The 273689-nt window shown below is 45.0% G+C and overlaps 5 protein-coding genes, 1 long non-coding RNA gene and 2 pseudogenes across 12 annotated transcripts; 4 read left to right on the forward strand and 4 right to left on the reverse strand.

The window, feature by feature from the left end:
* Positions 1–7792: 7792 nt before the first annotated feature.
* Ccdc69 (coiled-coil domain containing 69) lies at positions 7793–58147 on the forward strand. Its single transcript, XM_027954781.2, has 9 exons — positions 7793–8005; positions 27591–27660; positions 30083–30195; positions 32609–32696; positions 52482–52555; positions 53503–53604; positions 54067–54186; positions 55187–55284; positions 56000–58147. Exons 1-9 carry the CDS (start codon positions 7958–7960, stop codon positions 56175–56177), a joined length of 891 nt encoding a protein of 296 aa, XP_027810582.1. The 5' UTR covers positions 7793–7957; the 3' UTR covers positions 56178–58147.
* Positions 58148–66316: 8169 nt separating this feature from the next.
* On the reverse strand, positions 66317–67050 carry LOC114107386 (protein yippee-like 5; annotated as a pseudogene).
* Positions 67051–86276: 19226 nt separating this feature from the next.
* On the forward strand, positions 86277–137499 carry Anxa6 (annexin A6). Of its 2 annotated transcripts, XM_027954787.3 has the most exons (26): positions 86277–86384; positions 96729–96772; positions 103565–103655; positions 104457–104551; positions 105086–105199; positions 106493–106583; positions 107391–107470; positions 109441–109497; positions 110245–110338; positions 110453–110548; positions 111867–111925; positions 112971–113093; positions 114135–114193; positions 116019–116097; positions 118065–118146; positions 119135–119229; positions 120118–120231; positions 120320–120410; positions 121157–121236; positions 121710–121763; positions 128072–128089; positions 129088–129181; positions 130343–130438; positions 133104–133162; positions 134648–134770; positions 137071–137499. In XM_027954787.3, exons 2-26 carry the CDS (start codon positions 96755–96757, stop codon positions 137128–137130), a joined length of 2022 nt encoding a protein of 673 aa, XP_027810588.1. In that variant the 5' UTR covers positions 86277–86384; positions 96729–96754; the 3' UTR covers positions 137131–137499. The 2 variants fall into 2 exon arrangements, with proteins under 2 accessions (XP_027810588.1, XP_027810589.1); XM_027954788.3 differs by lacking the exon at positions 128072–128089.
* An 11793-nt stretch (positions 137500–149292) lies between these two features.
* Positions 149293–199635, forward strand: Tnip1 (TNFAIP3 interacting protein 1). Of its 6 annotated transcripts, none has more exons than XM_071612041.1 (18): positions 149293–149309; positions 169351–169522; positions 170767–170898; positions 171254–171339; positions 172796–172879; positions 175033–175224; positions 179380–179474; positions 181198–181324; positions 185662–185751; positions 187361–187426; positions 187646–187777; positions 191349–191477; positions 193775–193906; positions 194976–195101; positions 195790–195855; positions 196381–196572; positions 197402–197492; positions 198836–199635. In XM_071612041.1, exons 2-18 carry the CDS (start codon positions 169387–169389, stop codon positions 198868–198870), a joined length of 1911 nt encoding a protein of 636 aa, XP_071468142.1. In that variant the 5' UTR covers positions 149293–149309; positions 169351–169386; the 3' UTR covers positions 198871–199635. The 6 variants fall into 6 exon arrangements, with proteins under 6 accessions (XP_071468142.1, XP_027810600.1, XP_027810601.1 ...); XM_027954799.3 differs by lacking the exon at positions 149293–149309 and adding an exon at positions 155635–155807 and having other exon boundaries at positions 197391–197492; positions 198836–199026; XM_027954800.3 differs by lacking the exon at positions 149293–149309 and adding an exon at positions 155635–155807 and having other exon boundaries at positions 197406–197492; positions 198836–199026.
* LOC114107380 (uncharacterized) lies at positions 154293–155423 on the reverse strand. The gene is made up of 2 exons (XR_003585329.2): positions 155171–155423; positions 154293–154486 (listed from the first exon to the last, which is right to left on the reverse strand). It is a non-coding gene; the product is annotated as an uncharacterized lncRNA (long non-coding RNA).
* A 676-nt stretch (positions 199636–200311) lies between the features above and the next one.
* Positions 200312–208768, reverse strand: Gpx3 (glutathione peroxidase 3). The gene is made up of 5 exons (XM_027954790.3): positions 208312–208768; positions 203605–203758; positions 202149–202266; positions 201686–201785; positions 200312–201256 (listed from the first exon to the last, which is right to left on the reverse strand). The coding sequence occupies exons 1-5, from the start codon at positions 208396–208398 to the stop codon at positions 201038–201040; spliced, it is 678 nt and encodes a 225-aa protein (XP_027810591.1). The 5' UTR covers positions 208399–208768; the 3' UTR covers positions 200312–201037.
* A 50447-nt stretch (positions 208769–259215) lies between these two features.
* On the forward strand, positions 259216–260780 carry LOC114107385 (EKC/KEOPS complex subunit TPRKB-like; annotated as a pseudogene).
* A 2543-nt stretch (positions 260781–263323) lies between these two features.
* Positions 263324–269241, reverse strand: Hint1 (histidine triad nucleotide binding protein 1). The gene is made up of 3 exons (XM_027954791.2): positions 269063–269241; positions 267012–267116; positions 263324–263639 (listed from the first exon to the last, which is right to left on the reverse strand). Exons 1-3 carry the CDS (start codon positions 269174–269176, stop codon positions 263475–263477), a joined length of 384 nt encoding a protein of 127 aa, XP_027810592.1. The 5' UTR covers positions 269177–269241; the 3' UTR covers positions 263324–263474.
* Between the last annotated feature and the right edge of the window lie 4448 nt (positions 269242–273689).

Raw genomic sequence — 273689 nt, forward strand, 5'->3', positions numbered from 1 at the left:
TCACCAACAGTGCACAAGAATGAAATTCTCTTAAATCTCAATCTAACTCCTTTAAGGAAGAACTTCTGCTTTTGAAAGGGACCCTAATGGAGACCCCTCCCAGTCCCTTTCAAAGTGGATCTGAGTTCCATTCTCTCAGATCCCCTCCCCCAACATTCCTGACCAAGGTTACCTCTGCTTGCCTACCTCCTACAACGGAGCACTCTCAACCTACCCAGATGGACCTCTGACTCTTTAACTAGTTGGAAGACTTGCCATCCTCCCAAGCAGCTGGCTCCACGTTCCTGGGCACTTCTACTCCCTGCTTCTAGCCTTCCAAGACAGCTTGGAAGACTATCCATCTTCCCCAGATGCTCCTGACTCAAAGGTGTCTTGAAGAAAGAAGAGAAGGAAACCGAAAGCTGGAGACTTGATCTCCTTCCAACCTTGCCCAGCTTCCAATCTCTGCCTGAACTTGGAGTCCCATAGTAATCCAGGTTCCCAAGTCTCCCTCCCTCAGCAGCTGCTTCTTTAAGAAGCACCAAGGGGGCTGGTCCCTGCTACTGTCCTTGGATCCTGTCCAGGGCCCTGATTTAAAAGGTATTGCAACGTTTTTTAAAAACAAACATGTGTTGTAACCCAAAGCCCTGGTAACCACAACACTGCCGGCTGCTAGCTGCTGGGTCTCCCAGGCGGAAAGTAGAGGAAACGGTTTTCCGCCTACACCAGGCACCCTACACTCTGCCACGTGCCGTAATTACCATATTATATCAGATGACTGGGAGCTCCTGAGGAGGGCTGAGCCTGAACAGGACGTCCCTGCTTCAGTCCTTCTGGAAGCAAGTGTCTTTTAGACCCTCAGTAGCTCTCTCCTGAGCCATTCATTCCAGTAGACTCCTAGCAGCCCCAGGACAGCATGTTCTGTCCACCCTCCACGGGAGCCCAAGACTGACCTTGGATAACACCAATCTGACCGTGCCACTCCCATCTCCTACAAGATAAGGTCAAAACATCTTGGCCTGGCCTTCAAGGCCTCTCTCTGTCTTCTGAACCTTTCCCCGCATCCCCTCATTCACCCAACACCCCGGCCATGCTGAGCCATGGGGCCCCCTGAAAATATCACAGAGCACTGGCCACAACATGTTTCACCGGCATTGTAGTTGAGAAGAACCCCTACTTCAGCTGCAGAGCCTGGCCCAAACGTCACATCCTTGGTGAGGGTGCACTGACCTTCACTCTCCCAGACAGAATTAATCACTTCTTTTGCTTCTCTGGGAATTTTCCATATCCCTTGATCTTTCCATCTGTCTACCTGGACCAGATGCAATATAACCTCCTACAATATTTTGTTTAGCTTGTATGGTGGTGGTGGTGGTGGTGGTGGTGGTGGTTGTGGTAGGGTGTGTGTGTGTGTGTGTGTGTGTATATGAGAGAGAAAGGGAGAAAGAAAAAAAAATTTAATTTAAAAAAACAAAAAACTTCCAGCTTCTATTGAAACCTTGGAAGATCAGGGCAGCCTGTGCCTTCGTTTCCATACAGCACCCATGCATTGGGATAGACCTGCCTGTGCTCCTATTAAAGGCTATGTAGCCAGGAAACGTGGCTGCAGACAGAGGACTGCAAATTAAAGTCCAGCCTCAGCAACTTAGCCAGGCCCTATCTCAAAAAATGAAAAGGGATGGGGATGTGGCTCAGTAAAGCACCCCTGCCTTCAATCCCCAGAGCCATACCAAATAAATAAATAAATAGTGTGTGGCCCCTTGCTTGCGCCCCACCCCTGCATCTCACACTGGCCCTCTTATCTGCAGGCCAGCCCAGACCTGCAGATATTTGGGTTTGAAGCTGCAGACCTAGATCACATACCCCATATATTCTGGGCTACCTCCATCTATGAATATTTCTCCCTCCTTGTCCCCATAAACTCTTTAGATGACCCAGAAATTGCAATATTTGGCAAAGAAGAATGCATGAGTCGAATGAGATCAATAAAAATAAACATAAGTCACACAATTCCTTTGCTAAATCATGTGTTCTGCTTTTGACTTCAAAACACAGTCCTGGCTGGGGATGTAGCTCGGTAGTAGAGCATTTGCCTAGCATGTGTGAGGGAGGCCTTGAGTTGGTTCTCCACACCACACAAAAATAAACCCCACCACAGTTCTTGTTCTGGTCTTCCAACTTTCATTCCCCTTGTTTTCTGTGGATAACACTTTCCCACTGCAGTGGAAAAGAAAGTGCCTCAGGGCTGGAAATTACCAAGTTTTCCAGAAGGGAGAGATGGAAGGGCAGTTGTCTTTGGGAAAGAATTGTTTCGACTGTGATCAACAGCCTGTGACTAGGTTGAATAGATTCATTTTTTTTTTTTAAATCAAAGAATGAGGTGGGATGCTGGAAACTAGGACTGTCACTGAACAAAGATAGAGAGTTAATGTGTTTGAAATGGAATGGAATCGAGGTCAGGATATCGGGTGGGAACATGCAGAAGGTGCAAGCAGTCCTCTGATAAGATATCTGTTGAGCCTCAGTAAAGCACTGAGCCTCAGTGAGGGAGGCAGTGTGGAAAGGGAGGGTGGATGGCTAATAGGTGCAGCCACACAAGTGGCTACCCACCTCTGCTCTGAGCTGGGAAGGACCCACACGAGTGTTAGAATTCAGCCCACAAAGCTGCTCATGGGAAGATTGAATCCAGAATGGAACTTTCAAATCTCCATGGCAGGTGATGACTCTCCTGTAATCTTAGGTGTGGGGTGGCTCAGGACCCAGCTCATAGCCCACAAACAGTCCCCTGTCCTTCACAAGAATAATGGAGGTAGGAGTGATCCAGATATAGGACACCCAAGCCAGCCAAGGATGTCTCAAACAGAAAACAGTGTCCATTCTCATCAAGTCCCGAAGGGTACTCTATTCCTCCTTACCTTTTGTGTCCATTTAAAAAAAAAATCTATTAGACATGGAAAGACAAGAAGGTTGCAGGCAGTGGTTCTCAGATGTAAGCACGCGCTGGAATCACAGGCAGGACTTGTGATGGTGGGCACACACCCAGGGTTTCCAAGGCAGCTGATCTGGGGTTGGGGCTGAGAACTTGCCTTTCTAATCACTTCCTAAGAGGTGTTGATGTTGTTGACCCCCAGGCTGCATTTTGGAAACCACTGATGTGAAGATGTGTCCACTCCTATTCCTTCCCAGTAGCCTCCGGACCCTGGAGCTTGCTTTGGGAGTGATGCAGTTTTCTCTAGAGACTTGCTCCTCCGTACTGTTCTGTGCCCCTGCTACTCTATCTTACCTTCACTCAATCTCCGCAGCTGAGCTTTAGGGAACAGAAAAGGGGTACAGATGACTGACATGATGATTGGCATGGATTGATTTTTTTTTGGGGGGGGGTACTGGGGATTGAACACAGGAATGCTTTGCCACTGAGATACATCCCCACACCTCTTTTTTCACTTTTTATTTTGAGACAAGTTCTCACTAAGTTGCTGAGTGCTTGCTAAATTGATCTCAATCTTGTGATCCTCCTGCCTCAGCCTCCTGAATCACTGAGATGATAGGCATGCACCACTGCACTCAGCTTGGATTGATTCTTGGTAAAGTGAATCTCACCACTTCTCCCAAGGGAGCCCAAAATCCCAAACCACAGTTCTGCTGGGAAAATAGGAATGAATTTTTGCTAATTAGCATTCTCAGAGTTGATTGTCCTTTTCAAGGACTTCCCCCTTAATTCAATTAAACATGAGCCCATGTAATCAATGCAGCAATTCAATTCCCTGGTGGGAGCCACTTTGGGAGCAATGAGACTCAGACTTCAGTATGAAGATTATTAGACTCGGACTCCAGGTCCTTCCTGATGCAGTAGATGGGGAAAAGAGGGAAGACTTACAAGGAAATTGCCTTTTAATCTACAAGTCGCAGATGCTTGCAAAGCACATGAGCCTACCTGTACTTTGAGAAATGCTCCAATAGAAGCCTAAAGGTTTTAGGTTTTCTCTCTTTTCCTTCAAGTATTTTCCAAAAGGAGGCTGTCGAAACCATTCTATGGAGAGTCTACAAAACCCAGGGAATTTTTTCCTAGTAGAGCCTTGCTTGCCCCCTCTAGAACTCAAGCTGGGACTTCACACAGGGTCCCTAAGAATAAACTATTCTTTTCAATATAGCAAACCTTAATACTGGCCTATGTATTGGTTAGAATTGCATTCTCTGCTAGTGACAGAACCTCATGGCGATGGTTTACACAAAGTCATTGTTTATTCTACTGTGTGCATGAAGCAGTTGATCAAGACTGGTATGGGAGCTCCATCCATCCATCAGAGATCAAGGCTCCTTCCATCTTTTTTCTCACGGTAATAAGTGACTGCTGGGATTCAGCCATCATGTCTGTATTCCAGAAAAATGGGAAATGAGAAAATGGAGGGAGGAGAACCCTGTTCCCAGCTCAATCATCTATTAAACATTTTCCTGGATGCCGCACCAACAATTTCCCCTTATGTATCATGGCCATCCCAAGATGCAAGGGATGCTGGGTAAGTAGCTTGCTATCTAGCATACTGATGTCCCAAAGAATGTCAAAATTCTGTAACCAAGGAAGAGCCAAGAGTAAGAGTTGAGTAAGGTGACTGGCAGTCTCTGCCACAGCTTACTAAATGCCAGGTGGAGCGAGACAGGGTGAGGAGGAAGGAGACAGAGCTGTGTAACCCTTTGTCCATAAGGGAGGATACACAGAGCAAGCCCATAAACAGTGTCACTCGGGAAACACCAAGTGTGCTAAGAGAGTCACAGAACAAGTGCTGCAAGGCCTTTGGAGCAGAGGGCAATGGAGCTGCTCTTGGATGGTCAGGAGGAATTACAATCCACATATTATGAAGAGAGCCACTCTGGGCTAAGGACATATGTTTGGGGCACAATTGAGCTCAATCAGAAGAATCTGCACAGAAAAGGTTTTCAAGGTACAAAGACCTTGTTCTTTCCAATCTTTCCCCGCAGAACCTACCCATCAATTTGGCTCCCTTTACAAACTGGCCAGCTACAACCCAAATCCCTCCTTGCCTAATTCCCAACCTCCACACCCTACTACTCTGCACTGACTTGAGCATGCTGTTTCTTCCTCTCGTAATCACCCCTCCCTGATTCTCCTCTTTCCCCTAGATATGAAAAGCTAGGGAGTGATTTCCCCATCACTGGAAGTATTAAACATAGGCTACATAATCACCTAAGCGGAAATTATAAAAGAGCTTCGTATTAGTCAGTGCCTCAGTTGCAAACAACAGAAGCCAAGCATTAGATGCCACCCCAACCCGAGGTTCTAGGATTCCTTTTGACATGAATAGCTTTAGTGTTCCTCCAGGAAGTCCTCCTTGACCATGTCTGTTCACTTTGGTCTCTTTTCTCTCTTTTAATGCTAACACCTTCTGCCTGGCATTTGCTTTTTAACCTGTTTTATAGTTTCTTTTTTTCCCCTTATGTATAGATCTAATGTCAAAAACATAGGTTATCACTAATTCAAGAACCAGAACTAGGTGCTGGGGTTGTGGCTCAGCAGTAGAGCACTCACCTAGCATGTAAGAGGCACTGGGTTCGATCCTCAGCACCACATAAAAATAAGTAAATAAAATAAAAGTATTGTGTCCATCTACAACTAAAAAATATATATTAAAAAAAACCCACAGAACTAAGCCTTCTTCTCTTGTACGTACACTATGCCTTGCCTGTGAGGTGACTAACCACCCCAATGTGCCTGGGCCATGGGACTTTCAGTGCTAAAAGTGGGAAAATCCTAGGAAAACGAGGATGAATTAGTCATGCTACTTGCCTCCAAAATGGGAAAATGCACCTGCTTGTTGATTGCTAAGTATGATAGACGATACTCCACACTCCCAATACCTCCGATTCTCTTCTCCTTCTGGGCACACATTGCACTTCCCCGTTTCCTTGAAGTTGGGCATGCCTGTGTGAGACTTGCTTTGACTTAATGTGTGTCACTTCTGAGTGGAAGTATTTAAGACCCCATGCACTATTCTCCACAGGACTCTGGCAAACTCTGAAGCCATCATGGGATGAGGTTGTACCTCTGAGAAGCAGAACCTTCTTTTTAGCTTTTTCTGAGATAGAAACTTCAAAACATCAGTCAAAATTTCAGTTGGAAAGTGGAAAATCAAACGTGCTCTCCCAGGAGGCTGAGAGCTGGAGGCAAGGCTCAGGAGCACAAAGCATCCAGAACAGAACTTGCCTCCCTAATTCCTACCCACTAGGCCAAGTTGTTGATTTTATTTATTTATTTGTTTTATTTATTTATTTATTTTTTGCAGTATTGGGGACTAAATCCAAAGGCTCTGCAGCACTTTTTATTTATTTATTTATTTTTTAAATTTTGAGACAGGGTCTCATTAAATTGCAGAAGCTAGCCTAAAACGTGAGATCCTCCTGTCTCAGCCTCCTGTATCATTGAGATTACAGGTGTGTGCCACAAGATCCCTAACCAGCATTCTTATTTAACCACACTTCTTTTCTTGGATATTTAAATCCAAGAAATTTAAATTGTGGGGTTGGTTGGTTGGTTGGTTGGTTGGTTTGAAATCCTGAGCACCCTTTCAATAAACATTGTTAATTGAAGTAGACACTCTTTCCTCGTTACCTGTTAAGCACATCCATCAGCAAGGGGTTCTCAAACTTCAGCCTGGGTCAGAATCACCCCCGGGGAGGGGATGGGCAGGTCCAGGGTGGGCCTGAGAATTGGTGATGCCTTGGGAGGTGTGAAACAATATGAACCACCACCCGTGTTGCCTGTTTTTTTCATTTGCTTTCTTGTAATGGTTTGTTTGTGTCGGTTTGTTTTGTTTTGCTTGCTACCAGGGATGAAACCCAGGGAGTCTCAACCACTGAGCCCCACATCCCAAGCCTTTTTTATTTTTTATTTTGAGACAGGGTCTCACTAAGTTGCTCAGGGACTCACTAAGTTGCTGAGGCTGGCTTTGAACTTGCAATCCTCCTGCCTGAGCCTCCTGAGCTGCTTCCAGTTGATTTTATACTCTGTAGAGGGAGAAAGTCTTTTGAGGGTGCATATTCTTCTTCTATTCAGGACTCTAAGTCCCTTTTATCTGTCCATCTTTTCAAAAGTTGGGAGGCCTAATTTTCTAATATTCACAGATATATACACACACAATGATTTTCAAAACTGGTATCTTTTTCCTGCATTGCCTCTCCCAGAAACCTTGACTAGTAATAAAGTGAGAAGAGATAAAATTTGTTTTGCTAGACACTGACGTTTTATGTCCATTATTGCATCACGTCTGACCTATGATGGGCAGAGTAGCATGTAACAACGCTTTGCAAGCTGGAAAAAGCTATCACCCAGCAGCAAGGAGGCATTACAATTAAGCTCAGTATCATCATTTATATGTACGAAAGTGGTTCGAAGATTAGGTTCCGGGTTCTGGAGAAGGTTCTAACTGGGCTCTGCTGCTTAGCTTAATCACCATATGCAACTCACTTTTCATCTCTCACTTTGCATTTCCTCACCTGTACAATTGAGGAAATAATATCTTTGTTGCAAGATATGTTCATGCCAAGGAATAAACATAAGATGTGTAAAAATCTTGGTCACAAACTGCCCTTGATATATGGTTATCGGTTGTGTTTACCAAGTAATTGTTAAAATTGTTTATTCCGTAGTCCTAACTCAGCCGAGGGCCAGAAAAAAAAGTATCCATTTCCCCGTACAGATCCGTTCTGCCCTAACCTGAGGTTCCTGTCATTTAGAGAGATTCTGGTCACCTGCCTCCTGCGCGGAGCAGAAGCCCTGCTCTTCGGGTATTTACGGCGCGCGGTCGCCCCAGCTCAAGCTCAAGTCTGCGCTTCCAGGTTCAGTTTCAGGGTTGAGCCGGCAGCCCTAGCCGGCGGGCGTGGAGCGGGCAGCCGTGCCCGGGACCCCGGGGTCCTCTGGGGGCCCCGGAGTGTGGAGGCGGCGTCCGGGAGCCCCCGGAGGAGGATGGGCTGCGGACGTAGCAAACTGAGCTGCTGCACAACCCGCAAAAAGGTAAAGGGCGCGGGCGGAGAAGTTTGCCTTCCGAGGGGCGGGGGGTGCGGAACCGCTCCGCGGCGGGGGACTTTGCGCCCCGGCTCCCTCGGGTCCGCGGGGCACGCCGGAGAACGGGGAGAGGCCGTGCGGAGACCGGGGAGGCTCTGCCGGGAGGAGCTAGCTCTCCGACCCGGCCAGGGCTGAGCCGCCCCGAGCTGCGGAGTTTACAAACACGGCCCCCGGGCCCGGGAACTGCAGCGGACTCCCGCTGACTCGGGTGTGTGTGTGACGGGGGGGGGGGGGGATGTCTAGTGTCTGTGGCAGGTGTCCTCTCCCTTCGATCTGGGGCTGCTCACTGTGTGGCTATGGACCAGAGGCTGGACCTCTCTGAGCCTTCGGATTTCCCACCCGTTTAGAGAGTCAGATGATCTCTAGGTCCACTGCCCGGAGTGGTCCACGGACTTGCAGCATCGGCATCACCCCGGACCTGTTAGAAATAAATGCAGGATCTCAGGGCTTTGCCCAGAGGTGCTTCAACTAACCAGTCGGTTAACGAGGCGCCCGGGGGGTTACTACACACTTTAGAGGCTGAGAAGCGCTGGTCTAGGGCCTCTCGCAGGCCCTGGAGCCGGTGCATGTGGGCTGCCCTTGGGGTAGGTGGGAGGGGCCAAAGAGGGAGGGGATCTACCGCTTTTTGCAGCCCTGTCCTCCCTTCCTGTCCCTCCCCCAAGGGGCCTGGAGCTGGGTTAGGGCTCAGGGGACTCTACTCAGGTTTCTTGCAGTGGGACCAGCTGCCCCTTGGGGTCTAACAAGCCCGGAAGGTCAGAGCCTGGAGCCAGAAGGACAATGTCCTCAGTGGACGACAGGAGGCACTGAGAAAGAAAGGAGGATTCCCCAAGTTCTGGCCCCTTTCCCTCCTGCTAACTGTCCCAATCCCCCCAGCCCCGTGGGAATAGACGGTCCCTAAGCTTTACCATCAGAGACCCTGAGAAGCCCCAAACTGTGGCAATATTTAATGATTTTGCAACGAACTTTAGTCCTCTCTCTTCTGCTCTGCTTGTGCCTAGCTTTCCTGCCTGTCAGGTGCTCAGGACTGTCCCCAAGCTACACGATTCTCTTCCCTGCTCTGCACCTAGTCCAGGGAGACAAGTTCTGGTGCCAAATATAATGCCTTCTGGTTTTTCTTGCTTCACGTCTATTCTCAGATCAAAAACATCACCAATCTCTGACCCAAAAACCCTTGCGTTCTTCCTGGTTAAAGACTAAGGGAAGGGGCTTGATTGAGGTCACAGAGCAACATAAAGCAAAACCCAGACATCCACCTGGCCCCGTGTTTTTGTTCCTTTTTTTTTTGTACTGGGGTTGAACCCAGGGGCGCTTTACCACTGAATTGCATCTCCAGCCCTTTTTATTTCTTTATTTTGAGGCAGGGTCTCATGAAGTTTCTAAGACTGGCCTCAAACTTGGAATCCTCCTGCCTCAGCCTCCAGAGTCACTGGGATTACAAGGGTGTGCCACTGCATCCAGCTAGTCCAATGTCTGTTCCTTCTTTCTGATAATGGGGATTGAACCCAGAGGCACTTTTCACTAAGCCACATCCCCAGTTCTTTTAAAATTATTTTTAAAAATTTTGATACAGGGTCTTGCTAAGTTGCTGAGGCTGGCCTTGAATTTGGGATCCTCTTGCCTCAGTCTTCAGAGTCGCTGGAATCACAGACCTACACTAATATGCCTGGCTTAGCTCGGTGTTTATTTTCACGCTCCCCTGCACTTCCAGTGACTTTTTGATGGCTACAAAGTTCTTTGTCAAAAAAGACCCTCAGAAGGGCCTGCTGTGGCTTCCCTGCCTCAGCAGCCCCAGGTCCCTGTCCCTGTGCAGTTTGCTGAGTTCTGTGGCCTGTGGTGCCTGATGCCAGGACTTATGGACTGGTTTTATTTAAAGTTCATGGCTGTTTCCATCTGTAGCTTGTGCTCTTGCCTAATTTCTCACCCATGTGTCAACCCCTGGCTGAGCTCCCAAGTCCATCCCCAGCAGGCTATCAGCCCATTGCAGGGAGGGGGATTTCAAGGATGAGATGTTCAAAACTGAACTCAGACTACAGAAGGGTCAGGTCACGATAATAATGATTCACCCTGAGTGGTACCTCTCAGAGAACATTCACATCCTGCCCAGGCTCCCAAAAGCCCTGGCAGCTGGGCCAAGCTGTGGGACGAACCTTTCCCACTTTACTGTTGAGGAAACTGAGACTCGGTGAGGAGCGGTGTATCCAAAGTCAGAAAGCCAGCTGGGAGCGAGACTGAACAGTTGAGCCCAGGCTGGCCTCAAACTTGCCATCCTCCTGCCTCAGCCTCACCAGTCACTGGGATTACAGGCGCACACCAACTTTGAGGGCTTAAACCTTTCTTCTTGGCAAGAAACCATTGCTTACATGGTCACTTCCCTCTGGAGAACTAGGGAGAATGGCAGGCAGGGGGTAGAGGCCAGGGAAGCAAACCTCTGTGGGTTTACTTGGGGGGTGATATGGGGTGGGAGGAATTTCCCTCCCAAGAGGTTACTGGCCTCCTTTGAGCAGCAAGACAAGTGGATGTGGGCTGGGAGGCAGCTAGTGGCCAACCCCCAGTGTGTGCCACTAAGGTATCCAGTCAGGATGGCATTCTCCACTCCCCAGGGCTCTGACTACCTCACCACAGCCCCAAGCAGGGCCTCTGAGGCTCTCCCCACTGCTACCAAAACCAGCCTCAGGCAACAGGTATGCGGTGGGTCAGTCCTGCAGAGAACATTCCTGATCCCTTCCATGTAGCAGGCCAGGTGAGAGGGAAAGAGAAAAGAAATGACCCTGAAGACACTGGCAACTGGCATAGGCATCAGTAATTCTGAAATGGACCTACAGACCCTAAGGGCACAGGCTTAAGATCTGAGTTCACATTATTATTATTATTGTTATTATTATTATTATTATTATTATTATTTAATTTGGCAAACCTTTGTGTGTCAACCACACCAGATTCTGGGTGAGGTGCTAGTTCAGTCCTAGCTTCAGTTGATCTTGATCTTGGCAACGACTTGGCTCCTCCATGCCTCGGTGTCTTCATCTGTAAGATAGGCATGATGTTCGCTCCTGGGTTACAGGAAGAGTCTGTGAAAGAATGCATGGACAGTCCCCTGGTGGCCAGACTTGGCAGGTGGTGTACACTTGAAAGGTAGTGAGGCACAGACTTAAAGTTAGACTTTAACGGAATCACTGCCTGGATTGTATCCAAGGAAAGCAAACAGGGATGTGGGAGACCTTATTCTTGGACAGGCACAGGAGATGCAGCCTAAAGTCAGGCCATCTGTTGTCAAGGTGCATGGGAAGCAGCCTGTTCTCTGTTGTTCTAGAAGGCAGGACTGTGGCTAGTTGGGGATGGGGGTGCTACTTCTTGTGAGGAAGAAATGGCCAAAAAAAGACCTCAAAAGGTAGTGAGTTCCCCATCATTGGAGGGGTTCAAACAGAGGTCACATGACATTTTGGAAAATATAGTAAAAGGGACACAAGCCTAGGACTCGTAAATATTAGGATTCTTTTTCAGAAATATAATTATTCTGATTATTGTGCTTAAAGGCAAAATTTTTAAATTCAAAAAATTATCAAACTTACACATTACCAGGCTTGGTGGTGCCACAGTAGTTTATACCTGTAATCTTGCCTAATCCAGAGGCTGAGGCAGGAGGATTGCAAGTTCAAAGTTAGCCCGAGCAACATAGTGAGACCCTGTCTCAAAAAGAAAATAAAGGGCTGGGGTTGTAGCTCAGTGGTAGAGCACTCACCTAGCACAAGTGAGGCACTGGGTTCGATCCTCAGCACCATGTAAAAATAAAATAAAAAAGATATTGTGTCCACCTATAAATTAAAAATATATGTTAAAAAGAAAAGAAAAAGGGCTGGGGCTGTAGTTCAGTGGTAGAGCGCTTGCCTAGCACATTTTCTTAGCCCTGGGGTTCGATCTTCAGCATTGAAGAAGGAAAAAAAAAAAGACTTTTTTTAATTGCTTCTAACCTTACCACGAGGAGATAGCCACTGTGTACATTTCAGTGTCATTCTTTCTACTGTCTTTCCTAAGTATATTATATGCATGAGTATGAATATTTTATAAAAGTGGGACTGTGTGGTTATCTTCTAGTTACTTAGTATTCTCGGGCAGCATTTCCCATGTTAAACAGTCCATGGAAATGATGTTTTTTTAAATGGCTACCTGCGGTGCTCTGGCTGTTCCCCAGCTTCGTTAGCCCATTTGGTTGTTCATACTCTCCACTCCTACCTCTGAGCATCCTTGTGTTTTCTTCCTAACCTGGGACTAGAGTGACTCTGGGGTCAGGGAAAATCACCGTACTGATGGCATCTTGGCTGGGTTTTGGAGATGAGTGGGGGTGAGGCCGTCATGGTGGGGCAAGGATATGTGGGAGGGTGTCCTAGGCAGAAGGATATAGGAGCAGGCCCTTGACACCCCATCTGAACTTTTAGCTGGGTTTGCCAAGTGGGGGACAGTCAGGGACTATGGGAGGAGGCTGCCTGTTCAGTCATGCAGAGGCAGTGAGCCCTGTGCCCCAACCATCATGAACACATTGGCATGTGCATGACCTCTGAGCTAGTAGTTTTTGCCCAACCCAGAAAAATGCCCACAGTGAGGCTAGGCTGGGGCTCAGTGGCAGAGCGCTTGCCCAGCATGTGTGAGGCACTGGGTTTGATTCTCAGCACCACATATAAATAAATGAATGAAATAAAGGTCTATCAGCATCTAAAAAAATTTTTTTTAAATGCCCCCACATCATGCCAGCTAAAGCCAATAAAGGCTTCCTTACACATGGTACTCTGAAAGACAGGAGGTTTCGGCCACATGTCTTTGTTATAAGGGGACACCTTATAAATGCATTAGGAAAATTCCTAACTCTGATCATCTTTGAGACACAACATTGGTGACATACATTTTGCACACTTATTTTCTCAGTGCTGAAGATTGGACCATGGTAGAAAAATACTTTGCCACTGAACTATACCCTCAGCCCAACAAGTTTGTATTTTTATTTTTGGTACTGGGAGTTGAGCCCAGGGGTACTCTACCCTGAGCTACATCACCAGCCCTTCTTTTAATATTGGATTTTGAGGTGGTTTTTATTAAGTTGCCCAGGCTGGCCTTGAACTTGCAATCTTCCTGCCTCAGCCTCCCGAGCAGCTATGATTACAGGGGTGTGCCATTGCACCTGGCTTCCTCCTGCTACCACCCTGATCTGGGCTCCTGAAGAACAGAGGGTAGTATGAAGGGATCCGCACCCAGGCCCTCCTAAGCAAGGGCCCCTCCTTTCCTGTCCTCCAGAGAAGCCTTCTCCATGACAGGAGCTGACAGCTGAGTGTGTCATGGCCAGCCCCTGCCCTGCCCAGAGCAAGGGAGCTTGACAGGTTGATAGAGGGTGAGATAACAAGATGACCTCACTCTGTCTCTTCTTCCCCATCTGTGGCCTGACAAAACCATAAGGGCTCTTACAGTCCCCATTGCCCAACACCATGCCACACAGAGGAGGAAACAGAAGCCCAGAGAGGGGAGGGTGCTCACCCAAGGTCACAGAGCAAGCAAGTGACAAGCCAGTGTTTCGACTCTGGATGCCTAGTTTGCCATTGGGTTGGGGAGAGAGATGGATATATGGCACTGTATCTGGGCCTTCAGCCTGTCTCTGCCCTGCCCGCCCCCACCCCAGCCACTGATACTATTTTCTCTCCAGTTCCTTCAGGGTGGGTCCCTCTGATGGCAGGGCTGACCCAAATGCAGAAATGGTATTTAGTACTTTTGCCAGCTCCAGGCCCCCTGTGGTGACCAGAACTGGCAGACCTCTGGGAGACTGATTTGGGACAATAAAAGGTGAATTTGAAGAGGAAGAAAATAAATATCATATATTGGAAGGCCTTTCTGTAGGCCTCAGCATCCGGGAAGTGAGGCCCTGATTGGAGGCCTTCCCAGCTCCTATCTCTGTCTGGGGGTGGGACAGAAGCAACAGTTCTTTCCTCCCCTGAGGCCTAGTTCACTACTCTGTCAGATAGGAGCTCCAGAGACCACATCCGTCCTGTGCTTGTGATTTTCTGGGGGCCCTGGGGATCTTCAGCCCAGCGGTGCCAGCTGGCCCTTCTAACTTTAAGTTGGTTGTATAGTCACCTAGGATCACACCCTCGGCAGGCCATGGGTGATGTTGACCACATACTGGAGAAAAAAGTGAAGGGACCCAACTAAACTTTTAGTGACCCTGGGAGTGTGGAAATGAAATCAAACTCAGGCATTACTTTGGCGATATATTTCTGCCCATCTCAGAGATGTAGAAGCTAAGGCTTGTATTTATGGTGTTCTTCCAACTGAGTCTCTCTAATTTGGTTGTGAATGGCTGAAATTTCTCAATAGCTCTCAACAGTTTAAACCCCACCCTTCCTCCCCCAAAGGCCCTGGAGGGGGCCTCTTGGGCCTCCACCCCCACTCCCTTCCTGCTTCTACCCTGGGCCAATGGGCTCTGCCTACAGTTGCTCAGATCTGAAACTAATGATGCTGGGGCCCCACCCAGACAGAGTCCAAATGCCAGGAAGGCTGCTCTGACACTGTGGAGGACTGTGACCTGAGTCCCTGGAGACTGGGAATCACCTCTGCCCTTCAGGCCCAGCTATTTGGATAAATCTGATATATATGTGCCTGGGAGAAATGGAAGTGAGTGGCTCCTGGCTCAGCTGTGAATCTGGGTTCTCCTCAGGACTTTGTTCCCTGCTTTGTGGCCTCTGGCCAGGTATCTGCCCAGCCCCACCTGTAGGCCTTAGATTTTCCATCTGAAAAAAAAAAAAAGAAGTGGTTATTGAGATAAACCACCTCCAAGGTCCCTTCTAGCCCTTTTTTTTCTGGTCTCCTATAACCCTTCTTCAACTAAGATAGGTGGCATAGAATTATGTGATCAAGGAGAGCCAGGACAGTGGTACATGGGACGAAGGAGAAGCCAGATGGAAGTCTTCAGGGCCATTTGGATACTGAATTCTCTAATTAGGATGCAAAGCACTTGATCAGAAACACACAAAAGCCTCAAAGGCCCCCAAAAGGACGGGCCTCTTTGAAGCATGGAGTGGTGAAAGAAGGGCTGGGCCACATGTCTGCAGGAAGGCTGTGGCCTCCCAGACCTCCCAAGGGGGGGAGTAGCTGGCCACCTTCTATCCAAATTGCTTCTGCTTGATTCAGTCTTGCCTTACAAGGATCAAAATTTGGGGGGAAAAATTGAGACTACCCCAAAGGCTTGAGTATAACACTGTGCCCATTCACCCCAAAATACCACCTCCTGAATAGCATTCAGCAGAGTACTCTGAGGTTCTGGTGACACTGGTGGTCTTTATGTACCACCTACTGTAGCTGACCACTTTGTGTTTACCAGAGGGCCTTACTTGCTGAACATCAGGCACACTTTATAGAATTCCAGACAGTTAGGGTGGAATGTCCTCAAAGATCACTCAATCCAACCTGAAAAATAATTCTCTCCTTTCCAATTCTTCTTGCATGTGCCTAGTGACAGAGGGCTCATTATACCACCGTACCCCACCCTCCAATGAGGCAACCTTGTTAGAGGGACAGTTTTGCAATTTTTCTATGGAACTGAAACTTTTCCTTGAAACCTCTGGTACTTGTCCACAGTTCTGAAATCTGAGGCTGTAGAGGGTACACTAGCAGCTTCTGTCCTTGACAGTTCTGCTGAGATGAAGAGAGCAGTCAAGGTTTTTTTTTTTTTTAATTATTTTTTTGTTTTTTTGCCTTTTTGTTTTGTTTTGTTCATTCATTTGTAGTACTGGGGCCTCACACATGCCAGGCAAACTCTCTACTCCTGAGATGCAGCCCCAGTCTTTTTTAAAATTTTTTTCTTACATACATGACAATAATGGAATGCGTTACATTCATAATTATCCATTCACAGCATAATTTTTCATAACTATGTATATAAAGTATGTTCACACCAAATTATGCCATTACATATGACTCTCTTATTGATTTTTTTTGCATTACAATTCTTAATACACTTTTATACCACAATTTATCATATCCTGTTTGTATATAAGGTATGTTGACACCACATTCACATCTTCATACATGTATTTTGTATAATGATGACCGTCTCCTTCCACCATCCTTGCTATTCCCCTTCTCCCTTCCTTTCCCTCCCATCCCCCAGTTGTTTTTGAAGTTTTATTTTGAGATAAATTCTCACTAAATTGCCCAGGCTGGCCTCAACTTTGCAATCCTCCTGCCTCAGCCTCCTAAGTACCTGGGATTACCAGTGTGCACCACAGTGCCCAGTTTCTTACCTGCTCTTGAAGCTGACTGATTACTGTTCTGTTATAAGCCTCTCCTGTGATTTGGTTTTGAGTCTCCTTCCACATCCTATCAGGTTTTTTCCTTGGTGTGGGTGGGGAGGGGAGACCCCTCTCAAATGGTCCATTTTCTCTCCATAATGTGAGCCTATTCTAAGGGGTCTTACCAGGCCCATTCTGAGATTGTTGGTCTTCTTCCCTGCTCTGGGCGCTGCCCAGTCATTCTGCCTGATTCCTTGTCTGCTTTGGACAGTTGCACCCTGCTACAGACCAGAATTCTTCCATGAGAGGGCCCTGGTCTGTTCCACAAGCAGCTGGGCTCAGAGCCATGTGTGTACCTAGGTCCAGGAGCTTTTTATCAGTCATCATAGGAGAAAGGCTGAGGAAACCCTGACCCTCGCAGATAGGGAAACTGAGGTCTGAAGAAGGCAAATAACTTCTTTAAGTCACACAGGCAAACTAGAACCAGATCCCCTGGGCTGCCTCCGTCCAGGGTTCTCCCCCCGCCAGCTGCCTCCTCTGCAGCTCTCTTGCTCCTAGGTTTCCGGTGACTCAGGAAGCTGCCATCCATCTTCAGAGCTCAGCCCGGATGCCCTACCCTAGTCCCCGGCCTCCCCACCCACCCCACTTTGGAAGGTGAAATTCTCCTGTCCCCCTCACAGCTCCGGTCCTCTCCCACCACAGAGTACACTCTGCTCCTCAGAGGAGGAAGTGGCCCGGTCCCCAACCTGAGGGGTTTTTCCACTCAGTAGTTGCTTAGTGAGTTCTATTTAGTTCAGGGCCATTTGTCCCCAGGCTTTTGAGAGCTTCAGAATCACCTGGATAGATTCCCAGCGTGCACATGTCTCCTTGGATTCCACTGGTCTAGATCTGGGGCTGGGGATCACATGAAGCAGTGGTTCTCATCCAGGTCTTCCAAGGACCACATTCCTGGGCTGCGGCTGTAGCTCAGTGGCAGAGCACTTGCCTAGCATCTGTGAGGCACTGGGTTCAATCCTCAGCAGCACCATATACAAATAAATAAAATAAAAAGTATTTTTTTTAAAAAAAGGACTACATTCCTGGAAATTCTATTCCAGGCATCATACCAGATACTGGGCAAAACCAAAGGGGACTTCAAAAGTGGTCCCCATCCTCAAGCAGCCCCTTGGGCAGACAGGAGAAACAGACTGCCAACCAGGTATAGGTCTCTTGTGGGAGCCTGGACTGACCCAGCCCTCAGGAAGGCCAAGAGAGAGCCCAGAAGCCTGAAAAAGAGTTGGTGTGTGTCATGGTGGGATGGATGGTCCTGAGCAGTTTGAAATGTCTTCCACACATGGATGTATGTGTTGGTCCAGGAGTTCCACAGGTAGCCCTGAGTTGTTTGGATTTGGTTTTGACCTAACAAATTCTCCAATGATTGTAAGTAAGTGATAATGTAACATTCCATGCTGGCAAAGTTGTAATGAAATTGGCTGACTGGTGTGTCATTTGTGGGTGAGTGGAGTGGTAGACTCTGAAGGGTAGAGCTGGTAATATTAGATATGTACAAAATTTTATTTACCTTGTGTGTGTGTGTTGGGGATTGAACTAGGTCTTCCTACATGCTAAGCACATGCTTTACCACTGAGCTGCATCCCTGCCCCTAGACAAAATTTTATTAATGAGTATGTTCATGAAAGCATAATTTGCAAATTAAAAATGGAAGTAATCTAAACACTCAACAGTAGATTAAATGACTAAATTTATCCATAAAGATATTCCACTTGAGTCATTAATTTAATGCATTTGCTGCAGTTTGATCAGAAGAGAGATTTAGATGTGGTGTAAGGAGACGGCACGGTTGAAATGCATACCCGTGCTTGCAGGCACTTGCTGCAGATTCAACAAGGGATGGGGAGGGGAACAGTCTTGTTGGTTCTAGGAAGTATGCATAGGAGATCAGAAATCCCTTCACTTTTTTCTTTCATTTTTTCTTCTCTTTTTTAATTTGCTTTTTGTAGCCCCAAGAACCCATGTTCACCTTTTCTTTTTTTCTTTTTCCACTTGTCAGCCGATGCCCAAACCAAAACTCAGGCTCAGGAATGAGACTGTGATACAAACCCACTGCAAGCTCTAGGTTGTGACAGGTTGATAGCAGGTCTTTTGAAACTGGTGGTCTAGAACTATGCCGGCTCACACATACCACCTACAGTCCAGCATAGTTTATTCTGTCCAGGTCTCAAGCACCAGGATAGAATTCTCATAGACTTTTCAGACCCACTTCAGCCATGCTGGAGATAGGGCTGGGGATGTAGCTCAGTTGGTAGAGTGCTTGTCTCGCATGCACAAGGCCCTGGGTTCAGTCCCCAGCAACACACACACACACACACACACAAAAAAAAAAAAAAAAAAAAAAAAAAAAGCCACAGAAACCCTGGAGCTGCCAGGTTAGTGCCAGAGGAGTTTGGGTTGAGGTCAGTGTGAAGAGGCACCAGAACATGAGTTGGGGGCAGCTTTGGCAGCAGAAGGCTAAGCTAGAGAGGTGAAGACCTAAATATAGAGCTCCCCTGTCCAGTGTGGAGACAGCTGGTGTGGTCATTACCTCCAGCCCAGAGACTCTCAAGAGTTCACAGTCAAGGCCTGGGCATTAACACTTCCCAGGATCTTATGTGATCCAAAACTGAAAGACCCAGTAAGAAATCCCTCCATCTCAATCAAATACCTGGGTAAGGAGTAACTTCAGACTCTTCCATGTTAGCTTTTTTTATTTCACTGATTTTACTTTATTTGTGTTGATTTGACATGCCCCCCACACACACACACACACTCTTTGACATTGCATACCTTAATCCAATTTTACACATATTTTTTCTTTACTGTTGTAAATTGTTAATTTGACTTATTCACTGTATTATTGTTCTCTTTTTTTTCTTTCCCTCATTTTTCTTTTTCTGACTCCCTTCCCTCCCCCATCCCTGTTTTGCTTAAACATATAAAATATTAATTGGATTTGTTCACTCTTTTTCTCCTTCCTCTTTTCCATACTCTCTCCTCCTTTTTTCTTTCTTCGATGTCTCTTTTTCTCTTTCTCCTTACTTCTCCCCCAGTTTTTTGAATGCAGAATGTGCTAATTGGATTTATTCATTCTTTTTCTTCTCTTTTTGGTTCTGTCTCCCTTTTTTTCTTCTCTTGCCTCTCTTCCCTCCTTGACTCCCTGTTTTTTTTTGTTTGTTTGTTTTTTGTTGTTGTTTGTTTGTTTGTTTGCTTATTTTTTTCCTTTTCTGCTTCTTGTTTCTTATTTTTATGCTCTGTATAGTTTAATAAAAATTTTATTTTCTGTAAAAATATTTTTTTGACCTTTGTGGAGTATTATTCTCCTTTCCACTTCTGAAATAGTGGAGTTATAGAGAACATTTTAAATATGTTTCATGGCTTATTAGTATATGATATGCTCTCACCATAGTTAGTTACAGGTGATCATCATCTCCTCTCATAGTACTGTGAACACCTTGAGTGGGTACTTTGACATGGACATATGTATACCCCTGGCCCTAGACAGATAGTAAAGAGAAAGCAGCTCACTAAAATGACTCTCAGAGAAAAGGGAAGAGAAGGGTAGAATAACATAAAGGGAAGATCAGTGTAGAAGGAGCTCAAGAGGCAAGAGTGAAGAGATAGGCAAGGGGATGCCATGCAGAATGAATTCTAGAAAATCATGTTTTGTGCATATATAAATATACCACAGGAAACCTCACCTTTATGCCCAGGTAGAAAGAGCCAATCAAATTAATAGATGAGCAAAAGGAAGTCTAGTAGAATAGAGAAAGGAGAATGGGAGAGGGGAGGGAAAAGAGGGTAAATTTGAACTGGAACTAAATTCCATTCATGTATGAGTTTATCAGGATGAGCCGAACTACTATGTATAATCATAAAGATCTAATAAAAAATAAAATTGAAAAAAGACCCTCACAGGGCTGAGGATGTAGCTCAGTAGTAGAGCATTTCCCTTGCAAGTAGGAGGCCCTGGGTTTCAGAACTACCAGCAAAAAAAATGTTAAATTTGCCCATTCTAGCAGATGGGCAAATATCAATATAGAAACCCAAGTAACATGAGAAAAAAGAAATTAAGATATATCTAATAGTCCATGACTCTCTAATGACTGAACTCATGAATATCAAAGAAGATGAAATGCTGGACCAAGAATTTTAAAAGATGTTTGTTAAAGTGATCAATGAATTAAAATAAAATCTAATGAACTAAGGAAGAAAAGAAAAGATATGAAAAAGCATTTCAATTAAGATACAGGTATTTTGGAAAAGAACCAAACAAATCCTGGAAATGAAAAACTCAAATACAAAATTCAGTTTAAAGTCTAATCACTTGATTAGCTCAAGCAGAAGATACAATTCAAGCCGTGGAGGCAAAAATATATGAATTGGAACATTCAGATGGCAATAAAGAAAAATAAGAAATCAAGATCAGTATATATAAGAACTCTGGGACATAATTAAGAGATCTAAGTTAAGGCTTATAGGTATTGAAGAAGAAGCAGATATACAGGCTAATGACATTGATAACCTATTCAGTGAAATAATAATAGAAAGTTCCCAAACCTGGGGAATGAGATGGACACTGTGGGGGCATTTACAATCTCAAATAGCCAGACCAGAAAAGAACCTCTCCAAAATGCCAAAACTGCCAAAATTTCAGAACAAAAAAAAAATTAAGCTATTAGAGACAAATACCAGGTCACTTAAAAAGCAAACCAATCAGAATTAAAGCAGATTTCTCAACAGAACTGCTATCATTCAGGATGGCTCAGAATGATGTATTTTGAACAATGAAAGAAAATAACTGCCAACCTAGATTAGTAATTCAGCAAAGTTATCTTTCAGAATTGAAGTAGAAATAAAAACATTCCAAGACAAACTAAAGGAATTCATGACTACTAAACCAGCATTACAGAAGATGCTTAAGGCAATCCTACATACAGAATAAAAAGTTTAAAATAACCAAGAGATCTCAGAAAGGAATAAATATCATTAGAAGAGTAGATAGGCAAATGAGAATTAGGGTTGAACCAAACATTATAAGTAAAACAAAATGTCAGGAAGTAATTCATAACTCCATAATCACACTGAATTTAAATGTTCTAAGTTATCCAATTAAATGACATACTTCTCAGATTAGATTTAAAAACACCCAAATATATGTTGCCTACAGGAAACACACCTCATTGACAAAGATATGCACAGGCTGAAAGTAAAAGGATGGAAAATGATAGTCTATGCAAATGGAATCTTAAAGCAAGCAGGAGTAGCTACTCTCAAATTCAGCAAAGCAGAATTCAAGCCAAAGTTAGAAAAAAAAAAAAAAGTCACTACATATTGGTAAAGGGAACAATTCAACAAGAAGATATAATGACTGTAAATGTTTATGCCCTACATGTCAGTGTACCTAATTTCATAAAACAAGCACTATGCAATATAAAGGCTTAGATACGATCTAGTACAATATTAGTGAGTAACTTCCATACACTTCTCTCACTGATAGGTCTTCCAGATATATAATTAATATAAGTACTACAGAGTTAAAACATACTATAGAGCAAATGGATGCAACAGACATCTACAGAATATTTCATCTTACGACAGTTGAATATACTTTTTTTTCCAACTCCTCATGGAACTTTTTCCAGAACAGATCATGTCGTAGGCCATAGAGCAGGTCTTGGCAAATACAAAAAAATAATAATAATAATTAAAATAATTCCTTGTATCTTGTCAGATCCTTAAAGGAATAACGTTAGAAATCAACAGCGAGAAAAACTACAGAAACTATACAAACACATGAAGATTGAATCTAATGAACTAAGGGAGAAAAGAAAAGATAATTCATAATTCAAAAGTGTACTATTCAATCTTCAAAAATTCTTAGAATCAAACAAAAATATAAATACGAGATACAAGAACCTATGGAATATAGCAAAGGCAGTTCTAAGAGGAAATCTTATGAGTGCCTATGTTAAAGATTAGCTCTCAAATAAACAACCTAATAGTGCACCAAAGGTTCTTAGAAAACAAGAACAAACCAATCCCAAAACCAGTAGAAGTAAAAAAAAATAATGAAGATCAGAGCTGAAATTAATGAAAAAGACAATTTAAAAATACAAAGTTTTAATAAAATAAAGAGTTGGTTCTTTGAAAAGATAAACAAGATTGATAAATCCTTAGTAAGAATAGCTAAGAGAGAAGAGCCGAATTAATAAAATTAAAGGCAAAAAGGGGGAATATTTCAAGAGATACCATTGAAATCAAAAAGTTTGAGGCCAGCCTGGGCAACTTAGTGATACCCTATCTCAAAATAAAACAAAAGGAAAGGTGTAGTTCAGTGGTAGAGTGATTCCCTAGCACACACAGGACCCTTGGTTCAAGCTCCAATACCACAGAAAAATAAAAATAAATAACCATATTACTAAAAGTGATCCATAGATTCAATGCAATGCAGTCTTACTGATTACTAGTGATATTCTTCACAGAACTAGAAAACAACAGTCCTAAGATTCATAGGAAGAGCAAAAGATATAAAAAGATATAGATAGCCAAAGCAATTCTGAGTAAAAAGAACAATGCTAGAGGTATGACAACACCTTATTTCAAATTAAACTACAGAACTATGGTAATAAAAACATCAAGGTACTAGCATTAAAAAAAAAAGACACATAGAATAGAATAGAAGTCACATCAATGGAATAGAATAGAAGTCACACCAACAACCTAACACAAATACAGTCATCTGATTCCTTACAAATGTGCCAAAACATACATTGGAGAAAAGACAGCCTCTTAAATAAATGGTGCTGAGAAAACGGAATATCCATGTATAGAAGAATGAAACTAGATCCCTCTCTCTCACCCTGCACAAATGTCAACTCAGAATGGAGACCTAAGACAAAGATCATAAACTTTGCAACTGCTAGAAGAAAATAGGGAAATATAGGCACAGGCAACAGCTTCCTCAATAGGAACACCTATAACTTAGGTGTTATATAATGCCAGGAATTAATGGTTTTAGCAGGATGGCATCAAGTGTAAAAGCTTCTACACAGCAAAGGAAATAATTACCAGCATGAAGAGAGAGCCTGCAGAATGGAAGAAAATCTTTGCTAGCAACAACAGAGGATTAATATCCAGAATATATAAAGAACTCAAAAACCTTAATATCAAAAGAACAAATAGCCCCAATTCAATAAATGGGAAAATGAACTAAAGAGACTCTTCTCAAAATAAGTATAAATGGCCACTAAATATATGAAAAAATGTTAGATACCTTTAGTTATAAGGGAAATACATATCAAAGCTACACTGAGATTCCATCTCCAATCAGAATGCCAATCATCAAGAACACAAATAACAAAATGCCAGTGGGAATGAGGGAGGAAAAGAACCCTCATACATTGTTGGTGTGAATGTAAATGAGTATAACCACTATGGAAATCAGTATGGAGGCCCCTCAGAAAACAAAACCACCATATGGTCCAGCTATCACACTCCCTGGATGTATTCAAAAGAATTAAAGACGGGCTGGGAATGTGGCTCAAGCAGTAACACGCTCGCCTGGCATGCGCGGGGTGCTGGGTTCGATCCTCAGCACCACATAAAATAAAATTAAGATGTTATGTCCACCGAAAACTGAAAAATAAATATTTAAAAAAATTATCTCTCTCTCTCTCTCTCTCTCTCTCTCTCTCTCTCTATCTCTCTCTTTAAAAAAAAAAGAATTAAAAACACTTACTTTAGAGATACATGCATTGCCATGTTTTTAGCAGTACAGTTCACAAGGGCCACATTATGAATCCAGCCTAGGTGTTGTCAACAGATGCACGGGTAAAGAAAAGGTGGTATATATACACAATGGAGTTCCATTCAGCCATAAGGAAGGAATGAAATTTATCATTTGCAGGGAAATGGGTGGAACTGGAGAGCACCATGCTAAGTGTAATAAGCCAGATTCAGAAAGACAAGAGTCATGTTTTCTCTCAAAAGTGGAAGCTAGAAAGAAAAAAAAAGGGGGGATCTTGTGAGAGCAGAAGGGAGACTATTAGGGCAGAGGAAAGGGATCCGGAGACTAGAGGAGGGGATGGCAAGGGGAAGTACCAGAGTGAAATTGATCAAATTGCGTCACGTGCATATATGAATATGCCAGAATGAAACTCACTATTCTGTATAATTATTATGTACCAATAAAAAAATCAATAATTTACAGAATAGTTAAATCTGCATAGTGAATGCACATAATATGTTTGAAAAAAGTAAGTTATAGAAAAGTAGATGTTAAATTCCAAAATTGAATATAGATACATAGGTAAAGAATAGATGCCACCCTTCTCTGGGATTATGTCTATGTAGCGAGATTTTTATTTTTATATTTTTCTGTATTTTCCATACTTTCTACGACAAATGATGTGTGGAAATATTTACGTTTTAAGAAAAATTACAGGGGCGGTCAACTGGGGAAGGACTGTGATGAGCCTTGAATGTCATTCTGAGGGTGTTTTTCTGGGGAAGGTTTGCTCAGCCTCTGGGGGATTAGAGCACAGGGCCTCATACTGCCTGTGGCCTAGAAACTGTTTGTGGGGAAGAGTTCTCCGCCATTCTGTGCTGGTTCTTATTTGAGAGAAGTTTCCTGGTTTATGATCTTATTTCAGATAATACAATGTGAGACCTGGTGGCAGCCCAAGAGATGTGCCAAAGCTCTGTGTGATCTTTGTTCTTGCCATGTTTATCAGAACCTTCAGCTATATTTAGAATGTGCTAGATGATACAGGTGCATTATTTAATCGGATCCTACCACAACCTCATAAGGAAACTGAGACCTCGAGAAGCAGTGCAGTCACATGGTGCTGGGTTAGGATTGATTCCAGATCTGCGTGATTCTAGAATTCCAGCATTCTGAACCACTCTGCTCTATGTTCTCTTAGTATTCTCACACCTGGCTTGAGTACTCACTTGGACATGGAAGCACCAGGTGATAGTTTCTTCAGCCCCCACAGTCTCAGTTTCCTTGCTTATGATAAACTTTGCCTCCCAGTGCTGTTGAGAGGAACCCAGATCAGACCCTTAAGAGAAGTTTCCTGAGCTTAGTATCTTATTTCAAACCTGAGTTAAACTACCAGATCTCCTCACCTCACTGAACAAAGTGGGGAAGCAGATGCCCTGGGGCAGGGGATGGGGAGGTGGTACTTGTCCTCATTTGTAGAAGAGCCAGGACTTGGATCCAGGTATTCCTCCCCCTGTAAAAACGCTCTCCAGGTTCAACATAAGCAGTGGTTGCAACAGGGAAGGGACAACCTCTGGACAACTCTTCCTCCAACCTAGGGTGGGGAGGCTGGCTCCTGTCACTTCCCCAGATTCCTGTGCTGACAGCCTCTCTGGCTGGTGCCTGGGCCAGCCTCTGCTTCCCCGGGAAGAGAGGGTGGAGTTTTCAGGGAGCTGCACAGTCAGACCAGCCCAACCAGAGCAGAGGAGGCAGCCAGGGCCTGGGGGAGGCGCCAGGCCTAGCTCAGTGGGCCCTGCCTGGTACTAGGGGAGGAGCACACAGTCCTGGAAGCTTCCCCTGATTACCATCCCTCCTCAGTCAGAAGTATGCTCCTCCCCACACCCCCCCCACCCCCCAGCAGTGTTGCAGTGGGCCTGACGTTCATGAAATTTCTAATAATTTTTATTCTAATCTCTACCTTTTACAAATCTGTTACCATGGTTGAAAAGTAATGTTTTTCTTTTATCGTGATCATTCACAATGGAATATTTCTGTAATGTTTTCATGGACTGCCTTTTTAAAGTGTTTCTTAAAACAGGGTCGAGAATATCTCCCTCCCTTTTCTTTTTAGACTGTCTTGAAAAGCTACAATAGGGCTCACACACATACCCCTCCGACGCCCCCATCTTGGTCCAGTGACCAGAGCCAGACCCTGACCAACTTTTCCCTTGTCTTGGCTGAAAGGAATGATTTAAAAGTGTGTGTGTGTGTGTGTGAGAGAGAGAGAGAGAGAGAGAGAGAGAGAGAGAGATCTTAAGACAGCATCATTTCCCCTTCCCCTACCCTGGAAGAATTATTCTCAATTTTCTCTTATTGTGTTTTGGAAGGTTAAAATGCCCTTCATTTTATAAAATGATAGTGACAATCTACAAATAATTTCTTTCAATCCTTGCTTGCCAACCCCTGTCAACTCTCCCATTTAAAAACTGCTTGGGGGCTGGGGGTGTGGCTCAACCGGTGGCGTTTGCCGAAAACTAAAAATAAATATTAAAATTCTCTCTCTCTCAAAAAAAAAAAAAAAAAACTGCTTGGATTGGGGTGGAGCTCAGTGGTAGAGTGCTTCCCTTTCATGTACAAGGCCCAGGGTTCCATCCTCAGTACTGGAAGAAAGAAAAAAAAAAAAACTCATTCATGCCATCTGGGCCGCACTGGCACTGCAGTGTGATGTAGAGAACCCTTTTGCATCAAGAACTTCTTGATCTCAGATTCAGCCTCCAATTGCCAAGGGTGGCTAAAGTGTCTACTAGGTGAGGCTCAGACACTGGGACCTGCCAGCTGTCTCCTAAGCCACCTTGACCAAGTCATAACCTCACTCAGTCTCGGCCTCTCGTTTTTAAATTGGTGATATTCATACCCTTATGTTCTAAAAATTAAGAGAGGATAGGCAAGACAGCACAGCTTCCTGAGTATCATATCTCACTCCCACACAGCAAGGTAAGTAGGATGCTCCCCATTTCATAGTGGCAGAAGCAGCCCCTTTGGATGGAGAATAAGCACAGGGTGTGGGTGTCTGATGCTCTGCCTACAATACCACATCACTCTGAAGGGAACTTGGATAGCAGCTGAAGTAGCCACAGACCCTGAGAGGATTGGAAGTTTTAGGACACCTTAAGACAATAGCTAGGAAACGGTAACAGCCAAATCCCAGGAGAGGGAGGACATGGGCAAGGCTGTGCCTCAGGACAGCAGCAGGATCCAGGCTGCAAGAATGAGGGAAGGTCAACCAGCATTCTCACGGAGGGCTGCCTGGGCAATGATGAGAAATCACACCCCAGAAACCCCTCCTGGGGCCAAGGGAGCACCACCTGAGGTTTGTGAGGAAGGAAGGAGCCTAAATGGACCAGGCATGGGCAGGGTCTACTGTAATTAGGATCCTGTCCTGTCCCTGAAAGACTCTCACTGCTGTATCCATCCTCACATTGACCTCCCACTCAAGACCCTCAGCACAGTGTCATCTCATTTCTTCCAGAGGCACCAAGAACCAGATCATCCACCCAAACCAGAACCACAAGAATTGGATCTCCTTAATAAGGACACAGGTGAGTCGCCAGCCCCATAAATGCTCCCACTGACACTCATGAGTTATCTACCTTATAATCAACAAAGCCGATCAAGCTACTTAAATAGCCCATGAGATCCTTGGTAGGTGATGTTAACAGGAGTATCCATCTAAAATCAGGGAGTGATAATTCTGATCTGTGTTTTCCTGTCCTTAATTGTTGGAACCACACCTAGCATGCTATGTGCATTTCTGGAAAATAAATTTTCAGAGGGATTCAGGTAAATTGGAGGGAATATAGTGGAGCAAAATTAGGCTGGTAAAGAATCTGGAAAATATGTCTTGTAAGGAACAGTTGAAGAAACCCAGAACATTCCACCCTTAAAGAAAACAATAGTTTTCCCAGTTGTCAGAAGTGCCCTGATAGAGAAGAAAGATAAGCTTTGTTTAGTGTGAGCAGAGGTCAGCACTGAGCCTCGAGACTGTAACATCATGCACAACAAAATCAGCCCAGTGTCAAAGAATTGTTTGTGTGGTTGTTGGTTTAAAACCCTCAGAGCTACCTGGTAATCCGATGAGCTCCCCATCTCTGAGGTGTTTAATTACAGCGTGGAGGTTGTTGGTGATACTGTGGATGAAGTTTGAGTACCAGATACACCATTGGACCAGACTTCAGAGGTTCTACGATCTGACTCTATAAAAATAAGCTGGAGAACATCAAAGAGAAAGATTCTGTGCACTCCCCACAAATGAATCAGAATCTTGGGGCTTGGAGCTGAAGAATCTTTAGTTTTAATAAGAGTATTTTTTTAAACTAAGTTTCTCTCCAGCTGGGGCCTGTCTAAGATTGAGCTCATGAACCAACATATGAGCCAGATGTTTCGAGGGAGTCTGAACTATTTGACCTTGACCATAGATTTCAGCTAACCCCTGTCTGTCTGCTCATGGTCCTTGCGGCTCAGGTCTGAGGGTCACCAGCTCCTCCTTCTGCCCTATTGGATGTGACCACAGCATTCGCTTCCCCCTGGTCCTCACATTTCTAGGCCTGCACTTTGCCAGACCCTGCCTGTGAAGGCACAGTGTCACATGCCTATTATCCCAGCAGCTCCGGAGGCTGAGGAAGATCGTGAGTTCAAAGCCAGCCTCAGCAACTGCGAGGCACTGAGCAATTCAGTGAGACCCCTATCCCTAAATAAAATACAAAAATAGAGCTGGGGATGTGGCTCAGTGGTCGAGTCCCCCTGAGTTCAATCCCTGGTACCCAAAAATAAAAAAAGCAGTGCTAATAATATTAACACTGACAACTTCAAATGCTTGTCATGAGCACTGATGGGCATTTAGGGAAAACATCTAATGAACAATAAATAACATTCATTGATCACCTCCAAAGGGCCTGGCAATTACATTTTTGTGTGTCTCAGCAGGCACAATGTGGTTGTAGTAGAAGCATTTGTGGTGCAATCAGATTTTGCAGGTTTGGACCCCTGCTTCCCTGAATGTGAACTGGCTGGTGTTGGGCAAGCTGCATGACTTCCATATGCCTCAGTGTCCACTGTGTAAAGTGGGGACAATAATTGTATCCACTACATCGGTTGTCATGAGAATTAAGTGAGTCGTACCTGTGAGATGCTTGGGATAGGCTGGGTTTGGTCAGCTCTGGGACTCCTTACCTGCTTTTATTATTTGGGTAGCCATTGTTTTATGACTTAAGGATCTCAATAGCTCCATGAGGTAGTTACCATTGTTATCCTGATTTCGTGTATTGGGTAGCTGAGGCAGGTGGTGGGTTCTGCCTTAGGTCGTGGCCAGCCTGTTGGACTCCAAGTGGCATTAGCAGCACCTGTTTAGGAGTTTCCCTGAGCACAGGATAGGCTTCCTGGTTATACCTCCTTCCTGCTCAAAACTGGTCCACCTAGGGAGATGCCAAAGGTGGAGGGTCACACACTAAGATGCTCACAACCCCCAACAGGTAAACTGAATGACAAGGTAGCCCCTTACGTGCATCCTAAGTAGGGAAAGCTGAAGAACAGGGCAGGCTGCAGAGCCACAAGCTATCCAAAGGAAAGGACAGCCAACCTCGGCTCCAGCCCCCGACAGACATGAAGCCATGCATCGTCAGTTCTTTGGATTGTTCGGGGAAAGCTGGAGACGAGTATTATAAGAAAAAGCTTCCCAATTATTAAATCTTGGCAACTACTGATTTTCTACTTTAGGTATTAGTTGGAGCAAATGGAACACCTCTATGGGCCAAACTGTCCTGTGAGCTGTCATTATTATGGGGCAGATGACCACTGGCTGCTACTTTGAAGGAGGGTCTCCAAAGCCAGGCATCTTGAGGGGCTGCTGTGACTCCACTCTTGAGGTGGAAACTCTGGTTCTCATCATTTTGCCCCAGCTTTCCACACCTGCCCTGCTGGTCCTGACTCTCTCTACTTTGTGTGGACTTTTTTTTTTTTCTTCAGCTACAGCCACTGCTGTCCAGCCATGTGCATCTGAGGAGGCTAAGCAGCATCAGAAAGACATTACCAGAATTCTCCAGCAACACGAAGAGGAAAAGAAGAAATGGGCAGAACAGGTAAGTCCCAGGAACCCCAGCCCCACTCTTTCCTGCTCTAAATCCCAGGCCTACTTTTGGCATTTATCATTATAAGTGTCCTGTACTCTTTGCCAAGAAGGGAGTCCTCGGTCGCCTGAATACATGTTTATTTCAGCCACGACATGGCAGGCACATTGGCTACGGCAGTCAGAGCAGGCAGCTGCATTCACGAAGCTGACCATTAATTTGATGAGTCAAAGTCATTGGTGCTTCTGGATTATTTGCCCCTCTAGGACTGCCTCATGGTTGGACAGGGCCATTGAACTAGCTCTAGTCAATGAGTTGTGAAAGGATGAACCAGGCTGAGCATTTAACTGTGGGTTCAAGACCCTTGAGGTCTTTCTGTTTGACTAGTGGAAGGAACTGGCATTGTTTGAAATTGTGGCTCTCCGTGGACCTGGTTCTTTCATGCTGCTCCCTGGATAGCAGAGCACTGGACCACCCAACATGGACAGAGACATGTGAGAAGTCAACCTTTTCTTTTCATCAGTTACGACTTCGCCCTGGTTTGTTATGGCAGCATAATTTCTTCTTGGACTGAGACCAAAAGTCAGATATGAAACACACTCCCCAGAATCATTTTACTCCAATTATAACTGCTATGAAAAGTTTAGAGGGTTGTGAATGTACATAATAGAAGCACTTAACCAAGTCTGGGCATCAGACTTTAAAAATTATTTGAAGGGCTGAGGTTGTAGCATAGCGGTAGAGCACTTGCATAGCACATGTGAGGCACTGGGTTCAATCCTCAGCACCATATAAAAATAAATAAATAAAGGTATTGTGTCCATCTACAACTAAAAATATTGTTTAAAAAAATGATGCCAGGCCAAGCACAGTGCCACACACCTATAATCAGGAGGCTGAGACAGGAGGACACAAATTCAAGACCAGCCTCCATAACTTAGTGAGAACCTACCTCAAAATAAAAAAAATAAAAAGGGCTGGGGGTGTACCTGGGTTCAATCTCTGGTACCACAAGAAAAAAAAAAATGGAAATGAAACTTGAAGGATTTCCTAAATAATTACAGGCGTATAATAGTCAGATGTTAAGGTCACAAAAAATGAGGAAAGACTGAGGAACAATTCCAGGTTTAAAAAGACTGAAGAGATGTGACAACTCAATGCAACCACAGTCCAGGACTTCCCCTTCCTGGTTCCCATCTGGGCCACTAACCCTTCTCCTCTCTCTGCCTCAGTTTCCTCCTCAGTGGGAAGAAGTAGAGAAAGATCTTAGGATGGAGTATACATAAAGTTTTCTCTAAATCTCTCTACTGGTTATCTTTAATTATACATAGAAAACATGCCATGTACATACAAATCTTCCAAATTCTGAAACTTAAGTCTCTTTTTAAAAGTGGTTCTACATTTATGGACTAATTGCTCCATTAAATTATAAGATGATTTGTTTCTAAGAAATTTCCCTCTGGGCTCCACATTCATCCAGCAGACTCACTGGGGACGACCTCTGTGCAGGAAGGGGACTGCCTCAGGCAGTAGGAGAGGTATAGGGGGATCCAAGTCTGGAGCCTGTCCTGCAGGTGCTCCCTAGTTTGGGTGCAGTGAGCACTTGGTTTATGAAAATGGATTCACTTACATGTCTGTGGGTCTTTGGTTTGTTTTGGTAGAGTAACAACCACAAGATTAGTAAGTGTCCCTAGGAATCATCAAGTTGGGTCTCCTCCTGATACACACAGTGAGCTAGTTAATGCCTGAGGGGAAAAGGATCTGGTCCCAAGGCACAGAGGAACTGCAGCAAGGCTGGGACTGGAAGCCCCTTTCAGCTAGGCCTTGCCTCAGGGTGTGTCCATCAGCTGTGCCCTTACAAAAGATAAACTGGAGAACATCTCAAGGACAGGACAGTGAGAATGGCCCAGAGTGTTCAAAGCCTGGAGAAGGGAAGCCTTGAGAACATGGCTATTGTGCTCAGATCTCTGAGGGGCTGCCTGGGCTCAGGAGCAGTCTGGTCCCGTGTAACCCCAGGTCTGGGACCTGATGGCAGAAGGTAGAGGTGACTTGTAACAGTAAGGCCTACCCATGGTCAGAGTATGTGGCCTGGAGAGTGAAGGAGCCCTCGCTTCATTATACCCAAGCTGAGGAAACAGTGAGCAGCTTCCCACATGGAGTGAGGATCAGGATTAGAAGCCTTCCAAGTCCAGTTTTTCCACCTAGATAATTCTCTGGGAATACTTTCTCAGCCCTAAAGAGGGCAAAATCTGCCCTGTCTCCAGCCCCGGAAGTCTTCTGCCTTCTCTGGCCGTCTTTTCCCACCTTTCCAAGGAGGGAGTGGGGCTCTGATCACCAGCTCCATACAGCTGCAGGATGTGAGCGGGTCAGAGATGCAGTGTGAACCCGCTGGGTCTCACTCCTGCCCGGGACCCTCTGTCCCCAGGTGGAGAAGGAGCGGACACTAGAGCTTCAGGAGAGGCTGGAAGAGCAGCGAAGAGTCCTGGAAGGAAAACACGAGGAGGCCTTGCAAGGTGAGGATGGAGACGGTCCAGTGGGAAGAAGGTGGCGGGGAGGCAACGCGTGGTCGTGGCCACGCCCACTGCCTTCACCTGGGGCCACGCACTGGCCCCCCTCTGCTCCTACCTAACAAGCAGTTAGGTTGTGGCAAAGCTGGAGTTTATGGGGTTCTTGGCCCTAAAGAGATAATGGAGTTTTCCTTTGGGGCGTGACTTTTAAAGCCTGGCATTATGCTTTATGCTTTACTTTGCCTTATTTGAGAGTTGTTTTTTTTTTTTTTTTTTTTCCTTTCCATTTTAAAAGTGATGCATATTCATTAAAGGAAATTTTAAAAACCTAGGCAAATAGGAGGTTTTTAAAACATCCATGTTACATTTCCACACTGATGACATTTCTTACAATTTATGGTTAGCTTGAGTATTTTTTATAAATAACTCTTCTTATATAACTAAATGTGATCATCACAGAAAATTTAGAATCTATGAATTAAATGTAAAGGTCTTAGAACATAGAGATTAAGCTCTTATTCTCCAGAACCAGGGTGCTGGGTTTGAATCCCAGCCAGCTCTACCACTTACCACCTGTGTAACCTTGAAAAAAAGTACTTCACCTTCCGCACAAGGTCTTTGTGAGAATTAAATGGTTTAATGATAGACACAGAATTTAAATTAGTGCAAGATACTTGGTAAGTACTTATGAGCACTTATTATTTTATTACTAAAAAATTAAAAATTTGATTTTTTTTCCAGAGCTAGCTGTTGTTATCTCTTTGAGACAGATCTCTTTCATTTATTTTGCTGTACAATTTTGCATAGAATATACATATATACACACACAGACTTGTATATCTGTTTTTTTCTTTCAATTGCATTAGCATCCTGTCGTTAAACTCTTCCATAAGTTTTAATAATTACATAGCATTCCAATTAATTCCCTTATTCACTTAATTGATTCCCTTTATAATATTCAGGTAATTTCCAAATTTTTGCCATTGTTTGTAATAGTAATGATACTTACACAGTGAACCTCATTTTGTAAAATCTTTGTAACCCCCTAGTAGAATTGGAGAGGAAAAGTGTGTGTGTGTGTGTGTGTGTGTGTGTGATGTTGGTAAAATAAACATAAGATTTACCATTACTGAATGCCATGCAAGCATCATGCTATCTAGTTCCAGAACATTCTTGTCACCCCAGAAGGGAACCCCACACCCACAAGCCCATTACGTCTTATCCTCCTGCCAGCCTCTGGCAAGCAATTGTCTCCTGTCTCCATGGCCTGGTCCATTCTGGGCACTCTTAAAATGGAATTGTGCAACTTGTAGCCTCTTACATCTGGCTTCTTTCGCTCAGCATGGGGTTTCCAAGGCTCATCCATGTTGCAGCAAGCATCTGATCCCCATTCCTTTTCAGAGCTGAATGTTACTCCATTGAAAGGACACACCATACTTTGTTCATCCATTCATCAGTTGAAGGACATCTGGGCTGCCTCCACCCTCCAACCACTATAAATAGTGCCCTAGTGCAAGCACCTGCTTGAACGGCTATTCTCAGATCCCCTGGGTGTACACCCAGAAACAGAATTGCTGGGTCATATGGTATTTCTACACTGAACTTTTTGAGAAACCACCAAACTGTTTTCCACAGTGGCTATACTACTTTTTGTTCCCACCAGCAAGGAGTGGGTTTCAATTGCTCTGTGTCCTTCCCAACATTTGTTATTTTCCATTGCTGACACCCTGATGAATGTGAAGTGGTATCTCATTGTGGCTTTGATTGGCATTTCCATAATGACTAATTTTGTTGGGCATCTTTTCATGTGCTTGTTGGCCATTCATGTATCTTCTTGGAATTTTCCATTATTATTGCCATCCTAGCATGTCTGAAGTGGTATCTCATTGTGGTTTTGATTTGCATTTCCCAGAGGGCAATTTCATTGATCATCTTTTCATGTGCTTGTTGGCAATTTGTGTGTCTTCTTTGGAAACAGCTATCGATATTTTGACAATTTTAAAATTGACCTTGAAAATGCCATACTGATTTTTTATTTTCATCATCAGTATTTGCATAACATTTCCCCAGAATTAGCTATCCTTTTCTTCTTTTGAGAAAGAGGGGTCCCAATTTTTTGACAAATTTGTTGACTGAGGTCTCCACATTTGATGGTATTAAGGTCAAAAAAATTTTTTATTGGTGCATATTAATTACCTAGAATAGTGGGTTTCATTGTGGCATATTTTATATATAACATAATTTGTTCAATCTTCTTCCTCAGTCCCTCCCCTTTCCTTCCCTTCTCCCTCCCGAATCCCCTTTTTCTCCTTAATGGTCTCCCTTCTATTTTCATGAGATAACTTCTTTTTTCTTTCTTTCCCTCCAGCTTTCACATGTGAGAGAAAATATATAACACTTGTCTTTCTGATTCTGACTTATTTTACTTAACATGATATTCTCTAGTCCCATCCATTTTCCTACAAATGACATGATTTCAAGTCCTTCTTTATGACTGACTAAAACTCTATTTTGTATATATACATTTGGGAATTGAATCCAATACCACTCCCCTACCGCAGAGCTATTTCTCCAGCCCTTTTTATTTTTTAATTTTGAGTCAGGGTCTCACTAAGTCACTGAGGCTGGCCTTGAACTTGCATTCCCCCTGCTTCCAGAGTCCCTAGGAATACAGGCATGTGCCACTACACCTGGCTATAAATACATTTTATTTATCCATTGATCTGTTGACTGATACCCAGGCCAATTCCATAAAAGTACAATGCTTTGAGTTCTTTTGAATAAATACTGAGGAGTATTTTATCTGAATTATATGGCAGTTGCATTTTTAGTTTTCTGAGGAGCCTACATACTGATTTCCATGTTGGCTGTACTAATTTACATGTACACCAACGGCATATCAGAGCTCCTTTTTCCTGCATTCTCACCAGCATATACTGTTATTTGTATTCTTGATGATTGTCGTTCTGACTAGAATGAGATGGGATCTCAGTATGGTTTTGATGTGCATTTCCCTGGTGGCTAAAGATGTTGAACTTTTTTTCACATATATTTGTTGGCCATTTGTATTTCCTTTTTTTTTTTTTTTTTTTTTTTTTTGAGAAATGTCTCTTTAGTTCATTTGCTCATTTATTGAATGGGTTATTTGTTCTTTGATTTTAGGGTATTTGAGTTCTTTATATATTCTGGATGTTAATCCTCTGTTGGGACAGTACCTAGCAAAGATTATTCTCCCATTCTGTAGGCTCTGTCTTCACAGTGTTAAGCTTTTTCATCTGATGCCATCCTATGTATTACTTTCTAAGCTTGTAAGAGTCCTTTTGAGAAAGTTGTTGCCTGCATCCATGTGTTAGAATGTTTCTCCTGTGTTTTCTTCTAGCAGTTGAAAAATGTCTGGAAACACACACACACACACACACACACAAACACACTTTTTTTCCTGAGACCTAGGCTGGCCTCAAACATATGATCCTCCTTCCTGAGCCTCCTGAGTAACTGGCATTACAGGCCTGCAAACCACCATGCCTGACTAGAATCATTTATATGTAAATTTTACATCATGCTCTTTTCATTTAACATTGTATCAAATGTGTTTCCAAGCATGCTACTACTGAAATGTTTATAAAGCTTCTTCTCAGCAAAGGAAACAATTAATAACTGAGGAGAGAGCCTAAAGATTGGGAGAAAATCTTTACCACATGCACCTCTGATAAAGCATTGGTCTCTAGAATATATAAAGAACTCAAAAAAGTTAACACCAAAAAAACAAATAACCCAGTCAATAAATGGGCTAAGGAACTGAATAGACACTTCATAGAAGAAGAAATACAATTGATCAATAAATATATGAAAAAGTGTTCAACGTCTCTAGCAATTAGAGAAATACAAATCAAAACTACTCAAAGATTTCATCTCACTCCTGTCAGAACGGCAATCATCAAGAACACAGACAACAATAAATGTTGGCGAGGATGTGGGGAAAAATATACACTCATACATTGCTAGTTGGACTGCAAATTAGTGCAACAACTATGGAAAGCAGTATGGAGATTCCTCAGAAAACTTGGAATGGAACCACCATTTGACCCAGCTATCCCACTCCTTAGTTTATACCCAAAGGATCAGTATACTGTACTGACGTAGCCACATCAATGTTTATAGCAGCTCAATTCACAATAGCTAGACTATCAGACCAACCTAGATGTCCTTCAATAGATGAATGGATAAAAAAAAATGTGGTATATATACTCAATGGAATATTACTCAGCTTTAAAGAAGAGTGAAATTATGGCATTTGCCAGTAAATGGTTAGAATTGGAGAATATTATGCTAAGCGAAATAAGCCAATCTCACAAAACCCAAAGGATGAATGTTTTCTCTAATATACAGATCCTAGTTCACAATAAGGCGGTGGGCACTAGGAAAAAGTAGAGCTACCTTAGATTAGGTAGAGAGAAGTGATGGGAGGGGAGGAGAGGGGATGTGGGAATAGGAAAGATAGTAGGATGAAACAGACATTATTACTGTATGTTTATATGTGACTACATGACCAATATGATTCTATAACATGTACACTCAGAAAAATGAAATTATAACCATATATTTATGATATATCAAAATACATAAATGCATTCTATTGTCATGTATAACTACTTAAAACAAATTTAAAAATTAAAAAAAAAAAGACTAGACCATAGCACTCATGGTTTTGCTTATTTCCTGTGAGTCTGGACATCTAAATTTTAGCTATTATAAATAATACTGCTCTAAATATCTTTTACATAAAGACATGCCTTCATTTCACATTAAATCCTTAGATTTCCCCAAAATCAAGTAACTAGAACAGAAGTCGGAATAATTTTAAGAATTTTGAAATATATTGCAACATTAGCGCAAAACATCTCAAAATGGGATTGAAGCCCTTTCTTGGGAATTCAAAGCATTTTGTTTCATTACTAACCCGGCGTGAAATAAACTGGGATTGTCACTCAGCTTCCTTGAATCTCAGTTCCATTATTCCCTAAAATTTACTTTCTCTGCCTTATAAGGTTTTATGGGAGAAACTTGTTCTCCAAACATTGCTTTGATATTAGTTTTATGACTATAAATCTGTGGAATAAAAATTTGCCTAGCTGAGCATATGGCACACACCTATAATCCCAGCAACTCAGGAGGCTGAGGCTAGAGGATCATGAGTTCAAAACCAGCCTCAGCAACTTAGCAAGGCCCTAATCAACTCTGTGAGATCCTGTCTGTAGATAAAATATACAAAAGGGCTGGGGATGGGGCTCAGTGATTAAGCACCCCAAGTTCAATCTCTGGTACCCACACCCCCCCAAAAAAATAGCCCACTCCAAAACTCAGAGGGAAAGGGATTTCCTGTCTTACATTCTTCCCATTAGTCAGAATTCATTAATAGTTATTTTTTTAATATTTATTTTTTATGTGTAGATGGACACAACACAATGCCTTTATTTTTATGTGGTGCAGAGGATCGTACCCAGGTCCCACCCATGCTAGGAGAGTGTTCTACCGCTAAGCCACAATCCCAGCCCCTAATCATTATTTTTAAATGGTTTGGCACATATTAAGTCCTACATAAGTGTATATTAAATGAATAAATAAAAGCATGGCTTGGGGAAGATATGTGGGAATTCATTTATTTGGGGGGAGGCAGAGACTAGTGATTTTCTACATTCAGTGATTCTTTTTTTTCTATTTTTGTTTTTATTTTTGTAATTATCATACAAGAAATTTGACTTTTTTTGGTGTACAGTTCCATAAATTCTAATGCATATATTGATTCATGAAACCATCATCACAATTAGGATATAAAACAGTTCTATTACCCTGCCCCCAAGCTCTCTGGAACTACCCTTTCATACTCACATCCTCCCTGTCAGCACTGATCTGTTCTCCATCATTAGAGCTTTGTCTTTGGGGAGCTATTGTATAAATGAAATAATACTATATGACTGTTTTCATTGGTTTCTTTTGCCCATCACGATGCCCCTGAGGCTCACTCCAGTTGCTGTGCATTGTAATAATTCTTTCTTTTTCTTTGCTGAGTTGTGATCCACTCTTCACACCTTCCCATTGCAGGACACTTGGGTTGTGGCCAGCCTGAGGTGATTAGGAATAGAGCTCTTCTAAACTTTCATGTCCAGGTCGTTGTGTGGATGTCAGTATCCATTTCTCTGGGGTAAATACATAGGAGTGGGATTGGTAGTTCATATAGTAAATGTCTGCAGCTTTACAAGAAATGGCTGAGCTGGTTTTCAGAGTGGCCACCAGCTGACACTGCCCACCAGTGAAGGATCAGGTGCACTGTTCCTTCTTGCCAGCCTGTGTTGTTGTCACCGGCTTTTATTTAAGCTGTTGTAATGTTAGTGCAGTGACATCTCATCATGGCCTTAATTTGCATTTTAATAATAATTTTGCTGTCTGCATGTCCTCTTCGGTCAAATGTCTGCCCATGTCTTTTTCCCATGTTGTTAAATTTATTGGTTCTTACTGTTGAATTTTGAGAGACCTCCTTATATTTTGAATGCAAGTTCTTTGTATTTGCAAATATTTTCCCTTACTCTGTAGGGAGCATTATTCTTCTCTCAATAACGTCTTTCAAAAAGCACAGCTTTCAAGTTTGTTAAAGTTCATTTTTTTATTATTTTTTCTTTATTATACTTTTGATGTCATGTCTGTGAACTCTGCTAAAATCCAGGTTAAAAGATTTTTTTTTTCTATGTTCCTTCCAAAGTTTTATGGTCTTACATAGATCTATGACCTATAATAAGATCCTGTGCTTTTTCTCATTTAGACCATATTAGCATATAGTGATTGAATTGATTTTCAGATATTTAATTAGTCTTGCATAAATCCCATTTTCATATTGCTGAATTCAATTTGCTAATGTTTTATTGATGATGTCTGCTATATTCATGAGACAGATTTGTGTGTAGTTTCTTATTTTGTCTGTCTGGTTTTGGTATCATGATAAAGCTTGCCTCATGGAATGAGTTGGGAAATACTCCCTTGTTTTCTGTTTCTAGAAGAGATTAGATAGAATGTGTTTCTAAAAAGATGCAATTTGTGTTATGTTATTTTTAAATGTTTAGTAGAATTTGCCAGTGCTTGGACATTTCTTTTCCAGAATGCACTTAACTACAAATTCAGTTCTTTTAATGATTTCAGGAATGTCCACGTTATATATTTCACCTTGGGTGAGTTTTTAGTAGTTTGTAGCTTTAGAGGAATTGGTATATTTCATCCACGTTGTCAAATTTATGTGCATTAAATTGCCCACAGTATTCCCTTAACATCATTCCAAACGTCTGTTGTATCTGTAGTGATGTCCCCTCTTCTATTCCCAATGTTCATAATTTGTGTTCTTTTTCCTTTGCAGTCTTTCAAAGAAACTCTTTTGGCTTCATTGATATTTTTCCCCTCTTTGTCCATTTTCAATCTCATTGATTTCTGTTTTTATTTCTTTCTGCTAATGTTTAGTTAGCTCTTCTTTTTCTGATATCTTAAGCTAGAAGCTTAGATGATTTATTTGAAACCTCCTTCATGTTTACATTTAATACTATAAATTTCCTTTACATACCATTTATCCACATCCCACAATTAATATTTTGTATTTTTATCTTTCAAAGTTCAAAACATTTTCTAATTTTTCTTGAGACTTCCTCTTTGGCTCATTGAATATTTAGAAGTACATTTCCAAGTCTGGAGATTTTTCAGGTTCTTGATGTGTTATTGATTTCCATTTTTTTCCAGTACAGTCAGAGAATAAGAACATTGTTCTTATTTTTTCTACTTTTGTGCCACAGTCTGGCTGGGCACAAATGCCGCAGTCTGGCTGGGCACACAATCACGAGCTACCACACAGCTTGTAGATTCAAACAGCAACTCTTTATTCCCGAACTCACACCAGCCGTCTACAATCACGTTCTGGGGAAATCCACGTTCTCTGCCCAAATCCACCTTCTCTGCCCAAATCCACATCCACTGGGCTTCTGTCTCCCAAAATATACTGTCTGAATCCCGTGAGAACTCAAGGGGAACTCAGGCAGCAGGATACGCCCTATTCCCAGCAGGAATAATCTTAAACCTTAAACCTGGAACCTAAACTGGGAACACCCTAAACACGATTATCTTAAAACCGGGAACACCCTAATCTGCCTTGGTCCTTGAGCAAGGTCACCTACATTCAATGTCGCTGCAACATGTCAGCAACATGGGGTACGATGGCAAGGAAATTGTCATACATACTTGGCTAATGGCTCCCAGCATCTCCCCCCTTCTGATTAATTAAACAACAAGCAATGTGGCTTAAGGACCGTGCCTGGTAGGTTGTCCAATTCAACATATGGTTCTTACCCGTCATCGGAAAACTGACCTTTAGGCGTCAGCCTCCTGTCTTAGGTTGATACCACTGCAATTGAATCATACCCGTCACTGACTACCGGTCCAGCATACAGCCATACTTGTGGATAGGTCTATGCACCAGTGGGGGGGTGAGGTTCTTTGCCTCACCTCTGTTGGCCCCCAAATTTGGCCTTGGTGCCAGTGGGGGAGTGAGGTTAATGTGGCTTATGGACCGTGCCTGGTAGGTTGTCCAATTCAACATATGGTTCTTACCCGTCATCGGAAAACTGACCTTTAGGCGTCAGCCTCCTGTCTTAGGTTGATACCACTGCAATTGGATCATACCCGTCACTGACTACCGGTCCAGCATAAGCCATTGGCCCCCAAATTTTAGACCATCACTAGCAGAAGGGAGGAGGATACAGAAATGCCAGGACACCAAGCCAATTGACGGCTCCTTGGGAAAAAATTGCATCACTGGTGACACCATCAGCAAAGATATGTCAGCACTACCAAAATTAACATGGGGTGCGCTGGCAAGGAAATAAAAATTGCATCACTAGTGACACCATCAGCAAAGATATGCCAGCATTACCACAATTCGCTGCACCAAACGATAGTTACATAGTCCAGGCAAGTTCTGCAAGCAGTTCAAAGCAGAGGAATCTATCAATATGTCCATTTCCTCCCAAAATCCGTTTCCTCCCAAAGTAAGTTGACTCTTTGATTGAGCATTACTTGTTGAGTTCTTCACCGGCACTGGGATGGAGATAGGAATTCTGGCAATGATGCTAAAGAGACATTATCCTGAAAAGAATTATTAAATATAATGAAAAGGAAAGGTGAAAGTAAACAAACAGATCTGTTAACCTACTTTAAAAACAATCCTTAACAGCCTTTTACCTAATTTAAACTAGTAAACAAACAGATCTGTTAACCACCTTTAAAAACAATCCTTAACAGCTGTTTACCTAATTTAAATTAAACCATTTAAATCACGTGAATAAAAATAATAATAATTCGGGTCCATTTTTTCATGAGCGCTCCTCAAATAAGAAATATGGACATACGCACATACAGACATACAACACAAAACACAAGAGTGTACACAAACGTACAACACATAAGAAAATAGTAAAGGCCTTGTAGCTTTACCTAGGTGAAATCTCCATTGCAATGTTTAAAAACTCCACAGTCAAAAAATAAAACTGATCAGAAAAACATTAACCTAGGTTTGTATGAGCTCAAAAAATAAAAATAGAACCTTATGATGTGGAAAAATGCAATAATAAAATAGCTATTGAAAAAAGCATCCTGGTTAATCACTGTCGCAGATGTAAGAATGGCCAAGCTGGAGTTCTGGATATCAGCTGTTATGGATTTGAGTCAAATCATCTTCTTTTCGATCTGTAGAGACTGTTTTAGTTAATCTCTCTGGAATCCAAATGGGCTGCTGTTCTCCCTGTGGAAAAACACAAACAGACCCCCGACTCCAGACAATCACTGGGTCAGGACCTTTCCATTGTCCTGTTAGAATATCTTTCCAAAGTACTTTAGGCTTATGTACATTTTTTGGATACATATGCCTTTCCGCAGCACTAAGTCCTGATGAATCCAAATTTAAAAAGTTTAGAGTAAAAAGCGTTATTTTAAGTTTATCTTTGGGGGATATATACCCCTTTCCAATTCCCTCTTTTTGCTTTAATAAGTATGTTTTAATAGTTTGATGAGCTCTTTCAACTATGCCTTGTCCCTGTGGATTGTATGGGATTCCTGTTATATGAGTAATACCAAATGATGAGCAAAATTGTTTAAAAGAGGTAGAGGTATAGCCAGGACCATTATCAGTTTTTAACTGTTTAGGAACGCCCACAGTGGCAAAATTTTGTAAGCAATGAGCTATAACATCTTTAGTTTTTTCTCCAGCATGAAGGGAGCCCATCAAAAATCCAGAAGAAGTATCGACTGTAACATGTAAATATTTTAATTTTCCAAATTCTGGCAAGTGTGTGACGTCCATCTGCCAAATATGGTTAGGTATCAGTCCTCTAGGATTGACTCCAAGATTAACTTGTGGTAAAAATGTCACACAATTTTGACATTGTTTTATTATATGTCTGGCTTGTTCCTTAGTTATTTTAAAACGCTTTTGTAAAGTATTAGCATTAACATGAAACCTTTTATGAAAATTTGTAGCTTCTTCAAATGTAGAGAAAATATGTATGTCATGTGTAGTTTTATCTGCTAAATCATTGCCTAAACTAAGGGTTCCAGGCAATCCTGTATGTGCCCTAATATGTCCTATGAAGAATGGATCTTTTCTGTCCCAGATTAGACTTTGTATAGTGGAAAACAAAGAGAAAACAGTAGAAGAAGGGGAAATCCTACCAGCATCTTCAAGAGATACTATAGCATTAACTACATACTGACTATCAGAAAATAAATTAAATACAGAATCTTTAAACATCAAAAAAGCTTGTAAAACTGCATTAAGCTCTACCTTTTGAGCTGATTGTTTGGGTACTAAAAATGTAAAAGTTTGATCAGGGGTAACTACTGCTGCTGTACCATTATTTGACCCATCAGTGAATATATTTGGAGCATTCATGATAGGTGTTTTTCTTGTCATTTTAGGAAAAACTACAGGATGCTTAGACCAAAAAGACAACAAAGGATTAGATGGTAAATGATTATCAAATGAAACATTAGATTTACACATGATTATTGCCCAAGTATTTAACTCATTAGCTAACTCATCAATTTGATCCATAGTATATGGAGTAATAATTTTATTGGGAGAAATTCCAAACACTCCCTTTGCTGCTTTTATTCCTTTGAGTATTAATTGTCCTACAGCCTCAGGATACCTAGTAAGAATAGTGTTAGGAGAATAAGATAAATGTATCCACAATAATGGACCTTCTTGCCAAAATACTCCTGTAGGAATATTTTTTGTTGGTAGTACAATAAATAATAAAGGCAAACTTATATCAATTCTATCCAAATGCATATTTTCCATATATGTTTCAATAATTTTTAATGCCTTTCTTGCTTTAGGAGTTAACATGTGGGGTGAATTTGGATCTGATGGACCTTTTAGAATATCAAATAAAGGTCCCAATTCTCCTGTTGGTATACCTAGATAAGGCCTTATCCAATTTATGTCTCCCAATAACTTTTGAAAGTCGTTAAGTGATTTGAGTTGATCTACTCGTATTTGAATTTTTGGTGGACGGACCATGGTTGAGGATAATAGAACTCCTAAATAATTAATTGGAAAATTTAATTGTACTTTATCTATTGCTATCTCTAGATTATAATTTTTTAATAAGTTTGTAAGTGTGGCATAACATTCCAGCAATATGTTTTTATCTTTATGTGCCAATAATACATCATCCATATAGTGAAATATTTGTAGTTCAGGATTTTGATTTCTAAGTGGCTGGATTGCTTTGTTAACATATATTTGACACATAGTTGGACTGTTAGCCATCCCTTGAGGGAGTACTTTCCATTCATATCTCTGATCAGGACCTTCATGATTTAGTGCAGGGATAGTAAATGCAAAATGTGGACTATCCTCGGGATGAATTGGAATTGAAAAAAAACAATCTTTAATATCTATAGCTAAAACATGCCAGGTTTTTGGCAAAGCAGACAATTGAGGAATCCCTGATTGAGCAGGTCCCATAATAACCATCTCATTATTAATGGCTCTTAAATCTTGCAATAATCTCCATTTACCAGATTTCTTTTTGATGACAAAAATGGGAGTATTATGGGGAGATATGGAAGGTTGTATATGTCCTTCCGCTAATTGTTGTTTGACCAGATCATGGGCTACTTGTGTCTTTTCTTTAGTCAGGGGCCACTGAGGAACCCACACTGGTCTTTCTGATTTCCAAGTAATTTTGATTGTCTCAGTGGCCCTTTCTGAAAATCCAACCCATGTCTGTCTGTTCCTTGATCTATTTGTACTGGTGCTGCTATACCTTGCCCTTGTTTTCCTAATCTTTTTTCTTTCCTAAAGCCTTGTCTAGCCCTAGTAGTGGGCGCATTAGGATTGATGTTATTTGTTAACGTCAAACCTAATTGATCTAGGACATCTCGTGCCCATAAATTTATAGGAAGATGATCCAATACATATGGCTGTATAGTTCCTTCACATCCTTCAGGATCCTTCCAATCTAATATCATAGAACTTCTATGGGGATTAATCGCCACTCCTAGGCCTCGAAGCATTTGAGTGGCTTGTTGTAATGGCCAATGTTTTGGCCATTCTTGACGAGATATGATGCTAAGGTCAGCTCCTGTGTCCAGTAGCCCATTAAACTCATGACCTTGAATATTTAGTTTTAGCATTGGGCGAGAATCTAAATTTAAAGACAACATAGCCCAATCTACACCTGTGGAGCCTAATCCCCTGGAACCTCTTTCTACACTATGACTAGGAAATTTATTATGTAGGCTGGGTATTATTAACAACTGTGCTATTCTATCTCCAGGTGAAATTACTGATATACCTCTTGGAGAACTAGCTATAATTTTTATTTCACCTACATAATCGGGATCAATTACCCCAGGACTTATCATAAGTCCTTTTAATGTAGATGAACTACGTCCCAATAATAAGCCTACTGTTCCTTGGGGAAGAGGTCCTTTTACTCCTGTGGGAATGATTTGAACTCCCATCTCTGGAGTTAATACTGCTCTGGCAGAGGCGCAGATGTCCAACCCTGCGCTCCCTCGGGTTTGTCTGATGAGGGATTTAATGGACAATGTGTCCTGGGCACTACCCTGATGGTGTTTGCTGGGATCCTCCACTGCCCCGTATATTTGTGGTTGTGGGCCCCGGAGCATTGGGCCCCCCTGTCCGTTTTTTGGCAATGGAGCCTGATGCCTTTCTCCACGATATCTTGGATAAATACCTGGTCTTTGTCCGTTTTTTGATAAGGGAGTACCCTCTATGGTGGTTTGAGAACAGCATTCATTAGCCCAATGTCTCCCTCTACGGCATCGTGGGCAAATACCCGGTATTCTATTCCTTTGATACCTACTTTTGTTAAACCCTCCTCCTATGGGGCAATTCCTTTTAAAATGTCCTGTTTGTTCACAATCATAGCATGTTTTTGGCCTGGCATCTAAAGCCTGTTGTACTGCAGCTGCCAAGACTTGCCCTTGTTCATTAATATCTCTACATAATTTAATATATGTGTTTAAATCTTCATGTCTCCATGGTCTAATAACCTCTCTACAGCAACGATTTGCTTGGTCATAAGCCAGTTGTTTTATTAATGGCATTGCTTGTTCTGTATCCCCAAAAATTTTGGCAGCCATTTGAATTAGCCTATCTACAAAGTCAGCGTAAGGTTCATTAGCTCTCTGTATTACCTTAGATAGCTGACCTTGTAAATCTCCATGTCCTTGTAAAGTCTTCCATGCCCTAACTGCGTCTGCAGCAATTTGTGCATATATAGCAGGATCATATTCAATTTGTTGCCATTGACCCTCATAAGGTCCTTTTCCTAACAACATATCTAGATTTCTTTGAGGGTAACCGGCTGCTGCATTTCGCCTAGCTATCTCCGTGCAAAATTCCTCATTGGCAACCTTCCATAACAAATATTGTCCTCCATTTAGTACAGATTTACACATGCTAGCCCAATCTGCTGGCGTCATGTCCAAGTTAGTAATGGACTCAACCATGCTTACCGTGAAGGGAGCTTGGGGACCATAGGTTGTTACAGCCTCCTTTAACTGCTTCACTGTTTTAAAATCTAATGCATGGTGAATTCGCTGCCCTCCTGCCTGTTCAAGTACAGGGCATGCTAATCTTTGAGGTCCTGTCTCAGGATCCCATTTATCAACTACGGGGTTTGAGGGCCACTCAGCTGTCTCCATCGGTGGGGCTGTTGGTTGAATTACGCCCTCTTGTGATAAAACGGAGTTAGTAACAGCCTCCTGTTGTGGCCTTTTTCCTAGCAACCCCTTTTCCTTTAAATTTTCTTCCTCTGTCTGACTAGCTCGAGAGACCTTCTCTTTTGTTTGATCTAAAATGTCTTTCTCCATGGTCTGAACCTCTAACAATTTACTTAACATCTTTTCGGTTTGTTTTTTACTAATTTCTAATCTACTATAAAGATAACGCAACCCAATAAGATAGCACAAAACAAAGCCGAAACTGAATGAAACAAAAACGGAATAAAAAATCATTGTATCAATTTTCTCTTCCTCAGGGCCGACAAACTTCAAACCTTTAGTCAACCATTTTTTCCAGTTTGCCTGAGAAATTTCTAGGGACAGGCAACTTGAAATAAAAACAAAATAAATCAAAACAATAACACATTGTTTTTTGAATTGGTGACCCATTCTTTCTCTCTTCCTCAAGGGTGAGAAATTTCACTTACCTCTAAGCTTCAGAAGTTCCCCGTACGGGCCACCAAATGCCACAGTCTGGCTGGGCACAAATGCCGCAGTCTGGCTGGGCACACAATCACGAGCCACCACACAGCTTGTAGATTCAAACAGCAACTCTTTATTCCCGAACTCACACCAGCCGTCTACAATCACGTTCTGGGGAAATCCACGTTCTCTGCCCAAATCCACGTTCTCTGCCCAAATCCACATCCACTGGGCTTCTGTCTCCCAAAATATACTGTCTGAATCCCGTGAGAACTCAAGGGGAACTCAGGCAGCAGGATACGCCCTATTCCCAGCAGGAATAATCTTAAACCTTAAACCTGGAACCTAAACTGGGAACGCCCTAAACACGATTATCTTAAAACCGGGAACACCCTAATCTGCCTTGGTCCTTGAGCAAGGTCACCTACATTCAATGTCGCTGCAACATGTCAGCAACATGGGGTACGCTGGCAAGGAAATTGTCATACATACTTGGCTAATGGCTCCCAGCACTTTTGTAATTTGTTAAGGTTTATTTTATGATTCAGGATATAGTTTATCTTATGAAGCTGTCATGTGTACTTAAAAAGAAATTATATTCTTCTATGTTTAGGGTGAATATTTTATAAATCAATCAAATAGATTAAGTTCAGTTGATGGTAGCATCCAGTTATATATTCTTGCTGATTTTCTGTCTGTTTTCTACTGGATACTGAGAAATGCTGAAGTCTCTAACTATAATGGTGTATTTGTCTATTACACCTTTCAGTTCTTTGTTTAAAATTAATACAGTTGCTACATCTTTATTAGTAAATGCTTCTTTTTCCACTCTTTTAACCTGCCTATGACACGTATTTCACATATTTCCAGTGGGTTTATTTTAATTCTGCTTGGTTTGGCTCTTCAGTGTCCTCCTAAGGCCCATGTGATGAAGGGTTGGTTCCCAGCCCACCGAGCTACTGGGAGGTGGTAGAAACTTTAGGCCTACCAGAAGGAAGTGAGGTCATTGGGGTGTGCCCTGGAAGGGGATATTGGGATCCTGGCCCTTTTTCATGTATTTGCAAATACAAATTTACATCTTGGTACCATGCTTTCCAACCAAATTCTCCTCTACCACATGCTCCTACCATGACATGCTGTGCCACCACAGGCACAAGGCATTGGGGCAAAGCTACCATGAACTGAAACCTCTGGAACCATGAGTCAAAGTAAACCTTTCTTTCTTTTAGGTTTAATATCTCAGGTATTTTGTCACAGTGATGGAAAGCTTACTAAGATAAGCATATCACTTTTTTTTGTTTTTAATCCATTCTGATATACTCTTTTATTTGGTGTATTTAAACATTTAATGCTTATAATTAGATCTTTCATTTTAATACTTGTTTTCTGTTTGTTTTCTTTGCTTTTAACCTGTTTCCTCTCCTGCTTCATTTTGGAGTATTTCAGCAACTTTTAGTACAGTATTCCATTTTAATTTATCTATTGCTTTTCTTACTCTGTCTCTTTGTGTGTTTTTTAAGTGATTGTTCTAATGATTACAATACATTTACTTGTCTACTTCAAATTCATATTTTACAACTTTAAATAGTATGTAGAAAACTTACCATCATGAAGTTTCCTCTGTCCTCTCCCTTTTTGTTGTAATACCCCCTTATCCATGGGAGAGCTATTTCATGACCTCCAGTGATGCCTGAAACTATAGGAAGCATCAACCCTGTATGTACTGGTTTTTTCCTTATGTATATATTTGTGATAACATTTAATTTATAAGTTAGGCACAGTGAGATTAGCAACAATACCTATAAATAAAATAAAACAATTATAAAAATGTACTGTAATAAGAGTTACTTAAAATGTCTGAGTTGTTTGTTTCTGGAATTTTCCATTTAGTATTTTTGAACTGTGGCTGACTACAAGTAACTGAAACCATGAGACGTGAGACCCTTATAAGGTGGGCCCACTGTTCCTGTCTTTCGCTTTACATCTACAACACCTGGAATACTCCATCACAAAAGCTTATCGTTTTTTGCTTTTAAATCATCAATCATATTTTTAAAGGCTCAAAAGAAGAGAGTCTATTGTATTGACCCAGGTATTTACCAGTTCTGTTTTTCTGCCTATATTCCTGAAGTTCCAAGTTTCCCTCTGATATCATTTGAAGAATTTCCTTTAGTCATTCTTTTAAAGCAGGTCTATTGGTGATGAATAGCTTTTGTTTTGGTTTTTCCATCTGAGGATGTCTTTATTTCACTTCCTTTCCTGGAGTATATTTTCACTGAATATAGAATTCAGTGAAATTTTTTCATGTTCTTTTATTTCAGCAGTTCTAAAATCTTTCTTTTTCCTTATAGATTCCAAGGTCTTTGTTGTTGTTGTTTGTTTTTTGCTTTTGTTTTTAGTTTCTTTGTTTTTGTTTGGGGGGGGGGTTGTTTTGTTTCAGTGCTCCACCCAGGGCCATGCTAGGCTCTAGGCAAGGGCTCTACCACTGAGCTACAACCCAGCCCCTACTTTCCAAGGTTTCTGATAAGAAATCCACATTCATTCAAACTGATGTTCCCTATAAGTAATGGACCATTTTTTGTGGTTCCGTTCCAGATTTACTCTTTGTCACTGGTTTTCAGAAGTGTGTATGGATTTCTGTATCTGTGTGTGGGTTTCGCTTGGTTTACTCTGGGGTTCAGTGAGCTGCTTTCATCTGGAAAGGTCTATATTTTGCCAGATTGCTTCTTTCTTCAATAATCTTTCCATATCACACTCTTCTTCTTTGACTCAGGTGATATAAAATGTTAGACATTTTAGGATTATCTTACAGGTTCCTGAGTCTCTGTTCATTTTTTCCAATATTTTTTTTTCCTCTGTGTTGATCAGAAGGGATCATTTCTATTGATCTTTCTTGAAGTACACTGGCTCTTTTTTATATCATCTTCATTCAGTTATTGATTCTCCTCTTTGAGAATGAGTTCTTTCATTTATCACATTTTTTACTCCTAGAATTTTCTTTTGTTTTATTCTTCATCTTCTATTTTTTTCCTAAGAATTTCTTGTTTTCCATTCTTTTCAAGAGTGTATTCACGCTTGCTTCTTGGAGCATTATTATAAGGGCTGTCTTTTTTTTTTTTTTTTTAAAGAGAGAGGAGAGAGGGAGAGAGAGAGAGAGAGAAAGAATTTTTAATATTTATTATTTTTTTTTAGTTATCGGCGGACATAACATCTTTGTATGTGATGCTGAGGAATGAACCCGGGCCGCACGCATGCCAGGCGAGCGTGCTACCGCTTGAGCCACATCCCCAGCCCATAAGGGCTGTCTTAAAGACTCCGTTAATAATTCTAACATTTATATCATCTCAATATAAGCATCTGTGGAATGTCTTGTAGACAAGTTGGTATTTTTCTGTTTTTTAGTATGCTAAACAATTTTGGATTGTATTCTGGACATTTTCAGTATTTGAATACAAGAGATTCTGGATTTTGTTTAAATATGCCAGTTCATTGGTACTTCAAATTCTGATCTTTGGCCTAGTCGGCTATAGCCATTTGCTTTTTTTTTTCCTTTTTGCAGTACTAGAGATTGGACCCAGGGGTGCTATACCACTGGGCTACATCCCCAGCCATTTTATTTTTTATTTTTTTTATTTTTAGACAGGGTTCTACTAAGTTGCCAAGGCTGGCCTGAAATTTGCAATCCTCCTGCCCCAGCCTCCCAAGCTGCTGGGACAGTGACTCAGTTGTGTGCCCACCATACCCAGCAACCATTTATTTTTCAGAGTCTGCAAATAAGTGCTCCATTCATTCTGTCCAGATTTTATGGCTACATAGTTGGACAGACTGGATGGAATGTGTTTCTTTTATCTTACTTTATCCTGTCTTAATAGGCAACTTAACAAATTAGGTCCATCAATTTAAAAAATTAAGGAATTAGTTCTTATACAACTGGTCTTACCAATTTTTGACAGCTCTATCACATTCATATTACTGATCGAACATTCTTTTTGATGTCGCTACCATCTTCTTTGGCCCCTTGGTTTATATTTGTGAACCCTATTCAAGTGTGCATGCCAACTACACTGAGGCCAAGATCCAAAGTTCTTGCAGCAAGCTTGTCTCCTGGTACCATATCAGGCCATGAAAAATGCATAGGACCAATGTTTTGTAAGCTAGGTTAGCCAGATCACAAAGTCATTAAATTATTGCTTGTCAATCAAAGAACAAAGTATTAAACTTCCCATTCCTGTCTTCTCTGTTCTGTTTTTTTTTCCTGGCCGTTTACCATTTCTCTGTTGTCTTCTTTCAGCTGAGACAGGTTGGAATTTTTCAAAATGAACTTTATAGGGAAGATGGATGATAAATATAACTGTACTGATTTTGAAAGTGATAACAAATCTAGATCTGTACAACCTTGCCCCACCTGGAAAGCTCTTACCTGTCCTTTTCTATGTGATCCTTGAGTCCACCCCTAGAGACAACCAAGGCAGGCTTGTTGACCCATTTCACAGTTGAGGCAAAGGACTCTTAGATGTTTGATGTGATTTTCTCAAGGTCTCAGTTTTGAAGAAGCAGAGTAAGGACCAGGTAGACTTCCAGGCCACAAATCCAGTGTATGGGCCATAGCTTTTACTTTGATTGAAAGGCAATCATTTAATGACTTTGTGATTTGGCTAACTCAGTTTACAAAGCATTGGCGCTCTGAATTTAACATGACATAGTACAAGGTAGACAAACTTGCTATGAGATCTTTGGATCATAGCCTCAGTGAGGTATGGTTGGTATGCACAGTCTGGTAGAGTTCAAGTCATGAACTAGGATATAATTTGTTTCCATTTCCATGAACTTTTATTAAATACCTATTATATTTCTGGCACAGCTCTCAAGTAAACCTAGAAAGTAGAAGGATGGATCAGGTCATTCCCCATTTCTGGCCCAAATGTGACCCAGGAGATCATTTGCATCTTCCTGACCCTAGGGACTTGCCAGAAGGCTTTGAGGAGAAGTATCTGAGCTTATAGAGATCTTCTTTCCCCACAGTCATCCAGGCCTCATTTGAAAAGGAAAAAGAAGCCCTTACCCACTCCTTCCAGGAGGCCAAAGCTGCCCTTCAGGTGAGAAGGGCTGGGCCATGTTAGTGTATAGTGGGGTTAGGGAAGGACCCAAACCAAAGGCTTCCAGGTATGAGGGAGCCAAAGTGACTATCTTCCATGTGTCCAGGCCCCTTAATGTGGTGACTAGATTCTTAGCTAAAGATGTGATTAGGGTTGTCCTGTTTTTCCAAGGACTGTTGGGAGGATCTTGGCAACTGAATGGACTATGGTTTGAGTAGAGCCCTGGTAAATGCCCAGGGACCTGTGAAATCTTCGAAGAAGACTCTCACTGACTGCTTAGGGAAGATTTCTTAGAGAAAATGAGATCTTTGCTGGAACTTGAAAGATAGGTTAGAATTCTTCAGTAAAGAAAGATAAGAAGTGAGTGTGCCTTACGTAGAATAAAGCAATTTTTTCAAAAAGCACAGAGGAAAAGGGAGAGAGTGTGGAACACCTGAGGAATTGTAGGAAGTGCAGGATGCCTGGGGTGTAGAGTTTGGGAGAAAGGCTGAGGCTGAAGAGGAAGGAGAAGGCCAGGAGGTAGGAGCCTGTAAGCCATATTAGGAGGCTATTCTATGCTGAAGGCAATGGTCAAAGTCTGGGGGGAAGAAATTCTTGGCAAGGGAAAAACTGGAAACAAGAATGTCCCTTGCGGTTGAAGGAATGATATGATGTGTGGCCACAGGAAAAGCAGAGATCGATAAGGCTGGAAAAACTAATTGAGCCTGGTTTGGATGGGCTTTGAATGCCAGGCTCACTGATCTTTGTCCCAAGGGTTTGTGGAGCCACAAAAGGCTATATAGCAAGAGTTGGGGGTGGGATGTTTCAGGCAGTGGTTGAAGAAGGTTACACCTGCATCATTGTATAGGTTAGGCCAAAGAACCCCAAACTTTTCTTTCTCTGGGGTCTGGTGACATCCACGTTCAGGAGCCCAACTTTGATCACCTCCTTCCTGCTCCTTTCTCCAGGAGACCGTAGCAGGACTGACCTCACAACTGGAGGTCTTTCAGGCCAAGATGAAGAGGGTAGAAGAGTCCATTCTGAGGCGAAACTATAAGAAACACATTCAGGTAGGTGTAATACACCTGGGGGCCTTTCCTTCTTGATTCTCCAGGGAGATTAGGATTGGACAACAGGACAGGTGAGCCCATCTTCAAGGGCAAGGCTCAGACCTGACATTCTCACTTTCACAAGGGCCTGGAAGCAAGAGGGTCCCCCCTTTCACTGAGAAGCTCAGAGAAAGGCATATGGCTCAGTAAAGGACACAGCTTATGGATCCAGACAGAACCAGGTAGACGTAGGAAACCCACCACTTAGCACAGGCAACTCAACCTACTTGAACTACACAAGCCTCAAAGGGTGCTCTTAGAGTCAAATGAGATGAAACATATTGACCCATAACCACAGGCCAAGAGAGGGATGGGACTTACGAAAGTCAATCAGTGAGCCGGTGGCAGGATGGGAAGGAGGGAGGTAGTCCATGCCCTTCTCTACCTGATGGTCTGATGAGGTCATTCTATGTCCCTATCTAGGATTATGGGAGTCCCAGCCAGTTCTGGGAGCAGGAGCTGGAGAGCTTGCACTTTGTCATCGAGATGAAGAATGATCGGATTCATGAGCTAGACAAGAGGCTGATCCTCATGGAAACAGTGGTCTGTGGCTAGGAGATGCAGCCTCAGGCTGCTGTTTGCTGGGCACTTCCTTTGTAAAACAAGCAGGGGAAGCCCAGCCTGGTTCACACCGGCCTTGACCTGCCACCCACAGCTCACATCTTCAGCTGGTCTATGGCCAGTCCAGGCAGGGGCTCTTTGCCATCTGGGTCCTCTATGCCATCTGCATTTTTCTTGGTTACTTAGGTTGCTGTAACTTGGGCGATGCTTTGGGACAGGCAGCCTGCTAATCAGGAGGAGCTAGCACATGTCATCGGCAGGGAGGGATTGAGGGAAGAGGAGAGGCTGAAAGGTCAGGCAGATGTGGGAGGCCAGGATCCACAAGGACAAGGCTGGAGAGCGGAGGGCATTGAGGACACAGGTGGTTCTGTTTCTGGAAGAACAGAGGCCTCAGAAACCTGGGGCTGAGGGGTTAGGAATGCAGCTCAGTGGTAGAGCATTTGCCCAGCATGCACTGGGTTCAATCCCCTGCACAGGAAGAAAGAAAGGGAGGCAGTAGAGGGGAAGGAAGGAAAAGGAAAAGAAACTTGGGGCTGAATCCAAACAGACAGTGCTGTTCCAGAGGAAGTCTCCCTGGCCTCCCCATGTCTATACATCCTCAGACCATCTCACATGTTCCCTATAAATTCTGTTGAACCATTCTTACGATAGAACATACAGACTTAATTTTGTTTATATAGATCACGTCCTTCTGACTTTACGAGAACAAAAAAAAATACCCTTTCTTCTATGAACTGATGGAGAAGTGAGATGGGAGTGACTGTACTTTGTTTTTAACATTTTCCTGTAGAAAAATTATAAGTTGTTAGCCATTTGTTAACTCTTTAGCTTTATTTTTGGTGAATTTATTGCTCCATGAAATGTAGCATCTTGTCTAGAATGAATGAGTGTTTTCAGGGACCACCGATAAGAAGGAGGTCATAGTATACACTGGACCATGTGATTTTTGGTAGCTTTCTGAGCCTGTTCTGGTTTGTTACAGAAAGAAAAAAATCTGAAGCTGGAGGAAAAAATCACAACCCTGCAACAGGAATATGAGGACCTCCAAGTTCGAGCCCGGAATCAGGTGGTGGTGTCAAGGTAACTATCCCCCTGCCTCTTCTCCTCCACCCACCCCTTTTGCCAAAATCTCCAGTTGGAAGGGTCTCAGAAGAGCCTAGGGAATGTATTGACAGGTGGGTGCGGGACCTGTCTAGGGAATGCGGCTCCCCTTTTCCATGTGAGTCAGGAAACCCAATGGACCAGCTCTGCTTAGAAACCTAAGTCCCAGTGCCCTGGTCACTATCTGCATGTCCCTGTCTTGGATGAGTAGACTCTATGGGAGAACCCAATATGGGAAACGGGAAATCCAGAGTTGAACAGGCCCACGTGGAATGAATCAATTCTAAGGACTTTGTAAACGAAAGCTCATATCATGTGTCAGACATACCTTGTTGAATACCTTCTATCTTCTGTCATGGGATCCTCATAATGATTCGAAGACCTGAGTCCTATTATTATTATTATTATTCCCATGTATTGAATGAGGAAACTGAAATTCAGTGAGAGTGAAGAACTCATCCAAGATCACACGGCTAGGTTCTGAAGCAGAGATTCAGAGCAACCAGAACTCTCTGCCCGTGAGGACTATGCACTTGGTCAACAGATTGAATTGCCTCTTGCAAATGACAGGGACTGGGGGGTGTGGCCCTGGAGTGGGCTGGTGGCCTAGCTCAGGAAGGCCTCCCAGAGGGATAGGTTGGTCCCTGCAGCAGCTGCTCCTGGTAGCAACCCTGGGTTCTGTCTGCACCCACAGGCAGCTCTCAGAAGACCTGCTTCTGACCCGTGAAGCTCTGGAGAAGGAGTCGCAGGTTCGGCGACAGCTGCAGCAGGAGAAGGAGGAGCTGCTGTACCGGGTCTTTGGGGCTGACGCCTCTTCTACCTTCGCCCTGGCCTCTGTTACCCCCACAGAGGTCTCTTTCCTTGCCACATAAGGGGCAGGGTCTGGGCCCACCATGATGCCTATGGTCATAGCTCCTGCCAAAGACTTTCTGGAAAAGACAACAAGAGCCTACCAGTTCTTTATCCAGGAAGGAAGAAGGGTAGGAGTGAGTTGGAGAGCCTGGGTCTATGCCCAGTGTGCCCTGGAGGGGCTTGGGTCACAAAGACCACCCATGGGGCATTGGAGGCCCCGAGTAGTGCCTCTCCTTGAGTTGGCCCAGGGAACGAGCAAGAAGAAGCCTTTCCTCCCTCTGCCTTCTGTCTGTCTATGTCAGGAAAGTTCTGAGGCTTTTCCCAGGGGCAGCCTGTGCCACTTTGGCCATCTGACAGAGGAGACAACCTCTGGCCCCAGCTCATCAGCTTTGCTGCCAACTCACTGACTTGCCAACTTCACCAGGTGTTCTACTTCTGCCCAGGCCTTCTCTTAGCCTCAGTTTACCCTGCCCCAAGATGATTGCAGTCACTGTCAAATGACTGAAGTCACTTAATGTCCAATTCTAGGATTGTCTGAAGGTCTGACTAAGGGCTGGGAGTTAGACACATCCTGTGGATCAGTGAAAAAGCCAATGACTGGAAGGGAGTCTCGGAAGGCCCTGAGGGCTAGCAGGACCAGGTTGCCACCCTGGCCAGCCTCACTCCTGGTATCAGACTCTGGTCGGCCCAGGACCAATGGCCAGAACTCCTCCGTCTTTGGCAGACATGGCTCATCCCCAACCCTCCTGGTCCTTCAGTCTCAGTGCCATTTTACTGGGTCTGAGGACCCTCAACAGGCATAGATTCAACCTCATCCCTCTACAGATGAGGAAACCAGAAGGGGAGCAGACCCCACAGTCAGGACTGGGACCTCGCCTGTCTGTCTGGGAAGTTCAGATCCATGACAGCCTTTCTCCTCCTTCCTCTACCTTCGCCTGCCCTTCCAGGCTTTCCTGCACTCCTCCTTCTGCCACCCCTGATCCAAGGCCCCAGGCTTCCATGTGGTCCTCCGCTCCTCCATCAGTAAAGGGGTGGCTGGAGTGACTGACCTCAGCAGGATGACAGCATGTAGATTCTAGTCTTTTCTCAGGAAGCTTCAGGTCAGCTAGAGACTAATAATAATCCCTGCACCGAGCATGTTCATCAGAGTGCTTCCTCACACCCCTCCCTTGCGTGGTGTTCTCCCTCCTTAGCAGGCAGAGCAAACAGAACACAAGAGCCAAAGGATCTTGCCTGAGGCCCCCAGCTCCAGCCACAGACCCTGAACCAGATGGTGGGAAAAGTCAGTCCACATCTTCCATCAGATATTCTGTGGTGGCATCTTCCCCGACCACCTCTTTCATTCCCTTGGATACAATCTCCATCCAATTCCACTCTAGAAATTCAGATGTGTCTGTGTTTCTCCCTTTCCCTTGCTAAGCAGGGAAGAGAGTGGGCTCGGGGAGTGTGGAGCTGTTTTCCCAGCCTTGGCAAATCAGGTTCTCTAGGGGCCCTGAGGCCAGCTCTGGAATGACATGCTCATGGAATTTTTCATGCAACTTTTTTTCATAGTGTGTCCATGTTACACTAGTCTGTTGGACATTGATAGGCATGACTGAAAAAGAATCCGCTGCACAGAATCTTGGGAAGCTCTAGGTTCAATCAAGTTAAACAAATCTGCACCCTGCAGGACTCTCAATAACTTAAACATGCTAGTGCATTGCAATTCTCCAAGAAGGGGACCAAGTCCCCAGCATCTTCCAAACTTCTTTGATGAAGCTTCTACTCTCCACCGTCACCCCGACCCCCTGAAAGCACTTGAGGCTGCAGAATGCACTTTAGAAAGCATCTTCTGAATCAAGAGGGGCAGGGCTGAGGAAGGGGTACATTGTGGTGAGCGGGGGCTTCCTTTGTGTACCCTGTAGTAGGTGTGAATGGAAATCAACTCTGGTCATACCTTTACTCTGGGGCCAACAAGCTATGGAAACTAAAACATGCAATAAGTTATTTATTTGGTCTCTGTGTTTTTCTGGAAGAGGAAGGAGGTAAATTCTCACTGAGGGCTTCTGCCAGTGGCAGGGATCTTTGAAGACTAAATCCCTGGGCCTGGGTAGCCTACAGATGATTCTGGGATCCTCCTTCAACTACTTACTTGAGCCCCCCCCCCACCCCCGCTGGTCCTAGCTTTGCCACTCCAGGTGTTTGCTGCTGGCCCTCCCGGCGTACCACATTGGACCACTCACTGACATAGGGGTACAGCTCAGCTGCAGGGGACAAAATGGAAATGTTCACTAGCTACCCCTGGTGCCATTTCTGACTCAGGCACCAGCAAGCCGGTAAGAGGCACCGTGTATCTCTTCAGACAAAGGGAAAGTGATTGCTCAAAGCCACACTTGATGACACATGGTAGGTATCAGACCACCTAAAAGGCAGGTTCTCTAAGAAAACCTTTAAGTTTCTCAAGTTCCTAGAGAGGAGCTGAGTTCCCCTTTCCTGCTCAAGAAGCGTTCCAGCCAGGCATAGTGAGGTACATCTATAATCCCAGCAACTCGGGAGGCCGAGGCAAGAAGATGACAAGTTCGAGGCCAGTCTCAGCCACTTAGTGAGGCCTTAAACAACATAGCAAGACCTTGACTCAAACTAAAAAATAATAAGGGCTGAAGATATATATATAGTTAAGTGGTAAATCACCTCTGAGTTCAATCCCTGGTACCAAAAAGAAAGGGGGAAAAAAGGAAGAAACAAAAATGTTCCAAAGTTAACATGGGTCACAGCATTTCCTGGTGGGCGTTCCTGGGTCCTCTGGTTCTATAGGGACGTTGTTGGGTGCTACCTCCATAAGGAGGGTAAAGTGCAGACTCCATCATCAGAAATGTTTGGGAAACACTGAGTCAAACAAAGGAAAATTAGAAACAGACCACTGAATCCGCCCTGTGCATGTATCTTGAATCTCCAGTGCCAGTGATACTTCGTAGAGGCGGTGTTTTCTTGAACACATTTTTGGGCAGTGGGGCAGGGTGGGACAGAACTTTGTGGCATGTTATCACCCTGAGGAACATGCTTAGGGAAATGCTCACTTATCAAGCCATGTAGCTCAAAACCACCTCTTCATTTTCCCTTCGTGGGTCTGTTTCTTCCTCTGACAAATTCCTCACCCTTTCTACCTCCTAAGGTCACTGTATGACATCTTAACTGGGACCAATCCTTGGCCTCTCACTGCAGGGAACACAGAGATCAACTCAGAGAGTTCATGATGTACTGGTTCAGACCACTGAAGATTGGAGTAAGGTGCTGCTGGAGCACTTTACGTTAAGGGGGAACTGAACACGCTGACTGGGTTCCACAGGCCTTCCTTTCAGGACTGCTAAAGATGGTGATCTTATGGAAAAGTCACAGCTTACAGAACACCTGATTTCTCCATCCTGTACTTTGTGTACACTTACACTGGGTTCCAAATCCAGGGCCTTGTGCATGCCAGGCATGTGCTCTACCACTAAACTATACCCCGGTTCTATTCTTAAGTCACCTCTGGCGGGGGGACAGTTCCTCACAGGTTTTTCGGTTCCACTCTTCCCATTTTGATCTATACAAGGTCAGCTCACTGCTCAGGCCTTGTCGATGTCCTCAGAATCTGGAGAATGATTCTTGGGTCCCTTAGAATGGGCCACGCTGCTCCCCTGCATATTCAGACCACCTTGATGAGAGAGGTGGGTCTCTGGTCTTGTATGAGGGACATGCGCACCTTTGCTTTTACTGCCATGGGCCAGGAAGGCCTTCCACCTACCTAAACCCATACTTCCAAACTCCTGTTAAATTCCAGCTCTTCCAGAAAGGCTTTTTAAGAATTCTTCAAGTCCTTGGTGTTGGTAGCATACTACTATTTGGCACAGATGTCCTCCAATCACACACACAGCCACAGGACTGAACACATGCTCCAGCCTCATCTTTGTGTGGTTGGGACCAGCCTGGTCATGCCCTTGAAGATGACTCCCTGACCACTCTATCCTAAGTAGACCCAATCACATCACTCTGCTTTATTGTCACTGTAGCTCTTGGCACTACCTACATGACTAGGTGTGTCTGTCTCCCTCTTCTCCCTGCTTTGAGTATAAGCTTCCAGGTAGCAGAAGCCATAACTCTTTGACTCATCATTATAGTGTCAGCCCCTGGCACAATGTTTAGCATGTGGTGAGTGCTTAGTAATTATTGCATAAATTAACAAAGAAATTATACATTCTTTGGCAGTGAACCAAAAGGTAGCTCTATTTGACAAATGAGGAAACCAAAGCCCAGATAAAGGAAGCGACTTGCCCCATGTCACTCAGGAAGCAGTGTCACAGTTGGGGCTAGGTTCATCAATTCCCAACAATGGTTCCATTTTGCAATGATCACTCTTGGCCTTCATTCCAATCCCTCACTCCCACCCCTCTGCCCCAACACACTTCCATGGCATATACACATGCACACAACCTCCTTCTGCCCTCTGCTTACCCCCTGTCCTGGATATTCCCAGTTAAAATCCACAGTAATCTCTGGTTCACCCAGAATAATACAGGTCTCAGTGAAGTCCTCTCCTAGCTGGATTGATGTTGTTGAAGCCTGGATGGTGGGTTGAGGGGAGAAAGATGTATCTTCCACAGATAAGAAGGGAGAAAAGGTGGGGGGAAAAACTATGTTGACAGGTTGTTATGACTGAATTGTTGGCAGGTAAATGGATAGAGAAATGGATGAATGAAATGAATGAGTAGTACAGTTAAATTGAATTAAATGAATGGATGGAGAGGTTAGATTTATGAGTGATTGAGGTGGTTGAATTGGCAAAGGATGTATGAGTGGATATAAAGAATTAATGGAGGGGCTGGGTTTGTGTGGCTCAGAGGCAAGCACTGAGTTTGGTCCTTAGCACAACATAACAAATAAAATAAAGGTATTCTGTCCATTTACAACTACAAAAAAAATGTTTTTTAAACAAAGAATTAATAGAGTGTAGATGGATGAAGGAATAGTTGGCCTGATGGGGAATGGATGGATGGAATGGTTGATTTGAGAGAGGATGGAGGAATTGAATCCTTTGACTTGATTGACAATAGATGATGGACAGGCTGAACTGATGCAGCCTAGATTGATGGCTGGTTGGCTGTCTGTTATATGGGGCAATAAGGTGCTCTGGACAACATGGTTAATCACATGGAGCATTGTTAAAAGCCATTGGGTTGTTTAGAGCACCATAATTCACACCCTCTGGACCTGAGGTTTCTCAAGGTACAACAAGGGTTCTCTTTCCATATCCCTCCGTTCCCTGACCACTCGGGGACTTAAGTTCATGCACAGTTGATGTAGATTAGCATGTACTTGATAGAGATTTGTTTCATGCCACCTAGGCTGGCCAAGCAGAAGAGAAAGCCAGCCAAGGAAGCTCAGAGCCAGTGGATGGTGAATCACTTCTTCACATCAAAGGAGATGTCTGTCCCATCCACTGGGACTTCTTCAGGAGGGAACTCCCAGTACCGAGTCACCTGGGCCAGGAGGTTGGTCACCTGGCAGGGAAGCAGCGCTGGCTGATGGGTGTGCAGCTGCACCACCTGGTAGTAGTCTTCTGTGGGTACCAAGAGCTCCGCTGGGTCTCAGAATGAGGGAGAGAAAAATAAGCCTAGGATAGATTTGCACTTCCACCACCCAGGAGCATGAGGTCCCTGTGGGGCCTGAAAACCTCACTTTCTCTGCCTTTCCCCATTCTCCACGTTTCCTCTCTCATAAGGGGTCCTGGATTAAGAATGGAAAGACAAGCCTGCTAGTCCCAATGTTGTCTATGTATGTCTTAAACAAATCCTTTTCTTCTCCTGCATTTATTTTGGTTTTGTTTGTTTTATAGGGTCTCCTCTTTTTAAATTATTATTAATTTTTTGTGTGTGGTACTGGGAACCCAGGGATGCTCTCCCACTGAGCTACACCCCCAGGCCTTTTTTTTTATTTTGAAAAAGGGTCATGCTAACTTGCCCAATATGGCCTCAAATTTGCAATCCTCCTGCCTCATCCTCCAGAGTTGCTGGGATTACAGGCATGTGCCACTGCACTAGGCCTGGTCTTCATTTTGTACAACAAGGATTCAGACATCCTGCTCTCTAAGGAGCCTTCTATGTGAAAATATTATAGGAAACACTGAACTTGAAGTGAAGAATTCTGCTGCGTATAGATCTTAAGCTACTCACTTTCTTTCTGTGAGACTTGTTTCTTCTTATATGTCAGTTGAGAGCAAGAATCCCATTCTGGCCTATTTTGTGGAGCTGATAAGAAGCAAATGAGATATTGAATAACCATGGGAAGCAAAAATTCATCAGACTCTTTCAAAATACTTTTAACAACAGAATCTTAGATCAGACTCTTGGAATCATAATGGTGCAACGTGCAGGAGTTATCTGGAAACATTCTGTATTTGTAATTCCCAATATGATCAACTTGCCACATGTGGCTACTGGGCCCTTGAAATATAGCTAGTGCAACTGAAGAACTTGATTTTTAATTTTATTTCATTTTCATTCATTTAAAACAGTCTTATCTGTTTAGTGGCTTCTGTTTTGGGCTCCAAAATTAGACAAATACAATGATTCTTAATTTTGGCTGCACATAAGAATCACTTAGATGGTTTTTAAATGACCCATTCCTGGGCCTCACCCCCAGACCAAGAGAATCAAGAGCCTGCCTCCGAGTGGGGGTGGGGGGAAGCTCTGCAAATGAGGCTAACATGCAGCCAGAGTTGGGAAGCGCTGGCTACTATTTCTGACATCTGCTTGAAGATTTCAGATGCCCAACAGAGCTTGTCCACACACCATTCAGTCAGTCCTAATGGAAGTGGGGCCCAGGAATCTGTTTTTAACATGCTGGTGGTCAGTGAGGGACAGGAACCTCTAGGTTGGATAATTACCCTAAGACTGGATTTAAGTAAGAGTCACTGCCGACTCTACATGAGTCTTGCATTTCTTCAGCTGGACAAAGTTGGACTCTTCCTCCCTCCATGAAACTAGTCACAGAATCTCAGAACGTCACAAGGATCTTAGAAAATGACTAGCACTCCCCTCATTTTACAGGCAGTCTAGAAGGAAAGCCTTGAGAGAGAGAGAGAGAGATGTTTGGAGGACTTCCCCTGACACACATTCTTGGAAACCCTGACTCTAGGGCACCTATGAAGAAGACTCAGGTCTTTCCCTGGTGGTCCTCTCCTTCTGCGCACGTCTGGTCCAGCAGCTATACTCCCCGGTGTCCTGAGCTCACCAGCAGCCCCCGACGGTGCGGGCTAAAGAGCTTGATTCTGAAAGACAGTCGGTGGGGGCGGGTGCAGCATTTAGTTAGCTCAGGGTCCTCCACACCCTCCGGACTTTCACCACCTCGCCCGCCCAATCTTTTCTATTCTTTCCAACAACTGTTAGGATTTATATTGGCCCCACCCACGGTTTCTGATTGGCTTGCCGAATGCCCTGGCTTCAAGCACAACTTCTGATTGGGCCGTCTGCTCCCCACTGACCTTGGCCACATCAGGCAAATGTAATCCCTAATGCCCTTGAGCTCCTTGGCACCTTCTCTATGTACTCTTTTTTGGACCATCAGATGCCTTCTTCATACAAAGAAGGTGGCGCAATAGTTCCCAGATGCATCCCTTTCTCTCCAACATCATTACTAACAACACTAAGCACCTCTGGACCCTCACGGTTGCCCCAACTTGTCACCACATCTCTTAATTTGCCTGACACACAACATCAGAAACATCTTCTTAAACCTTCATGCTAATACCATCATGAAAGCCTTGGGCTACCCCATGATTGGTGAGGATGACATCATTGTTCTCCCTGATTGGAGCAAGGGCACTGTTTGGGCAACAATAAGAGAAATTATAGCAACTGTCCTTCTCATGGCCCAAACCGTCGCCAGGAATGTCTGCAGATCAGCTAAATTAAATCAGTCCAAGCCACTGCTTTCAAACCCAAGTCCTCTGATCTTCACAATTCAAAAGGTCTCCCCAAAGAGCCTGCTGGAGACCTCTATCCTGAAATCCATACCTGGCTTTAGAGGGAAAAAAAAAAGATGTCACAATCATTTTAGGAAATTTTTAATAGTTTGGATAAAAATTTATTCTGAATCTCTCACATGGAGAGAGCACTTCACAATTCACAGAGCCTCTTCCCACCCACATTCTGGTTTAGTCCTTCTCATAGCCCCAAAATGGCACCCAGTGCACACCATTACCAGCTTCTTGCAGGTTGAAAAATTAAGCCTCCCACAGAACAACTGGACTCACCATATTAATGAGGTGACCAAGAACACTAGTGTCTGACCTCTAAAAATAGAAATTCTCTAAGGAGGTAGCCAGAGAAGGGCAGGTGAGCCCAGTGAATGGATGGATCATGGGTTTTAAGCTGTGGCTGCCAGACTTTGAATTTCTGCTCCATCACAAACTAGCTACATAACCTCAGCCAAATCACAAATTTTCCTGATCCCCGTTTTCTTCAGTCACAAATGAGAGTGAGAGCACTTGCCTAGTAGGACCATTATGAGTATTAAAAGAGATAATAAAGTACATGAAGCCTTTAGAACACAGTGCCCTGCATATAATAGAAACTCAATAAATAGTTGTCATCATGAACAGTGTTATTAGTTTCTTGTTGCTACTGTAGCAAATTACCACAAACTTGGTGGCTAAAACAACATTAATTTACTATCTTACAGTTGTGGAAGTGAGATGTCTGAAATGGGACTCCTGGGCTAAAAATCAAGATAAGCAGAGCTTTATTCCCTCTAGAGGCTTAAGGAAAATGTTTTCTTGCCTTTTCCAGCTTCTAGAAAGCCCCCATTTTCCTTGACTCATGGCCCTATTTCTCCATCTTCAAAGCCAGCAACACTGAACAAATGCTGTCATCTCTGGTTTTCCCTTCTGGGTCCCTGTTCTACTTGTCATTATACTGGGCCCATCTGAATGAATAACCCAGTACATGCTCCCAAATTTAAGGTCAGTAGACCAGCAAGTTAATTCTGTCTTTAGCCTTAACTGTTACAAGCCACATAAGGCTCTGAGGATTCAGATGTGCACACCTTGGGGAAGCCATTATACTGCCTGCCACAAATAGTATATTTTTTTAAAAATAGAAATATAAAACCTTAGGGGCAGTGGCACATGCCTGTAATCTCAGCAGCTTGGGAGCCTGAGGCAGGAGGATCACAAGTTCAAGACCAGCTTCAGCAACTAAGAGAGGCCCTAAGCAACTCATCAAGACTGTGTCTCAAAATAAGAAATAAAAAGGGCTGGGGATGTGGCACAGTGCTTAAGTGCCCCTGTGTTCAATCCCTGGTACCAAAAACAAAACAAAATATAAAACCAAATCTTTAATAGCCAAACCTTCATGGATAGGGGCCTTTCATGAAATAAAAGCAAGTCAATCAGAGGGAAGGAAAAGGGAGGGGTTTGGAGCACTGGCTGGCTTTCTGATTGCCCAAATGGGAAGGCTGAATTCAAGAAGCTGGCCGGGAAGGAAGTCTCTGGATTCTGGACATCTTCCTGTTTGGGTTTGAGTTGAAATCTGACCAGGGTTTGTGTTGAGTGGGGCCCAGAGCTGAGTCTGTGCTGCCTTGGTTCTGACAGGTCCCACAACAAGCCCCAATTATAGGGTGACTGCAAATGCATCTTCATTAGCAGAGACCCCACCTCCTGGGGCTGAGCGGGCTGCCGGGCCTCAGGAAAGGGCCTTTCAGGGTACATCACAGGATTTCTTTTTTTTTTTTTCTTCTTTCCAACTATTACTTTATTTATATTACTATGCTTAAGTTACATGGAAAAAGACAACCAAGCAATTCTGTCCCATTTCAGAAAAAGGTTCCAATCATAAACCACCAGTTATGTGGTGACAAGTAACTAGGAATAGTGACATCTTTGGGTCAAGATTGACAAGGAAGAATGGGCTCTGCTACAGTTCGTCTCCAACAAGAATATGGCACACCACACGGGCTAGCACAAGCCATGCTAACACTGAGCCTTTAGCGCTGGGCACAGATTCGGATCTCTTCTCTGAAGCTAGCAAATCAAGTGAAATAACTGGGTTTTTTGTTTGTTTGTTTGTTTGTTTTTGTTTTAAGAAAAGGCTTTAAAATGAAGCCCACATAAGTTTAAAAACCATGCTCTTCACATATTTGCCATTCAAAATTTACATAAAACACACTTTTTTCACTCTAATAGCCCAGATTTTTTTCCTCCCATAGCCCACCATTTAGCTGCAGAGACTCTTCTGCCTCAAAATGTAAACATAGGGGAAAAAAGTTAACAGCAACTGCATAATATTCTCTCTACACACTGCTGTTGGATGGAAAATACAAAATTTAAAAAAAAAAGAAAAGAAAGGTTCCATCTTAGATTCTCACAACCTCTTGTTCCGCAGTTCATGAATCCAACTCTGATGCTAAGGTGACAGTGTATGTAAGTAGATTTTTGTTTTCAGTGAAGGAGACCTGGGAAAAGATGGATTTATCTCTTTTTCTTCAAGAGTTATCAGGTGGTACGTGCTCCTCAAAGACCTCACTCTCTCGAACTAGAGCATGTTCCAGGATCACACGGCCTTCCTTATAACGCTGGCTGTCTTCAGTAGCAAACTCATAGATCCATCCCAGTTTGCTATTGCAGTTTTTGCAGCTCACTTCTTGAACCATGTGGTGGCCAGTGAGCATGACCGGATCTTGAACTTCATTGTATTATAGGTTAACTACCTTGTTAAAAAGAAATGCTCTACCGGTGGCACCTGTGAACTGAGTGGAGATGAGTTCTGAGCTGTTAGTCAGGATCATGTCACAGTTTGCACAAGAAAACAGACGGGTACCACCAATATGATCAAGGAAAATTCTGCCCATTTTGATAGCTGAAGTTCTAAAAAACTCTGACCGGCGTGCCAGCGGCTCTTCGCTCTTCAGCTGGGACGAAGCCCCTCAGGTACCTGCCTCTTCCCTTCCACGTGAAGCCCCTTAAGGAGCATCTGAGAGCTCGAGATAGAAATATTGCCAATGACCACACAGTATCTACAGGAGGAAATTAGGTTAACAACATCTCTCTAAATCCTATTCCAAACACAACCCCACCTCTTCCTTTGATGGCTGGAAGCTGAGAGATGGAGGAGATATCTCTCTGAGGCCTTGACCTCTCCTAGGAATCTAATCTACTATCAAGTTCTAGGCTACAAATACTCAGGCCCTGCCCCTGATGGAACCTTAAAACTGTTGTTCTTTATAAGCAAAATTGTAGATGCTTAAAGAACCTAAGAGGGGACACACAGACTCTAGGGATTACATAATTTAGTGTGATGGGTTTTTAAAATTAAAATACTATTGCTACCACTTATTTAGAGCATATGCACTAGCTCTAGACTAAACATATATGAATATATCATTTAATCAAAGCGACCCTATAATTTTGAAATTATAATCTCCCCATTTTATTTTTAAGTACATGGAGTCTTAGAGACTTGTCTTGTTAAATCTTCCAGTGAGCAAAAGATCAAGTATTTGTTCTGTCAGTTTCCAGAATCCCACACTCTGAACCACCAAATGAGGGACAGATTTTTGCAAGAATTAAAATGAGAACCTCTGAGTTTCAGATCAAAGAGGCCTGTTAGGTTTAGAAAGGCTTCAAAAAGCAGCCAGCCCATCCTTGTCAAGTACAGAAACTGACCTCAGAGAGGTAATGGGACCTGGCCAGCACCTCACAGTGAGTGAAGGTGCTGAGCTTGGAACTCAGAAGTGGGTTCCAGGGCTCCTTACCCTTCCCTTGATGTCAATAGTGCACTCCTGGGAAAATCAGAAACAAGGGATCTCAGGATGTCCAGGAAGCAAAAAGATTTGCCAAGATGGAAAGAGATGTTCATACCTGACACAGATGAGTAGGCAACAGGCCAGGAACATGGCTCTGGGGTCCGTGCTGGTGCAGCCTGGTGCTGAGATGCTGGTGTAGTAGCAGAGATTGCCAGAGACAAAGACTGTTGGGTCCAGCAGGGTGTGAGCAAGGCAGTGACCAGAGACCCCTGGAATGGGAGGAGAGGGGGCAAATCAAAGTCCTGAGTCCTGGCTTCTCTAGGACTCCAAATGAAATTCCTTTTTCTGAGTTCCCCCTGCCAAGGTGAATGGAGCTATTCAAATCCCTGCTTAGAAAAACAACAGTTCTGCAGCAGGAAAGGAGGGTCCCCAAGGACAGATGGGGTATGTGAGAGAGAGCTGGAGGGGCCATTGAGGGTCACAGGAAGGTCATTTGGGAGCCTGGGGACAAAATATGTGTGTGTGGCTAGGTGGGAGGTGGGGCTTGAACCAGCTTTGAGGCTGGGGTAGGCTGATGCCCATGGACCAAATACAGCCAGCTAGCAAGCTGCTTTGACATAACCTATATGATTGGGGGGGAAAAAATTGGTGCAAGTTAAAATTATATGCAGGTACAGTGTCACATACCTGCCAACACCTCAGGAGGCTGAGACAGGAGGATTGATAGTTCAAGCCTCAGCAACTTAGTGAGCTCCTGCCTCAAAATAAGAAATAAAAAGGGCGGGGGATGTGATTTAGTGGTAGAGCACTCCTGGGTGCACTCTCTAGTACCGAAAACAAATAATAATAATGTTTCAATTTTAAAATTTCAGTGTCCATAAATAAAGTTTTATGGGAGCAGAGCCACAGTCATTCTTGACATGTTGACTGTGTCTGCTTTGTGCACTCCAGCAACAGAATAGTTGCAACAGAACTTGTGGCCTCCTGAGCCTAAAATACTTACTGTCTGGCTCCTTACAGAAAGTTTGTTGAACCTTGAACTAAAAGATGGTATTTCTAAAACATAAATTCACTTAAACAAATAAAATTTATTCTCAAAAAAAAGAAAAGCTGATAAAGCTTAACTTCCACTGGACCAACCCACCTCCTACCCACATGAGGCCCTCCTCTTTTCTCATTGCCTTGGGATGTCTTCCAGAACTTTTTCTGCACTATCCCCATCCCCACATACTGGACATCGAACCCAAGGGTGCTTTACCACTGAGTCACAACCCCAGCCGTTTTCATTTTCATTTTTAATATATATTTTTTTTAATTTTGAGACAAGCTCTCACTTAGTTGCCCTGGCTAAACTTAAACTTGAAATCCTCCTGCTTTGGGCTCCCAAGTAGCAGGGGTTACAGGTGTGCAACACTGCACCCAGCTCTTTTTCTGCATTTATATATATGTATGTGTATATGTGTACAGTATTATAAGTTCTTTTTCTTTTCTGTAAATGGTTTGACGCCATACATATTTTTCTTAAACTTGCTTTTTTCTTCACACTCAACAGGGAGTTTTGGCTTCTGCATGAAGCTATACCTCTTTTCTTTTGTAAGTGCTCCATAGTATTCTGTGATTTAGCTGTGCCACAGTCTGTCCACTCCTTATCACAGGGAACTGAGGTTGCTTTAATATTTTGGAGTTGAAAACAATGTGGCAATGAGAATGAACTGGCATCTCAAGGTTCAAATGGCTACAGTTTTCTTGAAAAAAAAAAGTTAAAAGAAAGAATGCTATTCAAGGAGACATGCCTCTAGACCAACTTTCCCTCCTGTGTGTTTATGACCTAAGTAAACACCACAGCTCAACTCCCTTAAATGTAGCCTTGAGCCTCTTGCTCTCCTGCAGTTTTGCTGCATCCTAACTATGGCCTGTAGCAAGAAGAAAACCTCCAGTGTCCCGGTGGAAGTGGGATCCCTCCCTATGAAATCAGCGGGCATTTTTGGAATAAGGTAGAAAGCAGGAGATAATTGGGAGTTGGGCTTGGGCTCCGGTTCTTGCTTTGCCACTCACTGGGTGAACATGTGCAGCCTTCTCTCTTGGCCCCACGTTCCCCAGGAGTTCAAGACAGGTGTTGAACACCCTGGCTTTCCAGGGCTTTCACATTCTTCAGTGTCTGAGTCCCACAAGGAGGGGAAGGACCCTGAGAGGTTGAGCTTCTGGCCACACCGGCTCTACAGGCTCAAGAGAAGTGCTGGGAGCTTGGCTTTGAACCCAAGTTCTAGCTGATGGTTTCCCAGGGGAGAGATTTCACAAGAAAAGTGTCCATGAATCCCTGATAAGAGTGATGCAGGGCATGCTGAAGGCCCTGGAGAACACACCATTATGCCCCCGAACCCAAGTTCTGGGTCTAGAGCATGGGCTGTTGTCCTAGACCCTTGGTCCTGCTGTGTTTGTTAAAGTTTGAAATTGTACAACAACTTAGGTGATCACATCCTGAATGCCTGTCTGCAGCCCTTCTAGGAAGTAACGATGAGAGCTCTCTGAAAGCTGGGATCAAGTCTACTTTGCTTAAGGCTTTGTCCCAAATGTCCCCAGTGCCTTAGCACAGTGCCTGGCACCTTGGGGACACTGGGCAAATATTTGCTGAGAAGATTAATGAGCGGCTGGACATAGCTCAGACTTTTCTTCTAATCCAAGGGCTCCCAAAGGGGCCAAATAACAGGCAAGTGGGGAACACAGCAGCTGGACATAAATGGTCCAGGCAACTTCATGAAACTGAAAGGTCATATCCTTCAAGGTATCAACGCTGGGGTAAGTCAGTGGGTGAGGAGTGTCTGGAATAGAAGGCCTCGGGAATAAACTGTCATTTTATCATTTGGTTTTCTTTCTTTTCTTTTTTTCAGTACTAAGAATTGAACCCAGAAATGCTCTACCACTGAGCTACACTCTTAGCCCTTTTATATTTTTTATGTTGAGGCAGGGTCTCACTAAATTGCCCGGGCTGGAATTGAACTTGCAATCCGCCTGCATCAGTCTTTCAAGTTGCTGGGATTATAGGCATGTGCCACCATGCGTGGCCATCATTTAGCTTTTATCCATTAAATATTTATTATTGTCTATATCTTACCAAGGACTGGAGATATGAAGAAGACTAAAGTCATTAACTAAAGTCATAAATAAAAATATAATTACCAATTGGGATCTATGTTATGATGTAAAAGAAAAAAGATGTGGCATATCTATTTTCCCTGTACCTCAGGAGACTGAGGCAGAAGGATTAGGACTATCACAAGTTCAAGGCCAGCCTCAGCAACATAGTGAGATCCTGTCTCAAAATAAAAAATAAAAAGGACAGGGGATGTAGCACAGTGGTAGAGCACACCTGAGTTCAAATCCAGCATCACACATACACAAAAAGATAATAATTTAAAAAAAAAAGAATTAAAAGAGAAAAACAATGAGAAGGAGTGTGTAAAATGTGTTGGAGGATGGAATTAGAAAGGAATTCCTTTCTAATCCTTGCTATTTAAGAAGAAACCCACTTCAAGAGCTAGTGAGGCAGGCTGCTCCCACCCAGGCTTGGAAGAACTTTGATTCCATGCAGAGTGAATGTCTTATGCAAACAGAATATTTCAACAGGATTTTGGGTGAGTCTTGGCATCTTGGAATCCAAGAAAGAGGATCTCAGAGTCAGAATCTGAATCTCATAGAGACTTGAAATAAACAGAACTTCAAGAAGTCAATGGAATCTTGGAATGTTGAACACCTGCGTCTTTACATATGACAATGCAAGGAATCAGAAGGTGATTCGTTCCCATTCCCCTCTCTCCTATTTATAGTACAGATAAAAACAACGCTAAAGTGGAAGGTCACCCAGCCAGAACTAACTCCCACCTCTTATTATTAATAGACCAGGCCTCTAGCCATTTAGTGAACAGAAATAGCAATGCTTATACTTATTTTCATGACTATGTGGTAGTTGCTGCTAAATGAGTTGGAATTCATTGTATCAGTAAATTCCAACAATCTTGGGACATAAATACTTTTTGTATGGCCCATGTATTATAACTGAGACAACAAAAACTCAGACAAAAAATAAATAAATGGTTCGTGGTCACTCGGCTAGAATGTAGTAGAACTAGATCCCAGGGCTTTTTTGTTTATTTGCTTTTTAATTTAAAGACTGTGCTTTAAAGCACTGTGCTGCCCTATTCTAATTACAGCTACTTTCAGGCCTACCCTTCTCACAGTGAGCTTTACCTTTCTAGACATTTCCTCTTGGAGGTCACAGTAAACTCTGGAACTGGAATTCAGCCTGACCCTCCCCAGTTCAAAGAAGGCTTCTGAAGACCCAAGTTCTGTTAAATCAAAAGAAGTGAGTTTGTTTATGGTACCCAAGAAACAGTATGGGATCAAAGAAAGAGTCTTGCACATTAGAGAATTCAGGCATTCGACAGTTGTGTTGGGGCCAGGGTTGTGGCTCAGTGGTAGAGCGCTTGCCTAGCAAGAGTGAGTGAGGCACTGGGTTCGATCCCTGGCTGTTGAGAGCCACAGCGGAGTCGGGATGGCGCCTGAAGGAGTAGTTGAGAGGTGACGCCAGTGAGCCATTAAGATGATGCTAATTAAGTTAAGCTGTGTATAATTGCTGTGACTGGATGATGCTGGATTGAAACAGGCTGTGTATTCAGTTGTATATGGACCCCTGCTGTCCCGCAATAGGGCGGCTCCTGCTGCCTCGGGCCCCCGCTACTTTGAGTTCCGGTTGAGTTTTCCCGTGGTTCCGGTGGAGTTCCGTTGGAGCCTGGTGGAGAGCTGTGAGAGTTCCCCGGGAGTGCGCGTGGAGTGCCAGTGGAGTTCGGGCAATAAAGTAGTTCCTGTTTGAACCTACAAGTGCCTTGTGGCGGCTCGGTTATTTTGTGCCCAGCCAGACTGCGGCACCTGGCACCACATAAAAATAAATTTTAAAAAAGGCATTGCATCCATCTACAACTAAAAAAAATAAATAAATAAAATTTTTTAAAAATTTAAAAAATAGTTGTGTTATCCAGGGTAAGTTCTAGAGTTTCCTGGGGATCTGATTCATATCTTTTAGATAGGACTATTGAGCCGGTCCTATCCACCTCAATTGTGAAGAGATAATAGACACAAACATGTTTCCTAACTTAAGAATACAGTCATTCTCTGCATAGCAAAGGTTTAGTTAACAGCAGAGGGTGTATGCAATTGTGGTCGCATAATTTTTTTTTTTTTTAGAGAGAGAGAGAGAATTTTTTTTTAATATTTATTTTTTAGCTTTCAGCGGACACAACATCTTTGTTTGTATGTGGTGCTAAGGATCAATCCTGGGCCGCACACATGCCAGGCGAGCGTGCTACCATTGAGCCACATCCCCAGCCCCTCACATAAAATTTTAATAGGGCTGACAAATTCTTATCACCTAGTGATGTCCTAGTTATTATAACCTCATGGTGCAAAGCATTCCCCACACATCTGTTGGTGGTGCGGGTGTACACAAATCTACTGTTTCACCAGTCATCTAAAAGCATAGCATATACAATTGAATACAGTTTGTAATGCTCTTTAATGACAATAAAAGATTATTTTATTGGTTTATATATTTGCTATACTTTCTTATCATTGTTTTACAGTGTATTCTTTCTACTTATTAAAAAAAAAAAAAAAAAGCCAGGCATGGTGGCCCATGCCTGTAATCCCAGCAGTTATGGAGGCTGAGGCAGGAGGATTGGTATAATTCAAAGCCAGCCTCAGCAGAAGCAAGACGCTAAGCAAGTCAGTGAGACCCTGTCTCTAAATAAAATACAAAATAGGGCTACGGATGTGCCTCAGTGGTTGAGTGCTCCTGAGTTCAATCCAAAGGAAGGAAGGAAGGAAGGAGGAGGGGAGAGAGAGAGAGAGAGAGAGAGAGAGAGAGAGAGAGAGAGAGAGAGAGAGAAAGAAAAGGAGAAGAGAGAGAGAAAGAGAAAGAAAAAGAGAGAGAAGAAAGAAAGAAAGAAAGAAAAGAAAAATTTACTGAAAAACCATATGCTATGTTATACCAGAGCAGGCTCATCTTGGATTTGCCAATATCTCTATATTGTATCATTTTTCTATTTTGCTTGATTTAAATATATATATATATATATATATATATATATATATATATATATATATATATATATTTTTTGGTGTAGATGGACACAACCCAATGCCTTTATTTTTATGTGGTGCAGAGGATCAAACCTGGGTCTCGCCCTGCTGGGCAAGCACTCTACAGCTGAGCCACAATCCCAGCCCTATTTTACTTGATTTAAACTTGTATTGTTTTGTTCATTATGACCCCTATGTGTACAAAATTCATAGTGTTGCTAGTAAGCGGCCAGATGGAAACAAATTTAAAAGTGATTAAGCCCAAAGAACTTAAAATCAGCATACTACAACATACATACAATGTTTATAGCAGCTCAGTTCACAACAGTTAAGCTATAGAACCAACCTAGGTATCCTTCCACAGATGAATGGATAAAGAAAACGAAAACGTGGTATATATACACAATGTAATAATACTCAGCCATAAAGAAGAATGAAATTATGACATTTGCCAGTAAATGCCTAGAAGTGGAGACTATCCTGCTAAGTGAAATAAGCCAATCCAAAAAAAACAAAGGCTGAATGTCCTCTCTGATATGCGGATGCTGACTCACAATAAGCAGGGTGGGGAGAGAAGAATAGAAGTTCACTGGATTAGACAAAGGGGAATAAAGGGAAGGGAGGAAGGATGGGAATAGGAAACACAGTAGAATGAATCAGACATAACTTGCCTGTGTTCATATATGAATAAACAGCCAGTGTCATTGCTGTTCAGCCAAGCATGTCCTGTTCCAACACAGCTACAAACCCGAAGAACAAGAACAAAGTGGCAGAAGCTATGAAGGGATCTGCTTCATTGGAGGCGACAAGATGAACAAAAATTTGAGAAGTGCCAAAAATTCGAAAAGACACAAAGAGACTTCCAGTGACCCATATGAAAGACAGAGAAACACCTCTCAGCACCAGGAGAGTTGGGGGTCAACGCAAAAACCCTGTTGAAAAAAGGCTGGTCGCAACTGCAGATGTTGAATTGACTTCTAGCTCTGGGCAGTTTCAACAATTCAAGAATCGTTGCTCATTACACAATGTGAAGGTGAGAGTGTAAAGGCGCCTGAAGAACTTTGGAAACCCCTAGATAAGCTGAGAGTAGAAGCAAGTTGCCTTCCAGAACAGACCTAATGAATGGAACCTCCCTCTTCTGGATATAGACTTTGATCCACAAGAAGACCAGGTTCATGCCAGATTCCAAGGCTTTTGGTAACAGGATAAGTCTTGCCTGGGGGCAATGTTGCAGGCTCCATACTGAAACCCTTAGTGATCAAGGGTAGTGAGAACCCCAGGGACACAAAGCATATCAATAAGCACTTGCTATCAGGTGGCATGCAGAAGGCATGCAGGAACCAGGGTGCTTTACTACTGAGCTACATCCCCAACCCTTTTTTCTTTTTTATTTAAGACAAGGTCTCCCTAAGTTGCCAAGACTGGCCTTGAACTTGCAGTCCTCCTGCCACGGGGCATGCACCACAAAACCCAACTCAAACACCATCTCTTTGATCCAAACAATGGATCAAGTAGTTATAGCCACTTTTAAGACCTAATACCTGAGGAGGACCTTTGCCCAGGCTATTGCTGCAACTGAGGAAGATACTGAGAACTCACTCATGCAATTCTGGAAGGATTGCAACATCTATGACTGCATCAAGAATCTCGCTTGGGCTTGGGGTGATGTCACTGAGGAGCATACGAATGGCATCTGGAAGAGGACTCCCCAGAGGTTTGTTGATGATATCAGAGAGTTTGTCAAGGATGAATATGTTGCAAAGATCCACAAGGCTGTGGTGGAGATGGCAAACAACTTTAACCTGGGTGTGGATGCCGAGACGACATGGGGAACTCCTAGAGGTGTTTCCCGAGGAACTAGCCAGTGCGGAGTTGTTAAAACTACAACACAACAATGCATAGCTAAAGAAGAGGCAAGAGAAAAGGAAACTGCAAAAGAAAGAGAACCTTCAAGAAAATCCACAGTGAAGGGTTTGGCAGAAGCTTTTTACAGACCTCAACAAGCTCCTCAATAAGTTGGGAAACAAGGACCCCAACACTGAAAGGTTGGAGAGGAATGCTCATGGTACATTAAGTGCTGATAGGCAAATCTATGATGAGAAAATGAACAAACCAAGCAAATCACCACGAACATACTTCTGCAAAGAGTAAACCTATTGAAGATGACCCTAGGGCAGGTCCTTCAGGAATGTTCCAGAAGGATGCCTTGTTAGCACAGTTCCATGCATGATACTGAAGCCAGACTTAAAATTAGGTAGTCAGTGTAGTTAGGTAAATCGGGACTAATATCGAGTGAAATCTAAAATGGAGGCCATGTTGAGAATGAATTTCTGGAAAAGCTGAGCAACTCTCGGAATGTTAATGAAGCCCAGGAAACAGCCCCAACAGATTTGAAGACAGCCCATCCCAAAGAAATGTTAATGAACAGCAAACTTGACTCGGAAATGCCCAGATTACTTCTTTGGCCCACCTGTGTCCCAACCCTTCCCACCTACATTCCACCACCAAAAACTATAAAAAGGGGAACACATTCGCCCTTCAACGGATTCCACCTCTTGGGTTCCCTTCTTCCTCCTTTTTTCTGCTGTCCTTTAATAAACTTCTAATTTTCCACTCTGACCTTGCCTCGGCGTGCTTCTCTGGTGTTATTCTTCAACATTGGGGAAGCAAGGACTCGTCACCGGTCAACAGCGGTAACAATACTGCCCCAGAAGACCTTCCAGTGGGACAAAATGAGGGGATAAAAGAGTTCTTGACCCTATGTAGGCCTCGGCTAATGTGTATGTGTGTGTGTGTGTCTGTGTCCTAGTTTTTAACAAAAACAGTTTTTTAAATATTTATTTTTTAGTTATAGGTGGACACAATATCTTTATTTTATATTTATGTGGTGCTGAGGATCGAACCTAGTACCTCAGGCATGCTAGGCAAGCACTCTACCTCTGAGCCATGACCCCAGCCCAACAAAAACATTTAAAAAAAATTTTTTTTTTTTTAATTTGGATTGGGGATTGAACCCAGGGGCATTTAACCACTGAGTCACACATCCTCCACCCTTTTTATTTTTTTTGTTTTGATACAGAGTCTCACTAAGTTGCTTAGAGCCTTGCTAAATTGCTGAGGCTAGCTCTGAACTTGAGATACCCCTGCCTTAGCCTCCAGAGCCACTGTTTTAAAAAAAAATTTTTAATTAATAATAGAAAAAAACCGCGAAAAACATTTTTATACCATTGTACATGTTTGTGTCTTAAGCTGTGTTATTAAAAAAGAATCAAAGAGTTTTAAAAAGCAATAAATGTTACAATTTCCTAAAAGTATACATCTTACTGTAACTTTTCTAATTTTTTAGATTGACTTGACCTTATATTTAAGATGATTTTATTATTAAAGAAAGAAAATAATTTTATAAATTTAAGGTAGCCTATATAGAGAGTGTTTATAAAATCCCCAGCCTGGACAGTAATGTCCTAAGTCTTCACATTCTCTCTCTAATCCCTCACTGACTCGCCCACAGCACTTCTGATTCTGCAAGCTCCATTCATGGTAAATATCATATATACGCATACCATTTATTTTTATTACCATATGTTTACTGTACCTTTTCTTTTTTTTTTTTTTTAAGAGAGAGTGAGAGAGGGAGAGAGAGAGGAGAGAGAGAGAATTTTTTGATATTTATTTTTTAGTTTTCGGTGGACACAACATCTTTGTTTGTATGTGGTGCTGAGGATCGAACCCGGGCGGCACGCTACCACTAGAGCCACATCCCCAGCCCTACTGTACCTTTTCTATGTTTAGATGCCTAAATACTAGTGTGATTCAACTGCCTTTGTATTTGGCACAATAACATACCCTACAACTTTGTAGCCTGGGAGCAATAGGCTATATTCCACACAGCCTAGGTATGTAGCAGGCTATCCCATCTAGGTTTATGGAAATACACTCTATGCTGTTCACACATGTCGAGATCACCAAAGGCACATTTCTCAGAATATGTCCCCTTTTTAAAGTATTGCATGACCTACATAGGTAGATTCTAAGATTCAACAGTTTTGAAACAGAGCCCCTTTAACATTAAAAGCAATTTCCTGATCATTGGTTTTCTGCACCCTGCGTTTCCTCCTGCTGAGAATGGAAATTGAGAAGCTAAGCCCTGGCCCAAGTGGACTTGAAGGAAACTGAAACTGAGACATTTCTGACTGGTACAGCCAAGCTAAATCTACCTTTGTAATTTCCTGGGTTTTGTTTCTATAAAATAACTGCTTATAAAGCACTGGTGGACATAATTCAGCTGTTCTCCCCTGTTCTGGCCAAAAGTGCAAATAAATACCTTTTTTTTAGAGAGAGAGAGAATTTTTTTAAATATTTATTTTTAAGTTTTCGGTGGACACAACATCTTTTATTTTATTTTTATGTGGTGCTGAGGATGGAACCCAGCGCTCAGCGCATGCCAGGCGAGCCCGCAATGGCTTGAGCCACATCCCCAGCCCCAACTTTTTCCATCATTTGTTTGTTTTCTTTTGTAGGCAACTAAATTCAGCCAACTGGAATCCAAACAGGTCCCTTGACTTGGCAGCCAGTAAGAGTTTCTCATCTACATAACAATTAAAAGCATGAACTGATCTCTCAACGGAAAGCAAGTTTATAATATTTATCAAAAATTTTAAAAATCTGCATCACTATTTAATCTGGAGTTTAAGTTTTAGAAAACAATCTCAATGCTCTGCTGTAAAGATTAAAAACAACCTAAATGTCGAACAATAGGTAATTAGATAAGCAAATTATACTATTGTCATGTAATGAATTTGATGATGAAGTTATTTTAAAATGACTTAAGAATATTTAATTGCATAGAAAGATATTCATAATAAATTAAGTTTTGATAAAATAATAGTTGCAATAAGTTTCCATTTATTGCAAATAAAGTATATGTTGGGTTGAGGGTATGGCTCAGTGACAGGGTGTCATGTGTTTAGCATGTGCAAAACCATGGTTTCCACCCCAGCACCAAAAAAAAAGCAAAGAAACACAAGTATAAGTGTTCCATATAAGTTCTCTATAAATATTATTGTTGCTGGTGTTATATAATGAAAGAATGATGTATTAGAATAATGTTAATGTAGGCTATCTTTGGATGGTAAGATTATGGCTTTTTTAATCTCTCGATTATCTTTAATGAACAACTATTATTTTTGCTGTAAGAAAAACAAAAATAATGAGAAAGTAATCTGTGGGTTTTGAGTGGGCAGGAGATGCTAGGGATTGAAACCAGGATTTGGGTTTGGTTTTTTTTTGTTTGTTTGTTTGTTTGTTTTTTAACCTTTTGATTTTTAAACACACACACTTTTTTTTCCTAGTAGATGGACACAATGCCTTTATTTTGTTTATTTATTTTTATGTGGTGCTAAGGATTGAACCCAGTGCCTCACACATGCTAGGCAAGTGCTCTACCACTGAGTCACAACCCCAGCCCATGAAACCAGGATGTTGTACATGCTAAGCACGTCCTTTACCACTGAACTCCACCCCGACCCCTACTCTGTTTTTAAGCCTGCCTTCGATATGCTCACTGCTTCTCTCTCTAAAGTGACCTTTCTGCCCAAATCAGATGTCCTCATATTGCTGAAACTCCCTAGCAGAAAATAACCTGTTTCATGCCAAGTGGTTAGAAACTCCTTATTTCCTCTCCTATGGAGAGAAGCCATCCTTAATTCTAGTGGAGGAATGCCAGGCACTGAGAGAGGCCTTAGGAGCATTGCTATGGAGGAAGAGTGGTTGTCATTACAGCAGTATTCCTGGCAGTAAGCTTAAAGTGCGACTACTCTCTGGGAAGGCAACACTGCATACCTCTCCTTGACCCAGGCCAGGCAGAGCTGGAACATGCCAGCAGGTGGCAGTATCTGACCATTCCAGCTCCCCTGGGGGGCAGCCTGGAGATCTTGAATTTTCTCTTCCTATAACCAGAGTTTAAATCAAGACCCAGAGAAGGGAGGTAAGGAGGTCTGGAATCTTAATCCACTGTTCAGGTCTGAATCACAGTATCATGCTGTCTCCCACACAGACACCTTTGGATGGGCCAATGTGAGGAGGAAAGGGCCTGGAAGAGTGCCCAAAAGATGAAGTCACCTTTATGTTTGCTTCCTTCCAGGGTTTGTTTCCATTAGCAGGTGAGGCTGTGTGCTATTCCTCAATATAGGGTTTTTTATTTGTTTTTTGCACATAAAACACAGTGTTGGGCTTCAAGCTGCCTCTGTATTTCAAATTATTTTCTTGGGACTGATTCCTAGAAGTGAGATAATCAGCTCAAAGAGAATGAGCAGTAACTACATTTCTACTTGCTGTTGAAGCTCAGAAATTTACAGTCAAGAAAACCTGAATTTTTTTTGGGGGGGGGGGGGGGTGCTACTGGGGATTGAACACAGAGTGCTTAACCACTAACTCATATCCCCAACCCTTTTTGTGTTTTATTTAGAGACAGGGTCTCATCAAATTGCTTAGGGACTTGCTAAGTTCCTGAGGCTGGCTTTGAACTTGCAAACTGCCTGCCTCAGCCTCCTGAATCACTGAGATTACAGGCATGCACCACCATGCTCAGTGGGAACCTGATTTTTAACTCTGACTCAGTCACTTGGACTGAATTTGCACAAAGGTGATAATTCCTTTGAACTTCACTTATTTTTACAGCAAATTAAAAATACTGATACAGCTGGGCATGGTGGCTTTAATCCCAGTAACTTGGGAGGCCCAGGCAGGAGGATCCCAAGTTCAAGACCAGCCTGAGCAACTTAACAAGACTCTCAGCAACTTAGTGAGACCCTGTCTCAAGATGAAAAATAAAAGTGTACTGGGGATATAGCTCAATGGTAGAGTGCCCCAGGATTCAATTCCCAGTACCACAAACAAATAAAAAGGAACAATGATGTGGGCTGAGGGTGTAGCTCAGTGGTAGAGGGCTTGCCTAGCATGCATAAAGCCCTCAGTTTGATCCCCAGCACTGCTAATAATAATAATAATCCCTTCAGTTACAATAGATTCCATTCTCTCTCTAAATATTGTTCCAGTAATTCTCCCTTTTCAATTTTCTACCCTCTATCTGAACATTCCAATTAACATACAAATGTGCTGTCTTCAATCGTAAAAAAAGAAAGAAAAGCCTTCTCTTGACACCAATTCACATTGTTCCTTTTTCTTGCTAGCCTTTGCAGCAAAGCTCCTGAAATAAGTAGTTTATGCTTGTTATATTAAATCAGTTCCTATTCAGCCTTTGCCCCCAGCATTTCACCACTCACTCTTCACAGCTAGAGAAATATCGACCTTCTCACTGCTAAATCCAATGATGGACTCTTGGGTCTTGTCCTGCTTGACCTTAAGGCAGCACTGATATAACTACCATACCCTCATCCTTCAAGAACATTTTTTCATTTGCCTTCAATGCTCTCCTGAAGTGGTTTCCTCCCATCTCACTCTTTCCCACTCACCTTTGATGAACCCTTCCCTCCGCCCCAGCTCTTAATGAAAGAGTGTCTCAGATTTGGTTCTTAGTTCTCTTCTCCCAAGAGGATCTCATTTCCTAAACTCCAGACTTATCTATCCAACTGCCTACTTGACATCTCCTCGTGTCTAACAGAAATCTTAAACTGGTCAAAAACTGAACTCCTGATCTTTCCCACTTCTACCTTCAAAACTGCTCATCCTATAACCTTGTCATCTCAGATGATGGTAACTCCATCCTTCCAGTGGCTCAGGATCCAGCAAATCTTTCTGGACTCCTTTCCTTCTTATCTCACATCCCGACCTCTGGGAAATCATGTTCAGTTGACCTTCCCATATATCATCTCCAAGCACTTCCCACTACTTACATCTATACCACTCTAGCTATGTTAGTCAGCTTTGCATCATTGTGACCAAAATACCTGACAAGAACAGCTTGGGGGGGAAGGTTTATTTTGGCTCACGGTTCTAGAGGTTTAGTCCATGGTTGGCCAATCCTTTGCACTGGTCCCAAGGTGAGGCAGAACATTACAGCAGAGGGCACGGTGGAGGAGGGCATGGTGGAGGAGCGCAGCGCCATTCATGGCAGCCAGGAAGGTGGGAAGCACAAGGAGGAACCCTTCCAGGGCACACCCCAGTGACCTACCTTCTCCAGTCATGCCCCACCTGCCTGCAGTTACCACCCAGGTAATCCATTCAAACCAGGATGGATTAATTAGCTTACAGCTCTCACCATCCAATCATTTTACCTTCAAACTTTCTAGCATTAACACAGGAGCTTTGGGGAAACATCTCACACCAAGACCAGATCAAGATCCAGGAAATCATTCTTGACTCCTCTTTTGCTTATCTCCACACCCAGTCCTCCAGGTAATCATGTTCAATGGACCTTCAAATATATCATCTCTAAGCATTCCCACCACCTCCATCTATACTGCAGTGATAAGTGACCATCATCTCTTGCCTAGACAACCTGTAAACCTTCTAAAAAATCTCCTTCCTACCTTGCCCCTCAGTGGTATTTAGTATTCTCAACAGAAAAGTCTTTGGTGGCCCTTTTAAAAGTATGTCATATCATATATATATATATATATATATATATATATATACACACACACACACAACTCAACAACAAAAACACAAACAACTCTTTCAAAAAATTGACAAAGGACTTAAATAGACATTTCTCCAAACTGACACACAAATAGCCAACAAGCACATGAAAAGGTGCTCCATGTCATTAGTAGGTAAATGCAAATTAAAACCACAATTAGGACTGGGGCTGTAGCTCAGTGGCAGAGCGCTTGCTTAGTGTGCGTGAGGCACTGGGTTTGATCCTCAGCATCACATAAAATTAAATAAATAAAATTAAAAGTATTGTTTCCAACTACAACTAAATATATATATTTTTATATATATTTAAAATAAATAAAAGCATTCTGTCACCTACAACTACAAAAAAAATTAAAACCACAATTAATACTATTTTTTAATGATTAGGACAACAACTTTAAAAATGAAGTAAAATACAGGTGTTGGATTAGGGATATAACCTAGTGGTAGAGCACTTGCCTAGCATATCAGAGGCCCTGGGTTCAATTCTCAGTGCTGCAAAAATAAAAATCAAATAATACAAATGTTAGCAAGGAGGTGGAGAAACTGGAACCCTTGTACATGCTGGAGGGAATATCAGATGGTACAGTTACTGTACAATACAGTTTGGTGGTTTCTCAAAAAGTTAATCATAAAGGGCTGGAGATGTAACTCAGTAGTAGAGCATTTGCCTAGCACATGCAAGGCCCTGGGTTCCATCCCCAGCACCAAAAAATAAGTAAATAAATAGATACTCTCCTGCTGCTCTGCCTCTCGCTGTCTCCACTCCAGCCACATTGGCCCCTTGCTGCTGCTCGATGCATTACCCAGCTGTTTCCTTTGCCTGAAATATTCTTTTCCATGGCTATCTGCTCAGTTCCTCATTTTCTCCATGTCTTTGTTCAGATCTCACTTTTTCCCCCCACAATTTTTATTGGTGCATTACAATTATACATAATGGCAGGACTTGTCACATATTCATACATTTTTTTTTGCCCAGTATTGTTCCCCAGTATTTTCCCTTTCCCTTCTCTCCTCCCTCTCCCCAGTTCCTTTCCACTATTCTACTGAACTTCCTTTGATTTTTCATGAGATCCCTCCTCCACCTTTTCCTTTTTCCTTTCTAGCTTCCACATATGAGAGAAAACATAAGACCCTTGTCTGAGTCTGGCTTATTTCACTTAACATAATGGTTTCTAGTTCCATCCATTTTCTTATAAATTACATAATTTCATTTTTTCTTTATGGCTGAATAAAACTTCACTGTGTATAGACACCACATTTCCCTTATTTATTCACCTGTTGATGGACAGCTAGACTGGTTCCATAGTTTGGCTGTTGTGAATTGTGCTGCTATAGACATGGGTATGCATGGATCACCATAGTATGATGTCTTTAATTCTTCAGGATAAATATGCAGGAGTTAAGGTATAGCTGGGTCATGTGGTGGTTCCATGCCCAGTCTTTTGAGGAACCTCCATACTGATTTCCGTAGTGGTTACACTAATTTACAATCCCACCAGCAGTGTAAAAGTATCTTTTCTCCACATCTTCTCCAGCTTTTATTATTTGTATTCTTGATCACTGCCCTTCTGATGGTGTAAGTTTTGATTTGCATTTCCTTAGTTGCTAATGATGTTGAACATTTTTTCATATATTAAATCTCATTTTCTTATCAAAGCTTCTGCCTAATATCCTACATAATACTGCAACTTCACCTGTCACCTTTGGACTCTTTACCTGCCTTTCCTTCTTTTTGTCCACAGCCCATATCATCTATTACTGTATTGTTGTATTTACTTATTGTGTGTCTACTTCCCCCCTGCTGGGCTCCCCAAGGGCAGAGATCTTTGTTCATTATTAAAGTTCCTAAAATAGCTGGGCACGGTGCAAACCTGTAATCCCAGCAGCTCCAGAGGCTGAGGCAGGAGGATCAAAAGTTCAAAGTCAGCATCAGCAATTTAGCAAGGCCCTAAGCAACTCAGTGAGACCCTGTCTCTAAATAAAATACAAAAACAGGGCTGGGGATGTGGGCTCAGTGGTTAAGTGCCCCTGGGTTCAATCCCCAGGTTCTAAAATAGTGCATAGGGCATAGTAGGTGCTAAATACACACTTATTAAGAGACTGTGATGATTAAATGTGACACTGTAAAATGCCCACAGTAATGCCTGGCCCATAGAAAATGCTCAATAAACGACTGTACTATTATGATGTTTAAGTAGATCTTACCTCCATCCTCATGGGGTCCAGTCCCCTCCCATTTATTTATTTATTTCAATTGCGGCTGGGTCTCACTAAATTGCTGAGCCTGGCCTCAAGCTTAGGATCCTCCTTCCTTAGTCTCCCAGGTTGCTAGGATTACAGGTGTGTGCCACCATGCCCAGCCAGCTGCTTCAGATCTCATGAGATTGTTTTAATTTCTGTTTCTCACTAATTTTCATTCTTCTTTCTCGTTGCACCTTAACGTCACCCTCTCATTCAGAGGCCTAGGTTAGGCTGGATCCACCTTCCGTGGGCCATCCTAGCCTTTCATAGTTACACTCTTACAACACCCTGAACTCCATTGTAACAGTGCAATCCTCTGACTTTTCTGATAGTAGAAGCTCCACCAGGTCAGGTCAGCGACCCCTCGGACATGCTTGACCCCTCAGACATGCTCACTTGGGTCTCCTAGCTCAGTGCGGGGCATGCAGCAAGTGCTCAATAAAATGGGGGAATGGAAAAATGAAAGGACATATTTTCCAACCAGATCTCCTTATTGAAAGGCTTAGAGTCTTTGGACTAGGGTCATATTTCCAAGGATAGTGCTTTAAAGAAGCTAAACTGAAGTTGTGTCTTGCCTAAGGAGTCTCCGCAGCTGAGCCAGCATCCCAGGGCTAAAGCTGGGAATCTTTCCTCTAAGGGAAAATTTCCGAGGGGGCGGGGAATTGTACTGCAGGCGTCTTTCCTCCTCCAGGAGATTTTACAAATCCTCTGGGGCGGAGGTAATAATTCTCTGTTCCCTCTGGATTCCCAAATAATTTGTTCTTAGTTTTTCAATGGATTACAATTTTTGGTCTCCTTTTCTACCTACCCGCCCCCCTTGCACTTCCCAGAGACAAGCACAAATAAGCGTCTCTCTGGAATCACTAACTCCACGTTTGAACCCTGACTCCACAGCTGTGTGACCTTGGTTAAGAAGCTGTCCTCCTCTGGGGTCTCCTTCCTTGGAAAGTGATAACGCCATTGACCGGATGGGGCCATTGAGACAGGAGATCTGATCAGGCTGCTCAGGTGCTGGGCCGCAATTCTGGCAAATCTCAATTTTCTGTTTCTCAACAAAGCTTTGGCGAGTTGCCGAAATTTGGGGGAAAGTGTCCAGAACTGCGAATCGGGAGCTCTGACTTCTAGCCCGGGTGACCTTGACCAAATCCCCCTCCCCTCTCTAGATCTCAGGTCAGGGGTCTGGGAACTGACTGAGGTTCGAGGTTCTCCCGGCGGGCACCACCCCCAACCCCAAGCAGGAGACATTCTAAGATTCCAAAAGCCACTGAACTCGGGGGTGGGGGTGGGGGTGGGGGTGGGGGCGGGGGGCGGAGGAGAGGAGGCCGGGGAGCCCGATTGGCCTCCGCTCGCCACGTGTCGCGCGAGGAGCCGCCCGCGGTCCGCCCTGCCCATCCCCGCGCTGCGGCTGCTGCTGCTCAGCTAACGGGCTCCGACCCAGCGAGCTCCGCGTCCGCGCGTCTGTCCGTCCGCCGGCGACCCGGAGCCTCCACCGCGCGGTGAGTGGGCTGAGGTCGGAGAGGGGAGTCCTGCCCAAGGCTGCAGGGACAAGCGACAAAAGCCCAGTCCTGGACTGATCGGAGCCCCCCACTGGTTCTGGGTAGCGGCGCGGGCAGCTGGGGAACCGCTGGGCTCCGGGGGAAGGAGGGCGCGGTAACCCGAGAGTGGCTCGGGCTGGGTGTATCTGCGGGAGCCCAGGAGCAAATCCAAGGCTGGAGGCGGAGAAGCGCCGGCGGACTGCCCCCCTGCTGGGGGAGGGGGAGGGGAGGGGCGCCCCGGCTCTGCAGAGGGTGTGGTCCAGGGCCGGGGTCGCCGGGGCTGGGAGGGCTGCTGGTCCTGCTGACCTTTTGCGGGCTTGAGGGAACTTTGAAGGCACAGGGCTGGGGACAGCTGGAGACAGATCTAAGGACTTTCAGGGAAGGATGTGGCTGAGGCCAAAGACTGAGAGTATGAAGAGTGGACCCCTCGAGCTGCTTATAAAATGGCCTGTGTGTGGCATTGGGGGGGCGGGGCTGGTGCATACTTCAGGGCTCTGGTGGATCCCCACTCCCACCCACTCTGGGCCCCTGCTTACCTATGAAGGCCTCTCCAAGGGCTCTTGTGCGGTGGTGGTTTCCTCATCCTTCTTTCTGCTTCCCCTAAGTACAGTTCTATGCCTTCCCAAAGTTCGGAGGCTTCCGGTGCCTCCTAGAATGCTGGCAGGGGAGTAAATTACCCCAAATCCAAATCCCAGGGCCACCACAGCTTGCAGAGTGACCTTGAGCCAGTGGGTATCCCTCTCTGAGCCTCCATTTCTTTCTCCCAAGTTCAGGGCTGATAAACCTAGCCCCTTTCAAAGGAAACAATGGCTATAAAAATGGATTTATTTGTCAGCTGCCAAGACCCATTCACAGGTTTGGAAATCTTGATTACAGGCTTGAGATGCCTGGGCCAACTCTTACAGGCCCTGGAAGGGGAAAAGGAAGCAGAACGGAGTTCTTTGGGAGGATTTGTCTGCTTTCTCCCTCCCCTTCTTTTGTCTAAACTCTGGTGGGTCTTCCCTGACAATTCCAAATTTGGGCATATGGCTCCCGGGTTTGTGGAAGAATTCCAGTTTCCCCTCTAGAATCTGTCCTTTCCCTCCACTACTCCTTGCCCTCTTGACCAAAAAAAAAAAAAAAAAAAAAAAACCCTTAAAATCACTAGTCCTCTGGGCAGGATGGCGCATGCCTGAAATTCCAGAGGCTGGGGAGACTGAGGCAGGAGGATCTCAAGTTGGAGGGTAGCCTCAGCAATTTAGCATGGCCTTCAGCAACTCACTGAAACACTGTCTCAAATTTTCTTTTACTTAAAAAAAAAAAAAATGCTAGGGGGAGCTGGGAATATGGCTCAGTGGTTAAGCACCCCTGGGCTAAATTCCTGGTACTAAAAAAAAAAAAAAAAAAATCACTAGTTCCAGTAGGTTACAGTGGCAATAGTACAAGTCTGTAATCCCAGTGACTCAGGTGGCTGAAGCAGGAGGTTCAAAAGTTCAAATCCAGCCTCAACAACTTAGCAAAACCCTTAGAGACTTGGAAAGACCCTATCTCAAAATGAAAAAATAAAAAAGACTGGAGATGTAGCTCAGTGGTAAAGTGTCTCTGAGTTGAATTCCAAGCACACACACCAAAAAAAAAAAAAAAAAAAAAATAATCAAATCACTGACCCCAGATAGGATTTCCTGGCCTGCTTAGCCTTTCTAGGTGTATCTGCCATTTTAGCCCCTATAGACCTTGACCTTCTATCTGGCAGGCCCAGAGCTCTGCAGAGGACACTGGCCTGCTGCTAGTAGAAAGCTGGCTTACAGTTCCAGATGTGTTAGAATCCTTGGAGAAGCCCCTTGACTCTGGGCTTTTGTTGCCCACTAGACTGCTGTGAGATCCAGGGCTGGTGTTCTAGCATTCAACCATTCTAAGATGTAAGATTCTGGGAACTGGGTGGGGCTGGGCAGAGAGGGAGGCAAAAGCTTCCATCCCCTCTGCAGCTGTGATAGTCACTCATCCATCTTCCTCTGCTTTCTTTCCTTTGTTCCCAAGGCACCATCCGCTGGGATACAGCAATTATTTGTGGTTTCTGGTAAGGGCTGCAGCTGTTACTGGGGCAGAAAGTGGATTGAGTGTGCGGAGGAGAGGGCTGCCCTGAGGAGTCCAGAGCCTGGTCTTTTGAGGTGGATCCTGGGATGGGTGGGGGTGGGGAGACCCTGCAGTGCTGGATGGCTGCCAGCATCTGGAACATCTGCACTGCAGCACCCAGAGGGAACCCTGGAATACCAGGCTCTAGCCTCACACCCAGCCTCTGTCCTGCGGCTAACCAGCTAGCTGTCCTGGGCACACCCACTGCCCTCTCTGCTTTAGCTCCTTCCTCTGTAGAGGGAAAAGACCTGTGCCGGGGGCACCCAGCTGGTAAATTGAGTTGGGTTTGTGTGGTTCTTCTTGCTGTACCATTCTAGTATATCTTGAGGAGGCCCCGTGGTGTCTCTGGCCTCACCCCCAGCCTCTCCAAGATACTTACTGGGTGGGGAAAAAGCACAGGATGTGGTCTCTACACTGATTCTTGAGCACACTCCCCCCCACACACACACCTCAACTGCCAATGGAGAGGAAGTGTGTGGGGGTGGGGGTATCTTTATGCTTATATAGTTCCTGGCTTGGCTTAGAATCCAGCCACATTCCCATCTGCATTCCCAGTATCCTTTCCGCAGGGACTGGCTCTAGAGGAATCACTGTCCATGACTGTTCATGGATTTTTTTTTTTTTTTCTGAGCTTCAGGTCCCTCATGTACAAGAAGGGTGAGGCTGATACCTTCACGAGTGGCAGATATGAAAGTACCTTGTACTTTCATAGAGTGCTCTAAACAGAAGCAAGTGTTGCTGTTATAATCTGAGAAGGGTGTGGTGCTTGAGAAGACAGGTGACCTGGGCCTCAGGTTCCTCATTTTGTAAAATGCCATCTTTATTCTCCTTAAGTAATAACCATAAAAAGGTATAAACCATTATTAATTGAACCCTTACCATTCTCCAGGCCCTGGCTGATATGTCAGGTGCTGTTACTATTTATGCCCATTTTGCAGATGTGGACGCTCCAGCCCTCAAAAGGGGGAAAATAAGGAATAACAATCACAAACTCTTTATTCTAGTGCTTTCCATGTGCCAAGTGCACTGCTAAGTGCTGTACTCCTTAATTCTTTCACCCCCACCATAACTCTTGAGGTAGGGGCTGTTTCTACCCCCATTTTCCACATGAGACAGGTGCACAGAGGTTATGCCTATCCTGGGCTGCGTGGTTACACATAGTGTCAGGGCTTCAGTCTCAGGTAGTCTGGCTTCAGGCTAACCTGAAAGACACTACATTTGCTGCCCTTTACAAAAGTGACCTGAGCTGGGATTCAAACCCAGGTCACACCATTTCCAATGCTGGGGAAGCCATATGATCTCCCCGGGCATTGTCAAGCTGAGAATCAATGGTTCTGGGTCAGGAGGGCAAAGACACTGCTCTCTAAGAAACCTGAGTGCCTGGAGCTGGGGGGGTGTGCCCAGGCCCAGGGCCAGGGATGGCATTTACCCTCGATGCATCCGTGGAGGCTCCTGGAGGGCAGTAGGCTGCTCCTGGTGTCTTCCTGCAGATTGGGGGTGGGGGGGAAACCATCAGAAAAGGAGGAAGGGAAGGGTCTAGATTTTGTGTGTGTGCTGCTTGGGATGGAACCCAGCGCCTCACCCATGCTAGGCAAGCGCTCTATCACTGAGCTACAATCCCAACCTGGGAAGAAGGTAGATTTTATAAAAACCAGGGCCTTCCAACACACTCTGGATGCACTGAAGATAATATTCTGGAATACGGGAAGAGACTGTCAGACTCTTAATGTGCTTTTTTTAAAATTGATTTTATTATTTTTTTTAAATATACCACAACAGTGGAATGCATTACAATCCTTATTACACATATAGCGCACAATTACATGTACTTTTAATACCATATTTTTAAAGTATATTTTTGTTCATCATGCTAAACGCTATTTTTTCTTTTGTCACTGGTGGTGTATAGAATCCAAAAAATTTTGCAAACTGCTATATTAGACTGCCAGTTCCGTGGAGACAGCATTCTCATCTGTCTCGTTTTCTCTTCTGCCCCCAACTCCTACCAGTGAGCCTAGTTTGTTGATAAGTATTTTTTTGAAAAAATGAGTCCTGGGTTAATCAGTAATGTTCCTTATGGAGTTGGCCAAGTTGCCTAATCTCTCAAGTTCTTTTCCCTTTGGCTGTAGAATTGAGGAGTAAAGCATGGTTTGAAAACCACTAATCTAGACTATTTCATTTTTATTTATTTTTTCCTGTGACTTTTCAAAGACATCACTAACGGAAGCTTTTAGAGCTACTTCGGGCATTTCACTTGACAATTGTAAAGAGCCACCTCCGCTTGCCAAGGGCAAGATTTAACCTCTCTGGGGAGCTTAACAGAAAAGCATATAAAGTAAATATAATAATTTTCAAAAAAGGGTAAAATCATGACTCACCCAGATAGAAAAATGATCTTGAGCTAAAAATTTTATTGTCCTTATTAATCAGTGATAAAAGCAGGCAGGTAACCTGCTCAAAAGAGAATTGTAAATGCCTTTATATTGAACAGAATATGCAACTAGAGGTAAAACTGGTTTTTCCACTTGAGGGGGAGGGAAGTCCATCTCTAAATAGTCCAAAGACAATGAAAGCCCAGAATCAGATAGCCTGGAGGATTTTCCTTTGAATTATGGATTTTTTCCTGGAATACTTGGGAGGCAGGCAGCCTCCATACAATGGAGGAGTGATAAATTCACAAGGGTCGACCAAAGCCAGTCAGGTACAGGTAGTTGCTGAACACTGCAGAGTTTCCAAGGAGGGAGAGATTGCCCCTGGCTTTCTAGAAATTGTGGCATTTAAATCTAGCAGGCAGCAGTGGCTCTTGACCTCCTTGGCCGCACATCAGAATCACCTAGAAAAGTTTTTAGAAATTACCAAAGCCCAAGCCTTGTCCCAGAGCAGTTGAGTCAATCTCTGGGAGATTTTGAAAAAGTCCACAGGTTGTATTAATGAAGCCAGATAGGGAAGCTCTGGTCTAGGTTCTAGAAGTCTGGATAGAAAATACTGGTGCAGAGTGCTTCTGCTTTAGGGAGAGGGGAGGGTGTGGTGGGTGAAGAGGTGGGAGGTGAAGGCAGATACATCAGGAAGAATCCCACAAGGGCTTGAAGGCTGAGCTAAGAAGACTGGCAACCCAGGGCACCATGAGAGACTGGTGAGCAAAGGAGTGACCAGCTCAAATTATAGCCCCCTGGGCATCCAGGAGGCACAGAGGTGTAGGGGTGTTTTAAATGCACTTTTTCCCTCCAAAGTTTTGATTTTTTTTTTTTTTTTTTTTTTTTGGTACCAGTGATTGAACCCAGGGGCATTTAACCACTGAGCACATCGCCAGCCCCCGCCCTTTGTAAACTATATATATTTTATTTAAAGACAGGGTCTCAGAAATTGTTTTAGGAACTCACCAAGTGGCTGAAGTTGGTTTTGAACTTGTGGTCCTCCTGCGACAACCTCCAGAGTGGCTGGGTGTGCTCCACCATGTCCAGCTAGTTTTGAAAATTTTAGTCTATGAAATGAATTGACATTACATAGACTTACAAGGGGAAAATGCACATTTATAGATATGTATCAGCATGGAAGCCAGGCACAGAGCATGAGAGTGAATAAGGGACAAGATCGATGAACCTTGTACAGAGTTAAGCAAAGGGTTGGGGGCTGGAGCTTCTAGAAGGAAGGAGGAGGAGTAGGCAGTGGAAGGTTGTGAGGGGAAAATGTCACTATGAGCAATAATGATCTTGTTAAGCAGATGCAGTCTTCCAGGTTAGGCTACCTGTGCTCCTCTGTCTGGGCCAGGTGTCAAACCCCCAATCTCATCTTCCTGTGAAAAGATCTTTTCAACACAGAAAGGGGGATATTAGATACTGCCTATGCTGCATCTGCTGTTAACTAACACAGATGTCAACTTCTCTTTACAAAGGGACACCTTTGCAGAGCTTGTCTTATGTCTGCTTTCTTTGAATAACTAACTCAAAATACTCCAAAAAAATATGTTTGGAGCCCAGTGTGGTGGCGTACACCTATAATCCCAGTGACTCAGGAGAGGGAGGCAGGAAGATCACAAGTTCAAGACCAGCTTCAGCAAGTTATCGAGACCCTGTTTCAAAATAAAAAGGGTTGGAATGCAGCTCAGGGGTAGAGCATCCTGGGTTCAATCCCCAGTGCCAGAGAAAAAGAGACAGACAGACATTTGGGGGTAGAGTGTTTTACTCTCCCACAGAAAGCTGAGTGATCTTTATGCGTCATCTTTCAGTACCCCATAAAAACCAAATAGGATTGTCTTCTCAGAGATGAAGAAACTGAAGCAGAGAGAAGTTACGTAACTTGCCCAAGGTCCTTATCTAGGAGTTTGCAGTGTCAGGATTTGAACTTGGAGACCTTGACTGCAAAAATCTGCATTTATTACCATGCTAGGATGCTGCAGTCTTTGAAAATGTTTGTGCTTGTCTTAATAGAAGTTATCATTTATTGATCCTTGACTTTGTGCCAGTCACTGTGCTAAGTGCTTTTCATATCACAAGTTGGTGTTTCTATATGCATTTTGCAAATGTGGAAATTGAGGTTCGGTTGAAGTAACTTATCTGAATCCCAAACTGGAGAACAACTGGGCCTCAAAGCCCATGTTTTTGCATGACTTGGAGAGACCCTACCCTTGTCCAGCTCTCTAGGATTGGGCAGTGGTGACGGCAGTGGGTGGCCACACAACACAAAGCCTCCCAGGTGACTCCACCCCTGACTGGATTTCTGGAGCGATCAGCTGTGATGAGTTTTTATGGGTGTACAGATCAGAAAAGATTCAGAGTTTCTGGGAGGAGAGAGAGACTGTGTTTGCCAGGCTTGAACAACTATTTCAACAAAGTGATGAATCTTGCATAATTGGAGAGGGGCTGAGGTGGAATCCTGTGATCTGGGGGACAACCCTTCCAGGATCCGTACTCTGCTGTGAAAATCCCTGGTTGAAATCTATAAACGCCCCTCATATCAACTGTGGATCTTCCGAAAGAGGGAGGAAGTGTTATATATTGTTCCCATCTTTTTTATGTAGTGATGAGGATCGAATCCAGTGCCTCACACATGCTAGGCTCTACCAGATGAGCTATAACCCCAGCCCATATTGTTTCCATCTTATTGATGGAGAAACTGAGGCCCAGAGTTGGCCCTACTTGTCCAGGTCACATAGGGACAGACTAGTAACCAGAGTGTGGGTCTTTTCCTTTGGCATCTTCATTTGTTCCGCTGAAGCCAGCGTCAACAGCTGTGTGGGGGCTTGCTGTGGCCTGCTGCTGTCTAGTTTCTGAAAGGTCACTTTTCATCCTGAGATGCTGTATCTCTCAGAAATCAGAGGCTTAGAGCAGCAGATCGTTCAGCACCCTGCTGGGATCCAGGAAAACTGGGTATAAAAATTTGCCTAGTTTGAGAAGTAGGGTCCGGAGGGATCAGAGCTTCTCTTAAATCCGGTGTAAGTGTTAATGGCACATCTGTTTCGGACCTTCTCTGAACCCCTGGAGGGATCCACAGGGAGACTGGCCATTTGAACTGGAGTCTAAATGTCTAATTCTGGAAGAAGCTCCCTTTCCATGTAGCAGGAGACGTGCACTCACACAGGCCACCACAGAAACTGTTCTCAGAGCTGAGACCATTTTCCCAAAGGCTTAGAGGCCCCTCCTTGGAGCCATCTCTCCTTGGAAAGGGGCTTTCTTCCAGATGATCCTGGGCGGCAGCCAGCTACCAAAGTTTCCAGCAAACAAGGCCAAAGGAAACTGCTTCGATGTGCAGATGATGGACTTCAGCCCTCCCTCCCCTGTCAGTCGACTTCCGGGGCCTCATTTAGTCAGATTCTCTGCTATACTTGGGGTTCCCTCACCCTTTGACCCCCACCCCATCATGCCCCAGACCTGGGGAAATCCAGAGCTGGCTGCCAGCCCAGTCTGGGGTGGATGTCAGTCCCCAAAACACACGCACACACACACACACTGTGAGGGGATATAGTTTCCATTTCCTGGTAAAAGCTGCATATTTGTACCAAGAGGCCCCTGGTTGCCAGGGCGACAGTAGGGTTTCCTTGTGAGCAGAGCTGAGCTGAGCTCAGCTGAGCTGGCTTTGCAGGCAAGTCCCCTTCACTCCCAACCCCATCTGATAAATGTCCTTTGCTGCAGTTTGGGGAGCTCATCAGGCAGTGGGAACACATGAACAAAGCTCCTGTCCTCAACCCCACACCAGTACAGTGAATTCCACCGTCTACTGAGAATATGGCTGTCCCTGCTGCCCTGGAGATGACTTTGGTCTCATCCTCCAACAACCCTGAAAGGCAGAAAAGGGAAAGCCCCAGTTTTGTGCTTAAGATAAACCCAGAAATAGAGCAGTGAGACCTTGGTTACATAGCTTCAGATGACAAAACAAACATTCCAATCCAGGTCGCTCTGACTCTAAAACCTACATTCTTTCCACTCTGTCCCACCATGTCCAGTGTCCCCCAAAGAGTAAGGTCAGGGGCTGGGGTCTACAAGATTTCCTCTGAGGTTTGAGGGATATGTAGAGGAATAAAAAGCATTGATCTGGACTGTCTCCTTGGTTTCCACCACCCCTTTCAATTCTGTTCCTTGTGGGTCTTATTGAGTAAATTTGTTATTTTTACTTTTAAAAAACAATACACAGGGGCTGGGGTTGTGGCTCAGTGGTAGACGCTCGCCTAGCATGCTCGAGGCCCTGGAATCCTCAGCACCACATAAAAATAAAATAAAGATACTGTGTCCACATAAATCTAAAAAATAAATATTAAAGAAAAAAAGCAATACATAGACATGGTTGAAAGAGATGAGATCACACAGGCCTGTTTACTACGGAAAGCAAAGTTCCTTCATTTCTCCTCTTTTTATCCCGAAAAGATTGCTTAGCTTTCATCTCTTGCCTTTCTGCTGAGAGTTCTCATTAGCCCAGCACCTGCCCACTTCCCTTCCCCTTTCCAAACCAGTTACATCCTCTTTTTCATTTATTTGTAGGTAATGTACCTGTGTCTCTTGTTTCTTCACTGTAGACCCTGGCTCCTGACATCACCACCCCTTACTCCTTATCCATTCTCCATGAGATCATGTGTCTTATTCAGATCCCCTGCAATGGCCTTGACTCATCAGAGGAAATTGATCAGAGGAAAAAAAAATCAGACTTTTTTTTTTGTACTGGGAAGTGAAACTGGGGTATTTCCCTACTGAGTCACATCCCCAATCCCCAGGTCAGCACAATCCCCCCCCCCCCAACACACACACCTTTTTTGAGACAGAGTCTTGCAAAGTTGCCCGGGTTGGCTTTGAACTTGCCATCCTCCTGCCTCTCCCTCCCAAGTCTTTGAGATGACAGGCATTTGCCACTCCCCCAGCAAAACTTCAGCCTTCACAGTGGCCTGAGGCACTGGCCTCCTGCCCCAGTCCTGTCAACCTCCTTCCTACGGCCACCTGAGCCACACCAAGCTCTGTGGTGGCTTCATGACACCCTCTGAGCAGCCACTTGAGATCGCGCCTTTGTCACTCTCCTGGCCAAGCTTTGTCTTTTTGGTGTTCCTTACCACCACTTGAGGTATGCATTCGTCACTCTTCCCCGTTAGGACTCAACCTCCAGGAAAGCAGGGCTTTCAGCTCTCCTATACCTGCTGTCCTAGAGCAGGGTCTAACTCGGGACAGGTGGTAATGAATGGTGGACCTAGGAGAGGTGCGGATGGGAGCCCCTGCCCCTGTCTGCACACCAGAAGTCCTGGGTTCTGAAGCCATTCTTGGTGACTTGCAGAAAGGCCACACAGGCTGCAGAGAGCATTGGACTCTGGAATCTGGGATCTGACTTGGAAGCTGAAGTGGTCGGATTCAGTTCTAAGCTGGTTGACCTCGGATCACACGTTGCAGTGCCGCAGCCTCCTTTCCTCTTCTCGAGAGGGGTGGGTTGGAAGGATGATGTGAGGAGGGTTAGTGTCTGGGCAAGTGCTCTGCAGGGCCTGGAGGCTGCTGGGTCAGTGGTCCTGCCCGCCCGCCCTCTTGGCTCGCCCTGGTGTGACTGTCTGGACACCATCTAGTGTATGGATTGTCATCTGAAAAAAGGTACTAAGCCAGACCAGGTCTTTGGATGTGGTTTAACCGGAGGGGCTTGAGGCAGCTGGAAAGAAAATTAGGGTGGGGGTGAAGAAAGGAAAGGATCAGAATTCAGGGGAATCTCATGAACTCTTTTTCTTCTCCACAGTGGTTTCTGCTGCAGAACCTGACACCATGGCCAATCCAGCACAGGTAAGGGGACCTTTCTCTCCTGAAGGTTGTGCCCTGTCTTCCCTGGGCCTAGGATCCCCCTAGAGTCATTAGACCTCCTGCAGAGACCCTCTGATAACCTTGAACCTAAAACCATCAGGAAATGTGTTTAAGTCCTGTTAAAAAGTCACAGCTCTTCAGAAGCAAGTCACCAGTGATGATATACAATATCCTAAGCAGAAAAGGATGCTCATTGGCCCAAATGATCAAGAAGCACAGGACTTCAGGTCTGGCTAGATCCAGGGGCCCAGATGATAGTCAGGATTCTTTCTCTGTGAGTGAGCTTCCTCTGGCTGGCTTTATTCTTGAGTAGGTCCTTCTTTGCCTGGCACATTAGTTACCAGCAGCTCCAGGTTTCCATTCCTCTGCTTTAGCAGACCAGGAGAAACCAACGCATGCTTCCAGGGGAAGACTCGGGTTTCGTTCCTGCTGGCTTGGCCTGGGTAACATGCCCTCTCTTGGAACCAGGAGGTTGAGTTGGTTTCACATGAACTGCATGGCCCAAGAGTGGTTCCCCAAGAAAGGAGACAGATACTCAACAAGCCAAGAAGCAATAAAGTCCTCTCTGCCCTGGAGATGGGGATGTTCCCTGTCACACGCAGTCAGGATTCTATTTCCCTGGCTTGGAAGACTCTAAGCTCACTCTCTCATTCTGTCTGCCCATGCTGCTGGGAGGAGAATAGGAGACATGTTGGAACTTGAACTCCTGTGTGGCTAAGACTGGGGTCTATTCATAGTCAGCCCAAGGGGTCACCTTGTGCCAAAGTTGGCCTGAGAGTGGTCCCTGGTGGTCAGCCTTACAGAAAGAGGTGTGGTCAGTGGGATGATGGCATTGGAGGGGGAGAATAAAACTGAGGGACACGGAGCTCTGCCTTCCCCGGGCCTGGGGTCCCTCTAGAGTCATGGCCCCTTTGGAGCTAGGAGTCCTTCACTCTCCTTGGGGCTCATTTCCCCCTTACAAGGTGGCTGAACTCAGTGCAAAGAACTTCACCCTTATGTTCGTGACTTGCCACCCTATGAACTGGGGCCTGAAGGATACCCAGAGCTTGTGTAGAGCAGTGTTATGTGACATAGGACCAGCACCCTCAGGAGAACTCCAGTGTGGCCTCCCTGCCAGTCCCTAAGGAACACACTTTGCATGGTGGCCTCTGACCACAAGGAGAGAGTATTTGTGGTTATGGGCAAAATTCCAGAGCAGAGCTCTTGCCGTTTCCCCATTTCCCATCTGCAGTCAGACCAGATGGGCATTTGCATTGAAGGGTGCCAGATGACCCAAGTGGACCAGAGGAACCAGGACCTGGGGCATGGAGCTTTGGAATTCTGGGCCAATGCTCTAGGGCCAGGCCCAGTCCCTGGATGATCATTGTTTTTATTGTCAGGGACCAGGGGCCAATAGACCCCTGCAATCAAGTCCCAGAGTAGCAGGGCCTTAGGGGGCCCTCCTCCCATGGAGGGTCAGTACCTCGTGCACAGTGCTCTGATGGGGAAATACGGGAGCTCTGGGGCAAGCAGAGAGGATGGGGACAGTGGCCTATAGAGAACTACTCAGAGGAGACACCAGAGGACTGAGGCATGGCCTAGGGAGGAACAGCTGAATCAGGCCAGAGCAGGGAGAGAACAGTGTAGTCCGGGAGGAAGAGTAATTTGGTGTGCTCAGAGTGCAGCAGCTGGGGCAGGGAGAGGTTGCAGAGGACAATATTAGAGGAAGATGACAAAGGTCTTCTGGCCACTGAGCTAGAGTTTGTGTCTCTTGCTCCAGTTCTTAACTCTGTTTCCAGGGCCCAACCCCCATGTGCAAACACACGGAAACGCACTCTTCTCAGGTCTGATCACCTGCCTCCGGTTCCTCCCACCATGGTGACTGTGCTGTCCTCCCATGTCTCCTTCCAGAAGAGGGGAACTTTAAACCCAAAAGCATGAGGAAATACTTCCATGTCACAGAAGTTCCCAGGAGGCATGTCTCTGTGGCCTCGGTTTCGTGGAATGTTCTGGGTCAGAATGCAATGTTGAATGTAGAAAGGCTTTGGGGACATGGCAAGAAGGGCAGGTGCTGGTGCCGGGAATTCTGGGAGTTATGGAGATGAGGCCTGGGTCAAGTCCTATCAGTTGAGGTCCTGTGCAGCCAGCCGTCTCTCTGGGGACGCCTGCTTCAGCTTTGAGAGACCAGGGACACCTGCTCCAGCAACAGCCTGGGAGGGGCCTCAGACCACAGAGCCCCAGGGCCCGGGCTGCTCACCAGCTGGCACCAGGACCTGCTGAATATTTCAGGACGGAAAGTCCCTTCCCTGCTGTCCCCTCCCTCCATTATGAGTACCTGTGGCCAGGATCTTGTCACCGGTGTGATAGGCAGTCAGGGTCAGAGGGATGAGGAGAGGCTTGGGCAGCCATACAGGTGACACTTAGAGATACAGAATTCACACCGCGGGTGTGAGAATGACTGACAGCAGTGGGAAGTCTGCGCCTGGGTGCTTTGAGAAGCTGTCTCTGTGGCTCTACATGTGACCAGTGCGAAGCTCCCCCCACCACGTGGGGTCCCAGGGTAACTAGCCTAACAGGAGATCACTTTTGTTATCCTTGTGTAAAGAACTGCATAGGAGACTGGGCTTGCGCCTCACTAAGCTAAGCTTGTCTCTAAGTGGACATTTTGGCCAAGCTCTGAGAAGGTCATTGGACACCCTTTCCTGGCAGGGCATGGCCTGATCTGTCACCTTCAGCCCCTTCCTTGGTCACCCCCACTCACCTGCACTGTCCAGAGAGGGAGAAGGGTCACAATGGAGGGGCAACAAAGGGTAGTCTGCTGCCATCTCTTCAGTCCTTCATCCTGGGGACAGACTTCCATCTTCTCCTTGTCCCCTCCTGGCAGCTTATGATTCCTTGATCTTTGGGCATCTGACTATGAGCTCAGAGACCTGCTCCAGCAGCAGCCTGCTCAAGCATACCTCGGTACTTGTTCACTTCCCCCAAACCCCCGCCGCAGCAGACAAGTTAAACATTTTCCAGATCTCACGTACCAACCTTGAGAAAGGCATCAGTTTGAACCATATGAAACTTGCTGTTATTTAACTGCTTTTAGTCTACATAAAAGTCGTGTGGGTCAACTGGATTTTTTTTTAAAAGTCCAATACTGGAACAGTGTCATGAGCAGGTGCTCTGTTTAATGGATGAGGACCACAGTACCAGGAGCTTGTAGCCAAGGGGAGTGCCCAGGGCAGCCCAGCCAGGACTGGAGCCACTGGGCAGCATTACAGCCTCAGTGACTTGCTTTTCTCTGCTCTTCTACATCACTCTCCAGCCACATCCCATCCTAGCGACCCTGGACACCAGCCCCTAAGCATTCAAGAATCTGGGCTTGCTTTCCAGAATGTTCCTTGACCCCAACCCCAGCCCTCTGCCATGTGTCTCCTCTTTTGGTGCCTTTTCCATCGCTCTGCTCCCTGGGGCCAGCTGTTACTCATCTTTTAGAACTTGGCTTAGAGGTCACCTCCAGGAAGCCTTCTCTGACCTGCTCAGCACATGAGTTCAGTCATTCATAGATCCATTTATAAAACAAATATTTAGTGAGTGCCTGGCTGCTCCTGGCCTTGTGTTAGGTGCTGGAAATACATCAGTGAGCTAGACACAGCTTCCTAAAGGAAAGAGACCTAAAGGTTCCTTTTCTGGCTCCTTTGCTGCTCTCATTATAATGCCTACCCCACTGAATTACATTTGCAGCTACAGTGCATCTTCTCTTCCGGCCTAGGAGATCTCAGTGGTCCCTGGTCCCAGCACTCAGTAGATGCTCAGTAAATGTTGCTTGATTGCTTAAATGAGGGGATGAATGAATGAACTGTAGGGAGGCCCTGGCCCTTGCTGCCCTGGAAACAGAAGCATCTGAATATGAGAAGCACTTAGGGTACAAAGACTTGGCCAGCACTACTGCCTATTTATAGCCTTGAAAATGGGGTCAGAATGGCACAGGGAGGAAATGGGTCTACCCCCAAAGGAGCCAGTTCCAGCAGAGGATTAATGGAGGAATGATGGTGAGTGAAATAACTCAAATGCTTAGAATTCAAGGACAGGGACAGGGGGACATCACTGGCCAGAGCAGAAGTCCTAGGCTGCGTGATGGTTGGCCCTTCCCATCTCCAGCCCCATCCCAGATGGCAACCAGGGGGAAGGAAGAAAGTTTGGTCTGTTAGAAAGAGCCTTGGATTCCTTTCCCAGCCAGGCCTCTGACTTTTCTGTGTGGTCTTGATATGTCATCTGCCTTCTGTATTTTGGGTCTTTGGAACCACATGTGGTTTTTTTGTTTTTATTTTTTATCTTTTGCTGTACAGGGGATTGAATATAGGGCCACTCTACCACTGAACTCCATCCCCAGCCCTTTTTGGTTTTGAGACAGAGTCTTACTAAGTTGCCTAGGCTGGTCTCCGACTTGTGATCCTCTTGTCTCAGCCTCCCAAGTTGCTGGGATTACAGGTGTGTGAGCCAATACGCCTGGCCCATGTGTGGTTCCTAGGGAGCTTTCCCTTCCTTGTTCCAAGTAAGCCAGGGAAGAGTGGCAGGAAGGCTGGAGCCACTGTGGATTAGGACAGGTGGACCTAGGCAGGTGGAGAAAAAATCAACCAAGGATCAGCAGCCTGCAAAGGGGCCAGACAGACCCTAGAAGACTTGGCCCTAGTGGCATCTTTCAAAGCTTGGTGCTCACAGTGCCTGTATCAGGGTTCCCAGCATTGGAGAGAACTTTGCTAGAAACTCAGGAAAACACTCCACCCACTCCTCAATCTGCCTGCCTTACTCTTTAAGCATCCTTCGTCTCAGAGCCTGAGGAGTGCCTTCATTGATTTGTGCAACTGTCAGGTACTGAGCCCTTTCCATTCTCTGTACCCAGTTATTCTCCTTATGCACAGTTACTTGTCTTATTCATGACACAGTCCCTGTCCTCCATGGAGTCAAGAATCAAGAGGAAAGCAGGACTAACGGATCTTAAGGCCCCTTGCAAAGCAGTCATTCTGATCTCTAAACCCTCGTTTCTCCATCCATCCCAGAAGCTGATCCCAGAGCTCTTCTTTTCTAGTATTGCTGGGCTGGGAGTATCCAGAGAGAAACTCCAAGGGTGGGAGGTAAAATTTCCTGGAGGAGGCCAGTTGTTCTTTCTCCTGTTCATTTATTCATGTGACAAGTACTTGAGTCTCCTTTGTCAGTTTCTTAGCTGTATACGGGGTGGGTCTGGTGCCTGCCCTCTGGGGTTCCTGGATTGGAATGCCTGCCCAGGTGAAGATGCCAATGAGATGCGAAGTAAGGCAGAGGGAGCCTGGCCATAGGAAAAGTCACCATTCTGTTCTCTGAGCTCCTTACAATGTGTCCTGGTCCATGTATTTGACCTGTCTTAAGCTTTCCTTCTCTGCCCAAGGGTATGATCAGGTTGCAGGAGATTCATGGATGGCGGGAAGAAGGCAGTGTCCCTTTCTGGTCACCCGCCCCGTCAGGACTTTAAATAGCAACACTGCGCCCACGCGTGCATACCTCAGGGGAGTCAGCCTCTGCAGACATAAACCAAGGAGCACGCAGGCGCCTGGCTGGGTCCTGCAGTGCAGGCCCTGGGAGACACTAGACAGTAAGGGGCTTGTTCTGCCTGTCTCACTCCTGGAAAGGCACAGTCTTCGGGCCACCCTGACCCCTACAACTCTTTCCATGGAGCCTGACCTGGTCCCCCACCCCACTGTGGCCTTAGCTGGAATTAGCCTCTGCTGTCTCCCACATTACCTTGCTTCTGTCTTAAGGTATTCATTACAAGCTTTATGTTAATTTGCCTGCTTGTCTCTGCTCAGAGCTAGGAAGGAGCTCGTGAAAGACAGAGCTAGGCCCCTCTTCTCTCCCCACGTCTTCAGCTCCCAGCGTTGGGTCTGGCATAGATGAAGTGCCACCGTATGGGGTGGGCTCTGACGTCCTTGGCTCTCCCTGCTCTTCCTGCTCCTGGACCCCAGACTTCTCAGCACGGCATGGCTGACCCATATCTGACTTCTCTGTGAACCAGCCCATTGTGCATTCAGTTTAGATTCCATGTCTGCACCTCCTGGCTCTCTGCCCTCCTCTCCTTGCCTGCAAGGACCATGCCAGCTTGTCCTTAGATGCCAGTTCACAGTTCAGTTTACCGAGCCCAGAGAGGTAGCACCTTGTCTTGGCATTGAACTCAGGGTGGTTCCAGGTCCCCTGGGCCCAAGACCTCACCCTGAGTAACTGACAGCGGCCAGGTTTGTGGAGCTGGAGAGCAGAGGGGAGCAGGGACAAGGTCTGGGATCTGTGTGACTTCCTGCGAGTGGTTCTTTCTTTGTGCTTGGCTGCCTGTCTCTGTGATAGAGATCATCATAAGTGCTCCTATAGTTGCTAAAATAATCACAGTAACGGAGATGAAAGGATTTTGTGAACTATAAAGCGCCATGAAAGTAGGAGGGGCACCTGTTACTCTCACAGGGTTCCTTTCCATCCCCTCCATTCAGCCAGCTTTTTAAACCCTCCCCTGAGGGTGGAAGGTGGTGTGGGGCTGTGGGCCTTGGCTAAGCCACCCTCTTTTGGAGAAATGGCACTGTCCTCTGGGCAGGTTGGAGCAATGGCCCAAGAGAATCATCCTTACCCTTACCAACGGTTTATGTGATCAGTACTTGATTTCGTGGGGGGGATGGGGGGTGCTGAGTGTGGATGTGGACCAGGGTTAGGTGTCTGCCCAGAGGTTGAGGCTGCAAGCCCAGTCCAAGTCCAAGGTCAGCACCTCATCCTCTGCTTTTCTCTCCACAGGGTGCCAAGTACCGGGGCTCTATTCACGACTTCCCAGACTTTGATCCCAGCCAGGATGCTGAGGCTCTGTACACCGCCATGAAGGGCTTCGGTGGGTGCTAGACCAACCTGAGTGGGTCCTGCCGGAAGGAGGATTCACTGGATGTTAAGAGTAGTCCCAAAAGTGGGCATAGCCCAGAGTCTTGGTGTTGCATGGGTATGAGGTGGTGAAATGCATATTCCTTCTTCCTTCATTTTTTTTTTTTTTTTACAGTGGATCAAACCCAGCACTTCTCACGTTTGCTAAGCAAGTGCTCTCTCACTGAGCCACGACCCTCCCTTTTTTTTTTTTTTGTCTCCTTTTATTTTTCACAATTTTATAATGAAACATTTCAGGCCAACAGAAAAGGTATAAAGAATAATAGAAACTTCACCCATAGATCTACCACCCAAGTTAAGGAACTAGTGCTTTGTTGGTGTAGTTGAAATCTCCTTGGTAGAGCCCCCTCCTGATGACAACCCCCTGCCTTTCTTTGGCGTGACCACTGAGGGTGGCACTCATTGTTCTCTTACTTTTGTCCTGTGATTGAAAGAACCCTGTACCAGGTCATAGAAAACCTGGCTTCTAAGTCTGGCTCATTGGGAGACTCTGGGTGAGTCCTTGCCCCTCTCTGGGCCCCGGTTTCCTTCATGGTGCAGAAGCTGGATGAGGGCCCTTTGAGTTGAGATATTGTGTGTGCTATGACCCTCTTCAGTGGGAACTTGAAAGATCCCCATGGATCCTGTGCTCATCACCTCCTCCTCGTGAGCTGATGACTTCAGGGGACTGCAAGGCTGTGCCCAGGGAAGGGAGCACCAGTGGGCTTCCTGAAGGCAGAGTGGGTGGGGTGACCGGTGCCCTCCCCTCTTCCAGGCAGTGACAAGGAGGCCATACTGGAGCTGATCACCTCCCGGAGCAATAAACAGAGGCAGGAGATCTGCCTGAGCTACAAGTCCCTCTATGGCAAGGTAAGCCCGGCAGCTGGAGGGCTGCTGGGGTGGGCGGGGAGGATGCCACTCGCCTGTGTTCTGGTTCTGAGTCTCTTTCTCCAGGTCAGCCTCTGCTGACACTCCTGCATCCAGAGCCTGTTCTTCCTCTTTTTATTCCTTCAGTCTCGAGTATGTCTAGAGCACCTGCTGTATGCTGTGCTCTGTGCCATGTATCAGGGCTGTGCTAGGGAATAAGATCTCAGTGGTGTCCACTCTGTAGAATCCCAGACTGTGGGAGAGACACATGGTGGACAAGGAAGCTGACGATGGGGAGGGGCACAGTGCTGTGGACTTGAACCTGCACGGCCCCTTGGCTGGCTGGGTCACTTTGGGCACATTCCCTGAGGTCTCTAAGGCCGTTTCTAAGGACTGATGATGGCTTTCTAAGGACTGATGATGGCGCATATTTCCAAAAGCCATGATTCAGAAAGATTACTAACCTCAGTGCTTGTCAGAGTAAGTGCTCATTAAATGTAATTCTTATTATTATCACTGCACCTCCCCACCCCCCAGGACCTCATTGCTGACTTGAAGTATGAGCTGACGGGGAAGTTCGAACGGCTGATCGTGGGCCTGATGAGGCCACTTGCCTATAGTGATGCCAAAGAAATTAAAGATGCCATTTCGGTAAGAAACGGGGATGAATATGTGCATGTAAGGGATGGGGGTATGGTGATGGGAAGATCCCGGGCTCTATAGCAAACATCTGGTGAGCCCTGCACCCACCCAGCAGCTGTGTCTTGCTCCAAGAGGCAGCTTGCCAAAACCCTACCCCAGAGCAGGCAGATGTGGACAGATGTCGGAGCAAAGCAAACCCCTCAGCCCAGACCCCCACACTAGGAGCTTGTAGTCCCAAATAAGTATCCAACATGCAACAGGCCAGGGACACCCTAAAAGAGGCCCACAGGGTAAGTTCCTGGGCTTGGAGTGGTTGGAAGAGGCATCCCAGGAGATGAGAGGATCAAGTTAAGCCCCAGACCTGGAGAAGGATAGGAGTATGGAGGTCATTCTAGGCTGGGGGAAATGGCAGGAGAGGTTGTGGAGGTATTTTCAAGATAAGAGAAGTTTAATCTGATTGAGGCAGATAATTACCCTCCTGGAAGAAGGGAGATATTAAAAAGCCCATAATCGGGGCTGGGAGTATAGATTGATTGGTAGAGTGCTTGCCTTGCTTGCACAAGGTCCTGGGTTCTAATCCCCAGCACCAAAAAAACAAAACAACAACAACAACAGAAAAAAACAACCCTTAATCGTGCCTAGCACTTCACCTCCTATAAGGTGATACTGTCTTTGCTGCCAATGAGCTATCAATCATGAATTCGTTCCATAAACTGATACTCTTAGCTACGTGAGAGACTATTGCCTTCTCAATCTCCCTTAGCGTTTGGAAGAGCAACTAGCATCATCTCCATTTTTACAAATGAAAAAACTGAGGCCCAGAAAGATAAAATCTTGCTCTGGCTCTCTCTCAGATGTTTTAAGATTTTTATTTTGTATACAAAGAGCTAGTATGTTTCCTTTCACTGGGTAGATGTCTTGGATAATCCATTCAAGGAAGATCACTTAGTCCAATTTAAAGAGTCCTCTCTCCTACTGACACCCTGGTGGCACATGTTGAGACCATATTTCCCAGTGTGACTATAGCAGTTTGAAAGTTACAGCAAGAATGAGAGCCATGGTCAGCTTTCCACAGGTGACTCCAGTAGGTGAGCTGGTGACCCATCTGGCTTTCAGGGGTACAACTAGGCCAAAAAGCAAAAGCAAGATCAAGTTTCTTAATGAGACATTCAAGAGCAAGCTGCCCAGAGTTGCAGGTCCAGAACCCAACTGGTGCCCAAGACCTGGGGTGGGAGCACCCTGAGTAGGGGCGGCTGGTGTCCTACCACCCCTGCCCCTAACTCCTGTGTGCCTTTTCTCCAGGGCATCGGCACTGATGAGAAGTGCCTCATTGAGATCTTGGCTTCCCGGACAAATGAGCAGATCCACCAACTGGTAGCAGCATACAAAGATGGTGAGATGGGCAGGAGGGGCCACTCGGGATCTTCAGATATGAAATGAAGATGATTTCAAGGGTGGGGACACTGAGACTATCCATCGCCTCTCTGATTCTTCCACCTACCTGTCCATCTTTCCAATGAGTCCCTGCTCTGTGGTGGGTAGACGAATGAGATAACAGAGAGACACAAACAAAAATGGGTAATCAGATAAACATGATAATAAACATTGGGGTTAAATGTTATGAAGGAAACAAATAAGAATCAGACTTTGACAGGGAGGACCCACTTCAGATAAGTCACCAGGGAAAGCCTGTCTTGGGAGGAAACAAGGAAGTAATTGTGAGAAGAATGGAAAGACAGTCCTTTTGGCAGAGGGGACAGCAAGTCCAAAGGCCCTGAGGTAGAAAGCACTGGTAGCCAGATAAGGCTGGAAGAGGTAGAGGGATGGGCAGCGTCACACAAGACCTTCAAGAGGGAAGTGATGTTTTATTCAGAGTCCAGTGACAAACAGGGGCTTTCAGACAGTTAATCTTGTCACTGTGGATTGGAAAGAACCAAAGAAAAGCTGTATCCACTGTCCTTGAGAAATAATATTGTCCGTAGTCAGATGGTCCAAAAGGGACAGAGAGAAGTAGATAGACTTCATGTCATGATGTCATAGTCCCAACCACTGCAGATACACTCTGGGTCTTGCCACAGTGGCCTGTAGACTGGATTTGGGATTTGAAACAAAACAGGTCCCTTTGTGGGGTAGCAAGGGACCTTTGTCCTGGATCCCTGAGGCCTCTGGATGAGGCTAGATCTCATGTTCCTTTCTGCAGCCTACGAGCGAGACCTGGAGTCTGACATCATCGGCGACACCTCTGGCCATTTCCAGAAGATGCTGGTGGTCCTGCTCCAGGTTAGTTAATCCATATGAGCCTCTGAGCCCCTCCCTGGCGCTCTCTCCTAGAGTTGGGCTGAGGATCATGGGCGCCTCCTCCAGGCTCCCAGACAAATGGCCCCGCGAGGGGCTTTTGGGGAAAGGTCCTTCTCTTGTGCTCTGCCTTCCTCATTGCCCACCCTGCAACTGCCCCTAGCCTCTGGATCCCAAGACGGTTTCTCTGGCTCACCTGGGTACGGAATTGGGGACCCCGGGGGTTGGGCCTGGACCCATCCTTCGGGATAGCACAGTGCCTTCAGAAGACCTACACGTCCTTGGCACATGCTTCTGTCTTGTGACCAGTATTCTCCCTGTGAACTCCTTCCTCCCCTCTCTGGGCCTCCCTCTTGCCACTGCTCCTCCAACCATGGCACCTGCCCGGGATACCAGGAGGGACGTGGTGCTGCAGGGCCACCTGCATCACATCACCCACCGCCAGGCTGTGCTGCCTTCCTGCTGCCATGAAGTCCATCACAAGAGGACTCTAAGAAGGCCTCACACTGCTCTCCATGGCTGAACTCAGTCTACCATGTTGGACTTTTTTTTCTTTTGTTTTCCCACATGTTTAAACACCAAAAAACTTTGAGTTAATTGCTGACATTCAAAAATAGATTTTCTCAGTAACCAGATTTCTAGATTCTTTGATTAATAGAAAACTCTGGCAATATCAGGCCTTTAGTGACTGGAAAACGTGTCTCTCTTGCCTGCTTCACTGTGTCATTTATTTTCCTGGCACTATGGGGACAGGCAAGGCAATGTCTCAAGTCCAGCTCCAAGGACCAAACCTTTCTGAAGCCTCATGTATAAATCAAGCCATTGCAGCTGGGTACAGTGACACATTGTAATCCCAGCTACTTGGGAGGCTAAAGAAAAGGGATCACACAGTTCAAGGCCAGCCTGAGCAACTTAATGAGACCCTATCTCAAAAAAAAAAAAAAGGAATGTAAGTAATAAATAAATAATAAACCAAGCCACCACTTTGTCCCTCTCTCCACTTCTCTCTTCCCCTTCCCTCTTTTACATTAATTCTTCCTAATTCATCTCTTCCTGTTTCCATTACAACCTACACCTCATATTGACAGGATGGGGATTTATCAGTTGTGAGGAAGTGTGTGATCTTTGCCCCATTTCAAAGTTTATTTTGGGGGGGAGGAGATTCCCACTCCTGGATCTTGGAGTCAGGGATGTTGCCTCGTCACATCTAACTAGTGGCAGCAGTGTGGCACAGATTGCAGGCATGCCAGCTGTATCGCATGGTCAGTCCCAGAGAAAGCCCAGGGGGTTGAGACCCAGTGTCACGGGGAGAGAGGATGGAGCACAGCCCTGGCCAGGCCTACTGCAGACCTCTGCCCATGTGCTCAAGGAGCTCAGTGTGGTTTGCCCTGGTCCCTTTGATTAGCTTCCTGCTTCTAAGCCTCTTCTATCAGATGGAGCAGAGGGCTCCACAGAGCAATCGAAGCACCAAGGGGATCTGATAATCTTTGCAGCCTGGGAGTTCAGATCATGGGGCCCAAGTTCCAAATCCTCATTGCTAAGTTGGGTTAAGGTATGAGAGCTCCAAATAATAAAATGCAAATGCACAGCCCCTTTGCCCCTGTGGTATCATTGTAGGGATATGTGGTGGGTAATGCCAGGTCCTATGGCGGGGGCTAAACAGAGCTCAGAGGCTGTCTTCAGAATTCTCCCGGAAGGGGCACCTGGAAGGACCGTGGTTATTCTTAGGACTCTCCTGTTTGGTCACAGCCTGGGAGAGGGGTCCCGTGATTCCCTACAGCATAGATGCTACTATCTTGATCCACTGGTAGCTGCTGTTTCTCCAGACCTAGTCACTGCTCCTGGACATTTCTGGACCACCGGGATTCCTCAGCCTTCCTCGTCTCCGCCGTCATCACCAGGTCCTTCTCCTGGCCCTGTAGTATTTGAAACCTATTTCTTGTCTCCCTATCCAGGGAACCAGGGAGGAGGACAATGTAGTGAGCGAGGACTTGGTACAACAGGATGTCCAGGTAAATGAGCCCTGATGGAGGTCCCCAAGGCATAGCAGAGGACCCTTGAGAGAGGCGAGAGGTTGGGAGCCCTGAAAAAGGCTGGAGGTGAAGCCATTTGTATCAAATACCTCAGTATTTGGCACTTTGTTGAAGAAAAGGTTTAAGTTGTCTTTCAAAGATGCATAACAGAGAAAATTGCTGAGATGTATTTTGGAGGTTTCATTGTTTATTCATTTGTTTACTTCATGTTTTTTTTTTAAATTAAACACCTACTCTGTGCTGGGCACTCTGCCAAGCATTGGGTAATCGCTAATGAACAAAATCAAACAGTACTGGGAGAGACGACTCATGTTGATCCCACAGACACTTCTCTATCAATATACCATAATGTCCAGATGTTTTCAGCCCCTGCCTTATGTTGTTGTGACTATAGGGACAGGTAAAGAGAATGCTATGACATCATCCCTTCTTGTTGGGAGGGAAAGCAATGGTTAGGAGACAGATCTATGGGCAGATCATAAGGCACAGAGCCTTGAAAAGGGGAAGAGAACCCTGCTGGAACATTAGGGAGTACTTTGAGAAAGAATGGGACATTTAATCTGGGACATGAGGTTGAATAGAACCTTCTCCAGAAAGGAAGGAAGAAAGAACTCGAGGTTTATGCAGAGGTCCAGAGGCCACTAGTTATTGGTATGGTTCTGAGTGGCCTGGCCAGTGTCTCCTCAGGTTTCTTCTCTGAGTTAAATCCCACCTCTTCCCCTTTAGGACCTGTTTGAGGCAGGGGAACTGAAATGGGGAACAGATGAGGCCCAGTTCATTTACATCTTGGGAAATCGCAGCAAGCAGCATCTTCGGTTGGGTAAGCTCCAGAGAAGACCTATAGCTGCCCCCTACTGCAGCCTGTCCTTTGAGGTCCCTATCTCTTCTCAGTGTTAGGGGGCACTCTCAGACATCCTGTCTCTGTCTCACTCAGTGTTTGATGAGTATCTGAAGACCACGGGGAAGCCAATCGAAGCTAGCATCCGAGCGGAGCTGTCCGGGGACTTTGAGAAGCTAATGCTGGCCGTGGGTAGGTCCTCATGTTGCATTTCCAGGGCCTTTGAGGGATTCTGGGATACCAGCCCAGGAGTGAGGGAAAAGGGGAACTCTTTGTTATCAAGTTGAGAAAACCAGATGGGCCATGGATTCTAAAGGTGGATCCAGGGCAGCGTGGCTGCAGGAAGCCAATTTGAATCTCAGCTACTGACCTCCAATGCTGTAGAGGGAGAAAGCGCTGAGCTTAGAGTTGGGATAATGGTGACCATGATCAGAGGCTTATGTGGAAGATCTGCTGTACCACACACCACACTGAGCAGGCACGGTCATTATCTCCATTTCACAGATGAGGAAACTGAGTCTCACAGAGACTGAGTCACATGCCAGTGGGTAGTTTCATAATGAATTAGGGGTGCTCTGATGGTGGGATGTCAGGAGCTGACCAATCAATGGTGGAATTTAAATTCAAACCCAGGGCTAATAGCCAGGCATGGTGACGCACACCCGTAATCCCAGCAGCTCATGAGGCTGAGGCAAGAGGATTACAAGTTTGAAGCCAGCCTCAGCAACTTAGCAAAGCCCTAAGCAACTTAGTGAGACCCTGTCTCAAAATAAAAAATAAAAAGGGCTGGGGATGTGGCTCAGTGCCCATAGGCTAAATCCCTAGTACCAAAAGAAAAATCAGGGCTTCTTCCAAATTTGCTGTTGACCTAGGTGGGCAGGTAACTTAACCTGACTGGGCCTCACGTCCTCCGTCTGTTAAATGGGAGCCTGACCCCAGTTATTTGTTAAATGCTGCCTGACCCCAGTCATTTGCACGTTTGACATTCCAAGAGTCACAGCAGCTGAGTCAGCAGTAAGCTGTGTGTTTGCATTCTGTGGAGGAGGGCCTCATCTTCCCACCCAGAGCTGCCCTCTCCAGCCCTACGTGACGTGACGTAGACAGGGTCAGGAACACGCTACCGGCAAGATCAGAAGTGATTTGGCTGCCAGTACCTTTCTGGTGTAGCAGAGTCTAAAGATGCACCTTTTCCACCTCCACCCCAGACTCTACCCCCTGACCTGGCCTAGTTCCCTGTGACACCTGAAAGGATGAGAAAGATGAAGTGGGCCTTTGAGATGGGCTACTCAGATTTCAACAGGCTCATTTCCTGATTTCTTTACCCTCTGGGTTTGTGATAGAGGCAAATGGATTCAAGGTGCTCTGGGGCTAAGAGCTATCAGGAGCCAGGGTTCTTCCCGCCTCTGAACTAGGTGACTTCTAAGATACAGAAACCTAGAAGGGTTCAGGCGCCATCCCCTCTGTGTTCCAAGGTGGCCGGAATAACTCTCCCTCTTCCTCCCTTTTCCAGTAAAATGCGTCCGCAGCACCCCGGAGTATTTTGCTGAAAGGCTCTTCAAGGCCATGAAGGTATGTGGGGGGTTGATATGAACCAGGCTGGGTGGGGGGCTCTGCTCACCCCTCACAGGACTGTTGGGACTCTGGCAAGTCTTTGATATCCACTGGCCAAAGAGAGCCCTCAGGGATTGGCCATGGGCCTCACCTGGGTGATGGCACTCTGTCCCAGGTGAGCTCTGGAGCCTGGGACACTGAGTGCTTACACATCCTGCCGCGGGTATACCTGCCCCGACCTCGTGATCAGTCGTACAGTAAGTATGGTGGCAGACGACACCCCGTCCATCCAGCCGTGTGTGGGGGTCAGCAGCCCACACTTTTAAAAACTAGTGATTAACCAGAATGTTTATGTGCAATGTGCATGGGTAAGAACGCTTCAAAACACTTCGGGAAAATTTGTGACGTAACTGCCAACACTCCTTATGACCCAGCAGGTCCCCTTTGGCTGAGTTCTTGAGAAAGGTATTTCACAGGTTTTTACGCATAGGACAGAGAAACTGAGGCTCTTTCCGTGGCACACCAGAGTGGGTGAATGCAGTCATTGGCTGCCAGAGGCCCAAGGCCCAGGAGCTCAGGCTTCTCTGGCTCTTCTTGGCCATCCCAGAAGGGAAAAATCGACTACCCACCCTGCTCTGTCTGCCAGTGTGCCATAGTGAGGTTGGGCAGCTGAGTTCTGGAGAGATGTTTACCTGTACACGTGCTCCTAAGAATGCTCGTGACATTATCATCTGTAGGAAAAAAATGGGCAGCAACCCCATGTCCACCCAGAGGAGCATGGAAACATAAATCTACAGTAGTATTTTTACAAAGTTCCAAAATGTGCACATCTAAGTATTGCTTAGAGTTGCAATATTATAAAAATCATAGGGGAAATCAAGGATGAAAATGATATTTTCAGACAGAAGACAAGGTTTATAAAAAGCAAGAAGGGACACACAGGGACCTTCAGAGGGAACGTCAATGTCTGCCTCTTTTATTCTTTACTGGCAACTAAACTGGGGGCTGTCAGCACCACAGCCTTCTCTCAAGGCCCCGTTACTTGACCCTGCTTGTCTTCCAGGGCCTGGGGACTCGCGACAACACCCTGATCCGCATCATGGTCACCCGCAGTGAGCTGGACATGCTGGACATTCGGGAGATCTTCCGGACCAAGTATGAGAAGTCCCTCTACAGCATGATCAAGGTCAGCAGACCTCATAGGGGTGCAGTGGGGAGCAGAGAGCTTTCTTCCAAGACAGAGGGCTTGGGAACCACTACCAGGAGAAAAGGCACCATCCGAGAAAGCTGGGGGTCTCTTGGAAGTTCCAGGAGCCTGTGTCTTAGGTCTCAAGTGTCAGGAGTGCTTGTGAGAAGTGAGGCTGAAAAGGAAGGCAGAGCTGGATCGTGAAGGGCACATGATTTGATTTAAGGATAAGGACTGTGAGTCACCCACCCCCACCCCCGCCCGGGGCAGGGGTAATGTACATTCTGCTGGAAGACGGTACCCATTGAAGAATAAATGAGAGTTAATTGAGGAACCCCTCTGGTCATGGGCCAGACAGAGATGCTTGTGAGGTGTCCAGCCTCTTTTTCACAAGACAGATATAAAATTAGGGGGGCTTTCCTTTTTTTTTTTTTTTTTTTTTTTGGAGTGAAGTTTTTTGGTGACAGGGCAAGAGATCTCACTTGTGTTCCTAAGGTATGTTTCCAAATTTTGTGCAAAGATAAACCAGTAACTTCTCATAGCCTTTAATATTTTGAAGTTTATTAAGAAACCTCAAGCAGGCTATAGAATATGCCATTTATTATTGATACGTGTTATCTATCAGATATATAGGTGTTTGACTTTTAGCATTTCCCAATGTTTTCTTTCATGGAGCCTGAGTTCCATGGAATATTTCCCTTAGAAGGGCTGGGCTAGGGACTCTGATGGCAGTGGTGTGCTGAGGCTCTCTCACGCTGGCATCTGGCAGCGAGAATTCTCCATTTTGGGAAGTATTTACACCACAGAAATTGGCGAATACCTTTTTTCCTTCCTACTTTTCCTCCTTCCCCCCACCCCCGAGAGCCTGTTGTTAAATATTGACCAGCCCACCCTGTTAGGTGGTCTAGGACACCTCCACACTCATTCGCTGTGAATGTGTGTGCAGCCCTCCACTCTTCTGGGCTATGCAGAACCTTGCCTTCTGTCTGAGAAGAACCCAGGGCTGGGTGAGAGGTCACCTTTATTTCTCTTTCTTCCCAGAATGACACCTCTGGCGAGTACAAGAAGGCTCTGCTAAAACTGTGCGGGGGAGATGATGAGTAAGTGGCTTCTTGGGTCAGGCCGGAGGGAGTGGCCTGGGACTCTCCTGGCTTTCATCCCGATGGATGGATTGGATGTGCTGGGGCTCCCTCTGAGCCAGGAGCACCATGCTGGTGAAAGGTGGCCTCTGTTGACTTCTATTGTGTTTGTGGGTCTGTGGAAGTGTCTGTGTGTCTGAACATGAGTGTGTTCTCTTATACATGGAGATGTCTCTTGTGAATAAGTTCTTGTGAACTTGGAAGGTCAAGGTGGAGTTTGGACCAAGAATATGGGGGTCCAGCCAGATGCAGTGGTACACACCTGTCATCCTAACCACTCAGGAGACTGAGACAGGAAGATTGCAAGTTCCGGGCCAGCTTTGGCAACTTTGCAAGTCCCTGTCTCAAAATAAAAAGGGCTGGGGTGTAGCTTAGTGGTAGAGCACTTTCCTTGACATGCAAGGCCTGGGTTCAATCCCTAGCACCTCAAAATGAAAAAGAAAAAAGAGAGAACATGGGAGTCCAGGCCCTACTACTTTGTAGCTGCTTCTCAGTTACATCGTGTGTTTTATAGGGAGAAATACAAGCTCCTGCTCTGCCTACTCATTGATTAGGATATTTGTATCAAGTGCCTTCTGTACAGCCCTGTGGGGAAGCTCCCATTGAAGCCTACAGTGTAGCAGGGGATGCGGACCAGTATGCCAACATGGTCAGCCCTACAATGAGGGAGAAGTATAGGCGCCATGTACATGAAAGACAGAGGTGCACTGACCCTAAACTGTGAATGCTTCTCAGAGATGATGGGGCAGAGACCCAAGGAGGAAGGGGAAGAGGAACAGCCAAGTAAAAGGAGGGAGAGTGTTTGGGGTAGAAGAACTCACAAGTAGAAAGGCCTGGAGACAAGGATGGACCACCTGGTTTGTCATATAACTGAGGTCACAGTTACATGGTGCATGAAGAAAGAAACAAAGCAGAGACCTGGGCCGGGCCTGGGACCTCTTCCTGTCATGTTAAGTTGGGCCATGGCTTGATGAATTTGTAGAAAGGGAATTGTGAGTGCTCTGATTTCTCTTCTCTGAGGTCTTTAAGAATCAATTAAAGAATCAGGTGTGGTGGTGCACACTTGTAATCCCAGCAGTTTGGGAAGTTGAAGCAGGAGGACGGCAAACTCAAGGCCAGCCTAGACAACATAGTGAGACTTTGTCTCAAAATAAAAAATAAAAAGGGCTGGGGGCATAGCTCAGTGATAGAAAACCCTTGGGTTCAAGCCCCAGTACCCACCACACCCTACCCCAACAGGATCCATTAAGGAAGGGAGGGATACAAGAGCCTCCTGCTAACTTTGGTAAGTGCCATAGAGGCTGCCGATTCAAGGGGATACCTCGGTACTTTGCAGTAGATGTAGGGACAACGTCATCCTGGGCCCAGTAGCCCGGCTTCCCAGGCATACACACCGTATCCCACCCCTTGGCCTTTGAGAGGGTTTGAGACAGAAGTCACTCATGTTATTAAGAAGAAAGGGGAGGCCCAAGGATTGGAGAAGTCCTTCCCCACTTGGATCTGGGGCCAAGAAGGCTTCTGGGAGAAGCCAGTGTTTCAGGGAGCTGGAGGACAGCTCAAGAGAGGATGGAAGATGCTCAGGAACGAGGGAAGGGCTCTGGGTAATGAATGAAGCCAGGCTGAAGAGAAAGGAAAGCCACAGGTGTGTGTGTTGGTGAATGTGTGTGTGTGTGTGTGTGTGCGCGCGCGCGTGTGTGTATGTGTGCGTGTGTTGTGTATGGAGCATTACCCATAATGACATTCCCTCCTTCCCCCCCTCAACCCCCCTCAACCCCCTCCATTCCAGTGCTGCTGGCCAGTTCTTCCCGGAGGCAGCGCAGGTGGCCTATCAGATGTGGGAACTTAGTGCAGTGTCCCGAGTAGAGGTCAGACCCTCCCCACCTCCTGCTTGACCACCAGCTTCCACTCTTCCGCTTGCACCTTCCTGCTGCTCTGGTTGGCACCCAGCTGCCCCCTGGCGGCCAACCTGAGACAGATTCTCACAACTGCAGCTTCCTTTTCTCCCCTCGAGTGATGAATTGGTTGGGGGATCTTCTGGAGGGGGCACCTGATTCCTGCATTAACTTCTAACATGCTGGGGAGTATTCTGGCCCACTCACTGCTAACAGGGCTTGCTCAAGCAGAGACCTGGCTGGTTCCATGGGGTTCCTGTTTCATCCTGGGTCCAGTAGCCGGGCTTCCCAGGCATACACACTGAGATCCCTGGGGGCACTGAAGGAGTCGAGGCTGTGCTCCTGAGCATCCTCAGACCTGGGGTCCACAAAGACAGGGATGAAATGTTTCACAGAAGCACTTGGGACAAACCATTCCAGAGGCCAGTAATACTTGGCCCACACAACAATTTGGAACCTTGGATTCTATAAGTCACTGTCTGGGATACTTTGGGCAAGTACCCACCTGTCTCTGAGCCTCTATTTTTGCATCTTCAAAATGAAGGGTTAGTCATGGCCATCTTGGTGACTTAAGGGCTCTTGAGCTCTGATGTTCTTGTTGTAAGGCAAGAACTATTAATGTAAACGATCTTAAGTTAAACAAGAAATGAACTTAGTCTGGCAGAGTGGAGGACCCTCAGGACGTTAAGTGACACTGAACCCCACACAGTGGGAGAGCAATTCCTCTTCAGTTCCATCGATCTTTCTGATTATGTCAAAGAAATAGTCTAAGCTTGGTGCCAAATGAGTCCCAGCACTCATTGACTATCCTTTTTCACAGAGCAAAGGGCCAAGTGTAGTGTCACATGCCTATAATCCCAGTGATCCAGGAGGCTGAGACAAGAGGACCCCAAGCTCCAGGCCAGTCTCAGCAACTTAGCAAGACCCTGTTTCAAAATATGAAAAATAAAAAGGGCCAGGAATGTAACTCAGGAGTAAAACACCCTTGGGTTCAACCCCCAGTACCAAAAGGAAAAAAGAGCGAAGAGAGCTGGCTCTGAGTTCAGAGCTTTTGGCAAGCGATGACATCTTGTGAAATTCGGTCATAGTTGACATTGTTGTTTTTTTGTTTTTATTACATTTTCATGGGTTATCGGCTTTTATAGCGTATGATACTTCCTAATTCATTATTGTAATATAATTTTTTTCAACCATTAATTCATTTAACAAGTATCTTTTGATGCCTATTATGAGTCAGGCACTATTGTGGGCAAAGAGAGTATATACAAGGACAAAATAGGGAAAAAAATTATCTTTGTCCTTTAAATGTATTCAAATGCACTTCAAACGAATGGGTTGGGTCTTAGTAGCTCAGTGGTAGAACATGTGTATAGCATGTGGAGACCCTGGGCTCCACCCCCAGCACCAAAAATAAAAACAAAAACAGATATGTCTAAGTAAAACAGAAAAGAAGTTGACTCAGGGAAAATATTAAGACTATCACGGGGTATATGCAAATGTAGAAACTAGTGTGAAGGTCACTTGGGGGTGACTGAAATTTGGGAAACTCTGGTATAATATTTCAGAACACTTTGGCTGCCTTTTTAGGGGCAGTGACTCTAACGGGCAACAGGGCTCTAGAGACAGGGTGGCATTCTGAAGGACTGGGGGGCCCAAATGGAGTACGCAGTCCCAGGAAACTGGGACAGGATGAGTCCTATAGCAGAAGCTGACTCCTTTTCCCTGACCAGCTCTTGCCCTGCTCTAGGCCTGAGACTACCTCTCTCCTCTGTCCCTCTCAGCTCTGGCTCAGGGTCTGTCTGCTGTGCCTTTCCCCTGCCTCTTTTCCCCAAGCTGCTTGGTTTGGAGCTCACGGGGAAGGCTCCCCCCTTCGCATGCTCCTCTCTGGCCTGGCTCTGGAGCCTCTAGACAATTGCTCATGCTCTTTCTGCTTCTCACAGCTAAAGGGAACCGTGCGCCCAGCAGGTGACTTCAACCCTGATGCAGATGCCAAAGCCCTGAGGAAAGCCATGAAGGGACTTGGTAAGGAGCACATGAGGGCAGGGTTGGCCTCTGGGGCAGCAGTGTGGCAGGTTTGGCAATGGGCTGGGCAGGACCCAGGGATGGGACATCCAGCTAATGTCTGCATAATGAGGAGGCCAGGTCTTCACCCTCCTGGGAGCCTCCTGGCTCCTTCAGTGGGGAAAGGAAGGGCACGAGAGAGGGCTTGTAAGGAACTTGGCAGGCGTCTTTCCTGGAGACCAAGGTGCCCCCTCAGGGCCTTGGGTACAGTATACTGGTGTGAAAGAAAGTATTAGGTCATAAAGCCTGGATTTGTGCTGTGGCTTTGCTGCTGACTCACGGTGTGACTTAGTCCTAAGTCCTTTAACTGTTCTGGGTAAAATGAGGGCGATGACCCAGTAGCTGAGAAACCCAGACCTGGGACGAGAGCGCCCCCTGCTGGTCAGCTCTTCTAGGCTGGCATTTGCTTGTTGTGGAAAAAGCCCCACAGCACCCAGCTGGACCTGTGCTCAAGAAAACCCAGCTGGGGACAGAGAGTCAGGGCTTTGGCTTCCATCACCTTTTCTCCTCCTCGCTGTTCCACAGCAACTCCCAGTAGGCTTTAGGGAAAGTCCACTCTTCCAGGCCTCATTTCTGTTTGTCTCGTGGGAATAGTATCTATCACGCATATCTAGGTCTGTAAGATGATAGATGTAAAAATGAGTCCTGTGCCAGATCTGAGGTTGATGGTACTGTCTGAGCCAAGATTAGAACCAGAGTCCCTGACTCCCAACCCAGTGCTCTCTCCCTTCGTAGGTATCCCTTTTTCTCAACCAGTGACTTGACAGAAGGAAGCTGGGAGGGATCCAGGGGAAGTCAGTGGCCTGAGCCAAAGACAAAGGGCCGGCAGGGGCTCAGAAGCACATGACTGCCTGGCCAGATTTCTACCTAGATGGGGACCATCACTGGGGGGACATGGAGAAGCTGAGTCATAGGCCTTCCTCTGAGGCATGTGGCTTTGATGATTCAGGAACCGACGAGGACACCATCATTGATATCATCACGCATCGCAGCAATGCCCAGCGCCAGCAGATCCGGCAGACCTTCAAGTCTCACTTTGGCCGGGTAAGGGCCTCCCCTCATCCACGCACCTCCCCTGATGAAGCTCATCCCCTCACAGCCAGCTCTGCACTGTTGGGCACAAATGTCTTCATGGCAATAGGAACCTCGTGTGATTAGATGATCTTGGAATGTCTCCAGTACTGGGTTTGGGCTGCCGCAGACATGCCTCTTGGCTCCCCCAGTTCCTTGCTATCAGTGACACTTGTGCAAGATGGCACAGTAGAGGCAGAAGCTCAGCATGGGTCCCCAATCAGGGATATGAGTGTTTTTAGATGGTGCTTTGGGGGACTTGCAGTTCCTCTGTGCAGAGAGAGAGCTGGCTTCAAAGCCCCAAGGCTGAGTGTCAGTGATTATCGCACCTTGGTGGCACCTGGCTTAGGCTGATGAGTTTCCCCCAAGATGGAAATGGTATCCTGCAGCATTGCCTCCCAGGAGAGCAGATCTTCTTCTTGGTTCTTTTTCACCCACTCTCTTGAACTTCATCTGAATAATAAATGCAAGCCTGGTGCATTGGTTCATGCCTGTGATCCTGGAGGCTGAGGCAGGAGAATCACAAATTTGAGGCCAGCCCCAGCAACTTAGCAAGACCCTTTTTCAAAATAAAAATTAAAACAGTCTGGGCGTGTCGCTCAGTGGTAGAGCACCCCTGGGTTCAATCCCCAGAACCAAAAAAATAAAATAAAACACAAAATAGGGCTGGGAATGAGGCTCAGTGGTTGAATGCCCCTAAATTCAATCCTTGATACTACCCCCCCCAAAAAAAATAGATATAATATATAAAATTTAACATCAGCAAAGACAGACTCCTGTGACTTTCCCACAGGGAGATCCTGTTTCCTCATTTCCTAATGAGTTTTGATGTTGGCATGACCTTGGCCCTGCCCTTTGTAGGACTTAATGGCTGACCTGAAGTCTGAGATCTCTGGAGACCTGGCGAGGCTGATTCTCGGGCTCATGATGCCACCAGCCCATTATGATGCCAAGCAGTTGAAGAAGGCCATGGAGGTATAGTGTGGGCACCAGTCTCTGCTGGTTCCGGTGGGGCACAGAGGTTAGGACAGTGGCCAAGATTGTCTTTGCCTGGATGTTCTAGGGAGCTGGCACGGATGAAAAGGCTCTGATCGAAATCCTGGCCACTCGGAACAATGATGAAATCCGGGCCATCAATGAGGCCTACAAGGAGGGTAAGTCTGGGGAACTGGGCCTAGTGCTGCTGGGAGGCAGGCGGAAGAAAAGCCAGGGCCCTCTGCTCTCAACCTCAGCCTCAACTCCACCCGCAGCTCCAGCCTATCTCCTTTCTCTCAGTTCACGAGGCTTGGATAAGCCCCTTGGGTGTGCCCAGCCCTGTGTCTGGAGAAAGGCAGAGGTGTCCCAGTAGGACAAAGGCCTGGCAGTGGAAGAAGGTTTGGAAGGAGGTGAGAAGAGAGAGCTTCCCAGCCCACTAAAGAGAGCGAGAGAGACTTCATGGTGTATGGCCTGAGCAGCTGTCCAGGGCCCACACTCAGCAGGGTCTTCTGCTTAAATGCACGCTCTGCTGTTGCTATCTTCAAATTCTTAGTGTTTAAACAAGTGGCCTCTTATTTTCATTATGAAAAGCCGCAGACGGTTTTTCTCTTATAAACAGTTTACAGTAGAATTTTTGAGTAGGGGAGTGACATGGTCACAGTTGTTCTCCTGGGTCTAGATAGAGGTTTTAAGGGAGAGAGGTGAGATACTATGAGACCTCAACCAGCCATGTAAGCAGAAGGATGCAGAGGAGGTGAGGGTTCATGGGAATACCAGTTGTCTTACAAAATCAGCAGAAGGATGACTGGATGCCCCTGAGAGTTGACTACACACCCCTTCATTCCCACCTCTCCTTGCTAACAACTGCCCTGGCCCAAGTTTGAGCTTGGCTAGCAGGTGCCCACACCCCCTTTCTCTGTCTCAGACTATCACAAGTCCCTGGAGGATGCCCTGAGCTCAGACACATCCGGCCACTTTAAGAGGATCCTCATTTCTCTGGCCACGGTGAGTGCATTCATGGGGCCTGGGAGGAGGGGAAGCATGGCTGAGTGCGAGAGAGGGGTCTCCCCTCTTGACTTCTCAGTGTCTCACCACCTACCCTTGTTCACTTCTCAAAGCTGGCTTGGTGCCACCTTCTCCAGGCAGCCCTCTTTGATGGCCATCAGCATGGCTTTTGGACTCCCAGCTCATAGAACAAGACGACATGGGTGACCTCCTCCTGTGATGTTACCCAGGAGCTTCCTCCACCATCTCTTGAATGCCTCATAACCCAAGTATCAGGCCCTCATCCACAAATATTGAGAGCTCACTGTGTCAGGCATGGCTCTAAGTGCCACCACCACCTATCCTAGAAGGCAGGATTATTGTCCCTGTGTTACAGATAAGGAAAGGAGTTTGGGAAGGTGGAACTGGGGATGCTGAGGGACAGGGATGGGTGCATGTGTAGGAACTGACTTTTCTTACTGGTCTTGTTGCAGGGAAACCGTGAGGAAGGAGGAGAAGACCGAGACCAGGCCCGGGAAGATGCCCAGGTGAGACCCCAGGCCACCATTAGCTGGGCTCTTCTGAGAAGCCTCTCCAAGTGACGTCAGGCCAGGCCCTGGCAGTCTGGAAGTGGGGTAGGCTCCTGCAGAGGTGTCGCCGGTTTGATTGGTGGACTCTTAGACTCTGGGCCCCTCTATTTCCACCCTTTAGAACTGAGACTTTAAGATTTTCAGAATGAGATTTGGCAATAGATGCTAGTCTTCCCAGCATTTCCTATGTGAGCAGTGGGTTCCTCGGAATGGGAAGGGATGTACAGATGACCCAGGTCAAACCTTTCAAGTTACAGTTGAAAAACAGAGGCCAGAGTGGGTGAATGTCTTCTGGAGAAAGTCACACAGCAAACCAGTGGCCCAGGTAGAACTGACCTAGAGGGAGCAGGCTTGGGATCTTGCTGGGAAAGAGGACTTATTATCTATCAAATGGGGCTGAGGTTGAAGAGAGTGTCCTGGGAGAAGCCCAGGGCTGGCATCTCTGTTTTGCTCCGTGCATTCTGTTGTGTCTGAGCATGTATCCAGAGTGGCACATGCTCAGCAATACTCAATAAGTATTTGTTGAATGATTATGGGGGAGGGTTTCACCAGGATCTCTTAGCCACTCAGCTGCTGCCCAGCTTCTTAGGCCAGGAAGCTTAGGTCTAGAAATGGCTTCTCCAGAGGCTGGACAACCCCCAATTTATTTCCCCTGATGGTTCCTATGAATGCATGGTCCCTACTGAGGCCATCTGAATTGTCCCTATTGACCTGGGACTTGATCCCAGCATCCACTGGCCTGACCCAGAACCTGTTTCCATCTCTTCTGCCTGCCCCTTCCCCACCCCCTCAAAATCTCAATGTCTTGGGATTGAACAGAGACACTACAAACTGCAAAGCCCCTTATTTTCAGCTGATGGGTAGAAAATGGATTGAGAGTCAGGCAGCAACTTTTCTGTTCCTGGCTGCAACCACAGGTGTGTGGTATGTTGCAACAGTTAATGAGCTAGAAAAATCCTTAGCGGCACCCCAACAAGTACAATTGCAATGATTAGAATGCATGCTTTATACTGAGCATAATGCTGAACTCTTCTATGTCAATTATGTTTCCTGTTTTTACTGGAGGAAAATGAAACTCCTAAACTTTTCTAAGGGAAGTTTCTAAGAGTAGTGGCGTTGGTTTGATTTGAACTCGGTCTTGCCTGACTCCAAAGTCTATCCTTAATATCATTTAGAATCTTCCAGGACCCAGTCCAGAAATTTCCCCTGCAGCTTAGCAAAACAGGTAGCAGTTGTCTAGAGGTCCTGCCCTTGCTTTGGAATACAGTTGTCACGAGCTTCAGGGTTCCTAGCTGAATCGTGGGATGTCATTTATATTCTGGGCGCATTTATGGGATAGTCAGGAAACCCAGCCAGACACAATCGCAGCTTGGTGTGAACACAATTTACTCACTCATTCAACAGATGTTTATTAAGTATTACAGTGAGTAGTGTCACTGTGCTGTGAGGGGGCTTTTGGTCTTAGCTCTCTTCCTGAATCCATCCCCTATCCCAAAATTCAACCTTCCAGGGAATGCTTCTGCCTGGTGCCTGGTCTGCCTGTGAGCTTAAGCTTCCAATGGACACTAGCAGGGGGCAGCTGGTTTGCAGGAGAGAAAGGGAGAGAGACAGCCTGAATGGAAGCAATTGAGACCCTTGAGCCAGAGCCCTGCCTAAATCAGCTGCTTCTCCAGATTAGGGTGATAATCCTTCATTTTAGGATGGACCCATTTTCTTATAAACAGATTTTTTTTAAGTTTTTTTAAGATATTGATGGATCTTTATTTTATTCATTTATTTATATGTGGTGCTGAGAATCGAACCCAGTGGCTTGCAATGCTAGGCAAGCATTCTACCACTGAGCCACAATTGCAGCCCTATAAATAGAATTTTATTGTTGTTGTTACATAAGTAATGCATATTCTTTTACAGAAACTAGAAAATAGAGGAAAAGAAAACCTATAGTCTACTTGCACATATTCAAATTGTTTTTCTGTAGATATATAAAAGTAGATCTAGAACATTTAAAAATTAGTATTCTAGGGACTGGAGTTGTGGCTCAGCGGCAGAGTGCTCGCCTAACACAGGTGAGGCCCTGGGTTTGATCCTCAACACCACATAAAAATAAATAAGTAAAATAAAGGTATTGTGTCCAACTACAACTAAAATATTAATTTTTTAAAAAAAATTAGTATTCTATGCATATTGCTGCATATATTCTTAGAGAGCAGCAACAGTTAATGGCCAATACTATTCCATCTGAATCCACTGTACTTTATTTAACCAAGCCCTCTACCTAGTATCCAAGACTGTTAACACACTCATGATCATTTTCATTAGAGTACATTTCTAAAGGTGTAGTCGGAAGGCTAGAGCAAAGTGTCTATAAAAATCAAAGGCAGTTGATAGGCAGGACCAAGTTTCCCCCTCAGAAAGATAATGCCCTTCCGTTCTTGGCAGTTTGGTGTGCTTGTTTTGACTGCCTCCTCCCCCAGCCTCTTCCTCTGCACATCTGGAGCAGCAGCAGGTTCTCAGAGTCTATTATTAACAGAGTGACTGCATGTCCAGTTTCCACCTTTCACCACACAGTAACTGTCAATAGCCTCCTCTTTCCCCTTTAGCGTTCTGGTTTGAGCAATAAGCAATGTAGATAACCTAATTATTACAGGACCACAATGAAAAGAAGCATTATAGTTATTTTTAGATAATCAATCCCCAGAGATTTTTTTTTTTTTTTTGTACCAAGGATTGAACCCAGGTATGCTTAGCCACTGAGCCAAATCCCCAGCCTTTTTATTTTACTTTATGCACCCCCCTACTCTTTTTTTTTTTTTTTTTTTTTCTGAGACAGGGTCTTGCTAAGTTGCTCAGGGCCTTTCTAGGTTGCTGAGGCTGGCTTTGAACTTGTGATCCTTCTGCCTCAGCCTGCCAACCCTCTAGGATTATAGGTGTGTACCACTGAGTCCGGCCAATCCCCAGATTTTTTAATGATATAACAGCTGTATTGAAATATAGTTCAAATACCATGCCATTGACTCATTTATAGTGCACAATTCAGTGGATTTTACTATCTTCACAGATGTATACAACCGACACCACAATCGATTTAAAACATTTCTTCACCCCTAGCAGAAGCTCTGTACACATTGACAGTCACTCATTTTCTCCCATGTCCCTAGCCCTAAGCTACCTCTAGTCTGCTTTCTGTGGCTAGATTTGCCTATCCCGGACATTTTGTGTCAGTAGAGCCACACACCACATGGCCTTGGGTGACTGTCTTCTTCCGCTTAGCATGATGGTTTCAAGGGTCGACCACTCTGCAGCATGCATCTGTGTCTGTTCCTTCCCATTGCAGAATACTCTCTTGAGGAACTGCCTAGATTAATTTTTTTTTTTAAAGAGAGAGAGAATTTTAATATTTATTTTTTAGTTTTTGGCGGACACAACATCTTTGTTTGTATGCGGTGCTGAGGATCGAACCCGGGCCGCACGCACGCCAGACGAGCGCGCCACCACTTGAGCCACATCCCCAGCCCTAGATTAATTTTTGCAAGAAGTAGCTGAGCTAAAAGGAAAAGCTTTTGTGGGGAATATTATTTTAATCTTCCATCACATTTTTCTTAGAGGTTCTGGGACTTGAACCCAGGACCTTGCACATGCTAGACAAGCACTTTACCACTGAGCTACAGCCCCAGACCTTATCTTAATTTTATTTTTGAAACAGGCTCTTGTTAATTTGCCCAGGCTGGACTCCAACTCACAATCTTCCTGCATCAGCTTCACCTCCGTCTCCCCGAGAAGCTGGGAGTAGAGGAGTGCACCACCACACCTGGCTCCTACTACCTTTTTTTTGTATTATAGATGTTATTGTCTTAGAAAAAATACATCTGGGGTTGTCTGACCTGAATAAATAAGAATATTTAGCACTTTATATTATTTTAAATATTTTTTTAGTTGTCATTGGACCTTTATTTAATTAATTAATTTAATCATATGTGGTGCTGAGAATTGAACCCAGTGCCTCACGCAGCCAGGCAAGCGCTCTACCTCTGAGCCACAAGCCCAGCCCATTTGTTTTATTTTTTTAAACGCCGCCCCATCCCCGTTCTTTTTTCTCTCTCTTTTTTTTTTAAGTAATACGAAGTTTGTTTGTTTGTTTGTTTTTTGCTTTTTGCGGGTTTTTTTAGTGCTCAAACTAAAATTTTTTTATAAAATACACGTAACATAAAATTAACTGTACTTATTGTTTTTAAGTGTACAATTCATTGGTACCAAGTACATTCACATTCTGGGACAAGAATTACAACTAGCTATCCATCTCCAGAATGCTTTTTATTTTGCAAAACTGAAACCTAAACCCACTAACCAGTAACTGCCTATTTCCCTCTCCCCTGGTCCCTGGCAACTGCCAATCTACTTCCTGTCTGTGAATTTGCTTCATGTAAGTAGAATCAGACAGTGTTTGTCCCCTTGTGGCTAGCTTCTTTCACTTGGCACAATGTCCTCAAGATTTAACTGGATTGTTTTTAATACAGCTTTCAATACAGTATTTAAAAACCAGAAGCTGTTCATAATCCTAGTAATCCTGACAAGTCCTGTTTGACATTTACACAGATAAGTAAAGTAATATTCCCACAATGGGAAAGGTAATCATGACATTTCAGAATGAATAAAAGAAAATGCTGAAGTTTTTCTTCACATTCCTTCCCAAAGGAATCCATAGTCAACCATATCTTGGTAATTTCTGATGTCCTTCGAAGTAAGCAGGGGAGTGTTTATTTATTTTTTTAATCTAGATAAAAGGAACACAGTTATACACAATATGTGTATTCTATTTTATATTTCTATATCATTTAGATGGAAATGCCTTATTAGCATTGTAGATCAATCTCATTCTTTCATTGTTGTTTTTGTTTTTTCCTCTTCCAGGGCCTTGCTCATGCATCCCAGACTAATTATATTTATTCTTTTTTTAAAATTTTTTAGTACTGGGGATTGAACTCAGGGGCATTCTCCTTCTGAGCTTCATATCCAGCTGCTACCACCACCCCCTGCCTTTTTTTTTTTTTTTTTTTTTTTTTTTTTTTTTTGAGACAAAGGTATCTCACAAAGTTGTTGAGGCTACCCTCAAACTTGAGATCCTCCAGCCTCAGCCTCCCAAGTGGCTGAGATTACAGGCATGCACCACTGCACCTGGCTCAGTCTTATTCTTTTTTAATTTTTTAAAAATATTTTTTAGTATCAATGGACCTTTATTTTACTTATTTATATGTGGTGCTGAGAATCAAACCCAGGGCCTCACACATGCTAGGCAAGCGTTCTACCACTGAGCCACAATCCCAGCCCTCAGTCTCATTCTTTTTAAAAAGTTGTGTGGATTGTTTCTCTTGATTGGCTAAACCATACCGTTTTTTTTCTCAATTGCAAAGAAGGCTGCAGTGAGCATATTTTTAATTATTTTCAGGCCTTGCCCCATTTTGTATTATGGGGTAGAAGACTTGCCAGTCCATCTCTAGGGCACACTCCTAGCAATATTATGGCTCAACCAAAAGCCACGTGCATTCCAAGTTATGACAGACATTTTAACTTATGCAATAAAAGAAGTTTTCCAGAGCATAAGAGTGTTGTTTATAAAGATTAGGATTTCATTCTATCCAAGAGAATAAAGTAGTCAGCAAAGAGTCGAGGAAGAAAGCAAAGGTGACATCGTCTGGGTACACAAAGGCCTAACTGCTTTTGTCCCCAAGCACAGCCACGGATTGCTGTGCTGTGCATTAGGAAGAATCCTGTGAAATGCCTTCCCCACCCTGCAGCTAGGCCGTCACCCCCAGGTAGATCACCCCCCAGAAGCCTTGGCCATCCTGTCCCAATGCGACAGGCGCTAACTCTGAACGTGCCAATAGGTGCAGAGCACTTTGCACCTTGCGTGTTATCTTCTCAGTAGCTCTGTGGGGAGTGATAGGGTTTCTTTCTCCCAGTTTTCTGACAGGCAAACTGAGGCCTGGAGCCAGCTCCAGGTTACCTGGAGGGAAGGACACACTTCTTTGTCTTTCTCTTATCCCCAGGGGCACATATTTTTAGTTATTTTCAGGCCTGGCCCCATTTTGAGCTTTAGCCCAAAGATCAGAGACAGGCATTTTCCCCTCCTGTCCCTCATAGTGGTCCCAGGGTTTCTAGGGGACCTTGGCCACTCCCCCTGCCTCCCAGGAGCCCCAGAGCCAACCTCTGCAGCCTCTCTGACTCTTGCCTTCCCTTTTCTCCCTCCTCTCTCTCCTCCCCGCTCTCAGGTGGCTGCTGAGATCTTGGTGAGTGTCCCGATCTTCATCTGGATGTTAACAGCCTCAGTAAAGTCTGTGCTTTGGGGCTGGGCAGTGACCTAGGGGCCTTGCTCTGCAGCTTCTCTCTCTGCCCTTCAGGGCCCCTTAAGGACCCTGCTGGGAAAACATGGGCCAGGCAAGTGTTTCCCCAAATTTGCTGGTTCATCTCTGGCACAATTTGGGCTACTTAACCACCGGCTATGATTGTTTTCTTTAAGTCCACTCACTTGTTTGTTAACCTAAAATGAGTTATTTCAAAGGGAGTTAAGTGGATGTAAATAGAACTGTAGCCAACTAGAAGATAACTGAGGAAGCATACACGTGAGGTGTGTTAAAATGTCTGCCTTTCGGGGTGCAGTGGCTCACGCCTGTAATCCTAGTGGCTCAGGAGGCTGGGGCAGGAGGATCATGAGTTCAAAGCCAGCCTCAGCAAAAGTGAAGTGCTAAGCAACTCAGTGAGACCCTGTCTCTAAATGAAATACAAAATAGGGCTGGGGATGTGGCTCCATGGTTGAGTGACCCTGAGTTCAATCCCTGGTACCCCACCTCCAAAAAAACCCGAAAATGTCTGCCCTTGACTCTATTTGGGGAAACACTGACTAGGCCAATTTTCCTTGCTTGTGTGCATGTATACATTCCCCAGAGGGGCTCTCTAATTGGAGGACAGAAGGCAGGAGAACCCTGAGTCTCTGTGCCCAATGCCAATTTGGTCCGTCCCCTGGGCCCCAGTCCCCAAGGCCAGGGTGGAAACACCCAGTGCCGAGCCCATCAGTGTGCCCACTGGGCCTCTGGGACCTGAAGAGGGGAATGTGGAGGTTACTGTGCTGGAGGCTGAGGAAAAGGAGGCCAACCTCAGCCTCCTCCCATGACGGCTGGATCAGCCCCGCTTCCGGCTACCTCAGCCTCTGCAGATAGGAAGGTGGATCATAACCGGGACTTTCTTATGTCTCCCCTCCCAAATCCTTGTCCCCACCCGGGCTCTGCAGGAAATCGCAGACACTCCCAGCGGAGATAAAACTTCCCTGGAGACGCGGTTCATGACGATCCTGTGCACCCGTAGCTATCCGCACCTAAGGAGAGGTGAGGCCCAACTCCTTCCAGTTCAGCAGGAAGAGTTCCAAATCCAGCAAGAGCCTCTCAGCTCTCTGTGAAGAGGAACCAGTTGCACACTGTCCGCCTCCCTATTCCTGCAGTGGTAGGGGACACTGTGGTTAATGGGGTCACAGGCACCCTGGCATATCATCAGCCTCGGGCCATCTCCCTTCACCTCCTTAAGAGAAGCAGGTGAGATGCCTGGGATAAGGGCTGGCAAGTGGATTTCACCTTAAAGGCCAATGCTGGTGGATTGGAAAGGAGCTGCTGTGTTGAGAAGGCTTCTGAGGTTCAGTGTCACAATCCATTGGTGATATCTGCTAGGAGCAAGGCAGTGAGGGGTGGTGGTCACACAAGACCACATGTAAGTGTTTGAACCACAGGCTGCCACACACACAGGCACACCTATGTGTAGGGGCCCTTGCATGAGAAGACCATAAAGTGCCCTTTCCACTAAAGCAGCTGAATATGCATTCGTCTGGCACATTTCAGTACAGCTGGTGCTTTAACGTAGTGGCTGAAAGAATGGACTAGGGCACTGAACCACCTTGAAATGAATCCCCCACTTATCAGCCATGTGGCTCTGGGCAAGTTTCTGAATCTTTATACCTAAACCCCTTACCTAGGAATTGGGATTTTACTTCTGCTTCATGTGATTGTTGTGAGGACACAAAACACAATACATGTCAAGCATGTAGCACTGTCCTTGGCCCATGTGCTGCCCAAGGGTTGTACTCAAGACTAGTCTTAGTGTCCCCACCTGACCCATGAGGAAAAAGAAGCCCAGAGTGGGAAAGGGTTCACCTGAGGTCACTCAGTGAGCCAGGGGCAGAGCCATGACCAACATGCCTGTTCCCTTTACCACACCAGCCTGGGTCCTTTGTACTTGTCCAAGTCCCAGGGGCTTCCAGTCAGCCTGGGGGCTCTGGCCTGGCACAGATTTGGCACTGGGCCCACAGCAACATTGAGGTCAGAATTCCTTCTCACCATGGTCTTGCCTGGTGTATTTAGCCTGTCTGTGGCCACTTCTGCTCCCCTTTCCTCTTCCCCAACACAGCCTGTGGGCAGAGCTGAGTGGGGCTGGGGAGTGGTGATCTCCCTCTCTGAACTGAAGCTCACTGTCACCTCTGGGGCTTCTCTTGGGGTCAGTCTTCCAGGAGTTCATCAAAATGACCAACTATGATGTGGAGCACGTCATCAAGAAGGAGATGTCTGGGGACGTCAGGGACGCTTTTGTGGCCATCGGTAACTGACAGGGACCAAGGGAAGGGACTGGGGAAACTGGGAACACGGCCAGCTTCCCTGAAAGAGTGCCACCTTAGCAGCTTCCTGTGCTACTGGCTCTGGAGAGTGAATTCTGTCTCAGGTCACCTCCAGGGTTTCTGCCAGTTGAGATTGTTGGGAGCATCATGAAGACCTGTTCCAGGCTGCAGGTCAGGATGCAAAACCAGCCCTCCCTGGGGAAGGATCAGTGAGGAGGACAGGGAAGAACTTGGTGTCCTGCAGGACTAGAATGTATATACAAACAGTCACACCCACCACACATGCACACACATAAGGACATGCACATGCAGGATATATTCACACATGACACACTGCACACACATGCACACACACGCATTCTTTCCTCCTCCCAATACCTCTCTTTGGTTCCTCTCTTCCTGCATAAATCGAGTTCTTGACTTTAAAGAAGTCTTTCCCTTTGGGATCTGTATTTCTCTATGTGTAAGCATGAGTAAATAGATAGGAGCAAGGGTTGAGCGCCTAGCTATTGACTTTATTCGTGTTTTTTACTGGCATCCTATTTCATGTGCTATTAAAAGGATGCATTGATGCATGTACTTTCCTTATCTCGCCAGGAGGTGTCAGCGGAAGGATTTCCCATAACTGCCATCCATTATAAAATGCATCTGGACTTCAGAGATGCTAATGTGGAAGAAAGGTGGTTTGGATTAGATGGATAGAAATGCTGTTGCTGTTGTTACTTACCACGTAATGGTTCTTTGTCACCGAGCACAGTGTCCGGGAAGCCAGACGGCCTTGTGGTTAAAAACATGGGCTCCAGGGGGAGTCCCTGTTCTTCCACTTGCTAGCTGCATGTTCTTGGGCAAGTCACAAAGCCTGTGTCTCAGTTTCCTTCTCTGTAAAATGGAGATAGCAATAATACCCAGCCTGTAGCGTATTTTTGTAATATTTAAATGAGTAAGTATATATAAAGTACTTAGAGCAGCACCCCCTGCCACAAGGTTGCCACTGGCAACGTGAGCTTTTATTGTGATTTCCAGCCAGGTTCTGTGCAAGGTTCGTTATGGTTTGGTCAGATCCTCACCAGAAACTTCACAGAGGACAATGCTGAGGTTCAGAGAGAATAATGCTAACACTAGAACCAGGGGCTGCCTGAGTCCAAAACCCGTGTTCTTAACACCAGAATAATCAGCCTTTGGAGACTCCTTTGAATCTTGCCCTTCTCATGTTTCTCCCTCTTTCTTCTCTCCTCCCACCTTGAACATGTGTGCATGGAGTCATACCATACCAAACTACACCACTCCACCCATGGCAGTCACCAGGGTCCCTCGAGGCACATAGGCTGTTGCAAGGAAGGCTTGCAGGGTTGATTGTAGAGGAGAAAATTTTCTGCTCAATGTGCTCCTTAACTAAACTCACAAAGCCCTAGACCTGGAATCAGGGGAGGCTTCCTGGAGGTGGTGTCGTGACTGGAGGAGACGTGCACATCAAGTGCAACCTTGCAGGATGGGGTTTAGGGGGACAATAAAATAAATAGGAAGCACATCCATACCAGGCAGACAAGACACAGAGGAATGTGCACTATGTTCAGTGGGAGGGAACAAGGGTGACTAGGGGGCAGGAGCTTTGGCTCTCAGGCCCAAGAGCTCATGGGGAACTGCATCAGGAGCTAAGCAGGGAGGTGTGTGATGTGATCTTTCCAGAGGGGCCTGCGTGGGATTGTGCCTTTGGGGTAAGCAAGGCCAGCCTCTTGCTCCCCAGAGTCTTATAGCTCTCTGCTCTTGGTGTTTAATCCTCCTCCTTAAGCTGAGACAGCCCCATTGGTCCTTGGAACCTTGATATCAGGCAGCTGCGAACCCCAGAGAACCCCAGGCCTTGAAAAAGTGCTGTGTTGGTGACATTGGCTGTTGTGTGGGTGGGGTGCAGGGGCTGCCAGTGCAGCAAGAATGTGCAGGCCCTGGGGCAACAGTCAGCCCCAGGGATTGGCACAGTGCCTTAAAGTATACTGACAGTCATTCTTTGGGGTGCGCTATTCTCTAGATCAGTAGTTTTCAAACATCACTAGAGGAGGGAGAACACCTATACTGGTTTGTACGGACGTTCAGTGCTAAGACAGGGAATGTACCCAGCAAACTGGGATGAATAGGTCACCCACCTCCAGAGTTTCTGATTCAGCACATCTGCGGTGGGGCATGAGAATTTGCATTTTTACCAAGATCTCAAGTTACGTGGATACTGTCAGTCTGGGCATCGTACTTTTAGAACCACTGCTCAAAATGTCTCTAGAATCTAAGTCTCAAGCGGGGAGCCCAAAACCTGAGTTTTAAACAAGGTTCTCATGTGATTCTGATGTGCTTGAAAGTTTGAGGCCCTCTTCCTTGGGCTCAGAAGGGGTTAATTCCCTTGGAATCCTCTTCTGACCTGGGTGAGCTGCAAGCATCTTAACTGGAAGTGAGTTGCAGTCCAGTGAGAGCCAGGCCTAGGAAGGAGCAAAGGAGGTGGCATTGGGAAGGGGAAGTGAAGCTGTCATCCCCTCAGTGACCCTGGGGTTTGCAATGATCTGCAGGCCCAGGTTGGGAGAGTCGGGTAAGAGGGAAATTCCAGCACAGAGCCTGGGTGCACAGCTCTGACTAAGTTCCCTTCATCTCCCTCCTCTCCCCACCAGTTCAGAGTGTCAAGAACAAGCCTCTCTTCTTTGCTGACAAACTTTACAAATCCATGAAGGTAAGAAAGTCCTTTTTATTTCTTTCCCTTCAGGCACTGACTTTCATGTACCCACAAACACAGGCGTGCACATACCCCGGATCAGGACTTCTGGCCACTGTTTCTTACCTCTTGTTATTTAGCAGCATCTGCCCTTGTCTGGCTGTAGGATAGAAATTTTCCAGTAGCATTGATCTTGCTCCCCAGGGGACACTTGACAATATCCAAATGTATTTTGGATTGTCACGATTTGACGAGTGTTGCTCTGGGCATCTGCTGGGAGAGAGCAGGGGTGCTGTTAAACAACCCATAGTGCACAGGGCAGGTCCCCATTGTAAAGAAATCATCTGGCCCCAAGTGCTGAAGTTGAGAAACTTGCTGTGGGGACAGAGGGCTGAGTCCCCTCTCAGAGCTCACATTCTAGCAGGTGACAACGTCTCTTGACAAATGATTATCCAAGATCACAAGTCCTTAGCCCTCTTTTTCCTGAAAATGCCAGGCCATGCTGGCCACATTCCAAGCCCAAACGCTGAAATCTCAACTGCTGACAGAGCCAGGCATGTGGTTTGGTGGGAAGGAGTCTGAGACCCCACTCAGCCTAATCCCCAAGCATGGTAGCCGTTTATTGAACACTTACCATGTGCCAAGTTTTGTGCCAATTGTTTACCTCCCTGAACACAGTTGACCCTCCCAGCAACCCTATGAGGTCATGGTAGTATCCTCATTGTATAAGGAGGAAACTGAGGCCCACATAGGTGAAAACTTCACCCACATTTACCTGACTCCTAAGTGGCGGAGCTGGGGGCAGAGGCAGGCCCTGGCTGCCTGTACCTTCCGTGCCCAGTGCCAGCTTCTTGGGCCCTGTACCATTTCCTAGGGCTGCTATAGCAAATCACAAGAAATTGGGGGACAACAGAGACTTATTCTCTCAGAGTTCTGGAGGCTAACAATCAACCTAGGCCAGGTTGATTCCCTGAAAACATGAGGGAGGAACCCCCCCATGCTACTCTCCCAACTTCTGGTGGTTGCCAGAAAGCCCTGGCACTTGTGTTTTGTGGATGTACCACTTCAATCTCTGCCTTCATCTTCACATGACATCCTCTGTGTGTGCGCTCCTGTCCCCTCTCTTATAAAGACACCAGTTACTAGGGCCATACCTAATGCAGTATGACTTCATCTTAACCGATCACATGTGCAGAGACTCTATTTTTAATGTTTATTTTTTAGTTGTAGTTGGACACAATACCTTTGTTTTATTTATTTATTTTTATGTGGTGCTGAGGATCGAACCCAGGGCATCGCACACGCTAGGCAAGTGCTCTACCGCTGAGCCAGGACCCCAGCCCCACAGGGGACTTTTGGTCAGGACTGTTTGTGGAAAACAGAGGCAGAATATCTCACCCCAGTTTTGGAGAGTGAAAGAGAGGGAGGCAGGTGGACACCACCATGTCTTGCCTCACCGGCTCTGTCTCCTGCCCGTGTCTCTCTCTTTCCTGGCTCCAATAGGGCGCTGGCACAGATGAGAAGACGCTCACCAGAGTCATGGTTTCCCGGAGTGAGATCGACCTGTTCAACATCCGGCAGGAATTCATTGAGAAATACGACAAGTCTCTCCACCAAGCTATCGAGGTAAGGGGACAGGTTTGCCAGGGGGGGTTACCTGGTAGAACAGCATGTGGCTCAGTGAAAGGAGACCACCTTACTGTTGATACCAAGACCAATTCCAGAAGAACCAAAAGTTCATAGCTAAAGATATTCAAATGAAAAAGCCTATTTTTTTAATTTTAAAAATTTTTATTAAAGCACAACTCACATACCATGAAATTCAGAAATATTTAGTAAATTTACTGAGTTGTGTACCCATCACCACAGTCCAGTTTCCAGATATTTCCATCATCCCACTAAGGTGCTTTCTACTTGCCTATTTCCACTCCCAGGTGTAGGCAGCCACCAGGCTACTTTCTTTTTCAAGATTTTGGGGACCTTAGGGGTCAAATCTTTCTATCTAAGAAGTTGCCTTTTCTAAGTATCTCACATAAATGGTTTCATATAGGGACGTTTTGTGTCTGGCTTCTTTACTTTAACTTATGGAGCTCTTTTTTTTTGGGGGGGGGTCTTGAGATTGGCCCAAATCTTAGAGCTTGATGCTGTCTATACTTGCTTGACAGCCCTGTGGGTATCACAGGCAATGTCATGAAGACTTGATGGAAATTTAAATTGGTAGCACACCTTGAAAGGGCAATTTGTCAGTTTCAAAATTTGAAGTGTGTGTACTTTTGACTGGGTAATTTCTACTTGTTGGAATTTATTCTACAGACATTAACCGTACATGTTCCCAAAGACATGTGGGAGAATAATTATGCCAGTATTGTTTATAGTAGCCAAACATTGGAAGCTGTCCATAAAGAACTGGTTAAATAAAATATGGTACAGGTTAAGCCTTCCTAATCTGACAACCTGAAATCTGAAATGCTCCAAAATTTAAAACTTTTTAAGCATCAACATGACAGTAGTATACGTAGAAAATTCTATATCATGAAACTTAGTTTCATGGCACAGAACTATTTAAAACATTGTATAGAACTATTTAAAACATTGTATAGATTTACCTTCAGGCTATGTGTGTAAGATGCATATGAAACAAATGAATTTTGTGTTTGAACTTGGATCCGATTCCCAAGACATCTCACTACATATATGCAAATATTCCAACATTTTTTTTAAGAGAGAGAGAGAGAGAAAATTTTTTTAATATTTATTTTTCAGTTTTCGATGGACACAACATCTTTATTTTTATGTGGTGCTGAGGATCGAACCCAGCGCCCTGTGCATGCCAGGCATTACCGCTTGAGCCACATCCCCAGCCCTTCCAACATTTTTTTTAAAAATCCCCAGTCCAAACACTTCTGATCTCATGAATTTTGGATAAGAAATACTCAACCTGTATATCCATATAATGGGATATAATACAGCCTTGAAAAAGTATGAGAAGGCTCTAGGTGTTGATTTGTCAAAAAGTACAGCCCAGGACAGGATATGTGTCCATTTGTGTAGAAGAGGGATGTATATGTATTTGTATGTATACAGACTGTTGCTAGGAAATCATATCAAAATGTAGTAACAGTAGCTGCCTCCTGATTGGGGAATCTAGGGGCCAAGAATGGGAGGGAGACTTTTGGGTACAATCATCCCTTTGATCTGAATTGTTTACAATTATAGCATTATTTTGAAAAAAAAATCACATATTAAGTACCCCCAAACTCCAGAAACCCACATATCATAAATAGGTTTTCATAAGTGACAGGAGCCCTCTAAAGGGGACTCTGTAGCATAGGCTACACTGGCCTTCCCCACTTGATAGTGGTGTGTCAGACCACTGTGCTGTGTGGTGAGTATAATGATGATCAAGCATGTCACCAGTGGGCTCAGCAGCGCTTGTTCAGGTCACATAACATGACTTGTGAGGGTAGGGTGGGTCTCTGTGGTGTGCGAGGAGAACCAAGGTGGGAAGGAAGCATTCTGCCTCCTAAGGTAAGATGGATGGCAGGAAGGTCCTTGGAGGAGAGGGCCCTGCTGCAGACAGGACCTGGGGCAGGTGCAGGGGCCTGTGGACAGCTGGAATAGTGGGGGAAGGAGCCAAGAGGACAGTGCTGCCCCCAGGAGGACGGGAGGTGGGGTGCTGCAAGCTCTAGGGTCCAGAGGTCCTTGAAGCCAGGCCAAGAGCTGGCACATATTCCTGGGGGTCACAGGGCCCCAGAAGGGACATGATCACATTTATGCACAAGAGACCTCTCTGGCCTTCATATAACAGCTTTGTTGGTGACAGAGAATACAAGGGAGATGTCCAGGCTGGTGGGTAGTTAGGAGAAGGGGTGGGCATTCAGACAGAATTGTTTCCACTCACTCTACTCTCCCTCTGCCCCTGCCAGGGTGACACCTCCGGAGACTTCCTGAAGGCCTTGCTGGCTCTCTGTGGCGGCGAGGACTAGTACCACTGGCTTTGGTGTGTCCCTCTGCCAAGAAATGGTCTGCAGTGCCAGCTGCCGTGACCAGGCTGTTGTTCCAGATCCAGAGACTAAGGAAGGCATTAGGGTGGGGGGAGGGGTTAGGGTGGGGCTCTTGTCTTCAACTGAGGCTTAGGAAAGTCTCCCACTCCCAGGGGTCATCAAGGGCCCAGCACGGTCACTCCTGCTCATGCCCGAGCAGCTGAAGAACCGTAGCCACAGGTCCCATCCACCTCTGCTCCCTTGTTACCTCCTCTCCAGCCACCACCCCCACCTGCCTCTGTCCCTTGCCACACCCTTGCCCTGGTTTGGGCTTTGTCAAATCCCAAAACATACTGAGCCTCCATAAAGTGAGTGATGTGTGTGTTTTGAAAGGGGAGATGGTGGCGGGTGCCACTCAGCTTGCTGGGAGTGGGGAGGGAAGAAGAAATGACTTTGGGCACACTGGCAACCTTCCCCCACCCTCAAACTCCACCCATCTCCATAGGATCTGTGCTGGAGGGCCAGGCCAGGCCTCAGGACCCTGGGTTCTTGCATCTGCCACATAGTTGCTTCTGACTTGGGCCAGTCCCTTCCCTTCCTGATTCATTTCCTTATCTGCAAAAGGAGAGTTAGACTATAGAATCTTGTTTCCCTTCTAACATTGACATCCTAGAGTGAGCTTCCAATTAATTCCCTTGAATCCCATTCATTCTCTTTTCAAAAGAGGAAAAATATGACACACAGAAGCACATTTCCAACAAGAGCCTCTGTCTCTTCCCTAGAACCTGCAGCCTGAATTTTCCTCCTTGGAGGCTGAGGTTGTTAAATGTGCCTGGGGATGTGGGTGGAGGAGTAAGTTAAGTCTTTAAGCTCTCCCTGGGTGCTTCCTAGGAAACTTCCAGAAGGGTCTGAGCTTGTCTCAATCCTGGGGAGGCTGGCCCAGCCCTGATGTGGGTCTCAGGCTCCCTCTCACTGCCTGGACGTCTGTCTCTCCATGTGCTCTTCATCCTTTACAACCAAACTCAACTTCCTCTTTCGACCTCTTCAAGGGCATCAATGCGATTGTAATCTTAGGAGGGCCAAGAGCCATGGAAAGCTTCCACTTCACAAGAGCACTGATAAGCAAGTAGGCTCAACAGTAGTTTCTCAGTTTTCCCTTCCCCCAGCTCCAGTTCTGGTTTGTGACTTGGATCAAAGGTTGTCCAGTGCCTGTGGCCTGCAGCTATATGCTGGTTAGAGAGAGGGCTCTGCTCCCTGCCCTGGCTGGCCAGGCCTGTTTATTGTAACTCAGCATGTGTTTGCTATTGTAGCTATGCAGGTGGCACAGGTAGCTGGGAGACTTGCTGGATCTGGTCTTGTCCCTCTCTCTCTGTGTGACCTTGGACCAGCTGTTCATTGCCCTCTCTGGGTCTCAGTTTCCCCATTTGAATTAGTGAGGGGTTGGATCCAACAGTTTCTAAGGACCCTTTCTTCATCTCTGATAATGAATCTGGAACTAAGAAAAGTGACCCTTTTTCGTGTCTTCTGCAGTTCCTATGCTCCACCAAGCTGTGAACCCAAATGTCTTGAAGGTCAGCGGACACCCCTTTTGAGTGTTTGCCCAACTTGATTTAACTGTTACCAAAGCATAATTTAACAAAATGATTAGGAACTTTGGAGTAAGACCTTTGTCACTGCCTGACTGTGAACATGTAATCTCTCTGAGCCTCCATTTCCCTATCTCTACAGTGGGCTCTAATTCTGCCTATCCTATAGCTTTGTGGGAGGAAGATGAGATGTGCATGGATGGGCAGGATGGGCTCTGCCTGGTGCCTGCCTGACTTGAAGTTAACTATTCTCACTATCTGCCCTGAACCAGGCAGATATTTTTTCTTTTAAAATATTTTTAGTTGTAGATGATATTTTATTTATTTTTATGTGGTGCTGATGGGGTAAGTGAAAAGAAAAGAATCTGAGGGGGGTAGCAGAGGAGGTTGGGAGATGTGGAAACCGGGAATGAGAATAGCTAAAACAGAGAACTTACAATGGACAACATGCTGTTCTAATGGCTCCACGTGCGTTTTTTCAACTTGTTTCAGTCAAGATAGGTGATTGCATTTTGGGATTGGTCAACAGTAGGAGAGAGACCTTGTGGATTTGTGGGGTGAGGTAGATGAGAACAGAAATGGGAGTTTGCCTCTAATCATAGAGGAACTTGAATGTCAGCTTTTCTCACATAACCAGCGAATCCTTTGGAAGTTCCTGGGTGGGGAAGACATATGTTTAGCCATGCATTTAAGAAAGCCTAAATGAAGAAAGGGGACCATTTGTGGGGCAATTGCAACAACCCTGTTGGCTAGGAACTAAGTGGCTGCGAAACAAAACATTTTTTCTTAGAGTTGTAGCAAAGGAAGGGACAGCCATAATTCTGAATCTGAGGTGTTGCATTTGCTCATTTATGAGCTTTCGCTTTCTGAATGTCTCCTGTGTGCCAGGCCACGTGCTAGGTGCTGAAGATCTGAACCATGGTGTTTCTGGTCCTGAAGGAGGTTCCAGGTCCTGCCTGCCTGCCTGTCTCCAGGGCAACACTGTAGTTTGCGTCTGTGGACAAAGTTAGATGAGGAGAAGTGGTGGGGGCTAAATTAAACTAAAAGGAAAGAGAAAGCAGAAGCTCAAACCACTGCTGTCTCAAAGTGGGAGAAAAGGAGGATGGTTGTGATGTTCTAAGTGTGGAAGGGCCTCAGAAATTCTCACCTCCCTCTCAGCTACAGATGAGACAACTGTCACTTCCACAGAGAGGAAGCAACTGGCCCAAGGTCACAGCAAGGTTGCGGATAGAACTGGATCTCTGCAAGAATTTTATAAGTACCCCATACTTCCTCGAATCATTAGTGCCACCCTCCCTCTGGCTCCTTACTGCTCCCACTCTTGCCTTGGACATTTTCCCTTCAGGAAAACCCTTTTCAGAAGCCCTTGACTAGGATGAGCCAGACTTGGTCTTTGGGGCCACCAGGAAAATCTGCAGAAAATGGCTGGCTGGGAGGGGGTTGCTTTTTAACCTGAATTATTTGGGAATTGCCACTGTATACTTTCTGCCAGCAGAGAGTGGTGTGGGAACAATTGGCTGTTTGAAAACGACTGATACGTACCCTGCCCCAGCTTGGCTGAGAGCAGGCTGCTGCCAGATTAATCCCACAGGAGAAGCTTCACCTCCATGACCACTTGGTTTGCAGCAGTACAGGATAATCACCTTCATTTTGTGAGGAAACAGACTGCAAGTAGTGGCACCAGTTGCCTGAAGACACAGGCAATACATCGTGGACTGATGAGATAGAAGTGGTCTTAGAGGTGATCCTAGTCAATCCCTTGTTTGACGAGTTTGGTAATTGAGACCCAAAGAGCAGGACTGTGCCTGTGGTGTTGGGAAGGGGCTGGAATCCAGGGCTCTGGGTTCCTGCCCTGCTGTCTGCTAAAGCTTCCTCCTTTACCTCTTAATGGCAGATGCCAGACAGAGCTGAGAACAGGAGGCAGAAGTGTCAAGTTGCCTTAGAACCCAAAAGCATTATATCGACTTTCTAATTTGGCTTTCCGTTCCCTACCAGACTTCAGGTTTCCCAAAGAAGACTTCCTCATTTTATAGTAGGAGTGAAGCAGTTGGGAAATTTTAGAATGTAACAGACTCTGCTCATCAGTTAGAGCCAAAGGGTGGGTAGGCAGACCTGGGGTTCAAATCCTAGTCCTCTACCAGCAGTAGATAAGTCATTTGATCTCACCTTGATTTCCTCACCTGTAAAAAGGGAATGACAAGCTGGGCATGGAAGCTCACACCTGTAATCCCAGATACTTGGGAGGCTGAGGCAGGAGGATCATGTTAGAAGCCAGCTAGCACAATTTAGTGAGACCCTGTCACAAAATAAAAAGGGCTGTAGGGGACTGGGCTGTAGCTCAGTGGCAGAGTACTTGCCTGGCATGTGTGAGGCACTGGGTTTGATCCTCAGCACCACATAAAAATAAATAAGTAAAATATAAAGGCATGCTGTCCATCTACAACTATAAATAAATAAATAAAAAGGGCTGGGATTGTTGCTCAGTGGTAGAGTGCTTGCTTTGAATGCCAAGACCCTGGATTCAATTCCCAATACTGCAGAAAAAGACAGATATCAGCTCTAGGGAACCACTGCAGACAAGGAGACAGGATCAGCAACTGGATTCCCTGGGTGTGAAGACATGAGGACCCTGACCAGGGCAAAGGAAGCAGAGGTGGAGAAAAGAAAGACATTGGGGGCAAGAAAGTAAGGAAAAGGGCCCCATCCTGCTATGGGGAATGGGAAAGGGGGAAGTAGATACAAAGCCAGGTGTCATTACCTGGGAACCCAGAGGCAAGAGGTGCTTTTAAAGGCAGGATATGAGGCCAAAGTCCCCCAGGACAGACCATACCCTGCCCTCCTCTCAGCTAGGTAAGCACTGACAAAGCCCTAAGCCACAGCCACCTGGGAATGGGCCCTTCCCCCAGCCCAACTGGTTTTCTTTTTTTTTTAATATTTATTTTTTAGTTGTAGTTGGACACAATACCTTTATTTTATTGATTTATATGTGGTGCTGAGGCTCACACGTGCTAGGCAAGTGCTCGACCGCTAAGCCACAAGCCCAGCCCCCAGGCCCAGCTGTTTTAAGAAGCTTCCAGCACAAGCTTCCAGCTTCCTTCTGTGGATAGTCCCACCCCTTCCTCTCAATTACCACCATCTGCCCTTGGTGCTCCCAGCTGCAGTCAGAACCCCCTTTCTCGGTAGGTACCCATTATGAGAGCTGGCCCTTGACCCAGAAGCTCCTGACAAAAGCAGGGAGGGCGGGAAAGTGACATTTCCAATTCCCAGTTTCCCACACAACTACTCCACTCAAAGCCCACATGTGCTGTTTGGTATGCAGAGAGTTTCACATCACTGTCAGCCACACCCACAGCAGCGTACTATGGATACCCAGAATCGGAAACGCACTGCTGGGAATAAAAAGGCATGTTCTCTCCTGGTAACACACACAGAGAAACACACATTACTGATCATGGAGAAAAATAAAATTGTTGGGCCAAAAAATAGACTGCTGATAAACCAGAAATCTGGACACTGCCCATATTTAGATCAAGTGGCCACACAGGAAACGCCTTGCATGGGGACCCAGACTTGCTCCTCACATACACTGGGGCACATACACACACTTTTCTTGGCACACAGTCTTAAGGTGACACATGCAACTCCAGAAATCAGGGACTTGCCTGTTCATGACCCTTAGAGGACAGATGTTGAGCCTAACAGCCATGACTTGAGGTCTGTCCCACCTGATGTCCTGCTCTGAGAAGACAAGCCCAGGTCCCTGGAGAACTAGGGAGTGCTTAGGATCAAGGCTTGGAAAGGAGTGGAGTTCTGAAACAGGCTTCCAAGAGTCTCAAGATGAGTAAAATTTAAAGGGCAGAAGGGAGAGAGTGAGAGTCTCCTTCAGAAGCCTGGATCCTCTGCCATTCACTTTTCCAGGAGTATTCTGGAAGCTGGTAGTGAAGGGGTTAATAGTGCCAACCTTTCAACTGTTCCCACTTCCCCTGCTCCCAGGGGGCCTTAAAAAAAACCAGAGTGTTGGGATTTGCCCAAGGTGAGTCAGGGTCACTACCTGCCCTCTGCTTTTTGCCTCTTCCTAAGAAACAATTCCCTTAGTGAGATAGAAACCTAAAATGAAACTTTGCTAGACTTCTGGAACTCAGGCCTCATCACTGTCAGCAGTGCTGATTACATTATCATAGTCATCATCACCTCCCCCTGAGCCCTGATCTCCTTGGGGCATGGGAATATGCTGCGTTTTCCTGGGCAACGCACCATCTCACTGGGCCTCAGGCTCCCAATTTTCCCACATTGGAGCATACTTTAGGGACAAGATGAGGTGAAACCCATGAGGAGCCTGGCACAACAGGTCTTGGAGTGCTCAGAACCTGTTATCCTCTTTGTCCTTTCCGGTGTCCTCTCTCCTCTTCTCCCTCTCCCATCCTGGAGTTCAAGCTAGTTGAAGTGCAATATTTGCATAGACAAGAGACCTCACCCGGGGAATTTCCCTCTGGTGACCAGGCTTCCTTTCTGAGGTTAGGCCACATCATCAGACTGCTCCTTCCTCTCTGGCTGCCCCCAGCCACTCTCTGGTTCCAGCCCCTGTTGTCTGGCAGGTGAGATCCAGGCAAATAGATTTAGTCTCATCCTTTGACCTTGGGTGCTGTCCAGAGGGTGGGGGTATAGAGGCAGTCTAAGGACCTGGAGCAAAACAGTGGGTATCAGATACATACTTAAGGAGTAGAGGAAAGGGCAGCAGGAAGGAGTTGGTCAGGAAGCCAGAACTGTAGAGCTAGTTCATCAACAATTCCCTGCCTGACTCTGGACACTTGCCTTCTCTTCCCTGGGCCTTAGTTTTCCCTTCTGTCCAATGAGAAGATTGGTCAAGATAATCTCTAAGCTTTGTCCCAGATCTGATGGACTAAGAAGTCACTTCCTTTAGCAGCACAGTCTTGCAACATTTGTTCTTGGATCCTCTTCCTCTGACAAAAATCTTGCAACAAACCACCCTGTGTCTGTTTCCTTGGAAAACACAGTTTTGCAAAATTCATTCCTGAATCCCATTTTCCAAATGTTGATAGAATTACATGAGCCCTGTTTCATCTTAGTGACTCTGTTGGAGTTTTGATTTTGCCTTTTGCTTCACTAGGCATAATCTTCTATGACCCAGAAAAAAATGGGGGATAGAGCCTTATTCTCTCCAGATTCTAAGATTTGTTGTCATGGCAGTCTCTGACCTGATTCTAGAAGGCACCTTCTCTGGTACAAAGGGGGTCAAGTTGGGGGACCACAGGGACCCTGGGATAATGAGTTCCTAGGACTACCTACATTAAAACCAACCATTAAAAGGACAGCTCCTAAGGCAAAGTCACAATTTTACAACTTAGAATCACCTGGGAAGCTTTATAAATACTTATGCCCAGGCCACACCCCCAGAGATTATGAAATAATTAGTCTGGGGTGGGGCCTGGGCATCTGTATTTTCACAAACTCCCCAGGTGACTCGAATGTGAAGCATGACTGAGTATTGCTGATGTAGGCCCTACCCAAGACCAAAGGGATCAGAAAATCTGAAAGACATTAAAACTGATAACCCTCTGGCCAATAATATCTTTAGAAATTATTATAATGAGTTCCCCTTTCCTGCACACAGTTATTCCCAGTGCCATAAAGGAGTAAAAAGAATTTACTTTCTTTCATAGATGAGGAAGGTGAGGGACAGAGAGGAAGTCACTGCTGAGGTCACAGGGTGAGTCAGAAACAGCAGTGGTCTGGTCCTGGTACCTAGCAGATGCACATAGACAGCATATTTTTTAATATCTGTCCATCTATCACATTTTGAAGAAAAACTGCCTCCAGCTCTTCAGTTTTTTGAATTAGGCTGTATCAATAATATAGGGAGGCATATTTTGTGGATTCAAGACCCAACTCCGTTACTAACCAGTCAAATCCTCTTTCTCAGGATGTACTTTTCATTTTCTTCAATCTCTTCCTAATGGTACCAAGGATTGAACCCGGGGGTTCATAACCACTGAATCACATCCCTAGCCCATTTTTATATTTTATTTAGAGACAGGGTCTCGGGGCTGGGGATGTGGCTCAAGCGGTAGTGCACTCGCCTGGCATGCGTGCGGCCCGGGTTCGATCCTCAACACCACATATAAACAAAGATGTTGTGTCCGCCGAAAACTAAAAAATAAATATTAAAAATTAAAAAAAAAGAGAGAGAGACAGGGTCTCACTGAGTTGCTTAGGGCCTCACTAAATTGCTGAGGCTGGCTTTAAACTCACGTTCCTCTTGCCTCAGCCTCCTGAGTCAGTGGAATTACAAGGTGTGCCATCATGCTTGGCTGATGGCAAAGCTCTTTAACCTAGTGTTCATGACTTCAGAGGTCTGTCTCTACTCTCCACCCACTCTCACCTCTTATTGCCTGTCTCCCCAGTTTGCCACTCTTCCCAACATCAGGAACACTGCATATCACAGCCACATTTGTAGTTCATTTCCTTCTCTGTCCCTCCTCTCCTCCTTCATTCCACAAGCATTCATTTTCTGTCTACTGTGTGTGAGGCACTTGAGAGGTAGTGACAGTTCCTGGTCACCTGGGGCTTACACCAGCCCAGGGTTTCACAACACTATGGACATGTTGAGCCAGATAATCCTTTGCTGTGGGGATCTGTCACATGGAACATAAGCTGTTTAGAAGCATCCCTGGCCTCTGCCCACTAAATGCCAGGAGCATACCCTTCCCCATTTGTGACAACCAAAAATATCTCCTAACATCCCAGATGTCTTGTGGGAGGCAACATCCCTCCTGAATGAGAACTATTGCTCTGGTCAGACACTAAACAAACCAATGATCATTTTATTACAGTTGCAGGGAGAGAATAGGAGGAGGACTGAAAGTGCAGAACAAGGATCCTGCTGTCATCTGGAGGGAAGTCATCAGGGTAGGGAAGGCCATGCAAACTTTCCAAAGGAGAAACATTTGAGATTAACATTAACCACATGAAAGGCACAGTAGATTGAAGAGTGCTGCAGCCAGAGGCCAGGGCACATGTTGGGAGCCAAAAGCACCCAGTATAGCTATGGTGGAGTAGGGATGGAGTATAGATGCAGGAGCACAAAGGGCCTTACAGGAGTTTGTCAACTATGATGGCAGCCATCCAAAGGAGTCAGAGCTGAGCTTTATGATTGAGTGCTGATAAGGGCCATCTGTGAGATAGTGAGCACCCCATCATTGGAAGTATATTTACAGAACCTGGATGACCACCTGCCAATGATGAGAACACACTTGCTGTGGGTGGACTGTTGAGCCAGTAGACATCTGAAACTGTGTGATCCTATGGCCTCTCCTAGTGGCCTGTCCTCAAAATTCAGATAGGGAGACAATTTTATTAGCTTGTGTGGGAGTTTTCAAAAGCCATGGATGCTTGGGTGACTCAGCCATGTAAAAGCATATTTGGTACCTCTACTGGTTCTCCCTGGCTACCTATATATGAGCAGAAATCTTTGCTTTTGGCACTGGAAACCTTGCTCAGGAAGCTTGGGCTTCTCAAACTCTACCATGTATCAGGGGCATCCCCTGGGAATTTATTAAAAACGCTGCCTCTAAGACTCTACCTTCCCTCCTCCCAAGAGTCTGATTTCTTGGGTCTATGATAGGGCACAGAAATCTGCCAAATCCAAGGCAATCCCCAGAGGATTGGCTCCAAGAACCCCCTCTTAAACCAAAATCCAGGGATGCTCACATTCCTGATATAAAAAGACATAGTGTTTGCATTATAACCTGTTTACATCCTCCTGGATACTTTGCATCACCTCTAGAGTACTTATAATGCCTCATACAATGCAAACACTCTGTAAATAGTTACAGTGTATTGTTTGGAGGATTACAAGAAAGAAATCTGTACTTGTTTGGTATAGACACAATTTTCTTCTGAATATTTTTCCATTTGTAGTTGGTTGAAACCACAGATACAGAACCCACAAACATGGAGGGCCTATTGTATTTGAGTTTGATTGAATTCTAGCTGTACCATTTATTGGCAGTTGGCCATTACAAGTCACTAGAAGGCTCAGTTTCCTCATTCATAAAATAGCAGTATTAGTCTCATAGGAGTCATTCATAAAATAATTCATGTACGAATACTTAGTACTATGCCCACATGATCATCTTAAATATTAACCATCAGTGGTATTTCCTGACCCCCTATGGCCCACCCTGATTTCTTCTCCATCTGAACCTTTGGACTTCCTTACCATGTCAGAATGGATGGTCCCTTAGTGATCATCCAGTCTGATTCCTTCCTGTCATAGAAGCAAAAGCTGAGGACCTGCAAGGGAAAGGTTTACAAAGAGGAGTGAGGACCCAAAGTCAGCTCTTCTACACCCATACAAGGACCTCTTCTTTCATAGTGTCTATTCCATGTTCTCAGCATTTCATCAGGGAGAGCCCAAGCTGATCTTCCTCAGGACGTACAAGCCAAGCGCTCCTAACCAGTGATCCCTGTTCACGCTGGTCCAGCTTCTTGGATCTGCTTAGCCCTTCAAGGTCCCTCTGCCCTTTAAGACTCCATGGGCAGGAACTGCTCCCAGTCAGGCTCTATATGAACTCACAGAGGGTCTATTATATGACCTCATATATGGAGAGAGTATCATGATCCAGGAACATCAGGGCTGAATAACACTTATTTTTACTCCCTGCAGAGAAAATGGTCTATGCACAGGGAAACAAAGCCATCCTTTTCCCATGGTCTAGTTCAAGGGTTGGTGCCATTGGTTCAATAAAACTTCCCCAACATTGAAAATATCTGTGTAATCTGAATGATAGCTGCTCCTACATGTTGCTAGTGAGCCCTTAAAAAGTGGCCAGTCACGAGGGACTGAGTGTGGTATGAGAAAGAGCACTAGACTAGGAGTCAGGAAGCTCCTCATTTACTCACTTGGGAAGTCATTTCCTGTTGTCTGATCTTTACTTCCTCATCTAGGAGGTCTCTCCAGCATTCTCAACCTAAAGGGTGTAAAAGCAGTTGGGACTGGATTCGGTGGGCTCTCCCCTCCCCAGCCCATCCCCTAAGCAGATCTCCAGGGGCCACGTGTGACCCAACCCTGCCTATTTCTTCAGGTCCATGTTACTTCTTGTTTGCTTCAAATCCCATGATTCACTTGGAATGAACCATTTTCAGTTTCCTGAATATAGTCTCTCTCCTCTTTGCATATTCTATTCCCTTCATTGAGAATACTCTTCCTTATGCTTTTGCTTGGCTAATTTCAGGTCTCAGCTGAGAAGTCACTTCCCCCAGAAAGACTTTCCAGATCCCCAAATCACAACCAGACACCCCTCTCTCCTGGCTCACATAACCCCTGGAATGAGCCCAAATACATCTTTGTCCTACTTCATTGTAATTGCTTATCCATTTGCCCATAGCGCCCAGAGCAATACTATCCAATAGAACTTACTATGATGACAGAAGTGTTGTATATACCTGTTGTCTAACATAGTAGACAGAGGCAGCTATCAAGCATCTGAAATGTGGCCAGTGCTGATGAGGAACTGAATTATTACTTTATTCAATTTTAATTTATTTATATTTAAATATCCATGTGTGGCTAATGGTTACTCTATTGGACAGGACAATCCCAGTGTCTATTTGAGAAGGCAGAAAGTGGGTCTGACTTGTCCATTCCTGTATCCCCAACAGACCATAAATGTGGCTGTAAGAATGAAAACGCCCTGGAACCAGGAATGACTAGGAAAGCCCAGGTCACCCAGATGACCCCCTCTCCTCTGCTTCCTAGGCATCTTTGCAACTATTAGTGAGTGGAGACCTATGTTTAAGGATGTCTGCAAACCATTATTTTACTTTAATTACAATTGCAGAAGTCAGGCAAAGCAGGACTTATTGTTCCCATTTTACAGTGGGGAATCACTGAGGCTCAGGATGAAGTGACTGTTCAGATCTCCAGCTGGCAAAGGCAGAGCTGGGCTACTCCTTGGGCTGTAGGTCTCTAGGTTTCATTGACATCTGAATGAAAGGAGGGAAGGAGCATGCAGGAGGGAAGGAGTGGGCTCTTCCTTCTCTGTGGAGGATCCACAGAGGGTAGTAAGTGGAAACAGATGGAATGGGAACAAGGCCAGAGGATGTGGGATGGACATCTGGCAATTTCCTCAGGGGCTTGAGGACTGGAATCCCCCACCTTAGGCAAAGGAGGAAATAGAAGTCCTCAGGAGAACCCAGGCAGGGCAGGGCAGGGCAGGTCACCCCTGCCCCTGCCCCTGAGCCAGTGCCTGTTCCCAGCCTGGCCAAAGGATCATTAGGCTTCCTGAACTCCCTCCCCTCCCTGGAATTCATAGCAAGTGACAGCCAGTCTGGGAATTGACAGGTGGAGGCTGACAGAGAAGGGCCCTGTGCTTTGCCAGAGGGCAGGATGGGGCCTCAGCTGGGCCTTGTGGGGCTGCCTGGTGGCTGGCTCCTCCATCGTGGGGAATTCCCCTCCTGCCTAAAAGTCAGCTCGGCCCAGCCCTCCTTCCTGCAGAAGCACAGTGAGCAGAGGAGCCTTCACAGGGACAGCAGCCCCCGCTGTACACACCCTCGGATTTTCCTGCTCTTGCCCAGGTGAGTGACCCAGACCAGGGGCAGATGGGCCAGGACAGGGGAGAGGGCTCCCGGCACTGGTGCCCAAGCCACCAGACCTTCCCAGCTCTGTGCCAAGAGCCACCTGGCCTCCTCTTTCCTGCCAGCTGGGGTCCACTGCTCCCCAGTCCAGCTTGCTCTGCCCACCCAGGTCTTGGGGTCTGGGCCTTTACTCCTTGCCTGGCCTCCTTTCCTCAGACTTTTCTCCCCATCTCATTTCCTCTTCCTGCCCTGCCTTTTTGGCCAAATTTTTTCTCTCCGGTTTTTGCTAGCTTTTCCAAAGGAAAGGAAAAGAAAGGCCTATTTTGTCTTATTCCCCGCCGACCCAAAAAAGGTGTAGGTTTGCAAGCATGAACATGGATGTATTTGTAAGAGAACATGTCTGTTTGTGAACTTGTGTCAGACCCACAACAGTGTACATGTGTGGGTCCGTGTGAGTGTACATATGTGACCATGTTTACATTTATGTGTGAGAATGTGTCTGTGCACAACCTATGTGTGTGAATGTGAGTTTTTGAGAGCAAGGTTATTGGGGGCACTTTAGAAGTCTAAAAGACAGATAGGTAAAGATGAGGTGCTCCCTGGGAAGCATAATGGAGGCTGGGATCTTCCTTATCACTGGAGCAAAAGGACCTTTCTCCTCTCTACTGTCTGCTTAGCTCCTAGGGCCCCTGGACCTTTTTGTGTGAAACTTTAACCAAGTGCGAGTGGGCCAAGGGCTGGAACAGTGGTGATCTGGCCTCCTCTTTGATCACAAACAGTCCAGATTTCCAAAGCTGGTCAGAGGCCCACCCCAGGGAAGTCCCTGGCTAGGAGGGGCAAGGAGTACAGGCCACATCTGACAGTCGCTTCTGGGCTGCAGAGGAATGGAGGGAGAATGAGGAGGGGCCCTAGAAAGCTGGGGTGTGGGTGAAGACATGGGAGGGAGGGGGCAGGACTGAAAGACAACTGCTCTCAGGGCCCTGTTAGGGCTTCCCAAGATTAGGAAATGTTCCAGTTGGGTAGGTCTGCCTCCTAAGGGATGGGCCAAGACTGCCCAACTTAGTCCCACTTCCAGAAGGATGACAAGGGGCAAGCTTGGATCCCAGCCCAAATCCTTTTGGACACCCTAGTCTGGAGACAAGGGCAGCAGAGGGAGAGAAGCTGGAGCAGGGGAGACCCAGGACTCCCAGGGACTGTGGGAGGGGCCTGGCTAGGCCACATATGTGACAAGGCTGGGAATTTCCCCCAGTGTCACTTTGTCCTTTCTTCTCCTCCCATGGTGCCCTAGAAATCAAAGAGTAACAGGCAGGCCAAGGACACCAGGGAAAGAGTTGGGATGCAGAAAGAGGAAAACAGGAAAAAGTCTGAAGAACAAGTCAGTGGGGATACCTTCCAGTCCCGCTCCTCAGAGAGCACTCCATGAGGTCTGGGCAGTTGCTTCACAGCTGGGGCAGGGAGAAAAAACAGCTCTGCTGCCTCGCAGGGTTGATAATCACGATGACCACTGCTTCCCTTCACTCTGGCATTTAATTATCACTGGTCCCATGCACTGGTCACTCTTACAGCCTTCATGGCATTGATAAGGAAACTTGAACGTAAATAGCAGAGCTGAGCTTTAAACCCAAGTGTGTCTGACTCCAGAGCCCATGCCCTACCATGTGACATATCTCGGAAAAGGCACAAGTTGTGGATATAAAAGGTTTCATCTGCCTTGAGGTGCTGGGTGGATGTGAAAGTTCTAGACATCTTCCCATCCCCTCATGAAGATAGGTAGGAAGAATTTTAAAATGCCTTCTTAGGCTAAGGGAGGGAATCTGAGACCATAGGCTGTGCTCATTTATTTCTTATTTGAAAAATGCTCTGATTAGCTGGTAGCATTTCAGTCAGTTAGCATGTGCTTAAGCGCACTATCTCACTTAGCTATCACCCAAATCGCTCTTTGATATACATACCACACCCAACACCAAAAAGTACCTAGAATCCACTGTAGGGTTTTACATTCCTGAGATTGCTTCAGGCTATGGATCTAAGAAAGGGACCCAGAACTGCTCCTTTCCACGTTCATTAGCCGCTGTCCCCCCTCCCCAAGTGCTATTCACCACTCATCTTGGCCCTGATTCACTCATTCATTCATGGAATGAAGCACACACTTGTTTGACTTTGAAGCTCCATTTCTCATCAGTGGGATGTGTGGCAATTGCCAAAGTCTTGAGTTCTGGTCCCAAGTGTTAATCATAAACTCCACATAAGCCTGACACAGTGGTGCACACCTGAGAATCCAGCTACTCTGGAGGCTGAAGCAGGAAGATCATAAGTTCAAGACCAGCCTGGGCAACTTAGTGAGATCCCGTTTCAAACTAAAAATTTTTAAAAGGTCTGGGAGTGGGATTCCCAGCTCTTGGGGCCCCTTTTCTTCAGAGAAGTCTATCTCTGTCACTTTTGTAATAAACCCACTTCTTTCTGGGAGTGTAGCTCAGTAGTAGGGCACTTGCCTCCCACGTGTGAGGCCCTGGGTTCAATTCTCAGTACCATAAAACAAAAAACAAACAAACAAAAACTCCAAGCAAGACCTCCTACAAGTCCTTGCCCTGTTTCTGGACCTCAGTGTGGCCCTACAAATGTAAAGCTAGGTTTGGTCATTTCCTTTTTTTTTTTTTAGTATCTCTACAAATTCAATCATTTATTTTGAGTAGGATTTTGGGCTTGATCATTTCTAAACACCCTTTCAAGGCTGGCATTCTGTGTTGCGTATCTTAATAGCTGGCAAGACTCTGCAGTATAATGCCTCAGAGTGGTAAGAGTTTAACAGCCTGGCTCTTTGTCCTCCAGGTAATTGCTGCTCTATAAGATCTTGGGTGAGTCATTTAATACCTCAAAGCTCCTGTCTCGTCTGTGAAATGGGAATATCAGTACCCACCTTGTAGACTGGTTGGGAGATAAACTATGTACAAATGTCAGCCTAGCACACAGCAAATACTCCGTGTTACCTTATGTTTTTTTGTGTATGGGGGGGTACAGGAGATTGAACCCAGAAGCACTTTACCAATGAGCTACATCCCCAGTCCTTTTTTATTTTAAGATAAGTTCTCATTAAGTTGCTTAGGACCTCACTAAGTTGCTGAGTCTGTTCTCAAATTTGTGATCCTCCTACCTCAACCTCCTGAGCCACTGGATTACAGGCATGCACCATGGTGCCTGGTTTATAAAACTTTTATGATGCAGCCTCCACCCCTCTTCTGGCACTTGGTTTAGAATTAAATCTGTTATAGGCGAATTTTTTTGCATGCTTCTTATTTTCTTCAAATATATATTTGGAGCTATTCTCGCTGAGGTGGTAGAGGAGCAGGGAGTGTAGAAAGATTAGGAAACTGCCTGCTTCAAAACAAAACAAAACACAGGCAGTTTGGTTCTCCTCCCAGGTGGGGCTTTGTGCATGTGCTTGTTGTCACTCTGGAAGAGCAAGAGGTTGCCACCTGCCTGAGTCACTCAGCTCCCAGCCTCAGGCCCAGCTTCCTGGCTTGGAAATCCCCTTCAGGCCAAAGGGGTGGGTGGTGAGGCTTGGGGGCCCGTCTCCCAGCCTCTCTATGCGCCAGAGCCTAGGGTCCCTTCAGGGACGGGGATGGGAGAATGGAACCCAGTGAGACTATATTGCTGGGTTGAAAACTGAAATTATACTCAATGCATGCAACCCATATCTATGCCCACTACCATTTCTTAAATGCCTACTGTGGGTTGAGCCTTAGGCTTTTTTTTTTTTGCATTATTTCACTCATCCTTATAATACATCCAAAAGAAGGTACAATTATCTATCCCCTTTTTTCAGAAAGGAACATGAGTCTTAGAGATCACCCAGGTAGTAAGTAGCTGAGTAGGAGTTGGAATCCCATTCGTTAGAACCATAACCTTTGTTCATAAAAGTATTGAGCTTCTGGGAGAAAGCGAAATGAATCATGACATTGTGAAGACAACACAGGGCAGTAGACAAAGCACACAGGACTATAGGACTAGGAGCCAAGGCCCCAAGTTCCAATCCTGGCGGTGTCACTTAGTGTGGCTTTGAGCAAGCCCTGTTCTATATAAAGGCCATAAATAGGAGATTATGAGCAATGGTCTCCAGAGCCCCTATCATGATGCAATACTCTGAGGTCAAAACAAGACTTGCAAAGATTCCAAATGGGGTCAGTCATAACTTTGAACAGGTAAGTTTTTCCATAGTATAACTTTTAAGACCAAGTATCCCTACAGGACATGGTGGCACATACCTGTAGTCCCAGCCACATGGGAGGTAGAGACAGGAGGATTGCAGGTTTGAGACTAGCCTCAGCAACTTGGCAAGAAGACCCTAAGCAACTTTTTTAAAAAATGGGCTGGGGATGTGGCTCAGTGGTAAATAGCCCCTGGCTTAAATACCCAGTACCCCCCCCCAAAAAAAAAAAAAAAAAAAAAAGAAAAAGAAAAATATCCTAAACTAGGAAATCAGACAAAAAGATGACTGGAAACATTTTCATATCAAGCCTGAGCATTCTCCAACAAATCTACCCAGCATTCATCAGGCACTTTGGGAAATGAAACGTTTTTGCCAACTATCTAGTCAGATATTTCATAAAAATAACTGACACAGTACGGGAAAAAATACAAATAATTGAAGACCCTTCATTTTTAAGTAAGTTTCAGTGTTTGTGGGATGAGTGTGCAGGTGGAGACTTGGCCTGGGATTAGGAAGGCAGCATTGTAAGAAGAGATTAATTGGGAAGCATAGGGAAGGAACAAAAAGAAAACATAAATGCATTTGCTGGGGCCAAAACGCATGGACATGATGCATTGTTACAGCCAAGTGACCCAGGTCCAAGGCTCCTAGTCCGCGTGCATCTTTCTCTGATGATGACATCAAGTGCGGCCTTGCTTGGTTTCTGTATCTTTCCTTCCCTTCAGAATCAAGGTATATGTGTACTTCTTTTCATAATTAAAGTGAACTAGAAAAAATATTGTTTTGAAAATTTAATAAAACCCAGATGTCACAAGGCCTGAAAACAGAATTCTTGGACTGGACACATACTTGGTCAGTGTCTGTGTGTTCAGAGTCATAGTTGATTGACAAGTCTCCCCTTCCGTGAAATGGGCCATGTATGAAACAGTCCCCTAAATGCTTTCCCATAGTCCTTTTTGAAGATGAGCCCCTGAGAATGATAAAATTTTCAACAGATTCAGTGGAATGGGTCTTTTGCAATGGGGTTTTCATAAAGCTATATTACCCAATAATATACAGCTGTCCTTTTTTAAAAAATATTTTTTTTAGTTGTCAATGAACCTTTTTTTTTTTTTTTTTTTTTGGTGCTGGGAATTGAACCCAGTGCTTCATGCTAGGCAAGTGCCCTACCTCTGAACTACAACCCCAGCACATAAATAGCTGTCCTTTATTTCAAGGCTTTTTCATTCTTTGGAATAAAAATTTATTATTTTTTTTTCCCAAATAAAATGAATGGGCTTTAGAAAAATGTTTCTAACCTTAAATCAAGTTACTGTTCCTTACAGGCCTGGGAAATACCACAGGCTGTTGGAATTATCTATCATATAGGTAGACAGGATAGAGGGAGGCCTCTGGATTTGCCCACCTGGGTTTGAACCTTGATTTGGCCCCTCAGAAAGGTCATCAAACCTCTGTGCCTAGTAAACTATTTCTGGTTAAAGTAAGGAAGGAGGGGCTAAAACTCCCACTCACGAAGGTGATTGAGCGAATAAAATAATGCTTTGCAGTGTTTACAATCCCTGGAGCAGTAAATGCGCGCGGGGGGGGGGGGGGGTTAGACCTAACAAAAGTATTCTTTAAAGGTCCTCTTGGCTGGAAATTTCTATCGCCTCACCGAATCTAGGAACTCAGCGGAACTCGGCGGCCCTGTGCTCCAGCTCTGGCTTCGCTCCAAAAAGCTTACGTGCCTTTTGGCAAGTCCCCTCCTCACTCTGGCCTCGGTCCCCCACGGCATAAGGAAGGGGTTGGGTGGTCTCTGAGGCTCGCCGCTCTGAAATTCCCGCATATGAAGTGGTCCCAAGCCTCCGCCCCAATCTTCCGGCGCGGGGAATGCCGCTAAGGGCTGCACAGCGGGGGCGGGGCGCCGGCGCCGGGGCCGCGGCCGACGCTGCCCGCGGGAAGGCAGCCGGGGGCTACCGGGATAACCGGCAGCCTCTACGCCGGCTCTCAGCTCGGGTAGAACTCGGGCGGCAGCTGTTTACCTCGCTCAGTTCCTCCCCCGGCGGCCGCGGGCCGATCAGGAGCGCGCTGCGCGATTGGTCGATCGGCCTGTCGATCACCGGGGACTTTCCCAGGGGTGGGGCAAGTTGGCCCCCAGCACTTCCTCGTCCTCAGCCGCGTCCCCCTGCCCTACCCGGGAGCCGGAGAAGTGCCACAGGACGGAACCTGGCCGGGGCCTTTGTCCCGAACCTGGACTCGGGGCTGGGCGCGGTGAGCAGGGCTCTGTCCTTCCCCCGACCCCTCGACCTTAAGTAAGCCGGCCGGGCCCAGCGGGGATGGAGGGAGAAGGGAGGCCGGGACTGGGGCCGTTCAGAACCTCCGTCGTCAGGCCGCGGAGGCGGCCCGAGCCCCCACACCCGGGTGGGGTGCGCGAGGTCCAGAGGCATCTCCTCGGGCCGCTAGACTGCGGGGGCCCCGAGCGGAGTGTGGTGGGGGGCGCGCGTGCGCACTGCGAGGGAGAGCCAGCCTGGGCGGGGCGTGGGGGCGTTGTGCTCCGCGTGCAGACCCTCGGGGTACCGGCGCTCCTGCGGAGCCGGGGTTCTTTCAGAGAAAACTGTGCGGCGTGAGTAGTTTTGTATAGTTCTGGAAGCAATGTGTACATGCATGTATCGATGAGGAAGATAACTTATTGGGCGCTCTCCAAATGTTGATCTAAATGCTTTACGTGTTCATTTCATTTCATTATTATATCCATCCTAAACATGAGTATTATTTGCCCTCTTCTGCAGTTTAGGAAATCTAGGAGATTGGGTTCACACAACTAGTGAGTTGCAAACTGAGGATTTGAACTCAGGCACCTTGCTTCAGAGGCTCTGCTGTACTGTTTTTGTTGGAACATATTTTGCACACTGTTGGAGACGTTTGTTTGCATGTGCAGGGTAGATGTTGTTAGTTACTGGGAGTGACTTCAGGGGTGGAGTTTTTACTGTTGGTTGAGTTTTGTACTGTAGGACATTTGTGTACTCAACGCACACGTGTGTGTGTGTGTGTGTGTGAGAGAGAGAGAGAGAGAGAGAGAGAGAGAGAGAGAGAGAGAGAGAGAAAGAGAATGAATGTATATGAAAGTAATTGCGTTACTTCATTACATTTATTAATTTTATATACAAAGAATGGGTGGGAATTTTGTGCGACCAAGTGAGAAATTGTGTTTTGATAAGGGGAGGGAGGGACTTTTGTGGATGATGCAAAAGAATCAGCAACATCCATCCACACCCCCTTACAGAATGACAGTGCAGGGAAATGTGTGGATTCCTAATGCATCATTTTTATTTCACAGTAACGTCAAAATGGGATTTAATCAGCTCTTACTCATTTTCCAAATAATGGGGGTGTGATAGAGGGGATTTTGGTGTCTGATGAGAGGTCAAAAAAAGAGGTTCTCAGAACTTTTTTTTAACCTTGACAGAGGATATTGTATTAGGAGGGTGGAATATTTATTAGTTCAAATTCAGCAACCCAGTGACATTGTATTAATATTCCTTTTGCAGCAGAGCAAACTTAGGCAGCGAAGAAACCAATAATGGTAGTGATAATAGCTTACATTTATGAATACTTCCATGTGCCAGGCACAGTGCTTTATAGTCAGTGTTTCTTTTTGGGGGACAGGGGTGGGGGACACACTGGGGATTGAACCCAGGGATGCTTAACCACTGAGCCATATACCCAGCCCTTTTTTTATTTATAGACAGGGTCTCACTGAGTTGCTTAGGGTCTTGCTGAGGCTGGCCTTGAACTTGCAATCTTCCTGCCTCAGCCTCCCAAACCTCTGGGATTACAGGTGTGCACCAACACACCTGGCTCAGTATTACAACCTTGTGGTAATCTCATTTTCAGATAAAGAAACTAAGGCCCAAAAAGGTTAAGACTTGCTCAAGACTAATAAGCCTTATATCTGAACCTTCTTCCCTTTCCACTGGCTGAGGCTGTTCTGGTTGTGTTCAAATAATGTGATCAGGGACTAGCCCTTCATGGAAGCATTTGATCATGCCCCTTTGGAAGCTGTTGGTGGGAGTGTCCTGTGTCCTATATACTTGCGTGACCATGTAGTCCGCAACCCATGGGTGTCCTGTGGGCGTGGGTATAGCATGGCTGAGGGTTGGTGCCTGCCCCTGGATACCTATACCAGGTCTTTTGAGGCCCCAGGAAGCTGTGGGGTCTGACTCATACCCTTACCCCCAGTACTGCCTGTGACTTGGGGCCCGGATGTCCTGGTTGGGTCAGGCCGACCTGATTTGAGCGTGGCAGCATTGTAGGAGGCTGTTTGTCTGCCTCCCTCCATTGGTTATTATTTTCCTCCTGCACTAGGTGTGGCTTAGCCACACCATGCCAGCCTGGAGGGATACTCCAGCATGCCCAGCTTGTTCTCACCCTGAGCTTGCACACCTACTGTTCCCTCTGCCTGGAACACCTTTCCCCAGCTCTTCCCATGGCTGGTTTTCCTTATCTGTCAAGTCTCAGCTCAAATGTCACCTCCTCAGAGGGGCCTTCCCTGACCTTTCTATGCAAAGTACCCCTTTTTTTCACTTTCTGTCACATTACTGTCTATTTTTTTTATGATTTCATCAAGCTCAGAAATAAGTTTGTTTATTTGCAAATGAGAAAGTATATGTACAGAACTTCATGGGCTGGCATCTAATCATTTTATTTATTGTCTTTCTCTTTTCCTAGAATATGATGGTGAAGGCAGGGACCTTTTTAGTCTTCCTGTGTGACTCTAACACTGGAGAAGAGTCTGGGGTGAGGCTCTGTTGGGTTTATCCAGTGAAGAAGAAACTAGAATACTGGTGCATTTCACAGATAAGGAAGCTGAGCCCTAGATATAGGAAGGCAGGATGAGAATGGGAGTCTGCTTTCCCAAGGCATCTCTCCTCCTCTGATAGTTAGCAAACCTATGCTGATGCCTCTCTATGCCTTGTGCTATGCGGGGTCAGGACATAGATGTATAAGGAACAGGCTCGGGCTTCCAGAAACACGCAGTCAAGTGGAGAGCTATGAGCAGTACCTGGAAGGCACTGTGTGCCAACAAGTGCCACATGAGTTGCTTGGCATAATTGTGACTGGGGTGTGAAGTTATTTCAAGCATTAGGTGTTCCCGGGGGCTTTTGGGAGGATATGACTTCAAGGACAGACCCTAGAAGATGATGAGATGTAGAATGAGGTTGGGACTTAGTGGACAACGCAGAAGATTTGGAGTAAGGACCTCCTGGGTTGGGGGACCTCATCAGTTGGGCTAGGAATGACCCGAAAAGACAAGAGGCATAGAAGTGTCTCTTTTTCCCAGTTAGCAGCATTGGGAATTAGAGCAGTTGGTTCCCGAACTTGAGAGAGGGAGGCTTGTTAAACTCAGGTTGCTGGGCTGCACCACCAGAGCATCTGATCCAGTGGCTCTTGAAGAGCCCCTGGTGCAGACCTGGGTGGGGCTGCCTCTGCCACTGTGGGCCTGCCCTTCCTCACTTGTGGCCCTGTGCAATATCAGGTCCACCTCTGGAGTGATGGATTCCTGAGACCATGTGTTTCAGACACTCAATGCAGGGCCAACACGTGGCCAGCCCTCAGTGAATACCAGCAGCTCTTACTGTTCCCAAGACTAATGACGAAGCTGTAGAAAGATTTCAATAGGTGAGGATGGTTCTGTTTCCTGTGCTTCTGGATCACTTGCCTCCAGCCTTCTACCAACTTGTGTACCACTCTGTCTCTGAATGGTCATTCTTTGCTTTGTCTCAAGTGCCTGTCCCTCTTTGGAGTGGTGGGAACTCAGCTGTAGGAGGGGCTCCGAGAGCATCTGGCCTGAGTGCCTGCCATGGCACCCTCGTCCCCCTGCTTGACCCCACCTGGAGTCGGGGAACTGCTGCCTGTAGGCAACCCCTTCCAATATTTTCTTTTCTCTCTTCTTTTTTGTGGTATGGGGATTGAACTCGGGGCCTGGAGCATGCTAAGCATGTGCTCTACCCCTAAACTACACCCCAAGCCCACTTCGAGGGTTATTACAGACATCTTTCTTCTGTGGCCCTCTGTCCCAGCTGTTGCTTCTTTCTACATCCTTTTTCCTTCATGGCCCACCTGATCACTCTGAGGAAAGGTGGGTGGTGGTGTGGCGTGTTGACAGAATGCTTAGGTGGCCACCACAAGACCTGGTTTTGGCCCTTCTGTGTCACTAAGAGATCCTGGGCAGGTCTCAGCCTCTTGCTGGCTTTGGATTCCCAGCTGCGTAAAAGGAATGGCACTGCCTGGCAGGACATTCTCTGGAAGCCCTAAAATTGTAATAGCCCAGTGGTCAGGCCACCATCTTGTTGGCTCCAACAGGTTCCAAGATCTTACCATTGGGCCAGGGTTTTCTGAGCCGCCTTCCTGGTGTCTAGTACCTGCCTACCCTGTACCTGGCCTCTGCATGAGCAGAGTACTGAGGTCCTCAGAGGAGCTGCCAGGGGAAGGCACAGCTCTAACCCTAAGAGATAAGCCTGGGCAGCCACCAGAGCCACTGCAGGAAGTTCTTGATGTTCTTCCTGTGACCAGCCCAGGACAGTCACTCTTCTGATTGGAACGGATAACTGGAGAGTAGCTGGCTCTTTGTGTCAGGGCTGTCCCTGCAGGACTGAGCACTTCTCTCCCAAAGACCTTACCCTCAGGCTGTTCCCTGAGAGACCGGAGCCAGTGTCCTGGAGGGCCTGTGTGGCTGGTAAGCGGGACAGCCCAGTGGGGAGTGAGGGGTGGGTGCTGTAGCAGTCAGTCCTGTCACCAAAGAGACCCGTTCAGAGGCCAGAGCTGGTATATTTAGGGCAGGCATGGGGGTGCCCATGATTTGGTCTCCTCTCACCCTACAAAACACTCGTCCTGTTTCTGGAGGCCTTTGGACCCCTCATCCTTGGCCTTCATCGCAGCTGGCTTGGGCAGTGGTCTGGGAGCCCTGGTCCCTTCACACCCTCGCTTCTGCCTCCGTAAGTGCTTCCTTTGCCTGACCCTGAACCCTGGTAATCAGCGACATTGACTTGTAGAAATACTACTGAGTCTTCAGATAAAGACTGGGTGCCCATTCATCCCATTCAAGAGATGATGTATTTTCCACACACCTAAAATTTCTCCCTGGTCACCATCCCAAGAAGAAAGAAATATTTTGAATTTAGTAGTATTCTCCTGTATTTCTTTATTTTTTTATTTTTTTTAAATGAATGTGTACATTTCTAAACAACATAATATTGTTTCTTTTTCGTTTGTTTGTTTGGTACTGTGGATTGAACCTGGGGGCACTTAAACACTGATCCACACCCCCAGCCTTTTTAAAAATTTTTTATTTTGAGATAGGGTCTCACTGAGTTGCTTAGGGCCTCACTAAATTGCTAAGGCTTGCTTTGAACTTGCACTCTTCCTGCCTCAGCCTTCCAAGTTGCTGGGATTACAGGTGTGCTCCTGTGTACCACACCCAATTGCTTCATATTTCTTAAAATGTTAATTAAATGCTATCATACTGTCATTATTCTTCCACAGCTTGTTTGTTTGTTTAATATGTTTGTGGGATTTGTCCATGTTTATATCTGTAACTCTGGTCCACTCATTTTTCACTGCTGTGTGGTATTCCTGATGTGAAAGTACCTGGGAATTTATTTATTTATTATTAAATGTATATTTATTCATTTTCCTCTTTATGTAGGTAATTGTCAGCCCTCGGTTGTTGAAACACACATCCTTGGCTTTTACCTGATTACTTCTCACCTGTCCTGCCTTTCCCGTCTTAGTGTTTTCACAGCTATTATGGCAGCTATTGGGTAGCACTTCAAGGTATTCAAACAGGTCTGTCATTTCTACTTGGTCTACACATGAGAGAGAAGGAAAGTGAAGCCTGCCCAAGGTCACTCAGGGAGGGAGCAGAGCCAGGCTTGGTTCTGTTAAATCCTCTTTCCACCATATTTGGTATAAGGGGAATTCTCAAAATTTGACATCTTCCTTCTTTGAGTGGAGAGTTACAGGGTTGAGTAAGCCAGCTCTTGCATGCTGGGGACTGGGAGATGGTCGGAACTCCCAGCCTGCCCTAAGGTCGGGCTTGGTGCTCTCTCTTCCCATAGCTGTTTGTTGAAGCGATTCCTTCTGGGCTCAGGAAGGCTCTGACCCCTGGGAGGGAAGCCAGGCTCACTGGCCAGTGGTGATGGTGTGGCCTTCTTGGGAATCCCAGCAGGGAGGAGGAAGGCACTGGTAAGGAAGGCATGTAGGTGTTGCTTGGGCCGCCTTCCCAGCCCTTCTCAGGGGGCTGTTGGGACAGGGAAGCAAGTCGGGACTAGTGATGTGATGATCAGTTTGGATTCCACTTTGTTCCTTGAGGATGATGTGGATTGAGTCAAGTCCTGCATTCTGGGCTCCATTGCCTCACCAGCAGGGCAGGTGTCCTGTTCTACATCTGCCTTGCTGTCCTCAAGGCCAGCTCCCCTTACTAAAGCCAGAACCTTTAAGGTCCCAGATGTACCTCTCCTCTACAGTTGTCGCCTCTCCAAACACAGAAATCCTTAGCTAGATAACCTGTCCCCAGACTTGACTTTTTTATTCTCTATTGCATCCCTATTGGCTTGACTGTGCACAAAGCAGGTACGTGGTAAAGAAGTTCCCACCCCTAACCTGCAGCCTCATTTGGTGCCAGAACAGTGGTCCTTGTGATCTTGTCAAGCCACTTAAATTGTTTTTTAAAATATTATTTTAAAATCTCCATTTAAAAAGTTACAGGGTAATAATGCTCCATGGGGGAAAATCCTACCAAACTCAAGCAGTTCCCAAAGGAAAAGGTAAGAAGTGAAAGTTGTCCTCTCTCCCCTCCTCCTCCACTTCCCTATCCCCATGATAAATTAAAAAATTAACTTTTTAATTGCATAAGAACCAGACTAGTTTTTCCATATTACAAGCTAAAATATTGTAGGTAAAATAGAAAGTTTTGTTAGCTTTCAGCTCCTATGCCAAGTCCTTCTCTGGAGCTGTCTACTAGGCACAGTTTGGATCCTAGTTTTCCTTTTTCTGTGTATATATAAGATTTTACACCCAGATACACACATAGAGTTGTTGCTTTTTTAAAGATAGTATCCTATTATATGTGTAAATCTTCAGTTCGCTTTTTATTTTCTGGGCATTTGTGTGTGTGTGTGATGGCAAAGCAGTTTACTTCATTGTTTTGATGACTATATAGCATTCCATTGAGTGAATGCACTGCAGTGTATTTAACTAGTCCCTTCTCAATGGATATTCAGGTCATTTTTTACTATAACAAAGCCTGTGGCTGTGCACGTCTTTGCCCAACTCCTGTGTGTGCAAAGATCTGTAGATGGCTTGATAGAGGATCGCTGAATCAGTTGTCAAGTCCTGGCCCATTAGGTTAGGGAAACCTCCTCGAGCACACTTTTCTGCAGCAGTACTTTGTTCTTAGCCAGTTGGCCATGCACACGTGCTGTTAACATCATGGAGAAAGGACGCTGTGTTAGTCAGCCTTCTGTCAAATAATGAAATGCCTGAGAAAATTATAAAGAGAAAAGGTTTATTCTGATTTGCAGTTTTGGAGGTTCCAGTCCGTGATTGGTTGGCCTTATGCTTTGAGCCTGTGGCAAGGTAGCACATCTTCACAGGAGCATGTGGCAAAGTAAAACTGTTCCCCTCGTCAGCCCGGAAGCAAAGAAAAGGAATAGCCTGGGATCCCATAATCCCCTTTGATGGCATGTCCCCATTGACCTAAGTACCTCCCCGTAGGTCTACCATTTCCAATAGTGCTACCTTGGAGACCAAGCCTTTAAGACATGGGCCTTTGGAAGACCTTCTACATCCAAACTGTAGCAGACACTTTTTACTGGAGGCAACCTATCTTTACAAAAAGCAAGTGTACACCAAGGCTGTATCAGGAGAAATATAATTCCTAAAAGGGTGAAGATGAAAATCTGTCTGTGTCTGGCCAGGCAGCCCCCACCTGGAGTGCTGTGTTGAATTCCAGGGTGAGTTTGTAGATGGGGGGTGTGGACTTGTGGGTGGGGTTTGGGGAGTGTTGTGGAAGCTAGTGTCTTTGGGGACAGTGCAAGGAACAGGTCTACAAGAACACACTTGAGGTTCTCAACCTCTCCATAGCTGAGTAAAAAGGGGAGCATTTTGTTCTGTATTTCAGGGGAGCCCGAGGGTAGAACACAGGCCAGTGGAAGCCTAACTGGGGGCACCCTGACTGCAGCCTGTGTTGGCTGCCCAGAAGTTGCCTGGGGAATTAGTTGTGGAGGTCCGGCTGGCTAAAGATGGCCAGCCAGAGTCCTGTGGCTCCTCTGTGGGCCCGACAAGCATAGGACTGAATTTTTCCTGAGCCTGTTTCCAGCCTGAGATGCCCAGCCTGGAAACTTCAGGTGACCCTGAGCAGACTGGGCCTCACTGTATGCAAAGCGTAAAGGCAGGGACAGGGAAGCTGGGGTTGTTCTGGAGCATCAGGAAGCCCACCCAGAACTTCAAACTCCCACCTCCTTGGCAGCAGGACAGTGAAAGGGACCCAGTGTTGAAGGGTCACAGATCAAGGCTAGGTTACTTGTTCTACCACTAACCAGCCTTGTGTCCTTAGGCAGATAACTTAACCTCTCTGAGTCCACTTCCTTATCTGAAAAATAGAGATGATGTTCTCTAGACAAGGGGGTTAAAAGCAGGGACACAACTTTCCTCTCTGGGTGGTAAGAAGAAAATGAGGCAGTGTGCATAATGATGGTGGTATCTAACAAGCTGTCACCTTCCCCCTTAGCTTTAGTTAGCTGTCCCAAGGCTGCTTTTGCAGTGTTTTTAGCCAGTGGATGGTCCAGGCTGCTCGGGTGTTTGCAGGAGTGCTGTGGCCTGGGTTAGATGCAACAGAGGTCCCTCTGCAGTGGCTTAGCCAAAGGGAGGGGAGAGGAAGGACACAGGGCAGATGTGTGCTGCTTCTGAGGGACACAGAGTCCTTGGGCTTTCCTGGAGGCCTGGTGCATGTCAGGGACCTGGTGAAGGGCTGTGGACCTCCATCAGCCCAGGATCTTGGACTGCTCTTGGGCAGGCAGCAGCACCCTGCACACTTTCGCTGGAGGATTGGTGTCTGGGAAATCCTCCTTGGCCTTGGGATGAGAGCTGAGGATCATAGCCTTAAGGAAAGAGGGTCACAGAAAGTGGTGATGGTGAGTTGAGAATTCTGAACTGTTGGAACTAGAAGGGACCTTAGATTGTGCAGCCCAACTGTGTTGTGTTATTGCTGTTGTCATATTCTCCTCCTTGTAGGAAATGAAGGCCCAGAGGGGAAGGTGTTTGCCCTAGTGTACCTTCACTAGATCCAGTTCCCGTATTAATGGACTGTATTCTGGCAGCCCCTTGATCACTGCCTGATTGCCAAGACTCCGGCGTGAAGCCCCAGTCTCCCCACTGGGGAGGGTGCTGGAGTGGGCTTCCTGAGTGCACACTGTCCAGAACAGGGCCGGATTGCTACTGGTGGGAGAGCTGACAGTTACCTGTTTTGTTTTATTTTTTAAGACTTCATATTTTTGGAGCAGTTTTAGTTTCACAGCATTACTGAGAGGCAGGCACATAGATTTCCTGCCTCCAACATGCACAGCCTCCCTATTATCAGCACCCCCTGCAGAGCGGTGTGTTTATTAGTGCTGCAGACTTCTGTGTGGACACATCATCATCATCCAGTGCCCTGTCATTTGCACTTGGGTTCACTGTTAGTGTTGCACATTCTCTGGGTTTGAACAGAAGTATAACGACATGGGCTGGGGATGTGGCTCAAGCGGTAACGCGCTTGCCTGGCATGCGCGGAGCACTGGGTTCCATCCTCAGCACCACATAAAATAAAATAAAGATATTATGTCCACAGGAAACTGAAAAATAAATATTAAAAAAAAGAAGTATAACGACGTGTCCACCATTAGCGTATCATACACAGTCGTTTCACTGTCCCAAAAGTCTAACCTGATGGATGGGCCTGGGGCCACAGTTTTCCCAACCTTGAAATTGATGGGGAGGACTGGAGGTCATCGTAAGATGAGAATGTGGACAGTTTGCTTTAGTCTGCAGTGTGACTTCATAGCTGTGTGCTTCCTGTCATCCTTGAATGAAATCGCAAGATCTCGCTCTTTACAGTCGCAGGAAGTGAGACTCAGATGACTCCCAGTCTTTCATGAGCGCAGCACTGTGGTTCGTGGGTTTCTGGGAGCCATGTCTTCACTAGCTAAGGTGTTAGACCTGCTGTCTGTTGGACTGGGGCCAGCAGTCAGAGTTTATTTGCAGGTTGCCAGAAGTTAAGTAGAAGTCCCAACCCAGCGTACTGAGAGGCTAGAGATCCTGGGATGCTCCATTAAAAGAGGGAGTGGTTGGGAAGAAGTCATGGCTGCTAGATCAGCTGGACACCTATTTGCTAAATACTGAGCTGCATACTATATATTCATTATTATTATTTTTGAAGTTTTATTATAAAACAAATAGTGTTCCTTGTTAAATAAATCAAATCATCAGGAAGAAGAAAGTGAAAACTCTCCTCCAACCATGCACATAGTTTAATTATTTTGATCTTTACCAGGTAGGTTGTATTATTTCTATTTTGCAGATGAGGCAATTGAAGCTCAGAAAAGGGTGACTGGTCCAGTGCCCCACAACCTGCAGGGCAGACAGAGCAGGATTAGTGGGGTGAGGCCCTGGGGGCAACATCTGAGAAGGGCTCTCTCGGGGCCCTTGCACCTGAGCGAGTCATTCAATATGGCATCCTGAACCCCTCACTCTGCCTCTCCCTGTCCCCTGCCTTGGTTGGACCCTCTCTTCCTGATTCAAAGGCCACGTTGTCTCCAGCATGCTGGTACCTTCTCTTCCCTTGACTTGCTGCCAGCTTCCAAGGCTTGGGTCTCCTCCGATCCTGCGGCCAGCATTAAGACCTCACCCAGTTTCTGTCTAGTCCAGACAACTCCTCTCGCACACAAGGAAACAAAGCGACAGTCTATATGCTGAGAGCGGGTGGCAGAGAAGTCACCAGGACAGGCCCCTTGGAGTTCCTTTTCCAAGCTCTCTGTGGTATGTGGCCAAGGGGGTGACGCTAGCCATGCCAGCCTCCTGCTCTACTGTAGTCCCTTGTGCACTGAATGATTCTGAGGAAGTCTGTGCCTCCTGGTGGTGGATGGATTGGGACATTCCCACTCACCTCCGTCATCCTGAGATGACTCCCCTCTCTGGGTTCCCATCTGCCCAGCATCATCTTGGAACTGCCGCTGGCCAGCTGGCTCTGAGGTCAGGAGGCCTGGAAATTCCCCATCCCTCCCTTTGTCTTTTCTCCAGCAGCCCAGGCCCTCCCTCAGTGGCCGCTCTGATCCCCAGAGGATTTTTTCTCAGGAGACTGTTTCTCCTGAGTGTCTCCCACACACCCCACCCCCGCCTGGCAGCCCAATCTCTTTCCCAGGCTCGTACCTGACACCAAGGCTAGAGGAGGGAGGAAAGCCCTGTCCACCCCGTTTTGCTCCCATGGCCTGAGCCTCTTCATTGGCTCCCTCGAGTGGCATGATTTGGAGGATGTGGAGGGGGTTTCAGGTGCTGAGCCTGCATCCTGCCCTGTCATGGTGTCATCCGGGCCTCTGTGAGGGCCTGAAGGGTGTGGTGGTCCACAGGGCTCTGGTCAGGGCTCATGGTAAGGCTCTCTCTGGGTGTTTAGATATCGCTCTCAGGAGGTGGGGCAGGATCCTTTTGGTCTTTCTGCTCTGAATTTGAGCGTATTGAGACCCTGCTCTACACCGTTCTCTGAAATTGTCCCGACACAGAACGTCACTCAGTCCCCACTCTCACGGAGCTTCTAAACTGAGTAAGCCAGACATGGAGTCAGAATGACCCAGATCATCATGTTGTGTTGATGGTGAGCTATTGGTGGGGGGCAACAGAAAGCAGAACACCTGCTGCTGTGTGCCACTAAAGGTAGCTCCACTCTGACCCCTTCAGCCCTCAGTTTCCCCATTTGTGAACTCTTCATCTCAGTGATGACCACCTTCCTGTGCTGGAGGTGGGAATTAAGAGATACCAACAAAACTTCCTGCTCCTGCCTCGGGAAGTTCCCAGACAAATGGGCAAATACAGGCAGTTAAATATATTGTGTGCTGGTGGCCAGGCACATGGGGAGACAGTGAGCAGAGAAGGACCCTCACGTCTGCAGCATTTCCAGCCCCTTGCTGTGTGCCTCACCCACACTGACTCTTAATTTGGAGGATACTTCTGTGCTTTATTGCGCTACCATGTAGCATTGACCTTTCCAGTTACAAAAAAGCCTCCACCAGTGAGCAATGACTCCTGAGTTGGTGTGTGGGCAGCTGTCCTTTGCCTCTTGGGGCCCAGCAGGGCGTGGGTGCCCCTTGCAGTTCTTGTCTTCCACCCACTGGGGGAAGGTCCTGCTCATCACAACCTTGGTTTTCTTCCTCTCCCATTTGATCCCAGTGACTCCATCTGTCAGGGAAACAGCCAGAGATTACTTGGTAGCCTGGTGCCCCCCTCCCAAGAGACTTGAATTCCCTGTCTACTGCTGGCCCCACTCTAGGTGAGGGAATTCTAGTCCTGCTGTGCAGAGAGCAGGCAGAGCTGGCTTTGCATCTGGTGCTCACCGGCTGACTGTCATCTGGCCGATTGTTTCCCTTTTAAAATGAGGGTGATCTTGGAAGCATCTTAGGATTGCTGTGCAGCTGAGGGGAGGATGCATCTGAAGCGCTGACTGCAGGTCTGGCCAGTTGGCGTCGTTGCTGACCCTGCCCACTCCCTTCTTTCAGCCGGCACTGTGTGGGTTCCCAAGGGCCTGTGAGGACTCCTGATTGAGGCGGTCTTTGCCTCAAGGTGATGATGGTGGAGTGTGGTTTCTTGACCAGCGGAAGCCTTAGGAGCGCTCCGTGTTGATGAGGCGTCGGTGCCCTGGGGCTGGTCCAGTTCAGCCCAGCTCATCACCCAACACCCCCTCTGCCTCCACCATTAGAAAGTAGCCTCATGAAGAGTCTTGTCTGGTTTATTGATAATCCCACAACACCTAGACTCAGCAAGGAGTAGCTCAGTCTGTCGTCAGTGAAGGAAGGAAGGAGACTCTACTAGGTCACAGAACCGGGATGCTGAAATCGCCCTCAGAGTGATCTCAAGTGAAATACAACAGTTGGAATTAAATAGATTGATTCAGAAAACTTTCTGTATACATCGACAGAGGTTTGGTGGAAAATTCTTCTGTTCATTAGAATTGGAAGGGACAGACCAAAGGAAGAGGGTGACAGTGTATCAAATATTAGTCAGGATTTTTCTTTTTTACTTTAAAGATCACTGATTTAGTTTATGACTCTCATTTCCCTTCCTCAGAGAGGGGGAGGGACTCCTCACCCTCCCACAGTGCGTTAATGGTGAGGTTATTTATTCATTTGGTTAGTGTTTATTTGGCATTCACTTCATAGCTAACTTTGTGCTGGGCACTGAGGATGCAGTGGGCAAACGGGTATGATCCCTGTCCTCCCGGACATCACAGACAGGACATGAGTTCATGTTTTTTGACTCCAAGTTCAGGTTGTTTCTTGTATTCCACATTGCACCCTATAGTTGGTTATACTGTTTCAAATGAACCAGTAGTGCAGTGAGGCTGGTTAAGAAATGTTCTTTGGTTATATTAATAGAAGCAGAGTGTCTAAATCAAAGGGGGTGATTGTTCTGCTGTACTGTGGTCAGACCAGCCCAAAGTGCTATGTTCTGCTCTGAGTTAGGGAGAACTGCTTTTTGGAGCATTCACAGACTAGAGCTTCCCCAGAAAAAATGCCTGGCCAGCCCCTTGATATACTGCTGTTGTCCTTACAGCCAGGTGGGCACCACGGCAAGGGCTGAGCCACCCTCATGGAAGGGAGAGGACCCTACCGGATCTACGACCCTGGGGGCAGCGTGCCTCCAGGAGAGGCATCAGCAGCTTTTGAGCGCCTAGTGGAGGAGAATTCCCGGCTGAAGGAAAAAATGCAAGGGATAAAGATGTTAGGTAAAGCCTGCTCCCTCCCCATGAGCTGCCTTCCCACAGACTCTGATGCCAGCAGCCCCTGTCCAGTAGGAGAGTATACAGCTGGCCTGTGCCTCTGCCCATCATCCCTCTGTTCCTGCTGCCCGGCATTGGCTTCTGCCCCGCAGGTGCCTCTTCATGCGCTTACATAGCATGCATGAAGAATTCCCAGCCCGGCTCCCCACTACCCCACAGGGTGCCAGCAGGGACCAGGAGGGATGCATGAGATGGGGGAGAGGGAGCAGGAAGGCCCAGACTGTGGCCCTGGAGCCAGAGGGCCTGTCTTCCTGGGCATGAGAGGTGGGGAGAGCTGGCCGCCCCAGGGCAGCCAGCACACAGTGCCAGCTGGTAGGAGGGAGCAGAGCTTGCTGGCCGCTGGCAGCTGGAGGCCACGCACTGCTCTCCTCCTGGCTTCTGCTCAGGCTGTCACGCTGCTACCTCCACCTGACTGAATCATCCCCGCATCAGCACCCCGCCTAAAGCCATCTCTCCCGCTCCTTGCGAGGCCTTTGCCATTTCCCCATGCTCCCGAAACTCTGCCTTTGCCTTGATGCCACCTTCTCTATATTCTCTGATCCCGGGTTTGCGGGTGGGGGACCCAGCTCCCTGATTTTTAAAATGTTTTCTCTCTTGCTTGGCAGGGTGGGGAAGGAGGGGTGGTTTTTCCCCTTCCCCAGCTGTAGGAGAAGGAAGCTGAGTCCTAGTGCTGGGTGGTATTGTCTCGGTCCTGCAGGCAGCCCCTGACCTGGGGCTTAGGCTGTGGCTTGCTATGGGGCACCATGGTGGGAGACCCTGGCTTGCGTTTTTTTTTTTTTTTAAGATACTTGGGATTGAACCCAGGGGCACTTTACCACTGAGCTACATCCCCAGACCTTTTCTTTATTTTTTATTTTGAGACTAGGTCTCACGAAGTTGCTGAGGCTGTCCTTGAACTTGCTGTCCTCCTGTCTCAGCCTCCTGAATCCTTGGGATTACAGGTGCAGAGGAGCGGGGCAGGAGTGCAGTGCCAGGGGCCAGGAGTTTCCCAGCTCCCTTGCACTCCTGCTTCCCTGAGCCTGAGCCTGCTTCCTCTCCCTCACCTGGTTCTGTTGGTGTCCAGGATGGGGTTTGTCCCATGTGGCCCCCAAAGCAATGGTGGGAGGAAAGCCAGGGCCTGGAGCCTGAAGAAGCAGGTTTGCCAGAGCTGAGTTAAGTCCTTTCTGCTCCTGCTCCCTGTTTTTCTCTAGGGGAGCTTCTGGAAGAGTCCCAGATGGAAGCATCCCGGCTTCGCCAGAAGGCAGAGGAGCTGGTCAAGGACAGCGAGCCGCACCCACCATGTCCCTCCTTGAGCTCCTTTGACCACCTTACTGAACTCACAGGTACGAGAGGAATCCGGGTGCTTCTGCCTTTCCCTGGACCCCAAACTCCCTAGACTTTTCATAGTAAACTCCCCTTTTCATTCTGAAACCCACATCCTCCCCATTTATCCTTGATCACAGACCACCCTCCCATTCATTGTTGCCTAAAGCATCTCTCTGCCCAGGGTCTGTCCCCATCATTTCAGGGCTCATTGTTCTCACAGGCTCTCAGGCCCAATGGGGCTCCTCCCATTTCCCTGACTCAAGTGGAGACCTCTGTCTGAGCGCTCTTCTGTCTAGCATTGTCCTCGAGGAGCTGGTATCTAGGGCTCTCCCTTTCCCAATCTCTTCAGCCCTGCTGTCTTGATTTTTCCAGGAGAGGACACAAATACTCCGGCACCTCCTGCTGCCCCTGCGTGCCCCAGTGACAAATCAGCGTCAGCCCCCAAACCTCCTTCCAGTGTAAGTTACATTTGGAGTTGTGGCTGGAGGTCGCCTGACCTCAACGTCCCACTGGCAGATAACAGAACAAAAAGAAAGAGGGTTGAGTCATGAGCTGCATTCTGACTTGCTTGGTGATATTGAGCAAGTCAATCTCAAGCTTTTTGAAGTGACAGTTTCCCCATTTTGAAATGAAAGTTATAGTTAAAACTATCAGAAAGACCCTGGTATGTCCAAGAAGTTTCTCATTTACTAGGTTGCTCAAAGTTCAGTGTGCACTGACTGCACAGAGCGCGGAAGACAGGCACACGTGACCTGGAACTCGCACTTTTGGGGAGGGCTCAGAAACTATCTCTTGCAGAGTTGGCGTGGGAAGGTTTTCTTGATACTATAAGACTAGAAAGCACCCAAGGGATCATATAGTTTAGCACCTTCATTCTAAAGATCATGTCCAGGGAGAGAAGGGCCTTTTTCTAGGTCAAACTGGAAAATGTAGAGGGGAAAGGATTTTCTAGGGAAGGACTGAGACTAGAGTTGGGGTCATGGTGGCTGTGAGACTCAGATGGAAGCTGGGCAGTTTCTCCCACTGTCCTGCCCCATCCCAGGACAAGGGGAAGGCAGAAATAGTCTTTGTAGGCCAGGTTTAATGAGAATCCTAGAGCCACATGCAGGTTCACATGGACCATGGACCTGTCAGTTGGTTGAACAACCAGTGAATTCCATTTGAAATGGCTGAGAGATGTGAAAAAATATGGGATTGGTTAGCCACCTTGGATTTGGGTGAATTTGAAAAAGTCTCCATGTTTGTTGAACCATCTTTGGCACTTTTCTTAGATCAGTCTGCTCTGAGATCTCCTGGACTGGATTGGCAAGGCCAGCACAGGACCTTGTTTGATGGAGGCAATAATACCTCTGTTTATATCACCTGGAAGACCAATCAGACTCAGACCTAGGAGACAGCTCTGGTGCCATAGCAGGATCTGCAGTCTTGGGCCCAGTCCTGTGCTAGTATTAACAATAAACTGTATGACCTCAGTTTCTTCATCTGTCCAAAGGGGATATAACCCTCTGACCTACTTCATGGCTTTCTTTGAGAAATAATGAAGTTCATGGACACGTTTCAGAAGTATAAGACCTTAAAAAAATGTGACCCTGAAATGCTAGCAGTTCAAGGTCAGCTAGTCAAACATCGCTATTTTATGGATGAGGAAACTGGGCCTGGAGGAGTATGGCCCTCAGATCACAGAGGGTAAGGTGTTTATCAGGAGTCCTGCCCTGTGATCTCCCAGGAGCAATGTGTAGCCATCCATGAGTTCAACTGGGCTGGCTCCCTCTGTACACAGTAGGCCACCTGCTTGAGCTGGATGTGAGATGAGATCTTGTCCTTTGTTCTACCTGCTTGTTACTCTCAGTAGCCCGACTCAGAAGAGAGCTGGGGTATCTTCTCTTGGGCAACTTCTAACTCCATTCTCAACAGGGCACCTCCTCTGAATTTGAAATCGTCCACACCGAAGAACAGAATTCTCCACCAGAAAGCCGCGGCCACATCAGAAACCCAATGGTGAGTGGACGGCCAGGCCCCCTGAGCATGGTCTACTGTTTTCTCTGTCTCAGTCACCTGTCCCTGCATGAAAGGCATGCTTACCACTCAGATCCCTTGGGCACTCTGGAGTCACTTGGGGACACAGAGGGGCCGTAGCAGGGGGTGCTTCTCGCTCTCATATGCAAATCCCTGAGCCAGTGACTTCCCTGACAGGACACACGGGCATCTGACTGTTGTGAAAACCTGGGCACTCTGCCAGCCCTGTTGACCTCTGGGCCACACATTATGACTCAGCCCCTTGGGTCTGTGGGATCTTAGCCTGTGGGGAAAGAAACGGTCAGGAAGGCCCAGGACCACTTAAGGCAGGTGATTTACCCTCTGTGTAGGCTCCTGGCTCCTCCCAGTGTTCCCTCCTGGGTTCGTGTTGGAGTCTAACCTTTCGACGTAGACACACAGGCCATGCGTGTGTAGTGTATGTACACACACAGACTTATTGGAGAACTATTATAAAAGTCTGAAAAATTCTTCAGAGGTCTTGAATTCCTACCTTCTTCTCCCTCCCCTCCCACTGGGAGTTGTTTTTTTTTTAATCATTATTGCCAGCAATACATAATCGAACCCTTCACTGTTAGTCTGATCCCTCCTGCTGCTCTTATATGTCATTTCCCACTCAGGACCCCAGCAGGTAGCCATCCAGCATACCTTCAGTGATGAGAGACTTATTACCACATCAGGCAGCTCTGAGTGTTAGAAAGGATCTCTTTGCTTTGTGGGACCTCATGTCTCTTATCCTGTCCTGTCCCTGAGGACTGTAAGATGCTGGCTGAGGAGGTGAGATCCCCCAGAATGGCAGAGTGTGTTTCACCTTGGACCAGTAACTGTATCTCTTTAAGAAGTTTCTCCTTGGCCCTACACTGTGCCTCATCTATGCAAAACAAGACCGCCTCCTGCCCTCTGGAAGCTTGTGGGCTAACTGGAGAAATCCGAGGGATTCTAAGTCCTTCATGAGCCTCAAATAGAGCAGCATCGGCCACCTCAGGTCCTGTGTGGAAATAGGCAGCAGAGTTGAGGAGGCAGCATTGTCTCTCATCAGAATACCGTGCTAACATGGAATCAGCATTTGCTGAAAGTGCAGTTGTTGCAGGGTTCCAGGAAGCAGGAGGTCTGCAAGGCAGAGCACTGGGTTGCTCCCAGGGAACTTCAGTTGTACTCTTGGCTCTGCCACTGGCTCACTGGGTGGCCTTGAACAAGTTCCTTCTCCCTGTGCCTCAGTTTTCCAACTCAAACCCTGAGGTCCCTGTAGCTTTGATGTCATGTGGTTCCACAAATGTCTAGGGGAGGCCTGCTGAAAGAGCCGGATTGAGGGCAGGTTCGGAGAAAGGTAAACAAGACTTGTAGAGTCAGAAAGGACACTGCCTGATGAAGCTTGGAAAACCAAGGGGCCTGGTGTGAGGTATCATGCAGGCAAAGGTGGGAAGGCTGGCCAGATGCCACTGTAGGTGGGACCTGCTCTGTAGGGCCTCGGAGACCTGCTCCATGCAGTCAGTGGTAAGGTACCATTGTGTGTCCTTGGACAAGGTGAGGAAGAGGCATGATTAAGGCTATGTGTGGTAGGAGTGTTCTAGAGCCAGCAGGAGAGTGGGGTTAGACTCTCTGGCCCGGTCTGTTCCATTCTTATATACTATACTAGGTTGGGACTCTTTGAAACAAGTCTAAAGCTGTGATTCCTCACCTATTTTGAATCTTGGGTCCTCTGAGAAGCAGATGACTATGTGGAACATTCCCCAGAAGACACATATGAGTCATGGCTCTCTGGTCTCCCTGAGCTAAGGAAGCGGTATATAGAGGGATACCCCTTCTCTGGGACTGCCACTCCTGTGCATTAATTCCTCCTTATCAGAAGCCTGTGAAGAAGGACAGAGCATTCTACAAGGCTTAGAGTGTGGGAGGAAGGTGGCCCTGTGCTGTTGAACCAACCAGTGACCTGAGAGTCCCGGGTCCTGCCCTGTGAGTCAGCCCCAGATAGGGAACCTGTGTAACTGGAGAATTTCCACGGGCTGAGCTGGGGCCACGGGGGAAACTAAGTCATGAAGAATGGGGAAGCAGTAGGAGAATGGGCTGGCAGTGCCTGCTCAGGTTGAGTGAAGAGTGCTCCACCCGCCCTCCACCAGGAGCTAGGTCCCCTGCCCCATGAGGACAGCAACCTGATGCTGCACCTGCAGCGGCTGGAGACCACCCTGAGTGTGTGTGCTGAGGAGCCCGACCACAGCCAGCTCTTCACCCATCTGGGCCGCATGGCCCTGGAGTTCAACCGGCTGGCCTCCAAGGTGCACAAGAACGAGCAGCGCACCTCCATCCTGCAGGTGAGGCAGGTGAGGGGGAGCCACCTGGGATGGGCAGGTGCACTGCCCACCCTAATGCTTCCCCACCCTCCAGCCCTTCCTGGGACCCTGAGGTGCCATGGGGAACTCTGTTTCAGCAGATTTGGTTCTTTTTGTTCCGGGTGGTGCAGTGGAGTAAGGGAGTTATGGGAAGATATGAAGAAGAGGAAGGAAATGAGGAAATATGAGGTGGGCAATGCAATTGCATGATTGGGGATACCCTGCGGGCTGGGAATCGGGCAGGCTGGGTGTGGTCCTGCCTTTGTTCTTCACATGCAAGTGGAGGAAGGGAGGGACCAGAGGTCAGCTCCTTGTATGTTGGATATGTCCCTGAGGCAGGAGTGGTCTTTTCAGGTTGTTAAACAACCCCAGGAAATGATATTTTTTGCCCAAAGTCACCCATTTGCCAAAGGATAGAACTGGGATTGTAATCTTGATCTGTCATATTTCAAAGTTCATATTCTTAACCACCATCCCAACCTACCTTGCTGACTGAATTCTTAAAAGCCTCCCTATACGGGCACGGTGGTGCATGCCTATCATCTCAGCAACTTGGAGGCTAAGGCAGGAGAATCACAAGTTCAAAAATATCTTTGACACCTTAACAAGGCCCTAAGCAGCTTAATGAGACCCTGCCTCAAAATAAAAAATAAAAATGGGGATTTGGCTCAGTGATAGAACATCCCTGGGTTCAATCTCCAACATACTCTTCCCCCCACCCACCCCAAAATAAAGCCTCCCTGTGTTGGGGAAGGGTCAGATTCCCTTGCTAGGCTGGGATTTATGTGGTCCTTGTGTGTGTGTATGTGTGTATGAACGGACATTTATTCTATTTATTTATATGCAGTGCTGAGAATTGAGCCCAGTGCCTCACACATGCTAGGCAAGCGCTCTATCACTGAGCCACAGCCCTAGCCCAGTCCTTGCTTTTTTTATTGCTTGGCAAGTCACTCATCCTCTCCATCCACCACTGTCCCTGTCAGTAACATGTGCTTGGAAAACTTCCCTCTTGGGACTGCCCTAGTAAATGAGGCAATGTACAGAAAGTACCTAGTACAATGTAAATACTAGAAAAGTGGTGACTGTTAGGATTGGATGATCATGGTCATCTTAGCCTTGAGGGTTTGGACTGAGAAGGATCCATTTGTAAATGGTGACCATTCCCAAGATAGTGAAGCTGAGGCCCCTAGACCTGCTCTGGACATGAGCACCTTTCACTGTGGTGACAGAACCAGTTTTAAAGTCCCTTCTGCTCCTGTAGACCGCCCTCTGTGCCAGTCTCTGATCTTGCTCCTGTCAACAGACATTCAAATGCCCAATTGATGGGAGAAAGGGAAGTCCACCTTGTGTGACTGTGGGCAGCCCTTGGGTTGACAACAGCAGGAATGTCCAGACTGGGGATGTGGCATGAGGAGAGGAATAGGGGACTGAGGAGCACACAGGACAACCTTCCCACCTCGAGGCTGGAGAAGTAACGGGAGTGGGCTGCACAGGACATACAGGGCAAGACTGAGGGAGGGGAGCTCTTTCCAGTGCCACCAAGGCTTTTTGAGATGTCCAAGCCACGCCATGGAAAGTGAACCTGATGCAGCATGTGTGCCAAGATCACTTTGAGCATCCACATTCCAGCTCAAATGGGAATAGATTCTGGCCTCCTAAAAGGATTCCCACTGAACCTCTGTTATCTTTTTATATCAGGGCTCCTGTTTGTTTTCTTTTTAGCTGTTATCATAGTTTGCAATAATTTTATTAGTTGGTTTGATCTTTATCTTTTTTCTTTTCTTTTCTTTTTTTGGCACTGGGGGGCACTCAACCACTAAGCCACATCTCCAGCCCTATTTTGTATTTTATTTAGAGACAAGGTCTCACTGAGTTGCTTAGCACCTTGCCATTGCTGAGACCAGCTTTGAACTTGTGATCCTCTTGCCTTAGCCTCCAGAGCCATTGGGATTACAGGTGTGCACCACTGCACCCGGCTCATCTATCTTTTTTCTTCAAGTTCTCTCTGCTAGAACATGAGCTTCATGTGGGGGGCAGGTACCTTAACTATCATATATATTCACCATTGTATCGCAGTATTTAGCACATTTGGTAAATAAATGAGTGAAAGAATGAACAAAATGAACAAAAAAAACTCACAGGTGAACTCTCTTAGCCCCTGTGATAGAAAGTGATCCTCTTTTGACCTTTACTGATCCTATCCTGGGCCATTTTGTGCCCAGGACATTTACCAGAGACTCTAAAGTAACAACCTCTATCCTGGAGGGACAGGGCAGCAGGGGAGGCCTCTTTCTGGCCTTTCCTTAGTGATCAGGAACAAGATAATTCTCTGGAGGCCCAACCCCGGGGCTATGGCATCCCTTGTATTTACGTAGCCTGTGGGCAGAGATAGATTAATTTGGTTCCTCCTAATGTAGCCTTTGATTTGTTTCTTGATTCATTCAACATTCAAGGACAGATATGGCACAGAATTCTCTGCTGAGGCATTGGGAAAGCCAGTAACAACTGTTTTCTGTTTCCTCTGCCCCACATTGTTCAGCCACCCTCCAGGGCAAGGCTTTCTTCTCCATTCAGACCTTCCAGGACTCTCCTGCATTAGTCAGAAAGGAAGCGGACAACTCTGGAATCTCCCCAGATATGACAGTTTTCCCTCCTGTTCTGGGTGGCAGGGGTTGTTTCTGCTCCACATAGTTCCTTAGAGTCCCAGGCCCCAAGGGTGCACCATTAGAGAATACGAAGCATCCTTGTTAACCCTTGCTGTGGGGAAAGTATTGTACCACTGTCCCCAGCCTGGGAATGGAAGGGAGCAGTTGGAAAATGTCTAGAGAACCAAGGTCCCTGCCCAGCCAAATCCCAGGCTCTCTCCTTGGGCTCTGCTTCTCCCTTCTCTGCTTTTTCAGCACTGAGGAAAGAGATGCCAGGTTAGGGTGTGCCAGATGGAGTGTAATTGCAGTAGTGATTTTTTTTTTCTCTTTGATTGAACCCCAGGGGCAATACCACTGAGCTACATCTCCTGTCCTTTGTATTTTATTTTGAGACAGGATCTCGCTAAGTTACTTAGGGGTCTAGCTGAATTTCAAAACTTCCATTCTCCTGCCTCCACCTCCCAACTAGCTGGGATCATAGACTTGCGCCACAGTACCTGGCTTCCATTGGTGATTTGTTTATTCACTTACTTACTTGTTTACTTGCTACTGGGAATTGAGTTCAGGGGCACTCTATCATTGATCCACATCTCCACCTCTTTTTATTTTTTAATTTGAAGCAGGGTCTCACTAAGTTGCTTAGGGCCTCACTAAGTTTCTGAGGCTGGCTTTGAACTTGTAATCCTCCTGCCTCAGCCTCCCAAGTTACTGGGATTACAGGTGTGCACCACAGGGCCCGGCTCCGGTGGTGATTCTTCATAGCAGATAGTTTCCCTCTGTAACATAGAGGTGAATTACCTCACTCTGGCAAAGTTGTGAGGCACTCACAAGGTACTGCATGGACAAGCACATAGCCACATAGCTGGCATGCAGTAGGTGCTCAGTGAATATTTGTTGAAAGATTCAGCATCTCCATCTGACACTGTTTGTGTGCTGGGGGCACCTGCCCTTCCCCACTCACCTGGAAGGCCCTGGGCCTGGCCACTCACCACCTTGCCTGACTTCCAACACAAGTCCTCCCCTGTCATCAGGTGACAGTCCATTCCCAGGACACTTATACTCGGTCTTACTCATCCCTCATAGCAACCCTAAAGGGAGGCAGAGGAGGAGCAGTTATAGAGGAGGGGACAAATCTCAGAAGTGAAGCATGAGCCACGGCGTAAGGCTTGACCACTGTGTGTCTCCTAGCTGGTGGGCAGTAGGAACAGTGGTGAAGGAAGAGGGGGTGGAGCTCACTGATGGGGAATGGGCTAGAGGACTGGGAGGCCTGTGACTGATTCTTGGTCAGGTGTCCTCATAGCCTCCTCCTGAGGGAGAGGATGCGTGGAGGACCCTGAAGGAGCCAGCTGGCACGGAAGTGTTTGGGTGAGGCCAAAGAGGATGAGGTGCTGGTACCTGGGCAGCAGGAGCCATTCCCCTGTTCCCTGGTATGAACCTGCATTTGGGATGTACCCTCTCCTTACCTGGCCTTGCCCACCTGTCTGCCCCACAGACCCTATGTGAACAGCTTCGGAAGGAGAATGAAGCCCTGAAAGCCAAGCTGGACAAGGGCCTGGAACAGCGGGATCAGGCTGCTGAGAGGCTGAGGTAAGCCCAGACCCCTAGAGAAGGAGTGAGGAGTAAGGGATAGGTGGAAGGAGCGGGGGTGGGGCATAGCACTAATTTCTGGGATGAGGACTCAGGACTCTGGAGGCCTGTTCAGAAGCCCAATCTCTTGGCTCCTTTGGTATTTCTGTCTGGCTCTTCTCATACTTTGGGAAGTGTCTGTGTATAGAGTACCTTGAGAAATGCAGAATGTTAATACAAATTGTCCTTCTGCCTTGGGAACTTGTCTCCTCAGCCTGTTGGTTGTCTAGCACGCTGTGTGGGGGAGGGCTCAGGACTTTGCTGCCCCCTGCTGGTCGCCATCCTGCACCACTCAGTTTTCCTGAGAACATCAGATCTAATCTGAACTGAGGGTCAGGGGCATTACAAATTTATACTCCAACCCCTCCCTCCTCTGCAAGACAGAGCTGGCCAGTCTTAGGTAAGACATAGGAGTCTTCATTTCACCGAGGCTCTCTGTGACCATGATGTAAAGTGGGCCCAGGATCACACCCAGGGACACACACATCCTTGACTATAAGAGCTCAAAAAAGCTCTTTGCAATCATGTAGGCCAAACCCGTCATTGTGTGAGGAAAGACTGAGGCCCAGAGAGAGACAAGGGACTTGCTTTAGGTCTCACAATAAGAACCTCGGTCTCCTTGTGCATTCACTAGTGTGGCCACAATTCTTGCCAACACTATGGTCCTGGGTAACATGAGTGCTGAATCCCATTGAGTACCAGCTGGGCTGAGTACATGTAGGGGAAGTCTGGGTCAGCAAGCCAAGACTTGTCACTGTCTCCCCCCTACCTACCACCCCTTTATTACAATCAATAGGAAGTAATAACTTCTTATTGGGACCAGGCTGTGATAACTTGATGTTGTGCCATTTTGAATGAGCTCATCTTTATTAACTTTTGGATGAACAAGTTATTGCCATGCTGACTCCATCCATGAGTCCAAAAACCCAGGCTGGAGGAGTGACTCATGTGTTAGAAGGCAAAAGTACAAGCTAAACAATGTTGGCCAATGCCTGAAACCTCAGCCTCTCAGGAAATTGAAGCAGGAGAATCATAGGTTCTAGGCCAGCCTCAGCAACTTAACAAGACCTTGTTTCAAAATAAAAATTAAAAACACAAGTAATGTAGCTCAGTGGTAAAGCACTTGCCTAGCATGTGCAAGGTCCTGGGTTCAGTCCCCAGTATCGCAAAAATGGAAAGCAGCATTACCTATACTAAATAGAAGATAACTTTAAAAATAAATCCAGTGAAGATGAAGAAATGTTAATAGGTGATAGCTAAATACTATTCCCACAAAAGGCTCTGAGTCCTACATCCTGTTCTTTCTGCTTTAACACAGGATATTAGCACATGTTGATGAGGTGCTCAGGACCGATCAGGCTTTCTCCTGCTCTACCCAAGACATATGGTAATAACTGGAGAAGGTGGAGCTTTCTCACTAGAATATGACCCAGATTTGCAGTGTTTACATGCATTTTGAAGATATCATGTATATAGCCATGCCAGAATTAGGGAAACCCTGAGGATCAGACTGCCAGCAATGTGGCTTATTGGTGCCCCTCAGGGTTCTCCTTTAAGTATGTTTCAGGGTCTTGGTGTGCTTCCCAGGACACCTCTGCAACTCATGTAATAGTAAGTCAGAAAACCCTATTGACTCTTTAACCTAGTGCTGCTATTGTGACTTCTCTGTTTGCCTCCAACCCAGGGAAGAAAATATGGAGCTTAAGAAGTTGTTGATGAGCAGCAGCAGCAACAAAGAGGGTGCCTGTGGTCAGCCAGGCTCACCAAAGTTGGAGGGTAACAGCAAGAAGGGTATGGCTGGACAACAGCAGGTATGTGGTCAGAAATTCAACAGCAACCTCAGTTGCTGGTACCCAGCATCCCTTCACCACCTCCAGTGATAGTGAGTTTACTACCTCCTGCACATAGTTCTGCTGGGAGAAAGTTCTAGTTGGTAGATGCAGTTCCATAGCTTGACCTAGCATCCGCCTCCTTGGAGCTTCCACTTTTCAGGTTTTATTCTGCTTCCGCCCCACAGAATGTCTCACTCCCTGGAACACAAGCTAAGAACTGCTGGCATCGCATAGCCCTGTGGCCCTGACAGGCCTTCTCTTCTGACTAACTGCAATTCCTTTGGCCATTGCTTATAGAAGGTAGCACTGAGTCTTTGCTCAGTCTGGGCAATATTCCCCAAACAATGCCAGTTTGTCAAGATCTTTCTTAAAGGGCAGCTCCCAAAAGTCAATTTAACATACCTGTATTCCAGGCAGAATTAGGGCATTGGGTTGAACAATCTCTGGGGATTCTGTTAAGCTCCACAGAAGCCTCTGAAATGGAGAGAAGAAGGTGCTGGCCACGGGCATGGTTTGATAATGCCACAGAGCTGGACCACTTCCTCCTCCTGCCTCCACTTCTAAGCCTGGTACCCAGCCTGGTCCCAAGAACCCCTTGCCCAGTCTTTGCCATACCCCTGAGTCCCAACTCTTTCTCAGTGCATTCTTTCCCTTAAGTGGGGTTTAACAGCTACATAGTAATTGAATGTCTTTGACAAACCCTACTCCTATGAAATAGTAGTAATTACCTTAATAATATAATTCCTCATTATTATGTGGCAATAGAGAGTCAGGACTTTCAAAACAATTATCCCATTTTGGCCTTCTCTCTACACTGAGGTAGTCAGGGCTTGCCACTTTACAGCTGTGGCAAGAGGTTTGAAGAGGTCATGTGTCATTGTGCAGTTCAGATTCCTGTGTCACCTGCTATCAAGCAGGCAAGGGCATGGTCAGGGAAACCCATTGCTAAATGGCCAAGGTCTGCTCACTTTTGGCCTTCTGAATCCCAGCCCTTGAAACCCTTCTCTTGTTCAGTCTGCCTTACCTGCCCTCTTGAGGAGGTGGCTTGTGAATTCTGGTCTCTCCTAGGTGCTGAGTCACCTCAGGTATGGAATTCTGTCAGCCGGCCTTTCCAAAACCTTTTGTATCATCTTATCTTACCTGACTTATCTTGAAAGGCCAGAGGCTCTTACTGGCCTGTCAGAAAGAGGAAGCGACTTGCCCATACACCTAGGACATCTCTGTGCTTGGGATCCAGGGCCTCTGGTCCCATGAGAGGCGTGTATTCCAGGGAGGTGTGAAGCCTGTGCCCTGGCGCTGCATATGGGTGGAATTCTGGCTCCACCTCAGGCCAGCACTATGACCCTGGACAAGTTACATATACACTCTGGGCTTCAGTTTCTTCCCCTGTAAAATGGAGATGTAACACCTCCCACAAGGAATTGTTGGGAAGATTTAGTGATGCAAATGGACATGAGGTGGTTTATTGGAGTAAATGGTAAGCATTAGCTATTGCCTTTTTTCTAATATTTTTAAATATTTTCTAATATTTTTTTAAATATTTTTCTAATTTTTTTCTGATATTTTCTAATATTTAGTTGTTGATGGACCTTTATTTTACTTACGTGTATGTGGTCTGAGAATTGAACCCAGTGCCTCACACATGCTAGGCAAGTGCTCTACCACTGAGCCACAATCCCAGCCCCAGTTATTGCTTTTAATGGTACATTTGGTGGTAGCAGCCAGGTCTGCTAACTCTACAGTTCTTTCTTACTCTTCCACATAGATTGCTCTCGGTAGAGATTCAGAGCATGCCATCCAGGAGCCCGGCATTCTCCTGCTTCTTTCTTTCCCAGTAGCCATCAACCATGACAGATAAGCACAGCTCCCTTCCAGGAGACAGCAGGTTCCAAGAGGGTGACCTGTCTCCCAATTCTCAAAGGAGGTGACCTTACCTGGAGAGAGCTCTCTGCTCCCTGCCTCACTTCTGCTGCCATAGTGTTCTTACAGGCCTTAGCCTGTAGGAGGCACTTGAACCTCACAAGCCTGGGAGAGCATGGAGGTGAATTGGAAGGCAGGGAATAAAGAGAATATAAAAATAGAATATGATTCCAGGACAAACTGAAGTCAGAGAGTGGACTCAAACATCAGAGGTCCATATGGGGCCTGCATAGACCATCGTCTGTTAATCTCATATTAAGGGCGAGAGGACCAGGTCTTGGCCTACCTCACAGAAGGGCTTGGAGATAGAGCCAGTGTTCAAATTCTACACTCATTATTCTTTGGTTTCACCTAACACTTTTTATTTACTGATTTTTATTTTAAAAACTTCTCATTTTGAGATAACTTTGTACAACAAAAAATGAAACAATCCAGAGTTCACTTCTCACATCCCCTTCCTCTAGCTTCCCCTAATGTTAACATCTTAAATAATCATGGTTCAGTTACCAAAACTAGGAATTAACCACAGTATCATGCTATTAACTACACTGCAGACTTTATTCAGATATCACTAGTCTTTCATTCGTGTCTTGATTTGTTCTGGGATTTAATCCAGGATCCCACATTGCATTATGTTGTCAGGGAGGTATGAAAGAGGCCAGTCTTCTTGGTCTCCTCCAGTTTGTGACAGTTCTCATCTGATCCTCATTTTTCATGCCCTTGACACTTTTGAGCTATACTGGCTACTTGTTTTGTAGAATGATCCTCAACTTGGGTTTACCTAATGTTTTCCAAAGATTAGATTGCAGTTACAGATTTGGCAAGAGTCTCACAGAAGTGACATTCTGAGTACACAAGTGAAGTTTGCTGGCCCCTTCTCAGTACCTCATCTTAGGCTTCATGATGTCAGAATATGTTACTACTGCTAACCTTGATCACTTGGCAAAGGTGCTACTGTCAAGTTGCACTACGATAAAACTGACTCATAAAAGTAATCAACAACTATTTTTGAGGAGAAACTTTGAGACTATGCAAACACCCTGTTTCTCCTTAACTTCACTGATTAGCACTTACATAACACACTGGTGGATCTCTTCTGCAGTATGTATTACTATAGCTTTTTTTTTGGTATCAGAGACTGAACCCAGAGGGTGCTTAATCACTGAGCCACATCCTCAGACCTTTTTATATTTTATTTAGAGACACGGTCGCACTAGATTGCTTAGGATCTAGCTGAATTGCTGAGGCTCACTTTGAATTTGTGATCCTCCTACCTCAGCCTCCTGAGCTGCTAAGATTACAATTGTACACCACCACGCCTGATTACTGTAGTATTTTAATGATGATTTTATTTCTCTCATTCTTTCCATATTTATTAATTGAAATTCTCTTACAAAGAAGAGCTATCCCTTCTCATCTATTTATCTATTTGTTCAGCTATTTCTTGCTATCAGTATGGTTTCAAGGATACTTGTTTTGTACATTGGTTTGTAACCCAATAGTGTTTTGATTTAGCTGTTCAGATTGTTAAGCTTTGGCTTGGGAAGCTCTTTGAAGTTGTTTCCTGTGACCCTTTGATATGCCTATATTTTTTAAAAATATTTTTTAGTTGTCAATGGGCCTTCATTTTTTATTTATTTATATGTGGTGCTGAGGCTCGAACCCAGTGCCTCACACATACTAGGCAAGCGCTCTACCACTGAGCCACAATCCCAGCCCATGTCTCTATTACTATTAGTTATTATGGTTGTTGTTTTATTATTATGAGCACTTCCTTACTTTCTGGCACTATATGATACTCAAATTCAATTTATATTTTCCCTGCCCCTGCTCTGAAATTCATTTCTCCAAGGACCCCTGATTTTTTTTTTTTTTTACTGGAAAATGGTATTTAGAAACTAAGCTGTGCGTACAAGGTGTGCTTACTGCTACCGTGTCAGTTTTAGGCCCTTCCAGAGGACAGAGCTGGAAATACATATGTGTATATCAATCATGCATACACATACACTTTTGTTTTATATGAAAAATATTTTTAAATATTTTATAAATCTTTAATTTTTATAAAAGTTTTATAATTATTTAACAACTATGTAACTCCTTGCTCATAGGCCAGAGTATTTGGGCCCATATGTGTGTAGGCAGAGGGAGAGTGGCCAGAGGGGGGAGATACAGCTTAAGCAGGGAAGGCAGTTGTGGGGAGGGGGCAGCATCTGGCAGCCACCATGAGCCTCATCATGACTTCCAGAAGGGGGAGTCATGCTTGGGATGGTTATCAGTGTTTTAGTAGGTGGGAGGAGTAGAGAAGTCGGATGTGGGAGGGCTAGAGCCATGGAGGTGTATGGGTAAGACAATTTTTATTCAAGGCTTTGGTAAAGACCCTCTGTGTTTCTCCTTAGGCTGGTGTAATGGCAGGTAAGGTCCCAGAGGTGGGGGCCTTGGGTGCAGCTGAGAAGAAGGTGAAGATGCTGGAGCAGCAGCGCATGGAGGTAAGTGGCTGGAGGGGTAGTCAGGAAAGACCCTTCTTCCCTCCTGGGACCAGCAGGATAAAGGACTCGCCTGGCCTCTAGGTTCCAGTTAGTCCCAAGTTACCATGGGGAGTTGCCATGGTGACCACTGAACCATACACCCAAGGAAGAGGTCTGCTGTCTTCTCTTGAACTGCCCACGGGGGTCACTCTGAGGAGATGGAATTTGTGGCACAACCTGAAATTATTGGGGACAATGGAAGGGTTTAAGAAGGCTCCCAAAGTACACAATGGATGGTGGGAACAGGTGATAGCTCAGGTGAGTTTCAGTATTGGGGACAGAGAACTCCTCTGACTGCACCTGCAGCTCAGGGAGGGTCTGACATGAAGGAGGGCCCCCTGCCCTCCTGAAACACAACTTCCCACTGGCCCAGAGTCTCCAAAATTTCGGGCTCTCCCCTGGTATCTCATGGTCTTCCTCCTCCACCTTTCTCCCCCACACAGCGTGGTCTTTCCAGGCCTAGGTAAAAGCCCAGTTTCTTTCTAGTGGCCTTGGTACTATCCTTCCTCCCTAGGCTCCTTTTCTCCTCACTGCTCCTTTCCCAGACCCTGAGCCTGTGCCCCTCTGTCCTTCTTCACATCTGAAAGTTTGTTACGTGCATATTAATTTTAGGTGATTGTTAAGTTTCTTTTTAGATTTCAAAAGTAATGCAGTGCTCGGGGCTGGGGATGTGGCTCAAGCGGTAGCGCGCTCGCCTGGCATGCGTGCGCCCCGGGTTCGATCCTCAGCACCACATACAAACAAAGATGTTGTGTCCGCCGAAAACTAAAAAATAAATATTAAAAAATTCTCTCTCTCTCTCTCTCTCTTTCTTAAAAAAATTATTTAAAAAGAGTAATGCAGTGCTCATTATTTTAAAAAATTGAGAATATCATTTCTTAGAGATAACAGCAACTAATACCAGTTTATTCCATATTTCTCAGTTTTTTAATGCATAAAAATAAAATGATACAAACTACTTTATAAATTACTCTTTTTTCTTTTAAAATCAGCTGTCTTTGAGGGTACTTATTTCTATCTATATATGCCATATTCCTTCAGTTCTAAATATTTTTCACATATAATGTTTCTGAAATTGGGATACCCTTTCCCATTGTTTTATTTATTTAATGATGTAGAGTTGAGGAATTATTACATCAAGAGGGGGCCTATAATTAGTATTATCTTTGAACTAAGAAAATGTAGTAGATGCCTTATTTTCTGAATATCTGCAGTATATTTTTACATTATAGTATACTTAACCTATCTTCTACACAAATGTTGGCCTCTGGATTTTTTTTTTTTTTTTTTTTTTTTGGTAATATAAACATGGCTAAGATGATCAGTCTATATATATTTGCACCCTGTGTAAGTGTTTCTGTTGGTTAAATTTTTCATAGTGGAAGTATTAGGTTCAAGATAATAAAAACATGAAATTTTAATACATAATCCAATTGCCCTCTGAAAAGGTGCATGCTCCATGATCCTACACCAAAATGATTACTGTTTTCCTGTCTTAGTGTTGACTAAGTCATGGAGTGTTGGTGCTCCGTGTTCCTTCTCTGCTTCTAACCCCCATCTTTCCCCACAGCTGCTAGAAGTGAATAAGCAATGGGACCAGCATTTCCGGTCCATGAAGCAGCAATATGAGCAGAAGGTAAGGTGGGGGGGTTCTTGGCTGGGCTCTTAGGGCATACTTAGTCTTGCTGCTTCCTTCTCAACAGTTTTGAGCCTTGTCGGGAGGCCACGCTGAGCCCCAGGATGAGAAGCTCCGTGGCAGTGTCAGAGGCCCCATAGAAGCCAAGCCCTGCCCACGTCCCAGGCACATCCCCTACCCTGGCCCTCATGCAGTCCCTTTCTCTGCCTCTGAACCCAGATCACTGAGCTGCGCCAGAAGCTGGCAGACCTGCAGAAGCAGGTGACTGATCTAGAAGCTGAGCGGGAGCAGAAGCAGCGAGACTTTGACCGCAAGCTCCTGCTGGCCAAGTCCAAGATTGAAATGGAGGAGGCAAGTGTGACCCCTGTGCCTTGTGGTTTCAGCACCTCCCCTCCCTTTTAGCCACCAGTCCATGGAGTCAGTGAGCCAAGGGTGGAGTCAGGAGGCCCAGAGGTTCTAGCTCAAGTGCTCAAGAGCTGTGTGGCCAAGGGCAGAGGCATTTTCCTTCCCTTTGCCTCAGTTTCCCTTCTGAAAATAAAAACGATTAGATTAGCTATTGCTTTTCAAATTTTCTTGTTTTCGGTGAGGTTTGTTCAGTTACAGTCTTAGAAACTGATAGTGTTTCCTCTCATGTGTGGAAGTTGGAGAGGAAAATGGAAAATAAAGATGGCGGGAGGGAGCCTCACAAAAATCAAAGGGAGATCAGTAAAGGAAGGGGACCAAGGGGTGGGAAGCCCAAAGGGAGGAGGGATGTACTGGGGAATGATATTGACCAAATTATATTGTTATATTTTGTGCATGTACAAATATGTAACAACAAATCTCATCATTACCTACAACTATAATGCGCCAATAAAAAATGTGTAAAGAGAAAAAAATTCCCATGAGGTATCACAAGTAGTTAAAAATTCAGAAACTGTGATTAGTTATTGCAGATTCTCCTTGCATTTCAAGCTCTCTTAAATGAACTTGATCTAGATGTATAAACATGTATAGAAAAACTGTTGTGAAAAGAAAGAAGATTAAATCCTAAATTCATAAGAGTGACCTTATGACTAAGCATGCCTGTGTATGCATGTGTGCAGTGCATATATGTGTGTGAATATATGGACAGGGGTCTTGAAGAAAGGAGAAAGGCAAAGGGTGACCTATCTTTTATTTATTTTATTTCTAAATGGTAAAACCATTTAGAGAGTAACATATGAAAAAATGATTTGCTCTGTAGTTCTTTTTAAAATTATTTTGTATTTTCTCAAAACTTATCAAAAAAACTTATAGAAAGATTTCTGTAAGAAATAGAAATTATACAGGAAGCACATGATATATGAAAGTGATCCAGTCTGGGCCCTGTGGCACATTCCTATAATCCCAATTATGTGGCATCTTCCTCCTGCAAATTCAAGGCCATCTGGGGCAACTTAGGGAAACCTTGTCTTAAAGTCTTAAAAAAATAAAAAGGGTTAGGGGTGTAGCTCAGTGGTAGAGCACCCCTGGGTTTAATCCCCAGTAAAGCCTATATATATATATATATATGAGATAGAAGCAGTCTGGAGGGTCTGGAGGGACCATTCTACCAACTCTTTAGCATAGTGATAGGATTTTGAGGGGAGGTGCTAACAGGCAAAGCTTTATTTATTCGTTTGTGTAGTCAGTTTTCACCAGAGCATGCCTGAGGCACTGAGCCGGACATAGAGATTCAATGTGAACTATCCAACCCTGCCCTGACTGGGGAAGAGATGCTAAACAACTAATTGAAGTGAAAGTATATTAAGTACTACAAAGAAGTTATTGGAATCAGAGAGTGGACAGAATGGGGAATGGGGACCAGATTCAGCCTAGAGGACCAGCAGGTCCTTGAAGAAATGGCATCTGCCAAAGCATGTGTGACTAATGCCATCCATAGCCCTTCAGGATCCTGGAGCAGCTTAAAGAGGAAAAGCCACATGACTCCCAGACCTTCGGAGTTTTACTCATGTCACCATGTCATCCCTTGGTGGAACTGGACGCTGGCTTCTTTTACCTAGACTTTGTGTGTGTGTGTGTGTGTGTGTGTGTGTGTGTGTGAACGCGCGCGTGCACACACACACGCACAGGAGGATCAAACCCAGGGGATTTTACCACTGAGATACATCCCCAACCCTTTTTATTTTTTATTTTGAGACAAAGTCTAAGTTGCTTAGGGCCTCACTGAGGTGCTGAGGCTGACCTTGAATTTGCCATTTTCCTGCCTCAGCTTACCAAGTCACTGAGGATTATAGGCATTCACCACCACACCCAACTTTGCCTAGATTTTTTTTCAAATATTTTTTCAGTTGTAGTTGGCACAATACCTTTTTTTAAAATTTATTTTATGTGGTTCTTAGGATTGAACACAGAGCCTTGCACATGCTAGGCGAGTGCTCTATAGATGAGCCATAGCCCCAGCCCCTTGCCTAGATTTTTTAAAGGACATTTTAAACATGAATTGCATTTCAGAGTTTCTTCCATGAGCATGTGGCACCCAGGAGGCTTATCTGGGCAGCCAGCCTGCATCTGTGACCACCCCCTACCTTACCTTGAAGATTTAGTTGAGAGGACACCATCTGGGTTTTCTCATGAGTGCATAATTATGTTCTATGACTCGCAGCCAGGTATCCTAGCTCACGGTCCCCTCACTCACTTTAGTATGTGAGACAAATCCCTGGAATCTGACAGTGGAATGTTTCCAGAGTGTGGCCCTATAGATAAGCACCTGGCACTAGAGGCCATGCTTCATTCTAGAGCCTCTTAAGCAGGGAGTTCTGGGCAGCTGCCATGTATTCTGACCAAGGCTGCCTGAGCCATCTCTGGCTGGAAGCAGCTCACCTACTAGTTTGTGGAATAACGAGTAAGGTCACACAGGGCTGGGTGAATGCTGACCCTGTGGTCTCTCTCCTGATCCTCGTGCTGTGAATGCACCATTGTAGAATGTTGACACACTACCAAATAAAGTGAAAGTTTTCCTGGAATACTTACTACCCCAATTCTGGGCCTTCCCCAGAGGTAACCCCGGTACCATTTTGGTACATCTATTTCCAGACCGTTTTTCACATTTGGACACATAGAAATACAGTTTATTTGGGGTGTGTCTGGTCTGCCCACTGTAGTGAACACTTCCTTTGACCAGAAGGAGAAAGAGTAATGGACACCTGGATTCTAGCCCAGAGTGCTATGGCCTTAAGTAAGTCACCTCCCCATTTTCCATTGATTACGGGACCTGTGTCTTTATGCTATCTGTAGTGGCCATACTTGCTGGGGCTATCTGTGATGCAGAAATCCTGGTTTCCTAGTATTATGACAGAGGTGCTCACCTTGACACCTTCTCTGATTTCTTCTCAGATGCGATGATCTTTCTTATAACTCCACACTACCTGTGTGTTTCTCTCTAGAGGAACACCTGGGAGCTACATTTATGTCCTTGAGTATCATCTATCCTCTAATCTAAGAGACTACAAGCTGAAAGCTTCTTTAGAAGTTGTCAATAGTTCCTCACTCCCCATGGATCACAAAAGAGCCCTGTGCGAATCTGGTAGACACAGACAGTTATACGCTCAGTTTCAGGCACAGCTCTCCCAAGGTTCCTCTGTGACTCATGTTAAGAACCCTGTTACCCTTGGCATTTAAGTAAGCTCAAACAAAAGGGCTAGGATGGGGTCCAGGATCTCTGCTGGTTGATGGAGTTGCTGGTGTCAGAACTTAGTTTCACTCCTCCAGGCATCCCTTCCTTGAGGGCAAGATTGTGTGGGTATCGCCATATTTTTATCAAGTGCCTTACTCATGAGCATTGCGAGAAGGTGGCTGAGAGAGAGAAGGAGGTGTTGATGAGGGAGGCTGGGGCAGGCAGAACAGGGGGTCAAGGCCTCCTGGAGAGGCTCCCTGCTTACCAACCCCATGTTCCCTGCAGAACAACAAAGAGCAGCTGACAGCAGAGGCCAAGGAGCTACGTCAGAAGGTCAAATACCTGCAGGATCAGCTGAGCCCGCTCACGCGGCAGCGAGAGTACCAGGAAAAGGAGATCCAGCGGCTCAACAAGGTAGGCATCTTGGCTCTGGTCTCCTGGATGGGGAGGGAAAGAAGACCCACCCCATTGCTGATGCCCTCAACCTAGGAGAGGTGACTTGTTGGTCAGTGAGCTGACGTCACAGTCCCTGCCCGCTTTACTGTTGCCTCCCCATGCCCTGAGTGATCTAGCCCTTGCTGGAGCCTGGGCTCGCTCTCCTCTAGACCTTTGCACCTGCTGCCTCTTCCAGCAGTGCCAGCCTTTACTCTGATGCTCTACATGCTGCCCTTCACCCTGATACCAGCCCTACTGATTGTTCAGGGTGAGCTTTAGCATCACTAACTCAACAAAGCCTTCCTTGGGTATCTTTTAGATCACCCTGTTTTAAACTCCTAAAATTCAGCAGCTCTTTTCACAGCCTTTCTCATTCCCTGGTAGTTCCTTCCTCTACTGTCTTTCCATCTAGCAATGAGGCACACATCCTCACCAGGGCATTTACCCAGGGCATTGCCCAGTGCTGGCACCAGGGGTCTCACCCTTGTGAAGTGGGATCTGGGGGGACAGGTACCCAGGGTGGAGGCTGGGTGAACTAGAAACTCTCTTGTCTGTACCAGGATAAGTTGCAATGGGACAGGCCTGGTTAAGGCCTGGTTCTGGTCCCAGCTTAGCCACTCTAGCCTCTTTTTGCCATCTGAATCCTGGTGGGAAGCATTCTAGCCCCGCTTTACCTCCAGCCAAGGGGTTTAAGGGAGAAGCTGACAGGAGGGGGCTTTGAAAGGAAGCCCTTGACAAGCCAGAAGGAGCTGTTCAGTTTGTGGCTCAGCTTTTCCCTCTGTGCTAATTGTTTTTCCTTTCCCTCTGTCTCCTGACTCTGTTCACAGTGGACTCTAGCATGAGTTTTTTTTTCCCTGGGTCCAAGCCCTGCTGGGGCATCTCTTTCTATTTATTTTTTGTTTGTTGCAGTGCTAGGGATCGAACCCAGGGTCTTGACCATATTAGCAAGTACTGTACCACTAAGCTACACCCCACCCCCTCTATTTGGTTTTGATATTTTATAGTCATTGATTATGCTGAGTCAGGGGCCTTGGGACCTATTCCCCAGAAGAAAAATTATCTGCCCTGAGCTGGGGAGATTGGATGTCTAAATCCAGGCAGGTACTGCCCAGTGGCAGAGTTGGCTTTAATGGAAGAGCTGGGAACAGAGACATCTGTGTGAATGAGTCATGCAAGGCAGGTAGCCTCAGGCAGGCCTCTCCCTGTGCCTGGACCTCAGTTTTCTCATCTAAAAAAACGGAGTGGAATAGAAGAAAAAAGTGAAGCCATCACTTCCCTTCAGAGCATCCTGAATTGGCTACTGGTTCAGCACTTTCCTTGTATCTAGGGAGCTAGAGACTGAATAGGGGCCCAAGTCCCAGCTGGGAAAGCCCTCTGTTTCCCCTCGGAGACAGAAACATTGTAGGAGACACTGTCAGCAATGCTGAGGCCTGGCATGCAGAGTCCCTGCTGGTCAGGGGCTGAAGTCCAGGTGGTAATGAAGGGTGATCAGCCTTGAGAGATGTTCCAGAGCTCTAAAGTTAACAGTTAATAGGGTTAAAGGAGAAAAGCAGTTAATAGAAGCCTTTTAAAAGATGTGAGCATAGTGTTTTACATAAAAAACATTATTTGGTGAACATGGTATATTAAGGGTGCTTTCCTGTTTTTATTTCAAAATGTTATTTGTTGATGTTTCAGTTTATCATAAGTGTTAGATAAAATCTTGCATAAGAAGAAATTAAAACCCAGCATAATGTAACTACAAGAGTTAAAGTGGAAGGGCTGGCTTGAATGGGAACGGATTGCTATGTTGAAAAATCTAACAGATGCCGAAGAATCTCAGGGTAAGGTAATTATCCAAGGAACTGAAGCATCTCTCAGGGACCTCAAGATTCTTTCTAGGTCTCGATTTACTAAGAATTGAGCTGCATCTGTTAAGAGAAGGAGATTTCCCCTTCTACAGTTTAGCCTGCTGGTTAAGAGCATATGCTGGGTTTGAATTCCTACATTGCCACGAACTAGCTGTGTGACCTTGGACAAGTCACTTTGGGTCTCTGAGCCGCGGTTTTCACATTTGTAAAATAGGGGTGATGATCAGAGTCTTTTTTTCATAGAACTGTGGAGAGGCTCAAACGAGGGGATGTGTACAAAATGTTAATAAATAGGGCAGCATTTATTAAGCTGTACTGGTGGTGGTGATTATTACTATCATGAAGAGGATCCCTGGGGATGAGCTCCAAAGGGGACTGATTTCCAGAGGTTCCCTATGATTCTCTCCCTTCTCTACCTGATCCCAGGCTCTAGAGGAAGCACTGAGCATCCAGGCCTCCCCGTCATCTCCACCAACAGCTTTTGGGAGCCCAGAAGGAGCTGCTGGCCTCCTAAGGAAACAGGAACTGGTGACACAAAACGAGTTACTAAAACAGCAGGTGAGACTGCGGGGGAGTTGGGCATTCCTGAGAGTCAGCATGGGCGTGGGGTCATGTAAATAGGAGTCCATTCCCTGGCCATTGGCAGGACCCCTGCCTGGGTGTAGGTTTATTGTTTCCAGCAGCGTGTCTCTGGCTTAAGTCCACTCTTCTGCCACCTTTATGACTTAGCCATCTCTGTGCCCTACTTGGTTCTTACTTATGTGTAAAAAATTAAGTTTAAATCTGTTTTAAAGGGAACTTTCTATAACTACTATACATGGAAAAATCTATTTATTTGGCACAAATAGAAAGTAACTGTGAGCAATAAATACAATAAAAGCAAAATGGTGTTATTGAACTATAACTGGATTCTCTTGCCTGGTGAATACTGTGAACTTGAGCCCTCTTTCTCAGAGATTGGCAAGCACTGGAAAGATAGCACAGACTTACTAGCGTGAAACAGTCTTTCTCTTTGGGATATGGGAGACTGGCAAGCCGTTGAAAGGTGATGGCTGTCCCCTGTGTCTCTGTGCTGCTTATACAACTCTTCATCCCCTAAATTTTCTTGGCCCCAGGCAGCATCTCAGTGATCTGCTGTGAGGTGTGAAGCTGTAGGCTTGGAGCAAGGGCCCTGCCTAGCCTGTCCTTTGCCCGGACACCCAAAATCCTGGGAGAGCGATGTGTCCTCTTCTCTGAGAGCCAGCAGACCCGAACTCCAGTCTGCCGCCATGCACTGGGTCTGTGGCCTCTGTGGCCTCTGCCTCTTTGTGGGCCTTGGCAGATGAAAGGATTGGACTGGTTGATGGCTTTCAGCCTTTTATTTTTATTTTTTTTAACATGAATCTTTCATTCAAATACAGTCCTGCCTTGAAGCCCAGAATATTAGAAGGACACAGAACTACTCTGTTTGAAGTTGTGGGCGGGCGCTCTAGATGCACCCATCCCATTTCCTGTGGTGACCCTGAGACAGGGCAAAACCAGCCCTGATATCAGTTGCCTCCAGCAGGAGGCATGGGGTGTGGGCCTAAGCAGTTGGAGTTCCTGCTAAGATGCCCACTCCCCCCACCTACCCCACCGTGCCCTCCAGGTGAAGATCTTTGAGGAGGACTTCCAGAGGGAGCGCAGTGACCGGGAGAGAATGAATGAGGAGAAGGAGGAACTGAAGAAGCAGGTGGAGAAACTGCAGGCCCAGGTCACCTTGTCCAATGCCCAGGTGGGAGCAACTGGACCAAGGAAGGGACATTAGACTGTCCTTATTGAGAGGAGTAAGAATTAGAGGGCCTTTCTTTGTCAGGACACTCTCTGGTTCCTTTCCAGCTCTGCTACCAAACTTCCCTATGACCTTGGCAAATCCCTTGCCCTCTGACCCAATATAAAATGCTGACGAATTTGAGCAGTTGGAGTTCCTGCTAAGATGCCCACTCCCCCAAATGGAAGAATTCAACAGAAGCCGGACAATCTCAGGGCAGGGCAGTTGTCCAAGAAACTGAAGCTTCTCTCAGAGACCTCAGATTCCTTCTAGATCTGAGCACTAACTCTAAGGCATCTCTATCTCTGACTTTCCAAAATCAGTTTTGATGCCTACAGGAACAAATTTAGGAATTGGCCCTTATTCACTCACCCACTCACAATGGAACTGAAAGATATTAATACGGAAGCAGTGAGGCTCACACAAACCCGCTGACTGTGTTCAGACCACCCATGATGAGAGGCTCACCCCACAGCTAGTAGCCTATGTTGTGCGGGGCCCCAGGGGCCTTTTCTGGGACTAGCCTAGGCACAATGACCCAGAGAGGTACTTAGGCCCTCAGCCAGTCCACCTTCTGGTCCAGTTAGGCACTGGGCCCAGACCTGGCTAGGAACTACCTGTGCCAACAGGCTTCTCTTCCTCCCTTCTCCAGATAAAATCATTCAAAGAATTTGAGAAGGCAAAAGAAACCCTCAAACAGCAGAAGAGGAAAGCAAAGGTGAGCATCTTAAGGGAGGAGGCAGCACTCGTCACATCTTACCTTCTCCAGGGGTGCAGTCTGATGGGAGGGGCTGTGTGCTGACACTCTCTGTCAACTCACCAATGTGGTGAAACAGGCACAGAGCAGTCATTGGCTCAGAGTAAGTGCTTAGGACACAGTGACTGTCATCATGGATACCTGTGGCCCTGTACCCAACCTTCAGTGCCCAGGTACCACCCTTCCATTCTCATGTACCAGGTTTTATGGCATGTACTAGTCTTTCGTATGTGTGTACCTGCTTTCTGAGTTCATGTGCCAGCTGTTTATGCCAGGTGCCACCCTTCCAAGTTCATGTACCATCTTTGCATATGCCCGTACTCGCCTTCCGTGCCATGTACCAGCCGGCAAGTCCCACCTCCCATGTCCATGTCCCAGCCTTTAGTACCTTTAGAAAGCTAAGATTCTATGGAAGTGAGATGGGTGCCACTAGGATGGCTTGTGTAGCCTGTTGCAGCCAGGGCCAGATGTGAACCTTTTTTGCAGGCCTCAGAAGAGCGATACCATGTAGACCCCCTTCCGGAACACCTCTGTGGGCCCTACCTCTATGCCTACCCACCCACACCAGCCATGGTGCCACACCATGGCTTTGAGGATTGGTCCCAGATCCGCTACCCTCCACCACCCATGGCCATGGAGCATCCGCCCCCACTCCCCAACTCGCGCCTCTTCCATCTGGTGAGTCTGCCCTCCTTCCCTCAAGAACACACACAGGGGCTATTCCAGGCCTTTTCCAGAGAGGAAGGTCAAATGAAGGTGTCAGACACTGCAGCCTCAGCAATTCATGAGCAGCACCATGGTGGCAGGCAGGTGTCCAGGGCCTAGGTCTGGCCTGCTCTCCCAGGAGTCAGAATTCTGCAGCCCACAGCTGTTCAGGGTTACTGGTATAGAAAGGAGAAGACTGAGTAACAGCTCAGGACAGGAAGGAGGGCGCCCTCCAGGCCCAGGCCAGGAAGGTCCATTTGGGCTTGACTCTGTTATCTTCTCCACATGTGCCAGATTCCAGAGTGTTCACTATGTTTCTCTCCCTTTTCCTCCTCCTCTTCCTTTTCTCTTATCACATTTTTCTTTTTTTGCTTTTCTCTTATTATTTTTCCAAAGAGCTGCTGTCCCCTGCCCCATCTTCAGCAGTCCCTCTTCCGCACAAACACCCCAGCTTCTCCTTGGACAATTACAGCAGCCTGCCATCCAGCCCTCTCTGGCTTTCCCTGGTGTGAGCATCCTCTATACATGTCTTATTTTAGCACTGGAGTAGCATGTGCTAAAGAGTTTGATTCTGTAGCTGTAGAGAACTGGATTCAAAACCAAGCTTGGCTACTTTCCTAGCTAGATAATGTTTCTTAACCCTCTGAGCCTCCGTTTCCTCACCTAGGAATGATAACCAGGATGGTTGTAAGGATTGAATTATACTTGGTTAGTTGATGTTTGTTTATTAGGATTTGGCATTATATCTGCTGTTGTAATTTTTGAGTGTGTTATTGATTATTAAGCACCAGTTTCGTTGCAGCCAGAATATACCTGGCGTCCACCCTGTGGCACAATGCGGAATCAGAGCGCCCAAGTGACAGACCCACCTTCCACCAGGCCTGCCGACCCCGGTGAGTGTGGTCCCCTAGTACAGGAGCTTGTCGCCCCCTGGAGAAGGTAACTTATCTATCAGTATTGCTCCAGTTTGATCTGGGGGGTTTGATCCAGTTTGATTTGAGAGGCCTAGCTCTCTCAAGTACTGTTGGAAGGGAATTGATGTTGGCTCCAGAGTGAGGGAACTGAAATCATGCATTCATTCATTCTAGTTTGTTGTCACATGCCGAGCACCTTAGCAACCTGACTTCCTCCCACTAGGCCCCACCTCCTAGATGCTCCACTATTTCCCAATAGGGCCACAGGCTGGTAACCATACCTTTAGCATTTGTTCTGCAAAATGCCTTTACAGAACATTTAGATCCAACCTGTAACACTTTGGTAAGAGGATGGAAGGAGAGTGGCTGACGCAAGCTGATGGAAGGCTGGTGTGGGGAACACCAGCCAGGAACAACATGGGGAAAGAGAGAGGGGGGACAAGACACAGGTAAAGGCCTGGCAGATCTATGCTGTATGGGGCCTTGCAGAGTATGGAAGGAATGCTAGTTTGTACCCTAAGCATGTTATGGAGTCACTGGATGTCTTAAAGCAGAGTGGAATGACCAGATTAGCATTTTGGAAAGCTCCCTCTGGCCATAGTGTTTGCCATAAGAGGTTACAGGGACTGGGGCTGCATTCACCAATCAGAGGGAGGCTGTAATGACTGTCCTCACTCCCTGTAGGACTCTCATGAAACAGGAGGCACTGCCTTACCAGTGGAGCTCTGGGAACAGAATCACAACTAGTGGATGGTAGCTATAGGGAGACCAAGTCCATCTCAGCATGAAGAACTTTCTTAACCAGAGTTACAATTGCAGAGAAAAGAAGCCAGTTATAAGGAGGTAGTGAGAGCAGAATGGATGACCTGCAGGAAGTGTGGATTATAGGATTTGGAGCCAGGAAGAAGATATCAAACTGATCAGTCATTTCCAGAGGGTCTGTGGAGCCCTTGGAGGCTGCTTTGATGAATGGCAGAGGGTGGCCTGGTGGGCAAGGATGACCCCTCCCCCATAACTACTCACTTCTAGAAGCTGGAGCCAGAGTGACAGTGACTGGGTTCATATCCCAGCTCTACTACTCCCTGCAGCTGGGACTTTGGGCTTTTTAAAATTTCTGTGTCTCAGTTCCTCCTCCACGAAGGGGGTAATGATGGGCTTACTACACAGGGTGAGGATTACATGTTGAATGTTCCTAAGACACAGCCTGGCAGTCAGTTGCAAGCTGTTATTTATTTCACAGGGACTTAGTTGCCTTCCATAGAAGACTTTGAAACTGATTGTACCACATAATTCTTAAGTCTTCAACGTTTTTGTTTATTTAGAGTCTGCAAAAAATGACCATGAGGGGCCCCAGTGAGACCAGATTGTGTCATTTGGCTCTATCTTCGTCTTGGAGAGCCAGCTGACCTCAGATTACCGAAAACTAGAAGCCACATATTCTTTGTGGCCAGAGCCGCAGCTAGACAGGAGGCTGAGATGTGCAGACGGCTCATACCTCCAGCCCTGAACTGTTTACAAGACTGGGGAGGCTCCACCCACAAGGCTTCCACATGGGCTCCTCATCTGGCGATGACCAGGGGAAACTCACCGCCCTGCCTCCTGTCACCAAGTTGAGAGCCCTCACCTGGCTGACCTGCCATCCTTCTTTGAAGCAGCTGGACTTCCATCTTTAGAGTGGATTGCAGCCCAGACCCCTTCTTTCAGAACCTCCACAGAAGTGGTTCCAGCCCCTCCAAGCGCCACATCCAGTTCATGTGTGTGTTCAATTTTTGCTTCCAGCTCTGTAGCAGGACCTGTCCCATGTCCATCCCTACCCCTCTGTGAGGAGCTGCAGGAAGAATGGGTTTGTCTCCAGAGTAGGAGAGAATGACAGGGTATTCTGATGTTGGGGCCCTCTCCACTCCACCTCCAATAGCCTCATGAGAGGTGTCACCACCTGGGATGAGGGCCAAGCCAGCCATATCTGCTGAGGGACCCAGACTGAAGCTGCCAGGCCCTGGAGTTCAGGCCCTTCGCCCCCAGGCTAGAGGTTTGTGGTGTCGGAGGCCTGTATCTGGGTGGCTGTCTGTTCCTAGGCAGCTGTTTGCACGCATCTTGGACATAAATCCAAGTGGAAAATCAACATTCTGTGACTGGTATTCTTTTTTGTCCTAATGTTCCCCTCTCGGCCAATCAGAATGCTGCTTTCCAGGTTCTATACCCCTTTCTCCCATTTCCCTGAGAACATTACCAGTATTTGAGGAGCAGTATAAGGAGCCTAGGCTGAGAGCCAAGGGACCTTGCTTTAAATTCAAGTTTTGCCTCTCACTCACCAGGAGACCTGGGGTAAGGAGTGAGCCTCAGTCTCCCCATTTTTCAAATGAAACACTTCTCAGCCATTGCCACCTTGAAGAACTATGGGCAAGAATGAGAGGTGGCATGAACTGGTGTGTATGAACTCAAGATGCTGAGTGAGAGAAGCACAGTAGATCTAGATGAAAGTCAAAAAGAGGACACCAGAGGGCTGGGCACGGTGGTGCACACGGTAATCCCAGCTGCTCAGGAGGCTAAGGCAGGAGGATCACAAGTTCAGAGCCAGCCTCAGCAAAAGTGAGGTGCTAAGCAACTCAGTGAGACTCTATCTCTAAATAAAATATGAAATAGGGCTGGGGATGTGGCTCAGTGACCAAGTACCCCTGAGTTCAATCCCCCGTGCCAAAAAAAAAAAAAGCAGGGCCCAGCGCACTCCCTCCTCTCTTTAACCCTCTCCCCACATGCTGGGACAGCCACCATTGAGGAAGCACCACAGTAGACTGAGCTGCTGCAGAAAGGCCTTTACTGGGCAGGTAGGATGTGAGCAATGCCAGTGGACAGGGTGAGGAGAGAGAACACGTCCTCCCAAGGAGCAGAGGAGGCATCCCTGCCATGGGTCTCAGCCTGAATGCACTAAAGGCTGGACCTTGGGCAGGCTCAGGGGAAGCCCGCCCACAAGGGCTTCGGGCCCCTCCCTCATAGAGATGCCATCCCTGACATGGGGTAAGTGGCCCTCACACTCACTTCTGCCTTGGCTAATCTCAGGGAGCATTGTGGGGTGGGGACAGATGCTTGGGAGGGCCCTTCAGGAAGGAAAAGGATGGTTAGGCAGTGTGGGAGACCCAGAAATTTCCGGGGACTTCACTGGTGGTACTTGGAGGCAGTAGGAGATGCTGGCCCCAAGGCTGAGATCAGGTTAGAGTAGTGCAGTCAGACCTAGCACTGGTTTTTCCTTTAGGCTGAAAGCAAATTGTTCTCATTGGAATAGAGAATTGGAGAGGAAAGGGTATTACTGTCCAGCATTTTGCAGGACACACAGGTAGATTCACAGGTGTGCGAACACCCACACACACAGTGGTACAGACTCACGTTTGTGTCAAGCTGGGTTCTTTTGTAATAAGAAAGGGGTCTGTAATGGGTGTATAATATACTTGGAAACATGGAATCCTTCCTGAATGGAGTCCCTCCCCAGCCCCTGCATGGTGGACATGGGGTGGAGCAGGTATCAGTTACTACCCCCTGGCCCTCAGGGTTGCCTGCTGCCTCATGTAGGCCAGGATGTCCATCTTGACATTGTTGACTGTGGTCCGGTGGTACCAGCGCATGATGGGTATGCCATCTGGCCCCACCAGGAACTTCTCAAAGTTCCAGCGGATGTCATGGATTTTCATGGGTTCCCAGAAGAGGCGTCCAGGTGAGCCCAGGAGCTCCGAGGTGGGAGGACAGGAGTTCTGGAGCAGGAGTAAAGAGTGGCATCAACCTGGCTGGGGTCCCTCCCTCCCTTTCCCTCTTCCTTCCCTCCCCCTCTTCCTTCCCTCCCCCTGCCTTCCTGGGGGTAGAACAGCCTGGTGCTGAGAAGAAAGCACCAGTTTGGGTACCAGACTTCCAGTCCCTACTGGAAGTGATTAGAAGATTGTGAGGCCCTTAACCTGTCCCTTCCAGTGTCCGGCCTGGGCCTTATCTGTAAAATGGGCTGATAAGATCCTAGGGACTGCAAAGCCCTCTACTTGGAATAATAGTCAGATACCAAGAAATTCCCTAAGAGCCTAGGATTGGGGGAGGGCAACCTAGGCTTTGTCTCTTGAAGGCTAGGTCAGGAGCAGCTCTGCCCTATGCAGTCAGAGGGAAGAGAGCCTCCTCCCCAGTGGCTGCTCACTCACCTTCAGGAAAGTGTAAAACTTCTGCTCTTTGTCCCCATTCACATCCCCCTTCTCAAAGAGCTGGAAATTAGGGACGAAGCCACCACCTGGTCGGACATACCTGCAGGGAATGTTCTTAGATGGGCACAGGGCTCAGAAATGAGGAAAGGGGCAGAACAGCAGAGGGAGTGTTGGGAGTCTGGTTTTATCCAGGGTGGGCAGTGGGAGCCAATGACTGTTGGATGGGCACAAGTATAGTGTGTGACCTGGGTCTTCTTTGTCCAGCTTGGTCTGGACAAAGTAACCCCCCACCTCAGTTCTCCCTCCTCCTCTTGATAAGCTCTGCCCCATCATCCCTTTTCTCTTTCCTGTCTCACTTTCCCCTCATTCCACTAAATGGGGTTTGTAGAAGGGGAGAGTGGTTCTGAATGGCTCCTAAATGCCACTGTGGAGAGGGTCAACACAGGACTCAGTGGACACTCACTTGAGGCTGGGTAGGATCTCTGAATTCTCTCCTGGCTCCTGTTTTCCGAATTGGTTGCAGGGGAAGCCCAGAATGACCAGACCAAATGGTCCAAGCTCTTCCTGTAGTGCATTCAGTTCTGGGTCGAGGAGAGAGCAGAGGCAGGGTAGCCTGGTGAGGAGCCCTGCCTGGTCTGTCCCCCTCCTGTGGCTCACCAATATACAGCTGAAATCACAGGCCTGACGGGAAGGACTTGCCCAAGAGCATCCGGTGAGTTTGTGGTATTGCTGGAATTCAGGCCCTGTCACCCTAACTAACCTGGATGGGAGGTTTGGGGGAAAAGACACAAATACCCTTCCTCAAATCAGCGGTCTCTGGTCCACTGCCAAGGCCACCACCAACTGAGGGCTCTTCAGAGCTCATAGGATTGAGTTTCCTGGAGCAAGAACCATTCATCCCTAGACACAAGGCTTCCTTGGGGTGGAGTGGGGTCCTCACAACACTCCATCCTCTGGGAATTCAGGAACCCAAGGGACTCCCCAGTTTCCGCAGCACCCCTGGCCTTGCATGCATTGCCCACACCCAGCCTACCTCTGGTGCAAACACACTCTGCTCTGTTCCAAGGGCTGGACAGAGCATTCAGGACAGAGTGCTCACTGCCACTGGGCCTGCTTGTCACTCCACCTCCAGGAACTGATTTCAGGGTCAGACTGCCTTTGCCTTCCCCTAGGCTCTGCCAGCTGGCCCCAGCTCCTCCAGGGTGCTCAACCCTCCCCTGGGTGCTGAAAGAGGCCTTTGGCTTGCTTACTCCATTGGGCTCCTACTCTGCTCCAATTGAGAAAGAAATAAGGATATTAGGGAATATGAAGCCTGGGTCAAATACCCAGTTCTGTCACTAGTAGTTTTGTGATCCTGGTTAACTTGTTTCTTCAGGCTGAGCCTTAACACATTTACCTGTATGTTAAGGAGAGGTGAAGGCTGAACTAGGTCATCTTTAAAGTTTATTCTAGAATGGACTGTCCCAATGAGACCCGCCCTCTCATCCTCCCATCCACCTGCACACACCATGGGGCCTCATGCCAATGGCCTGTTTTCCAAAGTGTGGCCAAGAGAGGTGCTGAGGTGCCAAGGTGTCAAGGAGGGAAGATAAGCCATTCTCAGCCAGTTGCCGGTAAAGAGAAACTACAGCCCCAAACCACCTTCTCTATCCCTCTGCTTCCAGGCCACTGAGGTGCCCAGGGATGAAGGAGGACAGCCAGGAATCTCCTGGAATATGCCCAAAGATGATCAGACCTTAGGCTTATAAAAGAATCCTCACAAAACTGTGGAACATTGTATAATCGGGACCTGGAGTTTGGAATCTCATGGCCACTATCACCCTTTCTCCCCTTGCACCAGAGAAGCTCCTATGATTGAGATGTGTCCAAGTGACAGAAACAGCTCCAAACAGAGCAGAGGAGGAAGGGCAGGGTCTTACCAAGGTACTGGTCTGTCAAACCTCAGTAGCTGGCCACGTTGACAAAGAGGATGTATTTGCCAGAGTACTGCTTAAAGGGAATGTACTCCTCTCCATCGATGGTGAGGGCACCATACTCATAGATGGTGCCACTCATGCCACCATGGCAGTCTGTCTGGAAGAGAAAAAGACCAGCAGCAGGGAGCAGTTAGAGCTGGAAGGAAACTTGGACATTTTTCACTTTGAAGTTAATGAAAGATCCCAACAGGGAGCACGACTTGCCCAAGACCACACCAAAAATGAACTGGACTAGAACTGAGCCTCCTAATTCCCTGTGTAAGATAATGATGATGAGACACTCAAGTGCTTAATAAACACTTCCTATTAACATTTAAGCACTTAATAAGAGAGGGCTATGGAACCCTAGAAATCACTTCGGGATAATTTTCCACATCATATATCACACATTTACAAGGCTCAAGGGCGACTGCCCTGGTGCTGGGAGCTGGTAAATCTTACTGGATGGACTGATGGATGAGTGGCTGCTGCAATAGTCCCGGAAAGTGATGGTGAGGCCTGCACTAGGCCATTGGGAAGGAAAAACTGAGCAGAAAGGAGGAAGCATCAGTGTGAGTGGTGACTCAGAGGCGCCAAGTCTGCCTCCAGACTTGGGAAGATGTTATGAAATAGGGAAGGAAGACCAGGAGCCAGGAATGAGGAAAGGCCTCTGGTAAGGGTTAGATGTGGCTATAAAGGTAAAACCATGCCTAGCATATACTACATGTTCTCAGGTGAGCCGTTGTGACGATGACGAACATACCTTCTCTCTGTCTAACTGCTGCTCCACAGGCAGCCCCCAGGACAAGGAGGGATGGAGCACGGTGGCACTGTGATTTAGGATACCTCAGTTCTGCCTCCTTCTCTACCACTATATGATCTTGGATTGGCCCTTCCTCTTCCCCTGGCCTCACCTTGAACTAGATCAGCCAGTCTCAATCCAGGTGGCTTGACAGCATCACCATCAGTGGGAGAGGAGGGGATGGGATTACACCTTGCCGGCAAAATGTTGCCCAGGACCCCTCTCTACCCCATCCCTTGTCCCAGACCTGGAAGACAAAACTCTTGGGTCTACTCTTGAAAGTTGGTCACTGCAATGACAACATGACTCAGCAGGTGGATTGTGAAGCAAAGGGAAAAGCTTGAAGCCATTGTATTAGGTGATCTTTGTGGGCCCTGTCATCTGATGAGAATGAAAAAATGGTAAACAAATGGAGCAAAAACTGGCCTGAGAGACCTGGCTAGGACAGTGACAGGTGGTGAGCAATAGAGGCATAAATTCACTCCCTTCTTTCCCTTCAATTCTGGAAAACGCACTGCTGGGGCAAGGTCCCTGGACCTAACTGGGTGAAGGAAGTAATCCACCCAGCAGGCGTGGCCCCAGCAGGGTATAGATAACCTGTCTGTCATGAAGTGGCTGCAGGCTGAGGCGGGTGAGGCTGGACTGCCTCCGCCAGGTCATTCCCTGGCAGCTGCAAGCTCTTTTCTTGGCTTTGGAGAAAATTCTCTGCTTCACATGAGTCTAATAGTCCATACCACGTGACTTCTGCTGACTGAGCAGGACCAAGACCCAAACTCATTATTCCTTCTGCCCTGCAGACTCCTAGGTCACAACTGGGGTCACTTCTACCTTAAAACGCAAACAGACCAACAGCCCAGCTGGCCACAAAGGTCTGGCAGCCTCCCACCTCCTCCACTCCACCCTCAGCTAAACATGATCTCTGGGATGTGGACAGGAAAAAAGCCAAGAGGTTGACTAAACAATCAGAGCTTACAAACAAATGGGAGCATCAACTTCTGGGCAGTTTCCGGGTGAGGGTGGGGCAACTGGCACCCATCTCATCAGGTAACAGTCCGGTTGGCTGTTGGCCCTGGGCAAGTCAATTTTACTCTGGGGTCCTTGGTCTGAAGATAATCCCAACTGCCTCTCAAAACAGCTGTGAGAATCCACTGGCAGATTGAGACAGGCTTAAAATCTCTTGGAAAGAAAGGCACAGGTCAAGGGATTGAGATTATTCTGTCTGCATCTGGGGTAAAAGGCCCTGAGGTTCCTCCATTATTGAGAGGAGAGAAGCTGATGTTCACCAGCCAATGTGAGGGCGGTGCACTGGGCAGGGTGTCTGTCACCAGGAGGAAGGATGAGTGGCAGCCTCCACACTTACTGCTGCAGCTAGTGAGGCTGGTGCTATGGATTCAGACTGACAGGTCAGAGTGGCCCATGGTAGGGGGGTAGTCCCAGACGGCAGAGGGGAGAGGCCATGAAAGTGCCTCAATCCAGGAGAGGAGCGTTCTGGTGACCCAAGAGTTGGTGGCAGGGCCAGGGACAACAGTGAGGGCCCTGGCTGGCTAGGGCTGTAGGTCTGTGTCTTTCTCTTCTCCCATCAATGAGATGCTGTTGAAGGAGGACTGTGCTGGGAGGCAGGAGACCTGGGTCTGGGTACCGCCGTTGTAAGAGGGAGTCAGATTCACTCCTGTCTTAAGAGCCCTTCAGCCCTGACATCAACCTGTGGTTCCATGATTCTCTCTGCCTCGTTTAGTCACTTAGAAACCAGTGGTTACTAGGATCCCATGCACGTCAGCAGCTGTCATTCTTTCCAGTGTCTGCAACATTTCCTTTTGTACAGCAAGGACAGGGAGCCTGGGCAACCTTAAGCTACACTGAGGAGGCAAGGAGGAAAGGAGGGTTCCCTTTGTTCCTAGCCCCTCCCTTAGAGTTGGAAGAGGAAAACATATCTCTGGAGCTGAATCACCTGTGGTCCGTCCCATTCTGCACATGCCCCACTCTCCATCCCTTTGTCCTGATGGTAGGGACAAAGTAAATGGTTAGGTCCTAGAAGCTAGAGCTGTGGCATCTCAACTCTAAGGCCTAGGAAGATAGATGAGCATACCCAGGCTGTCATTAGCCAGCAAGTCCTGGCTGGTTGGGTCTGATATGATCAGATTTCACTCTAAGACTTCTAGACCATACCCATCCTGTTTTCTCTGAATCCATTCTTGCCTACCCAGAGTTCTGCAGAAAACACATGGCCATGTTGAATCATTCATGGCATCCATTCCCTTCACTGCCAGCCTTCTTAGGGCAATGATGAATCTTCCTTTCTCCTAGGGGCTGGGACAGACTCCATGGTGCTGACCTGCCCATGGTCCACCCCCACCCCTACTCCACAGCCTAATTCAAAACTAAGTCCCATGCCTGCCCTAGAAAATGCCTTCAGAGTTGGTAGTTATAAACAAGCCTGGATAGAAAGGAGAGCTTCATGGCCATCCAGACTTAGACCTGACTCCAAGGAAAGGCAGACTCATGGAAGAGCAAAGGGGTTAGAAACAGACAGAGGAAATTGCTCTTGGACTGGACTTCCTGAGAAGTAGATGGAATATTGGACACAGCATGAACTTATAAGATCTTAGAATAAAGACCCAGAGGATTTTAGAAATAAAAGTCAAAGCTATGGGCTGGGGTAGAGTGTTTGCTAGCATGTGTGAGGCACTGGATTTGATCCCTGGCACCACATTAAAAATAATAATAAATAAATAAAATAAAGGTATTGTGTCCATCTACAACTAAAAAAATTTTTTTAAAATAAGTACATAAGCACGTTGGTGGGGTGGGGTGGGGTGTATACTGGGAGGGTAGAGATAGAAATCCTTCTCTTTGGGTCTATTCCTACTTCTGGTTTCTGCCTCTCTGCCCTGGGGAAGAGGAGGAGTCTACAGGATCCACCCAGGCACATTTTCACCAAGGAGATAAGCATGCTGGTTCATCCCCAACCTTCTTCAGCATCCCCACTCCTACTCTAAAGCCACACACCCTGCTGGCGATAGACTGAGGCTCAGGGAATTGTGCCTCTCCTTCGGAGTTGATGATCCCCAGCTCTCTCCAACTACCAGGTTTGCTCAGGCAATGTGGACAGTGGATCATTGGTAGTGAGGCTGTCCCACAGGAAACCCCTCAGAGGACAGTTTATTGATTTGACTGCTTCTGAAGTCATCTGTTTCATTGTGTCCTTCCTCTACCCCACCCCTGCCCTGAAGATGGAGAAACTGAGGCCCAGAAAGGGGTGGAGACTTAGGATCCTGAGTATTCTGCATTGCCCATTCAACATTCTTTCAGTCACAAATCTCTGCTTCTTCTGCCAATGCCCTGGAATCCATGTGGGTGGTTCTACCTGTGGTTATATATCTGGGGTAGAAGAGCCCCCAGGCAGTTCCTGAAGACCAGGGCCATCCTGCTGCATTTGTCCTCCCTTTCTCCTTACTACCATCTCCCTGGGAACAGGCAAAGCCAACCCAGAGGCTGTCACTGGGCCTCTTTCTGGGTAGTGCCACCCCACCACCCCACCCTACTGGAGGACAGCAGTTAGCACCAACTGACACAGATGTAGCAAGACGACCCCCTTCCCCAGAGGTAGCAGAGAGGGATGCCTTTCTCCCCATTCATTCTGCCCACCTGGAGGACCCAGGTCTGGATTAGATGGAACTTGGAATAGATCTATGGTCACCGGTGGGGGTCCTTGGGGTGGAGGGGGAGGCAAACAAAGTTAACGATGTCCCTCGAACCTGGGTTTGCCCTTTCTGCAGGGAAACCTGGGAAGAGAGGTGCCTCGCTACTGTGAGATGGACACCTGGCAGCTACGTTCACTTCCCTGTCTCCCGCCCTGGAAGCTCACTCACCTTCGACTTCTCTTGTCCCCGGCTCGGCGGGACGAAGCCCGTCAGGAGCAGGGAGAGAAGGCAGGATGCCCGGAGGAACCGGGCCATGGCGGGCTGGGGGAGCGTCTCAGGCGTGCCTCAGACGCTGTCAGCTGCCGGATCACCGTCGGTCTGAGGTGTCCGAAGCTCCAAGTCACCTTTCAAGCCCTCAGCGGTGGCCAATCCGCGGCCAGGTCGGGGTCCTCTTAGCCAATCGCAGCGCAGCTAGGATTTCAGGGGCAAGTCGCGCCCGCCTTTCTCTCTCCCCCTCCCCAGGCCCTGGGCGACAGTGACATAAGCAAGTCTGGGCAGAAAGATGGGAGTGAGGTCCTCGGTGAACGCCGGAGGCGGTCCTCTCCTCTTAGGGCTCCAAAGTGCGGGAGGAAGCAAGCACAAGGTTCTCCAGATCAACCAGGGCCAGGGGGCCCGAAAACACCCAAGAACAGATGGGTAGTTTAGTTCTGGGAAGTAATTCTTACTCCCCAGGCTTTAAAAATTACCCTGTGATGGTCCTGCCCTGATGTTGATGATTTTAAAATTCAGCAAGATCTGAAGTTAGACCTTCTGGAACAGTTACCATATGTAGGTTTAATACTTAAGAAACATTGTAGGTGAACTGGGATTTTCAGTGCATTCTCCTCCTGGGTAAGGCATGGGATGCCTCTGCTGGTTTGGCAGCAGAAAACATTTTTGCTCCCTGTGTAGTCTTTTTTCCTTCTTTCTTTCTTTTAATTGACACATAAGAATATTACATACATAACTGTACAGTCTTGAGCACATTGCTTTTCCTCTCTGAGCCTCAGTTTCCCCAACTGTGTAATGATGGGATTGGTTAATGATCTCTCAGGCCCTTCTGGCTCTGGCTGAATGATGAGTTTTAAGTGACAGATTTAGCCCAGAAATCACTTGAGGGTAGGGCCCATGATCCCCACCTGGCCAGGACCTGAACTCAGTAGATGTTTAACATTTGCCAAACTAATCAATCATTAAATGTGTTTCTCTGTTAGGAGATACTCCCCATCAGGCCAGACAGCTGTATGCCTACTGTGCAGGCATAATCTTACCTACAGATAGGGAATGGGCTGAAATCGGCAACTCACAAATTTTTCTGGGTACCAGGGAAGCCATTAGTACAGATTCCTGGGTCCAACTTCAGAATGACTGCATTAGAATCTCTAGGAGGAGAGGCTAAGAATCTGCCTTCCGACATGTTCCTAGGGTGATTCTGAGGCAGCCATCCTGCCCTTAGTCCTCATGGTATTAGTCTCAGGATTAGGAACCCTCTAGAAATCTCTTGTGACCAACAAATACCTTAACTATGATTCAAGAACCAGAGGTTCTTGAAAGGTCTGTTTCTCATTCTTCAGGAAATCTTTCTTCCTCAAACCACAACATGTTGACATATTGAAATGGAAGGAATCTTAGAGGCCAAGAAACCTTTTTTTTTTTTTTTTTGTGGCATAGGGGTGCCCTACCATTGAGCTACATCCCCAACCCTTTTTATTTTTTGAGACAGGAGCTCACTAAACAGCTGAGGCTGGCCCGGAACTTGCAATCCTCCTGCCTCGGCTTCCCAAGTCACTAGAATTATAGGGATGCACCACTGCACCAAGCCAGGGAGTCTTTAGACAATTTAAAGCACAGAAGCATATGAACAGTGACTGACAGTATATGTGCTCAATCAATATTATTTATCCAAATACTTCATTTCACTGAAACCTAGAGTTGGGGAACAACTTACCCAAGTTCCCACAGCAAATTGGTGGCAGAAAAGAAACCAGAATCCAGGTCTCTAGACTCCAGTCTAGGATCTTCTCAATGTTGTTCTGTGATTTTTTTGAGGTTCATAGTTACCCAAAGATACAAACATCTGGGTACATATCAGTTTATCAGAAATCCATGTTCATTAGCACCAGTAGGCATCCAGTGACCCTGCTGAGTATATACCTAGCACTTAACACCATGAAAAATGCTGAAGAGGTTCCTAGAAGCTACAGTCCTTGCCCTCAACAGTACAGCCAGCAGATCCAGCTATGGTGAGGCAAGTGAGGCACTAGGGTCATGCAAGTGTGCAGGGCAGGACCTAAGAGGGAAAGTCACTGTAAGTTTTGCACCCTATGTTCCTCACTTGCCTGGCCTGAGCCCTGGGGCTGGTGTTCAGTTTCTTTGGGTGGGGGGCAAGAAGGATCCAGAAGCCTAAGGGGTTGTTCTAGGTTGTTATAGAGTCACAGAGAAGTTATTTTCCTTTACGAGGTCTCATTTGGCCCACCTGTGAAACAAGGGTCTTTGACAATCTCTCAGCAGTGACCTCCGTGGCTTTTCAGCTCAGGGTCTAAGAAAAGCCTGTGCCACACAAAACCTAGGAGCCCTGAAAACATGGCAGTGAGGTGGGAGGCTTGGGTGGGGTGCGTGCCCTGGCATTGAGGAGACCCTGCTGCATTCTACTTTCAGAGGAGGTCTGATCACTGACCAAAGAGCATGAAGATGAGGATGAAAACAGCACCTACCAGTCTTTCCATCAGCGCATTTGGTTGATTGGTTCCCAGGGACTCATGTTTTGAAAGATGTTATGCTCCACCAGGCAGTTCTCAATTGCCCTAGGGTTAAAGTTCCAATTCCTTAGTGCTTCCGATAATGCCCTCAACATCTATCCACTTCTTCATGTTTTTCCAACACTCTGCAGCTGTATATGCCCTTCAGTCTCACCTCCAGGGTTTATCTCTGCCATTCCCTCTGCTGGAAACACCCAAACTACCCACTATTGAGATCTCTGTCAATGTCACTTCTTTTTTTTTTTTTTTAATATGTTTTTTAATTGTAGACGAACACAATACCTTTATTTTATTTATTTATTTTTATGTGGTGCTGAGAATCGAACCCAGTGTTTCACACATGCTAGGCAAGTGCTCTACCATTGAGCCACAACCCCAGCCCTCTAGTGACACTTCTTAAGGGAAGAGTTTTATTCAGGTCCCCTGGCTCTACTCTAGTTCTTGTAGTATTTGGCACTTTCTATATATCAACCCTTTGTCATTCTTTTTTTTTTTAATAATTTTTAGATGTTGATGGATCTTTATTTTATTTATTTATTTAATATGCAGTGCTAAAAATCTAACCCAGGACTTCACGCATGCAAGGCAAGTGCTCTACCTCCGAGCCACAACTTCAGTCCCTCCTTTGTCATTCTTTATCATCGTTTCTTGTTACCTGTTTTCTCCACTAAATGATAAGATCCACAAAGACTTTATTTCTAGTACTTTGAACAGGATTTGGTATCTGTTAGCTGCTTGATAAATATTTATTAAATAAATTAATGTTAATCAAAGCACTATTTGACATATAGAATAGGCAGAGCTTCAGGCCAACATGGGCTAACAATTTGGAGCCCACAAGACAGATTTCAGCTGCTAGTAGGATTTACCATGTGAGTTGCTCTGAGTCACTGGAGAGTAGATGATTTACATTGGGCTTTGGGAAGCAAGGGTAAAAACACATGCTATGGAAAAACCAGAAACTAGTTTTGTTTTCAATCTAAGAATGTGCTCTTCTGCATCCTGGATAATTGGGTGCCCACTACCTCTTGGCCTCCTTTCCTTGAGATATACATAAAGAGCTCACCAACTATGTGCTTAGTGGGTAAACAGCAACAGAGATGACTAAACAGGTTTGTTTGTTGAAAGTGCTGATGAATTGTACCTCCAAGGAAGATAGAACATGAGTTAATAAACAAAAAGGGCTGGAAAAGCCAAGACAATGAAAAGCAGCCCTGCTGTTGCTGAGTAAGTACTTAGGTTCTGGAATCAGTGATGTGGTCAGCCAGCCCAATCCGTAAGTCCAGATGGAGGCAGCAGAAGGCAGGCCCAGCCCCCAATGCTTTGCTGCCAATTTCAAACAGTGGCCACGTTTTGCAATCAAGGAGGGACTGCAGAATCCAGGTGGGGCCCTGGAGCTTCTGGTTTCCTATATGATTGGCAGATCCAATCTCAAAGTCTGCTGGAAGACGGGGGTCCATCAAGGGAAGAGTGGGAGACTGGAGACTTTGTTTCTAAAACAAATGCTTTCCAAACTCTGGGCCTGTCTTCTCATCGATGGAGCAAGGAGTTGGACAAGTTGATTTCTAAGGGCCAAGATTTAAGATAATAAAAATAGCAGCTAGCTTCCACCCAACAGCCTAGACATGCCAGGTGCTGCCTTTGATTTATGAACTTTTTGGAAAATCCCTACAATCTCATAAGATAGTTAACATTATTATCCTTATTTCACAGATGAAGAAACTAATAGAGAGAGAGGTTAAGTAACTTAAGATCATGCAGTTGGTAAGTGGCAGAACCAGGATTCAGACCCAGATATGCTGTCTTCAGAGGACTTGCCACAAATTTCTAAACCCAGTACCGTCCAACATGGCAGCCCCATGTGTGGCTACCGAGCTCTTCAAAATATGGCTTGTCCAAATTGATGTGTACTGTGATTGTAAAATACACACTGTTTTTTTAAAGACTTAGTATGAAAAAAGGAAGGTCAAACTATCTCAATAATCTTTTATATCAGATTTGACTTGTATTTTTGTTGGACAGTGCTGGTTTGAGCTATATACTCATAAGGGATTGGTATAAGACTACGGTTGCCTCTGTGGAATCTAGCCTTATCCCCTGTTGAGAGTTCCCCAAGGCCACCTCCAGAGTTAATGATTTCCTCCAAGGACTCACAGAATTCAGCATAAAAACCTTCTGATACTATGATTTATTATATCAAAGGATTACAAAATCAGCAAAAGGAAAGTATGTGTGGGACCAAGTCCAGAGGATGCCAGATACAAACTTCTGAAAGTCCTCTCCCAGCTGAGTCAAACAGGATTGCTTAATTCCTGTAGCAAGGGAACATGACAGCCTGTCTAAAATGCTGTCCACCAGGGACAGGGACGCTCATTAGAGTCACAGTGCCCAGGATTGTTATTGAGGAATAGTCACATAGGCATTCTTACCTGGGCACATAACAAAATTTTAGTCTCCCAGAACGAAAGTAGATATTCAACATAAGCAGAATTGTTTGATACAGTTTTGTCACAGTGAGCCACTCTTATTAATGATGAGATGATGGAAATCCTCTGGAAATAGAAGTAAGTGTCCAAATGCCAACCAAGAGCCAAATATAGGGCTGGGGCTGTAGCTCAGTGATAGGGAGCTTGCATAGCATGTGTGAGGCACTAGGTTTGATCCTCAGCACCACATAAAAATAAATAAATAAAATAAAGATATTGTGTCCATCTACAACTAAAAATAAATAAATAAAGAGCTAAATATAGCAGGCCTTTCTTAGAGATATCAGTCTCAGTCCTGCTATGTTAACTCTTTTCTGTAAATCTCCCAATTAAATCTCAGTGGGACCTAGCCTGCCAACTACTAGGTTTGTTGAGTTGACCTGAAAGGGAGTAGTCTTAGTCCATTTGGGCTACTAGAACAAAATAGCACATAGCCAGGCATGGTGGCGTATGCCTGCAACCCCAGCAATTTGGGAGTCTGAGGCAAGAGGATTGTACATTTGAGGCCAGTCCCAGCAACTTAGTGAGACTCTGTCTCAAAAAGGGTTGGGGGCTGGGGTTGTGGCTCAGTGGTAGAGAGCTTGCTTAGCATGTGTGAGGCACTGGGTTAGATCCTCAGCACCACATATAAATAAATAAAGTTTAAAAATTTTTTAAAAAGTGTTGGAAAAGTAGCTCAGTAGTAAAGCACCCCTGGCTTCAATCCCCAGCACTACAAAATAAAAACGAACAAACAAAAAAACCCAACACATAAATTAGATGGCATATAAACAACAGAAACTTATTTCCCAGAGTTCTTGGGTCTCTTTCATAAAGGCACTAATCCCTTTCATGAGAGTTCCACCCTTGTGACTAAATCGCCTTCTGAAAACCCTACTTCTGCTGGACATGGTGGCACATGCCTGTAACGCCAGTGTCTCAGGAGGCTGCGTCAGGAGGATGGCAAGTTCAAAGCCAGCCCTGGCAATTTAGTGAAGCCCTAAGCAACTCAGTGAGACCCTGTCTCTAAATAAAATAAATTTAAAAGGCTGGGGATGTGGCTCAGTGGGTAAGCACCCCTAGGCTGGCTTCCTGGTACCAAAACAAAAAACAAAAGCCCCACTTCTTAATCTCATCACCTGAGGAGTTAGGATTGGAACATATGGATTTTGGAGGAACACAGACCTAAAGACTATAGCAGGATATAGTGAGTCCCACCTCCTCTGGGGCCCACTTAGTTGGAGGGAGAGTTTTAAAAGGGGAGGCATCCCCAAGAACATCTCATTCAACCTTCTCATCTGAGAAGCTGAGGCTCTGAGTGGTTTTTCCAGGGCCCCAGAGCAAATACAAGCATCTATAAAAATGACACCTCAGCTGAATACAGCTCCAAGCTTTCAGCCAAAATGTTCCTTTGCTTCTCTTAGATGTCCTATGTACCTGAAACCCAACATATATCCCTTTCCTCGCTTCTTGGTGGTGGAGAGCCTACCTGTGTCTTTGCTGGCCTCATTCTGTCTACTCCTCATCCATCTAGGTTAGGGTTCAGCTGGGTGACCAGAGGGCTCTACTAGCAATAAAAACCTTTCTTAAAGAGTCACTAAGCAGTAAACAAGTACTTCCTGTGGGTTACCTACCAAGGCACAAAAACAATGAGGACTACACTCAACCAGAACACCCAGAGGACATAAGTAGTTTATCACAACTCCTGCCTTTCTCTCAACCTAACCACAGCTAACAAATGGCCAGGTCCACCTCATTCTTATCCCTTCCCTGACTCAGAAGGTCTTGGCAAGGGAACTTGTAAAGTATACCTGGGAAGTTCTAGACAGTAAGTCCAGGGTACTGGTCCTGTCTCAGTATGTGCCCTAGACCAGGCCCTTCTTGAAAGGAAGTGACCACAACACTCAGAGCAACCAAGAGATCTTTATTGCAGCAGTGCAACAGAGGAGAAGAGAGAGAAAGAGAAGAGAGAGAGAGAGAGCAAGAGAGAGACAGAGAAAGCAAGAGAGATAGCAAGAGAGAGAGGGGCCCAGCAGGAAGGAGTTTTTATAGCCCAAATCTAATGAGGTCTCTGGGTCTGCAAGCTGCCTTGTTGGCACAAGGGGGGTTACGTGTTCGGCCTTGAGCAGGGGGTTGAGTGTTCAGCCTTGAGTGGGGGCTTGGGCGTTTGGGCTTGAAGCAAATAGTTGATAAAGAACCAGACAAAGGGTTTGAGAGGCCAGGTCATCCTGCAGCTAACTTTGTTTGGCATGCCCTGCAGACATCTTACTCAGCCTGTCCTGCACCTAACACTTCTCATAAGTCTTGGAAATACCCCTCCTTCCAACCAGCGGTGAAATAAAGAGATTAGATTTATCTTTCTTTCTTTTTTTTCCATCAGGGGATTGAACCCAGAACACTTAACCCCTGAGACACATCCCCAGCCTTTGTTATTTTTTATAATGAGACAGTATCTTGCTAAATTGCTTAAGGCCTCACTAAATTGCTGAGGCTGGCCTCAAACTTGACAATCCTCCTGCTTCAGTTTACGGAAGTACTGGGATTAGGCATGTGCTACCATGCCCAGCAAGAGTAATTAGGTTTCTAAGGTTTTGTTTGTACCAGTTAGTCTATGAATGTGCAGGTTCTCATGAGCTGACCCCAGGGAAGGAGTCCCTCGGGGCAAATGGGTGCTGGCCAGAAGGTCTTCCCAGTGAGGGTTGGAGTAGATGCTGAGGGTAGATTGTGGGTAAATCATATTATCTCCTCTGTAGCTCTGGGTGCCCCTCAAATTACTATTTTGAGTTTTAAATGAGGTAAACCACTTAATTCAGAGTCTTCATTGTACTATCCCTGTTCCCCTGCGTTTTGGGATGGAGGGGTTTGGGTCCGACATCTTTGGCCCCTAACTTTTTTCAGACACCCTCTACCACAACCTGGCTGGGTACCTTCAGCTCAAGTTATCTGGGGCATGACCTTCCCCAGCTGTTGGACGGGGCCGATGGTTTCTGCCCGGCCTTTCCAATAAGCTTTTTAGAAGGCTCTGATTGAGTGTTAGAGACGAAAGTCCTTGGAATGTGAGCTCCAGAAAGCACTGGGGAGTTGTTATTTTCTTTTCCTTCCAATTCATTCCTTGTATCCAGAGTCATGTCTTGTTAATGACTTTCCCTCATGTTGTTGAGCTCTCAAACTTACTAAATTAAGTGTTAATTAATTCAACAGGCATTTATTAAGCACCTACTATATGCTGTGCACTGTGCTGGCTCCTGGGGATTCATCAAATCAGAGTAAACAAGACTGGGGTCCTGTCTGGTGGAGCGAGATGTGAAAGCCAACTTACTGGACAGGGTGGTGGATGTTTCTGCTCAGGGAGGAATCAGTAGCAGCAGGGTTGGCTTCCTAGTGGAGGTGACAAGTGGGAGGGGTTAGCTGAGTGTGACAGACCAATAAAGTATGTTTGGAGCTGAAGGAACCACTGGATCAGAGGCTGGTTGGCTCCTTGCAGCTCTGATATCCCATGTTCTGTGAGGCTGGAACACAGTTCAAGGTGAAAGGTCAGAAGAGGTAAGGCTGCAGAAGCAAACAAGGGCAGATGGGAGGGGACTTTATGGTCTTGGAGTTCATCTTGAGGATGGCAGACAGAGTCTCCCACCCCATCACTTTGTTATTCTTTTATTGCTTTTCCTGGTTTTAAATGACTTCGTGCAGTTATGTAGCTACCTATTTGCGGTCTATTCTATTCTCTTCCCAGTTAGAATGGAAGCAGCGTGGGTCTCCTCCTCTGCCATAACCCAGCTCCAGGAGGGTACCAGGCACACAGATGTGACTCAGTGAGCAGTGAATGAGAAAAAAACAAAGGAGGAATATGATTTGGGGATGTCTCTTATGGCTTGCCCTTTGTCTTTGTCAGGGACAAGCCTCCTCCCCCAACTCCCTCAGAGGGATGTGGCTCAGAAAAGGAACTTCAGAAAGTTCTAGACATCGAGTTCCTTTTTCAAGGAGTCTGTGGTTCAAAGGAATAACCTGATCCTCATTCTGAACCCCAAAATACTCTGAGGTATCTGGGGCAAAATCCATTCTTATATTTCTCAGGCTTTGGTGTATAGAGATTGTCAACCCAGAAGGGACCTCAGAGACAATCTGGTTCATTTACTCCAGGTGTGATCCTTAGACTTGGAGACTTGGCACTGGTGGGAGCTGGTCAGAAAAACAGAATCTCTATTCTTCTCCAGACCTACCAAGAATCAGAATCTGCCTATTGACAAGATCCTTGGGTGACTTGGAGCTTGATTCAAGTGTGAGAAATGTCGATCTTTCAATTTACAGCTGGGAAACCTAGCCCCAGAGATTAGCCTAGGGTCATGCAGGGAATAAATAACACAGATGGTTCTGGAACCCAGTGCTTATTTTTCTCAGCCTTTCAAACCCCTGGTGAAATAAGACTCTGACTGAGTTCTGACTTTGCAGTTTAAAGTTGGAAATGCTTCAGTAGCTTCCAGAATCTTGGCTTTGTGACTGCACATTCCTTGGCCTCCACTGACAGACAGTCCCAGCTGCCTGCCCTGCTCCCAAATGCTTTCCCCTTCTCCTTCTCCTATACTGGGGATTGAACCCAGGGCCTTACACATACTACCAAACTCTCTCCCATTGAGCTACATCCCCAGCCCTTTTTGATTTTATTTTGAGACAGGGTCTGGTCTTAATCCTCTTGTCCTAGCCTCCCTCTAGGCATGTGCCACTCTATCTGTTCCTGTTCCCAAATTCTTTTTTTTTTTTTTTTTTTTTTTTGGTACCAGGGATTGAACCCAGGGGCACTTAACCACTGAGCTAAGTTCCCTGCCCTTTTATGTTTTATTTTGAGACAGGGTCTCACTAGGTTGCTTAGGGCCTACTAAATTGCTGAGGCTGGCTTTGAATTTCCAGTCCTCTTGCCTCAACCTCCTGAGCTGCTGGGAACACAGAAATGCACACCTACAACCAGTCCTGTTCTCAAATTCTGATCTTTGCCCACTTTGTGTAATAGGGCACTCGGACTCCAATCTGGCTTTGCTATCTATAATTAGTTTTGGGTTTTGTTTTGTTTTTTGTATCAGGAATTGAACCCAGGGGTGCTTTACCACTGAACCACATCCCTAGCCCTTTTTATTTTTTATTTTGAGACAGGGTCTCACTAAATTGCTTAAGACCTTGCTACATTGCTGAGACTGGTCTCAAACTTTCAATCCTTTTGTCTCAGCCTCCCAATTCTCTGGGATTACAGACAAGTATACCTCTATGCCTGGCATAATTGATCTCAGGTAAACAGCTCTTCTCTCTAGGTCTAGTTCCCTAGTCTGCAAGATGAGGCCACTAGTATCCCTACCTCATAGGATTATTGTGAGGATTAAAGGGGGAAAAAATATCTCAAACTCAATAAGTAATAGTAAGTAACAGCATGTTCCACACTTGGTATGAGCAGGGCCTGTGCCATCTACATTGTATTTGATTCCCACCACATCCATGTTTTAGGTGAGGAGACTGAGGTACAAAAGCTTAAGTGAATGGTCTGACTCACCCACTTGATTTCTCTCTTGGGACTACCTTGCCATGTTGCCCATTTGTTGAGAATTTGACAGAGTATACAAGTTCCTTCCACTTCTGCTTCCTAACGGACCCCAGGATCAGCTCTGTGGGTCAGAGACTATTAACCTCAGCCTTCAAATGACAATTCTGAGGATCTATGAGAGGATGCACCCAAGATCATCGAGATGGTAGAGCTTGGTGATGGAAGTGGATTTTCTGATGTCTCATCGGTATTCTCTACAGTAACTCCACACATTTACAGACTACTCCAGATGAAATCGTTTTGAAACAGAATCTGTACAGGCATAAGAAATTATTTTAATCTTTCCTCCTCCTGTTACTCCTTTTCTTATGGGAGGGGACGGTAACTGGGGTTAAATGCAAGGGCAGTTTACCACTGAGCTACATCCCCAGTCCTTTTATTTTATTTTTTTCTAAATTTTGAGACAGGGTCTCATTAAACTTCTTAGGGCTTCACAAAATTGCCAAGGTTGGCTTCAAATTTGTAATCCTCCTGCCTTAGCTTCCCAAGTTGCTAGAATCACAGGTGTGTCACTGCGTCCAGTTCCTTCTCTTCTTTTTTTTTTGAGAATTTTTTTTAATATTTATTTTTTTAGCTTTTGGTGGACACAACATCTTTGTTTGTATGTGGTGCTGAGGATCGAACCCAGGCCACACGCATGCCAGAGGAGCATGCTACCGCTTGAGCCACATCCCCAGCCCTCCTTCTCTTCTTTAACATGATCTCTCTCTCTCTCTCTCTCTCTCTCTCTCTCTCTCTCTCTCTCTCTCTCTCTCTCTCCCCTCCGCCCCTCTTTTTTGGTGGGGGTCAGTGCTGGGATTGAACTCAAGGCCTTGCAATGCTAGGTGAGCTCCTTACCACTGAGCTACACCCCCAGCCCCTATTTCCTATTTTGAAGCCCTATTTAAACAGTTGCTACGAAAGGCGTTTTCCCCTTGGGCCAATCAGTTTCTTAGACTCTCCCTCACACGTTCCCATGTGATCATGATGTAGAAGGAGTAGCCTTGACTTGACTAAGATTTGGAATACCTGGGTCCTTATCACCTCAACTTCAGCTCTCTCCTTGGAGAAGGTGGGAGGAGTATAGACAAGATGATCTACACATCATCTGACGGGTTGATTCCAGCCTGTGCTTCAGCTGAGCCCTGCATGGGTGAGTCTGAAGACTCCGTTATGCTTGCCTGGCTTATTGCACCCTCCTAAATGCTACATTCTCCAACTAACTTTACTGACTTTTTCATGTTTAATCTCCTTCCTAGAATTATACCTTCAGCCTTCCTCTGTCCCTGAAGGCCCTGGGAATAGATTATTAAACCCAGCCTCCCTCTAAAGCTGAGTTCAACTATTAGATTGACACTCAGTGTTTAAGTGACTACTTCTCCCACTGAATGCTGCTTTCAAAGCCCTGTGAAGTAGAAACTACCATGGTATCTATTTTACAAACATGAAAAAACAGCCAGGCATGGTGGCACATACCTATAATCCCAGTGGCTCAGGAGGCTGAAGAAGGAGGATCTCAAGGTTGAGGCCAGCCTCAGCAATTTAGTGAGGCCCTAAGCAACTTAGTGAGATCCTGTCACAAAAAAAAAAAAGTGCTGGGGATGTGGCTCAGCAGTAAAACATCCCTGAGTTCAACCAAGGCTCACAGGAGCCAAAGCGACTTGCCCAAGGGTTGTGGTAAGCCATGGAGCCCAAAGATGCAACTCAGGTTTCCTGGCCCAGGCTTCTGTGCTCCTCCTTCTATCCACCATTTGTTTATTCGTTCCTCACATAGTTATTGAGTATTGACTATGGTCAGGCTCTGGGCTGGGCACAGAGTATATGGCCCCTCGACATAACAGATATGGTTCCTACCGCCATAGAGAGGTTTGCATTCATTATCCCTTCTCAAAGTACATTAAAGTGGTCGATTCATATCTACTACAAACTTTACTTTTGTGAGAGGAAAAAGTTTTTTTTTTTTTTTACTTATGTTTTTTTGAGGGGGATGCTTACTGGGAATTGAACCCAGGGTCACTTTACCACTGAGATACATTCCTAGTCCTGTTTACTTTTTTATATTTTGAGACAGAATCTTGCTAAGTTGCCCTGAATCTTACAAATTCAGGATGGCCTTGAATTTGTAATCCTCTTGCCTCAGCCTCTGGAGTTGCTGGGAATACAGACCTGCGCTATCACACCAAGCTTAAAGATCTTTTTTTGTTTCTTTCTTTTTTTTTTTTTTTTTTTTTTTGATACTGGGGATTGAACCCAGGGGCACTTAACCACTGAGTCACATCTTCAGCTCTTTTTATTTTTGAGACTCACTCATGCAGGGATTAGCTGGAGCACACGCTGGAATCAACCCATCAGACAGGGTCTCACTGAGTTACTTACAGCCTTGCTAAGTTGCTGAGGCTGACCTCAAACTTTTAAAGATCTTTATTGGCATTGTTTTCTACTCTAGAAACAGGCAACACACTATCAAATAAAATAAGTGTTCCAGTGACCAAGCAGAGAACAGAGAAGGTTAAAGAAAGCAGAAACAAAGAACAAAAGGTGAATTGGTGTTTCAGTGCTCCTTTCCTTGTAAGGTGGGGACAGGGAACAGAACTATAAAAAATTAACATCAGATCACTTCAGTTTATCTTTTTTATTATATAAGGATTAAGGCAGAAGGAAGTTCAATATGACACCAATTGTAACTAGCTTGTTTGGGAATTTGATCTTTATCTCTCTGATGATTTCTTGGAAGGTCAGATGACAGTTTAATTTCAGTTAAGGACTCCATCCTGTTGTGGCCCAGGTTAGGAACCTAGTGTAAGACAATTACCTCCTGTAACTTTATTGACCACCTTTTCATTTCCATCTGTTTATGTTCCTCTTGTCTAAATCAAGGCAAGGCCCTGGCTGAACTCTGAAAGACCAGGCCAGTGAGCCAAAAATTTCACCCCAGTCTTTGATCCCTCTCACTTCCAAGAATATGCACTACTTCCCCCACCCCCAGGGAACAGATGGTGGAGAGGCAGGGTCCTTGATAGAAAGAACCTGCTCTCCTTCAGGATCATGTCTTGTGGGTTGGGGTAGAAGGGGTTGGAAAGATGACCAGAAGCCCAGGCTAATCCACTGTTATTATCTGCTTGGCCAGCTAAGCCAAGATCTTTATTTCTGGCTTGTAGGCTCAAGCATCAAGGTTCCGTGGGAAACATTTAAAGAGTGTAGCATGAGAACCTTGGTTTTGGCATTAGAGAAACTCAGATTCAAATCCCCCCAGTTCTTCCCTTTCTAATTGTTTCACCTTGGACAAGGCATCTTTCCTCATCAGTAAAAAGGGGATTTTGCATGAACTGAGATAGTGGGTGTGGAAGTATTTAGTGCGCAGCTTGGGATGCAATCTCTCCTCATTAGACAGTTATGATTACTCACGATGCCAGAGTTGTGCCCAGTATCTTAGCCATGGGGTTGGTCCGAATCAAGAATCCTAGAGGGCATGAAACCTGAGACTCTGCCACTCAGCATCCTAACAACCCCAGGCAGTCCTTTCCATTGTCCCCTTTCCATCACTCCTGCCCCATGCGTCACTGTCTTCAGTTCTACTCTCATGGAAGCTCTGCCATCTCAGGCAAATCCCATAGTCTCTGGTCCTCCCTGTTCTAGAATTCTGCATGATGAGGAGTTGGACCAGCTGACTTCTAAGGGCTCCATCTGACTTTGAAAGTCCTTCACTAGTTTCCTAAGCTCTCTGGGAAAATCAAATACTTTGTGTTCAAGATACTGTACTGTTTTCATCTGAAAGTCAGCAAAGAGGAAGAATGTGAGAAGAACTTTAGAATTAATATCCCTAGAGAATATCCAGCTTCCTCACGTGCACACATATGCCCATTCTATCTATCCACTTACATCTGATAGCTAAGATTGAGTACCAACTTTGGGCTCTATTCTAAGAGCTACAGACAGACTCATTTCCTTAATTCTCAAAACAACCCAATAAGGCAAGTATACTATAAATTGCATTTTACATAAGGAAACTGAGGCATAGAGGGTTTAAGTAATCCAAACTGGGGCTGGGTGCAGTGGTGCACGCCTGTAATCCCAGCAGCTCAGGCAGCCGAGGCAGGAGGATCTGAAGTTCAAAGCTAGCCTCAGCAACTTAGCCTGGCCCTAAGCAACTTAGTGAGACTGTCTCAAAATGAAAAACAAAAAGGGCTGAGGATGACCTCAAACTTTTAAAAAAAGAAAAAGGAAAAACAAACTAGTCCAGGCTGGTAGTTGGTGGAGATGGGGTTCCATCTCAGACAGTCTGGCTCCACGGCTTGCACTTCTGCTGTACTTATTTACTTCCTGCCACACTTCTCTGAAGCCCAGAGAATGAAGGAGACTTGCCCAAAGCCACACAGTCATTTTCCTGATGATCACTGATCATTTAGCCTTTGAAAGAGCCAGATTGAGGGGCCAAAATAAGCCAAACCTTAAGATGTCATAGCCTCCCCCAGTCTATAGCCTCCTCCACCCACTAAATCCCCCCGGGGGGGGGGGGGGTTCATTAAAAGCAGAGAGGCCTAGGGTGTGGCCTCAGGGAGTTACAGGGTCAGCCTGGTGATTAGTGCTCTTCAGAATGGAACCTGGCTCTTCTGTCCATCCTCCCAGGAAGCAGAATCCCAGGAAGAAAGTTCCAAGTGGCCAAAGTAGATGAGGCAGGGCTGGAGCAAGAAAATGGGAAGAGAAGCCTGTATTAGGGAGAAGGGTGAGAGCAGAGGGTGAAAAGGGAACATGAACATGTTTCGGATGTGCACTGCAGGGGCCACACACTGCCAGGGATTTTCTCATACATCCTGCACTGAAGGCACCATCATCCTCTCATTTGACAAGGGAGGAAACTAAGGTCCTAAGGCCCACCCAAAATTATTAGGTGTGTCGACTGTGCAAACATCCTCTTCCCCTAGAGAAAACAGGGAAGGAGAGCAGGAGACAGGAAAAGAGAGAGGAGGAGAGCCACAGTGGGAGAGAGAAGGAAGGAAGCAGGGGGCCTTGGCACTCTGCCCCAGCAAGGGCAGCAGGCCCAGAGTTGTCCTCCCGTCCCAGAAGGCGCACTGGGGGAATGTTTATGAGCAACCCCAGCCTTCAGAAGGAGCTTGACCTCCCAGCATGCTGGTTCCTGCCCCGTGACTGCCCCTGGCTATAAACAGACTGTTTATTAACCCCAGGAAATTGGCTCCTCTGCCACTTAGGTTTATCTCCTGGGTTGGGAGCAGAGGGTGCCTGGCCAAGAATTTCTCAAACTGGGGGAATGGCTGCTAGGAACCTGTGATCCTTAAAAAGCGTTACCAAGGGGGCCACAGAGAGCACTCATTCTGCCTACTCCCACCCTTGCAGACGGCTCAAGGCTGTATAGTAGTAGATTAAGGGGTCGTAAAAGCTAGAGCTGGCCACTTTAAGGGATTGCGAAATTTGACTGACTCATCTTCTCATTTTTTCTAATGACCCCCATCATTAGAGCACTGTGGTGAAATCCAATGAAACGATGTTTACACAGGCACTTGGTAAATTGGATCCTTCTTGTACCCAAGAAGTTGTTCCCTGGCCCACCTCATCAGTCCGCCATCCCACAATCAATCACTAGAACAAACTTGCACAGGAGACACACACATAGCCATGCTTAGCAGCACTTATCAGTTTATGTAACATTAGTTCACTTCATCACTCAAAGTCTTGGCTCTGAAATGAGGGTTATCATAGTACAGACCTATGGGGGTTATTGAAAAAAGGAGTTGAGATACTTTCTATGAGGTGAGCATAATGTAAGACATCTCTGTGCGCTCAGTCATTACTTGTTACCCTATTTTGTGTGTCCCTTAAGAAATTCCATAAGCCAGACACGTAGCCCACACCTGTAATCCCAGTGGCTCAGGAAGCTGAGGCAGGAGGATCACAAATTCAAAGCCAACTTCAGCAATTTAGCAAGGCTCTAAGCAACTCAGTGAGACCCTGACTCTAAATAAAATAAATAAAAAAGCTGGAGATGTGGCTCAGTGGTTGAGTGCCCCTGAGTTCAATCCTGATAAAAATAAATAGATAGATAGATAGATAGATAAATTTATAAAAGGCCCCTAGGGGCAGAAGAGAGGATGATTCTTTCCCTGAGCAGCATAAAGGGTCACAGCTGGTATTTCTATTACAAAACACAGGTTAATAAAGGATGTGCATAACAGATTCATTTGATTATTTTACCTGGCACAAGAGCCTCCATATAGAAGATCCAAATATGGAGGATGTGTTGGGCACAGTGGCACATGCCTGTAATCCCAGAGACTCTTAAGGCCCCAGTAAAATAGCAAGTTCAAGGCCATCCTGGGAAACCTAGAGAGACCCTGTCTCAAAATTTAAAAAATAAAAGGGGGGTTGGGGATTTAGCTCAGGGGCAGAATGCTTGCTTGGCACGTGCAAGGCCCTGAGTTCCATCCTCAGCCCCGACCTCCATCCTTGGCCCTGAAAAATTTTTTTTAAATAAAAAGGGCTGGGGATGTAGATCAGTGGTAAAGCCTCCTGAGTTGAGTCCCTAGCAACACACACACACACACACACACACACACAGAGACACACAGGTCAGCCATATAAAAATATAATTGGACAAAATGATGCGAGCTAAAGTTAACAGACGGAGTGGAGTCGGGAACCCAGGAAGACCTGGCTACTCAGATTCCTCTTGGCCTCCTTGTAAAGCACCCCTTCCTCCTGGACATAGGGCAGGACCCCTTCTGAAATGGGGGTTTTATGATGTGCTATCAGACAGAGTAGGTCAGAGAATTTCTTTATGGTTAACCAAGACAGAAAGGCAAGGGACTTTAGGGGAAAGGAGGCTCTAATTTCTACCATTTTCTTTAAGGGAAAAAAAAAAAAAAGTGGAGGCCAAGGTAGAAAAGAACCAGAGAAGGTCAGGGAGAAACTTCACATCTGAGTCCTTTGCTTTGGCATATCATTTTCTGAGCCCCAACCCTCCCCACGGCAGTGCTCTTGAATGCGATCTGGAATGGGAATTTTTTTGAATAGCAGAAAAGAGAGGAGGCAGGAATTTGCTGAGGCTGGAACGAGTGGGCAGCTTGAAGGACAGGAATGGAAACACTAAGAACACCACTGTGGAATTTCTGGAAAAGGGAAGGCGTGTTCAAACTAAGGATTGGATGAAACGTCTCAGAGTATTTACAACTCAGAAGAGAACAAACACCATCTCATTCCAAGGCAGTGGTGAGACACGGTGACCTTTCAAGGACACAGGAGCTTGTGGCTGTAATTGAAAGGTGTTGAAAAGCAACCAGGACTCATCCTGCTGGCCGCTGTCTCTGCAGGGTTGCTCAGTGCAGTGGGCCCCCTCCACTTTGCATTCCAGAAACTTCTCCCAGTATTCCCAGTAATACTGCCCTACCCAGTGCCTTGAGACATGTCCCTGTCTTTTCCATTCTTTCTTCCTCCCATTCAACCTTTTTTTAAAAATTTGTTTGAGAATACAGATTTTTATTTGGATTAGTAATATACAATTACATTCTTGCAAAATTAAAACTTGACAACTCTGGCTAAAATCCCATTTAACACCTTCTTCTCTACATTTTTGTCACAATTCTTCTCTAGCCTAGCTAGCAATATGCTCATTCTTCTTGAGTTTTCTCTATTTCTATACATACATCATTTAAAATATATGCAACAGCATTTTTTGTCTTTTTTTTTTTTTGTAAGTAGTAGTATACATTATTATTGTATTACAGCCTGCTTTTCTCACCCACTCTACATACCAGGTCTGACCAGGTCAATCTCTTTAACCTTCTTACTTTGTAACCGCTGTTTTGTTTGTTTGTTTTGTTGTTTATACTAGGGATGCTGAGCTCTATCCCCAGGTCTTTTTTATTTTATTTTTTTAATGTTTTCTTTTGAGACAGGGTCTCACTAAGTTGCTAAGGGCCTCACTAAATTGTTGATGCTCACCTCGAATTTGCAATCCTCCTGCCTCAGCCTCCCAAGTTGCTGGGATTATAGGTGAGTGCCACTTATACCTGGTTCTTTCCTATGCTTTTTTTGTGTGTGTCTCTAGGATAGAAACCTGGCAGTGGAATTCCAGGTAATGAGTGTTCATGCATCCTGGGCAGAATCCTAAATAGAGACTCCGGCCAATTCCCTGGGTGATTTCTTCAGAGTCTCAGGCACCATGTCTAAATTGCCAGCTCCCTATTTTCACCTCCACACTGAACATCACTCACACATCCCTTGGGTCTTTCCACTTTTTGTAAGAAAGGTGAGTTTTCCTGTCCCCAACCCCAGTCCCTTTCCTGGTGGACACACTAACCAACATTCTCCCAGTTGCCTAAACATGGAAACCTTAATCACAGTTTTCTCCTCTCCCTTCCCCAACACCTAATGAGATGCCAGATGTTGCGGATTTTATCTGGGTAATGTCTTTCGGTTCTCATTCCTTCTCTAGTTATCTTGCCAGGATTATTTTAACAACCCTAACTAGGCTCCTGGTCCCCTTACACAATGCACCAAATTAATGTTTGCAAAACACATGACATCATTCTTTTTGGTTGGTTGGTTCCCTCCTGAAAACAAAATACGGTAGAATCTTCCAGGCTTGCTATTCATGGACTTCTCCATTCTGGTTCAGTTTTCTCCCTCTGGTTTTAGCTCTTCAGATTCCTTCTCCTACTACTGTTCTCAAATGTGCCTTGCGTTTTTTGCCTCCAAGGCTTTCTACCCTCCCTCTCTCTCTCTTTCTCATACTGGGGATTAAACCCAGGGGCACTTAACCACTGAACCACATCCCCAGTTCTTTTTATTTTTGTTTGTTTTGAGACAGTTGCTTAGGGCCTCCTTAAGTTACTGAGGCTGGCCTCAAACTTGCAATCCTCCTGCCTCAGCCTCTCAAGTCACTAGACTTTCTTAGAAGTCTCTTCCAGCTCTGCCTGTTGAAAGTACAACAACCCTTCAAAGGCCTTCCAAATCCACATTAAAGACACAGGTTCTGATGTTCTGTCATGAGTATCTAGTTTCAGTTTCTCAACTTCTTTGACTATCAGTTTTCTTTTCTGGAAAAAAAAGAGTGTAACACCTTCCAGGTCTGTGGGAAATTGTTTTTTGTTTGTTTGTTTTTGATGGTGCTGAGGATTGAACCCAAGGCCTATGTGGATATTAAGCAAGCACTCTACCAACTGAGCTATATCTCCAGCCCCCATGGGAAAGTTTTAATGAGATACATATGTGAAGCCTGGCATAACATCTGTGGCAGAGTAATACCAATACACCTTATCTCTTAATGCTATTGTACCTCCTTCACAAAACCATGCCCAGCCTCGCTGTCCAAGTGAATCGCCTGCCTTCCTGGCCCTCTTTTTATTATTGGGTTTAGTCATTCCATTACTTATGAATAAATCTGTCCTCACACCTGTGGGGCAGGGACCCTCTTGTCTATTTCTACATGCCTCATAGGGTCCCCCCCCCCAGCCCCCACAGTGCCTAGAACTGAATTGAATGCAGGCAGGATGTTGAACTACAGTTAATTTATTCAGAGTCCCATGGAAGCAGTATAGTCAGTGATCCAGAATCAGAAGACAGATTCACATTCCACCTTAGTATATACTGCTTGGTGAGATCTGCACAAAATACTTTACCCACATCTATTTTCTTTTGGTGGGGGGCTGGGGGTGGTTATCAGGGATTAAAACCAGGGGCACTCAACTGCTGAGCCACATTCCCAGCCTTATTTTGAATTCAATGAGTTGCTTAGCTCCTTGCTTTTGCTGAGGCTGGCTTTGAACTCATGATCCTCCTGCCTCAGCCTCCCGAGCTGCGGCTATCCACACCCATTTTCATATCTGTATAATGGGGATAATGTGAACATTAATTAATACTAAGGTTGGGGCAAGTTTATGAACATGATTTTCTTTTCTTTTTGAATCTGGGGATTGAGCCCAGGGCCTCACACAAGCCAGGCAATCACTGTACCATTGAGCTGCACTCACAGCACTTTTATAAAACTTGTATTTTGAGATAGGGTCTTGCTAAATTGCCGTTGCTGGTCTGGAATTTGTGATCCTCTTGTCTCAGCCTCTGGAATAGCTGGGCTTTCAGGCTGACAGCATTCCAGTCTGAATGGAGTTTCTAATTTAAAAAAAAAAAAAAAAAAAAAAAATTGGCATGGTTGCTTGCTTCCCCCTTGTGGATAAAATTCAAATTGTCAGTTAATTAGAAGCCAGTGGGTTAGCATTTTTTTTTGTGGGTTTTTTTTTTGGGGGGGGGGCGGGGTTACTGGGGATTGAACTCAGGGTCACTCCACCACTGAGCCACTTCCCCAGCCCTATTTTGTATTTTATTAGAGACAGGGTCTCACTGAGTTGCTTAGCACTTCACTTTTGCTGAAGCTGGCTTTGAACTCGTGATCCTCCTGCCTCAGCCTCTAGAGTCACTGGGATTACAGACCTGTGCCACCAAGCCAGGCAGCATTGTTTTATTATAGAAAAATTGAAAACAACTAGAAACCAAGTAAGTTTGGCTAAATAGATCACAGTACCACCACACAAGGCATTATGACCATACCATTTGAATATAATGTCTATGATGTATTGCTAAGTAAAATCCTAATTATAAACATGTAATGATGTGTAGATTTACCCTCATTTTTTCCCAAAATACTTGACAAATGTGAAAGGATGGTACATTAAATCTCCTCCTCTTTCTTCTTCTCCTTCTTCTTCTCCCCCTCCTCTTCCTCCTCCTCCTCCTCCTCCTCCTCCTCCTCCTCCTCCTCCTCCTCCTCCTCCTCCTCCTCCTCTTCCTCCTGTTCTTCTGAATGAAGGAACTCAAGTGAACTGTACCACTGGGCTACATCCCATCCCTTTGTATATTTTATTTTGAGATGGGGTCTTGTTTAATTGCCCAGAATAGCCTCAAATTTGTGATCCTCCAGCCTCAGCCTCCTAAGTATCTGGGATAACAGGTATGTACCACTGTGTCCAGCTTACTTTCTTCTTTACAGTTGTATATCTGAGTTTTAAACAAAGAACATGTATTAATGCTATTAGAAAAATATAGCTCCCTTTACACTGGGTATGGTGGTACATACACATTGTAATCTCAGTTACTCTGGAGGCTGAAGCAGGAGGATCAAAAGTTCTAGGCCAGCCTGGGCAATTTAGTGAGACCCTGTCTCATAATAAAAAAATAAGAATAAGGACTGGGGGGTGCTGAGGTTGTGGCTCAGAGGTAGAGCTCTCGCCTAGCATGTGTTAGGCACTGTGTTTGATCCTCAGCACCACATAAAAATAAAATAAAGGTATTGTGTACAACTACAACTAAAAATACATGTTAAAAAAAGAATAAAGACTGGGGATATAGCTGGGGTTAGAGCACCACTGAGTTCAATCCCCAGTACCAAGAAAGAAAGCAAGGTCTCCTTTAATTTAGAAAGAACCTACCTATTAAACAAGAAAGCCCGGGCTGGGGTGATGGCTCAGTGGTAGAGTGCTCATCTAGCATGCATGAGGCACTGGGTTCGATCCTAGGCACCACATAAAAACAAACTAATGTATCCACCCAAAAACTAAAAGATATATACATAAATAAATATTATAAATAAATAAATAAACAAGAAAGCCCTTGTTAAAAGTTGTGACAGGCCAATCTGAGTTGACAGGAAGCTTCAACGCTCATCTCTCTGTGCCTACTTTGTACAGAGAACCCTGAATGGGGAGAAAGTGGAACATACAGAGAATGTGGCAATCCTTCCTTGTCCACGGGAGATATTTGAGAAGGGCTGAGTAGTTACTGAACAAATGTGAAAGGATGCAAGTCCAGCTTACATGCTGCTTCCTTCAGGAACATTCCCAACTCTGGACCCAAGAGACTCTGTCCCCTGGGCTCCACTAACGCTCACACACCTGGCTCTTCATACTTAGGTCCTTCCCCTAGTTTTTTTTTTAATATATAGTATATTATTATTTTCTATAATTACCTACACCCTAAGGGTCTCCTCCTGATCTTAGCATCCATTGATAGGTTGATCCTTCTAACTTCACTTTCCTCCACTCTTCCCCTTCTTCTCTCCCTACCCTCTGTTAATCACCAGTCCACTCTGAACTTCTGTGGATCAACTTTTTCAGATTCTATGTATGAGTGAGATCTTGTGGTACTTTTCTTTCACTTAACATAATGACCTGTAGTTCTATCCATGTTGTCACAGGGACCGGATTTCATCCTTTCTATGGTTGATAGTATTCTGTTGTGAATAGTTATCTCATTTATTTATCAGTTGATGGACACTTAACATTGTTTCCATTTCTTGGTTATGGCAAAGAGTGCAATAAACATGGCAGTGATAACACATCTTGGAGATCAGGAATCCCAGCAAAATACCCAGACAAGTGTAGAAAGCAAGTTTCATTTAAGAAAGTGGTAGAGAGAGACTTCTTCCAAGAGAAAGGGCCCCAGAGCTGGGTACCCACAGGAGGACGTGGGTGTTGTTCTTTTATAGACCCCAGAACCCCTCTTTTAGTTATTGCCTTCTCTTCCTTCTCCATAGATAGTGGGAGCAGGGATGTGGAGGTTAATTGTTAGCAACCCAACATGCCCAGGAGCATAGCATGATCACAGAAGTTAACAACACATAGTTCTTTGATAACCAGTTGTCATCCTCTATTGACCCCATCATTTATTACCTACACTGACTGCCTGACCTTCCCTCCGGCCTAGGCCAGACAGGGCTGCTAGGAATTGCTTTTTGGCAAGGAAAGCTTGGGGGGGCGGGTCATCAATACAGTTGGCCCATTTTATTCCTTATACTTTTTCTCTTAACCTTGTGCTCCCACCATTCTCATCTGTCTCCTTACAACACTACAGGTATTCAAAGTTATTTTTAAAGATATATATATATTCAAACATAATTTCTTCCTAATTATTTTATTATAACTTTGCTATTGCCTAGTTATACCTATGTTGTGGGATTGGGGATTGAACCCAAGGCTTAATGCATGCTAGGCAGGCACCCTGCCGCGCAGCTATATCCGCAGCCCCGCAGCCCCGTGGTCCTGGGTCGTGGAGTCATTTTTATCTGCCTTGGCTGTGTGGTGCCGCTGCTGTGTGACGGTTTCTGCTGCACTGCTCCCAACTTCACTTTCAGTCCATCATTTAACATTGGCCATGGTGAAAGTACTGATGCCACAGAAATCAGCAAACACTACAAACCCGGCTTCCTCTCTATACACAGGCCACTTATTAAGACTAACCAGATGCGAACAGTCCCGGACTGACGGACGCGGGGAGGCCGGGAGGGGGCGCTGTCCCCGCCGCACAGCGGCTATGTGGGTGGGTGCTGCGCTCCCCTGGCTCGGCTCGCGAACCCCGCGGGAGGAACCCGCCGGCGGATTGGCCGGAGTGCGGGCGGAGCTACAAGCAGCGCCCCCGACCAGGGCCAGGGCGAGGAGTCCGACGTAGAGCAGATGCAGGAACGGCGGGCGAGAACCTCAGGGTTGTTGGCTGCTGAGCCAAGGAAGAAGCATCGGTGCCTTCAAAGCAGAGCGTTTCTGTAAGAGTGTTGCACAGTAGTACCTCTACAGCAACTCCATCCACCTGAGTGGCTCACCCCTGTGATGTATGTGGCCCCATCTTGAAACATGTTTTGCTGCTGGAAGGAACACACATATGGGGCATGTGGGAGACAGTTCTGGTTCAGTGGCAAACTTTAATCAGGACTTGAAGCATACAGTGTAGAGAAACCTTCACAAATTGATGAAGGCAGGACTTCATTGGTGAAGTGAGAAACTGATGTGACTCCATTTTTGAAAATAAATAAATAACGGCAGCTTGTACCTCAAGGCCTGTCCTAAGGAAGGGGGGGTGTGATCCTTGTCCTTGGAAAAACCCACAGAGCACTCCTAGGTACATATCCACCCTGCTGAGTTGTTTGTCTGCAAATAACAGGAGAGATCTGTGGCACCAGGTGTCTCTGACTCAGGCTAGGTGAGGACCTATAGCAACCCCCTAGAAACCACCAATCAGCATGAGACAGGGAAAAATATCTGGGATGCCAGGGATGATCCCCCAGTAGTTTATGGTGGTTGATAACATGTTGGGAAACCATGTAGGTTAGCACGTACACCCCTCGTGGCCTACACCAATCAGTTCAAAGGAACCCCCTCTTGTACTAACCAATCAACCTTACCCAACTTGTGCCCGCCAGTGAATGTGCTAATCAATGTTAAGAGTTGTTGTTTGATTTTCCCACGGTATGGAATGATTTGCTGTGTGATGTTGTGACGCAAAGAGTATCCCCCTGAAACCTATAAAATCTCACTGAACAAAGGACTGGGACTCACTCCCTGGGACCACTGCATCAGAAACGGTGAGTCCAGGCTCAAGCTTGCAATAAAGACTCTTGTGTGATTGCATTGGATTCGGCTCTCTTGGGGTCCCTCGAATCTGGCATTACAGAAGAACCTCACTTATTAGAGAAGCCCTTTACCCGTGAGGTGGAACAGAAGGACTTCCAGGCTAGCTTGGGCTGTTGCCAACAAAAGATCACCCATAGCAAGAGGAAGACAGCCAAGAGAACTGCGATCAGGGAGGTCCTGCATGTTGGACAAATGCATTACAAGTGCCATGAATGTGGGAAAGCTTTCAGTTGCTAAGATACATTTGTCCAGCACAAGAGAATCCACACAGGAGAAATGCCTTATAAGTGTGGTGAGTGTGGAAAATACTTTAACCATCATTTAGATTTTCTTTCTTCATGGACAATGTTGATCTTACACAAATTTTGGTTTTTATTTGAGACAATGTCTTGCTATGTTGCCTAATTGTACACCAGTCAGTGCACAATGGAACAAGGCCTTATAAGTACAATGATTGTGGGAAAGTCTTCATACACAAATCCACGCTTGTTCAGCATGAAAGCATCCATACTGGAGAAAATCCTTATAATTGCAGTGGTTGTATGAAATCCTTTGGCCACAAATATACCCTCGTTAAACAGAGAATTCACAACAAGACAAAGCCTTTTGAGGACATGGAATGTGGGAAATTCTTTAGTCAAAGCTCTGACTTTATTGCACACCAAAGGGTTCACACGGGAGAAAGGCCTCCCACCTTGTTCAGCATCAGAAAGTGCACACAGGAGAAAGGCCCTGAGTGCAGTGAGTGTGGGAAGGCCTACAGCTTAAGCTCCCACCTCATCTGGCACCAGAAAAATTAGGCTACAGGGAGGCTCTAGCTGTGCTGTCCACACAGAAGTATTCATCAATGAGATGTTGGGCCTCACATGAACATTCACACAGGGCAGGTACCTTGTGGTGCCAGTTATTCAGAAATTATGTTGCATTTCCTGACCTTCTCAAGTTTCTGTCAAAACCCATGGTTGAACCCATGTCAACTTCTCCAGCTTAGTCACCCAATATCTTCAGGGACAGCAGAACTTGTTCTCTCTCCAGTGCCTGGGACCTGAGTTCAGAGGGTTCTCATTCCCTCTGACTAGTGTGTGTGTGTGTGTGAACATGACCCATCTTTAGCCAAGAGGGCCTGAGCTGTGTTCTGCTGGTGCCTACAGAGATTTTCTTTCTTCATGGACAATGTTGATCTTACATAAAATTTGGTTTTTATTTGAGACAATGTCTTGCTATGTTGCCCAGGCTGGGCTTGAATTCATGGACTCAAATGACTCTTGGGCCTCAGCCTACTTCTCAAGTAGTTGAGATTACAAGCACATGCCACTGTGCCCAGCTTTTTCTATGAAATTGCAATGGATGTTTTCAGCCTCCCAAGTCACCTAGCCTCCCAAGTCACTTGCCTGACATTGCTCTGGTTTGTAATAATAAAGGCCTTATAATTTAAGCTACCTTTAATCTTGGGGACTTTCCATTTCCTGGAGTAGATTAAGAACAGAATTAGGCTATGCCTGTATAAGGACCTCCAACTTTCTGTGGGACAAGTGGTGGGTGGAGAACTGTGCTCCATTCAGTTTTGGTGTTAATTCTGTCTTTCCAATTCATGTTTCTCAGACATTGGTCTTTCCACAGGATGAACTTCTGAATCTGGGTTTGGTAACAAAAGGAAACTTGCAGATTAGGACAATTTTATTCTCTGCTGTCCAGTTTCTTCCTTATAGAGGAAAAAAATCCTTAATTTATTTTGTTCCCTGTATCAGTTCCCTTTTGGTCTTTGTTTCCTGTTCTTCAGTAGTTTGTGGTTAATTCTTCCACATTCCACTGATGGCTGATATCCCTCATGTGTCATTTGCATTGAAGTAATAACATGCTGTATACTTGACCCTGTAGCACTTTAGATCTTCCAGATAGCCATCTTCACCCAGGAGAGCTGTACATAACTTGTGAAAGAACGAACAAGGCTCCTTGTCGGAGAAAATGCCCATTTATTGAAGCTCTGCATATTTATAGATCCGGTGGTGGTTTGACAGTTATATGGTTGAAGGGTTTGACAGTTGGCATGGGGTGCTTTCTGATTGGCGGGTAAGGATCATGTGAGACAGCAGGGCTAGTCTGGTGAGTAAGGATCATGTAAGCCAGCAGGGCTCGCCATTGGATGGCTTTTCTCGATGGATGGGGAAGTTAGTCTTTGGACCGGTGGACTCCTAACAACTTGTATAGGTGACACTTGGGTGGGAGGACAGGAGCTGCAATAAATTAGTAAAGCACTGGACACAGCAGCCCCAACCATGGGCCTAGATGAACAAATATATATGTGGAAGAGGAATGGGAAGCCCAAGAGCTGCCTCTGAGTGGTGGAAAATGGTGGTAGGGGCTTGAGTGGGCTCCTTAGCAATGGTCAGAAGTGGGTGAGGGATGGGCCTGGGGTTGTGGCTTAGTGGTAGAGCACTCGGTTAGCACATGTGAGGCCCTGGGTTTGATCCTCAGCACCACATTAAAATAAATAAATAAAATAAAGGTATTGTGTCCACTACAACTAAAAAATATTAAAAATTAAAAAAAAAAAAGAAGTGGGTGAGGGAAAGGAGGGGACCAGCAGGAGGCGTAGCAAGAGTCTCCTCACAGTGTTGCACAGACTGCCCAGTGCCAAGACCCTGTCACTCAGACCTTTTCTGTGACACATATTGCATGGGACCCGCTACCTCAGGCCATCCACCCTCTTGAGCTCCATCCTTTGAAGGCCCTGTAAACTTCCCACCTCCTGCTCCCTGCCTAGATGACTCATTCACAGCTGTCCTTCCCCATTCAGACTCCTAGTAGTCTCCTCCTAGGCTGGAAAGACCCAACTGGAGATGTGGCCATCTCTAATCCTGTACTGTAGAATGGAGATAGACGGCACACGTTTACTAAGAAATACCCGGGGGCTGGGCCAGATCAAGGCCCAGGATCACCCCAACCCGGTCTCCAGGTGACTCCTGGGTAGGAATGGACAGCGGATGCCACTAAGCTGAGAGCAGGAGATGGCCATGGGTAGGTGCGCTCTGGAGCCTTTTGAGGCATAGGGAGACCCCCGACCCCCCCCCCCCCCAGGCTCCTCTCTACCCAGGAGTCAGCTTCTGTCTTCCCTGGGGCTCCGCCTACGGCTCCAAGGCCGTTTCTATGGCGACAGTAAATGAACCTTAGGTTGCCTGGTTATAGCAGCTAAAGTGATCAAGAGTGACGTCACAATGCTCACACTGAGAAATTCAACCAGGCTGGCGCCAGGCTTAGAGGACTGGTTTGGCTGGAACCGGGAGCTCTGGTGGAGGTTCATATACGCAAGGACCCAGCCACCGCCAGTGGAAGGAGGGTGGGGGTCTGCGGAAGGACAAGTGCAGGAGGAGGATGCTCCTGCTGCGGGGCCGGTGGAGGGTATAGGCGTGGATGGCCAAGCATCTAGCGGCAGCTGGAAGCCTGCCTGACCCGCCTCGGAAAACCACATTGTTGACACCGCCCAGAGGCGGCAAAACACGTGCTCCTGCCACACCCCTTCCCCGCAGGCCCCTTGCAGAGCCCACCTCTGCCACCTGCCATGTCCTGCGGAGCCCTAAGTCTCCACTTCTCGTCTTGTGAGGGCATGGCTTCAGTAAGGTTTTTAATTCCTACTGACTTTTTTTTTTTTTTTAAGAGAGAGGGAGAGGGAGGGAGGGAGAGAGAGAGAGAGAGAGAGAGAGAGAGAGAGAGAGAGATTTTTTTAAAGAGAGAGAGAGAGAATTTTAATATTTATTTTTTAGTTCTCGGCGGACACAGCATTCTTGTTTGTATGTGGTGCTGAGGATCGAACCCGGGCCGCACGCATGCCAGGCGAGCGCGCTACCGCTTGAGCCACATCCCCAGCCCCCCTACTGACTTTTGATCATAATTTTCATTCATTTTGATGCTTTGCTGCCTTGATGGTGTTAGGTAAACTTTTCCTTATTGTTTTTTTTTTTTTTTTTCTTTTCTCAGTTTCTTTGTGTATCTCATGTGCTGCTTTCCTTTAATGGTAAGTTCTTCTAAAACACGTGTTTAATTTGGTTTTGGTGTTGCGGATGGAATCCAGGTCCTGGTGAATGTTAGGCAAGCAATCCACCACTGAGCTATGTCCCCAGCCCTAACACAGCTTCTTTTCTGATATAATTTCTGAAATCATTTATCCTATAAAAACAATAAAATATGACAAAAAGACTTTACCAGCATGCCAGTGATCCCAGTACCCTCAGGATTAAAATCAAGTTAGTGCTGAAGTCCTGTGCTCTTGAGGAAATGAGAAATAAAGTGGGACTAAATGACCTCAGGCAGGTACTTAGAGACTTCAGAGTTGAAGAAACTAAGTAGTATCTGCCTAGGGTTGGGTGTGTAGCTCAGTAGTAGAATTCCTGCCTAGTATGCACTTGGCGCTGGGTTTGATCCCCAGCACTGCCACACACACAAAAGTAGAGAGTAGTCTCCTCCTAGGCTGGAAAGACCCAACTGGAGAGGTTATGGGAGTGATTGAGTGTGGATTTTTCTGCTCATTAATTGCCCATCTTCTAAGTTTGTTGGAACAGAAAGAGACCATGACCTGCTTTGGGGGGCGGAGAAGTCTCTTTCCTAAATTTGTGGCTATACCAGGGCCTGTGAATATTTTGAACTTTTTCAACTAGGAAACTCAGGAGAAACTTGACTCTGAAGAGAAACTGTTTCTAAAATCCTGAAAAAAGCACACCTTTCTATCACAGGCCGCTGAAACCACAACTACCCAAGGAACTCCTGGGGTCACATGTAGAGCCACTGTATAAAATCAAGGAGGAAAAGAAGATGGGGTTTGGACTTGAAGAATTTTGGCCTTCTAACTCACTAAAGCAAGAGAATTTGATTTTGGATTTTAATTCCTTTGTATTTAATTGATACTGGGCTTAAAATTGCAAGGGGACTTGTTTTTGGACTTTCATATTTCTCTGGGCATGTGATAATGCGATGATTTATATTTCTGTTATGGGAAATATTGTTTTGAAGTATTTATTATTAGAGTATCTTAATATTTTCACTCAATCTCATGCAGAAACTCTGATATGCTACATTGGGCGATATGACAACTGGGATGGAAAATAAAGAACTCATTTTTTTCTTTTCTTTCTTTCTTTTTTCTTCTTCTTTTTTTTTTTTTTCCTGGTACTGGGGATTGAAACCAGGGGTATTTATCACTGAGCCACATACCCAGTCCATTTTATTTTGTATTTTGAGACAGGGTCTCACTAAGTTGCTTAGGGCCTCACTAAATTGCTGAGGCTGTCTTTGAACTTGCAGTCCTCCTGCCTCAGCCTCCCAAGCTGCTGGGATTACAGGTGTGCACCACTGCACTTGGCAAGAATTAATGTTTCAACCTTTGAAATAGTGTTGACTTAATAGAAATATTTTTCTCACACATTTTCTAGCCTTCTGAGGTCAAAATCTAAACTCCCACCAACAATCCCAGAATGATGCCCAGAAGAGAACTGATTGATTTGTGGGGAGCAGTTTTATTAAGGGAGGTAGAACTGAGAATGGCCTCTAGTTGATGACAGACTTCATAGCGAAATCAGTGGATTAAAAGAACAAGAAATCACATCACTCTGATGCTCATGGATACCACTACTTATTCTCAAGTGTGTTCTCCTTACTCTCTACAATGATCCTCCCTTCTCCTTTCCTTCAAAGAACAACATAATGGTTTAGTTATTTCTTTTCCTCCTATTGACCTTAAGCTTCATGCAATTCAGGGACATGACCGGATTGTTCATAGTTATATAGCCAGCATTGAATTTCGTGCCTAAAACACAGTGCTTTTAGTTTCCAGGGCTGAGCTGGTACCTGCTGTGGCTCTGCTTGAATTTTCTGCATGAATCCCTCATGAATTTCCAGCTCTGTCTCAGCCTCCATTAGAAAACTAACATTTGTGCCACCAAGTGGACTTCCACTCAGATCAGCTAGAACCTTTGAAAGGAACCGCGGGAACAACTTTTCCCAGAACAACTTGGACACATTTTTGTTCCTACGAAATTGCTAGATTAACAGACTCATTTAGACAAAACAAGATTTCCTGGTGCTTCTGGAATAGAGAATTGAAGCCCTGGAGAGAAATAATCAAATGGGAAATTTGATTATTCTAAACTCTTTGCTGTGCTTGTCATCTTCTTTGAGATCCTACTCTTTAGTAGACTAATAGACTTTAATAGACTGTAATCTTCTGTGCAATCTTACATTTCTGAAGATAATTCATCTATAGTGCAAAGATGTTCTACCTTGTTGAAAAATAAAAGAGGATTATATAATCATACCATCATTTACCAAAAAAGATAAACAACAACAACAAAAAAAAAAGAAGCTGGAAAATGTAGGAATAAAATATGTTTTCTCTTCTTCTGGCTTCCACGAGGAGGGCTTTTTCCTAAATACACTCTTCCCCCTTTTATCACTCCTTTCCCAGGTAGGTGCAGTGAATTACCTGATTGGTAAATCTGTGAAGAATAACCATTATCGTAAATTCTCAGCTCTGACCTTCTTCCTCTTGCAAGTCAGCTGCCCTCAAGAAGTTTAGATTTCCTGTTTGTCCCCTAACCTCTTAGCTCTGTCTCCTGGGTTAAACTTGTTTAATTCTGAGCTTTAGCAAAAGCACAAAACCTCTAATCTCATTTCTACCAATAATAAAGATGAAACGTTCTCACAAAATTTTTTTTCAGAAAAATCAAAAAATTCATATAGATGTTTGGGTAAAATGAAGAAACCCCAAGGGGAAAAAAATTAAATATTTTGAACTAAGTTAAAACACAACTAATGAAAATTTGTGGGATGCAATGAAAGCAATGCTTACAGGGAAATTTATAGGATTGAATGTATATATTACAAAAGAAACCAAAAACCAATAATCCAAATTTATACCTTAGTAAAGCAGAGGAAGAAGAGCAAAATCTAAAGTTAGTAGTAGTAGTAAAAAAATAAGAGTAGAAATCAATACAATTTAACATGGGAAATCAATAGAGAAAAATCAATAAAATTAAAAGCTGACACTTTGAAAAGATTAATAAAATCCGAAATTCTCTAGCTAAGCTAAGGAAAAAAAAAAAGAAACAAGATACAAATTGCCAGTATCAGAAATGAAAAGACCATCATAAGAGAGCCTATGGACATTAAGAGAATAATAATAATTTAAAAAATATACTATGGCCACGTGCAGTGGCACACACCTGTAATCCCAGTGGCTTGGGAGGTGAGGCAAGAGAATTGGGAGTTCAAAGCCAGCCTCAGCAAAAGTGAGGTGCTAAGCAACTCAGTGAGACCCTGTCTCTAAATAAAATACGAAATAGGGCTGAGAATGTGGCTCAGTGGTTAAGCATCTCTGGGTTCAATCCTCAGAACACACACACACACACACACAAAAAAAAAAAAAAAAAACTATGAATAACTCTAGGCCCACAAATTTGATTGATAATATAGATGAAATGGACCAATTCCTGGAAAGACACAATCTGCCAAAATTCGAATGAGGAGAAACAGGCAATCTGAATAGGACTATGTCTATTAAAGATGTTTAATCAGTCATAAATAATCTTCCAAAATAGAAAACATGAGATGATTTCTCTAGTGAGTTTATCAAATATTTAAGGAAGAAATTACACCAAGTTTCTATAATTCTTCCAGAAGACAGATGCAGAGGGAATATTTCCTAACTCATTCTGTGAGATTAGCATTACTCTAATACAAAAAAAAAAAAAAGCTAAAGACACGTGAAAAGAAAACTCAAATTAACATTTCTTAAGAATAGAGTTGCAAAAATGCTCAACAAAATACTAGCAAATTTAAGCCTACCATGTATAAAAAGAATTATATACACAACCAAGTGGAACGTATTCCAGATAGCAAATCTTGTGAGCCAATTTGAAAATCAGTATGCCAAGCATGGTGGTGCATACCTATAATCCAAGCTACTTTAGAGGCTGAGGCAGGAGGATTGCAAATTAAAGACCAGCCTGGACAATTTCGCATGACCCTGTTTCAAAATGGTAGGATTCTTGCCTAGCATGTGTGAGGTCCTGGGTTCAGTCCCCACTAGAAGAAGGAAGAAGGAAGAGAAGTCTAGGTGATGTAATCCATCACATCAACAGGCCAACGAAGAAAAACCCTTGATTATATCAATAAGTGAGAAAAAAAGTGTTTGGCAAAATCCAACAGAAAAACTTCACCAAAATAAGAATAGAGGGAACTTCCTCAACTTGATACAGAACACTAAAAAAACAAACAAAAAAAAACCCTACAATTAACATCATACCTAATAATAAGAAATTTGATGCTTTCCTGTTAAGATCAGGATGAAGGCAAGGGTGTTCCTTATCAGCACTCCTTTTCAACACTGGAAGTCCTACTAAGGCAATAAAATAGGAAATTAAAATGAAAGTCATATTGATTGGAAAGGAAGAAAACAACAACAACAAAAAACTCCTGGAACTAACAAATGTTCATAACAAAGTTGCAGGGTGCAAGGCTAATATAGGAAAGTCAGTCACTTTGATACATGCAGCAATGAACAACTGGAACTGAAGTAAAAAAAAAAAAAAAACATTTGTATTACCATTTGTATTAGCATGCTGGACTTAGTTAGAATTAAAATTGTCCACTCTGTAAAGACACTGCCAAGGGGCTGGGGTTGTAGCTCAGTGGTAGAGCACTTGTCTGGCACGTTTGAGGCAGTGGGTTCGATCCTGAGCACCACTTAAAAACAAAGTTTAAATTCTTAAAAAATAAAAATAAAGACACTACCAAAAGAATGAAAAAAGCCATATGCTGAGAGAAAATATTTTCAAAGGACATATTCAATAAAGGACTATTATCCAAAATAGCAAAGAACTCCTCAGGCACATTGGTGCATGCCAGTAATTCTAGCTACTCAGGAAGCTGGTGAAGGAGGATCACAAGTTCAAGGCCATCCTCAACAACTTAGTGAGATCCTGTCTCAAAATTTTAAAAAGGGGCTTAGAATGTAGTTCAGAAATAGAGCACTTCCTAGTTTGATCCCTAGTACCAAAATACATGTGTGCGTGCATGCGCGCGAGCGCGCTCACACACACACACACAAATACACACACCTCTAAAGAACCCTGAAAACTCAACTGTAAAAGAATAAACAGGACAATTAAAAAGAGACAAAAGGGGATAGGATAGGGATATAGCTCAGTTGGTAGAGGGCAAAAGGCCTGAATACACACCCCACCAAAGATGACAATAAGCATATAAATATGTGTGCAACATGAAGTCCTTAGTGAATTTCTAGACTACTGTATATGAGATCCTGTTGAGGACACCAAATGCTGGTGAGAATAAGAAGCATCAGGAATTCTCATCCACATCGGTGGAAATACAAAACAGTACAATTGCTTTGGAAGAGAAGTTGACAGTTTCTTAAAATTATAACATATCTGTATAATAAATTGCAGCTATATACTTCTGGGTACTTATCCAAATGAGTCTAAAACTTATGTCCACACAAAAACTGCACTTGGATATTCCTAGTATCTTTACCCATAATTGCCCAAACTTGGAAGCAACCAAGATATCCTTCAGTTCCATGAATAAACTGTGGTATATTCAGACAATGAAATGTTATTCAATGCATAAAAGAAATAACATATTGGTTGATAAAAAGAAAAGGAGAAGATTTAAATGCATATTGCTAAGTGAAAGAAGCCAAATTGGAAAGGCTACCTAAAATGACTTCAACCACATGACATTCTGGGAAAGGAAAAGCTATATATGAAGATAGTCAAAAGATTAATGAAGGGGTTTGGGATGTAGCTCAGTGGTAGAGCATTTGCTTAGCATGTGTAATTGCAGCTCTGGGTTCCATTTGCAGTAAAATAAATAAATAAAAATTAAAAATGAGGAAGAAGAAATGAAAAAGTAAAATATAGAGGACTTTTTAGGACAGTGAAACTGGATCAAAAGCCTAAATGATACTATGATGTGGATACATGTCAGTACATATCTGCCAAACCGCATAGATGTACCAAAAAAAAAAAAAAAAAAACAAACCAAGAGTGCATCCTAATGTAAACTGTGGCTCTTGGGTGATGATGTTGTGCCAACACTTCATGGATTACAACAAAGTACTATCTTGGTAGAGGATGGTGATATTAGGGGAGGCTATGTGAACCTCAAAATGCTCTAAAAATAAAATCTATATTTTAAAAATTTTGTATAAAATGCAGAAGACACAGAACAGTCAAAATAATCTTGAGAACTAACATTGAAAAACTCATACTTACCAATTCTACAATTAAAACAAAGCTACAAAAGTCAAGACAGTATGGTGCTGACAGAATAGAATTAAAAGTCCAGAGATAAAATCCTCACATTTATGGTCAATTGATTTTGACAAGGGTGCCAAGACAAACAGGCAAAGAATGGTGTGTTCAAAGAATGGCCAGTACTGGAATAACTGGATACCCACAAGCAAAACAATGAAGTCTAGCCTTACACTATATACAAAAACTTAAAATGGATCAAAAGCCTAAATGCAAGAGCTAACACTAAAACTGAAAGGCCAAGGTTCGTCGTCGGAGATTAAAATGCACACACACAGATAGCAGTGACAAAGATGAAGCACTTTACTGCAAGCTGGTTCTAGCTTATATAGAAAGTGAGAGTTATCTTAAACCAGGAAGCTCCCGGGGTCAATCATAGTAAAGGTCAGGTCATCACCTATGGTGCACACACGTCCGCCCTGCATAAGATTCATGGGGGACACGAACTGTCCACGAGCGCGGAAGATGGGAGGACCAATTAGAAAATTTTCAAAACAACTTGTTATCCACCCACTGGCAACTTGCCTGCTGCCATGTTGCATTAGGGGCTCCTTATCTGAAAGGCCCGGGGAGTCCTAGCTGCCCACTGGCAATTTGCCCGCCGCCATGTCTGAAAGGCCCAGGGAGTTCTCAGGGAGACTCCCAACAAAAACTTTTGAAGAAAATATAATTGTAAAACTTGTGACCTTCATTAAGCAATGGTTTCTTAGACATGACAACAAAAACATAAACAACAAAGAAAAAATTAATTGGACATCACTTAAATAAATTTTTTTGTGATTCAAAGGATTTCATGAAGAAAGAGAGTAGATAACCTAGAGAATGAGAGAAAATCTATGTAATTTATATATCTGATAAGAATCTAGTATCCAACCAGGCAGGGTGGCACACATCTAAAATCCCAGTGACTCAGGAGGCTGAGGCAGGAAGATTACAAGTTTGAAACCTGACCCAGCAAATTAGTGAGGCCCTAAGCAACTTAGTGAGACCCTGTCTCAAATTAAAAAATAAAAAGGGCTGGGGATGTGGCTCAGTGTAAAACAACCCTGGATTCAATCCTCCCAAAGAAAAGAAGTATCTAGAGGGATCCAAGATGGCAGGCCAGAGAGAGGCAGCATTCTGTGTCACTCTGTGACCTGGGACTCAGGAAGTGAGCATACTGTTTCTCTGGAAGCGATATTCCTGCTTCCACACAGGAATCACGGCCACCGTGCCCATGCAGGCCTCAGCATCAGAGTAGGTCTCCCAACTACTCACACATGCAGGACTACTGGGTGCCCGAGCAGGACCATCGAGGGCATTAGCACCCGTGAAAAACTTTTGGCCACCAACCCGAACAGAAATCCCCAACGCAGCTCCCACGCAGGACACCTGACAGCTAAACACCCACAGAATCTCCAGCCACCACTCCTGTGTGGACCACCCCCATTAACCAACCTGGGGCTCCCCTGGTCTCCTCCATCTTGGGACTCTGCAGCAACGGAGATAGTCCCCTATGCACCTAGCTGACTGCACCAGGGAACTACACACAGGCTCTAGAGACAGCCACAACCACATGCTGCATGCCATACACCCAGTCTCTGAACTCATTTTCCAACACCATTGCCCAGCTCCCCCAACCCCACCCAACACCCCATTGCTGAAAGCAAATACCTCCATCTTGGGTCACCTTCATAACCATCTTTAGTGGGGGCAACCCCCAGTATGGAACTCCAGCTGGCCAGGTACCCAGTTTCTAACTGATCCCTCTCCCCAGCAGTCGCTAATGTGGCTCAGTGAGTGCCCAACAAGAAAACAGCTCTCAGCGGGACAGGTGCAGAGCATCCCCAAAGGGACACACAGAGAAAGGTCCCTATTCAGAAACAGTAAGGGAGAGGGTGAGTGTGATGCAGTTTAGAAACTGTTGAGACCTCTGATCAGAGCTAGAAAGAAAGACACATGAGCAATATGAAAAGACAAGGAAAGAAAGTGTCCCAAACAAATTAAGATACCACATTATTAGAATCCATGGCCAGCATGGAAGATGAAATAACAAAGAAGGTGTCCAGGATGTACGTAATTAAAATGTTCTGAGAATTAAAGGATGATATAAGAGAGCAAATACAGGCAGCAAACGATCATTTTGACAAAGATAAACAAATACAGAAATCAAAAGGTTACTTCAATAGGGAGATAGAGGTTCTTAAGAAAGACCAAACAGAAATCCTTGAAATAAAAGAAATAAAAAACCAAATTAAAAGTTCATTTGAAAGCATCACCAACATATTAGACCACTTGGAAGACAGGACCTCAGACAATGAAGACAAAATATATAATCTTGAAAAGAATATAGACTACAGAGTGAAAATGGTAAGAAACCATGATCCGAACATTCAAGAAATATGAGATAGCATAAAAAAAAATTTAAAGTTATTGGGATAGAGGAAGGCATAGAGTTCCAAAACAAAGGAATAAACACTCTATTCAATGAAATAATATCAGAAAAATTTCCAAACATGAAGAATGAGTTGGAAAACCAAATTCAAGAGGCTTACAGGACACCAAACTTACAAAATTACAACCGATCCACACTAAGGCACATTATAATGAAAATGCCTAACATACAGAATAAAGAGAGAACATTATTAATATTATTAAATAAAGAGAGAATATTAAAAGCCACAAGAGAAAGGAATCAGATTATATTTAGGGGGAAACCAATTAGTTTATGGGGAAACCAATTAGTTTATGTGCAGATTTTTCAACCCAGACCCTAAAAGCTAGAACATATATATATGGAATATCATATATCAAGTTTGAAAGAAGATGGATGCCAACCAAGAATCTTGTATCCAGCAAAACTAAGCTTTAGATTTGATGATGAAATAAAACCTTCCATGATAAAAGTTAAAAGAATTTACAGCTAGAAAGCCTGCACTACAAAACATCCTTGGCAAAATATTCTATGAAAAGAAAATTAAAAACAATGAAAATCAGCAGAGGGAAGTATTACACTAAAGGAAAAACTAATCAAAGGAAAACCAAGGCAAGTTAAATAACAAAAATGACTGGGAATACAAATCATGTCTCAATAATAACCCTGAATGTTAATGGCCTAAACTCATCAATCAAAAAATATTGACTGGCAGATTGGATTAAAAAAACATAGACCCAACAATATGCTGCCTCCAAGAGACTCATTGCATAGGAAAAGACATACATAGACTGAAGGTGAAAGGTTGAGAAAAATCATACCACTCACATGGACTGTAGAAGCAGGCAGGCATCTCCAGCCTCGTATCAAAGTAGACTTTAAGCTAAAGCTAATCAAAAGATATAAAGAAGGACCCTACATACTGCTCAAGGGAACCATACACCAACAAGACATGACAATTATAAATATATATGCCCCAAATAATGGAGCATCTATATTCATCAAACTCTATTCTAAAGTTTAAGAGTCAAATAAGCCACAACACAATAATTCTGGGTGACTTTAACACACCTCTTTCACCACTGGATAGATCTTCCAAACAAAAGCTGCACAAAGAAACTATAGAACTCAATAATACAATCAATAACTTAGACTAAAAAGACATATAATAGAATATTTCATCCTTCAACAAGCAAATACACTTTCTTCTCAGCAGCATATGGATCCTTCTCTAAAATACACCATATATTATGCCACAAAGCAACTCTTACCAAATACAAAAAAGTAGAGATACTACCCTGCATTCTATCACATCACAATGGAATGAAATTAGAAATCAATAATAAAATAAAAAATAAAACTACTCCAACACTTGGAGACTAAGTAACATGCTATTAATGAACAATGGGTTGCAAAAGACATCAAGGAGGAGATTAAAAAATTCTTAAAGGTAAATGAGAACACTGATACAACATATTGAAATTCTCTGGGACACTTTGAAGGCAGCACTAAGAGGAAAGTTCACTGCATGGAGTTCATTCCTTAAAAGAAGAAAAAGTCAACAAATAAATGACCTAACATTACATCCAAAGCCCTAGAAAAAAGAGAACAAATCAACACCAAAAGCAGTAGAAGACAGGAAATAACTAAAATCAGAAATGAAATTAAAACAAAAGAAACAATTGAAAAAATTGACAAAACAAAAAGTTGGTTCTTTGAAAAAAATAAATAAAATTGCCAAACACTTATCCATGCTAACAAAGGAGAAGGAGAGAGAACACTCAAATTACTAACATACGTGATGAAAAAGGAAATATCACAATAGACACTACAGAAATATAGAAGATAATTTGAAATTATTTTGAAAACTTGTACTCCAATAAAATAGAGAATCTTGAAGGCACTGACAAATGTCTAGAGTCATATGATTTGCCTAAATTGAATCAGGATGACATACACAATTGAGACAGATTAATTTCAAGCAATGAAATAGAAGATGCCATCAGAGCCTACCAATAAGAAAAGCCCAAGACCAGATAGATAAACAGCTGAGTTCTACAAGACCTATAAAGAAGAACTAATACCTATATTCTTCAAATTATTTTGTGAAATAGAAAAACAGGACTGGGGTTGTGGCTCAGTGGTAGAATGCTCACCTAGCATGCAACGAGGCACTGGGTTCGATTCTCAGCACCACATAAATGTAAAATAAAGATATGTGTCCACCTAAAGCTTAAGAATAAATATTAAAAAAAATAGAAAAACAGAGGGCACTTCCAAACTCATTCTATGAGGCCAATATCACCCTGATCCCAAAACCAGGCAAAGACACATCAAAGAAAGAAAACTTCAGACCAATATCTCTAATGAACATAGATGCAAAAATCTCAATAAAATTCTGGCAAATTGAATACAAAAACATATCAAAAATATAGTGCACCACAATCAAGTGGGGTTCATCCCAGAGATGCAAGGTTGTTCAACATATGTAAATCAATTAACATAACTCATCACATCAATAGACTTAAAGAATCATATGATCATCTCAATAGATGCAACAAAAGCATTCGACAAAATATAGCACCCCTTCATGTTCAAAACACTAGAAAAACTAGGGATAACAGGCACATATCTCAACATCATAAAAGCTATCTATGCTAAGCCCCAGGCCAACATCATTCTAAATGGAGAAAAATTGAAAGCAGTCCCTCTAAAAACTGGAACAAGACAGGGATGCCTTCTCTCACCACTTATATTTAACGTAGTTCTTAAAACACTGGCCAGAGTAATTAGACAGATGAAAGAAATTAAAGGGATACGGATAGGAAAAGAAGATCTCAAATTAGCACTATTTGCTGATGACATGATTCTAAACCTAAAAGACCCAAAAAATTCCACCAGAAAACTTCCAGAACTAGTAAATGAATTCAGCACAGTAGCAGGACACAAAATCAACACACTTAAATCAAAGGCATTTCTGTATATCAGTGACAAATCCTCTGAAAGGAAAACTACCTCCATTTACAATAGTCTCAAAATAAAATCAAATAAAATACTTGGGAATCAATGGAAGAGGTGAAAGACATCTACAATGAAAACTATAGAATTCTAAAGAAAAAAATTAGAGAAGACCTTAGAAGATAGAGAGACCTCCCTTGGTCTTGGATAGGCAGAATTAATATTGTCAAAATTACCATACTACCAAAAACACTATACAGATTTAATGCAATTCCAATCAAAATCCCCATGAAATTCCTCATAGAAACAGAAAAAGCAGTCATGAAATTTATCTGGGAAAATAAGAGACCCAGAATAGCTAAATCCATCCTTAGCAAGAAGAGTGAAGCAGGTGGCATCACTATATCAGACTTAAACTATACTACAGAGCAATAGTAACAAAAACAGCATGGTATTGGCACCAAAACAGACTGGTAGACCAATGGTACAGAATAGAAGACACAGAGACTAACTCACATAATTACAGTTATCTTATATTAGACAAAGGTGCCAAAGACATACATTGGAGAAAAGATAACCTCTTCAACAAACAGTGCTGGGAAAACTGGAAATCCATATACAACAAAATGAAATTAAACCCCTATCTCTCACCATGCACAAAACTCAAAGTGGATCAAGGACCTAGGAATTAAACCAGAGACACTGTGCCTATTAGAAGAAAAAGTAGGCCCAAATTTTCATCATGTCGGATTAGGCCCCAATTTCCTTAATAAGACTCCTATTGCAAGAATTAAAATCAAGAATCAATACATGGGATGGATTCAAACTAAAAAGCTTCTTTTGAGCAAAATAAACAATCAGTGAGTGAATAGAGAGCCTACATCTTGGGAGAAAATTTTTACCACTTGCACATCAGAGCACTAATCTCTAGGATATATAAAGAACTCAAAAAGCTAAACATCAAAAAAAACAAATAGCCCAATCAATAAATGGGCCAAGGAACTGAACAGACACCTCTCAGAAGATGATATACAATCGATCAATAAATATATGAAAAAAAAGTTCAACATCTCCAGCATTTAGAGAAATGCAAATCAAAACTACTCTAAGATTTCATCTCACTCTAGTCAAAATGGCAGCTATTAAGAATACAAACAATAATAAGTGTTAGCGATGATGTGGGGAAATTGGCACACTCATACATTGCTGATGGGATTGCAAATTGCAATTAATTGCAGCCAATATGGAAAGCAGTATGGAGATTCCTTGGAAAGCTGGGAATGGAACCACCATTTGACCCAGCTGTCCCACTCCTTGGTCTATACCCAAAGGACTTAAATCAGTGTACTACAGGGACACAGCCACATCAATATTTATAGCAGCACAATTCACAATAGCTAAACTGTGGAACCAACCTAGATGCCCTTCAGTAGATGAATGGATAAAGAAAATGTGGTATATATTTACACAATGGAATGTTACTCAGCAATAAAAGAGAATAAAATCATGGCATTTGGGGCTGGGGTTGTGGCTCAGTGGCAGATTGCTTGCCTAGCATGTGTGAGGCACTGGGTTCAATTCTCAGCACCACATATAAATAATAAACAAAATAAAAGTCCATAAACAACTGAAAAATATTTTTTTAAAAATCGTGGAATTTGCAGTAAATATAGGGAGTTGGAGAATATAATACTAAGTGAAGTTAGCCAATTCCAAAAAACCAAATGCCGAATGTTTTCTCTGATATAAGGAAACTGATTTATAATGGGATTGGGAGGCGGGGCATGGGAGGATTAGACGAACTCTAGAAAGGGCAAAGGGGTGGGAGGAGAAGGAAGGGGGCAAGGGGGTAAAAAAAGATGGTGGAATAAGATGGATATCATTACCCTAAGTACATGTATGAAGGCACATATGGTGCGAATACACTTTGTATACAATCAGATATGAAAAATTGTGCTCTATATGTGTAATATGAATTATAATGCATTCTTTTGTCATATGTAATAAATTAGAATAAAAAATAAAAAAGAAGAATCTAGTATACAGAATGAATAAAGAACTTTTACAACTCAGTAATTTAAAAAAAAAAAGATATTTATTTATTTATTTGTACTGGGGATTGAACTCAGGGACTTGAGCCTGCTAGGCAGGTGCTTTACCACTGAGCTATATCCCCAGTCCATGTTACAGTTTTTAGGCAAGTGCTCTACCGCTGAGCCACAACCCCAGCCCAGTGTTAGAGCTTTTAAAATGTGTAAATGATAGATTTTTAGGACAGTGAAAATACTCTGTGTAGTACTATAATGGCAGATGCAAAAAAAAAAAAAAAAGAACACATATAAATAAATGTATGGAATGTACACTACCAAGAGTGAACCCCAGTTATGAATTTTATGTGATTATGGTGTCATTAATTGTGACAAGTATACCACTCTGGTGGGGATGCTGATAATAGGGAGGCTATGCATGTGTGTGGCACAAGGGATATAAGAGATACATAGGAAATCTCCATATCTTCCTCTCAGTTTTGCTGTGAATCTAAAACTACTCTAAAAATATAGACTCTTAAAAAAAAAGACAACCAATCTGAATAGACATGCTCCTAAGAACATATATAAAAGTATATAAAAGGTCAATAAGGGGTTGGAGTTGTAGCTCAGTGGAAGAGTGCTTGCCTAGCATGTGTGAGGCACTGGGTACATTTCATATATATATATATATATATATATATATATATATATAATATTTTGAAAAATTAAATAAATAAATAAAAGGTCAATAAACTCATGGAAAGATGCTCAACATCATTAGTCATCAGGGAAATATAAATCAAAACCAGAGCCAGACATGGTGGTGCACACCTGTAATCCCAGCAGCTTGGGAGGCCAAGGCAAGAGGATCTTGAGTTCAAAGCAGCCTCAGCAATTCAACAAGGCTCTAAACAACTTAGTGAGACCCTGTCTTAAAATAAAATATAAAAAGGGTTGGGGATGTGGCTCAGTGGTTAAGCACCCCTGGGTTCAATACCTGATGCCAAAAACAAAAACCTCACAATGAGCTACTACTTCATACTTAGTAGGATGGTGATAATCAAAAAGACAGTGTTGCCAGGTGCAGTGGTGCACACCTGTAATCCCAGGGGCTTAGGAGGCTGAGGCAGGAGGATCATGAATTCAAAGCCAACCTCAGCAATTTAGCAAGGTCCTAACCAACTCAGTGAGACGCTGTCTCTAAATAAAATACAAAAAAGGGCTGGGGATGTGGCTCAGCGGTTAAGCACCACTGGGTTCAATCCCTGGTACCCCATCCCCCCCCCAAAAGAGGGCAGAATTGGCTAAGATATAGAGAAATCAAAATCCTTATTCCCTGCTACTGGGATTGTAAAATGGCTCAGTCACTTTGGAAAAGAATCTGGCAGTTCTTTCAAAGGTTAACAGAGTAGCCACATGACCAATTGAGTAACCATTATGAGCAAGTCCACTCCTGTTATAGTTTGGATATGAAGTGTCCCCAAAGACTTATGTGTTGAAAGCTTAGTCCCCAGTGCAACAATGTTCAGATATGATTTTTTTTTTTTTAGGAAATAATTGGAGCATGAAGACACTAACCTCATCTACTTGATGGATTAAAAATTTCAGTGGACTATTGGGAGGTGGTGGAAACTATAGGAGGGGGCCATGTTGAGGGATGTGAGTCCTTGGGGGGTATGCTCTTGGGGACTATATCTTGTCCCCAACCCCTCTCTCTGTTTTCCAGCTGCTGTGAGTCCGGCAGCTTTCCTCCACCATGCCCTTCTCCCACCATATCCTGCCTTGCCTCAGGCCCAAAGCAATGCAGCTGGCTGACCATGGACTGAAACTGAATCAAAATAAATCTTTCCTACTTTAAGTTGTTCTGCTCAAGTATTTTGGTCACAAAGATGAAAAACCGACAGACACAACTCTTAAGCAAATACCTAAGAGAAATTAAAACATATATCCACACAAAAACTTGTCCCTGAATGTTTGTAGCAATATTATTCAGAATAGCCAAATGTGGAAGCAACTGAAATGTTCATCAATTGATGAATAGACAGTCAAAACGCGGCATATCCAAACAACAGAATATTATTATTTTTTTGTTTTTGTTTATTTATTATATTTTCTAAGGTTACACCATATTTGACACTTATTCAGAATATTATTTAGCAATAAAAATGAATGGAGTTATTGATACTAGTTACAACATGGATGCAAAATAAAAGAAGCCAATCATACAAGGTTACATACTCTGTTGCTCTATTTATATGAAATGTCCACAATAGGCAAGTCTATAATAGAAAGTAGATTTGTGGTTACCCAGAGTTCAGTTTGGGGGGAAATGGGGATTGACTGCTAATGGGTAAGTGGCAGATATCCTTACATTTTACCTTACTCCTAAATACTTTAGCATGTGTCCTCTAAGGATACTCTCCTAAAACCCACAACACAATTATCTACCTAGGAAAATGAACAATTCAATGTATCAACTAATATAGTATATTCATATTTCTCTAATAATCCTAGAAGTATATATTTTATATATTTTTTTTAGTTGTCAATGGGCCTTTATTTATTTATTCATATGTGGTGCTGAGAAACAAACCCAGTGCCTCACACATGCTGGGCAGGCACTTTACCACTGAGCTACAACCCCAGCCCTAGAAGTGTCTTTTTTTTTTTTTCCCAGTACTAAGATTGAACCCAGAGGCACTGGACTATATCCCCAACTCTCTTCAAAATTTTTATTTTGAGACAGGGTTTTGCTAAGTTGCCAAAGCTGGCTTTGAATTTGTGATCCTTCTGCATCAGCCTCCCAGGTTGCTGGAATTACAGGTGTGTGCTACCATGCCTGGCTTGTCTTTCTTTTTTTAAATCATCAGTGTATGCTGATTTCCCCATGAACCCCCAACTTCATGGGGTTTATTTCTCACCTTCCCCTTTTATTTTTATTTATTTTTGTTTATTTCTCTTTTATTTATTTATTTTTGTTTATTTCTCTTTCTTCCCCCACAATGAAAATTCTGATTCCTATTCATACCAATATTTTTACTTATTGTTCTATCCTGTAATACACAGAAAAGAAGTGTTTCTCAACTACAACACCAACAACAAGCCCATGAAATAAAATTAAAGATTTATTTATTTATAAATACTTTTTTAGTTGTAGATGGACACAATACTTTTATTTTATTTATTATTTATGTGGTGGCAGGGATCGAACCCAGTGCCTCATGCATACTAGGCAAGCACTCTACCACTGAACCACAACCCCAGCCACCCCCCCCGAAAGATTTATTTTTATTTGTCATTGTCCTTAGAACTTTTATTATTAAGGATGCAGTCAGTGTGCTATGTTCAAAAGTAACTTGAATTGTGTTTTCTGTGTGTTTCACAGATCAACTTCCCATAAGAAACTTCTCAAAGAGACCACAAAGGCTATGGATTAAACTAATAAGATTTGGCAATCATGAGGATCAAACGTTGTGTTTCGTTTGTAACTCTTATGTTCTTCAGTTCCAAGAATGTATGTCTTGTAAAATTTTGTACATATTTTTATAGCAGAATCACAGAAAATCCTTGGGTTTCGATCGATAACATGAATTAACAATTTATAACTCTTATCCTGTCACTCTTCCTTTAAGTTGTTCAGCAATTTTAAAAGCAATCACAAAGCTGGACATGGTGGCACATACCTGTGATCCCAGTGACTCAGGAGCTGAAGCAGGAAGATCACGAGTTTGAGGTCAACCTCAGCAATTTAGCAGTTCAGTGAGACCCTGTCTCAAAAAAAAAAGACTGGGGATGTAGTTCAATGGTAAAGCACCCCTGGGTTAAATCCTCAGTACCAAAAACAAACAAACAAAACAGCAGTATCATTACCTTCCCTTTTTTTTTTTTTTTTTTTTTGGCAGAGCGGGGCGGTACTCAGGGGCACTTGACCACTGAGCTGCATCCCTAACCCTATTTTTGTATTTTATTTAGGGACAGGGTCTCACTGAATTGCTTAGCTCCTTGCCAAATTGAGGCTGGCTTTGAATTTGTAATCCTCCTGCCTCAGCCTCCCGAGCCGCTGGGATTACAAGCATGCACCACTGTGCCCAGCACCTCCACAGTTCTTGAATCTAGCCTATCCTTTATGTGGCAAGAGCATCGGAAGCAAAAAGTCTTGTTTTCAATTGTCACATCAATAGAGGTGATCAGAGATGAGATTTAAACAGCTATTTGGTCCTATTTGCCATGGGCTGTGAACATCTTCCTCCTAATGTTAGCTGGATTCTTCTTGTCTTCCTCCCAGTCAGTCCAATTGACCAGTGCCCACCTGCTCTCCACCACTCCACCCCACCTTCCCTGAGGATCTATGGCCTACGATGATCCCTGATAAAAATCTCTCTGTTAGTTAACTTCTTGAAATAATATTTAATGGATGGTTTACAGATTAATGGGAAAAACAAGCAAGAATGAAGAGGAGTTATGCAGACAATACTACAATCAAAATAGAATCACTGAGCCAATCTTCTGAGCTGCTGCTACTGCTGCCACTAAACACAGGAACCACAGCTTGCACTGTTATCTTCCCTGGTATTTAACACTGGATCCAAGGGTTGGCAACACAGACACCATTGTGCCTGCCAACTTGATGCTGCTGCCACTGACACCAAGAAGAAATCTCCACTGTCCTTGTTTCTCTGTGTCAGTAGTTTCAAATTCAAAATCCCCAGATAAGTGCATCTGATTGGCAAGAGTCTAAGTCAAGGGCCAACATCCCATTTGGCAGAGAAGGTAGAATACTAGGTTTCTCTTCGTTTCAACTTCTCTTCTAGGAGGCAAAGAATCCCTCAATTAGGAAGGGTGTTCAAAATCTGGTCATCAATAATTACAAGTTTCCATTACACATATGACACTCTGGCAAATGCCATAGGATGAAGGGAGATATACAAACTTAGTTTCAGCAATATCATATTTAATACATATAGCACAGTATCCATTTTATAACAGGCACTAAATAAATAATACTTTTGTATTTAGTATCAATATCTTTATAATCATGGTCATCATTATTCCCCCAAATAATGTGACTTTTCTCCTTCTCCCATGCAGAAGTGAAGTCTAGTTTTCAAACCCTTTTAATCCAGTTGACCTCTCAACTTGCTTTGACCAACAGAATGAGGTTGAAGTGATATTATTTGAATTCTGAAGCTTCAAGAGACATTTGCAGCCCCGTGCAATGGCTCAAGCCTGTAATCCCAATGATGCAGGAGGCTGAGGCAGGAGGATCACAAGTTCAAGACCAGTGTCAGCAATTTAATGAGGCCAGAAGGAATGTTGTGAAACCCTGTCTCAAAATAAAAAATAAAAAGGGCTGGGGATGTGGCTCTGTAGTTAAGTGCCCCTGGGTTCAAACCCCAGTGCGAGAGAGAGAGAGAGAGAGAGAGAGAAGAAGAAGAAGAAGAAGAAGAAGAAGAAGAAGGAGGAGGAGGAGGAGGAGGAGGAGGAGGAGGGGGGGGGGAGAGAGACAGAGAGAGAGAGAGAGAGAGAGAGAGAGAGAGAGAGAGAGAGATTGATTTGCATCATCCGGAGATTCCAGCTGACAACAAGTACCAATCCTGAGATATCTGAGTAATGTCATCTTGGACCTTCCCACCTTCAACAGAACATGGCAGCATGACTAAGCTTAGGCGAAAGTAGCATGGAGAGCTGAGAATATTGCTCAGTGGTAGAGTGCTTGCCTTACATGCACAAGGCCCTGGGTTCAATTCCTAGCACCTTAAGATAAAAAAGGAAAAAAAAAAAGCATCATGGAAACTGCCTATGAGATCTATAGAATCTCAAAAAATAATAAATTCTTCACATCTCTCTCTTACCCCCATATTTTACCAATTTAGTTTTTTACCCTAAGCAACTTGGCAAGACCCTGTCTCAGAATAAAAAGAGCTGGGAATGTGGCTCAGTGCTTAAGCACCCTTGGGTTCAATCCTCAGTACCAAAAGGAAAAAAAAAAAAGCCACTATGCTATTTAAATCTGTGTTTTATATTATGTAGGCTATTCTGCATAAATGAAAAATACACATATTTTAAATAAGTTTAAAATAATATTTTGATTTTTTTCTCATTGGTTTACTCAAGCAAATTACCTCAAATGGAAACTAAGGTTTTTTTTATTTTTTGTTTTTTGTTTTTTGGTACCAGGGATTGAATCCAGGGGTGCTTTTCCACTGAGCCACATCTCCAGCCCCTTTTTTACTTTTTATTTTGAGATAGGGTCTCATTAATTGCTTTGGGCTCGAACTTGTGATCATCCTGTCTCAGCTAAGTTGCTGGGATGACAAGTGTGTGTCATCGTGTCCAGCCAAACAAAGTCTTTTGAATTGTCTGTACCTATCACTTCTGATCTAAAACATTCCATTTAATATAAAGAGTCATATCCAATTCAGGCTCTGCTATAATTTGGGGAATTTTTTTGTTTTGTTTTTGTTTTTGAACTGGGGATTGGACCCAGAGGCACTCTACCGCTGAGCTACATCCTCAGTCTCACTAAATTGCCCAGGCTGGCCTCAAACTTATGGTCCTCCTGCCTCTGGAGTAACTGGGACTTCAGGTGTGCACCAAAACACCCAACCACAGTTTGGATTCTCAATGAAGCCCAAAGGATCATGTGTTAAAGGCTTGGTCCCCAGGGTAGCATTGTTGGCAAGTGGTAGAAATTTCAGGAAGTGGGGCCTCATGGAAGACTTTTAGGTCATTGGAGGTATACCCTCAAAGGGATTATGGAACCCTGGCTTCTTCCTCTCTCTTTTTGCTCCTTGACTCATGATTTGACCATATTCCTGCCATAATATATTACCTCACAGTAGGCCTAAAGGAATAGGGTCAACTGATCATTGGCTGTAATCTCCAATGAATCCCCACAGAAAATGGTTTAGTCTATGTATAAACCGAATTGTTATCTCCAAATTCCAATCTATCTTACCCTGACAGTCTCAGCCTCTTAGCTAATTTTATAGGTTGTGAAGGCCAGGAGCGGTGGCGCACACCTGTAATCCCAACATTTTAAGAGGGATTAAGGCAGGAGGATCAAGAGTTCAAAGCCAGCCTCACAGTGGTGAGGCACTAAGCAACTCAGCGAGACCCTGTCTCTAAATAATATATAAAAATGGGGCCGGGGATGTGTCTCAGTGGTGCCCCCTAGTTCAATCCCCTGTACCCCACTCCCCCCAAAAAAGGTTGTGATGATTGTTAAAATCTCAAGCCACCTCATTCAAGGTAGTAAGTTCCACCCCTCCTAAATCATAGTGTATTAATTACTGTAAATATTCTTTTAACTAACATCACCTAAATCTTAAAATGTTAGTGGCTTAACATGAATACAATCCAGTATGGGTTAGGAACACGGAGAAGACTGACTGCTCCATTCAGCCATTCAGGGACCCAAGCTCCTTCCATCAAACAGCTCAGTCTCCTCTGCTGGATTCTTTCTGCATTTTGTCAGCAAAAGGAAAGAGGAAGCACTGGGGGATAGATAGCATAGGAGGATTTTCAGGGACTTGGAAATGGTAGGGACCACTTTCTTACCCATCTTACTGACCAACTACAGGGATATGGTCCCACACATCTAAAGGAATGCAAAGAAGAGAACAGGGGGCCAGGTTTGTGGCTTAGTAGTACAGCACTTGCCTAGCATGTATAAGGCACTGGGTTCGATCCTCGGTACCACATAAAAATATAACAAATAAATAAAGGTATTGTGTCCATCTGCAACTAAAAAAATTTTTAAAAAAAGAACAGGGGTATTATTACAAAACAAATTACTCCCAAATTTGTGGCTTAATATGGTATTATTCTCTCAATTTCTGAAGGTCAGGAATTTGAAAGATATTTTACATTGGAGTCCCATGATTTTGCAGTCATATATTGAACAGGACTCCAATTATCTGAAGAAAGGTTTGACTGGGGCTGGGAAATCTACTCCCAAAGTAGTTTATTCACACAGCTCACATTATTGCTAGCTGTTGGCAGGCCTCGTTGTCTCTCAACATAGGCCTTTCCAGTGGGCTGCTATGTCCTCAGCCATAGCAGATGGCATTCCTCAAAGTGAGTCTGTTAGGGATACCATAACAAAACACCAAAGACTAGGTGGCTTATAAATAATAGTAAATTTATTTCTCAGTTTTGGAGACTGGGAAATCCAAGATGCGAGGCATTGGCAGATTCAGTGTCTGGTGAGGACCCACTTCCTAACATTGGGTCTCCTTTTGGGTCCTCACATGGTAAAAGGGGAGAGGGAAATCTCAGTCTGTCTTCATAAAAGCACAATATTTCTTATCACCTAGTCACCTACCAAAGGCCCAGTCTCCCCATACTATCACTGGAGGTTATGAATTTTGGGAGGTTCATTCTAGCAAGCAATCCTAGAGACCATGGTGTAAGCCAGAATGACCTACATTACCTAGCCTCAGAAATCATACCCTGTCACTTCTAACATGTTATTGGTCCCCCAAACCAGCTCTGGTTCATTAGGAGATTATGCAAAGATCCTAGAAGTAAGGATACCTAATGGGCTATCTTGGAAGACTGGCTATCACATGAAGTTTGGTGTACATCTGCCACAGGATAATGTAAGGTAGAGACAGGTCATGGACCAAATCAGCAAGATAAGTTAGTGGTTGTTCACCTGACTTAACACTGGCTTGACTAAAGCAGTGGGAAACACAATATACCTGAAGAAAGTGGACTGAACCCTCTTTTACAAATGTTTCACATTTCATTTTGTACAATGCTACAGATTCCTCCAAAATTTTACTCCAGACCTTCTCCCAGTATGAAATATAAGACCATAAAAATACTAGGGGAAAAAAGAATATATATATATATATATATATATATATATATATATATATATATATAAAATTATATATTATTTCAATTGTGATATATTCTTTTTTTTTTTTAAATCAAATTCCAGGCAGACCAGGACCAGTCAGGTGACCCTTCTGTTACTTAAAGATACAAAAAATGCTGGAGACTTGAGAAAAAAGGCCATGGAAGGCATCATTGATGGCACATCAATACAATAATACAATGGCTGTTGATCCATTTCAGATACTTGTGGCAACAAACAAAGCAGTTCACCTCTACAATCTGAGAAAATTGAAGATAATTCTTTTTTTAATTTTTTTTTTGTTGTTGTTGTTGATAGACTTTTATGTGGTGTTGAGGATCAAACCCAGTGCCTCACAAATGCCAGGCAAGTGTGCTATCACTGAGCCACAGCCTCAGCCCAAGATGAGACTCTTATCTACTGAAATTATTTTCAACCTTTCTCCAAATAATATTTCAGACTTTAAAAAAAAAAAATTGCGGGGCTCGGGATATGGCTCAAGTGGTAGCACACTTGCCTAGCATGCGTGAGGCACTGGGTTTGATTCTCAGAACCACATAAAAATGAAATAAAGATATTGTGTCCACCTAAAAAACTAAAAAATAAATATTTAAAAAGAACATGAAACCTTAAAAAGAAAAAAAACTTGGTATCTTAGCAAATGATACTTCAATTTTAATTGCTTACATTGAAGAGGCAGAAAAACAAGTAAATAAAAAATACCTAATATCTCAAGTAGAAGATCACCAGATTTCTTTGAAAAATCTTCCTGAAATAACAAATATTTCTGAAGTCAAAAAGATATATAAGCTGTCTTCACAAGATTGGGACATTATTGGATAGTATTATTAGAATGTCAACATAAGATGTGGTATAAAATGTTAAAAATATTTTTTTTAATATTTCTTTTTTTATTTGTAATTGGACACAATATCTTCATTTACTTATTTTTATGTGGTGCTGTGGATCGAAACCAGGGCCTCACCCGTGCAAGGAGAGTGCTCTACCGCTGAGCCACAGTCTCAGCCCCAAATGTTAAAAATATTAACAGAAATTTTCAACATTAAAGAAAACATTGAGGGGGCTGGGGTTGTGACTCAGCAGAACAGCGCTCGCCTAGCGCATGTGAGGCCCTGGGTGAGATCCTCAACACCATATAAAATAAATAAACAAACAAAGGTACTGTGTATAACTAAAAGAAATAAATATTAAAAAAAAGAAAAACGAAACATTGATTTTTCTTTCCTGATTATAAAATTAATATATGTTCATTCAGAAAATTTTTTTCACGAGACTAGGGATTGAATCCTGGGCCTTGTGCATGCTAGGCAAGTGCTCCACCACTGAGCTATTCTTCCAGCCCTACAAAAAATATTTTAAATCATAAAATGAGATTTAAAAAAAAAAAAAAAAACTCCTAATCCTACCATTTTTACTCATGTTAGTTTTTATTTTTGTTGTCTTCCAGTCTACCATTTGCATTTAAACATTTTATTTTCATAATTGAAATAAAAATTGCCAACAGTTATTGAAAAAGGAATTCCAGGTAGTAGATTGATTTTATTAAGTTATTGCAATTCTGTGTTTGGGGGAGTAGGGAGTGCTAGCGATTGAAACTAGGGCTTTGTGCATGCTAGACAAGCACTCTATCAACTGAGCTATAGCCCTAGCCCTGAAGAATATTATTTTTGTTTTGGTACCAGGAATTGAACCTAGTGGCACTTAACCACTGAGCCACATCCCAGTCCTTTTTTTGTATATTATTCTGAGATAAAGTCTTTCTAAATTACTTAAGGCCTTGCTAAGTTGCTGAGGTTGGCTTTGAACTCACAATCCTACTGCCTCAGGCTCCTGAGCTGCTGGCCAGGTGTATAACACTGGACTTGGCAAGAATAATTTTTATAAATCCCACCCCAGTGGGAAAAGCTTGTGAAATGAATTTGAAAATTAATGCATTAAATGTGCCAATATTTTAAACACCATAAACAAAATAAGGAGACAAACTGAGGAAAAGTTACTTGTTAACAGTATACATGAAGGGTTAATTTCCCTAAACCCTCACCCACAAAAAAAAAAAAAAAAAAGTTTAAAAATCACTAAGGAGGGCTGGGATTGTGGCTCAGCGGTAGAGTGCTTGCCTAGCACGCACAAGGCCCTGGGTTCGATCCTTAGCACCACACAAAAATAAATGAATGGAATAAAGGCATTGAGTGCAACTAAAAAAAAAAAAAAAAAAAACACTAAGAAAAATTTTAAATGGCTTTCCATTAAATGTGTAAAGCCAGGCATGTGGCCCAAGTCTATAATTCCAGCAACTTGGGAGGCTGAGACAGGAAGACTGTAAGTTCTAGGCCAGCCTCAGCAGCTTGGTGAGCCCTTATAACTTAGTGAGACTGTCTCAAAAAAATAAAAAGGGCTAGAGATTTAGCTCAGTGGTAAAGTGGCCCTCAGTTCAATCCCCAGTGCCAAAAATATTAAATAAAAATGTTAATATTTTTTTAAAAGTAAACGTGTCAAAACCCTACTAAACCAATTTTTTAGAGTTAACAGAAGGACTGTATAAGCCTAAAGAGAATGGGAGAAGAGACAAAAGCAGATATCATCTCAAATTTTGGAAGCTATAAAGTACCCACATGAAGCAGTTATTTACTTTACAGAAACTTAGAAAGCGTATAGTGCCTGGAAAGACAAAAAAACAGGTTTGGGTATCAGTCTATATTAAGAACTCAGACCTTAAGTTTCCCTCCCTACCTCCATATAACCAGGTTCATGCACAACTTTTATTTTTGCTAATGTGACCATACATATTTAAAATAATGGGTTTTATTTGGAAAAGCTAATTCTAAGTAAAATATTTTCAAGTCTTTAAAATAAACATTCAGATAGCGTTTAAACAGCAAGGAAATATCAATATCTGATTTTACACAGTCATCAAAAATTCTATGACAAACCTACTTTCATCCTTTCCAAATTATCTCAAGACCAGGGGAAACATGTGGACTGAATATATTGTTCATAGACCCCAAACTGCCACCTTCTGGATCAATCATGTCATTACTCTTATGGTCTTAGAGAATGAGAATTAGATTAGAAATCTTCTCCTGGACCAATACTTTAGCCTGAAAGAATTATTTCAAAGCCAAATTTGTGAACTCTTGTGATTTGTCTTCAAAGACTAATCACACCATTATAACAATGCAGTATTCAAATGCTGTGTCCTCCTGGGGAAGCAAATATAAGAAATATGAACTAGGGGTACAGCTCAGTGATGGAGCACTTCCTAACACTTGCCAAGCTCTGGGTTCAATAGCCAGCACTGTCCCCCCCCCCCAAAAAAAAAAGGCACAAAATCTCCAAAATATGAACCTACCTTTCACAAATTCCATCAAATACAAAGAACCAATCAATTCAGAGACAGTAAACCATGCAACAATGTATTTATTATGTATAAGCATTTAAAATTATTTTCCCAATATCTCCAGACCCGGGCACAAATAATCATGCTGCTTAACATATTGGAAAATGCAAGCATAATCATTGCCTAGAGAAGGGAAAACCATCTAATACATGCTTAGCCAGGAGGCCAATTCATCTGCCGACCTCCAAGAACATGCAGATGAACATGATAGACAGACTGTCCTCCATCTGCACCTTCATTCACCACCATCCGATAACCCTTCTTCAGGCCTAGATCAGCAGCACATTTCTTGCCAACAATCATTAAATGTCCAAGAAGCTGGAAAAGAAAAAGAGTTTCTTAAGCAGAAGAAATTTACACCTTCTTGCCATTAAATAACAGTCAAGTTTAAATACCAAATTAAAATATTGCCAAGGTGAAACACACACCCTCTTGAGCAAATATTCTGAAACTCTCTTAATCCTAATACAGCATAATTTATAATTAAAATCCCATTAAAAGTAGGTACTTAGTCATTACTAATTTTAATAAACAAATCAAATATAAAATTTACTGCTCCATTAAAAAGCTCTTTAATTATATTCCAAGTGTTTCTAAAATTATGTGTGTCATTCCAATGACTTGGGAGACTGAAGTAGTAGGATCACAAGTTCAAGGCCAGCCTCAGCAACTCAATAAGACCCTTGGCACCAGGAGCAGTGGCACATGCCTGTACTCCTAAGAGGCTCGGGAGGCTGAGGCAGGAGGATTGCAAGTTCAAAGCCAGCCTCAGCAACTTAGCAAGGCTCTAACCAACTCAGCAAGATCCTGTCTCTAAGTAAAATATAAAAAAGGGCTAGGGATTTGCTCAGTGGTTAAGCACCCCTGGGTTCAATCCTGGTTAAAAAAAAAAAAAAAAAAAAAAAAAAAAAAAAAAAAAAACTTGGCAATATGTACAGGTCCCGTCTCAAAATAAAAAATAAAAAGGTCTTAGACTGGGGTTGTGCCTAGGGGCAGAGTGCTTGCCTAGAATGTGTGAGGCACTGGGTTTGATTCTCAGCACCTCATATAAATAAATAAAAAATAAAGGTCTGTTGACAACTAAAAATAAAATATTTTTTTAAAATAAATAAAAATAAAAAGGTCTGAGGATGTATGTAGCTCAGTGGCAAAGTTCTCCAGTGCCAAAAGAAAATAAATAAATCTGAAGTCCCATTAGATCTTCTCCCTTTGGTACAGGGCTACTTACACTGAGATAGAAGAAACTCATCAAGGCACAAAAATGCCTCTTTGCTACTGCCCCCCAACATTAAAGAAGCAAGTCTGCTCTAGGAATCAAAACCCTTCTGAAGGTAGAAGACTGATAATATAGTTTGCCCACTGTATTGAGTTAATAGTAAACAAAAGATATATAAAACATTTTCTTAATCTTTCAGTGTTCTTAAGTCTTATCACTGAAAACAAATCAAAGTGTTATTGTTTCAATACTAAGTTAACCCAAAAGCACAAGTGTGAGATGATGCAAGAAAGCTCGGAGGTGAAATGACTGGGTTTGAGAACCTTAACCTAATAAGTGCATTAATCCATAGATAGAGATGAACTGGGTGGGAACTGTAGGCAGGTAAGAGTGTGTTGGGTGGAGGTGGGTCCTTGGGAGTGTGCCCTTGGAGCTTATATGTTGTCTGTGGTGACACCTCTCTCTGCTTCCTGGTGTCATATTCTGAGCTGTCTTCCTCCACCTCACTTTTCCACCATTATATTCTGCCTCACCTTAGGCTCAGAGCAATTGATCCAGCTGTCTATGGACTAAGACCTCTGAAACCATGAGCCCAAAAATAAACTTTTCCTCCTCTAAAATTATTTTTGTCAGATCTTTTGTTGCAGCAATGAAAAAGCTGACTAAAATACAGCTTGGCTCTGCACAGAATAGGCAGCAGAGCCTACTGTCCTGGTGCTTACTAAGGCAATGGGAACAAAAAACCTAAGACTCTCTCTCCCTTCCCTCTTTTCTTGCCATGGGAACTTCTTGAGAACTTGTAAAAATGTTGGGAAGAGGCTAATCCCCTTTGTTCTCTTACCATGAGAAATAGCAAACAATGAACTGGTACTTTAAAGTTCTTTCTGTCACCAACCTGCCTCTCTCTAACTTTTATTAGGAGAGAAAGTTGGCAACACATAGGTAGACTCCTTGTGTAAACAGGACAAATTGCCCATTGACTGTATTGAAAAACAAAAACAAATGACCCAAAGTGAAATTAGGTATTTGCCACAGGTCCTACAAGTCCCCAGGCAATGTAAGAGATCTGGCAATGTCCACAGGAAAAACTACTACAGTGTGCTTTTCAAGTTATATCTTAATTTCACAGGTTTTCTAATTCCCTCTATAGAGCTAAGCAATTGATTCTGACTACCCTCTCTTTCTGTTTCTGGCCCATTGCCTCTAACCCAAGAAAGTCATAAGGGCAAAGAAAAATGTTCAGACACATTTCAATATTACACAATCCTATCAATGGGATCTGAAATATTAAAAATACACTAAAGTCTGACTAGTACAATGTGATTCTAAGACTGTTGGGCTTTTGAAATTTTTGAAATACATATATTTGGGGGGCTGAGAATTAAACCCAGGGCCTTGTGCATGCTAGGTAGGTGATCTACCACTGAGCTACATCCCCAGCCCTCAACTTCTATCTAAATTTCACAGGTTTCCTGGTTGCTTCAATATAACAAAATAATTAGATTATGACTACCCCCCCCCACCCCCCCCGTTTCTGGACTACTGCCTCTAAACCAAGAGTCATCAAATTTTCTCTGCAAAGGGTCAGACAGTGGGTCACTTGGCCTCTATTAAAAACTACTCAAGGGCTGGGGTTGGGGCTCAGTGGTAGAGCACTTGCCTCAAACCTGTGAGGAACTAGGTTCGAATCTTAGCACCATATAAAAGCAAATAAATAAAACAAAGGTATTTAAAAAACTATAAATAAAAACTTTATTTATACTGGAATCCAAACCTATAAATACAACTGTCCACTAAATAATTCACACAAGACATTTCTTAATTTCTTTTATTCAAGGGTCTTTGTAGAACAAAAGTAGCCATGGACACTAAACAAAGTTATTGTATTCCAATAAAACTTTATTTATAAAAATAAGCAGCCAGTTAGATGTGGCCCACAGCCCAGCTGCCAGTCCCGATTCAATTATGGGTTTAGTAATCAGATTTTTAGACATAATAGGAATGTGCATTTGTAATCGAGTGTTGGAGAGGTTCACTTTGAGATATGCATGTAGATTCTAATGTTATCTATTTTGGGTAGACATGATTAAATTTGACTTGGAGTTTCACAAACTAGTGAGTTTCCTTTCAGTATATGCCTTGAATGTTTTTGCACAAATTATCCTTTAGAAAATTTGTCATTACCAAAATTTTGGTCATAATTTTAATATTCTCTATTTGTATTTTTTCCCTCTCATTCAACCAATTCTTGGTCTTATGACATGCCAATAAAATCTATTTTATTTCTCTATATGCCTAATTTATAAAAATCAAAAATTACTTCTGTATGTTTACCTTACTTCAAAGTGTCACAATGCTTTGTTTTTCCTCAGTAATGCTCTTAGGAAGATGAAAAAATGACACCACTTTAAGAACAAAATATAATCTCCCAATTTAAAAAGCAATAAAATAAACTGTGTTGGAATTTTACTTACATTTTCATCATCATCTTCTGCAGCAGAAATCTGGGTTATATGTTTCTTGGGTACCACCAGAAAATGTGTTGGTGCTTGAGGGGCAATGTCATGGAAAGCAAGACACTAAGGGGTTAAAAAAAAAAAGTCAAAGTTTTAGTATATTATCTGCTTGGCTTAAACTTTTTCTTTCAACAAGTATTCATTGAACACTAACCATGTGGGAGACACTGTACTAGATGCTAAAAAATAGAAATAAACAATACACATGCAGACTCCATGACCCCTTCTATGGAACTTAAAAGAAATTAACCACATCATCTCCCCAGTCAGATCTCCTGAAATTCTTTACCTCCAAGTTATACTGTCCTTCAAAGCTCTCTATCCTCAGAGCTTCCCCCTCTACTTCAAAGATGCTCTCTCCCTCCATACCCACTTTTGCTGTTTAATTTTAAATGCTAGTCATTCCTCAACTTGAAGTGCTAAATCCTCTCTTCCTAGCACACACATATATACATACATATATATATAAAATTTCTGAAGGAAACCTGATTCCCTTCCCCTCACACTTTCTCTAGATCAGAGTCCTGATTGTGTAATTTCTGTTTTTTTTTTTTTTTTTCCCTTTACAGGAATCAATCAGTTTTGTAATCACGTTTGTCTCATATTTAAAGAGGTATTCTTCCCATTTAACTCAACCATTTAAGAAACATATATGTTACCTTTTGTGGAACTGAACAGTAGCATTCTGACAAATCATTTACCACACTAGAATGTATCTGTAAATACACATACTATATGAATGTCTTTATATCATTTGTTCTTTACTGAAAGTGGAAGCTGTTTAATAGAACTCATGCATGTTTATTTGTCTCAGAAGTAATTTTATTTGGTATTCCCTACAAAATGCTGTATCATGCTGTTGTGCTGAACAAAAGTCCTTACTTCAACGTTCATTTATAAAAAGCAACTGGAAACTTTTAAAAAGGAACATGCTTTTTCTAAAACAAAAGAACTTCCCAACTAGTAACAAAAGTATCTAAATAAAATCCAACTCAAAAGAACTAATTAAACCTTAGATAACGCTTTGAATCTAGTATCAGTAGCACTGGTTTTCTTTTATTCCGTTATTTCTTAAAGTTTGTAGATGGACACAGTAACTATTTATTTTTATGTGGTGCTGAGGATCGAACCCAGTGCCTCACATGTGTTACGTGAGCTCCACCTCTGACCACAACCCCAGCCCTCTTAAAAGTTTTTTAACAAAATGTTTACAAAAGTTTTTCTACCTGTATGTGCCAAACTCCTGCTCAGCTTTATTTATACTGGAATCGAAACCTATAAATACAACTGTCCACTAAATAATTCACACAAGACATTTCTTAAATTTAATCAAGAAGGATTTCACCTGTAATGAAGTTAACTATTTAAGAACTATAAAACTAAAAGTTATAAAACTGTCTCCCGTGGAACACGAAAGAAATCACTGACTTAAGTGCACGTTTTTCAGCGGTAGAAATCAAGGAGAGCACATCCCAGCCCGCCCCGCGCGACCCTGCGGCCGCCAGCGCAACGCGGTGCCTGCGGTGCGGTTCGGTTCGGTTCGTGCGGGCTGACGCGGCGCCGGGGACGCCCGGGGAGGGCCAGCTGTGCGCGGGAGATCTCCGAGATTGGGCCCGAGTCAGGGCGCGATCGGATTTCTCCCTGTCAAGCAGAGCGCGGGCGAGATTCCTGACACCGACGAGGCCCGCGGCAGACGCGCAGCCGGCGGGCGTAGCTCCCGGGGAGTCCACGCGCCCAACGCCTGCCCAGGCTCCGCGGTGTGCGGCCCCACGAGCGGCCGGCGGCCTGGCCTGCACCCGTGGCTGATAACGCGTAACTGGAGCGTCGGCACGCGCCAGCAGGCCGCCTCCATACCCGCCGCCCTGCCCGTTGGCTGGGGGCCCGAGGTAGAGGCCACGCGAGCGCACGGCCGGGGCGGCAGGGCCCCTTCCCTCCCCTCCGAAGGAAACCGGCGGGTCCTCGGGCCATTGCCCCGCCTTAGCCCCCGAGCGAGACGTGCCAGCGCCTACTTGGTCATCCTCGAAAATGATTTTGGCGGGGATTTCCTTGCGGATTATCTTCTCGAAGATGGTGTCGCCGTCAGAAGGCTGGGCCACCTGAGCCTTGGCAATTTCATCTGCCATCTCGGCCACCCTCCCGCACGGTGGCCAGGGGGGAAGTCGAGAAGAGGGAGGAACCCGGGGAGCCGGCAGAGGGCGTGTGCACGCGGTCCCGGCCACGCCTGCGCAGGGACCGCTGCTCGCGCGCTCGAGTGGTTCTGCGACTGCGTACTAGCCACCCGGGCTGCAGTTGCGGCTGCGGCAAGGGCGCGGAAGTAACGAATGCACCTCCTGCAAGGAGACACACCCGGGTCGTTTTCCCTTCGTCCTTTCTTGTTTGCCGCGGAGTGGAGCTATTGGCTTAAGCCTTTCATTTGCTTATAGGCCCTTGAAGGAAAAAATGGACGCTGTGACTAAAAAGATTTGACTATGTGCTGCTGGCCCCTGTTTGCTGGCTGAGACATCTTAACACTTCCTTTCTCAACTACTTAATTAAGGTCTTGACTAGAGCAATGAAGTCCATTTTTGCATCAAGTTGTTAATTTCCCTAGCAGTGGCTCTCAACTTTGCGCATTAAAGTCACTTGGAGATGTTATTTATTTATTTATTGGCAGTGGGGATTTATTTTTTGGTATCCATCTCTGTGGCACACGCCTGTGATCCCAGCGACTCAGGAGGCTGAGACCGAAGGATCACAAGTTGGAAGCCAGCCTCAGCAATTTAGCAAGACCCTGTTCAAAATAAAAAGTAAGGACTGGGATTACAACTCAGTGATAGAATGCTTATCTAGCATGCTTAAAGCCCTGGGTTCAATCCCCTATATCACACACGCACACACAAGAATGGATAAATACTCTTAATAAAATACATAAATAATTTAAAAAGGCAGGAGATGTAGCTCAGCGATACTGGGTTCAATCCCCAGTGCCCCAAAACAAAACAAAACAAGTTCGTAAAATCATTCGGGAAGCTTTTAAAATTCCCTGTGAACCTGGCAATACACCAGACCAATTAAATCCAAATCTCTGAGGATAAGACCCAGGGATCAGTATTTGTAAACGCCCTTGGCTGTTCTCCAAAGATTTTTCCCCCCCAGCAGTCATCAACAAAGTGTAAAATACCTCACCTTAAAGGAACAAAGCCTTCCTTAATCCCACCTCCCTTTCCATTTCTTGGTTCCTTTTAAAAAAGTGTTCTTTGCACATTGTGTCCACTTTCTCAGCTTTCACTTTTTAGTCCATTTCTCGCTTATCAAGGGTACTTTTTAGTACTAACAATTCTAGTTATCATACTAGATCCCCTGGCATCATTTGCTACTGTTGACCATTCCCTCCTTTCAGCAGTGGATTTCACTCTAACACTTCTCTGCTGCCATTTTCTCCTTCCTTCACAGTGAGCTTCAGTTCCATACTTCTCAGTGGTTTCTGTTCTTGGCCTCCTTTTTAGATAACACAATCTCCATTGTCCATATTCAGAAAATATAACTATACCTCCTGAATTGCCCTGTATGATTACACTTAACCACTTTGTTTTGGCAAAATTATTCATAGTGGTTCCCTTTAATCTTAAAAGTGCCCCTTAACCTCTATTATCAAAGACATTACTGTGACAATTGATGGAATCTAAATAATGCCTATAAATGAGACAATAGTTTTGAAATCATGTTAATATCCTTTTTAACGACAGCAAAATTTTCAAAATCATTTGGTCTGAAGTGGGGTCCTCTAAGTTAGGTTTCTAACATGTTCCTAGGAAATGTGGTTGCTGCTGAACCTGGAACCACACTTTGAGGACCACCAGTATAAAGGAATGTTTTATAGGAAAACATCCTCTGACATATTTAGAAGTATAGGAGTATCATGTCTGCAACCTACTCTCAAACAGTTCAGAGGAAAAAAAAAAATCTTTCGAGAAGGGTAAGTAATCACAGTAAAATGTTAACATTTGGAGAATCTTTTTTTTTTAATATTTTTTAGTTGTCATCGGACCTTTATTTTATTTATTTATATGCAGTGGTGAGAATTGAACCTAGTACCTCACACATGCTAGGCAAGCGCTCTACCACTGAGCCACAGCTCCAGCATTTAGAGAATCTTAGTGAAAGGCATATATAAATTCTGTATTTTTCTGGCAACTTTCCTTTAAGTCTAAAATTGTCCAAAAAAAAAAAAAAAAAAAGAAAAAGAAAAAGAAGAGAAAAAAAGAAAGTGCTATTTTAGCCCCAGCTACTAAGGAGACTGAGACAGGAGGATCACTTGAGGCCAGGAGCTTGGAGCCAGCGAGGGCAACATAGTGAGGCCCTGTCTCAAGAGATAAAATGTGTCTATTTTGGATAATAAATAATACAACTTCCACGTCATCTAAAGGCTGTATCATCTATAAAGCAATCACTTAGGTACTTGTCTCCTGACCTGCCTCTCCCCTTAATTCCATACTAGCCAAAAGATGTAAATTATTTCTTACTCATCACCTCCACTTACTGTCTACAAGGCCCTTGAAATATAGTTTTACTCTGTCCACAACAAACCAAAACCTCCTCCTATTATATTCAATATCCTTGATAGCACCATTCACTTAGTTGCTCAAGTTAAGAGGCTTGAAATTATTCTCAAATCTTCTGTGGCATTTTCAACAGATATCATGAACTTAATTCTCACTTCCTCTATCCCCGCTACTCTAATCCAATATCATCCATGGCCTGGAGTCCTTGGAGGGACTTCTAGTTGTAAAGACTCTCTGCTTTCATGGTCATCAGTTTGCCACACAGTATCCAAAGTGATCTTTGCAAAATATAAATCATGATGTCACTCTTTTGCTGGTAATATTCCAGGGCATTCCATCACAGAATAATATTCAAATCTTGGCAGCTTCTCCTATCTCATCTCCTCCTATTGCAACCTGATGAATTGGTCTCACTGATTGAGGATGAGGTAGGTGGAATTTCGCAATATCCTAATCCCTGGGGCCTATGAATATGTTACCTTACATGGAAAAGGGATTTTGCAGATTGATTAAGGATCTCAAGGTAGGGAGATTTCTGGATTATTCATGGGGATCCAATGTAATCACAGGGCCCTTTGTGAGTGAAAGAAAGAGATTCCATCACAGGAGTGAGAGAGAGAGAGATGTGATATCAGAAGCAGGGTGGAGATTTGAAGATGTTCTGCTGTTGGCTTTAATGATGGAAAGAGCCATCACAAGTGACCTGGAAGTCATAAGTCAAACTGGGTTCTACTCAGCTAAAATGAAATTGTCAAAAGGGCTGCATTCTTTGAAGACTCTACAAGTGAATCAACTCTCTTACCTTTTCCACCTTCAAGAGACCACCTGCATTCTTGGTGTGTGGCCTCCTCCATCTTCAAAGTGAGCTCGGGAGTATCTTCAGGCCTCTCCCTGTCTATTCTTCCTTTTTCGACTTTCAATAATCTTTATCCAAGGATTAAGAATTTGTGCTCCATTTGTGTATAAGTGTCAAAATGCATTCTACTGTCAAATTAAAAAAATGTAAAAAATCTTTGTTTTTCGTTAGGCACAACATACAATCCAAGATAATATTCCATCCCTAAATTCTTAATTTAATCATATCTGTAAAGCCCCTTTCATCACATAAGATAATATAATCAAAGGTTCTGGGGTCCTGGACATATAATCTTTTGAGGGCATTATACTCCCTACAACAAAGCTCTGTGAATTTATGTGATGTTGGAATTTCCTGTTTGGTTCTGCCTGGTACACTTTCAGATGCAGACAAACACGGACGCTTTCCTTTAACAACCAGAAAGAGTTATTTCATTTGTGGAACAGTGAAAGGAACCACAAAGGTTTATGTAAGACAAAAGCACCCACAGATTGAACTGATTTTGGCATTATAGGAACTAAATTTTCAAATATCAGAAGATGATCAAGCATGGTCTTGCAGGCCTGTAATCCCAATAGATGGGGAGGCTGAGACACAGGTATTATAAGTTCAAGACCAGCCTCAGCAATTTAGTGAGGCCCCAAGCATCTAGTGAGACCCCTGTCTCAAAATAAAAAAGGTTGAGGCTGTTAAATTGAGGTGATTGCTAAATTACCCCTGGGATAAATCCTCAGTACTCCCCCCACCTTCGCCAAAATCAGCAGATGTGGGATTTTGATTGGCTGAATACAGGACCCTAGTCAGCTAGAGATTACCACAACAGATTACAAATTTTAAATAAATTGGACTATGATTTTAAAGGGGAATTTTTTTTTTTTTTTAAAAAGCATCTTTTAATCATTGTCACCATTCAGAAGGCACTACAATACAATGTCTTAAGATCAACTAATTTATTGTGTCCTGGATTCAATACAATATCCAGTACATTGGTTTAATTGCTTGATTATGTCAAATGCTTTTCCACAAATCTAATGCACCTTAATATGTTTTTTTAAGCCAGGCATGGTGGCACACACATGTAATCCCAGCGACTCAGAAGGCTCACAAGTTGAAGGCCAGCCTCAGCAATTCAGTGAGGCCGGGAGCAACTTGGTCAGACCCTGTCTCAAAATAAAATATAAAAAGGGCTGGGGATGTAGTCAGTGGTAATGCTCTGTTGGGTTCAATCCCCAGTATAAA

This window comes from Marmota flaviventris, chromosome 5 (genome assembly GCF_047511675.1).
Source record: "Marmota flaviventris isolate mMarFla1 chromosome 5, mMarFla1.hap1, whole genome shotgun sequence".
Taxonomy (NCBI): Eukaryota; Metazoa; Chordata; class Mammalia; order Rodentia; family Sciuridae; genus Marmota; species Marmota flaviventris.

Coding starts and splice junctions, on each gene's coding strand:
- Anxa6 (XM_027954787.3), top strand. Junction 109,498..110,244: donor TGGTACAACAGGATGTCCAG/GTAAATGAGCCC, acceptor CTTCCCCTTTAG/GACCTGTTTGAGGCAGGGGA. Junction 133,163..134,647: donor AACTTTACAAATCCATGAAG/GTAAGAAAGTCC, acceptor TGGCTCCAATAG/GGCGCTGGCACAGATGAGAA.
- Ccdc69 (XM_027954781.2), top strand. CDS start 7,958: ATGGGCTGCGGACGTAGCAAACTGAGCTGCTGCACAACCCGCAAAAAG. Junction 30,196..32,608: donor AGAAGAAATGGGCAGAACAG/GTAAGTCCCAGG, acceptor CTCTGTCCCCAG/GTGGAGAAGGAGCGGACACT. Junction 52,556..53,502: donor AGGCCAAAGCTGCCCTTCAG/GTGAGAAGGGCT, acceptor TCCTTTCTCCAG/GAGACCGTAGCAGGACTGAC.
- Hint1 (XM_027954791.2), bottom strand. CDS start 269,176: ATGGCAGATGAAATTGCCAAGGCTCAGGTGGCCCAGCCTTCTGACGGC. Junction 267,117..269,062: donor TCATTTTCGAGGATGACCAA/GTAGGCGCTGGC, acceptor TTAACCCCTTAG/TGTCTTGCTTTCCATGACAT. Junction 263,640..267,011: donor CAGAAGATGATGATGAAAAT/GTAAGTAAAATT, acceptor TTTCTTTTCCAG/CTTCTTGGACATTTAATGAT.
- Tnip1 (XM_071612041.1), top strand. CDS start 169,387: ATGGAAGGGAGAGGACCCTACCGGATCTACGACCCTGGGGGCAGCGTG. Junction 171,340..172,795: donor CCCCCAAACCTCCTTCCAGT/GTAAGTTACATT, acceptor CATTCTCAACAG/GGCACCTCCTCTGAATTTGA. Junction 179,475..181,197: donor CAGGCTGCTGAGAGGCTGAG/GTAAGCCCAGAC, acceptor CCTCCAACCCAG/GGAAGAAAATATGGAGCTTA.